The sequence below is a fragment of the Sebastes fasciatus genome, chromosome 17 (genome assembly GCF_043250625.1).
Source record: "Sebastes fasciatus isolate fSebFas1 chromosome 17, fSebFas1.pri, whole genome shotgun sequence".
Taxonomy (NCBI): domain Eukaryota; kingdom Metazoa; phylum Chordata; class Actinopteri; order Perciformes; family Sebastidae; genus Sebastes; species Sebastes fasciatus.
In genome coordinates, this window is record NC_133811.1 from 25910059 (window position 1) to 26195019 (window position 284961).

Genomic DNA, 284961 nt, shown 5'->3' on the forward strand with positions numbered 1-284961 from the left:
AACAGGAAGCAGTGCTGGACACGGGAGTTGATGTAAAGCACTTGAATAATATAGCTTGCCTCCTGCGCATGTAGGCAGTAATAGCTTTATAAAATGCAGAATTTAGCTGCACAACAGCTGCTAGCATCGATAACAAGGTCAGCTACGCTTGTAACTCGAAGTTGAAAATAACCACTGATGGTCGAGGCTGTCGTTTTCTTTCGGGAAAAGGTTCACGTGACGAATCAGGGCAGGACAAGTCATGACTGATGAGACCCAGTCAAGAAGCAAACGTGGGTGTCTGCGTCATCGTTTTCAAAGGTCTCCGTTTCTGTCCGTCCAGACTAAAACGCAACAACTCTTCTTAAACTAAAACAGGGTTTCAAACGTCTCCGTTTTAGGGGCTTGAAAACGCCGGAGTAGTGTGGACACTAGCTGCAGTGACCAGACGTCCCGGTTTGTCCGGGAGCCAGGGACTAACTTAGTGTGTCAACCACACACAGTTTAGTGGGGTCGTATCTAGATGGTAACCAGCAAATTGCTAAATCTGATCTGAAATCTGCAAAAATTCTTGCAAGACTCGCTGCCCGACAACCTATCCTAACCTTAACTATTCAAGATCAATGCCCAACCTTAACCATCTCATAAGAGTTTCCCCAACTTGCGGGTTACCTTCTAGAAACGACCGTTTAGCAGAACTTCTGCCGGTGACTGTGTAGTTGTGACATCACAACCTTACGGAAGTCCTAACGGCTCGTTTAGAGACACAGTATCTGAATAACAGGCTATGAGCATATCTCCATGGACAGTATTTATAAAGCACCTAGACCTGCTTTATAATCAAAACAGACATTAAATCTCACTTTCTACATTATGGAACCTTTAAATAACTACATTAGTTTGCAGGGTTACAAGCTAAGTTTGGAAAAAGTCCTGTTCAATTTAACAGGAATAAAATCATTTGATATCGGGGTCAGTCTGCACTGTGAGATTCTTTACAGATCAATGGAACAGTTTTAGGACCTTGGAGAGCAGAAGCCTGCTGGCACAACCCTGACTGAGTGAACAGATGGTTCGCTCAGCCATGCACCCATAAGTACTGGGCGAAGGACACCGCCCAAGGGGACTCCAGAGGACTCTACGGGGACGTCGAATTCTGTCAAGGGCAATCCGAGGTCCCATTAAAGCTTCATAAAAGTGCTAAAACCAATAAGCAATCTTATTACTGCAGTACTGTACTTAAGTAAAATGTTGAGCCACTTTAGTATTTAAATTTTTTACCACTCACACACACAAAACATATGACAATTATATAAAATATGACGCATTGTTATAGAAAGTAAAACCCAAGAGTAGCCTATATAAAGCAGTTAAATATGTAGTTTTACTGTACCATTACTGTAAGGCCTTTACTGTTAATAGGGGCACAAGGTAAACACTGATAAAGAACAAACTTTGAATGTAGACTTTTTGTTGCTTTTAGTGTTAAAATATACAGTATAGACTAATGTCAGTGAACTTCTTCAGTGACACAGTTCCTTGGCTTAAAGTAGTTCCACATTTTGGGTAGCTAATACGCTCATTCCTTCCTTGCAGAGAGTTAGATGAGACGGTCAACACCAGTCTGTCTGTATGGTGAAAATGCTACTGCGTCGGTCAGGACGGCGTTACCAGCTGTAACCGCCGTATGAGAGATGTCGCCCTGATCTAGCCAGTGGGGCACGCTCACATTCACGAAAATGCACTAAAAGCACACACAGCCGGCCCGGCTATGTCAACAAAGCACGGAGAAGATCTGATTACAACACACACAGAGGGAGAGTGACTTCATTCTCTGCTCAGGTAGACATTACACCTCTGTATCTTTACTATCTTGATTTTGTTACCTTTGGACAGAGCCAGGCAAGCTGTTTCCCACCGTTTCCTGTCTTTATGATAAGCTAAGCTAACCAGCTGCTAGCTGTAGCTTCATATTTACCATACAGACATGATATGGTATCAATATTCTCATCTAATTCTCAACAAGAAAGTGTATTTCACCAAATATTGAACTGTTGATATTAAGTTACATGAGTGCATGAGTGCGCGATGGAGTATTTCTAAAAGTGTGTTATAGCCAGTTTGCTCAAGTAAATTGTCAAAATACTTCTTCCATCACTGTCAACTAACCACACAATATAAAACATGCATCGTTGCATGCTTGAACGTGGTTGTAGCTACATGCTACATGCTACATCAATAAAAAAAAAAACATTAAGGTCTGAGCGCTCTGGTTTGTCAAATATCTCCTGATTAGTAAGCATCCAGGCTGATGGCATGTTGCTTCAGAGCGAGCCAAAGTAAAAACCAATCTCCCCCCTCATGTTACTGTAATCTCCAGCATGTGACCTCCCCTCGGCCTGATGACGCAGGGATGCTGGGAAAACCTGCAGCGCTCAACCAAACCAGTGGCCGGTCTGCCCTGAGAGGATTTGGGGGGGAGGGGGGGGGGGGGAAACAACACAGCAGCTCTGGGCCACATATTATATTCCCACCGGTAAATCCTCTCCAACTCATTACCAAATCCTCGCTGCAGGGCTGCTAATCTCTAAAGAGAGACGGACCAGGTGCCAGTCTTTTTTGTAATGGAATTGCACGTCGCTTTAAGTGATTGCATCAACAGTTGCCGGTCCTGATGAATTCGATTTGAAGTAGAAGAATCCTGTTTGTACGCCGCTGCGGGGAGAAACCAAGAACCTTCATCGTAATCCAAAACAAGACACCGGATGAAAAGAATTGATTTACACGAGTCTACGTTCTATAACTACTCCACTGATTGCAATAGTTACGTCTGAAAGTCAGTTGCAGCTTTTCATTCCTTTCACAGCGAGGAGGGATGTGATTGGAGCTGTCAGAGAAGAAAATGATTAGGGGAAAAATTATGTGGAAGCAAAAAGCCTGGCAGCGTGAAGCGGCTGTGACGAGCAAACAATCGGGGGAATAATTGTTGCACTTGTGCGGATGGAAAAGCTGCCATCAAACTAAACCTATCACAGAATAAGAAAAACATGATGAACAGATTCTGCTTTGGTGAATCCAAATGTCCTCGTTTGATCTGATGATTAACTGTTCATCTGTTTAGGAATTGAATGTGTCAAATAATCAGTGATATGCTTGAATTTGCATTGATCTCCCCCTTAAAGCGGCAGTAGGCAGTATGTTTTTGGCACATTGGGTGACAATTTCACAATAACCTTTCAGCATATTGTAATCCCAGTGTTGTGAGAGACTTCTGCACCTCAAGGCTCTGTTTTCAGGCTTTTAAAAGTCTAGCCCGTGACGGGAGACTGCTGAAGCAGAAACTGCCTACCCCGGGGTACCGCCTGAATTACAATATGCTGAAAGGTTATTATGGAATTTTTGTCCAATAACACCAAAAATAAACAGCCTCCTCTAGCTTTAATTTATAAATCATAGCTTTTACATCAGTGATTAAAGGATTACACATAAACAAATATACCAGCGTATATGCTATAATCTCCGATTGAATGTGTCGGGCTAACACACATCGGGTCGTCTGATTGGTGGAGCTGTAACTGGGAGAGGAGCTGTGGCTTCCAGTTTATCACGGAGCAGCTGATGGTCCCTGCAGAGCCTCCACACAGACAGATAAGAGAGGATGAGGATGAGGCGATGTTCGTGGCATTTAAATAAACAAATCTCGGTCATTTGCTTGAGTTCCCACTGCAGCTGTGGCTGCAGCATTCAGACTTCTGACTCAACCGCGCCACAAAACCAAGCAAGCTTTCTGCCCGAATCAGACTTTAAATTAGATTCACAATTAACTTTGTTTTGCCACTAAACACAATTTGCTGTCAATTAGGGCACGAGAGCAAAGGGGGCTGAGGACGGGTATTTCTGCCGGATGTTTACTCTGACTAATGAGATCTCAAAATAACTGAGCACAACAAAAAAGTGCTGGAGAATGAATGTGTTGCTGCAGAGCTGCTGACTTGGGTCACCTAGTTAGTAGAACCTGAAGGCAAAGAGCATTGTGGGTAATGCAGGTCACTCTTCATAGACGTAAAAGGGTTCTAAATCCATTTATGTCCTTGTTTCGGAACATTTTTGTTCTGTTTTTTCAGAACACAACAGAACGTTCTGAAACATCAGAACATTCAAACGTGCGTGAGCATAATTACCTCCGCCTAGGCCAAAGGCCGAGGAAGGAGGTTATGTTTTCACCTGCGTTGGTTTGTTTGTTGGTTTGTTTGTTTCTCCGTTTGGAGGATTACTCCAAAGATCCGTTACGGATTTGAATTACATTTTTTGGAGGAGTGGGGTGTGGCACAATGAACAATCCATTAGATTTTGGTTGCGATCCGGATAATGATCTAGCACTGGGAATTTTTTTTAATAACTCCGCTCAGCCTGTGCATTAACACCACAGGCTTTAAACGTCCCATATTGTAAAAACTGAGATTTGCATGTCTTTTATATTATAAAACAGTTTTAAGTGCTATATAAATACTGTTAAACTATCAAAACGCTCAATATACAGATAAATACACACAGCCCGTATTCAAATATTGTGCGTTTGAAACAAGCCCTTAGGATTTCTGTCCATTTGTGATGTCACAAATGTACAATATTTAGACCATTACAACAACATCAGCTGACAGGAAGTAAACATGGACCCAAGCTGTTGCCTAGCAACGCAATTCCGACACCTGTAGATTCTGCGTTTTTTCAAATTCAACTCGCTAAAATTACAGTTGAGTTGGACCAAAGCACACTTGGTGATTGTTGGAAAGAGTAACGACGACGGTTTAGGTGAGTTTTACTTTGTTCTTCTCCCACCAGATTTGAAGAAATTTGCTGAAGGCGTTCCTGAGATATCATATTCACAAGAATCGTACAGATGTACCCAAACACATGATGCGCGGAGGCATAAAAATGTGATCAAGGTTTGTCAGGTTGGGATTAAATTTTCTTTCGTTCACACGTTGATGTCACCCGTCTGTGATTAAGGTCACGTTGCAGGCGTGTGAGAATCTTTAAGAGTTACAAGAATAAAAGCTGTGAATTGGTGTCAAACCGCCTGAGAAAGGACGTCTCGGGAGGGCTTTGTAAGTAGCTGATAAGTGTTGTGTTCAAGCCCCCGATCTGGATGACACTCACATCACTGTGCTTGAGACCATCCCACGACTACTTCAAAAGAGAACAGGGAAACTGGGTTTAAATTGGCATCAATTTACAGTATGGATTTAGCTGGTTTTAAACAGTTTTGAAGCGTTGTATTCGTTAAATGGTAACTTAGGAGCATGATATAACGTATTGATTGGTTAAATGTATGTTCAGTTTACATCAGTCCTTAAAATCAATGTGATTAGCGTTGTGTATTTTACAAAGAAAGACTGAAAATACCAAAATTGACTGTACTTTATTAGATATGTGTACCCTTAGATATGGTACAATATATATATATATATATGGACAAAGTTTTGGGATGAAAAGATACAAATTTGGACACTCTTTGTCCAAAGCGACTACAGTAAGTGCTATAAATCGATGTGAACAAATGGTTTAAGTGCTTACATCGAGCACAGATTTAAAATAGATAAACCCGAGCCAGTGTTCAACGTCCTGAAACATAATTTCAACAGGCCTGTAAGCAAAGACATGATATTTGCATACACGCAGACAGAAAACCAGAGCACAGCACATAGAGACGGAGACGGATTTCGACATTTTGCACAGACCCATACTCACGGGCACGCGCTCTAATAACACCATTTAGATTTGTTTTTGCAGTTACAGTTATTTTAAGTTACAGAGTGTTGATTGAGGAGGTGCAGGGCGGCGCAGGAGTGTTAAATTGACGCTCATAGGTATGAATGTACTGTACATAAACACAGCACAGTGTCTCAGAGTTAAATTAACAACAGGGGAATTAGCGTTAGAGTGCGGTGTAAAACTAAAATACATCTGCACACTCACACAGAGGTTTGGGGGAATCACAGTGTGTCAGAGAGCCAAGTCACAGTGAGGGCCGGCCGTCACTAAGTCGCACTAATAGGTCACTGTGGAGAGAGATGGGATGGAAGCTGGCAGAGGACGACAGATTTAAGCTCTCGGACTGAACTGTTAACCGAGATACGAAGAGTACAAACTGAAATATCCACCATTTGAAAAAAAAAATATTATATATATATTTGAAGCTTCAGCGATACATAACAGTGGATGTTATCACCTGTATTTAAAGTGAACCTTTTGCAATGAAATAGGGGGAATGTTGGGGAGTACTACTGCATGTGTGACATCCAGAGGAAGCAGTCTGAAGTCTGATATCACTTGAGTCAGAGTCGGTTGAGGGCTAGTTTGAAAAAAATAATACAAATTTTGGGGTTGTGGAGTTAGAACGAAGTGTTCACTAGACGTCTGTAGTGCAGCCTGCTCCTCATGTCGGCTTGAGGCTAGCGGCTCGAGGCCACATTAGCCGCTACAGAACTGTCAGCGCTCGAGTTGCACGCTGGGAAATGTAGGCACCAGGAAGAAGAATACGTGGAATAAAAACGACAATACTGCTGGTTCTGCTAGGGCTGTCAATCGATTAACAACACAGAACAATGACAAATATGATCCAGAAACCCTCACAGGTACTGCATTTAGCATAACAAATATGCTCAAATCATAACATGGCAAACTGCAGCCCAACAGGCAACAACAGCTGTCAGTGTGTCAGTGTGCTGACTTGACTATGACTTGCTCCAAACTGCATGTGATTATCATAAAGTGGGCATGTCTGTAAAGGGGGGACTCGTGGGTACCCATAGAACCCATTTTCATTCACATACCTTGAGGTCAGGAGTCAAGGGACCCCTTTGAAAATGGCCATGCCAGTTTTTCCTCGCCAAAATTTAGCGCAAGTTTGAAGCATTATTTACCTTCTTTCCCGACAAACTAGTATGACATGGTTGGTACCAATGGATTCTTTAGGTTTTCTACTTTCACATGATTCCAGTATCTTCACTCTAGCTAAAACTCTGAAAGATCAGTTGCGGTTAATGTTTTAAAGAAATTAGTGTTGTTAAAAAACAATTTTGACAGCCTTGATTTTGATCTTTTTTTAAGCTAAATCGGTATCAAGTAATCTTTTAAAGGGAGACTATCTCACTTTTTGCTTACGCTTTTTAGTTTGCTAACATTAGCCTCCATAAGCTACTGAAATAGCTCTCCAAGCTAGCTGTCAGTAATCATACCAACACTAACTCAGTTCCTTACAAGACAATTAATATTAGTCATATTTTATTCAGGGATGCATTTTGTATTTGTGTTTATACTCCAGCAGAGGAGGGTTGTATAAAACTATATGTGGCTCAGGTCTAAATATAATCTTTCAATGTTCCACCTCCGTTATATTGAGGCTAAAATCTCACAGACAGATGTCTCAAAAAGGTTGGTAAATAAAACCAAATCCATCTGCATGCTAGACAATAGATAAGTAAAGAAAACGTTTTTTTTCCACACATTTCTTTGACATTCTGTTTGATTGAAACTCCACTGAACATCTTTGCACACTCCAAATGACAGCGGCTTCATCCCTCCTAAATCCTGTGAAATGATGTCTGCAGCATCTGTGTGTGTTTATCAGCCCAGCTGATCTGACCCAGAGGACACCGAAGGGACAAGAGAGGAAACAGCTTTTACGTCACCGAGTCCAGTTTTCTCCGGACGGGAGCGTTTGATGCTGCCGAGGGAGGACGGTTTGGATCGAACGTCACTTCCTGCGGGGAGGAGAAGTGTAACATACAAAACAACACAACTTGAACTGATACTGTAAATTGACTGTATTTGTACAGGACATCCTCTCCAACACAGAACAACATAAGACTCCCGAACTCCTCCATTCATTATGTCTTTAGTCTTCCTTCAAAGCCCCAAAGCACATTTGAGAAAAGCATTTGAATCTCTGTATAATGTAGACTTGTCTACAGCGTGTTGTCTATTCATGTGGCAAAGCATTAGGGAGAAATTAACACACAGAGAGCTCGCTTAAGTAAACCCTGAATAATTTATTTTCTTTCTTCTTGTTTCTCGTTCCACTTTTTATTACTTCTGACATGGAATAATTGCCTCAGTGTCACAGCGTGAGACAAGGCACAAAAAATAGTTCTCATTTCATTAGAAGTCAACTCAGTGTACAAAAATATATCTGGGATGTTTTCTCCTGATTGTTTTTTATGCATTGTGATGAACAATTTGTCTTTAAAAAGAAAAGTGCATTTATTTCTGTTTTTGTTCTTGTCTTTAAAAAATATCTTCAAACATCTAATGTAACATTAAAAGCAAAGACAGTGTCAAACACGTTTGTACTTCAGCTGAGTACTGAGTCTCTACAACAACATTATAATCTCATAATTTCTCTATTCAGCACTTTGGTAATTATCCGGTGAACATTGTCCTCCTGCAGCTCAGGATGAAGAAAGCAGACTCTGCTCTGGGTTGAAATATTTAAACAATCTTTGCTAGTAAACAGTTGCTTTTCAGGGCAGTGGTCTAGTCAAGGTCCTGAGGTCCAGCTGCTCAACAGTCGCACGGCAGTTCGTGAAATAGTCAGGAAATTGAATCTATTTGATTCGTGTGCATAGACACGAATTTCCTATTTTTTTTCGTGACGCTCAGCATGACTTTCAACAACGTATTTAATACGTGACACACGATCTTGATTTCCGTGTGTCGATTTCCGATCCAGTCTTTTCAAAATAAAACTACTTAGTTAGGTTTAGGAAAAGATTTGGGTTAAAATAACTCCGGATGTGCCGTAACTTAAGTATGGAATTTCGTGACAAAGAAATCAATTTTGACTTCTGGTTTCACACGGGACACAAACACCGGTCTCCTGGGCGAAAGTCATGTGTTTTTTGAACCACCAATCCACCCGGGCCTCCTTCCTACGCAGCATACGCTGTTCTCTATACATCCCGGTTCACAATTATGTGGATTACATACGAATTGATTTTGTGCTGACCATCACGGAAAAATGTGAAATTCGTGTCTATGTAGACGGATCAATACATTCAATTTCGTGACTATTTCATGAACTGCTGCGCGACCAGGCTGAGCTGCTGGTGTTTCTGTCGGACGGACAGTTAGTTTGCGGGGACGAACAGGATGAAACCATCTCGGCTCTTCTTGAAATCTGCATGGTTCTGGCCCGGTTTGGTTTCTACGGTGACGTTCTTTGGTTTCCCCCGCATGTGAAGCCGCACGGCTGGAGTGCAGACCTTCACGGGAAAGTGGACTTTTTTTATACTGAAAGAGAGAAAGACAAACACATTTTTGTATTATTATTATGTTCGATAAAACCGTTAATTAACTCCTTTCAACTTTTGCATTTTATGAACTGTAGATGTTTTCAAGCAAAATAAGATATATCACACAAAACATCACAACAACATATTCTCTGTAGGTCTAATAAAAATCTTCAACCCTGAAACATCTCCTCGTGGAGGTGAAGACCTGCAAAATGAGAATTTGTCTCAAATACTTGTATCTCCGGAGCAATTTAAATGGTCAATAAAAAGTTTGAAGTTTGTTATTGATCCTTTCACCCGTGCCATGAGATGATTTCGACCACAGTCACCTCCACAGTGCAGGTGCTTTGGTGTCACACCCCCCCCCAGTCCCTCTGCTGACAGCTGGAACAAGGAAGCGTGGCTTTGCTTGCTCGACAGGCCGGTTGCTGCAGAGTCAGCTGAAGATGATCCACTGTGAAGTCGCTGCTTCCTCTCGGCCCTCGGGGATCCTGCGGCCTCAGCCCGGCCGCAGCGACCCCTCCAACACAAGCTGGACCAGCACATGGCTCAGTCTCTGCAGTGTGCATACAAAGAGCCTTCTACTGGATCCACCTACGTCACAGCCCGAGGCCCAGGAGACTCGGGAGCGCACGGTTGATATTCCCAATTCTCTTGTGATTGTTGTTTGTCTATCCGGAGACGCACTTTGTTTGAACCCAACTTGAAGGCTTTAAAAAGCAGATGCAGAACAATATTTGCCAAGCAGCTATTTGTGGACGCCTTTGAATGTTGATAATGTGACTGATAAGCAGAGCCGGCGCTTGGCGACTGTCTGCCTCCGTTTGGCAAGAACGACCTAGTCTACCATTTCAAACCGCTAGAGTCCTATTCTCCCCAGACTGACTGGTCCTCTTCAAAACACACTGGCTGAAAATCAGATGAAGTCCCACGTTTGGAAGGTGAATTTAATTTAAGCAGATTACATAATGTTTTAGCGGTTATGCAATAGCGCCGACAATCTGGTTTAGTGCAGTAGAGACACACACCAGGTGAGAGCATCAGACGCGCTTAAACCTGAGAATGGAGACAGGACTGAGACACCGATGAACTGCGTATTAATAGTGCAAGTCACGTGTGTTGTTGCATGTGAAAGCGAGACACTGGCTTGTGAAATGAAGTATAAACTGTACTGTATATAAAACCATCTTATTGGTGGTATTTAGGCTTGCACATATACCGATTACATTACTTGCCCAACGCCCCGACTGATGTTTTGCCTTTTTTCTTATAGAAATAAAACCCATTTCATTAATTTTCAGGTATCAGCGCCGTGTTATCAATACATAATCAAACTACAAACTGAAAGTGAAAGTGTCTGCTCCATACGGAGTCTCAGCTCAGCATAGCAGGAGTCAGATTTCACACACATGGCGATGGCGGAGGATTTGGTGTCAAAGCGATGGCCAGATGGCCATGTTGTTGTGAAAATATCTGTGTATTGGAATTATCGGATGAGATGAAGATGAAAAATGAGAACATCCTTCTGTTTCCTCTTGATTTTACTCGTTGGCTTGCTTTTCCCTCGTTTCTCTCTTCTCGTGCACTGATTCGTTTAAGCTGAACAGCCAATCATAGTGATTCCTCTCACCGACGGGCTCCACCACCGATTCAACATGATGAATCGGCCGAAGAACCTCTGAGACGGGCAGATTAGAGCCGACGGTGAAGGACACGCCGCAAAAAACAGGACGACAGACGCTGACCAACGGTCCCAAACTGTCCCGATGGGCGACCGAGATAAGAGAGATAAAAGATGAGGCTCATGACGCTGCATATCAGGTGGGGGGGTAAATAACAAAAACAAGTCTCTAAGCTGCCACATTATTTGCTTTCCTGGTACTAAAAGAGATTGACCTCGGTCACTGCACGTTTCCAAATCTGTGTTGCTGTTCATCATACAGTAAGTCACTCCAACAGGTGTGGCCTTGCTCTCTTTTTTTCCACTTGGCCCCTCGTCAGCCTCAAACAGCGCCTCGCTGAACGCCCTAAACCAGCTGTCCTGCCCTCCTGCAGCAGTGACAAGGCCGACACAGAAACCCACTGACCTCCACTGATTTTGTGTGCGATACAGATCTCATCACACTGGCTACCACAAGTGAAACCGGACACCGGCAGTGTGTGTTGAGGAAGGCCTCTGGCGGCGCCTGAGGACAGTGGACGTGAAGACCTGTGGCGCAGCAATGTGCAGCTGGAGACTGTGGAGGCTGAGACGGTCCAAGGCTACGATTAAATACAGCCGGCTGTCACTCTTCATGTGAGCGCTTCTGTTCAAACACAGCTGAGTGGTAAACAACAGACATTATTGTATAAAATGGAAGTTGTTTTTAATCACTGCAGAATTTATGCTCAACGTACAGCAACGTTTTTCAGAGACTGTCTTCACCCAAAACAACAACAGCATCTCTCATTTCTTCAAATCTTTCTGACAAGCTGATAAATCTCAGAGGCAAAGGTGGAAGTAGCATGACGTTGTTAAAGTGCTGCCAAACCTCTCAGGGAGGAGGTTGGGGTGGATGTTTTCCGGAAACAACCGTTTGCATCCCGTCTCTAACCAACAATCATCATGGTTTCTTTTAACCTCGACCGCGATCGTTCCTCTGACCTTAACCAAGAAGTTTTAGTTTCATAAACTTACAGTAACCCGACCTCAACCTTTGAGGTGGCTCACGTGAAAACAGCACTGAAAAATGACCTGTTATTTTCATTTAGGTATGAAGACTTAACTACAGAGAAAGAGATGAGAAGAGAAATGTGTCATTTAAACCTTTTTAACCTCTTAAACATCTGCCAGCCAGCCATGGTGGATTTTGTTTCTGTTTGACAGAACCAGGCCAGCTGTTTACCTCTGTTTCCACACTATGCTAAGCTAAACTAATCATCTGCTGACTGTAGCTTTATATTGAAAGGACAGAAATGAATCTATCTTCTCATCTAATAAGCACATTTCTTAAATGTAAATAAATAAATGGATTAGAAGAGGAAGCGTCTCACACTCACCTGTAGCTCTCCATCCATCAGAGCCCCTCCCCTCCATCCCACCCGACTCGACACCCACTCCCTCAACACAAGCCTGCAATTTCCCCCTTTCGCAATCTTAATTAGCACTTCCCCAGCTGCCTGGCAACCATCTCTGGGGCAACAGCAGCATCTGCGTCCCACGGGCAACGCGGGCCGAGGCCACTCGAGTTCCCGGGTGAGAGGTGGCGGGGGAGCGGACCATGGCGGGGGTCTGCTTTGGCGTCATAGTGTTAATCATCCAATAAAATTACCATCACCGTCATCAGAAACAGTTGGCCTATCTCAACCAGCTGCACCCTGCGTCTTGAGTCTCATCAGGGGGCATTCTGGGAAAAAAAGTGAGTCATACTGTAACGACGGCAGAGCTAATGTATGAAGAGTGATTTCTATAAACGGTGCAAATCGATTTAAGATGCAACACTGTGGTCTTTACACACGCACTTGACTTGAATCATAAATGTGTGACATCATGTGTGATGTACTTTAACAGCGCCGGCTTCAGTAATTTCCTCGGTGCTGATTAATTCTGAAGACCACCGACACGTTTCTGAGACAAGACCGAATCAGTTTAACAGTGAGGGAGCTCACAGAGGGAGAGACGAGCGCCTCATCAAATCGATTATCAATGAGGGGAAGATGATCGATCGCTATCGGGGGGGTTTTAAGCAGCAGGAGCTTTGGACATGTTGTTAGTGACGGATTTTGAACTCATCGTATCCGTCCAAACATCAGCTGAGTGACAACACAAGAAAACCTGAGATCAAATTCAACTTCTTTTATTCTTATGTAGTGCTCGACACCACAGCGAGACCGTTTTGAAGAATGAAAATGTTGCTGAGGAATCCATTTGTTGCACTCTGAGGTGGATTTAAAGGCAGCACGTGTGTGTGTGTGTGTGTGTGTGTGTGTGTGTGTGTGTGTGTGTGTGTGTGTGTGTGTGTCGTTTGATTCCACAAAGAGGCCTTTTGATGCTGGTGCAGTTTTGAGGTCAGTTGCCGTCTCTGTGAGTGCGCCCAGGAGGCTTTGAGATGCTCGAACAGAAAGTCCCCGAGATTTAACAACCGAGGCACCAGTCGGGACGTCTTTATAAAATCTGCTCCTCCACAGCCCGAGTGTCTTTGATGTCAACGTGTGGGAATGAGCTCATCGGGAAAATATGATGTAAAGCGTTCACTGTCTCGGAGTCTTGCACCGCCCATCCCATCATACTGTTAAATCCTTCCTCTGCAGCACATCACCGCTTCTGTGCCTTTTATGTCTGCCTGGACCCAACTATGAACAGAACATGCTGATAGTCATGTTCTCTGGCATATTTAATATGTTTTTTTAATGGAAAATATCCTCCTACTTGCATGTATACACACATCTTAGATTATAAATACACTTACTTTTGGTTATCTACTGTAGAAATGGGATTTTTCTCTCAATAACCTGAGCTGCTCAGTGATTTTTAATCCCGTTCAGAGCGCATATGTCTGTGATTTTTCAACCCCCATCCCTGTGATAATTACAGCCTTAATTACCTTCTGTTTTTCAGCTAACTCACTGTCTTTGAATCTTTATACACGGAGCTGCGTTTCTGAGGTTAATTGACACAGCACGCAACGTGACAACTGAAGATAAAGAGAATGATTTTGCTAACCTGACAGATCACTCGTTAAAAAGCTGGGGTAGGCATTGTTGGGCAAAAAAATCAATAATAACCTTTCAGCATTTTGTGATTCAGGTGTTCTGAGAGAAAACTAGACTCTTGCACCTCCTCATGGCTCTGTTTTCAGGCTTTAAAAAAGTCTAGCCCGTGACGGGAGATTTTGACCAATCACAGGTCATTTCAGAGAGAGAGAGAGCGCTCCTATTGGCTGCTCTACAAATGCAGATGCGTGTGCAGCGTGACTCAACGGTGGAATATCCTGCAGGAAAAGTTGCTATTCAGCATTGGCAACAACTAACTACACTGCAAAGCATCCTCTAAAAGGAAGACGGACTTATCAAAAAAGAGATGGAGAGAAAACGTTGCTCATAGTTTAGCCTTCTGCTCACGGCTATGGTTAGCAGAAGTCTGAACTATTATCAACATTTTTTCTCCATCTCTGAAACACTTTGCCGATATTGTAGCTCGCTAGAGCCTCGCATCACAGTATGTCATTTTAAAGGGCTTTACAGGCCTTCATGTTTGCACAGACAACAGGACGGTACTTCTCATAGAGTTGCTGCTATGTAACGGCATCAGGAATCATAATCACGACTGGAACAATGATTGAAATTAGGGATGTTCATAATTAACCGTTAACCGACATTAAGCATTTTAACCAATTAACGCTATCGGTTAAAACGGTTAAAAGAAATATTAATAACTAATTAAAAAGCTGAGCGGCTCTTCACTTTAAGGAGAAAAGCTGGTCCACCTTAACAGCCCACCTTACGAGGCAGAGCCAGACTTGTAGGATACAGGAAGTCGGCTCCGGTCTCTGGTACGAGGCACAAATCCTGTCGGTTAACGGTTAATAATCGGTTAACGAGGGTCGGTTATCGGTTAATAACATTTTTCAAAATGAGCATCCCTAATTGAAATGAATGACTAGTACTCATACAGGTTAATCTTTATGTTCAGCTGAGCTGACTTGAAGTGCATTGAGCTTCATGTATTAACACTGCTGCAGATACTCGTCCCTTCCTTACTGTAAAAGCAGCCAAATCAACATTCAGAAAGATATATTTAAGTCGTTTTTTAACTGTTGAGGGTAAAATTACAGCTAAATAATTACCGAGAGATAATACCAATATTAAATACAATACTAAGTATTGTACTGTAATGAAGGTCACATGGCTTTCCCTCACAGCTCTTGTAATTTGCCAGCGGCTAAAATGACATCCGGATAGGATGGCTTTTATTATATTACAACCCATTTCCCTCTGTAACATTAATCCTGTGTGAATGAGGCTTTTGTAAGTCACTTACAGGCAGCAGTGTAGCAGCACTGTGTTGGTTTATGAGGATAGAAGGAGCAATAAAAGGTAATCTGGACTGTCTAGAGTTAGATATAATGTGGACATATTTGACATTATATGGGCCATATTAGACTATAAAATCTATTTTGTGTCCGCTTGAACTACTGCGTTTGTCCGTTTTCCTCTTTATTTAAAGAAAGCGTAGTTTTATCTTCAACACAAAGTACTGCTTCCTCACTACTACACCGCTGTCTGTTCTGTTGTTGCAACAAAACAGACAGTCAGACATCCTTCAATCTAAATGCTAGAAATCAGGATAAAAAAATACTCTTTATACTCAGTTTGATGGTCCATGTGGCGCCGGAGGAACGTGTCCACAAAGTTTGACCTTCAGTTAATTTTGTCATGAACGACCCTGAAAGTTTTGGCCTCTACAGAGTGGAGCTGCAGCGAAGGACAGTTATCTACAATCTGTTGAGTGGAAGAGACAGAAAACCATACAAACGGAAAAACGGTTTCATGGAATCGTGTGGTATAAATTAAACTCATGTTCATTACTCTGAGATAAATGGTCTTTAAGTTTAACAAATTCTTTATTTACAAAAATATACAGCTTCTTAAATATGTCTGACCTTACTTGAAATCTGTTAATCATCTCATCTTAATATGAGCGTTTGGTCACGACATGAAAGACGGACACAGAAAAACACTGAAACTAAATGTTGTGCCAGTTCTACTTATAGATATAGATACTTATAGATACTGATCTCTAATAGATACTGATCTCTAATATGCTTATATTTCATGGAAATTAGGATAAAAACGTATTTGAGTTATTCACCCACGTGCTGACGGCAGTCAGTCACGTGGCGCAGACCGGCTGTAATCAACTGACTCAGGCTGGACTATGAGGCTAAATGTGGTTAAATCACTGAACCACATGACCTGCCAGCTGTATGAGAACGGAGAGGGAAATAGGTCAGTGTAATATACACTATTTACGTCCACCTGGTTAAAAGCTGTTGCCATAGTTACTCTCAGTGGTGGAGGAAGTATTCTGATCCCTTATATAAGTAAAAGTACTAATATAGCACTGTAAAATACTCTGTTACAAAATAAAAGTCTTGCTTTTAAAATGTTACATAAGTATAATCAGGAGGATGTACTTAAAGTATCAAAAGTAAAAGTACTCAAAGCAGAGATACTGTTATACTATTATAATATTAGGTTATTATTACTCATGCATTCATGTAAAAGCAGGATTTTACTGTTGTAGTTGGTTGAGGTGGAGCCCATTTTAACTATTTTGTATAAAGGACTGCAACAGATTATTATTTATTATTATTATTATTATTATTGAATTATTGAATTATGGATTAATCTGATGATTATTTTCTCCATTAATTGATCGAGAAAATAGTCAAAAATTACCCAGAAGTTACCCAAAATGACAAATTCCTGTCCAGCCAACAGTACAAACCTCGACATTATTAAAATGATTAAGAGGAAAAGCAGCAAATCCTCACATCTGTGAAGATGGAATCATGAAATATTTTTGCATGAAAAATGACGAATGGCCAATTAATTTTCTGTCAATGGATTAATCCTCTAATGTGTTTCAGCTGTACTTATATACTTGTATATCTTGGTAAGTTTTGTGTGCAAAAATCTTAATTTGTAAAGTAACTAGTAACTAATGCCTACCGTACACTAGGAGACTCTGAAAAGACTTTTAAAAGACTAAAGTCTGACGCCCGCTCACATCTAAAGACAACGTGTCTTAAGTCTCAGTTTTTAGTCACAGACTATAATATTTTGCAAAAACTGATGACAATGCAGGATCACTATTTACAAGACTACAACTAGATTCATTCTAAGATGATGTCACATCCTGCTCATGGTGGACATTTACAAGAAGAAAAACTGTTGAGAAACACGTGTGTATATGAGACAAAGAGAGAGAGCGAGTACTGCAGCCAGATTTATATGATTCAAGCCAGCAATCTTCAGCTGAAACGTACGGTTAGCTCGTAGGCTGATAGCAATAGCAGCTTTTTTCCTTCTGCACTCTTATCGTGGTCAAATGGAAGGCCACGTTTCCTGTTTGGTGCTGGAGAGAGCGCACCTATTGGTTGTTGAAAATGTTTGCGTCGTTGAACTTATGATGATATTAAACTTGTTTGATTTTATCAGAACGTCAAGATGAGAAACAGACTGACTTAAGACCGCTTACACTAAACAATCAAGATCACGGGAGCGCGCCGCAACTCTAGCAAAAGTCACATGATTTTGAGACAGTGAAATTGCTTGAAAAGCCGTTTGGTGTAATGGTGCGTGTCCACAGGCTCCGTCCTTTCCACGCTTCCCATTCATTGTCTATGTAAGCAGCCGTGCAATGCATTCTGGTAGTGTGGTAGCGCGATTCGAGAAACTGAGCGTCACAACACCCGCTCTTTCTTTGCATAAAGTTGAGGGCTAGTCTACTTCATGCAAATCACGGGCGTCCGACTCGACTCGCCGCCTCTCGAAACTCGCGAGAATCTTTTAAAATAAACGTTGTTGATCCAAAATAAAGACAGATTCAGCAACTGCATGGATTATTTCTTGCCTCAAATGTTCTCAGAAACACATTTCGGTGAACTATTTTCATGAAATAAGAGAAGAAAGTTTCCAAACGAGCCTCCATACTGTTTCCGGTTTGAAATCTGGGAGCAGCAGCCCACGGAGGGAAAGCGTTCGTCCAATCAGGAGCCTAGTGCCTTGTTTCTAGTGACAGCCCACCAAGCGTCCAATGCTGGGAAGCGGTGCGTCCCCTCGCGATAAAAAACGCCCTGGTGGACACGTACCATAAGGTCAGCATACATAAAGCTGTACTTATGTATAGTACTTGAGTAAATATACTTAGTTACTCTCCATATGATCAACACTGCATGAACACCGATCCTGAGCCGTGTATGAAACCAAAACTAAAAACCAGATCAGAAGCTGTGGGGTGTGAAAAACATAAAGAAGACAAAACGGGGGACAGGAAGTGAGCGGAGAGGACGCGCTGACCGAGGACAGTCCAGAGCACACGCTGCCTCTCCTGTTGCTCCGGCCCAGAGACGAACACATTGAGGACAGCCACTGAGGGAGAAAAAACAGGGGAGGCAGAGAAACAGACGAGGCTATTTCAGGCTTTAGGATGACGCCTTTCACGACCTAAAAAAGTGAATTTAGAATAGAGACGGCCTTCAACTAACAGACAAACTGTTGACATCCAATGAGGTCAAACAATAAAGTCAACAAGTCCTTCGACATCAGTAACAGGTCATTGAAGACGCATCACAAGACCACTCGCGTACGCTTTGAGGTTAATCAAATCCTGTTTTTTTTCCCCCACTTGTTTTCTTGCTGCTTCCCTGGGAAGGGAGGGGGTGACCCAGAAGATTGCTATTAATGCAACACCGTCCCAGGTCTTTCCATATTCATAGCGGAAAGTGCTGATTTAGAAAATGCCGGAGAGGGAGAGAGAAGCCGGGAGAGGAAGAGAATAAATGAATATGAATAAAAGGCAAGAGGAGGGGAGTAGCTGTTTGGCCCACAAGCTAATGAAGTGCCGTTTTATAAAATGCAAGGTGTTAGATGGTCACCCCGAATCAGATTTGTTTGGATGATTTCATGTGTGCACCCTGGGGGGGGGGGGGGCAGGATGATTCATCAAATATATTCTGTTGTTTTGTTTTACAGTAAGAGAAAAGAGGAATTTTGATACATGTAACTTTAAATCTATTATTGTGCGAACATGGAAAAATACACTATCTGACCGACTGCAGTAGACAATAGACTCGTCTATTGTTGTTGTCTTCACTGAAGTAAAATGGAGCAAACTAGCGACCATGCTGAACAATCATCTGAGAAGAAACGTGAGGAATCATTCTGGATTTGACACCATAGAATTGTAAATAGTTTAGGGATTTTAAAGTTAACGCGATAACGTGTTGACGCAAATTTGATTTAACGGCACTAATTTCTTTAATGCAGCTTGTGTTTTTTAGGTTGTACCGGGCTCGGGTTTTATAGCTAGATAGAATATACTGGCATCATATGAAAGTAGAAAACCTAAGGAAACCATTGGTACCAACTATGTCATCCTAGCTTGTCCCAATGAAGGACAAATAACGCTCCAAACTTACGCCAAATTTTGGCGAGGAAATCAGTGATAACAGTGCAAACAACGGCAACAGTGCTGACAGAGCTAACACATTTTCAAGAGATAAAAAATGTGTGATAAATTTGCGATGAACTATGGACAATCATGCGATTAATCGTGATTAAATATTTTAATCAATTGACAGCCCTAAAATAAATATAAGGTTGTTTGTGGACTTTGTTAGCTTGTGTAACGCAGCGGAGGCACCACAAATAAACACAACAACATACATTCTTCAATACACAATGTGGGATGCGTTCAAGTGAATTATTAGTTAGAATTTGTAATAAATACTCAAATTTGCCCATTGTTTTTACATGTATTTGACTTTGCAAATAAGTGAATGTAGGGATAGGGGATAATAATTTGTATTTGTGTTGTAAATATGAACTTCTACATGCATTTTAATTTCAGTGTGTCTTTAAAAATGGCACAAACTAACAGCACCACAGCTGATACAGAAACATTCATTCTATCCAGAAACAGTCTCTGGTCGTGATCAGTGAGGATAATAAAATCCTTTAATTGCCTTTTAAGTAAAGAATCCTCCTCAATCTTTTAAGGCCGGGGCAGATCATACCCTAAATCCTTTAGCCCACTCATACTCCCCCCAGCTGTCCCAGCAGATGGCCCACGAGTCCAACCCCCTCCCAAACACACACGCACACAGTCAACAGACACATACCGGCACACACACGCCTCATTCATGGCGACAGCTCCGACCCAGGTGACAGGAAGAGAAAGTGGGATAGAGACGGGGATGAGAGGATCGGGGCGCGTACAGGAAAGAGGAGAGAGGGGAGGAACGAGCTCCGCCGAGGGAACGAGAGACGGATGTGACATGACAGAAAACCAGACAGCTTGTCTTCGCTCGTCCTCGCCGACAACGCAGAGCGGCTTTGAAGTCAGATTTTACCTTGTGCCTCTAACGCTGCCTTCGCTGACCCAGTTTTGTACAACTCACTGTGCCACCAAACACTCACAGACTCACAGATCCACTCGCTCGTGTTTGTTTTGAGGAAAAAAACACAATCGCTCCATTGAATGTTTCCTCCCCTGACCAATCTGCAAACCTCATAAACTAAAAATGACGTGCGCGTGACTCTCAAAGTCTGGCAGAAGGAAGCACAAGAGGAGTGTGTTGTCATCCTCCTCCCTCCCTCCTCTCCCCCCCCCCGTCGCACATGCTCACACACTTACACAGCTCACCCCGGACTTTGTCTCATGAGTAGAGGTCGCGACCTCTTCCATTCATCGCAGATGGTGGCACAAAGACAGGCGGAGAGCTGAAACTGACTCCCGATGGTCGACTTTCCTCTGTGACGCCCGCCGCACCCCGACTAGAGACACGCAGCTGCCGTAGGACCCCGGTGATGCAGATACCCCCCCTCCCAAAAAAACAAAACAAACCCAGACCAAAAGGCGAAGACTCGTAAAACCCACAAAGCCTCACCGGGGATCTGGGATCAGCTAGCTGAACATACACATAGAAAGACTAATGAAAGCGGGAACAGACAACCGCGGTGCGTCTGCCGTCTGCCCGGCCTCTGAGCTGCAAATACGTGACTGAACATAAGAGGTAATGTCACACTGATGTGAATGAGCTGACGGCTCATTTGATGTTTTATCCCCACATGACACCAGAAAATCACATGCAAACATCAAACTGTTGACTCTGAATGAGGCTCATTGCTTTTGGGGATTTTCACTGATATATAACAGGATTTTTTAGAACAAGCACATCAGTTACACTTATTCTACCCTCACTGACTAAGTGGGGTTCACAAAATATTAGCACAAAAATACAAATTATAGTGTTGCATCAACACCTTGCATCAGACTGCATTCATTCTATCTACTGTAGGTGTTCCTAATAAACTGCCGTCTGACTCTGGATGCTGTTTGATTTCATTATCTGCCAGTTATTTTCTCAATCCATTTTACAATTTTCTGGCATTTTATAGACAAAACAATCAATCGAGAAAATAATCTTCAGAATAATCAATAATGAAAATATCTGTTAGCTGCAGCCCTAATATTAAACTAAGATAGGGAGCATTTCTGTTTCCTCCGCACGGCTCTCAACATGGCGAAGGCTGCAGCAGCTCGCAACTAACGGTGCTAACATGCAGACTGCCATGAAGATTATGGGGGTCAAAAACCACCCTGCCCTCCAGATGCTTTATGAGCAGTCTGTCATCAGACAGGCACAGAAAATTATGTCAGACCCAACTCACATCTTACATCAGGAGTACCAACTTTCACCTTCCGGCAGGAGATATAGAGTCCCACGGAGCAGATTGAACCGTTACAAACATTCATTCCTGTCGACGTCTATTAAACTCCTCAACAACTCTTAACATCAAGCTATCATAATGACAGTGCAATATGTTAAATTGGGACAGTGCAATATGTTGCATATGTGTAATATTGGACTATTGTCTGTGCAATATGGGCAACACGGTAGACGCTGCAGTGCACTACCGGTGCAATACCTGCCATGGTGTGATAGTGTGTGTGATAGTATGTGCCATTATGTACATGGACTGTGTATGTGTTAGAACATCTGTTTCTGTGGAACTGTTTCCCTGTCTGATGTGGAATTGTTTATTATTGTTGTTTATGCTGTTTTAATTTATTGTTTGTAACTGCAGTTGGACGGAGTTCAGGAAAAATTTCCCCACGGGGATAATAAAAGTATATCTTATCTTAACAGTGTAAACCGTCCGTAGAGACGGTATCATTCGCCGTATGAGTGCAGTGCAGAGCGGCAGCAGTGAGCTAGCCAGTGGGGCACACTCACATGCACGAACATACACTAAAAGGCACACGCGGCTATGTCAACAAAGCACGGAGAAAGTGACTTCATTTTCTGCTCAGGTAGACATTACTCCTCTATACCTGCACATAGAAAATAGTTGTCGGCTGCTATATTAATGCTCTGAATATCATGTGAGAGCACCTTTAAACTATAGTGTTTACTCTGCAAACAGTACTTTTAAAATAAAATGTTCCCGAGTTTTTGTTGTATTATTTATATCCAACAGATTTTAAATAATAAAAATAAACATTCATAGATTCAGTTTGCCCATAAATCATCCCTTCCCACTCACTTGGTGTTTCCAGAGCTTTGAGCCACATCTAATGGTCTTCATCAGAGCAGTTATTGTGTATTATTGCAGTCAGTATGTGTGCATCACATCAGTAGGTACATATGATGTGTGTGAGCATATGATGTGCGTTACATGACTATGAATGGTTATGTATGATTGAGTGTGTGCAAGTATCTATAATCATGTGTTTATATTTACATGATGCGTATATATGCTATATTAATTTTAATATGGACTCTTGGGAGACAGACCTTGAGCTAAAAGAGATCCAAATAAACAAATGAAGATGCTATAATTTCTTTAACATTTGACCCAAGTATGTAATTCTGTATCATAGTAGCTGAAAGCTTCAGAAACACGGAGTAAGTGGACCTTGTTTTCAACAATAAAACTCATTTTTGAAGAATAAAAACCTCAAAATAATGAGTTCGAAGTGTATAAAAGGTTGAAGTGTTTGGTGGATTTTGGCATAAACTAAATAAATTTTCACCAGACGAGCTCCGCCGTGTGTTTGTTGGTACTTTTCCGTCACTCATTGTGGTCCTGGCAGGATTTGGAGGATTAATACTTTGGGAGACCAATCACTGCAGACTGGGTGCTGTCTCAGCGGGCCGTACTTACAACAACACACCCACACTAATACACACACACACACACACACACACACACTACAACCAAAACAGTCTGCTCTGTGTGAAAACTTGTGCCATTCAAATGAAGTCTGGCGGAGATGAATGTGGGTGGATGTGAATCAGGTTTTATAAACAGCGATGACAAATCAGGGTCCGAGTGATAAATGTGATAAATGTCAGCGTGACTGATTCATTTCACGGAGGTTATTCAGAGCGAGGCGCCGACACCGACAACTATGACAGTGATAAATGCCAAGAGTATGATTTGCGTAATTGTTGTGCTGCATTAATAGACTCTGTTTTAGCCGGGGGGGTCTTTGACCAGTAACCCTGATGTCATATGCTGTGCTGTTCGTTCGTGTGACACCGAGGCCCTGAAAAGGCTGCATGTTTTCTCTCCAACAATCACTTCACAATCACTAATTAACTTCTCGTCTCCATTGAAAGTTTTCTAATGAGTGGAATCAGCTGCTGTAGCGTTTTGGTTTCTAATGAAATCCTGTCTCATCTTATAACAAACCACCAAAACAAATAAATGATCAGTATGAGAAAAAAAGTAATTAAACCAATTTACTTTTCCCCTCGTTAATTTAGGCAGTTATTTTAGATTTATTCTTAGTCTTAAAACGAAAATGCATATTAGTTTTAGTCACATTTTAGTCATTTTTATCCTTCATAGTTTTAGTCGACGACAAATCAAATGTTTTAGTCCAGTTTTAGTTTCGAAAAGTCATTCGATTTTAGTCAAAATGTTTTCTCTCTTAATATTTATTATTATTTTTTTCTAATTTAATCTTAGTCCTGTTAACTCATCAGATTATATTGAACATTTCTGACATTTTAGTTCTAGTCGTCCTGACTGTGCTCATTATGAGAGCCAATCCGCCCAACATGTAAAAATATGTGTTACTCAACCACCTAACCCGACCCGACCCACAAACCACCAACTTTATGCATTATACAGTATTAGCACAATTGTTACGACTGAGGTGTGAGACAACACGGACTGAGCACCACCGCAGCAGCGCGTTATGTGTGTGTGTGTTTGAGACAGAGAGAGAGTGACAGAGAGGGGAAGAGAAGGTGGAAGGTGACGAAAATAAAGAGGGATTTTGGTAAAGTTTTTATGTTTTTAAACTACACTTTAGTCTCGTCTTTTTTCGTCAACATTTGACATTGTCACCATTTGAAAGCAGTAACTTCCTTCTACCTCTGCACAGACTCAAATGAAATAAATATATTGATTATGGCATTAAAAAATCAATTTCAAATTCTTAAAAAAAAATAATAATAACTGCAATACATACAGTAGATGAAAAAAAAATTTCCCCTACACCTAATAACTATTATAAAAAAACATCTATGTTACAGTTTAAATGTGTTTCAATATGATTGGAGGAATTGTTTTTTGTAGTTGAGCTTGAGTGAGAGATGGAATGAATGAAACAGGGCTGCACCTGTATACTTTTCTACTTTAATGGACGATGCGCTTTTAAAATTTGTCTCTCATTCACAGACTCGCATGCCAACAGCGATGGAGCTGCCATTGGAGACACTGGCCTGGCCATTAGGAGCAGTTTAGGGTTCAGCATCTTGCTCAGAATCACTTCGACATGTGGAAAGTGTCGACATTCGGACCCTGCAACTGATGGACGACCCGCTCTGTCAATCATTTTAACAGGTGTTTTCTCTGAATGCTTTTGGTGTCAAATTGATGAGAAAAATGATTCATGGTCTAATCCAGATCGAGCCATTAGAGAAACTGAACTTATAATTAAGTATTCATCTTTTAGCGTAGTCACATCATCACAGTTGAAGAGACATGACTCTGTCAACTCTTGAGAGACGTCCGGAGGTTTCGAACCAAAGTGTGAGACGTCCCTGAAACCATCGAGCATCTCAGGCTTTCAGAGACCGCAGTGTGAACAGAACAGGAAGCCACAGGATCAAGTTAGCGAGGTTTGCCTGATGAGGAAACAACGTCTGGTTGTGTGACTGTGAACTGACCGTGTGAAGTGGTCCACCAACGCGCCCACCAGCTCGCCCACTCGATCCTGGTTGGTGCACAGCTCCCCTCGCTGCAGACACAGCAGGACGTCATCCTGGGAGGTCGTGTGCAGCGCCACCATCTGGTCGACCCCGCTGGTCACACTCAGTCCGGTAAACTGTGGAGAGAAACAAACACCACAAAGTCAGACTCCGACCCGACACCAACTCTGACTGAGTGTACGGCCACAGTAAAGGATGTACGTCACGGTTTAACTTTCCCCAGTCTTCATGCAGGTAATACTAACCTACAGTTGAGTTTCTATCTCTACCATCTACCTCCATTCATTTATAGCAAAACACAAAACAACTATCTCTTTATTCTGAATGCTGTAAAGAAAAAAGCATTATTTCAGTGCTACTGTTAGTTTAGTAAGAGACCTGAATACTGCGGACCAGACCTGACTACAGGCTGACTGTTCAGTGTCACACACCGGAGCACTGGGAAATTCATTTATATAAAAAATGTCAGGATTATAACGTCAATGTATAATACCTGTAAATTTAATACAGTAGAGCACAGTATATCCTGGATCAGAAATCACGCCATGAATGAAGTCAGCGGATTATTTCTGCTCAGAGAATGTAGGGTGAGAGAAAAGCTGCCCGCGGTGCACGTGTGCTGGAGCTGCAGTGAAGGGAAAGTCATGAGGTTTGACCCAGTTGGAATAATGTACAGATTTACTGCGACCAGTGGTGGAAGAGGTATTCAGATGTTTTACCTGAATAAAAGGAAAAATACTACAGTGTACTTTAAAGTACCAAAAGTAAAAGTACGAGAGAGCCAGAGGTGTGAGAGACACAGATTTCAGAGATGGAGTAGATTAAGCCTTTTACGGCCCTCAGCACAAACAGGTTAATCCAGCGGGGACGACAATGTGTCCAGATTGTGGTACAACCTGTCCCTCAGTGTTCAGTCATTCACTGTAAATATGTGATGAACAGACATATTTTTTGATTATTTCTTAATAACACTAATGAGAATAATCTCATGGATAAGAGTGTGTATAGATAAGGTCAAATGATCTAATCAATACAAAACAAATTTATTTTTTAGACCTGGAATTAATGATATATTTTCTTTTGGGCAAAAAAAACAACTACATTTTAAGAGCGGTAGTTAGCTAAATAAAAAAAATAGGGCTGTCAAAGTTAACGTAATAACGCTGTAATGCAAATTTGTTTTAACGCCAATAATTTCTTTAATGCATTAACGCAACTTGGGAATTTTAGGTTGTAGCAGGCTCAGAATTAAAGCTAGAGTGAAGATACTGGTATTATATGAAACTAGAAAAACTTAAGGAATCCAGTGGTACCATCTACGTCATACCAGCTTGTCGTGAAGGAGGTAAATAACACTCCAAACTTATGCAAAATTTTGGCAAGGATAACTGGCATGGTCATTTTCAAAGGGGTCCCTTGACCTCTGACCTCAAGATATGTGAATGAAAATGGGTTCTATGGGTACCCACGAGTCTCCCCTTTACAGATATGCCCACTTTATGATAATCATATGCAGTTTGGGGCAAGTCATAGTCAAGTCAGCACACTGACACACTGACAGCTGTTGTTGCCTGTTGGGCTGCAGTTTGCCATGTTATGATTTGAGCATATGTTTTTATGCTAAATGCAGTACCTGTGAGGGTTTCTGGACAATATCTGTCATTGTTTTGTGTTGTTCATTGATTTTCAGTAATAAATATATACATACATTTGCATAAAGCAAACATATTTGCCCACTCCCATGTTGATAAGAACATTAAATACTTGACAAATCTCCCTTTAAGGTTCATTTTGAACAGATAAAAAATGTGCGATTAATTTGCGATTAATCTCGATTAACTATTCTAATTGATTGGCTTCCCTATTCAAAATGTAAATTAGTTAATTTAAACTGCAGATTGTATTTTTCTTGGAGTATTTTTTTTTGTGAATAGTTTCATTTCACAAAAACAAGTCTAATAGATTCAGGAAATACAGTAAAAAAAAAAACGTCACAGTTCTGCATGACGCTGTTGTTTTGTTCATCAGTTTGTGACCTGAGTGACATTTCAGCCTTTCAGTGCTGACGGTCAAACTTGATGACTCTGTAGCGAAGAGTCTGGTGCTTCTTCTTTAGTCTCTGTTTCTGACCTGGATAACACTCGTATCCTTCACTCGGAGCAGCAGAGCTTAATGGCATCAGCTATCTTTAGCTGCTCCGCTGCTGCATAATGATGGTTTTTAACCCTCTGGCATGTTTCAAGCTCTCTCTCTCTCTGTCTCACTCTCTAAAACCACTGCTGGACGTCCAGCTGTGCTGACTCATTGTGTTATGCAGGTGTTGGTCTTTACACAAACCTTCAGTGAAATTACATTGTACACACAAATAGAAAATGGATCTGTACCATCTGATTACTGGTTCACTTAAAACTTTCCTAACTGATAGATTCTGACACCAAGATGTCATAATATAGATATTTAAATACGACAACAAATGACATGGAGATGTCATAAAGTAGACAAAGGCACATGGTGTACAGTACCAGCGGTAAATCCATAAAAAATCCCCCAAAAAAGTTACCCACGCAACGCCCCCACACACACATGCACGAGCAGCGCCGCATCGTTACTACTTCACAGACACAGAGTGGAGAGAGGACCTCAACTCAACAACGCTACCTCATGACAAGTAACCGCGGCAGTGCTACTGCAGGGCTGAGTTTTCTCTTCCATTCTCCAGTAAACATGTAACGGTGACGTGTTTTGAGTTCAGGCTGGTGCACGCCAAGGGTAAAGTACGAGCAGGGAGGCATCTGATTGGTTCTTTCCAAGCGGACCGCGAGGCAGTGATTGGTAGACGTTTTTACAGGATTACAGCAGCTACAGATGACGGCTCTTTTCCGGTCCTTTTTCAGAGCTCATACGTAATGGATCGCTGTCGAGGTGCAGAGACAATTTCAAACCACTATAACAAATAGTGTCTACTGGATAACACCGTAAACCCTGCCTTTAAATCAAGTCCCCGCCGTCTATAGGTCCCTGCCCAACATCAAACCATGGAAAAACATCATGATCTCAAAGCTATTTCGAGGAACCTTGGAAAGCGTCAGATTAAATAAAGCTGTCATCTACTCTCTCTTCACTTTTAGCATCCCCGTCCTCGAGAGCTGACGGCCCTGTGAGATCCCTGATCCACTTTCTCAGATCGGCCTGTGAACCGAGCCAGGTTCGCCCCAGGCGGCAGAAAACCTAAAGCTGAGCATATATATATGTGTCATATCACGACCGCGGCCTCGCACAACAAACACGACACCTGACATGAACACACATTGACTCACTCGAAACAGGTCATAAGCCCCTTTGAGTCAAAAGGATACGGTGTTCTTGGACTTATTGATGGATGGCAGTGACCCAGGTCAAGGATGATGGAAGATGCGTGTGTGTGTGTGTTTGTGGACTGAATAGAGGAACTGCACTATCGAGAGGACAGAGTAAGAAATAAAGGACAGCTGGGACAAAGTACGAGAGGTCTGACCCACATTCCTGGTAGCTGTGAGAAAGTGGAGCTGCTACTTGTGTGTCATTGCCCTTGATTATGTTTAATTCAAGGTTTATTATTCAACTGTTTATTTAAGGGTTATGGTTAAGTTTTGGTTAAAGAGGTACTCCATGGAGTTAGAGAAAATTCAGGTATCATATGAAACTAGAAAAAAACTAAGGAATCCATTGGTACCAACCATGTCATACTAGCTTGTTGCCAAGGAGGCTGAATAACGCTCCAAACTTGCGCTAAATTTTGGCGAGGAAAAATTGGCATGGCCATTTTCAAAGGGGTCCCTTGACCTCTGACCTCAAGATATGTGAATGAAAATGGGTTCTATGGGTACCCACGAGTCTCCCCTTTACAGACATGCCCACTTTATGATAATCACATGCAGTTTGGGGCAAGTCATAGTCAAGTCAGCACACTGACACACTGACAGCTGTTGTTGCCTGTTGGTTGATGTTGTGATTTGAGCATATTTATTATGCTAAATGCAGTACCTGTGAGGGTTTCTGGACAATATTTGTCTTTGTTTTGAGTTGTTAAATGATTTCCAATAATAAATATATACAGACATTTGCATAAAAAGCATATTTGTCCACTCCCATGTTGACAAGAGCAAATCTCCCTTTAAGGTACATTTTGAACAGATAAAAAAATGAATTTGATTGATCATGATTAATCGTGGACAATCATGCGATTAAATATTTTAATCGATTGACACACCTACTCTTAGTAGAAAGCCTACGTTACAAATTGGAGTGAAGTTCCTGGAGCTATGAAACCAGGCGAACTAAACTCAGGAACTAAATGTTCCTTTAGCGCATTCCTGACAGCGTTTACGCCGCATCTGAGGAACCATGAAGATTAAACTAATTAGACCGATGACGGCAGCTTGTGAATTTCACACACGAGGAAAAGACACGGAGTGATTCAGTTGATCTCTGTGTTTACTGTTGTATGATTCTGATGTTTGAGTTGTACTTAAAGCTGCAGTTTGGTAACTTTAATAAAAATAACTTTCTGTTATATTTGCTCAAACTGTCACTATATCCCGACAGTAGTACATGAGACGGATAATCTGTGAAAGAATCCTGTTCCTCTGTGTCCTCCTAGTGCTCCTGAAGTGTTTTTAGTAGCATTTGGATGACTGTGGAGCGCTATAGCTTTAGATTAAGGTTGTGTATCTGTGTGTGAATATGCAAGAGCGTGCATGCATCCCCGTGTGAGTACTTACAGCGTCTAAGGGAAGCCTCTTCAAAACCTTGTACTGCTTCTTTGGCTCTAATTTGTAGACGCACTTGTCAGTGATGAGCAGGCCTCGGTCTGTGCTTTTGTTGAATCTATTCACCTGAGAGAGCCGAGGAGGGAAAGAGAGAAGAAGAAAAGGATAAAGCTGCATGTTTGTACATCTTCTATTTTCTGTTAAGAGCCCTTTTTTTTGGCAACTTGTTTTATCTTTTGGGTTATCACTGCTCTCATTTCAAAAACAGGTTTCCCTTGTGGAGCTGCACGAAACAAAACAAGAAAAGTCAGATAAGAAGACAAAGGCTCTGGTGGGTTAGTCAGTGTTGGAGGCTGTTTTATTTCACTTCATCAAAGCCTGCATATCTTCAACATGTACTTTGGCTAAAGCTGCTCCCAGAATTTAGTGGAAGCCCTCTCTATAATCCCTGATAAGGAAAATATGGACATTATTATCCACAGGGAGATGATAAGAGTTAATCGTAAGGCTGGGCCTCAGTTGACTCCATTTAGTTGAATCACAACAGGCAGACTTTGAAAATAAAGGATATCTTAAAGGTTAAGAAAATTGTAGGAGTGAATTCCTTTCATGATGAATCCTCTGATTATTTTTTTTATATCTTGTTTCTTTATATTCATTTCTGAAAGCTTGAAAGACGATCTGACACAAAAGGGAAGAGAGTGCGAGTGGGTGGAAAGGAGAACACAGCAAGTGAGAAACACATCCTAACGCTAAGAGGAAGCGACAAAAAGAAAAAAGGACGTCCTTGTACAAAACAGACATTTTAATTTCAGCGTGTTCTTCTCCCGCTTGTACCGTACCTTCCTACAGAAGCCGGAGAAGAGGACCTGACTGTACTCTTCTTTGTTCCTCAGCTCCTTGGAGAAACGGGTGAAGCCGGAGCTGGTCTGAGGGCAGTCTCGCACCTGCAGAAATAAAGAAAGAGTGTTATTTCAAGAAGCCACCAGGCAGCCTCAGTACGGCGGTACAGGAATGTCTCTCGTCGTTAGTTGAAAACTCTGCGTGACCTCTCTCTGCCTCTTTCAAGCCCTTTTTATCGCTTTAATTCCATAAGCAGCAGATCAAAGCTCGTGGCCTCGGGCTGCTGTTAACCAGACACGGTGTTTGACGTGCCGGTAGAGAGGAAGCAGGACGGCTGATACTGGAGCTAAACTGCCTGATGAGAAATACAGTCGGGGGCTGCTAATCTCAAGCCGTGTCACAGTCTCGCTCCTATAGAGTTGAGCCGACACAATGACAGCTCTACTTTCACGCGACCATTTCTAATGATTTACAATGAAAATGTTCACTGGAAATATTTATTTTAAAGATGTATTCATACTTAATATGTAATACATTTACTGCTTCCAACCTTCCAACCCACCATCAGTGGCCGACCTCATGAATGCTCTTTTGACTGTATGGCGTCAAATCACTGCAGCCATTTTCCAAACTCTTGTGGGAAGTCTTCAGAGGAGACTGGAGGTTGTTATGGTATAATGTTAAAGGGACTGTTTGTAACTTTTTAAGTATATAAATGTACCGGGTCGGGACACATGCGCGCTCGCGTGTGGCCTCAGCCTCTCCTCCTCTGCCTGCTTGCCTTCACTAACACACAAGCGCGTGCGTTCTCGCTGTCTCGCTCCACCTCTAGACGTGAACGCGCGCTCACTCCACACTGCAGAAGAGTTAGTTTAGCTCTGAGAATATCTAGTGAATGTACAGTGGACGTTTGTGCAGAAATAACTGCTGCAGCTCCTCCAGACCAACAGAGGTTTCCCGTGTCTTGTGAAGTGACGGGGCTCCGCAACGAGGAACGTTACCTTCTCCGACCAAAACTACGGAGTCTCCCTGCGGTGCGCAGTCGGGAGGCGATAACGTTTCTCTTCCTGCTCAGCCCCGGCACCGACCCGCATTTCCTGCCTCCGGAGAGGGAGACACTGGAGGCTGAGGCAGGAAAAGCCAGCATTGATTGATGGAGAGACCTTCGTCTGGTCAGCTAACATTACTGCCAAGCAGCTGAAATATAGAGTGATATTGATATTTTAGCTGACGTGTGTCGCCTCACTGTTTTGAGCGATGCTCGTTCATGTCTGTTTAGAGCCGGCGAGCGCGAGCCTGACGTTGACTTTCGTTGACTTCACGGCCACAGGTGTCGCTGTTAACAAGCATTTCTGAAACTTACAAATAGTCCCTTTAATGGTTTTGGAACCAGACGTTTCAAACAATTACACCCCATATCATGAATGTAATATGAAGAATTGTATATCCCTATTCATTCCTATGAGAGCTGCTCTTTGGGCCCACAGAGCATGCTCAGTAGACTTGTTCTCTGGCCACGTTGGTTCACATCATGATTGTTTGAGACTTCCTCAGGTCGAGCCGGGTGACTGTCTGTTAGCTTCCCGCACACATGAAAGGAATAAATTAATGGTAGATGGATATAAATGGCTACAGGAAATAAGTTGCATGTAATGGCAATTCCTTATTTTCATGTCCTCACATGAAAACAACTTTGATTTGAAACTTGTTGAATCTTGTTGAAGGTTTCTGAGAATACGTAACATACACTAATTGGTCTAACTTTCCTTTCTCCCCGTTTCCGTGCTCCGACACTTGACCTAAAGCAACGTCAGCCACAAACAAGTCACGATTCAGGCAGACTGCATACCGGATTACATGCACTTCTCTATAGGTCTTTGTGGAATTAACAACAATCCCGTGAAGCTGGAGGCCTGAAGGAGGGCAGCGAGTCTCAGTCATGCTCTTGCTCCCCGAAGACGTCTTTCAGGCCTCCGGCCACCAAACAAGCTCAGATTAGCTGTTAAATGAGCCGACTGTGGGATTCATTAAAGAGGGGCTGTGTTCACGAGCACCATCCTCCTTTAATCATGCTGTGAGGCTCGCCGTCACATGCGCCGTATACATTCACAACCACAAATGATTTCTGTGATCCAACACACTGCTGGTCATTCAAGTCTTGTTTACTGTGATAAATTCAAGTGAAAAACATCCAATGGATTTTCTCAGTTATTTCTCAAACGAGGAATAAGCAGTTTGTTGTGCGGAGTGTCACACTGAGCCGTTTAGAGTAAATGAGGTCCTCTTGTGGCGAGGACAAAATGCTTCCGGTAATAGAAAGTGAAGAGAAAACACGGAGAAAACACAAAACCTCTGTTGGTTAGACATTAGAGGAAAAGCTATTATAAATGTTGTGTTCGCACTTCACAATGGATTTATGCCCTCGCTTCAAAGCAAATCAATTTTGCCACAACAATTACAAAAGAAGCCCTCGATGCGTTACAAAATAAAAGCTGCTTTACCTCATTATTAACCTTAAAGATACTATCTAGTTAGAGGCAGAAAGAGCAGGATTTGTCGGTTGCAGCTTGTAAACACAGCATTCAAAGTTGGCCCCTCCTACCCGGATCAACGACACCAGAAACGCACGCCACCTGATTAGGCTGCTCGCCAGCGGGTGAAACTGTAACTGATACCTCACATATTTTAACACAGATATGTCTTCCTAAGGTCAAGGATGAGTCTCAATGCTTAATTAGTTTCATATAAATACCAAGAGTACTCAAGGACGTCATGGACTACTTTGACATGTGGTAGATCATAGATAGAACATGAAGTACCGAGACTCCTCTTCGTTTGTGTTTTGTTCATGTGTGATTCTTACATTGGACAGGTAGTCCCTCTCCCAGGATCTGCCGACTCCCCAGTCTCTCCGCTCTCCGCTCAGAGCAGTCAGAGCCGCCACTTTGGCCCGAACCTCCTGCATGTCAGACGGGGGGATGTTCTTCACGATCTGCCTCGCCCACCACCTGGCAACAAGAGATTGGGAACAAGACAGCGCGTCACGTGGGCGGAATAATACATCAAAGGTCTAACAGAAAACAATACAGTAGGAGGAACGGCTTCAGGATTAGTCTGTGAGGGATAAAAATATACTTCATCTGCAGTGCCAAGGCATCCTTGTTGATCCAAAACTCAGACACCCAGAGACTCATTTAAGTTATTCTGTTACTGAGAATGAAAGAAATCTGCCAGGGTATGGCAATATTATGTTTTGCAATTTTTAATTAACCATATAAAAATCTGACGGCCCACCGCATCAAACGAAACAAGAAAATCTAAAACATCCATTGGTACCAAGCATGTCATACTTGTATGTTGAGAGAGAGGCAAAACAATGCTTCAAAGTTTGGCTCAATTTTGGCGAGGCAAAACCAGCATGGCTATTTTCAAAGGGGTCGCTTGACCTCTGACCTCAATATATGTGAATGAAAATGGGCTCTATGGGTACCCACGAGTCTCCCCTTTACAGACATGCCCACTTTATGATAATCACATGCAGTTTGGGGCAAAAAACATGCATTTTGCATGCAGTACAACTGTTTTGTTTGAGGTGTATTTGAATATTTCTGCATACTGGGGTCCCTAAACTGTCTTGGAATTGCATAAATTGGGTATCACAGTAAAGCTGAGATTCATGTTGATCCTATGAGTCCAATTGTATTAATGTGCGATGATGTTAGTCCCCAAAGTAGCCATTTCACATAGTGACGTTTTTATTACTCATGTTTTATACATATGATGCTATGACAGTCAAAATCTCAATATATCGCCTTGCTTATAGTATCGCAATATATCTCACTGTATTGAATCGTTACCTCTGTATCATGATACGTATCGTATCGCCAGATTCTTGCCAATACACAGCCCTACGTCTGTGTGTTCAATATGAAGCTGCAGCCGGGAGTGGAAGGATGACTGGAAACAGCTAGCTCTGTCCAAATGTAACTAAATCTAGTTTACTAATTAACAGTTTATATCTTGTTCATTTAATCTGTACAAACACCAAATCGTAAAAACAGTTCCTTCTGCTTTTTGTGGGCCATTATTTGCTATTATATGCCCTTATGTGAACTATTTCCTAGCAGAGCCCAGTAACCGCTAGCTGCTTCCCACAGTTTGCAGTCTTTATGCTAAACTAACCGGCTGCTGACTCTAGTTTCATATTTACCGCACCGAATGTAAAACTATTCCTTTAAAGCATCTCATTTTATTTCCTTATTCAGAAACGCATATACATGCTTACCTTTGATAAAAGTGAATTGATCTCACTTTGCTGACAGTTTCTTCAAAGTAAAATATGGTTAAAGACTAAATATTGTACAGAAACATTTTGTTTTTATGGTGTAAGAGTTTCATTTAGTGGGGTCTGACCTGCGATGCAGCATGACTGTGTTGTTGTGAAACTGGGACAGAGCTGCAGGCGGGGTCGGCCACTCCACGCTCTTTCCGTAGTCGCCCATGTTTCGCACATTAGCGAACCTCCTCTCCACCTCCCAGAAGTGGGCTTTCACCTTGTAGCGCTTATAGCAGCCCATGATGGTGTAGATGGCCCTCATTCGCTGGCACCTCGCACGAGCCAAAGCCCCACGCCACACCTTTAGAAAAAAAGAGGGACGTGTTAAAAGACAGAAAGCAAGAGCGAGAGAGAGAGAGGAGGAACGAGAGAGTCCCACTGAGCTGAAGACGAACCGGTGCTCCAGTTAAAGAACCAGACTTCTCCGAATAGTCATCAAAGTAGGTCAGGGGAAAGAGAAAGCAGAAGGGTGTTTCTTTGAGCAAGTGAAGTAATTGACTGTAATGTAATTATCCCAATTATTGTTAAAGGAAATTAGGATTCAAGCTGGCAGATGAATTTCAGTCAAACATAACCAGGAGCCACGTATTCATGAGGCTGAGGCAAACGGAAATCTCCACTTTGAAACCCAGAGGCCTGCGTTTGAAACTGGAGAAGATAACGTTGTGGGTGATTAACTGAGATCGGAACTGCCGGTGACATTAAATTAGGTCTCTGTGTCGATTAATAGGAATGTCAGATCAATACATCCTCATCAAAGTACATGCACGACTTTAAACACAGCCGCAGAGATCTGATATCTCAAATTGTGTTGAGGCTGTGGATGAATACCAAAAAGCGACGATGATGACCGCGCTGATGGCAATTAATACAGTGATGCTAATACTAATGTGGCTGACCTTCTGCAGGAAAAGCACCAGGATGGGGATGAGGGCGGCTCGCTCCTGCTCCAGAGTGTAGAGAGACCGCGGTGTTCGGACAAACAGCTTGGTGTGTCCGTACGCCACGTCGTCCTGGAAGCCGTGCTGGGTGACGATGGCCTCCACGGCCTCTCTGTCCGAGGCCATCATGTGGTTCGGCCAGGTGTACTCACACGTCATTTTATACCTGCAGACATTCACGTATGACGACAAGAGTGCTGTTCAGTATATACAAAAGTGGAACAATTGTTACTGTAACTGAGTGGCTTTTGAAATGGAAATTAATAACCTTTCAGCATATTGCAATTCAAGTGATCTGAGAGAAAACTAGACTTCTGCTCCTCCTCATGGCTCTGTTTTCAGGCTCTAAATAATCTAGCCTGTGATGAGAGACTTTGACCAATCACAGGTCATTTCAGAGAGAGAGAGCGTTCCTATTGGCTGTTCATTCAACAGAGGCGGCTGTTAATCACTCATTAACTCTGATCAAACGGTCAAACTAGGCAGCGCTGATCAAATATGAATCAATATTCTGTTACCGTAATGCCATTTTCTTGCATAAAATGTTTTCAGAAACATCTTGTAGTGTACTGTTAAGCTGTAAAACTGATCTCAACATTGTGGCCGGGTCACTTACTTTCTCATTTTACAGTTAAACAGTACACTACAAGATGTTTCTGAAGACATTTTATGCTACAAATAGGCATTACAGTAACAGAATATTGATTCATATTTGATCAGAGCTGCCTAGTTTGACCATTTGATCGGAGTTTGCGAGTGATTGACAGCTGCTCAGAGACGGCAAGGCTCCAGCTCGGCTCTGATTGGTTGTTTTCCTCCGGTCTGTGAAATCTTGCAGATGCCGTTAGGAGCACCGGAGGACACAGAGGCACATGATTTTTTTCAGATTACCTGTCTCATGCACTACTGTCAGGATATAGTGACCGTTTAATAAAAATAACTTTTTTAAATCATATTTGCTCCATTTCTTCCCGCTGCTGCTTTAACAGGCAGGGAGGCTCTAACAAAAGAAGCTTTCAAGATGCATTATGGGAAGTGTCGGATATAGTGTTTTTGGATCTTGATCCATATAAGGAACTAAGAGCCAGGGTAACTTAGCCTCTGCATGTGTCCATCCATCAATGAAGCCAAGACAAAAAGCAGTCTGGTTTTACTTGATTTTGATTTCTTTAACTCTCAAAGAAAAGGATCTAGTTTGTACTTTCTGTCCTCGCTGCCTTTTAGAGTTTAATGAAAACGATCGCATGCATCATTGTTCTCTGCTGTTAAATGCAATTTGGAAACTTCAATTCCTTTTAAGTAAGACGATGTTAACTTTTATGTTCGTAGTTTTAAGTAAGATGTCATCGTAATAAGCAATGAGTGCTAGATAGTCTGGTACATGTTACATCACTGGTGTTACTCTGAGCTGCTGAAGTAACACAAAATGACAGGACTTTTTTCTCAACTTCCTCACAGAGGAGTTCAGCAAAGGAGGACACTGCAGAAGTCTCGCTTCGTAGATCATCATCATGCTCTCTTACCGCTGCAGGACGCGAGCGTAATGCTGCCTGTAGGCGAAGCCCGCTCTGCGCACCATCACGTTCTCCATCAGGCCGAGGTAGGCCACCTGGTGCTGGCAGCGAGCGTCGTCGAACAAGACCGGGGACTTCATCTCGTTGGGCTTTATGCAGCGCACATAGTAGGGCTCCTGAAAGACAAAGTCATCCTCTGAGAAGCGGGTAGAGAGATCATCTTTCAACTACAGAGGACACCAAATGCCTGTTTTTAATTATTTCCCAGCAGTTATCACATCATCATCATTACTGTAACTGGCTTGTGAATCAATATACAGAAAGATATACAATAATACTGAGGGAGATTAAAGTAAGGATGCAATGAAACACAATAAAAGTACAGCCATAGCACGACACAGTGTCCACGTTGTTCCAACGCTTTGTTTGTATGATTGAGGCAATATTATTTCATAACACTCTTGTTTTATCACCTGCAAAAACTTGTATTTGTCTCTAATTTTTGCATGTTTTTATCATAGTTTTCATCACTGCTGTGTTCATCACTGTGCGAGTAAATAAACTACACTACACTACAGCAAAGCTGCGACACTGGCAAACTGAGTTCACTGACCTTAAGCAGAATATCTCAACAGACGCTACGGCGAGCAGCTGAGTCTCATAACACATCCAGCACATCGACTTATTAACAGCACATTTAACTGCACATTACAACTCTAAAGACGATAAAGGCTCCGGTGTGGAGTAATGGCTGGACGGACGCCTGCACCTTGACAGGGATCTCTGAGGGACACGTTATCCTGTCACAGAACACAGAGTGCTGTGTTTTCACCGTCTCTCACTCTCTGTCCATGAAAGATGAACAAGGTGGAACAAAGTGAACACTTTCTGCTCCCCCAACTCTGTCATCCATCATATCAATGATGCATGTGCATGTGTGCCCCAAACCAGTTTCATCTCAGTTCAGCAGAGATTTAAGAAAAGAGTCTGTTAATGGAGGTTGGGGGCAGATGAGGTGGGCAGACCGGGCACAGGTGCTTCTGTTCAGGCAGTTGAAGAAAACATCCGCTCTTTCAACGTGACCTGAAGGTTGCCAGGGGAGTTTCCTTTCATTCTACCTCAGACACACCGAGACGAGATGCTACAACAGCCTGACAGCGGGCCGTCCCAAAATAACAGGAGGAAATGTCAGACTTCAGTCAGTGAGATGAGGCCAGGAGAGGTGAGCAGCACATTTTATGGTCCAGCACCACCTCCCCCTCACCACCCTATCAACTCCACATGCAGCCAGACAGGTTGAGAACAAGCGACCTACAAAAACTGGTACTCTCTCTCTCTCTCTCTCCGACACCGAAAACAGCACATTGCTATGTATACATGTCCCTGCTGGACGGCTGTGTACTGCCTCTCTGCTCATATTTTGTCATGCATGGTGACGAGCCGTCCTCCCAAAAGAGACATCGCAGAGACACATTGGCAGCCTCAGAATAGCCCGTGACTCATTGAGGCTTTACAGGAACCAGAGCAGGCTAACTGGTGCACAGCATCTTCCTGATGATGACAGCAACGTAAACTGGGGAGGAGATCTACATTGGACTGCAACTCCAACATGAAAATATGATCACAAAATCGAACCTCCAGTGGTTTTGATTTGACACCAATTCTGCCCTACAAACCCGAAACACAGTAACTACATATCTGGTCAAAGTTGACTGACTTGTTGGCCTCAGTTTTAACTAGGGCTGTCAAAGTTAACGCGATAATAACACGGTAACGCAAATTTGCTTTAACGCCACTAACTTCTTCAACGCAATCAATCTTTCGGAGGCGGGCTCAGCTTTAAAGCTAGAGTGAAGATACTGGAAGAGGCTAAATAACGCTCTGAACTTTTAAATTTTGGCGAGGAAAAACTGGCATGGCCATTTTCCAAAGGGGTCCCTTGACCTCTGACCTCAAGATATGTGAATGTAAATGGGTTCTATGGGTACCCACGAGTCTCCCCTTTACAGACATGCCCACTTTATGATAATCACATGCAGTTTGGAGCAAGTCATAGTCAAGTCAGCACACTGACACACTGACAGCTGTTGTTGCCTGTTGGTTGATGTTATGATTTGAGCATATTGTTTCATGTTAAATGCAGTACCTGTGAGGGTTTCTGGACAATATTTATCATTGTTTTGTGTTGGTTATTGATTCCCAGTAATAAATATATACATACATTTGCATAAAGCAGCATATTTGCCCACTCCCATGTTGATACGAGTATTAAATACTTGACAGATCTCCCTTTAAGGTACATTTTGAACAGATAAAAAAAATTTGTGATTAATTTGCAATTAATCGTGATTAAATATTTATTGACAGCCCTAGTTTTAACCATTTAAAAAATTATTATGCCATAGAAATTCCAAATTTTTGTGAAAACAACAAAACTTTCAGTAACTACAGAACAGAGGTAAAACCAGGTCAAATCACAGTAACTATCTGTGTAGCAAACTCACTGAAAGACAGCTATAGCAAGTGTTAGCTATCTATTATTCCACGTAACTAAATGATGCATGAGATGATAGAAGAAAAAAAAAATCCTGAAAAGCTAACCAGCTTAGCAGACGCCTATCGAAACAGAGATACATTTACTTCCTGTGAACTATAAACTGTAAATAATCAAAACAAAGTTGTTTTTTTCTTAAATAAAGTCATTTAAATTCACACAAAAGCAGAAAGAACACATGTTGTTATCTATTTATTATGTACTTTCTATAGCAATAGAGAATTTGGAGGTGAAATAATCAGGCAATACAACCTTTCTATCGGTCACGCCTGAAAACTTTAAAGCTTCAGAGCATCCATACAGTAGTTGTTGCTCTCTTCCTTTACAGAGCTGCATGGCTTTACTTTATATTTGTCAGATGTATTTAATCAGTCTAAAAACTGCAAACACCAACCACAGCTTCCCCCTCAGGCGTTAACGGGAAGAGAAGAAACACTCTTAAACCGAAACCACTGACCTTGCAGCCCAGTTTATCCACCAAGGCCACAATGGAGTTCTTGAAGAGGGTGGCCGCGGTCAGAGGTCGCTTGGTGACCTCTGTGATGCTCAGCTGGCCATCTGGCCACATCTCCTTCAGGACTGGGTCGGCACTACGAGAGAGAGAAAAGAAAGGGGAGCAAGAAAAGGGGGCAAACAGGAGGATCATTAACTGGGTTAGCAGAGGAGTGATGTGCAAGACACTCATTACATATACGTGACCCAGTTACTGAAGTGTCAAGAGCATCATGATGTTTGCTACCTGTTGTACATGAGACGCTTGAAATCTTGGAAGAGCAGGTCCTTGTTTTTGTCCAGAAAGCCCTCGACAGAATATCTGTGATAGATGTAGAGGGAGAAAGGGAGAGTCATTGTAAAACAAAGCAGCTCAAAAGGAGGGATGCCCCACTGAAGAGCACAAATTACAAGGAAGTCGGACAGACATGAACACAGTTTAAACAGTAAGCTTCTGTCTGTCACTAAAAGGGTCACTATCACTACCCGTTAACGGACTCCACTCTCTGCTCCAAATGATTCACAGTCCTCAGGCTGGAGGATTAGAACAACAGTCATGCCGCTTAGACGATTTACAAATTAGGAACATGGTCAAATTCCCCCCTACGGCTCACGTTTTGGAGAAGAAGAAAAAGAAAATTGTCTACAAACTAATCTGTCTGCCGTTTTTCAAACAGCTCAGTTGGTTTTGGTGAGGCGTCAGCGGGAGGTCACGGGCGCACTGTAAGGCACAGTTACATAAGCCGTCCAGCCCCGGGGTACGAGCCTGCTGTAGTAAGCGTTGCCTCAAATAAAACTCTCCTTTCTCGCTCACAAGGTAACAATGACTTACACAGTGGGGAGGATTAGCTTACAAAATGCATCCTGCATTCAAAATCCCACTGAAGTATTATCAGCTACTTCAAATGTACAAAACAGAAAAATGGCCACTGTGCGTTATGTATAATTTCCTATTTCTATATTTTTGACTGTATATAGATAGGTAGTTTAATCCAGTGGTTCCCAAACTAGGGGTCCAGTTCCCACCAGAGTGAAGATACACTTTGGGTGTCATGAGATGATTAATCGGAGAGGAAAGAGAGAAAAAAAAAAAGTTCTGCTACACAAATTTGTTTACATTTTTTCTTCTTTTCTGTATTTGTTTTTGAATTTTGACCTCTGAAAGGCTCAAACAGTTATTTAACTGAAAGCATGCGAGACGTTCGGAGAGGGAATCCCTCTAATAAAGAGGTCAACAGCCAAAATGGTTGGAAAACACTGGCAATACAGCGATGCAAACATTCTTCATTACAAGTAAAAGTCATGCATGACAAATTCTACTTGAGTGAAAACGTACAGACGTATTAGCAGCAAAATGTATTTCAAGTATTACAGTAAAAGTACTGTGACAGATATAATATATGACATTATTCAATTGTTAATACTGATGCATCAGTGTGTAGCGTAGCTGGTTTTAACTTCTTTCTATACAACCTCGGGGTCGGGCCCGTCCAAAGGGTGACAAGATACATTTGGTGTGCCATAAGATGATTATTTGGGATAAGAAAGAAGAAAAACCAAAGTCTGTTCAACAAATTTTTAGGGCTGTCAATTGATTCAAATATTTAATCGCGATTAATTGCAAATTAATCAAATTTTTTATCTGTTCAAAATGTACATTAAAGGGAGATTTGTAATGTATTTAATACTCTTATCAACATGGGAGTGGACAAATATGCTGCTTTATGCAAATGTATGCATATATTTATTATGAGGAATCAATTAACAACACAAAACAATGACAGATATTGTCCAGAAACCCTCACAGGTACTGCATTTAGCATAAAACAATATGCTCACATCATAACATGGCAAACTGCAGCCAAACAGGCAACAACAGCTGTCAGTGTGTCAGTGTGCTGACTTGACTATGACTTGCCCCAAACTGCATGTGATTATCATAAAGTGGGCATGTCTGTAAAGGGGAGACTCGTGGGTACCCATAGACCCCATTTACATTCACATATCTGGAGGTCAGAGGTCAAGGGACCCCTTTGAAAATGGCCATGCCAGTTTTTCCTCGCCAAAATTTAGTTTAGCGTTAAGTTATGAGCTTTAATTAGCCTCCTCCAAGCGAGTATGACATTGTATCTTCACCCTAGCTTTAAAACTGAGCCCGCTACGACCTAAAAATCCTAAATTGCATTAATGCAATTAAATTACGTTCATTTTATCATATGTTTTCATGTAAAATCTTATTCTGTAAAGTACCTATAGCTGTCAGATAAATGCAGTGGAGTACAGTATTTACCTCTGTAAAGTAGTTCAGAAGTATTAAGTACCATAAAATGGAAACACTCATGTACACATATAGTACAAGTACCTCAGAACTGTACTGAAGTGCAGCACTTGATGTACCTCCACCACTGCAGTAGCTCACGCTCTCTTGCACACACACATTTCTTCTACATATTCTCTCTGCATCACTCCCTCTCTAAAAAACAAACACACACACCAAACCACAGACACACAGCATGTCACATGTCGTCTGCATGGCCCTGTCTGTGAGTGTGTCCTAGGCTGTCACATCTGGAGGCAAAGAAGCGGAGGCTGGCTATGACAGATGTGTCCCCTTGGCTCATGGGCCCCCCGAAACCACCTGACCAAATCCCGGGAAGCTCACCGGAGAGAGACGGAGAGTGTGAAAGGAAAAGAGAGAGCAGTCAGAACAACACAATAACAAGCCACAACGCTCATTTACAAGGACAGGACAGGACAGTGCTGGGAGGACGGACAGGAGAGGACATGCAGAGATAAAGGCAGCGGCTCCCCAGAGATGTGAGGTTGATTTAGAGGGAAGTATATCAAAAGTATGAAGGTCAAGGCTGGTGCAAGGAGAGGGCCGGGCTGTACGAGGTGAAAGGGAGCTCACACTGAGAGAGCCAACGCGACAAAGATGTGAGATTTTCTTGCATTATGAAGTTGTGCAGTAAGGGAATATAATATATCTTATGGCTGCTCAAAGTGCTGCATGTGCAGGCTGAAATACTGCAGGGAATTAAAATGTGGATGGCAAAGAGAGTCAGGTGAGGGTTGCAGTACAGAGGGAGGAGGAAGAGGAAGAGAAGGAGGAGGAGGGAGGGAAGTAGGTCAAAGCTTGTGATAGTGGTGGTGTGGTGAGAGTGGAGGGGCGAGGACGAGGGTATATTTAGCCAGAGTAGACTCAGATGTGGTGGGATGGGACAGGGGATGATGGGGGGGCCAACGCCACCAGGAAGCGATATACGAGGGGTGACAGCTCAGCTGGAGCGACCCCGACGCGAGGCAGGGTTGATGGGGACACACAGTGACAGGGACAGCCATCTGTCATCACCACTGCAGGTCTGTCACGCATGCTCTTTATCCAGCCCGTCTTGATTTTGTAAAACATTAAATATTCATCACTAAATCAAAGTTAAAGTACTTTTACAGATTTTACAACACATGAAGAGCATAATTGACTAGTTGATCATCGGAAAATTAATCTGCAACTTAACTTAAAGGTCCCATATCATGCTCATTTTCAGCTTCATGCTTGTATTTTGTGTTTCTACTACAACATGTTTACATGCTGTAATGTTAAAAAAACACATTATTTTCCTCATACTGTCTGCTTGAATATACCTGTATTTACCCTCTGTCGGAAACGCTCCGTTTTAGTGCATTTCAATGGAATTGCAACGGAATTGCGTTGCTAGGCAACAGCTTTGGTCCATGTTTGCTTCCTGTCAGCTGATGTTATTTACATTACACTGCAAAAGGAAATAAACTGGGACACATTTAGAATGTTTATGTTTAAAACTTTGAAATGGTCTAAATATTGTATATTTGTGACATCACAAATGGACAGAATTCCTGACGGCTTGTTTCAAAAGCTCAGTTTCTGAATACGGGCTGTGTGTATTTCTCTGTGGATTCAGCGTTTCAATACTTTCACAGTATTTATATAGAACTTAAACCCGCTTTATAATATAAAAGCCATGAAAATGTCACTTTTTACAATATGGGACCTTTAAGCAAGAAACAGGCTATGTTACTGCTGAATCTTGTTTCATTTTTAAAGCTAGATCATCTAGTTTGACAGCTTGGTCCATGTTTCGTGAGCCGGACGCGTCACGCTGGACGGGCTCTGTTGCATAAAGTAGAGATTTTTCAATTCCCACCATGCACTGGGCGACTGCTTCTCCTGCTTTCCATAGAAAATGAATGGAAAGCATTGAGATGCCCACCGTCACCGGATCTGGTGGCAATGCACCGTAACGCTTCATGTTGACTGTTTAACGCTTCCTCTGAACAGAAACTGTCAGTCCTGTTGAGCGTTTAGTTCCATTACAGTAAAATGCTGCTTACACATTCATTAATGCATCAGTAATAATACTGTAATGGCATAACATATAACAGCATAACCCTCTTGCTCTCATGCTGGTCATTGTTCTACATCATCGAGTACTTTGTGTGTAAAGTAACGGACCTGAATGCTGCTGAACGTTGACAAGGGGAGGGCGGTTAGGGAGGAAAAGCACAGCGCAGTAATTGTCTGTGAGAGCTGTCTTGAGCTTCAGAGATGGATGAAATTGCTCTGTGTTTCGTTGTGTGTTCGACATCGTGTTAGCCTGGATTTCCCCGAGTCAAAGACCCTCAATAAACCCTACTCCAGTTCTCCTTGATTACTGCTGCTGCTACATCTCGCACAGACCAAATTGTCTCATCAGCTGGCTCCATCCCTCCTCCTCCTCCTGCTCCTCCTCCTCCTCCTCCTCCTTTCGTGTTCCTTTGACATATTAATGTCCTTCCCCTTTCTAGATTGAGGGCAGTACACGTGAGCCGTGGGGATCTTCTCAAACCAAAGCCATGACGGGTGACTTGCTGGCCAGGGGCCTCATCCGAGCGCTGTGACGTTTAAATCCAGAGAGCACATTGAGGAAGTGGAGCAGTGATGGAGAAGGAAACGTCACAAACCGCTTGATCTCTAGTCTGTTAATGAAAAATCAAACCACTAACTCAAACGAAAAATCATGTACTTTCGGAATAGGATAAAAGCTAAAAAAAAACTTTATATGCATATATCCGTTTTATAGCGTTACACATGATTTATGAGACAGTATAATTAATCCTGTAAATTATGTTGGAGTGGCTCTTGTTTTTTAATCTGGTCCAGGACCTTTTTGCAAGTCATCAAATATTTCCTGCCGCCAAATCTTTCCAAAGGCAAAATTATTTGCCAAAAAGATCATTATAAATTAAAACTAAAAGGGGAGGGATGGTTTCAACTACAAAATTTAAAGCCCAAACAAGTGGCATAAACACATGTTCCCACTGTTGTTGAGAACATCAGCAACTTATCTTTCATTTGCATCTCAGATAAGATCTTTCCTATAATAACAACATTTATTCCAAATGTTGCAAAACGTGTAAAATATGACCTAATATTTGCAAATATTTGTTTTTAATTATTTCCAAAAGGGAAAAAGGAAAACAAAGAATGAGTTATAAAATGTAAAAAAATCAAAGCTGCAATACGGCACGTTTTGAATATTTGGGACCGGTGATTCTGTGCAGTCAACACAGATGAGAGCTCCCTGCTTCTACTATGCCACGTGTGTTGTACATGCCTATGGTTGTGTCTGTATGCCTGGCTGTGCAGGTCAGTGAATTCACTTTATGTATGCGGGGGACGATTTGTCTTCATGTGTTTTCACATGAATGGATTGCAGCTTTGTAGATAGCTTACAATTCACATGTACGCATATGGCTGACATCCTACTCTTACAAATGGAATAGATGGCCAACGTTCCGTAGCTTCATTTCCCATTTGTATACTTAAAGCTTCAGTAGGCAACATAATAACCTTTCAGCATATTGTAATTCAAGTGTTCTGAGAGAAAACTAGACTTCTGCACCTCCTGGCTCTGCTTTCAGGGTTTAACGCCACTAACTTCTTTAACGCATCTTGGGATTTTTGGGTCATAGCGGGCTCAGTTTTAAAGCTAGAGAGAAGATCCTGAGAAACCTGAGCAATCCATTGGGTGGTGGCGAGGAAAAACTGCCATGTCCATTTTCAAAGGGGTCCCTTGACCTCTGACCTCAAGATATGTGAATGAAAATGGGTTCAATGGGTACCCACGAGTCTCCCCTTTACAGACATGCCCACTTTATGATAATCACATGCAGTTTGGGGCAAGTCATAGTCAAGTCAGCGCACTGACACACTGACAGCTATTGTTGGGCTTGAGTTTGCCATGTTATGCTTTGAGCATATTTTTTATGCTAAATGCAGTACCTGAGATTCATACGCTCTCTCCTCATTGTAAACAATTGAAAATAAGATGCTGGCCCTCAGGAAAAAAACGCTATATGGACACTCGGCCTATAGCTGTCACTTTGAGCACAACACTTGTATAATGCAGGACACAAGTCATCCAGCACATACACTTTTCTCTTATCTCCCTTCAGGGAAGCGCCTACAGAGCATTAGAGCTCGGACCTCTCGCCTCAGAGACAGTTTTTACCCTCAGGCAGTCAGACTACTGAACAGCAGCACTAAATGAATACAGAGCTGTGGATTGTTTTATGGATGTTTTAGGTTGTTTTATCATTTTATTCTCAGGTATTGTCTTATTTATTGTAGTATTTATCAACTGTACTATTTATAGATTTTAAGGGCTGAGAGAGAGCCAGGGTAAAATGCATTTCATTGCATTTCACTGACAAATAAACTTGAACTTGAACTCTAACACCACTGGAAGGCCTCTATGAATTCACCCACCGCTGACCTCTCTTACAGTAACAGGATTATTTGCCTTACACTTCTGAACTCTGCACTGTCACTCTTATTCAGCCACAGACCGCCCCCCCGGCCTCCTCGGGGCCCGAAGCAGGTGACAAAGTGACAAAGTGTGTTAAATGTGTGAGCGACTCACGTGACGTCTCCAGCGTAGTGGCGAATACGGAAGTGCTTCTGATGGTCCATGGTTTTGTCCGTGGGGCAGAGCTGGAAATGAGGAGGGGGGACACTGTGAGTTCAGAGCGGACTGTATAAAATATCACATCAAATATATTACAAACATTTACAGAGTAAAGACGAGGAGGGAGTGATGGCTGCATTTTAGAGCCCCTGTTGTTTGAAAAGCATCTTATGATGTCTCTAAAGGCACAACATTGGAGAAACTCTGCTCCCTACTGACTGCAACGCAAAACTGCACCTGTGTTTTAGTACATTTTGAAGTTACACTGCAGTATAGAGTCTCTGGCTGTATTCAAAACCACCTACTACATACTACTGACGAACGCAGTATGCAGTATACAGCACATACGTGATTTCTCGGTCTCAGACATTCTCAGAAGTCTTCTTTTTTAATATATTTCCTTCCTCATTGCCACTTTTGAGTGTTTTGGTATTTTGGATTGCCTTCCTATTTATTCTCAGAAGTGAATTTAGTGATGAAATAGTTACGGAAAATGTAAAAAACAAGCTGTTTTTGGCTGCTGTTGTTGTAACCGTAGCCTGTACTGTTCCAGCGCTTTGCATTGTGGGATACAGTAGGCGAGGTAGACTGGTCTGATGCATACTGGAGATTTTTTCCAAATCAGTACGACATCCAGGTATTTTTGGCGTATTGTAGATTTTGCCTTTGTTCGCACACTACATGCTACATTTTGGCCAAATCAGTACGTACTACTAGTATAGTATGCACTTTCGAATCCAGTCTCTGTGTTCTTAATAGATAATTTTAGTTAAACATATCACCACTTCCTACTAACTAAGTGAAGTTATGACCATGATTTCATCAATTCAGTTTCATTTTGAGACAGCAGCCTAAAAAAAGGTCTCCTGAATATCGATATGAGCGGGAGAGATGAAGCCTGACAGGCGACGTTGTGATCTGTGATCTCACCTGGCGGGAGGTGTAGTGGGGGTGCTGGGCCAGTTTGGTGTCCATGCTCTCCAGGCAGACCGTGTCTGTGACTTTACCCACGGTGAGGCAAGCCTCGTCCAGAATGGAGATGATGCCTTTGTGCGGCTGCTCCACGAGGTCAACGATGATCTGGTTGTTGACGTAATCAATCTGTGAATGAACAGTATGATTGTTAAGTAAGAGGGACGTGGATGGAGTGATGTTTATGAATCATGTTAGTACATGTACTGTGTGTGGGGTTTTGTACAAGTGCATGCTTGTTCACTTAAGCTACGTTCACACTACGAGTGACAAAAACAACAAAACGGCCAGCTATTGTCAGTGTCGTCGCTTAGTCACCGTTGAAGTGTTGTTCAAGTGCTAGTTGACGTAATTGTAATTAAAAAGTACTGGGAACTGGCTAACGGAAAACAGAACAGGGTGAAACAAAAACATAGGATTGGTTGATGCTTCAGCGTATCATTGGAGCGCTGAAAGACCAGCTCAACTTTAATTTGTAGCACATCACGGCCGTCACGCAGCGACAAGTGGGCGTCAGTTTGTAGCTTCATGTCACCGGCTTCCATTAAAAATGACTGGTAGCCTGAAGCTGTGTCTGCTCGTAGTGTGAACGCAGCATTACAAAGCTTGCATTTGTGTGTCACATCTGCACCAAATGTATTTATTTAGTCTGGCTTTTATGTGTTTTATAGTTTTATAATTTTATGTTATTTATTGTTTATACTTATTTTATTTATCATCATCATTATAGTGTTTATTTTATTTAATCAACATTTTATTGCTGATCATTATTATCTCTTTTATTCTATTTTATTTTATTAAAATTTCATTATTTTAATACAATCTTTTATTATCTTAAATACCCATCTCTTATTGCTTTCTTACTCAATTAACTACTGGTTGTTTTGGTGTGCATTAGTCTCTAAATACATTTTTTTTTACATTCTACATTTTGTCAATCATCTGTACAGCCCTTTGAATTGCATTTGACTTGTTTGAAAGGTGCTATATAAATAAAGTTTGATTGATTGATCTCCCAAAAATTATTTTTCATAGTCAACTTTCTCACATTAGCAAACTAATTTTAAGATAAGATGCAACTTTATTTATCCTTAGGGGAAATTGTTGTGCAGCACTTGTAGTACAAAGTGGGAAAGAGTGCAAAAGATTATCAGTAAAGTGCAAAAACCGAATGTACACAATACCAGGGATGTAAACAGGTTAAATGGTAACTTTGGTATTTTTCATCCTGGACCCTATGTTCCCATGTTCCCATGTTTTTTTGTCAAAGTGACTAATGGGCACAACACTTTCTGAAACCGGTCCAGTATTGAGGGAGTGTAATCGCTCTGGGCAACTCCTCACCGTCAATGTACGTCCACTAAAAGTGCTTGTTTTTGCCACTGACAGAATCAGATTGTTATTATAAGTGTCTGACAACATTATGGAAAGAACCCTACAGAGAAATGAAACCTTTTTCTTACCTTTCTGTTTGTTATTGTGTCATGTGACTGGAAGACAACGGTGGAAGTGAAAGTGGAGAGAGGAGCGCTACGGGACACTGGTGTTGTCAGAGTTTGCTGTGTTGGAGTATAGCGCGAGTACAGTGGACGTACAGTACACTGATGGCTAGGAGTCTCCCCGAGCGATTGTTTTACAGCTTGTTTAGTCGCTGCTGTCTGCAGCGTTCTCGCTCAATACTGGACAAAAATATATAAAATGTTGTCCCCATTAGACACTTGGGGCGCTTTCACAAATAAAAGTCCATTTGGCTAGTCTGAATCTGAGTGAAATTGATACTTTTGGTTCATTTTCTATTTAGTCTAGACTGAAATATTTCCAGAGCAGCGTGTACGAAGGAGCAAATTTATCTTTTTCATCTTGAAAGCTGCCACTTCTACGCAGGAATTGAGGCAATACTCTCGAAGTGTTTTCACTTTGATTCGGCACTGATCTACTGTGTGCACCAATCCCTCCTCCTCCAGTTCATCTCCAATGACTTTATAAACGTCACTATTTTTGTGGCCTGTATTTAGCATATTGTGTATATTCTCTTTGGCCCAGATGTCAAGCAAACATTGAACTTCTGCAGAAGTCCAGGTCAGTCCTCTCCCACTCATGTTAACCAGTCGTTTACTTGTGTCCATCTCAACAAATGTCCACGCAGGCAGCTTGCGTTTTGGTTTGCTTAGAAAGGTCCGAGACCACCTTTTGCAAGCAGCCTCGGACCGGTTCTTTTGGTCCGCACCAGAGTACGAGTACTGCGTTCACAGTATATGAAGAGTTGGGATGAGAACGTGTTGCTTATCCGCAAGTGTGTGAGGCAACTAAAAACACCTGAATAATGTTAGGGAAAACATTCATTAATTCCCTACCCTAACCTCATACACTTATTTGTCACTACACTGTAAGAACTCAGACAATGTCCTGTCCAGCTGCTGAATGTCAACTGCAGATGGTGAACATATGAGTATCAGTTGATCTGCAAATGTGTTTTTCTGTGTGAGCAAGAGCAAAAAGAAAGACCAGTGGACATGCAACCTCTTGCATGCGAGTGTTGTCTTGTTGTGTGTGTTTCTCACGTGTGTCCAGGTGATGCCCTCTCTCTCGTATTCTCCCTGTTCCTGTAGGAGGATCAGCTCGATGAAGAGCTGCTGCAGCTTCTCGTTGCAGTAGTTGATGCAGAACTGTTCAAAACTGGCCGCCGACAATAGAGGAACAAACACTTGAGCAACGGCATCAACAACGATTACGATACAGTAGATTTCACAACACAACAACACCGACCTGTTGTTGTCAAAGATCTCAAAGCCGTAGATGTCCAGCACGCCAATGACTGTGTTTTTCCCATGAAGCACTGGGTTGTAGTTCTTAACTTCAATGACGCTGTTGATGCGGTTTACAATCCAGCCGAAGAGTCTCTCATATAGAGCCTGCAGCCGGGAAATGGGAGAATGAGTTTAACCGAGATGGAGATTCAAACAAATGTGACAACTGTGAAAATTGGATAAAAGGAAAGCATGTCACAGTGATGATGTTCACATCATTTTCTCATCCTAGAAAAGCTGTGAAATGATTAATCTGTATTAAAGAATAAATCTCATCCTGATAAGCTACTTTGTCAAAATAAATTGGGCTGTATGATTTGTAAATTAACACACAAACACGTAAACAGCACCTTGACGAAGGCGTCTCGTCCAAAGCAGGCGTCCTGCTCTGTGTGACCCTTCTCGATGACCTCGCCGCCCCCGGTGGCCACAGTGCGGAACAGAAGGCTCTTGCTGACGCTCTCCGCCTCCGTGGATGTCAGCTCGGAGATGTGGTTAACGGCTTCGAGTCCCAGGATCTGAACGCTCTCTCCATCGCTCTCAAACTGCAGTTCACCCTGAAAAACAGACCGTTCTGCTTCAGTATAGATCCACGATCTTATCAATCACTACTTGATGCTTTTGGTGTTGGCGATCTCAAAGATCATAGCTTAGTCTGCATGGATGCAAAATAGGGCTGTCAATCAATTAAAATATTTAATCACAATTAATCGCATGATTGTCCATTTTTTATCTGTTTAAAATGTACCTTAAAGGGAGATTTGCCAAGTATTTAATTCTCTTATCAACATGGGAGTGGGCAAATCTGCTTGCTTTATGTAAATGTATGTATATATTTATTATTGGAAATTAATCAACAACATAAAACAATGACAGATATTGTCCAGAAACCCTCACAGGTACTGCATTTAGCATAAAACAATATGCTCAAATCATAACATGGCAAACTGCAGCCCAACAGGCAACAACAGCTGTCAGTGTGTCAGTGTGCTGACTTGACTATGACTTGCCCCCAAACTGCATGTGATTATCATAAAGTGGGCATGTCTGTAAAGGGGAGACTCGTGGGTACCCATAGAACCCATTTACATTCACATATCTTGAGGTCAGAGGTCAAGGGACCCCTTTGAAAATGACCATGACAGTTTTTCCTCACCAAAATTTAGCACAAGTTTGGAGCGTTATTTAACCTCCTTCCCGACAAGGTACCAATGGATTCATTAGGTTTTATAGTTTCATATGATGCCAGTATCTTCACTCTAGCTTTAAAACTGAGCCCGCTACAACCTAAAAATCAGAAGTTGCATTAATACGTTAAAGAAATTAGTGGCGTTAACGCATTATTATCGTGTTAACTTTGACAGCCCTAATGCAAAATCTAAATATACACAGGTGGTGAGGAAAATAGCTTTTATATTTTCCTATCATTTTAATCGCAAAATATCTGCATTAACTTTTCCTATTTTGAACAACCCGTCCGTGCTGTGACTTACCAACAGAAGAATGGAGGCCAGGATCTGATAAATTGAGTTGATCTCCTCTGTTGAGAAGCCGATCACTTCCAGGGCACTCATCACCGCTTTGTGGTTTGTGCGATCATTGTTGGAGGTCTTAAGGAGAAAAAAAAGATTTGGGATTATTATCTCAGAAAGTAAAATGGCAAATTAAAAATGTTGTGTAGTGAGAAGTTTGTTTCATTTCATACCAACAGCTGTTTTCAAATCTCTCATTTTGTCTGCAGCTAAGAACGTAAAGGCGACAAACTCACAGCAGTTGCGGCTCCCTCTTTGGTGTAAATATAAACAGCAGGATCGTTCTGTAGATGAAATGACTCCAGCATCCCATCTGAGCCTCCACGGAGTAACTGTTATAGATACACATCAAACATACAAGTTCACATACAGTCTAATGTTCATTGTGCCGGACCTACCGGAGCGGTAATCCACGATATTTTACTACTTTGACAGTCTGGATGTGAGTTCAGGGAGTAATATGGAGCATCATCAGCGTATGTTTTGCAGCACAAATTAGAGTTTACCTGGTAGAACGAGTGGAAGTTCCTCTCCCCGTCTTGCTGCTGGACCACCCTGGACTGAAACAGGAGAACAGATTGTGGTAGTTAACCAAACACCTATCCACACACACACTGTTATACAATGATTCTGTGATGGCCGATGCGTTCCAGGAGTTCTTTTTAAAAGTTAAGTGTTGTTTGTTTTACCAGTTCCTGCATCTTACTTTAGTTTTCCTCTAAATTGCTTTTCAACTGCCCCAAGAGGAAGGGTTGTTAGCTTGTCTGGTCGAGCAAATGATTTACTAACTGAAACTGAATTTATATTAAACAAAATAATGTAAATTTTATTCTGGATTATATGTTTAACGTCTCTTATATTTGTCTAATATTATAGTTCGCTCTTCCTTTGTAAAATGTGTCGCTCTGCTGACAGTAGACTTGTCCATATTTGTGATCGGTCAGATGCTGCAAACACCGCCCCTTTCATGTGAACGCGCTCACAGCCAGATGGAGAAACCCTGGGTTGATTTACCGACTTGATAACCATCGTCGTAGGACCGCTTAGCGGGATCTCGGTTGTTAGGGTTAGTTAAGCCAGATAACAAGAAGATACCCTGGGTATGTTGAACTAGCTTCCTAGGACAGACCTCAGATGTGCGATGAGTTTCCGAGGTAACAAGCAACAACTAACAGAGCTCTAAAAAGGAGTCAAAGCAAGTTTTCTAGTTCAAAAGAAAAAGTGAAAGAAACAATCTGAACTCAAAGTGCAGCATGCCATTGTTTCATAGACAGATTTTCACCTTGACGGTTGCTGAACTTTGGTGACAAATTGTACATTTAAAACTAGGTCTTTGCTCTTGGATTTCGAGGGATTGACACCAAAGCCTTACACATACTTTAGCGCCGGTGTTTTAGCTGAAAATGCATCCGATCTCCACTATAGCAGCACTCAGAATGTCTCAGATTAACACCATGCAGTCAAGGATGGATCATCCAGATTGCTTGAGAAATTAAGACAAATCCACCACGACCAAGCGACAAAATCTCCACCATCTGTTTTCGATTAGTGGTTAAGTATAATTGTTTCTTCAAGACAAGCACTGGAAACCAAACCCATCACCAGTTTGTGTGACAACACCAGCACCACTTTGACTACTGATGCAGAAACTGGACCGCTTAGTAACAGCGTGGTTATTCCTGCCCTCTGAAAATGAATCATGGCACCATCATTCACACCAGCTCTGAGTGCCAGACGGTTCTTTAACGGAGCGGATAAATACAGCAGTAGCCCCAGGTGAGCCATTAATTAACACGCAGCAGCACATCGGCTTCGCAGATACATCTATTCATGGATGTTCCCTCGCACCTCTTTGTCATCACCTCATGAAACATTCATGTTCAGGAGAGAAGACGTAATTTAAAAACTAAATGAGCAAAACTTTTCTGTACTTTCCTTTGGAGGTGGGCTCATTATGTCCCCAACGAGCGCAGAACTAGTTGGTTTTTGAGTTTCTTGGAGCCGTGAAGGTCCCCTCCATCATCCTGCCCACCCAACCACCCACTCCCTCCCTCACCTTCTCCAGCAGGTAGTTGTTGATGTGTCCTCCGGTGGGTTCTCCATTGAAGTTGAAGTTGATGTCCATGTACTTGCCGAAGCGGCTGGAGTTGTCGTTGCGATTTGTCTTGGCGTTCCCGAAGGCCTCCAGCACACAGTTGGATTTGAGCAGCACATTCTTCACACTGATTCATCACATCGTGGTAACCGTTGAAGGAAACGTGTGAGAAACAGCCGTCATGGAGGAGGAAATGGGAAAGAAGAAAGTGAGATGATTTATGGTAACATCATATTCTCATGATGTAATTATTTATTTGTGTTGGATTTGAGGATCAAACCTGTCTGGATCTACATTTCAGTTTACAGCACTGCCTGAATGACCTTATAGTTCTATTATATTACCTTTCATATATATATATATATAAGCATCACTCACCTCTCGACCTCCGCCCTCTGGCCTGGGTTTGTGATGGCTGCGATGTACTGCATGATGTATTTACTAGCTTCTGTTTTTCCTGCCCCACTTTCACCTGAAATACAAAAACACACACAGCTTTCACAACACTGATGAACAGATCAGGACAGCTTAGGGCTGAATGATTTAAAAAATATCTAATTGCGATTATTTTGACTGATATTTTAAATGCGATATTAGAGGGAATGATCATTTTTACATCACTATTCTCATTTTCATTGAAAAACATATAAAAATGATTATGGTGTGATTTTTGATCATTCTGTACCAAAGAAAGATGTTTTCATTAGTCTGTAGAATATGATGTGTAGGCCAGGACATCTCTACAGAACCACAATATTTAATTCAAAACGGTATTTTGACACATATTTTGCAGCAGACCATACTGTATTGTGATTTCGATCAAATTTTTATTAAAGGTCCCATATTATAAAAAAGTGAGATTTTCATGTTTTTTTATTATAAAGCAGGCTTAAGTCCTATCTAAATACTGTGAAAGTATCGAAACACTCCATCCACAGGGAAATACACACAGCCGGTATTCAGAAACTCTGCATTTGAAACAAGCCGTCAGGATTTCTGCCCATTTGTGATGTCGCAAATATACAATATTTAGATTCTTTACACAATTTTAAACGTAAACATTCTAAATGTGTCCCAGTTTATTCCTGGTTGCAGTGTATGTGAACGACATCAGCTGACAGGAAGTACATATGGACCCAAGCTGTTGCCTAGCAACGCAATTCTGTTGCAATTCCGTTGCAATTCCATCAAAATGCGCTAAAACGGAGCGTTTCAGACAGAGGGTAAATACAGGTTTATTCAGGCCGACAGTATGAGGAAAATAAAGTTTTTTTTTAACATGACAGCATGTAAACATGTTCTAGTAGAAACACAAAGTACAAGTATGAACCTGAAAATGAGCTCGATATGGGACCTTTAATTGTGCAACCCCAGTACAGTTGCATAATATAATAATAATTACGCCATGTCTCTTTAATCAGGAACAGATGTATTTCTTTAGGAAACGTAAGAAAGCAAAATTCCCCTGCTAAGTTCTTGTTAACTTTTACAGAGGATCAATAGATAGAAAGCATTCTGACTAGAAACACTGAAAAACTGGTATGGGATGTGCATGGCCCAGGACAGGAGGGCACTCCAGAACATCACTGGAACCCATCTACCGAGCATCAGTGATAAAGGCAAGGTGCCTGTGCAGAGCCCCAAAGGAAACTAAAAGACAATACCCACCCCAGCAACAGCATGTTCACCCTGCTGCCGTCTGGCAAGCGATACAGAAGTACCACCAGACTACAGAGCAGCTTCTTTCCTCAGGCTGAGAGACTCCTCCTCCTCATCCTCCACCATAAATAAATGACATGGAACTTTCTGTTATGCAAACCACTAAACCAAAGTCTCTCTATGTATATAAGGATTTGTATATAAGTAACCGTAAATATTATTTTATCTCATTTCAATGTATTCTATTCTAATGCAAATATCTGTATATGTTCTATGTATGTGCAGCGTGAACGAGCTACAACTTATGTTTCATTGTGCAACCCTGTGTTGGAAAAATGAACCTCATAACCTTGCACAGGTTTGATTCCTTGTGGAGTGGAAGACTGTGAAGGTGGTATCTGAGCTGTTGAGTACTTGAATCCGATTAACATATGATGCATAATGAATGAGGATGCAGACATGCATATGAATATATTGTAGCCTACTGTATGATCATAGAATAAACATAGAGACAAATAATAGTATGTTAGTACAGTTACAAGCAGCATCAACACAGGCAGAGTTACTGGTGTGCTTTGACCAAGAAGAAGACTGGAAATATCTTAAATTTGATGATTTTTATCATTTTTGGTTGCTAGTCAAATATACCTTTCTGTAGGCCTGGCAAGAATACTTAATTACTTAATACTTACTTTACTTAAGTATATCTCGATCAAAATATTAAGTACAAGTAGGCCTACAAGCCAAATATACTTTTATAGACTTTTCTGTATACTTGTCAGTATAAGCCAAGTATACTTAGACTTTTCTGTACACTTGTCAGTATAAGCCAAGTATACTTAGACTTTTCTGTATACTTGTCAGTATGAGCCAAGTATACATAGACTTTTCTGTACACTTGTCAGTATAAGCCAAGTATACTTAGACTTTTCTGTATACTTGTCAGTATGAGCCAAGTATACTTAGACTTTTCTGTATACTTGTCAGTATAAGCCAAGTATACTTAGACTTTTCTGTACACTTTTCAGTATAAGCCAAGTATACTTAGACTTTTCTGTATACTTGTCAGTATGTGCCAAGTATACTAAAGTATACGTTTGTTAAGTATATCTCTGATAAGTACATAAAAAGGTCAACTGAAAGTATACTCTCTTATTTTAAGTTTAAAAGAAGTATACTAATAGCACACTTGAATAAACGTATTTTTGGTAAGGGTCTTTGGGTAACAACATATATCTTTTCATCTGGCGCCACACGCAGGCCAAACCTGATGATTAACAGCGGTAATGATCCAAGAATAGCAAGTTTGTCTGTTTGTTTTTTTTATCCATCTAGCAGTTTTGTTTTCACACATATAATGGAATCAGTCCACAAACAAGAGAATCAAGAGTTTGTTGTCTGCAATCAGGTTTGAATTTAAAGTGTGGTTAGTAGTCCTGCATTGAAAACTGTTCATACACCGCAGACAGTTCACAGTTTGCATACCTGTGGCTCATGAGGTGATGCTAAAAGTGTGAAAGTGACAGACCTGATATGACGATGCAGGTATCTTTGGCCCGTCTCTTCATGGCCTTGTAGGCAGCATCAGACACTGCGTACAGGTGAGGAGGGTTTTCATACAGCTCCCGGCCTCGGTACGCATCAATGGTATCTGTGCCGTAAATGTCCATCTGTCGGTACGGGTTAACGGAGACGACTACTTCTCCAATGTAGGTGTAGATACGGCCCTTCTCAAACCTGTTCAAACAAAAGAAAAAGATGTCATACTTCACAAACATGTACAGGTATCATATAGATGCATAAAAAATAAAGATGCTGTGTGTACAAATGTAGGATATTTAATTTATTCTATCATTCAGTTAAGAGACAAAGAGGCGTTTAGCTTCATGACATTTTCACACCACCCATGAAAAAAAACAACCTTGAGTTAGAAGTTCCATAAAAGACCATGCACCTTTTATGTCATACGTAACTTCCTGACGGGAAGTGACACAAGTGTGTACACTGAGAGCAGGAAATGAAACTTTGTGGTTCAAGGGCGTCACAGCCTTGTGTAACCTCGTGTAGCTTTGTTGAGCTGGGAGAGGTAAAACTGACGTGTCACAAGACATACTTTTATTTTAAACTTTTTTTTGTTAAAGGGGGTTTGTGACTGGTCAGCTCTGTCTCAATTCAGGGGCCGATCCTCTGAGGTTCACATTTGTAGACCAAATTCATCATAACAGGACAAAAGGCTGAATCATGGAGCTTCTTAATCCTGAATTTGGAGGGCACAACCAATGTACTGGTCAGCTGTTTACTGGATCATTCATGTGCCAGTAAAGTTGGGAAACATCATGTGACCAAAGAGTATTTAACAGTCACTGATAATACGTCAATATAACTGGATTAACAATATACATAATAAAAGCAAGACATAAACCTATAAGTAATTTATTACTTATTAAATGTCCAGTTTACATAAGTAGCTACAATTTTCAGCTGCTTTTTAATATAATTTTTATATTCACTTTGTGCAACTTAATACATTTACTGCACTACATTTAAGAAGGAAACGTTATACGTTTTACTCCATCAAATGAGTGAAAGTTACTTTGCAGATGTATGTTAAAGGTCTCATATCGTGCTCAGTTTCAGGTTCCTACTTGTACTTCGTGTTTCTATTAGAACATGTTTACATATTGTAATGTTCAAAAAAACTTTATTTTCCTCATACTGTCTGCCTGAATATACCTGTATTCACCCTCTTTCTGAAACGCTCCGTTTTAGCAAATTTCAACGGAATTGCGTTGCTAGGCAACAGCTTGGGTCCATGTTTACTTCCTGTCAGCTGATGTCATAAACATACACTGCAACAGTAAATAAACTGGGACACATTTAGAATGTTTACGTTTGAAACCGTGTAATGGTGTAAATATTGTATATTTGTGACATCACAAGTGGACAGAAATCCTAACGGCTTGTTTCAAACGCAAAATTTCTGAATACGGTCTGTGTGTATTCCTCTGTATATTGAGCGTTTTGATAGTCTAACAGTATTTATAAAGCACTTAAACCTGCTTTATAATATAAAAGAAAAGAAAATCTCACTTTTTACAATATGGGACCTTTAAGTAGTTGGCGTTTACATGTTAACCTAGAATAAACACTCTGTAAGAGGCCATTTTTCATGAGCACTTAAACATCACTTTTACATCACCTCTGTACTTTTACTTTTGATATTGTTAATGCAGGAATTTTAACGTTCTACTAAAGTAAAGAAATATTTTAATACTTTGCCCACCAGTGGAAATGTCCCAATTCTAATTGTGTAGTTTCCCCAATGGTATTTACCATAGTCTGGATATGGTATTTACTCATAGTTGGCCATTTACAGCAAGGCCACTGTCCTCATTTATACTTTTTTTTTTTTTATAGTTTGAGCTGGCTAGAAGAACCTGAAAGCACCGTTAGTTTTGGTCTGTGGGAAGCTACACTTTGTCATTTGGAAAGCAAAAGCTATTTCAGCCTATAGAGTTGAGGTTCACAGCCTCTGTAGAAGTCCTGGAGGATCCCGCCCCTGAACTGAGACACAGCTATAGATGATTATGACTGCACGGTCACTGAGACGTTTTTTTTAAAAATATATTTTATGTATTTTTTTAAAAAATGGTTAAAATACACTGGCACAGTACATTTTAGGTTCCCTCTGAGTAACAGCTGGGTTTGGTGCCAAAACAAATAGAGAAGTGCCCGGTCTTCTTCCTGGCAATGACTACTACTACTGACCAATCAAGTAACAGCTGGCCGATGTGAGACTACAGCTGATGTGAGCTAGAAGCAACTCAAAGAGCATAAATCCTGTGTTGCCATTTTCACAAACTGTTATTGTTGTTATATTACATTAAAGGTATCAGTTCTACCACTCAAAGGGCGGGTCCATCTGCGTTCTATCCTGTGTTTTTCAAATTGAAACGCCCACTCAGTCGTTAGCATAAAGCAGTGACATACTGTAGGTTATCAAAGTAATCGAATCGATAAGGTTATGAATAATGTAAACGCTAGCACTAGCTGAGTCAACGTTAAGTTTGGAAATAACTGAAAGAGTTAGTTCGGATTTTTTTTAAATGGGGTTGTATGTATAGTTCCGCGTTCTGGGAGGTAAAATGACTGTTTTTGTGAATGGAGTCTGGTGGCTTTGAAGAGAGCGATAAAACGGCTTCAATTCACCGTCAGAAGGGGCTGTGGAGCAAAAAGATGTATCTTAGCCGCCTAAAGAAAAATCAATATCAGTTTAAGTGTACGCTATATTTAGAATATTTTCACCGCTTTACCTCGCTGTCAGACAGCCCTGTCCGATGGGGAACTAAAGCCGCGCTACATCGGTCTTCAAAGCCACCAGACTCCATTCACAAAAACAGTAATTTTACCTCGCAGAACATGGGAGTTGCCGCTGCGTCGATCGGTTAGTTTGTTTGTGCAACTTTTGGATGAAAACTATCGTGGCGTCCACAGCACTACATTGCTTAGCTCCCTGTCTGCTTCTTCAAACTGGGAGCATGCTGACCACCATCTGAATTACTATAGGTAATATGTTGCGACCTAGAAATATTTTATAATTTAGATTTTATTGACCTGGAATAGAGTTAAGTTCTCTAAGAGAAATATACTCTAATCTCACTGTATTTCGATTTTGCAAATGTTATATATATTATCTAATTTATGTTATTCCCGAGAAGTCAGTTCAGAGTGATGTGATGTCATCAGTCAGAGCAATGTTATTACCACGAGGTCATAGTTCAGAGGGTTATGATGTTATCAGGCAGCGCAGTAGAGATGAGCGAACGTGTTTGTTTACGGATGTGTGCGTGCGGTTCTGATTGCTTCGTGTAAAGATAACTTCAACAGAACTGGGAAGAATAAAGTTGCCAAAAGGAAGACGGAGTCATGTCTGTTTAAGGGAGTAACAAATACACTGACTATGGATAAGGATATACTGTATGTAGAATATCATCATACAGAAACCTATGTCAGGTCATGTGGGAAAAGGTTTTTAGAAGGGCTTTAGAAGGGAAAAACCTAAAAAAGGTTTCGTTTTGTTAACGAAAACATTTTAAACTTTCCAATCAAGTCTTGATCTCTGGTAGTTTTATAGTTAAGGCAACCAATGTGTAATGGTCGTGGAGGATCACCACCAAGGCCTCTCTGTCCACCAACCTTCACGGAAATCTTTTCACAAGTTTTAGAGATAGAAGTAAAGGAAAACTAGAAAACAAAAATAGAAACGCAAACACCTGAACTCACAGGTAGAAATGAAAAAGTAGAGCAAAGCATTAAAGTAGGCAGACATCAGCACAGACTTGCTACTCATGCCGACAAGTCTGATCAAGCTGTGGGATGAAACTAAGCGACATGCATTATTTATCCTCAGATGTCTGCCGAGCAAAACTGTGATTTCTCACAGTTTGAACCGAGGACATGTTGCCCCCTGTGATGGACACAGAGGAAGTGAGAATGGATACTGTCTGCACTCAGAGACAAGTGTAAAATCCCAAAACACTACACCAAGAAACAGCAGAAAGGTCACAACACAAGACAAAAGAACAGTTACATTTACTTATTCACTTGAACAGGTTGGGTGAGTAGCTGTGTTTCTGGTTAAGTGCCATGTGCTTCATTTGCTTCCCATGACAGCCAGTGTGTAGTGTGGTGATGACATCACACCAACCACAAGTATATCTGAACCCCGAGGGTGAGCCGGAAAGGTAGAGGTGACTCATGATCGTCTCTTTTTCCCCCCTTTATGTTTCATCTTTACGTCATATCTTACTTGAGATATTCAAAAGTTTGTGAATGTCAGGGACAGTTAAAGCGGCAGTAGGCAGAACATTTTTGGCATCATTGGGCAAAATAATAATAATAACCTTTCAGCATATTGTAATTCAAGTGTTCTGAGACTTCTGCACCTCATGGCTCTGTTTTCAGGCTTTAAATAATCTAGCCTGTAACGGAAGACTTTGGCCAATCAGAGGTCATTTCAGAGAGAGAGCGTTCCTATTGGCTGTTCATTCAACAGAGGCAGCTGTCAATCACTCGCAAACTCCGATCAAACGGTCAAACTAGGCAGCGCTGATCAAATATGAATCAATATTCTGCTACTGTAATGCCTATTTCTCTCCTCAAATGTTTTCAGAAACATCTTGTAGTGTACTGTTTAGCTGTAAAATGAGAAAGTGTGCACCGGCTGGTGGGCGGTGCTTCCTCAACTCTACTCAACATGCCGGCCGGGGTCACAAACTTTCTCATTTTACAGCTAAACAGTACACTACGAGGTGTTTTTGAAAACATTTTACGCAAATATAGGCTTTACAGTAACAGAATATTGATTAATATTTGAACAGCGCTGCCTAGTTTGACCGTTTGATATGAGTTTGCAAGTGATTGACAGCTGCTCAGAGACGTCAGGCTCCAGCTCGGCTCTGATTGGTTGTTTTCCTCCGGCCTGTGATGCAGATGCCGTTAGGAGCACCGGAGGATATAGTGACCGTTTTATAAAACTTTTTTAAATCACATTTGCTCCATTTGTACCCACTGCTGCTTTAATATACACCTTTATCTTACTTATTTTACACTAATTTGAATATATATATTAAAGACAGTGCAGTTTTCCTTCACGTATGAGGTATGTATGAAGCGTCGCCCTTCACATCTCTGACACCCGGCTGCTTCCTCCTCTCTATAACAGTACTTCAAGCCTCTTACCTCAGCTTCAGATTCTCCATAAACTGCTCCATCGTCACCTCATCCAGCAGCACAAAGTCCGACTTCCCAAACTCCAGGCCCTCCAGCTCCGCCATCTCTGCCTGTGTTCACCAAAACACTAAAAATGAAAAAAGGGCGCAGAGGAACAGAAAGCAGCTCAAGGAAGAAGAAAGAGAAGTATGGTCGACTTCTGGGGCCCCGGTAGTGTAGACAGTGTGTGCTGTGGGCGTGGCGAGCTCTTTGGTGGATTTTGAGGGTGTGCTAGAGAGCTGTGGTCTACAAGCTTCAGCACGTCACCCTGTCAGTCAGCCCATGCCCTCGCACAGAACTATATAAATAGTACGAGGCTATCTTTAAGAGCTCACACCACTTCTGCATCCTCCTGTCTCTCTCTTCCTGCCACAAGGCCTTTCTAAACAGAACATGACTCTCACTACAATACTTTACTCTCTTGTTTTTGTGTACATTTTGTATATCTTTTCTCCCCAGAAACAGGAACCCACATCTGACACGACACGAGCAGTTAACCTTGCAAATTTGGGGGTATAAAATGGCCTTTATCTCCTGGGAAGGATCGTGGCATTTCCTTTCTTAACTTTGCATTGGCAGTACAACGAGTCCCTAAAGGGTTTTTCTCTAAACCAGAGGTTCACAAAGTTCCCAAGCTGCAACGTGAGAAACTTGTTCTTTGGTGGGTTGTTTTTATGCTGGAGCCAAAAGGTTTAGCTGTACTGTTTGACATGTGAGACACATGCAGTGTGTAGGTGTGTGTGATTGAGTTCAGAGAGTGTACGGGAATGCTGACTAACGCAGAGACGGTTGGTTTCAAAAATCCCTTTTCGCACCACTTGACCTTTTTCTTGAAATCGAGAAACTTTTCAAGAACTTTTCAGGGTAGTTTGTCTGTTTTTCCACTCGAGGAACACTGTTCAAATTTTAAGTCCTTGACAAATAAGATAAGATAAGATAAGATATTCCTTTATTAATCCCACAATGGGGACATTTCCAGTGTACAACAGCAAAGGGGATAGTGCAAAAAACAAGAAGCATCGGTAAAAAAAAAAAGAAGCAAGATACAACACGGTGCAAAAAGCAAAACAAAAGTGAAACAAAAAAAAACAATTTAAATAGAAGGAAATATAAAAATAGGAGCGAAAGTACCTGAGGTACGAGACAGTTAATGTGGTAGGAAATAAGAAGACGCTATATTAAATTATGCTACCCGTTAAATGGTTTTAGGTAGACATTACTTCATATTAAGGGGTCACAATAGCAACTTCCGTAGCAGCTGCAGTTTAACGGACATTGGCTGTGTTCAAAATCGCATACTAAAACACATACTCAGTGAGTATGTAGCCTTCTGCCTACTAAATGAACGATTAAGTATGATTTCATCAGCAGACTCTGAAGTATACTCAAGAAAGACATGTAACCTGACTGCCAGCCGGGCCGGCTTTAAGGCACCCCGCCAGCTGCTCCGTCACATCTCCGAAAACATTGCAATACATTTCCAAACACGTTAACTGACCATATAATTGGTCTCGCCTGAAAACATATTAAAACTTAAAGGGGAGCTACGCCCATTTTCAAAATTCATACATGTTATCTCTATGGTCTAAGAATGTCCCAAAAATATTAGAAAACATGAGCAACTCTCTCCCAAATCCAGAAACTAGAGTGCTAAAACTCAAACTTGTGATGTCATCAAGTATAAACTGCTCCATAGACAATGAATAGGGAGAGAAGTTCTAGATGACACTGAGAGCACCCAGAGGGAAGTTCTGAGTATAGGGGAACATTTTCTGTTTCACAACTGACAACACTACAATAGAATAAAGCTCATTTGGGTATAAAAAAAAAGAAAACAAACATTCTGTGGGTCTCCCATTCATTGTCTATGGAGCACCTCCAGACTTTACACTTTATGACATCACAAGTTTGAGACTTCTTCTCTGGTTTCTGGCTTTGATAGAGAGGTTCACAAATATTGATTGAACTTTAGTAGGCCATAGAAATAACATATTGGAATTCTAAATTTGGGTCGTGTTCCCCTTTAATAAAGTGACATATTGACTGCTTTTTAACCTGCATTGCATTTCGGCCAGATGCAATGCATTGTGGGGCAGTTGAGTATGTGCTGTAAGCTCACGCCGCATACTCAGAACTTCTTGTTAATGTAGTATACATCCGGGCATTTCTCACATACACAAAATCCATACTAGTGTGAACGCACTACATACTCAACTTTACGAGCTCAGTAGGCCTGTGAATGAATAATATCGTAGTATGCAATTTTGAATAGTGATGTCGAGCTGAAGCTTCATGAAGCGTTCCAGCAAATTGGTTCGGAAAAGGGTTCATTTCTGGAGGCTTCATGTGCACGAAACCACCTGGTGGTCAAAGATATGGCAGATACAGGCAGATATGATCTTAACATTGTGATCTTTGATATACTGTATTCAGAGCCAGTAAAGGCTGTTGGGAATGACTATAAACAATGAAAAAATATATATTACCATGTAATCCATTTATATCTATATAATATATAACACAATGTCCATTTCTAGTAAGTATATTATGAGTATATAACATACATGTATAATAAACTGTAATTATTTTGTGAGGAATGCATCTTATGTGTGTAAACCAATCCTTTGGTCAGTAATAATATTGTAGTGTAGTGTAATATAATAATGGCAGGAGGGGTAATATTAGTGTTCTGTTTCACTTCTGTAAAGTGGCATTGGTTCAACCAGTGAAGATCTGAACCACTTCCTGATCTAGTCACACGATATGGCCGGGAAGATAGGTTTCGGACATCATCAATGACGTCATTGGTCTAAAACGATACAAGCCTCGATACTCGACACACGCTCCGAAAACTCTGCCCAGCACGTAACATCACTAGTTTTGAACACAGATGTTGTTATTATGTTTACTTCCACCATTTTGTCCGATCTGTGACAAAGCAAATATTGACAGTCATCTTTTATCTTCTCCCCAAATGCCATTGTTCCTCTTTATTCTTTAATTATACTTGTTGTGTAACTGTTGATGTGTTACTTGGTAACCAAGCTGGCTATTCATCTACTAGCTTGAGGTCTGAAGTTTTGCTAACGCAACATACTGACTGTAAATTCTGTTATGTGTTTACTCCTTTTACTTTTACACGTGTGGACTCTGTGTGTGTTTAACAGATTATTTTACAAGGAGAATTGGAAAAAAGAAAAAAAAACTGAACTATTGTACTGAACTTTATTTATTATTAATTTATTTTCTTTTAATTAAAAAAAAATCCTTTTCTTTCTTTTTATTTAATTGAACTTTTTTTGTTGGATGGGAGGGGGCTTCGAGGGAAAAATACCAAAATATTGAGGGACAATCATTTACATTTGTGCTCTATTTGTATGTTTCTATACACCTGATGTTACTCCCAATAAATTGTTACGAAAAAAAAGAATGAACTTTGATGCTTAACTTTTAAATGAACATGGAGAAGAATTACAAACCGAGTTTGAAGCGATGAAGACCATGTGATGCAGATAAATGCTCCAGAAACAGCTGGTCATTGGACCTAGAGTTGGGATTGTTTTATCCACAATTTCTACTAAATATTGAACTTTGATGCTTTTAGTAATTTAGGTGAACTAAACCTTTAATTGGTCGGTTAACCCCTCGAAATAGGCTGTTTATGTTTCCTGGTTTTGGCTAAAAGATAATGTAATGACATGATTTAGTGTCAGATTACCATGGCAACAGATAAACACTGACAGGGGAAACCCACAGCTCTGTGGTGGAGGAGAGATTTCATCAAACTGATTTGCGTGAGAGTTCACCATTAAAAGAACGGCCTCTGACTCATAATCACAGTCACCAGTGAAGCTCTGTTCTTTACTCATATGAACAAAGGGGCTTTATCATCAAATTGAAACATTTTGATTTGTCAGAAATACATAACACCTACCTACTGTAGAGCATCTGTGTCTTGACAGCCTGTTTTTTTCTTTTCACGCTTAGTCTAAAGTTTGTTTTATACTTTTTATAGGCAGCAATATCCAATCCAACATGCAGTCCAACCGTCCTGTAAATACACTTGCCTGTTAGGTCCTCATCAAACATGAGTATACTTCCTCTCTCAGTATGAGTTCAGTCGACTGTCAGAGACCGCTTCACTTCCTGCTCACGCTTCCTCTCACGTCTGTCTCTGTCTCCATCTAGATGTCGCCTTCAGTAACAAACAACATTAACAGACACGCACACTGACAACAGCCACAGATGCACAACGTAACGATGGTAGAGCTCAAACATAAATCTCATTATCACATTTAATTAAGACCCAAAGATCCTTCAAATCACTGGTACTTTATTGTAAATATTGGTGCTTTTTAATGTCCATTTGTTTAAAGGTGCTCAATACGAAATTCAGAGCTTTTCTATTGCCTCAACGCGGCTCTCAACATGGCGACGGCTGAGCCGGTGGCTCGCAGCTAACGCCGCTAACAGTGCTGACAGAGCTAACGGTGTTAACCTGGCAGGCTGTTCTCAATCACCGTTCACAGCTATCGCTTTTGAAAAGACTGGGCGTTACACTTCCGTGACGACGCCCTCAGTCGGGACGGCGTTATCAGTTATAACCGCTGTATGAGAGCAGTGCAGAGCGGCGGGCATGAGCTAGCCAGTGGGGCACGCTCACATGCACTAACATAAACTAAAAGCAGATGCGGCCGGCCCGGCTATGTCAACAAAGCACAGAGAAGCTCTGATTACAACACACATGGAGGGAGAGAGACTTCATTCTCTGCTCAGGTAGACATTACTCTTCTATATCTTTACATAGACAACAGTTGTTTGCTGTTATATTAACGCTCTGGATATCGTATAGGGAACCTTTAATCAATTGCCATATCTATTCTTCCGTTTTCCATTTACATGAATGATATTTTAGCCCTTCAGTTTATCATCAACATTTACAGTGCAAGCAACTAATTCTGCAGATCAAGGAGATGTCAGTCAAGGGCTGTAAATAACCGACCGTTATCAGGATGGAATAAGTTAAAAGTTAATATTATGCATGGATTATTATTGTTTGATTAATAAAAATCTTGATATCAGAAGAATACAGTGTCAGTCTAAATCTTAAAACAATACAACAACATTCATCAATCTGACTGATCAAATTACATTTAAACTTCAACAATAATAATTCAGAAGAGCTGAGTCAACACTACACAACAGATATCAATGGATATATATGCATGGCTGATATTATCGGCTAATTTTAGTAATATCACAGAAACAGTAGCAATATAGTGTGAGCTTTAGAGGAGCTGGTAGGAGGAGTTGTTTACCTTTAGACAGAGTCAGACTAGCTGTTACACCCTGATCCCGTCTTTATGATAAGCTAAGATAAGTAGCTGCTGACGACAGCTACATATTTACTGTACAGAAGTATGAGTGGTATCAATCCTCTCTTCTGACTCTCGGCAAGAAAGCAATAAACTGTGATGTCAAACTTTTCCGTTAATGCTCAAATATAGGTGTTGCTATGGGGAATGGGAATGTGACGTCACCGACAGCACGTCGGCAAGTGTCAAAAGACGACACAAAACACTGCACAGTGAATAAGATTCAAAAGCTGAATTGTAGTATAAATAGTATAGAGTCAGACACTCATGTAGGCTAACGTTATGGGTTTCATCTTGCAAGATAGCGGTAGATTAAATATGCAGTATTAGCCTACGTTTTCTTAGTATTCCGTTAGCATAACATTACCTAGCTTATCTTTGTATAATCTTTATCTTTGTACTGTATCTCTCTCTCTCTCTCCCTCTGATACTTGATTGTTTGCACTCCGGCAATATTTGCACTATCTGTTTATATCATGTTTATTTTTGTTTATAGCTTATTTTGTATATTGTATATTAGTAGAAATTCAAATTTTGTATTCTTATTTTATTTTTAACGTTTTTATCTATTCTTCTGTTATTATACTGTTTAACTTGCACCAACAAAACCAAAGCAAATTCCTAGTGTATACCTCTTACACCTGGCAATAAACACCATTCTGATTCTGATTCTGATTCTGATTCTGATTTGTCCAGATGATTGTGTAGTTGGTATTTAGCTTGTAGATCTTAATGTCATACACCTACACGTTTGTAAACTGGACATCAGCCTCCAAAGATTGACATATTTTGAACTGCTGATGTGTTCACTAACGCCAAAACACATCAGTGACCGTAATGGGTGGCGAACTGTCAAGATCCTTCTAAATAGTAAGGATTGATATCATTAACTAACTTCAATTTTGTAATATATTTCCCCTTTGCCTCTGTCAGCTTCTCTTTATGTGGGCATTTGTCTTTCACTTGTACTTTATACATTCTGATGATGAACGATTGACAGATGACAGATGAATATACCGCTGACAGATAATGATAATGTACCGCAGCTCCGTGCGCTACCCTCTAAAAATTTCGGTGCGCCCCAGAATGTTCCGCGATTCCCATTCTCTATTGGCTACTATACAACACCATGTGACTGCATACTCAAACATGTTACTCAATAAGACAAATAACAGGTATTTAGACACATAACCTGGTCAAAAAAATAGTAAAAAACATGTAAAAAAAAAAAAAAGAAAGGAGTTTCAGACAGAACTTCACCGCTTTCTCAAAAATTTAAACTTTTTCCCGATATCTTTTGTTTTCACACTTAGTAATTGCTTCATGCCTTTCATGGGTGAATTAGGAGGCGGATGTTTGTTTTCCACCTCTTGCACATTAACCCTTTCTGCCTGTGTTTTTGTGCGAGTCTCAGACCGGCTTCTTCCCCTCAAAGATCCACCTAGACCTAAACGAGCAGCGAATCCCCGCTTGGGCTCGGCAGCCTTCTGTTCATCATCCTGGTACTTTGATGGAGAGTAACCTGCAGCTCCGTTAGGAGGCGGCTTAGCGGCGGCGGCACCGCTATCTCTTCCTGTGTTCTTGCGACCGATTGGCGGCAGAGAGTTGCTCCTCCTGTTGGGGTTTCTGTCCGACGTCCTCCCTGTGCGTCCAGCCGGCCTCCCCAGCAGCCTCTGCTTCAACTCGTAGCTCTCGCTGGACGGTCCTATCAGGTGGAGTTTGTCATTCATCGGACATACGAGCACTGAATTGCAAATGTTTTTGTCTTTCCGAATCCTCTGTAAAAGAGCCTGGCCTTCGCGATCCATGTCCTTCAGAGGAACTTCCTGTGTGCGCAGTGATTTGTTGAGATCGTTCATGAGGCTCTGTAGTTTAAAGGCAGCTGTTCTCGCGCTTTTACCCTGTAAATTGATGTTGAAGCTGTCGCCAACTTCATGCGTTTCCATTTTAACATTATGGCTGTCCAGGATGCCTTCAATGTCTTTTTTCCTGAGCCGCTCTGCGTACCTAAACACATCTGCATCAACGACGAAGGACTCTCTTCCAGGCCTGGATGAGCCACGCTGGTCTGAGGTTGGAAGTCTGTTGGAAGATGAGGAGGTGGTGGGTGGAGATGGGGAAGCATGCGGAGGCTCATCTCGGCCGCCTCTGTTACCATGTGACACCGAGCTGTTGCTGGTGTAGTATTTGGAAACGGCTCCAGAGTAAGAAACCTTTGGAACTGCCGTGATGTCCGTCTTGGTCTGTGAGTTAAGAAGCTGCTCCAGAGAGGCCTTTACAGCCTTGAGTTCCAAAAAAGACCCCTTCACACGCACCCGATTGCTGCTCAGATCTGTCACCGTAAAGCCATGTGACCTGAGGATCTCTCGCACTGCTGCCTCATCGTGGAAAATATCCAACTGTACTGTCGCCTCCACCAGCAAATCCATCTGAGAATAAGTACAGCAACAGGACAGCACATAAAGAGTTTGCAGATTCTGAATAAGTAAAGGATTAATCTGACCGAACATAACGTGTTACCTCGATATGCTCGGCTGCCTTCACTGTTAAATGATACTGTTAGTGGTTCACCTTCAGCACATGGGGGCTCTGACACAAGACTCAAACGGCAACTGTGGAAAGAAAACCAGGATTGGACTTACTTACTTATAACAGAGACTCAAGTAAGATAGTTTATAATTATAGATCAGTGTGGTGAAAGTGAAATGAGCCGCCGGAAATAAACTTAGACCCACATAGGCTACACATTAGTACACATACTTTTGTCACTTTACCTTTATATACTTTACATGCTGTTTTACAAACTCTTACACCTCTGTGTATATATATACATATTTACTACTTCTCTATACATATATACTACATTCCTGTTTACACCTCTGTATATATATATTTTTAGTTGGGCTGTCAAAAAAACCTAAGGAATCCATAAGTACCAACTATGTCATACTACCTCGTTGGGAAGGAGGCTAAATAATGCTCCAAAGTTACGCTAAAGTTTGTTGAGGAAAAACTGTCATGGCCATTTTCAAAGGGGTCCCTTGACCTCTGACCTCCAGATATGTGAATGTAAATGGGTTCTATGGGTACCCACGAGTCTCCCCTTTACAGACATGCCCTCTTTATGATAATCACATGCAGTTTGGGGGCAAGTCATAGTCAAGTCAGCACACTGACACACTGACAGCTGTTGTTGCCTGTTGGGCTGCAGTTTGACATGTTATGATTTGAGCATATGTTTATGCTAAATGCAGTACCTGTGAGGGTTTCTGGACAATATCTGTCATTGTTTTGTGTTGTTAATTGATTTCCAATAATAAATATATACATATATTTGCATAAAGCAGCATATTTGTCCACTCTCATGTTGATAAGAGGATTAAATACTTGACAAATCTTCCTTTAAGGGACATTTTGAACGGATACAAAATGTGCGATTAAGTTGCGATTAATCATGGACAATCATGCAATTAGTCGCAATTAAATATTTTAATGAATTGACAGCCGTAATTTCTAGTACTTCTCATTATTACATAGTACATTCCTGTTTATACCTCTGTGATCTGTGTACGTATATTACTTCTCATCATGCATATACATACTACATTCAGTTTTCCCATCTGAAATAGTCTTCAACAAACTTACATTTACATTACTTTTTTATATTTACTTATTTTAACTGCACTATTTTATGCCTTCGATTATCATTTAGTTTTTTCTTTTACTGTGTGATTTCCCCTTTTATATACATATTTTATGAGCATTGTTGAAGGAACCTGAGACCAAAGATTTTCATTGCTGATGACTGCTTTGCTGGAACTGACAAATAAAGAACCTTGAACATACTGTATGTGATGTACCACTAATAACATTAATGCAACTCCTACTGATGGTCAGTGGAGGGCGATAAAGCCCACACATTAGCTAGTAACCATTAAAAGTATTAGATTGAAACTTTCAAGAAAACCTTTATTTACAGATCTAGTGGAATTTCAGAGATCACAAATAATGTTTAAGGCTAAAAATAACCTGCTACCAGGAAATATTAAAAAATGGTTCAGTGATCGAGAGAGGGGTTATAATTTTATTTCAAAATTGTATTTCAAGATTCATAGTATTCGTACGACCATGAAAAGTTTTTTGTATCTCAATCTGTGGAGTGAAACTATGGAAGAGTTTTAATGTGGAGCTAGAGCAAAGTCCAAACTTAAACCAGTTTAAAATATGGTATAAAGACATGATGTTCTCAAGATACAGGGATGAAGTGGAGGTTTGACAATCACAAGATGTTTACAGGAGTTACTGTTTATTTATTTATTTATTTGGTTACTTCATATTTATTCTCTCTTAGTCTATCTTCCGATTTTTTCTGTAAGGAATAATGTACATTTCTAGTTATATGGTTTTTGGGTATAAGAACAATGTATAATCTTCATATTTTATATGTATTTATATGCATGGTCGGATGCTGTGTATTGTATACATATATATGTAGATAGATAGATAGATAGAAGGTAATAATTATAGTTAGACAAGTTTAGAAAATTTAATTAGAGTATATGTATGGCTCAATAAGGAAGCTGGTTAATTATTAATGAATGATTTATGGAGAAAGGGTGGGATTAAATCAATTTGTACTTCTTCTCACTCCTTTAAGTATGTAAATACTACTTCTTTCTGGCTGTCCACTTGTTTGTATGATCATTCATATCCCAGCAAAGACAAACAACAGTATATATGTATATATATGCTGTTGTTTATACTTTCATATTGTCCTGTTTGTGTGTGTCAGCTAAAAGCTACACGAGAATATGAAACTTAAAGTCGTTTCATCGAAAGTGAAAGTTATTACATTCCTGGTAAATTGTAGCTTCTATTAAACATCTGTATATTAAGATTACTGCGGGTGAAAACAGTGACTGCGCAGATGTTAAGTAGAAGAGATAAGAAACACACTCTTTGCAAACTATTTAGCGATACTACAGAGTCAACTTCACTTCCTTTACAGGACAGAACATCCTGCAAAGAGTACTAAATGTCTCAAACATTACGAAGAACTTACCTTACAGTTCACTCCTGTTGACTTCATGACTTTACTTTACTTTGTTTTGATCAGTGCGAACAGAGAGAGAGGTCAGGTCGTTCAGGTGCGGAGGAAACCGAAAGTAAAGTCGTCATTTCCGCTCCACATGTGACGCATTTCAAAATAAAATAAAATTCCTTCTTGACTTTTTTTTTTTTTCAGAAAGAAAAAGAACATAACTTTGTGGATCTGTGTGTGTTTTTTTTTTTTTTTAAAGAATAACTGGGAAATAAACTTTTGACTGTATTCATAGAACCCCCTTAAACATTTCATACAAATATTATAAAATAAAACACTAGGGGTAAAATGAAATAAGTTAATACAAAGTGCTTTTATATTTCCAATATATTCATAGTTAAAGGTCCCATATTGTAAAAAGTGAAATTTCTGTGTCTTTTATATTATAAAGCAGGTTTAAGTGCTTTATAAATACTGTTAAACTATTAAAATGCCCAATATACAGAGAAATACACGCAGACCGTGTTCAGAAATAGTGCGTTTGATACAAGCTGTTTCGGATTTCTGTCCATTTGTGATGTCACAAATATACAATATTTAGACCATTACACGGTTTTAAACGTAAACATTCTAAATGTGTCCCAGTTTATTTCTGGTTTATCTTATTTTATCTTATTTATTCCTATTCTATTTTTAATCTTGTTGTGTGCTTGATCTATCGTTTGCTGCTGTAACTCAGAAATTTCACCTCAGAGATTAATAAAGTACCTACCTACCTATATAACATCAGCTGACAGGAAGTAAACATGGACCCAAGCTGTTGCTTAGCAACGCAATTCCTTTGCAATTAGGTAAAACGGAGCGTTTCAGACAGAGGGTAAATACAGGTATACTTAGGCAGACAGTACGAGGAAAATAAAGTTTTTTTTAAATATAAAATGCTTTTATATTGCTAATATATTCATAATTAATGCATGAAAGCACCCTTGATTTACACTGTGTGCACCTGTAAAAATCAATGCAACAGTTCAGCCGTAAATTCTACTTTTATTTTTTTTATTAGTTTATTTGACAGGGACAATACATTGGCATTGTTGCACTTAATTAAAGTGCAACCAATGCAATGTATATAGGACTTCTAGCCATAGCTAATTTGCAGACCTTGTCCCTGGTTAGGCTTTTAAGAAAAAGAAAATAAATTAAAAAAATACAGAACAACAGCATATCATACATAAAATCACATAAAACAACATCGTACATTACAATCGATTTACATATGTACTGTATATTCCCAATCAATAATCAGTGATCACAGGTCTGGTTTAGTTTCAGCCAGTGTTTCATATAAAATCTGATAATGAATTTGATTGACAGTCAGAGAGGCAATAATTTAAATTTGCTCATTATTGAGGTTGTAGTTATATTTAATATTTTTTCCCTCATGTTTGTTAGTTGGGTGGACAAAACATTAGAAACACCTTTCATTCAGTATTATACCTGTTGGAAATGGAAATCTCTCATGATCCATCAGTATCAGTAACTATCAATAAGTCCAAACCTCTAAGGCAGCAAACAATAAAAGGAAAGAAGTAAATCTGACTCAATTAAAGGTTTGTTGATGGATCGCTTGGTTGATTTTTGGATTAACTGCAAACATTTTCCCCTTTAATCAACAGAGATATTTGTTGTTGGATCAGAGTAAAAACACCCCCAAGAAATCATGAAATCATATCTTAACTGGAATTAAACAATGAAAAATAAAATAAAAAAAAAGTAAAAAAATTCTCAGTTTAAACCAAGAGGTCCTGGTTTACAGTTTACACATGGTGCTATATCGCCCTCACATGGACGTTGAGCAGTATTACAGATCGTGTTTCAGGATAAACTAGAAACTATTTCAAACAGTATGTCCTCAAATATTTCTTGTTTTAGGTAATGTTCTTACAGGATCTGTAACTGCAGGCGGAAATTCATTATCAGATTTTATCTGATTACGTTTGAGTTTCCTCAGTTAAATATGAATGCCAATGCTCGTATGAGAAGTCTGTTTACTTGTGAGTCATCAGGAACCTCATTACAAGTTTTACAGAAAAACTGCATTAGTCATTTTTTTCAGAATAATAAATTAAATGCATCATGTTTTGATTTACAAACTTTTTTTCCACTCTCAGGACTGTAGCTCAATCTGCCCTTCACCAGTTGGCCACAGACCAGGCAAATCCTGTTCCACAAAAACACAATTACAATCGAAAGCGTACAATTTAAAATGACTTTACAATCAATATAAATCTTACTGCGATTATTAAAACTCTGGACAATTATTCTTCCTCGACTGGATTTTACTGAAGATGTTTGCACAAATTAGGTAAAACTGGGAATTATCTGAAGATTAAACATCCAAATATGAACTTTATTTCTCCTCAGCAGATGAACTGGTTCTCCAACACTCAGATGAAATCTTCAGATAAAGATTTAATTCATTGTTTTCTTGTAAAAAACATGAAGAGCCATCAGACTGATTCGGAGGAACAATCTTCTCCTGCATCAACATCTTGTGTCATGCTGGTGAAATCTGAAGTTCGCAGTCTCAATGAGGAGTCACAACATCCATCCACATGGTTACTGGTGAGGCTGTGAAGGAAAGAAGAAAATATTTATTTCTCAAACACTTTGTATGTTTATTCAGCCGATTCTTTGTCTGAACTAAGGTGCTTCCACTTTGCATAATATGTTGCATGGCTTTAAACCTTACTAATGACAATGTCGGAGGTTTACCTATAACCCCGCCGTGAAGAGTCACAGCAGGGCCTCAAACAAGCCTCACGTCTCTCTAGCAGACACTACAGGAAAGATCAGAGCCACAGCAGGCTGAGCCTCGCTGGATAAGGTCTGCACAAACTAACTAACATCATACAGAAAAGTCTCTCTGAAGTTTATCATGACAAAACAGCTATTTTCAGGCCACGTGTTGTCTTCACATTACAAAAACTAACCTTCATTTTCAGCTCATAGTCGTACTTGAGCACCAGATGTCAGTCTGGAGGTCTAAGCAGTGCAGGGCCTGACTTCATCTCTGCAGTCCTGTTGAAAAAGAAGAATATTTTACTCCAAGTTCTGGGCATTTTTACAATATTTACCAAAAGGTTACATCATACATTATGTGCGATGAATGGGTTGAGACTTCAACGGCTTATGTAAGGTTATTTTGAACTGAATTTGTAGTTTGTGACAGTATGAAGTAGCGTGTTGGGTTTCTCTCAGAGAGTTTTGTGTAAAATTGTTGAAATCTACAGACTCATCCCTTCATGGCACATGGTCTCCTTATTGGTTCAAGGAATTTCCCTTCAAAGTGTACATCATTTAGAAAACACTACACAGATTTAGGGCAGACTCTCTGAACTATTAGTAATAATAATTAACTTTAAACTATAAATTAATGGATGCTTTGCAGGTTTGTCGGAGGTTTTCCTATAACCCCGCCGCGAAGAGTCACAGCAGGGCCTCAAACAAGCCTCACGTCTCTCTAGCAGACACTAAAGGAAAGATCAGAGCCACAGCAGGCTGAGCCTCGCTGGATAAGGTCTGCACACGGCTTCACAAGCAAGGTTTAAAGATAGAGGGGATCGGTCCGAGCAGTGTAGTGGTATTACAAGTACGCAAACACGACAAAACAGCTATTTTCAGGCCACGTGTTGTCTTCACATTACAAAAACGAACCTTCATTTTCAGCTCATAGTCGTACTTGAGCACCAGATATCAGTCTGGAGGTCCAAGCAGGGCAGGGCCGGGCTTCATCTCTGCAGTCCTGTTAAAAAAGAAGAATAATATGTTACTCCAACTCAATTGGGCATTTTTTAGAAAGATTTACCAAAAGGTCACATCGTACATTATGTGCCATGAAGGGATGATACTTCAACGGCTTATGTAAGGTTATTTTGAGTGGAACTGAATTTGTAGTTTGTGTTGACAGTATGAAGTAGCGTGTTGGGTTTCTCCCAGAGAAATTTGTGTTAAATCTTGAAATCTGCACTCATCCCTTCATGGCACATGGTCTCCTTATTGGTTCAAGGAATTTACCTTCAAGGTGTACATCATTTAGAAAACACTACACATATTTAGGGCAGACTCTCTGAACTATTAGTAATAATAATTCACTTTAAACTATAAATTAATGGATGCATTGTGCGGTTTGTCGGAGGTTTACCTATAACCCCGCCGTGAAGAGTCACAGCAGGGCCTCAAACAAGCCTCACGTCTCTCTAGCAGACACTACAGGAAAGATCAGAGCCACAACAGGCTGAGCCTCGCTGGATAAGGTCTGCACACGGCTTCACGAGCAAGGTTTAAAGATAGGAGGATCGGTCCGAGCAGTGTAGCGGTATTGCAAGTACGCAAACACGACAAAACAGCTATTTTCAGGCCACGTGTTGTCTTCACATTACAAAAACTAACCTTCATTTTCAGCTCACAAGTCATTCTTGAGCACCAGATATCAGTCTGGAGGTCTAAGCAGGGCAGGGCCGGGCTTCATCTCTGCAGTCCTGTTACAAAAAAAAGAAGAATATGTTACTCCAAGTACTGGGCATTTTTAAAAAAAAAATTATTTACCAAAAGATCACATCGTACATTATGTGCCATGACGGGATACTTTTCAACGGCTTATGTAAGGTTATTTTGAGTGGAACTGAATGTGTAGTTTGTGTTGACAGTATGAAGTAGCGTGTTGGGTTTCTCCCAGAGAAATTTGTGTAAAATTGTTGAAATCTGCAGACTCATCCCTTCATGGCACATGGTCTCCTCATTGGTTCAAGGAATCTCCCTTCAAAATGTACTTAATGTAGAAAACACTACACATATTTAGGGCAGACTCAAACTTTTAGTAATAATAATTCACTTTAAATGATAAATTAATGGATGCTTTGCTGGTTTTGTCGGAGGTTTACCTATAACCCCGCCGTGAAGAGTCACAGCAGGGCCTCAAACAAGCCTCACGTCTCTCTAGCAGACACTAAAGGAAAGATCAGAGCCACAGCAGGCTGAGCCTCGCTGGATAAGGTCTGCACACGGCTTCACGAGCAAGGTTTAAAGATGGAGGGGATCGTTCTGAGGCAATGTGGCGGTATTACAAGTACGCAAACACGACAAAACAGCTATTTTCAGGCCACGTGTTGTCTTCACATTACAAAAACTAACCTTCATTTTCAGCTCATAGTCATACTTGAGCACCAGATGTCAGTCTGGAGGTCCAAGCAGGGCCAGGCCGGGCTTCATCTCTGCAGTCCTGTTACAAAAAAAGAAGAATATTTTACTCCAATTCAATTGGACATTTTTTACAAAATTTACCAAAAGGTCACAACATACATTATGTGCCATGAAGGGATGACAATTTAACAACTTATGTAAGGTTATTTGGAGCAGGAAAAAGATAACAGTCTGAAGTAGTGTTGGTTTTCACCCAGAGAGATTTGTGTTAAACTGTAGGAAAAAAACAACTATCAAATTACAAACATTGGGAATATCTTGCTACTGTTAAAATTGTGCATTTCACAAGTTATAAAATACTAGTGCAGTGCCAATTTTAGGCATATGCATCCCTTCATGGCACATGGTCTCCTCATTGGTTCAAGGAATCTCCCTTCAAGGTGTACTTTATTTAGAAAACACTACACAGATTTAGGGCAGACTCAAACTATAATAGTATAATAATTCACTTTAAACTATAAATGAATGGATGCTTTGCAGGTTTGTCGGAGGTTTACCTATAACCCCGCCGTGAAGAGTCACAGCAGGGCCTCAAACAAGCCTCACGTCTCTCTAGCAGACACTAAAGGAAAGATCAGAGCCACAGCAGGCTGAGCCTCGCTGGATAAGGTCTGCACAAACTAACATCATACAGAGAAGTCTCTCTGGAGTTTATAACTGAAGTGTCTCATGTGTGGACAACATGCAGAGCTTTACACAACCCAACCCAATGCTTCCACAACATGAGCTGGGAGACACTTTACTGCTACAAAGTCATCAATTAAACTAAATAAACAACAGTTTTACCTTGGCATGTTGATGCTGGATGTTACACTGAAGTCTTCAGTCTGTAAACAACAACAACACAGAAAGTAAATAACTGCTGTTAGTAGCAGAAGTTCACATGCCTACATTTCACCGTTTTTAAACGTTTAAAAACAACATTTCCTCAACAAATACGACATTTAATCACAAGCTTTTCGCTTCTAGTAACGTTTCACGTGGTTAAAAACTTTAAACTTGTTATAATTTGAGTCGGATGGAAGCGGATTAGATTGGTTAACATTAACTCACCTCTCTGCTGCTCAGCCGCTGAGGTTCGAATGGAACGTCTCCCCGGATGTGACGTAGTTTCTTCTTCTTCTTTGGTGTTTATTGCCGGTTGGCAAACACGCCACCTTCTGGACTGAAGTGTGGAGCAGAAGATTAGCAGGAAAAAATAAATACATAAATAAATAAAATAAGAAATAAGAAATAAAAATAAATACAAAATATTATTATTATTATTATTATTATTAATAATAATAATAATAATAATAATAATAACTAATTAAAATAAAATAATGATACTATTAATAATTAAATTATCTCCATTATTCCTGTTGCCCTTAAAATATATTTACATAAATAAAATAAAATAAAATAAATAATAATTATTAATAATAATAATAATAATAATAATAATAATAATAACAACTAACTAGAATAAAATAATAATGATACTACTAATAATCAAATTATCTCCATTATTTCTGTTGCCCTTAATATATATATTTACATAAATAAATAAAATAAAATAAATCATTATTATTATGATTATTAATAATAATAATCATAATAATAATCATAATAATAACTAACTAACTAAAATAAACAATAATGATACTACTAATAATTAAATTCTCTCCATTATTCCTGTTGCCGTTAAGTGAGCAAATGAGAAAAATTAGCCAAAGCGATTGAGAAAAACTGTAACATCATGGGAAGCACATTCAAGCACATTATAAACTGTAGGAATGAAGGGAAGATGATCTGATAGGGTTGTATTTTTAGGTTTGAAGATCATATAAGCACTTTTTTTTAACATCAAAGGATAATTTATTGCATTTGAACCAGATATCCATCATATCTAGAACATTGGGGCACATAGTTGGCATCCAATGTTGCACAAAAAAATTAAATAAATCAGATCCTACAAACAGGGGGCAGTAAAATACCAAAGATGGTGGTAGGTTGTTTGAAATGAATTTAACATCTTCACTTTAAATAAATGTGATTTTAGGGGAAATCCATCTACAGTATAACTGAAATTGAAAATTAAATTACAATAATAAAAGGTTAACAAACATGGTATAAAGCGGATAGCACTTTTCAAAACAGAAGTTAAACTTTGATTATAGTTAATCATCGATGCGAGAGAAGAAAAGAGAAACTAAGCGGTGGTGATTACGCAGCCTACGAGAATACATGACGATAAATAGATCAATTATTTAATTAAAAAGTTCTTAAAAAGTATGTGCAGTAAACGCATCCAAAACAAACCACGATGTACTAAAAAAATAATTAAAAATGTAAATAATTCCCAAAACAGTCTGACTCACTTCCTTATACTAGAAATTTCACAATGATAGCAAATGGAAAAACAAATCTTCACCTTACATGTCGTCCAAAATAAGAAAGAGGAAATGGAAATTCCTTTTATTATGATCACATGGTTAAGAAATGACTTCCCATGTCCCCATGTGGACTGATGCCATGAGAGATTGGCACATAATGGCTAATTTATAAGACAGTGTAGATTTCTTTTGGACACATTTATTGTGTTTTTTTATATTTTGGTAAGGTTTTATTTATTTTCTGAATTTGTTATTCATGATTTTAGTATGAAATCATTTACATAGTGTAGATAAAGTGATTTGTAAACAGCCCATCTCTATGTAGGAGGTCTTTTATAACCCATTGGACAGCCGCTGCTGGTGGGTGTTGGCAGCTCGGGAGCGTCCACGAGGAGGACGAGGACTGGTGGTCGATGACTCAGACTGCATCGCCGTACAACAATACGATCCATAGAGGAGCAGACTTGCAGCACCATCAGCAGACGTCCGGCATGAATTTCAGCTTTGTTTAGCCCGCAGTGATGATGACCACTCGGCCAGCTGACACAGTTTTGCATAATGATGAAGAAAAACGTACAATCTGAATCTGTGTTTGGACACAAACATGAGCTGTTTTAGCCGCTCCTCCCCTTTAGTCTCTGCATGACTGAGAGAGACTCAGTAACTCTTTAAAGAAAGTTTGTGTACTTTATGAAAACAAAAGTGGTGCCATCAAAGATTTCAGCATCACAGTTCTGTTGAAGCTATAAAAACAGAAAAGGCAGGATTATCTTTGAGGCACCGTCTCCAAAGTCTCCACTTACTGTAACAACCCATCATAATATGATCTCTATGAATAATCCTATATGTCCCCGGATTAATCCTGTACTACACCAACAGACCTGAACAATCAGATCAATCCCATTTCAGCCTCTGGGCAGAATCTTAAAACAGCTCAATGACTCGTGGGTACCCATAGGACCCATTTTCATTGACATATCTTCAGGTCAGAGGTCAAGGGACCCCTTTGAAAATGGCCATGCCAGTTTTTCCTCGCCAAACTTTAGCGTAAATTTGGAGCGTTATTTAACCTTCTTCGCGAAAAGCTAGTATGACATGGTTGGTACTTATGGATTCTTTAGGTTTCTCTAGTTTCATATGATGCCAGTATCTTCACTCTCAACCCGCTGCAACCAAAAAATTGCAATTTGCGTTAATGCATTAAAGAATTTAGAGCCTTAAAAACAAATTTGTGCTAACGCTTTATTATCACGTTAACTTTGACAGCCCTAATTCAAATATAAACCATGGTTCTATTTTTCACTTTTAGATGGTTAAATTATGTTTTTAATAGACCTACCAGTAGGCTACAGTTTAATTTTTGGATTATTCAAACAAGACGATTGAATTTAAAAGATATATAAGCTTACCATATTTTTTTTTTCAAATGTCACTGTGACTGGTGCATTCTGGTCAGATTTAATTCTTTTTTCGTCTCATAATCAAGGTCAATATGGTAGTTATATTATAAGCAAGTTATATCAATCCTGTATGCACAAAAATAACCCTGTTTAAGAACCTCCTGGCACGGTGTGTTTTGCATGTGCACAAAAAAAATAAAAAAGAGGAGAGCACCAGCTAAAATCTTGCGTAAGGCACCAAATTGGTCAGGGCCTGGTCTGACTAGAGGCCCGGCTGAAGGGCGGCACAGAGGATGCACTGCTGAATCAAACTTGTGTCAGACGTCAGAGGGTTGGCGGGGTCGCAGACAACACTCCACACCAGATCTGTAATCTACCTGAAGGCATTTTGGCCAGCTCAGTGAACGCTGCTCCAAATGTCGTCACTGCTCTCTGATTTGTATCCAGGTGACGCTCTGAGGATCACCACCAGCTGATTGAGTCACACCCTTATAAGAGCCTTTTCTCTGAATCACCTTGAGGTCATGTAATACACCTTCTTTCCAGCTGTGTTTATATCTTCCATTTGTTTACCTGCTGCGCAGTATACATGTAGTGTGGAACGAGAGGGTTGCACGGCTTGTTTTAAAACTGTAAGTGAGAGTTATGTAAGCGGCATTAGATTTTAGTCAGCATGTGAATAATGCCTTTGTGTGAATGTGTGAGTGTGTTGTAGGAGCTGACTAATCGTCGAGCTCCACGAGATGCCACCTTGTCTGAAAGACTGCTGTAGTTAAGGGTGCTAAGAGCATTAATATAGCAGCAAACATCTATTTGCTATGTAACGATATAGAGGAGTAAAGTCTACCTGAGCAGAGAATGAAGTCTCTCTCCATCTGTGTGTGTTGTAATCAGAGCTTCTCCGTGTTTTGCTGACATTGCCGGGCCGTTCGCATGAGATTTTAGTGCATGTAAGTGTGCCCCACTGGCTAGCTCACAGCCGACGCTCTGCACTGCTCTCATACGGCGGTTACTGCTGATAACGCCGTCCCGACAGACGGCGTCGTCATGGAAGCGTAGCGCCCAAACTCCGGTTCCACCCCCAGGTTCCACCCCCAGGCAGGGTTCATTTCGTTAAAGAAAAACTATGACGAAATATGTTGGTCAACAACCTTTTTTTTCCATGACTAAGACTTGACGATGACGAGACATTGATGAGACGGCAGCGACGTCATTAAACACTAACGGGCGGGGGCGCTCAGTCCGTCTCTGTCCTTCTTGTCTCACACCTCACTCCTGACAGTTGTGCTGCTTTAATGCATAAAGTTGGCAGTTCGCAGGTCGGGTTGGGGTGGTTGAGTAACACATATTTTTACATGTTGGGGGGCGGATTTGCTCTCATAACGGAACCGTGGGTGCGACTGAACCGCGGCGTATCGTTAATGAGCTCAGTCAGGATGACTCAAACTAACTGCAAAGCTGCATTCTTAATCATTCAACCTGTATTTTTCATCAGATAATGATAAGATAAACATTTTATGTGAAATATGTTTGACTAAGATGACAGAAATGTTCAATATAACCTGATGATTTAACAGGACTAAGATTAAATACAAAAAAAATAGCTGACAAAATTAAGAGAGAAAACATTTTGACTAAAATCAAATTACTTTTTGGTGACTAAAACGTTTTAAGTTGTCGTCGACTAAAACTAGACTAAAACTATGAAGGATAAAAATGACTAATATGTGACTAAAACTAATGAGCATCAACGTTTTAAGACTAAGCCTAAATGTAAAATAGCTGCCAGAAATAAAACAGCCCCTATGTTTACACACTGTTAGCCGTCAAAACTTTGGCCGCTGTTTGCACTGTTAGCTGCGAGTCGTTGAGAAGCCATTGAAATGCTCTCAATCCCGTATTTAGCACCTTTAAGAGTTAATAAGGCTACAGTGACACTTTTTTTTCATGATCAATTAACCATTCAATCTATAAAATGTCAGAAAACAGTGAAAAGTGCCAAACACAAGTCCCCAGAGCCCACAAAGAAGTCTTCAAGTAGGTTTTTTTGTCCAATTCAAAGTCCAAAACAGAAAAATATTGAATTTGCAATCAAGAAAACAGCAAGAAATTCTCACATTTCAGAGGTTGGAACTATTTTCGCTTGATAAATGACTCATACAATTAAACAATCATAAAATATGTGTTTATATTTCATTAAAATATGTATTTGCCTGGAGGCAGATTTGTTTCAGAGTCGGGTAAGAAAAGTTCTCTTAAACAATAAAAACAAAACAAACGGATGACGTGTCTACTAATCTAATAACGTGCAAACTCCGTCTCCATCTTGACTTTAATGTTAACTGGCAGGGCCCCTTCTGTTTGAGTCCGTGTGCCGGGGCTGATCTGACGTGGACCCACAGTTCAGTCGGATCTGGATGCAGCAGCAATGACAGAAACACAAGGAGAGCCGAGGTGCAGCTGAGGCTCCAGCTGGTTTCAGGAGCTCCCGGCCTCTCTTATGAAACCACGCAGCGACCCGAGAAGCTTTGGAAGGTTTGCAGTTTGAGGATAATTGAGGTTTGATTCAGACTTTAGAGGTTTAATGAGCACATAATCCTTTTCACCTGATCCCTGTTCGACGAAATGAGGTGAAACACTTCATTCACGTGGTCGAGGAAAAGGCAGAAAAGGCCTCCCTTCTCTTTTCATTATTTACTGTTTTATCAGTGGTGGAATGTAACTCAAGTACTGTATTTAAATGCAATGTTGACGTACTTGTACTTTAACATGAGTTCTTCTTCCACCACTGTAGTAAATGCAGTATCAGTCAGAGTTTTAGTTATATCTTTAAATGTTGATGCATTAATAAATAGCTTGTCAGTTTAACCACTTAAATGTCATCTTTACATTTCTTCATATATCAGAGGTATTCGGGAAAACAAGATGTTGGGTATTTTGAAAAGACTGTATGCATGTAACGAGCGGAGCTTGAATTGTTGCTGGACATTCGTAGGACGCACGGAAAATGAGGAATAACTTTCCGTACTGCCTAAACCTAAATAAGTTGTAGTTTTGTTGCCTAAACCTAAAGAAGTTGTAGTTTTATTGCCTTAACCTAAAGAAATTGTACTTTTGTTGCCTAAACCTAAAGAAGTTATAGTTTTATTGCCTAAACCTAAAGATGTTGTAGATGTATTTCAAGTGTAGTTATTTTAACCCAAACCGCGATCTTTTCCTAAACCTAACCAAGTTGTTTCCTGTGAAGACGGAAGTTTATTTTGAAAAGACTTTATGCATGTAACGAGCGGAACTTGAGTTGGGGAATAACTTTCCGTATGATATCGTATGAACCGTTTGTTTGAGGATACGTTGACACTTGAACAGAGTGCAGAGAGTTCATTGTGTGAACATCAGTTGTACTTCAGGAGATGGATGATACACTAAGAAGTTTTCCAGTACATGAATCTCCCACCGTGCAGACTTAGTCAGCCTCTTAACGCCGAACAGCACTCGACGCAGGCAGGATGTTCTCTCTGTGACTCTGACTCAGCTTTCTTTGTTTCTGTCTCCCACCTCCCCCTCCTCCTCCTCCTCCTCCTCCTCCTCGCATGTGCCACCAAATCACCCCATACGCTTTCACGTCTCTTTTACACTCCATGGCGTCAGATTAAATCCAGATTATTTAGGGAGGCCAGATCCTTCTCTAATAGCCTTATCACATGACACAGTGTCCCGGCTTCATGACTCTGCAAATAATCTCACTCAAGCGCTCACATCTCAGTGTCATGTCTGTGCGTTCGCTCTGGGAAATCCACATCACGATCGATAATAACTTGCAGCCAGTGTTCTTTTTTTAGGAGTCAGGATAAATAAAAAAAAACTCTTATCTCAGAGTGTCCTGAGCAGCATTACTCAACAGGAACGACTCACGCTGTGTTTGGATTTCACAACCTACAGTGCTGGGAAAAGTGTTACTAATGAGTGTTTACAGTACAAGTGGATCAAAATGTTTTGTTCTTGAGCTAACAAAGCAATAAACACATTGCACACACACACAAGGTATTTCACACGGTAAAGCATTAGCGATAAGAGCATTTTTACGATCAGCAACAGAAGTTATATTGTAGCCTACTCAAACATGTTTGGCAGCGGCTCAACGGATTCCTTCCCCTCTAAATGGGAGGTGATGATTGTCTTGTTGTGACATTTTTATTGCGATCCCGGTTTACCCCGTGAAGTTCAAGCCCATAAAAATACCAGGGATCACGTTTGTTTTTTTCCATTTGTCTGTGACGAACACCATTTTATGGATATTTGTTCTTTCACATGATGATACTGACTGATACGTCTGAGCATTTGGAAATATCAAAATATGGTGTCATTTCTGTTGATGGAAAATATAATATACCGATACACAACTCTTACTCTGCACTATATTCAGTTTTAACAGTTTTCTTCATCTCCTTGTATTTTTTATATCTGGTATATTTGTTTTTTGTACGTTGCACTACTAACTTTTTTACTGCCTTTTTATCAACATGTTTTGCACTATGGAACTGTGATGCTGGAAACTTGAATTTCCCTCTGGATTAATAAAGTTACTATCTATCTATCTATCTATCTATCATAATGTTATTGATACTTATTACTGCTTTACCTGCTGCTGCTACTCCAACTTCATATGAATGAACCTGATCTGTGAAAGGTTAAAGGGGTACTCCACTCTATTGTAACATTACACATGAAGAAAAAAGTCCAAAAAATATCGGAAAAAATGTCTGAAAAAAAAGTCAAAAACGATGTCAGAAAAAAAGTCCAAAAAAAAAAATGCCTGAAAAATGTCTGAAAAAAAGTTTTTAAAAAAATTGTCTGAAAAAAACCTTTTTTTTAAAAAAAAACAACAAATGTCCGGAAATTTTTTTTTTAAAAACATGCCCGAAAAAATGTCAGAATTTTAAAAAAAAGTCCCAAAAAAAATGTTTGAAGATTTTTTTTTTTTTTTTTAAATGTCTAAAATGTTTGTTTTTTTTAAATGTCGGAATTAAAAAAAAAAATATATATATATATATATATATTTTAAAAATTGTCTGAAAAAAGTAAGAAGAAATGTCCAGAAAATTGTCTGAAATTCTTTTTTTTTTTTTTTTTAAATGTCTGAAAGAAAAGTTTTAAAAGTCCAAAAAAAAATGTCTGAAGAATTTATTTTTTCTAAATTGTTTGAAAAAAAATATTTTCAAAAAAATAGTCAGAAACTAGTTCTTTTTTTAAATGTCAGAAAAAAAGTCAAAAAAGATGTCAGAAAAAAAGTTAAAAGGTTAAATGTCGTAAAAAAAATTTTAAAAGTTTTTTTAATTGTTTAAAAAAAGTCTTTAAAATTTTTTTCGAAAAAATGTCGGAATTAAAAAAAAAGTCCAGAAAAAAAGTCTGAAGAATTTTTTTAAATTGTCTAAAAAAAAAGTTTAAAAAAAAATGGCAGAATTTAAAATTTAAAAAAAAAAAAATTCTTTTAAATGTCGGAAAAAAAAGTTTTACAAGTCCAAAAAAAATGTCTGAAGATTTTTTTTTTTTTAAATTGTCTAAAAAAAAGTTTTTAAAAAAATGTCGGAAAAAAGTTTAAGTTTTGTTGCCTAGACCTAAAGAAGTTGTAGTTTGTTTGCCTAAACTTAAAGTAGTTGTAGTTTTGTTTTACTGCTTCTAGCCAGAGGGTAACGCGGTTGTGTCTAGAAGGTAACCCTCAAATTGCGAAAATTTGCTCTAACTGCTATCAGTCACATCGGAGGAGCGGACGGGCCACAGCTCCGATGTTTTGAATTTGGACTGCTGTTTTGAATGCAAGACTTTCACTTGTGAATATTTCTGTAGTGTGATATCACTACTTTTACTTCCACCACTGGAAACAGACACGCAAAGGTCTGCCTCCATGCAGTTGTTTGCATGGTAGCATGGAGAGGCCTTGAACCTTTCCAGTGGTGTTTATCTGCTGTATCCTGGGTGACGGTGCAGCAGAGGGAGGAAGAGATAGATGAGGCTCTGATCACCTCATCAGAGCAGCAGCAGCAGCAGATACTGTAGCAGAAACACAGGAGCGGATCTGAAGCCTGATATGATTGCTGCAGTGATTTGTACTCCATCAGACAGGCAGTAATTGTGAGGTAGATGTGAGGAGGCAGACGGAGGCGGGGGGCTGAGCACGAGCAGCTTGACAACAGGCCAGGTTAGAGGGAGGAGGTCCGGGACAGAACATGCTGATCTGCCGCTCATAATTGGTGGTTTGTTTCCCGGCCTCTACCTGTGGGTGGTGGTGTTCAAACCGAAGCCACAGTGTCACTGCGTCTCCTGCCGGGAGTCAAGCTATTAATGGTGAACTGTGCAGGAACACTTTTCTGATCTACACGGGGGCTCTGCTCGGGAAAATCAATTAAATGAGGCTAATGGCAACAGAGATGTTTTTCCTTTGATGGATTTAATCCCTTTACACGTTTTTAGGGACCGTTGTGGGGAGGAGGGAGGGAGGCTGGATGTTTTCACCAGCTCTCCACGGTACTCCACATGTCTGAATGCATCAGTGACTTTATCAGATTATCTTACCTAGATTCTCCCTCTCTGACAAAAAAATATGTCCTGAGTACTTCTTACTGTAAATGAGCTGCTGAAGATACTGCTGGCTTTGCATGGCAAGAAATACCAACTGGAAGCGCCTGGTCACATCAAAAAGTGGCATGGCAAAAATACTTTGCATGTCCTTCGGAAATAGTAGAGATGTTCCCAATCCATTTTTTCCCTTCGCGATACAGATTCCGATACCTGAATTTGCGGTAGACTTATCAGGATCCTCAACTGTCAGACGGTCAGAGAGTCGAACTCTCTGTAAAAGCACTGCTTTCATTTAGTTTGAACTGAGCATTATGACATTTTAATGAGAGAAGATCATTTTCTCTGTGGTCGGGAGCTAAAATCTAGTTGTGTATTCGCCCACATTTTAACTTAGGAGGTCGTGTTGCTCTGGCTCTATCTGTTTAGCGTGAAGAGGAGGTCGTGTTGCTCTGGCTCTATCTGTTTAGCGTGAAGAGGAGGTCGTGTTGCTCAGGCTCTATTTGTTTGGCGATGCCGGGAAGCTGCTTGACATCCTCCTGGATCCACCTTCTCACATATTTTTTCACATTATACGTATTATTTTTGTTATATGGATTGTCTATGTTGTATTTTCATTATGTTGTTACTCTGTACACACGACATCTATTGCACGTCTGTCCGTCCTGGAAGGGGGATCCCTGCTCTGTTGCTCTTCCGGAGGTTTCTTCCATTTTTTTTTTTAGTTAAGTTTTTCCTTATCCGATGAAAGGGTCGCACTGTAAAGGTCAGAGGGTGTCGTGTCCTGTTCAGATTGTAAAGCCCCCCGAGGCAAATTTGTGATTTGGGGTTATACAAATAAAATACCTGCATTTGCGGTATCGGCAAATACCGAGTACAGATCCGATACCAGCGTGATAAAAAAATATATATAGTTGTTATTATTATTGTTTAACAGCTGTTTACTACTGACGATGTATGGATGTGTTATGATTATTATCTTTGTTGTATGGCCTGTTTCAGGTTAAACCCTTTCTAAAACATGAACAGGTTTTCTACTATGAAATGTTGCCTGGTCAGATGGCTGACATTTTCCTCGCTCTGACTACACTCTCCTCTAGCACCGCACTGTTGTTGTTTGCTATCATCACGTGACAAACTACCTGCAATCACGTCTTCTTCGCTGCTCTAAAAAACAGTAGTTGCCAGTGGCAGCCACGATACATCCAGGGCGACGGCACAGTGAAGGCTGCTGTTTTGGAGCGGCGAAGAAGAAGAATTGATTTCTGGTTAAATACGTTTTTTCCGAGTCTCTTGTAAAATCAAACACCTCTGACTGGCTGTGAACTCGCCCTCCTCCCTCTCTTATCTTCAGTTAGGCCTATTCTTGACTTCTAACTGAAAGGGCAAAAGCAGTGTGAGACCAAGGCCAGCTGAACAGCGCGAGACCATAGTAACGTGTTGTCAGGAGCTAACATTTTGTGGCCTTATTGTTATCATGTGATGTTGAGTATTTGACCCCATGCCACTGACTGTTCAGGTTATATTTCAAACTGCTCTGCAGAGACTCGGGTGGAATTTTCCACCACGGACTAATCAGCTGACAGCAGTCAATCAATGAGACGCTCACAGACGGCGATCTTCTGGTAGGTTTCCACATCAGCGGGCTCAGTGATTACAGCTCTCATTGAGAAAAGAGGGGCAGGGCTGCAGGGATCTGTCTTTAAGTCGATTATCTGTTACCCAAATCCAACAGGATCCTTCTGCTAGTGCGACCTGAACTGTATCCCCCTTCTTCAACCAACACTACTAATGAAAAAATTGACTATTTCAGCACTAAAACACAAAAGAGTCCTACAAATGTTGACGACTTAGAGATGTTTTCCATCTCACAGCAATAAAGTGAGAGTAGGCTGCGTGACCTTTTGTCACACCACATTACAAAAAACAGCGAATCCCGTCAGAAACGGTGGAGTAACAAATGCACATAACACCAGATGTCTGGAGCCGTCCGGGGCGGCGAGCTGCTATTATTAGCCAGACACACTTGAGTCAGAGCCAAGGAAAGAGCATATCTGCAGGAGGCGAAGTCCAAATCCTCCACGGTGCTGCTGGGAACCACTCGGCTCACTTCTGAAGTCTCTGCCGGAAACACTCGTGACATAAAAGTACTCGCTAGCCCCCGAGGGGCCGTCACCCGTTGTTAAAAACACACCCAGGCCCCGAAGTCTCTAACCCTAAAACAGCATCATTTTAAAACACAACCTAGAGGGTTTCTCTTTCTATTTCCTGCATTAAGCCTTTCTGTGCTGCAAAGAGCTTAAATTCTGCGTCATGTTCCCTCAGTACATTTAGTACAAATCAGCATTTTAATCTCTTAAAGTTTGATATGTCTGGGTTTTATTTTCCCCGATTTCAGCTTGTTTGTGTCTCCGCTCCTCCAGCTGTCGTTGAGGTCTGGTGATGGTGCAGAGTTCACTCAGTCGTCCGTAGAGACAAGCTGGTGTCGTTAGGCTTGTTGGAGATTAAGAACCCCCTTTGCAGATTTGAAAGCCGACAATCGCTGCGCAATGCATGCCGGTTAGATTTGTTTCCGACTTGATCCCGACGTGGGCAATGATAACCTCACGAGATCGAGGCGGCCGCAGTTTTTAGAGCCAGGCGCCGCAGTTGCTCTCCACCAACTGCAAGACCCAGGGCATTATGGGAAACGCCTGGCTGTCGCCTGATCAAAGAGCTGATTGGCTGTTAGTTTTGACATCAAACACCCCGTGTTGTAGAAAGTCCGAACTTTCTGTGATATTTAACGTTAGATTGCAGCTACAGTATTAGTCTCATGTTGTACAATGAAGGTTTCATCTGTTAACACATCTTGTGTGGTTGATAATAATATTAATAATAAGGAAGATTATTAGTAAACAAATGCTCATTACAAAGTGCTTTAAAAGGCGGTAAATTCTTTGAAGGCGGCTGGAAACGGCCGGAAACTGTCCGACTTGACCGCAGCTTTCTGTCTCCGACCCGCTGCTGCTGCTGCCGCCTGATCTCGTCTACTTTCATTCATCTGGAACGAGCCTAACGTGTGGGAGTAAGTGTGTCCCTGTTGTCTTTTTAAAGAAGGTGATGCACTGATTTGTGTCGCCTTATAGGGCGTTGCATGTGGGTTCATTTTTATTTGTTTATGATTTGTTTTTGTGTGTTTGCTTGTCTCCTTCTTTGTCTTGTTTAGTTCATCGTATTGTTTGTCTTTGTTGTTACATATCTGAAATGAGGAATGATATTCACTTCGCAGAAGTCTGTACTACTGATATGCACATGCTTCCTAATAGTTCTTTATATTAACACCATGCAGCCGCTGCTACTGAGGGAGAAGCTGCAAGCGATGAGAGTAGACACGTCCACCATCTCCTGGATTACAGACTACCTGACAGAACTGTCTCCCCGCCTGTTCACCTTGTACACAACAGATTTTCAGTACAACTCCGGCAAAAGTGTTGCATAAATAAGCCTGGAGGTCATTCTCTGCTGTGAGAGAGAATAATAGTTGTATTTGTATGTATGCCCCTTAGTTTACTGAATAATGGTTCCTGTCATTCAAAGCGTGCGGGAGAAGTTGCTAACCTAATAAACTATTTTCCATTTTCCTGTACCTGCCAGGAACATTGGATATCATTATAATGACACCCAGAGAGAATAAACCTGCTGGCTCCTCCTGACCATCCCCCCTTCCTCATCCATTCATCCGCTCATTCATTCACAAAGTCAGATTAAGTTAAATCTCTCCGTGCACTTTTTCTCACCAGTCCCCTTCACGTATTTGCTATGTAAGCTTCGCGGTCCGACGGCGCCGCAGCAGTTTTTTTTTCTTACTGAATGATGGTTTTGTCTCCAGATTAGTGTGCAGAATTATGCACACTAATGCTAATCCCAATTATGCACACAGAAGATGTATAATCCAACCAACACCCACTCCCAGCTGTTGAGAGAGAAGCATGTTGGATTTCCCTCCCGGACTGCAGCGACATAATGAGAAGCAAAATGGATTTGTCCATCTGATTTTACAGAGACGAGGACTGATATTATTTGGAAATACTGAAGATTTGTTATTTTTCAACATGCAAAAGGTCAAAAAATAAGATAAGACATAATATCGGCTACCAGTGACCTTGGTCTGAAAATATCAGCCTTAAAAAACAGACCTAATACACACACCTTCAACCAGTCAAATGCATTTCCTCACTATATTCTGTAAATGTCCCGTCATCTCTGAATAAAGCCATAACAAACATTTATGTATCAGACGTCTTTGTTACTACAGCCAGCAATTTTACAGATTCCATGTCTGAAAAGGACTTTACAGATTAACGGCATACAGAGTTTGTTTTCACTCGTTCATCCACGAATATGCGTTTTGAAATTCTTACCAAAAAAGCCGATTGCACTCTAACGTGCTTCCTCTGCTGTCCAAAGGTCAACTACCCAAGCTTTGAATAACATCATGTAAACATAAAGAGATGAACTTTTTTCTTATCCAACATTAATCTAAAGAAAACGGATTCTCCTGTTTGTTACACGGCGTTCATTTCCGCCCTCTTAACGTTCCCACGTGTCTGCATGAGAGTAAATAAATAAAGGTTACAAGCCGGGCGCCTGTAGAATAACATTATATAACTCTCGTCGGATATTACCCTAATTCCTCTCATGTGGCTCTGTGCAGGAATGCTGAACGGTTCTCATGAGCTGAAATCAGTAGAAAATGTGTGGATACACATTCTATATAGTATATAATGGGATAAAGCGAGGTCAGGAATGTTGTAGGAGTGTAAACCTCTCGTGTCTCTGCTGCTTCTGTCATATGATTCTGTAACATAAGGAGACGGTTCACAAGTGATCAGCCTCTGGTTCCCATGATTCAGCTCAGCGACCCTCCGCTCTCATGATCAGAGCGTCGACGGACCTCATTAAGGGCACGAGGGCCTCTGTGATCGTTCACTCGTGTTTTACACTGAATGTCTCAGGAAAAACTTTGACCTTAAAGCTTCAGTAGGCAGAATATTTTTGGCATCATTGGGCAAAAAGTCCATAATAACCTTTCAGCGTATTGCAATTCAAGTGTTTTGAGAGATAACCAAATTTCTGCACCTCCTCATGGCTCTGTTTTCAGGCTTTAAAAAATCTAACAATATAAAATATATATTAGAGAGGGAATTATGACCTGGTTAATTTAAAGTACACGGGATTTATTCTTTTACTTTTTTTTTTTTTTGAGAAACGTAACATTTCACTGGTATTGGTATCCACTACTAAATTTCTAGTTTTGTGACATCCCTACTTTAAAATGCATTTGACTTAAATATTCATGACTGATTCACAGCAGACATGAATCTGCTCTAATGATTCCAGCTACTACAGTGTCCCAGTAAATATTTCACACGTACTCAGAGACTCAGCTCTGATGTTTACACTTTGAAGTTGGGTGTGTGGTACAGGCGTGCCTGCAGCGCACTCTGCCCAGACTGTGGTATTTCACACTGTTCACATCGCAGGATAATTTGTTGCCTGTAGAAGTCGAGCTATGTTTTGAGTCTCCTTGGATATAGGACAGTTACATGAGCCTCTCATCTCCCTCTGCCAGTTGATACCAGGACATGCAGCAGTGATTTTCAAAGTACCTGTAAAAAGATGCAAGATGCTCTTTTTATCCCAAAGCGAGGATGCTGCACACGGCCGACTTCAAAGGCCGTGGAGCATCAGGCGATGGAAGCAGAGGACCGCGCCGCTTCCTTTGATCTCTGATCTGGTTAAATGAACCAGCTGCTTTCTGCGGAGCTACAAGAAGAAGCCACTCGCATCTCCTCTTCCTTCCCCTGGTTGAACTAGAAAAGCTGCTATTGTCAGGGTCAGGGAGGCCGGGAGGGAAGACGCTCACTTTGAAAAGTATATCAAAGTCACAAAAAGAGCAGCGGGGGCGTTAATCAGTTGAGTTTATTTAGTTTGGAGGTTTTGTCACCGCACAGTGTGATTTTAATGAGGCATTAGCTTAGATCTTGTATACACTCCTAATTGCAAACTTGAAAGTAGGGCTGTCAGAGTTAACGTGTTCATGCAAATTTGTGTTATCGCCACTGATTTCTTTAAAGCATTAACGCAACTTGTGATTTTTAGGTTGTAGTGGGCTTAATCTTATAGCTAGAGTGAAGATACTGGCATCATATGAAACTAGAAAACCTAAAGAATCGATTGGTACCAACCACGTCATACTAGCTTGTTGTGAAGGAGGCTAAATAGCGCTCCAAACTTGAGCTAAATTTTGGCGAGGAAAAACTGGCCATTGGCCATTTTTAAAGGGGTCTCTTGACCTCTGACCTCAAGATATGTGAATGTAAATGGGTTCTATGGGTACCCACGAGTCTCCCCTTTACAGACATGCCCACTTTATGATAATCACATGCAGTTTGGGGCAAGTCATAGTCAAGTCAGCACACTGACACACTGACAGCTGTTGTTGCCTGTTGGGCTGCAGTTTGCCATGTTATGATTTGAGCATATTTTTTATGCTAAATGCAGTACCTGTGAGGGTTTCTGGACAATATCTGTCATTGTTTTGTTTTGTTACTTGATTTCCAATAATAAATATATACATACATTTGCATAAAGCAGTATATTTGTCCACTCCCATGTTGATAAGAGTATTAAATACTTGACAAATCTTCCTTTAAGGTACATTTTGAACAGATGCAATCATGCGATTAATCGCGATTAAATATTTTAATTGATTGACAGCCCTAGATCAAAGAGTAATTCTTAGACAGAGATGCGAGCAGGCCTGTTGAGGTGTTATCTTCAGAGCCTTTTGTACGTACACTTTGTTCTGAACGTCTACAAACATGACATCCGATATTACCACTATGGTCTTTGTCTGTGTGCACGGAGTGCCAACGTGGGCCGAGTTCCAGCTGGAGAAAGATTATCGTTGGTTCATTCAGCTCAGGTCAGGCCTCCAGATGAACTTGGATTGGCCGAGCGTATTAAAGCCCGTGCTGTGATTCTGGTGTGATTTGGTTTCACTTAAAAACAGTGCAGCATGTGATCAGTTTATTTTTAATTGATGCATAAAGAGTGGAGTCTTACAGCTGTGACAACATGCTCACTACTTTGTCGCACAGCTCAGCTGGGCGAGGCGTGATGATCGACTTGTGGTTGTCCCCTCCTGCGTCAAACTGATGACACACTGCTATTTTTAAATGGCATTGACAGGCGATGATCACCGTGAACGAGAGAGCGGAGGAGGAATGCACAGTTAAATTAAGCGCGACTTTTGTCAAGCCCAGCATGGCATCGGCATACAATGTTTTGACGTCAAAGAAAAAAAGAAAAGTTTACTTTGGGACTCCTGACAGCAGCATTGTCTCTGTGTTTATGCAAAACTCCGCTTTCATGTCAGAACCGGGAGGCAGTGACACAAATTAGATGCACGCAGCTAAATCAGAGCGCCGTGTTGGCCTAAATAAAACCACTCGCACTTCTACTGCAGTCATTCTGCAGTCAACGAGAAAACAAACCCACCGAGGGCAGATTAACATCCTCCCGCAGATGAATCAATATTTTCGCGACAAAAACACTGTCACACGAACTGCAGCGACCCACTTCCACCTGTGTCTATAAAGCAAGACGAGAGGAAAGCTGCTCTCTCCGGGGAAGGCACGGAGTGGAAAATTCCTCCTTCGGTGGCCAAGGGAACAGCGTGAGGCCCAGAAGACGCCCGGACAAACTTGGCATTGTTCAGAAAGAATAACGGTCTTATCTGAGGAATCCCTGGGCTTCGGGGAAGCAGAGGGAGTTGCAAAAGCACTTCTCGGCCATAAAAACAAGGGCATTCCTCTGAGAGGAAGAATGAGAAAAGAGGAGATTTGTTGGGTCATGCAGAAAGGTGTCTGAATAATCGATAAAAAGACGTTTTTAAACTTTCCCCCACTTGTCTTTCCCTGCAGGCTCATATGACCCAGTGCCCTCTGTAAATGTTTAATTTAATAAAGGACGGACAGTACTGTTTGCTATGATTAACCTCTTGTCTTCACACAAAGCCGCTTTTTATCCCCCTTCATCCTTGACCTTGTGAGTGAATCTCCAAATGATCCAGTGGAAATATTTCACGCTATTTTGTAAACAATCTGAAGGTCAATCCCGAAGCTTGTAACCTGCGTACGTCAGGCCTCAGTGTGCTGTGTTTATGGCGGCTATAACTGCTTCGCAAACATTATAAACCACAAGCCTAAACATTCCCGTCAGTGTTTGATGTACGAGCAGAAGCACCGGCTTGTTTTGTTCACTGCAAAAAAATATATCCAGCTTATCGTTTATATATTAATATAAAACAATAATCTCCTGATAAATGTTGGAAGAGGACAGAAGGAGGCAGTTCCCTGCACAAAAATGACACTTTAATCTTGAAAATTCATGAAACAAGCTCATTTGTATTGAAAACAGGTTAAGAGACCCATAATACACCACATTTTTTGTCTTTTTTAGGGGGGTACAGGGGGTCTTTAGGGGGAGATAGCAGGTCAACAGTAGATGTCACATATTAGTGGTGTACATCATCTAAAAGCTGGGAACCTGATGATGAATTTGAGGTGTAGCTCAGCACTGTGTGTCAAGTTGTTCTAGTCATAAATAAGAAATAAGCATGAATTAATGAATTATTTAAAATGAATTGTGAAAGTGTATAAGGGTTTAGAACATTATGATAGAAGTATATGATGGTCATCCCCATGCTGTATTATGTCTCATAAGTTGTTGCAGCAATTTTGGGGTTGATACCATTTGTTACACAGATTTGGTGCTAAATTTAACCATTTTTTCCACACAATAATTGATAAAAAATGATCAATAACCCCTCCAAAATCCCACATTAAGACGCCAAGACCTTGAGGAACACCATAGAAAAAGCCATGCTGTGATTTGGTATCAAAACATTTTGACATTTGGAGATTTCTGCAAGAGCTGCATTTTTTCGGCGATTGAATGGCGAGCACTTCTGTTGTGGAAACTGCTCAGAAACCCCCTTATAGTCAATCTACCTACGTAGGAAAGCCATCCATCCTCTGAATGCTCTAGGTCTGTAGGTTGTGGCTGTAAAGTTTCATGAGGCTGTGATTATCCTAGAGGTCACCACAGGTCATTTTATACAGTGAGGTCAAGTTTCGAAATATGGTCTCACTACAAAGAAATGGCTCCTATGGGGACTAACATCATCACACATGAATACAGTTGGGCTCATTGGATCCACAAGAGTCTCAGCTTTACAGTGATACCCAATTTATGTAATTCCAAGACTGTTTATGGACCCCAGTGTGCAGAAATATCACATTCTTTGAACTCAACTTCCACTGTGACCTTGTAAGGGAATATCCACGACTCACTGGTAACGATTCACCACATATTGTAAACTAATTGTACCGTTTGTTCAAGCACCAACACATAGAATAATCAGTCGTACGTCAATGAGTGACAGTGGTTACGGAAAGACGACCCGACACTTAGCGGGCCACTTAGCACTGGAAGTCATGTCAGAGCTTTTTGGCCCGTGATATCGTACAGCACACAGATGATTCAATTACTCCGTTGGGACGGTTACATAAGAAGGAACATGAGTAGCTGAGAGGAGACGGGGGTTTGAGATGCACAGCGGTCTCCAGAGTGGCTCTCTCTCTCTCTCTCTCTGCAGCGTTCACTCTGGATGAATTAAACCCAAATTGGGCAGAGAAGATTTAATCAAGTGATTCTGCAACACGTGCGATCTTTGGAGTCTCTGCATCTGGAGTGTGTCAAAGTGGTACCAGCTGGGCCCCGGACATCAGAGACCGGAGAGGAAGCGTGGCATCGATGCATAAATATATTAAGCTTGTGCTGGTTTTGGATGCGGTTACACAATCTACATGAATTATGAAAACGGCCTCTTGAAATGTCTGCAACTGAGCGTCCAACAGAGGATTCTTTTATCTGGCTTCATTTCTCTTCAACATAAGTCGTGCATTATACACATATACTGTATGTTCTGCAGTGGTGGAAAGTAACTAAGTGGAAAGTAACTAAGTAGATTTACACGAGTAAAACTTTGAGGTACTTGTACTTTACCAGCTGCAACATTAAAGTGATGAACACATAAAGGCATCAATAATTATAATCCAATAACATCTTAGGGGTGGGGGAAAAAAATTCAACTATGTATCGTGATTGTTTTTTTTACCATTAAAATAGATTTTTTTGATGCCAGAATATATATATTTGCTTCATTTTTGTCTATTCAGAGGTAGAAGGAAGTTACCGCTTTTATTGTGACGATGAAAGTGATCTATTGACAGTATATTGACATCATATTAGCAACATTACTACAGTTTCTATTAATGTCTATATGTGTAAAAAATGTTACGGAGATGAAAAAAAGTAAGGACTTATTTTTAAATCAACACTTCCTGCCTTTATTTCAAAATAAAAGCCCTCAAGCATTTTTTTCTGTGGACAGAATTCATTAATTTGTTAACATGAGGCTTTTATTCTGAAATAAGTACCGGACAGTGTTGTAGAACATGCAGTGACTTGGAGAGCTCCATGAATGAATATAGTACGGGGTTTTTAATTGTGGATTATTACTATTATTTACAAGTAACTACATGTGTCTTAACCTTCCTCTGTCTAAAATAAATATAAATGATATTCATAATGAAATGAAATGGCGTCGCTACTTAGAGCGTTGTAGTTTGTAGCGTAGGGCCACTGACCAAACGTTGGTATTTGACGAGTTGGCAGTGAGAACGTGTTGGCTGACAACATGTCAAATATCTGTTTTGATGATAAGACATTTAAATAGTTACATAAAACCCGTCATCAATGAGAGACAGCAGAGTGAGGATTTTAGAGATACTGAGGTCATGAAACAATAAAAGACCCAGTACTCTGAAAACAGCTCTTATGTTTGAGGGATGTTTTGGATAACCTTCAATAAACTATAAATCTAAACCACAACGTGCCACAAATTAGAGTCAGAGTTTTATGATGGGTTCAAAAGCTGAATAAAAATGATTTTAGGCGAGTTTATCTTCCACTTCATGCTTAAACTGGGCCGTCACCCCACAATGACTGATCACGTCTGTCTTGGTGCATCACCCTCACGCCTCGCTAACAGAGAATATTTGAAAATGTTAAGCTCTCAGCTGTCCGGAGGAAGTGAATCACATCTCTCAGATCTCACAGCGTTCAGTCAGACCGGCGCTGACGGGCGCCGCCGACACCTCCTACAAGTGACCGACTGTGGCCGGATCAATCACCTCGTCATCGCAAACACTTTGCTGCTCATTTCCGTGGCGGAGGCATCCTGGCTGGAAAACATCAACGCGGGAGTCCGTCTGACTGGAGTTTTGTTTCAGCACAGACATTAAAGTTTGTGATATTCACTTACATTAAATACACAATGCTGTGAAAGGTTACCGCCCTAAAATCCGCCACTATGCACGAGTCACGAGTCGTTTTTTTTCCATTTGGCCTTTGCCTGCCACGCTGCACACCTGTCCCATTGGGGAAATGCTTCTTGGGCTCAGCATCACAGAGCATTCATCTCCAGATGCACCATTACAAAACCAATAAAAGTGAAACGACAGACACAACCACCTGAATATTACACATGACTATTATATAACTATGACATCTCTTGAATATCTGAAAGACATCACTCACAGTCAGGAATTATAAGATAAACTTGCACAGTTTGGGATACCAGCCAGATCACAGATTACGCAATCTAAATAACAACAATGCCATCTTAACTTCCTGCAACTGATCCGCGGCAGATCGTCCAATCAGAGCAGCGCGACTGATACTCAGATACTTTGTGACGCATTGCTTTTGTAAAATCAGCGTGAAGATTCTTTTATCTGGTCTAATCTTTGCCGCTACCTGCATGAGATGAAGTCTGCAGGTGGGGAGTCTGAGAGAAACATAATCTGTACCTGACCTTGTTGGCTTTGGGATTCTTTCAGTTTCCCATCTGGTGTTTCGTAACGTCTGTGGGGAAAAAAGAAAAAGAAAAAAGAGTTCAGAAAAATGAAATAAATCAACTCAAAATCCAGCATCATGCAGCAGAGAGTCTGTAATCTGCTGTTAGAAACCTCCATTAAAAATCCCTCTGTGGGATTAAGGATATTATATATAAAAAGCACAGTATTTAAGATGTCATCCATATTATGACATTATCACACTTTAAACAGATCATTCTGTGTATTCTCTGTATGCTGTTTTCAATTGATCTTATTTCTCTTTTATTTTCCATTTTCTGACTGAACTTGATCTCACACTGAGAAAGAAACCCACATGTTCCAGCCTCGCAGCGGGCCAAATGATACACTGCCATTATGGGCATCAGCCCACATCGGTGCTTTGAGCTAACGTCCAATTAGAGCGGCAGCAGGAACTCAGGCCTTCCTGAGGACAGTGAGCGTTATCTAATTATTAGTGCATGATAAAAGATAATAGCTTAAATTAATAATTAAATTGTTTAGGGGCTGCAAATAACTCTTAATTTCATTATTGATTTATCTGCCGTTTTTTTTATTATCAATACATTTTTTGTTATGAGTAAATCTTTCTATAAAATGTTGGAAAACAGTGGAAAATGGCCACGACAATGGAACCCAAAGATATTCAATTATATAAAACGAGGCCGAGGGCTGTCAGAGTCAACACGATAATAACGCGTTAACGCAAATTTGTTTTAACGCTGCTAATTTCTTTAACGCATTAACGCAACTTGAGATTTTTAGTTGTAGCTGTCTCAGTTTTAAAGCTAGAGAGGAGATACTGGCATCATATGAAACTAGAAAACCTAAAGAATCCATTGGTACAAATCATGTCATACTAGCTATCATTTTCCAAGGGGTCCTTTGACCTCTGACCTCCAGGTATGTGAATGTAAATGGGTTCTATGGGTACCCACGAGTCTCCCCTTTACATACATGCCCACTTTATGATAATCACATGCAGAAGAGAATGCAGCAAATCCTTACATTTGACTAGCTGGAATTGGAAAAGGAAAATTTTATAAATATATTAAAGGTCCCATATTATACTAATTTTCAGGTTCATACTTGTATTTTGTGTTTCTACTAAAACATGTTTACATGCTGTAACGATAAAAAAAAAAACTTTATTTTCCTCATAATGTCTGCCTGATAAATGCCTGTATTTACCCTCTGTCTTAAACGCTCCGTTTTAGCGCAGTTCGACGGAATTGCAATGAAATTGCAACAGCTGCGGTCCATGTGTACTTCCTGTCAGCTGATGACATTCACATACACTGCAACCCGGAATGAACTGGGACACATTTAGAATGTTTATGTTTAAAACCGTGTAAATGGTCTAAATATTGTATATTAGTGACATCACAAATGGACAGAAATCCTTACAGCTTGTTTCAAATGCAGAGTTTCTGAATACGGGCTGTGTGTATCTCCCTGTGGATTGAGTGTTTCAACACTTTAACAGTATTTATATAGGACTTAAGCCTGCTTTATAATAAAAAAACATGAAAATCTCACTTTTTTATTATATGGGACCTTTAAAGAAATGATAAACGATTAATTATCAACGTTGTCGTCAGTTAATTGTCGTTCAACTAATCGATTCATCGACTGCTCTCAGACAAACTGTGTGTTCCAAGGTCACGTCATAGCTGTTGAGGGCAACCTGCTGTTCTGAGATCAGATCTTATCCGCTGCATGACTTTGTACTGTTCCTTCAGTCACGCTGCAGCAGCATTAACCCACTTTACAGACCGGTGGAGTTTGGTTTAGAGGAAAAAAACACTTGCTTCTTATGCAACCCCATCATCTGAGCGGGACATTATGATCCTTCCTCTGCATGCACAGTAGGAAAGGAATGAAAGGAATGAAGAGACACAGAGAAGTAAAGAAAACACTGGAGGTTATGAGATGTTAGGTAAAAGCCATCGCATTCATTGTCTGCGACTACTCGGGGCCAACTGACGGCAGCGACCGAGGTCGAGTGTTCAGGCAGCCATGCATCAACCGAAGTGAAAGGCGCTAAAGAGCTTTCGTCTTTCACAAGGATTTGTGTTTCTCTGCTGCTGCTGCTGCTGCTGGCCTTGTGGTTTATGTAAGAGAAAGACCGGCAATCAAGCCGGGTGACGTCAGTGATCTTTGGCGGATCAAGAGTGACTTAAACAGAAGACAGAGGAGCAAATTAAATTAAAGAACAAAAAGTAATCAGGAGACTCAGACAAAGTCCGGATTAATGGGTTAAGATGATTGAGCTGCATCATCAACCTTACTTTTTTATCATTTCCAACTTGGATTGTTGCATTATTTTTAGGGCTGTCAATCAATTAAAATATATAAATAAATATATAAATGCATGATTGTCTATAGCTAATCGGGATTAATCACAAATTATTCTCATTTTTTTTGTCAAGTATTTAATACTCTTATCAACATGGGAGTGGACAAATATGCTGCTTTATGCAAATGCATGTATATATTTATTATTGTAGATCAATTAGTGGCATTAAAACGAATTTGCGTTAACATGTTATTATTGCATTAACTTTGACAGCCCTAACTATATCATGAGTAATTAGTTATCCTTTGTTTTAGTGTTAAGTCAAATTAATGGTTAAGTTCCACTTTAACACAATTCAATGAGTTAAATCTCCTTTTTCACAACAAACAGCTGTTCATAGCATCAGCAAATTAAAAAGCCTGTTTTGTGTTTTGTGTTTTTTTGCACATATAGTAAATTCTTGAACACACAGTTTCTCCGGGTTATGTAAGCTCCTCCATGACTGTAGCTGGAACTTTACTGAGCTCAGCAGCACCATTACTTCCACTGAGACAGCGGGTTCTCGTTTCCGACTCCGATCAGCAGAGTTAATCGTAAACGCAGAGCGTGAGTGTGCAGGAGGCATTAAACTAAACTGTTATTTATTAATATGTGAACCGGAAACATAACTCAAAGGATGTTGTCTTACGATATGCAGAGAGGAAATAGTGCTAATGCAGATTTTCCAGCTAAATCACACGACCTCACATCCCCTCATGACCGGCCCATGAACTTAAAAAAGTAGTCAGCCTTGCTCCTTTTACCCGCCACAGCTGTTTTTTTAATAGATGCTCCACATTACATCATTATTAATCTCTGGTTTACATATCTGTGGGTTATATATCCACCACAGCTGGCTGCGGGTTACACAACTTGTGTATATCCATTTTATGTTACTTTATTACACGGCTGTGTTGAATACTCGATTTTGATTGGTCAATCACGGCGTTCTGCGGCCTGTAATTTCTGTATAGCAGACCGTTGCTATGTATAGCAGACCGTTGCTATGGGCGCAGCTCTGATGTCGGACTCTGGCAGACCGTTTTTGTGTCAAAATATAGATTTCTTCAGTAAGTAGCCGTGTAATAAGCGGGATAATGTACAGTTAGTGGGTCATTGTTGTGAGACCCCTCCGCACATCGCCCTGTCGGGGATTCCTGATAATGACCAGCTCGCTGTACATTATCCCTTACTTATACTTCTGCTCCACTACATTTCTGAGGGATACATTGTACTTGTACTACTCCACTACATTTATTTGGCAGCTACAGGTACTTTTCAGATTAAGATTTTACATAAAAACTAGGGCTGTTAATCTATTCAAATGTTTAATCGCGATTAAACGCGTGATTGTCCGTAGTTAATCGGATATTAATCACACAATGTATCTTAAAGGGAGATTTGTCAAGTATTTTTTACTCTTATCAACATGGGAGTCGGCAAATATGCTGCTTTATGCAAATATATGTATATATTTGTTATTGGAAATCAATTAACAACACAAAACAATGACAGATATTATCCAGAAACCCTCACAGGTACTGCATTTAGCATAAAACAATATGCTCAAATCATAACATGGCAAACTGCAGCCCATCAGGCAACAACAGCTGTCAGTGTGTCAGTGTGCTGACTTGACTATGACTTGCCCCAAACTGCATGTGATTATCATAGAGTGGGCATGTCTGTAAAGGGGAGACTCGTGGGTACCCATAGAACTCATTTTCATTCACACATCTGGAGATCAGAGGTCAAGGGAACCCTTTGAAAATGGCCATATGACTAAAAATTAATAAATAAGATGTACTCGTGTAACAGAACTTTGTTTTTTCTTCTTTCCTCTCCCATTAATACTCTCACGACCCTTCAGATTTATCTGGTGACCCTTTTGAGGGGCCCGACCCCTAGGTTGGGAATCGCTGAACTAAAACACCCAATAAAGTAGTTAAAACACACCTCGACCTTCAGCGCTCCTTACACATTCATACATCAGTATTGACAATCTAATGATGTCATAAAACTATACTATACTATACAAGTACTTTTAGTTGTATTAAAGTATTTGTACATTGTTGCCGTGGTGCTTTTACTTAAGTAAAGGATCTGAATACTTCTCTCCCACCACTGGTTAGATTCTTCTAGTGATTCTGATCCCAGGTCTGTCCTCATTTCCTCACAAAGCTTCTTTGTTCCAGCTTAACAATCAGTTTTGTTCACATACACTGAACGTCAGATTAACTCTTTAATATTAATATAAAAAGTAAAACAGTAGAGCTACACAATGTAATGTGAATACACGGTGTAAAAGGATTTTAAACCTCTGGTACACATGTGGGTCACACCAGGTTTAATGCTGATCAGACGGCCTTTGTCAGCTATAAAAGAGGTCGAGCAGTCAGGACTTTGATATTCAGGTTTTCAAAGGAACAAGAGACAACTAACAGCACAACAAAGAGCTCAAACCACCTGCGCACAACATCTCAGATACACGGGGTGAAAGAAAAAAAAGGCACAATGATTAACTGAATTTGATCCGTCTTTGTAGCAGATAAAGCCCTCTTTCATCACGTGGTCACAGCATCCCATACTAATCACCAACAAACACCGGATTATCCCTCCTGGTTTTCATCAAAATCGACCCAAACGTTGTGTCAGAACTGTGACCGGTTATTAAAGCTAGGCTTGGTAATCCTGGTCATGTCTATAATGTTATTTTTATTGTTAATTATTGTTATATTTTAGCATTTTGATAATATTTATTATTGGGTTAGTTTCATGTGTGTTGGTAGAGGTTTTTGGTGTTAGTTTGGTTTTCCCTTCAACATGTTATCCCTTGAATTCAAAGCATTTTGTACATCCATCACTAAATATATATAAAGAAATAATAAAGAAAAGCAGAAAGTTGTACATTTTTACCTTCACTTATGATAACACTAGCATTGCTGGATCGGTGTCGCACAATTTGTGTCAGTCAGACTTATTTATAAGAGTTATATAAGCGTTATATATAGAGAGAGTTATATAAGAGTCATGGCCTTCAAAAGACATTTTCCTATTTAAATAAAGCACCACAATTATGCAAATAAGCCATTAGTTTAGTTATTTTTGGCACTTTTACGCACAGCGTTTTGTGCATGAACTTCCGTATACGGTTTAGCAGAAGATTTATATATATTTTTATATGTTTTATGTATTTTATTATGATTAATGTTTCTTATGTTTAAGTTGGTATATTCTCTTGTTTTTCCCTGGCTGTGAGACACGTTCCCCTTCAGGGACAATAAAGTTAAAGGTGAAAGTTTTGAGCATTTGTCAGACAAAAATGTGAAGTACGTGAAGTCTCACGCAGCCTTTCCTGTTCCTCCAGTATACCTGAAGGAGACCTCGCTGTAGGCTTTAAACATATATTCAAATTCCTCCTGTCAGTCAGCTCTGTTTATGTCCTGCTGCAGAGAATCCAGAGTGAGTCACGCTCTATTTGTTCCTGTCGCTCTTTTGCATACCGCGGCAGGTTCACCTGGTTCTGTTTGTTGAGACTACATCAGCCGCGGGTTATATCACTAACACCACTGACTGACTTGTTCCGACCTCATTTGCCTGACAACTGCTCGGAACTCCCTGAATATTTCCTAAAAAGTATTTTTCCCTCTGGGCGTTTTCTGAACCTGCGATGGGTTCAGATAGTAAAAACCAGCAGTGTATCGTTCGTGACGTATCCAGGACGGCTTACATCCCATCACGGGATTTAAATGATGAAGGCAAACAAAAGGTCCATTCTGCAGCGAGAATGTGCAACTTCTCTCCGTCATCTCAACTGACGATCAGTAATATGATTGCACATGCTCTCTCTCTGTGGCACCGCATGAGACCAGCCATGCGGTTTCACGTGCGCTCAGAAGACTTTTGTTTGTGTTTACGATAGAAGGAGAAGCAGGAGGTCATTGATCCGGTCGGTGTCAGATCCAGGGCCGAGGCCGCCGAGCTGTTTTCCCCTCGTGAATAATGAAGGAGACGCTTCATCAGGTTCATCTGAGGAGATTGTTGTCACACTATGTTGCTCTTTATTTACACACAAACACACTCTGTAGCCGAGACTTATTGATTAGATGATGTTATGACAATAGAAACTTGCCTTAGCTACTATTACAAGCATTTATACAGCAGTATATATTACGGTATGTGGATCATTACTGTTTTGACATTATGTGGCCTGCCCAGTTTTTCACTTCTTCCATCTCCGTTTCGTCTTTTAACTTCTGTTCACTATTACCGGCTGTAGTAAGTCAAAAGTCTCGGTCATGATCGGGTCACACAGCCGAATATAAACATCTCAAAACTGGAACACACTGGAACTCTCCCGTGTGCCAAGCGTGTTGGAGAGCTACGGCAGCTGATACGAAAACGTGAATGGCCCTCTCTAGAGAGCCAGTGGTGGCTTTGAAGAGACCATCGATAACGGCTTCAGTTCCCCGTCGGAAAGGGCTTTCTGACGGCGAGGTGAAGCGGTGAAAATATTCTAATTATAGCGTACACTTAAACTGATATTGATGTTTTTTTAGGTGTATAAATTATGTTGCTCTGCTGCCCTCGTCCACAGCCGCTTTACCTCGCCGTCAGACGGCCCTTTCCGACGGGGAACTGAAGCCGTTATATCGCTCTCTTCAAATCCACCAGACTCCATTCACAAAACCAGTCATTTTACCTCACAGAACACAGGAGTATAGACTAGATACAACCCTACGTCAAAAAAATCCAAATGAACCCTTTCAGTTATTTCCAAACTTCAAACAGCTAACGTTGACTCAGCTAGTGCTAGTGTTCACATCAATTATAACCTTATTGATTAGCTTCATGATTAGTTTACTTTAGTAACCTACGTCACTGCTTTGTGCTCACGGCTGAGTGGGGGTTTCCATTAGAAAAAAGGGAAAACAACGCAGATGGACGGCCCTTTAAACACTGTGTTTTCTAAATGGCAGGTGTTTGTCTGAACTGTGTTTTCCTCGTGTCTGTATGTGTGATGACATCAGTGCCGGCTGGCTCCTCTTTAAACAATGAAAGTGAGAGCTACTGTAGTCACAACAAACTACTTCCATCATTCAGTTACTGCTCCCGTTACACAACTTTAAGCTGTTACTCCATGATCCATCTGCAGTATCATGAAGTTACATGTTTGGTTTGAAATTGTTGCTTTAAAGGAAAGAACAAATATTTCAGATGAGCAAGGCAAGGCAGCTTTATTTGTAGAGCACATTTCAGCAACAATTCAAAGTGCTTTACATAAACATTCAAGAACATTGCGACAAAGTGCAAAAGAACATTAAGACGTAATTAAAACAGTTATAAAAACATTAAAACATTAAAGATTAGATTAGGTTGGATCCTATTTTTGTCCTCGATGGTAATTTGAAAGTAAAAGTTATCATTTTAGAATAAATATAGTGAAACTGTGATACAGATATTTCAGTCCTAAAGGCTAAATCTGATATAATAAAGAAAATAGAAATGTTTTCTGTTACAAAAACTTTAGATTTTTGTCCGAGTTTTTCTCTTGTTTTTGCATTTCTTGTAAAATACTGGATGCTTTTACTTCTTCAGGCCTCTAAAAGTCTTTCAAATGAAAAAATACAAGAAGTAAAAAAATCTCTCTTTGGTTAAACTGGAAACACAAATTCTAGTTGAACTAATCTTTACAGCACTACATAGACAGAAATAGTGTCTCCGCCCACAAGGATTTAGCTGGTGGTGCTGTTATTTTCACTAAATCCTGTTTTCTCCACGTGTCTCTGCATGAAATGTATGGATTTAAAGTGTGTTTGGGTTTAGTGCTAAACTCCGGCAGCCGAGAAACAGGCGGTCCTCCCACAGCGGCTGCACCTGCAGGTCAGAGCCCGTCTCCCCCGCGGCCTGGAGCCTCTCCTCTCTGGATGTTACATAACTAACTCCTCCACCGGACAAGAGGGAGGAGAGCAGTCAAAATGCATGAGCTTCAATACAAAAAGGTATTAAACCAAAAGCTTTACTTGTATCTTCAGACAGGAAAAGCTGTTAATTAATTATTAGAGGGATAATTGATAAACAGTAACTTTTCATTGCTGAAAGGTAAAGTGTTCTGTGATTTTATAGTGACGTTTTATGCAAATCTAGAAGAATGATGAATATAAATGATGAATTTTTAGCCTCTGTTGTTAAAATCAGCCAATAATGGACCGTGCAAACATATAAGTTTCAAGTAATTGCTAAGTCAATTGACAGAAAAACCACCTGCAGCAGTTAATCATTTAAGTTTTTGAGTAAAATGCAAAACAAAATGGTCTGACGAAACATGACATCTGTACATGATGCCTTGGGCTGCAGGTAACTTTTCTGACATTTTGACAGAAATGACAGAAAAAATGTTGGCATTATACGTTTCTGCAAACCACGGATACGCTGAATGTCGCCGTTTCTGAACAAAAAATTCATAAATACGTTTCATATCAGTTTCGTATCACGCTTGCAGTAACGCACAATGTCACGTGGTTAATGTTGTGAAACGATTGGTTAGGTTTAGACAACAAAACTACTTGGTTATGGTAAGAAAAAACATCATGGTTGGTGTTAAAATAATAACGTAACAACGTAGCGTGACGTCGCGTGACGACGTCGCGTGACGACGTCGCGTGACGACGTCGCGTGACGACGTAGCGTGACAACATAATGATGTAGCTATTAATGTAGTAACCCTATAACTAAACAACAACTGCCCGACTTTTCACGTAACATTATGTAACCAGCGTAACAACTTAACATTCAACACTGTTACATTAAAGGTGCATATCTGATACCCAGAGCATTGATATAGTAATTAATATAGTAATGTCTACCTGCGCAGAGAACGAAGTCTCTCTCCCTCTGTATGTGCTGTAATCCGAGCTTCTCCTCGCTTATCATATATGTTTGTATTTGGCTGCTGTGTTTAAACTGGGGCTGCAACGAACGATTGTTCTTATTATTGATCTGCCGTCTATAAAATGTCTGAAAAATGCTTATCACAGTTTACCTGAAGCCAAGGTTGCGTCTTTAAATGTCTTGTTTTGTCTAATCAACAGTCCAAAACTGAAAAATATTCAGTTTACAAAGATATTAAACAGAGAAAAAAGCAAATACTCCAGTTGGAGAAGCTGGAACCAACAAGTGTCTGGCATTATCACTTGAAAAATAACTCTACGTGACTAATCAATTATCATAATAGTTGGCGATTCGTTTCCTGTTGATGGACTAATCATTTCAGCTCAAGTTAGAATAAAGAAACACCGCTAAATATACAAAATAAAGTTTATATTCCACCAAGTAAAGCATCAAAACAGTATGATTTTGGAGTTGAAACCCCGGTCTGATCATAATTCAAAGGATTTCCCCTTCAACACATCCGCTGAAATTAGTGAAAGCAAAACATAAAGTTGGCCTTGCCCTGAGGGAAAGATCGCACTTCATTACTTTCGCTCTGTATCACCGGACGTCACTCAGTAATAGGTGTGTTTGTACTCTCACGCACACACACATTATGTAAATGTGCCAGTCATGTTCTCGGGGAAATGTGCAGCGATTGGTCATCACCACTCGCTGCTGCCGGCCTGCACCTGCTCCCTGTTTCTCATCCCAGTAACTCCGTGATGGCAGAGGGGCTCATTAATATTGAACTCATGGCTGCAGGCTGATGTAACCATCGTCCTCCTCTAAACTCTCGCCAGCACTCTGAAGCCCAGCGGCAGTGATGTCATCTAATGCCCGGCGGACATGTAACTGTACATCTGGATTAAACCTGCTCTGCGCGGTGACGCAGCACTTCTTTGTTTGACATTCATCTCAAACTGAGAGACGAACATTTGAATTGACTTCTTGGCAGCGCCGCCGAATCGTTTCTACTTCCTGTTGGCTGCGAGTGTTTGGTGCATCCATCAAATGAAAGGCTGGAGAGGGAATTCAGCACTGTTATGTAAAACACATGAAAGCCTGCAGCCCAGAGTTAACTGGGAAAAATGACACAAAAAGGAAAAACAGACCCGTCCTCTCTGCAGAACTCACTGGCTTCATTATAGGTATTATAATTTAACAATTAGAGCTGCAACGTTTAGTCGACTGACAGAAAATTAATCTCCAATCATTTTTTTTAAGCAAAACTGTCAAACGTTCACGGGTACCAGCTTCTCAAATGTGAAGATTTGCTGCTTTTCTTTCTCTTATATGACAGTATACTGAATACTTTGGGTTTTTCCGACTGTTAGTCAAATAAAACAAGCAATTTAAATACATCTCCTTGAGCTGTGGGAAATTATATCAGACGTTTTACACTATTTTCTGACATCTGATAGACGAACGAATGATGGCGAAAATAATCACTAGATGCAGCCCTGTTATCAATCAATATGCAGATTATTTGTTTTAATTAATCAAGTAATTGTTTGATTTATGAACTGACTGAAAATTTTGAAAAATTAGGTTGTAGCAGGCTCAGTTTTAAAGCTAAAGTGAAGACAGTTTTTTGTTATTTATAGGGGTGTTAAAGTTAACGCCATGATAACGCGTTAACGCAAATTCGTCACACCGCCACTAATTTCTTTAACACATTAAGACAATCGATATTTCGGAGGTTGTAGTGGGCTGAGTTTTAAAGCTAGAGTGAAGATACTGGTTTCATATGAAACTAAAAAATGTAATGAATCCATTGGTACTGTCCATGTCATACTTGCTTGTCTCAAAGGAGGTTAAATAAGGCTTCAAACTTACGCTACATTTTGGCGAGGAAAAACTGGCATGGCCATTTTCAAAGGGGTCCCTTGACCTCTGACCTTAAGATATGTGAATAAAGTGGGTTCTATGGGTACCTACGAGTCTCCCCTTTACAGACATGCCCACTTTATGATAATCACATGCAGTTTGGGGCAAGTCATAGTCAAGTCAGCACACTGACACACTGACAGCTGTTGTTGTCTGTCGGGCTGCAGTTTGACATGTTGTGATTTGAGCATATTTTTTATGCTAAATGCAGTACCTGTGAGGGTTTCTGGACAATATTTATCATTGTTTTGTGTTGTTAATTGATTTCCAATAATAAATATATACAGACATTTGCATAAAGCAGCATATTTGCCCACTCTCATGTTGATAAGAGTATTAAATACTTGACAAATCTCCCTTTAAGGTACATTTTTAACAGATAAAAGATGTATGATTTATTTGTGATTAATCACAATTAACTATAGACAATCATGCGATTAAATACTTTAATCGATTGACAGCCCTAGGTATAGATAAGTAGTTAGCAGATTGTACATTTTTATTCCTATTTTAAAGAGTAAAATGCGTAACCCTCATCTTAATTCTAAAAAAATCCCCACAGGCTTCTGAATTAAAAGAAAACAGAGCTCTCACTTATCTCACGCAGGCAGCCGAAGCTCCGTTCAGCGTGAGGCTCCATCTTTTAAACAACATTTACATTTTTGTTGCTTTTTTTTTTTTTAACTATGTAAACTGTCTCTGCTGTGCTCGGCAGAGCTCAATGCTGCAGTTTATATGAGAGGAGGACAAAACAGACGCACCTCCAGACGCAGAGTGTGTGAAGAGGACAGAGGCGGATCAGAGAAACCAGTGGTGGTCATGATGATGATGATGATGAAGAACAGTTTCCTACATACACTGTATAAACCACAAATTAAACTGTGGAGTTGCCAAAAGTACATGTGAATCACCTGTATTAAATAACTAGACTCACTTTGACAGGTATGTTTCAGAGTCCACACCCAGTTAAACTCTCTCTTACTGTACGATCCTGCCACATACCAGAGTACTACTCACCTCAGCACACACGTACGGAGTAAACATACCGAACAAGGGTGTAATTACACAAAACAACACTACAACTAATGATTATTACGATATAATAATTATTATTATGGTGAAAACATAACCTCCTTCCAAGGCCAAGGAGGTTATGTTTTCACCGGCATTGGTTTGTTTGTTTGTCCTTCTGTTAGCAGGATTATACCAGACGTTCACAATGGATTTGAATGCAATTTTTTTGAGGGTTGGAGTTTAGCACAATGAACAACCCATTAGATTTTGGTGGCGATAAACTTTCCCACATACACACACTCACTCACATTCACATCACTCCCAGTATCCCACCACATCCCTGTAATCCTCCCCAGTAGCGCAGCAGTTAGGTAAGATCACGAGAGGTGTTGTGTAACTTTCCCAGCACAAAGCGTTTGTGATGGACATTTAAACTCATCCTGCTCACTGGTCTGCAGCGCTGCACATGTACAGAGTTACAACGGCATGATTGCACACACACACACACACACACACACACACACACACACACATACACACACACACCCCTTTTCTGCCCTTATACGATAAGCTATCATCAAGGAATAGCCGATAATGACATTTCTAGCGGAGAGATTATAAATCAGAGTATAACATTAATGATCTGACCTTTTAGTGTGATGTAATGTGTGTCATTTCTGACATGTAAAAAAATTAAAAAAGCCGGGGACTTCTGAGAATTACGTTCAAGAGAGAGGGAACGAGTGGGCTATTTTTATATATAATATTTTCCGTCCTGCTCTGTCCTTGGGGGTAGACTGGCCAGATGCCCTACTATAATCCAAGCAAAGCATGGTGTCCTCATTACTGACAGAAATGAAGCCATCACATTTTTTAATAGTGCAGCAGCCTAAACTTCTCTTCCACTTTCACTTTCTTTGCGGGGTCCAAAGTGGATCAGTTTCTTGTTTAGATTTAGTTGAACCTTGTTTTAGTGATACAACACACGTCATATTTGGCTGTGTTTTTACAAACTTACGTCTTTTGCACCAAGATAAATGGTTGACGAAGAGCTTTTAAGTGACTTTAAGGGATTTGCAAATGCACTGACTCCTCTTAGCGAGTATCTCTCAAGGGGCCGTGTTGACAGCTGGAAGTGACGTGAGGACAAAACATAAAGCATCTAGTGGGTTAATATATCGTCTCCTTTCATCCTGTGAAATAACCATCATGCATATCTCACATGCGTACAAAGTATACAAGTATAGATCGCCAAGAACCACAAAATAAAGTCTGACATACACTACTGCTAAGTATTTCAAGTTTTTAGTTAAAAAAAAATCCTGTTTGCTTTGAATTGTTTGGCCCATTACTTGTTTCCTTAACCATCTGAGACTCACATAGTCACGTTTCTTAGGGGGGTACAGGGGGTCTTTAGGAGGAGATAGCAGGTCAACAGTAGATGTCACATAGAAGTGGTGTACATCATCTGAAAGCTGTGAACCTGAGGGTTAATTTGAGATGCAGCACTGTGTGTGAAGTTGTTCTAGTCATAAATCAGACATAAACATTAATTAATTAATAATCAAAATAAATTGTGAAAGTGTATAAGGACTTAGAATATACTCACTGCAGCAATTTTGGGGTTGATACCATTTGTTACACAGATTTGGTGCTAAATTTCACCATTTTTACCACTCGAGAATCGATCAAAATGATCAATAATCCCTCCAAATACCACATTAAGACACCAAGACCTTGAGGAACACCATAGAAGAAAACATGTTGTGATTTGGTTTCGAAAACTTTTGACATTTTGAGATTTCTGCAAGAATTGCATTTTTCGCCGATTGCATAGCGAGCACTTCTGTTTTGGAAACTGCTCAGAAACCCCCTTATTGTCAATCTACCTACGTAGGAAAGCCATCCATCCTCTGAATGCTCTAGGTCTGTAGTTTGTGGCTGTAAAGTTTCATGAGGCTGTGATTATCCTAGAGGTCACCACAGGTCATTTTATACAGTGAGGTCATGTTAGAACAAATGGTCTCACTACAATGAAATGTCTCCTATGGGGACTAACATCATCACACATGAACACAGTTGGATCCACAAGAGTCTCAGCTTTACAGTGATACCCAATTTATGTAATTCCAAGACTGTTATGGACCCCAGTATGCAGAAATATTCAAACACATCATTTTTAGAATAGGAGACAATAACACATAGCATGACGTGGTTGTCACCAATGGATTCCTCAGGTTTCATAAACCTCAGGTCTAGTTTCATATGAGTCACTCTGGCACTAAAATTGAACCTGCTACAGCCTCTGAGAGACAATAAAGGATGGATTGATATCATGGTGGAAACTGGTTGGTACTAGCTTACGTATGCACACGTCATATTTAGTTTCACAGGAAGAAAAGATGACTGGATTTTGATATAAATAAGAAAAAAAAAATTTTGTATTTTTGCATGTGATCTAAAAGAGTAAAAAAAGGCATTGTTCATTTCGTCTCAACTTTAAGTTATTTAAAAAGGTCTCTAGTGCATAAACAGCAGCTTATTTGCAATTTTTCCCCAGCTGTTCCCTTCACTTCATATTACTGGGACATGCACCTCTCTGTCCACGGCCAGTGTGACTCAACATTTCACATTTAGGATCACACGGTTCTTAAGACGACCAGCTTGTTTCTATTTATGGGGCAGTGGGTGATAAGCTCTTCAATGTCTCGAGAGCATCTCTTTAAATTCACCCTCACCTAGCGGGTGACCCTCACACGGAGACTCTGGCTTCTCTTTGACATCCCTGAAATTGTACAAATTGGGTTCTCAACGGCTCGACAGGAAGACAAGACAAGAAAGACTCGTATTAGATTAAGATTTTCACAGAAACAGCCGCCTTAACTTTTACAGTGAAAGAGCTGAGCCGACACACACACACACACACACACGCGACAGATCCTTCTCCAACATAACCTCCTGCTAATCAGGTTAAAGATAGCAACAGGTGAGCCGGGGCTGTTCACAGACTGACCTACTGTACAGACAGAGTGATCTCAATCCCTCGCCCTCCTCGCTCACCTTCCCGTCCTCAGAGCGGACTGCCACAGCACAGAGCTGCAGATCTGTAGGAGACAGCAGGACGGGCAGGACGAGCACATGCCTGCATTTCTAAACCATCTGCTTTTAGAGCGAGAGTTATGTTTTATCAAAACACACTGTGGGATTGGCTTTGGTTGCAAACACAAACTTAAACTTACAAAAGTATTCAGACTGCCACTCTGTGTATTTAATCTGGGTTTGCCGCCCATATCAGGGTCTTAGTGGACAACATTTTATTGTATTCCACATTAAAGCTGCAACAAACAGTTATGTGTCTGTTTAAAGCTGTAGTAGGCGAGATTGGAGCAAATATGATTAAAAAAAGTTATTTTTATAAAACGCTATATCGGGACAGTAGTACATGAAACAGGTAACCTGAAAAAAATCATGTGTCTCGGTGTCCTCCAGTGTCCTCCAGTGTCCTCCGGTGCTCCTAACGGCAGCTGCAAGATTTCACAGACCGGAGGAAAACAAGCCGTAAGAGCTGATCTGAGGTCTGCTGTCCATCTGCTGTCTATGAGAGCCAGCTGTCAATCACTTGCCAACTCCGACCAAACGGTCAAACTAGGTAGTGCTGATCAAATACACTGTAAAAAAAGCATTTTTTTTAACATTTTTTTTCAAAAAATTTTAAATTTTTTGTCTGTATTTCAAAATGACAATTTTTTAAAAAAATGACAGGTTTCATCTTGATATATATGTAAATCAAAATCGTAATTATCTGTATTTAAGCTTTTCTTGATCATTTTTAAAGATAATTATTCTGTTTTTTAGAGGTTTATGACTCTATTTTAACAATTAATTTATGTTAGAAGAAAAGGATTTCATGGAATTCTTAAAATATTTCTTGTAAAAATACAGATTTTTTTTACAAAACTTCTGAGAGTTAATGTAAATTTGGGCTTTTGCAACGTAAAATTACACGCTTCATTTGTGATTTACATGTAAATGGTCTTAGATTTACGGTGTATGACTATTCTAACAATAAATATATTTTAAAAGTAAAATATTTCTTGTAATATTACAGTAATAAAGGCTAATTATATAAAGATAATTACTGTTTTTTTTCACAGTTTATTTATGTTAATTAACGGACAGTATTTTTCCGGTTTTTAACAGACATTTTCTGCTGCCGGAAAATTTCCGTTATTTTACACTTCTTTTTTTTTACAGTGTATGAATCAATATTATGTTATGTTAATGCCTATTTCTCGCCTCAAATGTTTTCAGAATCATCTTGTAGTGCACGGTTTAGCTGTAAAATGAGAACGTTTGTGACGCCGCCGCCATTGTGAAATCTGGTGAAGGAACGCCAAGTTCTGGTCACATGACCGGAGCACAGCCAATAGGAACGCTCTCTCAATGTCACAGGCTAGATTTTCTAAAGCCTGAAAACAGAGCCATGAGGAGGTGCAGAAGTCTAGTTTTCTCTCAGAACACTTGAATTACAATATGCTGAAAGGTTATTATGGCATTTTTGCCCAATGACGCCAAAAATATTCTGCCTACTGTGGCTTTAACTTGGGTGAGGTTAATGATTTTAGTGTTTGTGTCTGACACGAAACAATTAAACTCCTCAACAATGAAGCCAAAGACCTTTTAGTGACAAACAATCACACGTCTGAATCAGCAAATCGACCCGTTTCTGAGTCACTCCATCTCACACCGACTCATATCCGTCGTGCTCCTCCCTGCTCGCACTCTGCCCTCATTTAAATTACATGCAAATCTGTCCAGTCACATATTACTCCTTCGTGTGCTTCGGCCTCATCACGAAACACTGTATTCCTATTTTTTTTTTAAAAGAAAAACATGCCTGTGGTCTTTTCTCAAGTTACATGATATCAATCTGTATTTATTTTCCCTTTCCCTGTGAACTATGTCAGTGTCAGTGTTGTTCAAGGTGATGAGCACGCTGAAGAAATATGTTTGTTGGCCAAGCTGCTTCATTTCAACACAGGGCTGCAGATATAAGATGACTCAGTGAAAGAAGCTTTGAAAGAGGAAGGCCAGTTCTCTTTCACAGCTCAATACAATTAGTACATTTATAAACTCTCCTTGACCTCTGTTTAGTTTTCAGATCTAAATAATACTCGTTAGTCGGCGATGGGAGCAGTTTCTGTATTGGTGTGAAGGTGGGAGTTCAGCAGCAGGGCAGGAATCTGTGCGTCAGAAGCTTTTGATTCAGCAGCAATAAAGGCAAAATGAATGTCTCACATCGGGACTATGCATATGTTACGTAGCCACATTTCTTTTATCAGCAATACAGATATACATTCGCACAGTCATCATTATCTGTGAGAACTTTACGTCAGGATAGACAATTTTCTGCCATTTAACACTGCATATATTCTCATTGGCAAGTCTTTCCAAGTCCAGTCATGTTTAAGAGCCTTCAAGAGTCTACGGCCCTGTTCAGAACGCCACTCATATCTTTAACACATTAACGTTGCCGTCTGTTCTAAAGCTAGAGTGAATATACTGGCATCAAATGAAACTATAAAACCTAATGAATCCATCGGTATCAATCACGTCATACTAGCTTGTCGAGAAGGAAGTTAAATAACGCTCCAAACTTTTGGTAAATTTTGGCGAGGAAAAACTGGCATGGCCATATTCAAAGCGGTCCCTTGACCTCTGACCTCAGGATATGTGAATGAAAATGGGTTCTCTGGGTACCCACAAGTCTCCCCTTTACAGACATGCCCACTTTATGATAATCACATGCAGTTTGGGGCAAGTCATAGTCAAGTCAGCACACTGACACACTGACAGCTGTTGTTGCCTGATGGGCTGCAGTTTGACATGTTATGATTTGAGCATATGTTTTATGCTAAATGCAGTACCTGTGAGGGTTTCTGGACAATATCTGTCATTGTTTTGTGTTAATTGATTTCCAGTAATAAATATATACATACATTTGCATAAAGCAGCATATTTGCCCACTCCCATGTTGATAAGAGTATTAAATACTTGACAAATCTCCCTTTAAGGTACATTTTGAACAGATAAAAAATTGTAATTTGCGATTAATCGCAATGAATTATTTTAATCGATTGACAGCCCTAATCGCAACCCATCATCTTTACAGTATGATTGTAGTTCACTGGTCCAGAACTCCTAATTCAACGCAGCACCTCTCTGTGTGACAAACAGCCCGACTCATCAGTGATGCTGCTGTTGCTCCTGTACGTCAGCCCCTCACCGACCTCGCTCCTCATCACATAGCACTCATTGTATCTGATGGCCTGCAGCCCGAGGCAGACAGCTAACAAAGCCCTCAGGGCCGCCAGTGAGTGTGACTAACCGGATGATTTTACCCCCCCCCCCCCCCCCCCCCACCCCTCCTAAACTCCTCAGAGACAGCAAACTAAGGAGGTAGAGGAGAGCTGATGAGCGGCGAGCACATCTCCTGTGCAGCGGTGACCAATTAAAAGCAGATTTAAACACTCGCTGTCTGTTCCCCTATATTCCTCAGGTGGTTCCCGTGTCATGGAGACTTGGTTTCAGCCTCCGGCGGGACTCCCACGCTCAGGGGAGCCGTAACCAGACACCTGCTTTTGTTTTGTTCCGAGGCTCTCCAGGTAGATAAAAGAACAGATGAGGGTGGGGGTGATGCGTTGGGGTGGTGGTGGTGGTGGGTGTATAGAGGAGGAGAAGCAGGTGCGTCACAGATCTTTGGTTTATTTGGTCGCAGCGCAGGCAGGGCGATAAGAGGAAGGAACGGCAGAGGGAAAAGGGAAGTGCAGCGGGGAAAGTTATTTGCCTGTGAATCGAAAGACTTTTTTTCCCCGACCAGAGCTGCAGTGAGAGCCATTGATAAAGAAGACGGAGAGAGAGAGAGAGAGAGAGAGGGAGGCATATATTTACAGGAGGACTACATCTCTCTCATGCACTCAATCACCTGGACACTCTGCAGCAGACAGACGTTCATTCATCAGAGACTCTGTGCCCGATAGACAAATATAATCAAACACTTAGGAGGACATGAAGACCGGCAAGAAATCCTTCATCGGTAGGCGCTCCTTTAATTCTCTGTCTGTGTTGTGAGACTGTCTGGGGAATATATGTGCAGCCTCTCAGCGGCGCAGCAGAGGAGGATGCACCTTGAGACGTGCAACTTTTCCTCTTTTGTGGGGAAACATTCTTGTCTCGATCCAACAGCTCAATCATCTAAATATCTATGCCTATTTAATCGTGTGTCTTTAAGACTGTTTATTAACTATTCAGCCCTCTCCTCCTTTCTGCATTGACGTCATTGCCACTGTTTAAGATTGCTTTTTTGGCTACACAAACAACTACATGCCAAATTCAAAAAAGGCATCATCCAGACCAGCACTCCTTGGCGGTCTGTTCTTGCGTTGTCTGGTTAATATTGTAATGTCCAACGCAGAGACTCTCCCCTCTCCCTACAGCAACCCTGCTCCTCATCTCATTTGTCACCTGAGAGGATAAAAGCTACTGCCGGGCCTCCATATTTTAACCAGGGCTGGAAAGATCGGATGGTTCGGCGTTCAGTGAAAACTGTTTTGGTCCCACGGATACAGATGAAAAAGCAGGGCTAATAATAAAAAATTGAAAAGTACGTTTGATCATTTCAAGCCCCTAAACCTTAAAGAAATAGTTCTACATTTTGGGAAATTAGACTTTCTTGCAGAGTTAGATGAGAAAATTTAAACTCCTCTCATGTCTGTGTGGTTGAATATGAAGCTAGAGCTTGCCGATGGTTAGTTTAGCTCAGCATTAAAGACTGAAAACGGGGTAACAGCCTTGCCTGGCTCTGTCCAAGGGTAACAAAATAAGCCTCACTCATTAACACGTTATAGCTCCTTTGTTTCATCTAGTTTGCTGGTTGTATGGTGACCTAACTGTGACGACAAGACTCCACAAAGTTACTGTTATGGTGTGTGTCCACAGCCTCCGTGCTTTCAACGCCCCCCATTCATTGTCTATGTAAGCAGCCGCGCAATGCATTCTGGTAGCGTGGCGTCGCGATTCGAGAGACTAGGTGTCACGACGCCCGCTCCTCATTTGCATAAAGTTGAGGGCTCGTCCACTTTATGCAAATCACGGGTGTCCGACGCTACTCGCCGCCTCTCGAAACTCCCGAGGATCTTTTAAAATAAACGTTGTTGATCCAAAATAAAGACAGATTCAGCAACTGTATGGATTATTTCTCGCCTCAAATGTTTTCAGAAACACATTTCAGTGAACTACTTTCGTGAAATAAGAGAAGAAAGTTTCCAAACGAGCCTCCATACTGGTTCCGGTTTGAAAGCTGGGAGCAGCAGCCCACGGCAGGAAAGCGTTCGTCCAATCAGGTGGGGAGAGCCTGTCCTAGCGACACGCCCACCAAGCGTCCAATGTTGGGAAGCGTCACGTCCCCTCGCGATAAAAAATGCCCCTGTGGACACGTACCATCACTCGGCCAAGAAATAATCCAGCACATAACCCCAAAAAACTCTTCCCTTTTCACTGATTTTTGTAGATATTCCACTGTACTGTATATTTACATTTTTGTGCGAAGCAAAGCTAACCAGCTGCAGCTTCAAATTCATCGTACATGACATTGAGTGTGGTACCAATACTCATCTAACTCTCATAAGCAAAGCGTATTTCCCAAAATGTCCACTATTCTTTCAAAGCTAGGGTCGGTAAGGTTGAGAAACTAGCAAGAGTACGCTAGATTTTTACAATGATCCAACCAAAAAAAACCGGCCCAGTGTTGCCAACACTTTTCCAATGAAAGTAGCTAGCAGCACTAGCTCTAAAAGTACCTAAATCTGTGGAAAAACTAGTGGAAGGTAGGCAGAAAGGCACCAAATGAATGATTGGACGGGCTTATTACAGTCCTGCGGCAGCCACAGATACTGGATTTTGTCTTTTTTTGTCAGAGCATTTGATTTACTGACTGTTGTTAGCCATGGCTAGATGTACATATTGGGCCTCCACTCCTCACAGCCTCACAGAGCAGGCATATAACCTTTACTTTGCTCACTGGGGTCTTAAAAGCTCAGTAGGTATTTGTTAGGATTAGGGGCATCATGAGTGGGCGTAGACTTTAAATTACTCTGCAGGTGATTGGATCAGACTTTCTTTAACAAACTGATTCAGATAACTGAAAACTCTCCCTTATATTCCCCCTGCACCTGACTGAATAAATGCTCCACTCATTGAGCTTTCACGGCCTGTTATCAAACTGGAAAAACACGATATCTGTTTGGGGAAATTCCTCTGTGAAATATCCACAGTGAAATCCCCAAAGTTCCTGAATGAACTTGAAGTGAGACAACCACGCCTCATTTTCCATCATCCATGTCTTGTTTTAGTTTCTGTTGACTAGACTCCAGACATTCAAGGCCACAAAACTGGTAACCGGTTCAAATTCGCAAAACGATGACACTTGTTCATCATCACAAGTCATTAATTGGTTTCCGGCTGCCACACTCGATTGATTCTCAGCGGATGTTTTCCAGATGAATATTTCATAGCGATAACTGACCTCATGAGGTTTACGCTGAATCTGCGGAGCCATCAACACTCAGACCGCAAACTGGATCAAATTAATAAATTGTGCAAGTGTGTTCGCTTTATTTACGCTAGTCTGTGTGCTGCTACAGAGGGCAATGTTGATATTCAACCAGTGGGCAACCACGGGGTCTGAGAAGCAAAGCCAATGCTGAACTTGCATTCTTTCTAACAGCCAGATTGTATAGAAGTCTATGAGAAAATGAGCCTACTTCTCACTTGATTTATTACCTCAGTAAACATTGTAAACATGAGTTTATGGTCTCAATCACTAGTTTCAAGTCTTCTTCAATACAGCATGATGTTCATTTAGTAAATTATGGTCCCATTTAGAGTCAAATAGACCATAAAGCAGGGGATGCTTTAGGGCGGGGCTTCCTTGTGATTGACAGGTCGCTACCACGGCGTTGTCCGGTCTGGGAGTTGTCCGTGTTTTCATTTTCTTGTGTCACTTCTGGTTGCAAAAGACCAACATGGCAATGGCCAAATACCAAGATTACGACGGACAAAATGCCGATCTTGAGGCTTTGAAATGGCAGTCCACAAACCATTGGGTGACGTCCCGGTGACTACGTCCACTTATATTATATACAATCTATGTATTCAACAAGCAGGAAGGAGTTTAAATGAGTTTTTTTTCCACGTGTCAAGTCACTTGTTGTTTTCATATGAACACAATGCAGGCCACGAACAGAGAAACAGGAACTGCATTCAATAACGGAAGTCACCACTGTCCACTGATTCATGATGTTTGGCCGACATGGGAGGAGCAGCTAGTGAATGAGAGTCTGGTGCTCTGAATGAAAATGGCTTCTGACTTTATTTATGTGCTTCCTTTTTTTACTGAACTGTTATAGTTTCTGTACCGCTCAGGAAACCAGAGTAACGTCTAGCAGAGCAGAAATATGATGTTAGACTGGAGGTAGTACCAGATAGTAATTACAGCAGTCACATTAATATAATTAATAGACGCTCTGCGGTTGGAAATAGGCAGGATCATCCCACTTGCTTGGCAGCAAATTAAACTAATGCTTCATTAGGAATAATTTGGCAGCAATGTATGTCTGAGTCATCACATAAGAGAGCAAACATTTCTTTTTTATCTGATGAAGCAGGCGTATGAGCAGCCGTTTAATCCCCCCGTGGAGAATGGAGAAAAATAAAATAACCTCATCTCCTGCCTGGTAAATTCAGAAGGGAAACAAAGACGAAAGAGCAATTCTAACTCTGGGGTTTCACGAGCCAAAATGTGCACCCAGTCGCTGCTGCGGCTTGAGGCTGCACTGCAACGCCGTCGGACCGGACCAACACCTCCGGGTCTGCGTCTCTGCGGTTCTCTGCATGAGTAATACCAAGAGTATGAGACAGAACCGATGCAGACGGCGCAAGCTCGAAACTGAAAACAGGAACAGGAAGGAGAGAGAGATGTGATATTAGTAGAGATCGAGAGCAGAGGGTGATGATGTCGGTATGACCGTGTGGGTGTGAAACACACAAGGCCGTGATCGCTCATCATAGCCGGTCAACAAGACCGACATTATAATTAGAGATCCTCCATCCTCATTAGCCGACAGCCTTCCTACCGGCCCTACGGTTGGTCAGCGAGGACCTGTTTGCATGTATGACTCATTCATCCAGCTTCTGCTGCCTCCTACCCACCACACTGGAGGCTAAGCAGGTAGAAGTCTAGCTTCTCGTGTATTACACTCCAGTCATAGAGTTAAACAGCATCCGATTTTCTGATAAATAAATACCCAGCAATCTTTGAAAAATCAAGAAGGTCGTTTAACATCACTTAAAACTGTTCTGAAGGTATTTCCAGAATCCTTAAAAATGGTATCTGATAAGCTCCTCCAGCTCAATTTGCACGATATGAACCAAAATTTAGAAAATGTATTCAGTATGTATCAGTTACAGCATATCAGCATATTGATTTTTGATTTTTCTTTCTAAAAATCCAGAACAAAACGGCCATATTTTGCCTTTGTTTTACAAAAAGAGTAAGGACATGTATAATCTTCAGATACTTTGGATTAGGAAATACATTTGCAACTTGACAAACGGGTTAAAAACATGTTTATTGTGCAACAGACAAAATATTTTTTTATCCAGATGTTAAGAGAAGTCTTTAAAGGTGCTATAATCAATATTTTTTTAGGGCTGTCAATCAATTAAAATATCTAATAGTGATTAATTGCATGATTGTCTATAGTTAATTGTGATTAATCGTAAATTAATTTGTTTTTCAAAGATCGTCAGGTAAAAAAGGATGCTTAGCTCTGTGACTGGAATGTAACATGAGAGGCACACGCTGGGGCTAATTTTCCATGCAACTCACGCACCAACCTGCAGCCCCAGAAAGAGCCTATAATCATGTGGCACAAGTGGTGTCACGCTGAGGCCGGGGAGTTGTGATCGATGGCACCCCGCGAGAGTTGGAAAGACTTTTATGGATCTGTTGGCAGGCGACTCACACGACTTGCTCCAAGTGCTGCTCGTCTGCTCAGCATCAAACGCGTGGTTGGACAGAGCGACGGAAAAGCGGGAAGCCTTTGTGAAGGTGCTAAATAAAACCCGACTAATCTGGCACTAGAGAGACACTCATAGAGAAACTGAAAGACATACCATCTCTAATGCATGTTCAGTTCATTTGTAGTGATCTCAAACCTCCCTACGGGGACAAATCATCTTTCTCTATCATAACAGGAAAGACGTGACAGCGAGATTCCTTTCACACCTCTTACTCATAAAAACATCATGTACTGTAAAAAGGGGAAGTACTTCTTCAACCAGCTGCTCAACAGCACCTGACTTCCTGTTCCATCACAACAGAAACAATGCAAATCAAACAAAGAGAAATGGTGCCGTTCGTGGGAACTGCCCAAGTCCTGTTTGTCCTTCGACGTGTTACCAGAGATGATAACGTGATACACTTGAATAATTCAGAGTAAGACTACATGAGGTGAGGAAAGGGCCCCACACAAAGACTGGTGAGAGGTGTCGCTGTCATGCAACCGGACCCGGTGCGTTCCTGTGAGTAAACAGAGCTGAAGCTGAGCTGGGAGTGTTTGCTCAGGTAGCTTTCCAGGGTAGGACATGATACGTTGCTGGCTGGTAGGACATAATACGCTGCTGGCTGGTAGGACATGATACGCTGCTGGCTGGCTGGCTCCACACACAGCCAGTTTCAGTTTGGGCCCATGCGCCACAGATTAAGACGGCACTTCCTCTTTCCCCAATACAAGAACGACCGGTCCTGTGATATCTCACTTCCTTTAATTTATAAAGGACTGTCACATGTCAAACTGGGGACAAAACCCAGAAGTTCCCCTCTCACAGATGAATGAATCTCTGGCAGATGTTTTTAATAACAGTGGTGGAACAAGTACTCAGATCCTTTACTTAAAAAGATCAGTGTGTAACACTGTGTATTTAAGAGTTGTTGTGTTTTCGTTACCTTAGAATGAGCTGTTTATATCGACATAGGGAGCGGGCAAAGAACGTATATTGCTAAGAAGTGAAAGTCAATGGTTCGTTCAATTGCAACATCAGTGCCCAGCAGCAGAGCTACGCCTCCGCCATTCTGGACTGAAAGCGGCTACAAGACGCCAGTAAAACATCCGCCTACAAAGTGCCGTACAATAGTACAAAAAAATGATTTCTATTCTATCGTCATCATTTTAATGTCTCTACCGAAATGGCAAAATTATAAATATCCATACTATTATAACTATTTACTTACTTGTTTAACTTTTTTCCCCAGAGGAGCATAAAGCGAGCGATGGACATACAAGGAAGTTAGAAAAATCCAACACAGATTTTGAGAGCAATCTCAAACTTTTTAACGTCAAGTATCCAAAATGGATGTCCAATAGACCACAGACCATGGATGTATGAGAGGTTGTGTCCTGTGCTTTTGCCCTGCGTGTTAGTAAATAGCCTACAACTACATTAAATTCTAAATACTGGCTACTGGTTGATAGCCGGTTGTTTGGGAACAGAGACGTTAATACATCCACCACGGTACAGGCTTACAGCACACAGCCCATGGGTTTATTATTAGATAATAAAAGTCATGAATTACAGCCGATATCTCCATTATTACAGCCGCACACAGCCAGCAGGAAGCTGGCAGAACCAGATATGTCATATGAGCGTGCAGGGCGGTGCAGTCCCGTGGGTCTGATGCACGTTCATTATGCCGAGGAAAATAACTCTGGTTAATTTACAACTTTTAGGACATAATGATTTAAATGAGGGCTATTTAAGTGTTTGTACTGGGACGTTAATCTACCTCGAAATGATCCTCTGGTTTACAGACGTCTCTTTATACATCCATGGCTATAGACTCATTCGTGTTTACAGTCAAAAATGGCCAGTTGATTTATTGATTAGTTGATTGCAACTTTTGATGATCGAACAATCCTTTTAGTCATTCTTTAAGCAAACATTTGTTGGTTCCAGCTTCTCAAATGTGAGAATTTGATAGTTTGTTTTCAAATCACTTAACAAAACAAAACAATGACAGATATTGTCCAGAAACCCTCACAGGTACTGCATTTAGCACAAAAAATATGCCAAAATCATAACATGGCAAACTGCAGCCCAACAGGCAACAACAACTGTCAGTGTGTCAGTGTGCTGACTTGACTATGACTTGCCCCAAACTGCATGTGATTATCATAAAGTGGGCATGTCTATAAAGGGGAGACTCGTGGGTACCCATAGAACCCATTTTCATTCACATATCTTGAGGTCAAAGGTCAAGGGATCCCTTTGAAAAAGGCCATGCCAGTTTTTCCTCGCCAAAATTTAGCGCAAGTTTGGAGCATTATTTAGCCTCCTTGGCCACAAGCTAGTATGACATGGTTGGTACCAATGGATTCCTTAAAGGTCCCATATCATGCTCATTTTCAGGTTCATACTTTTATTTTAGGTTTCTACTAGAACATGTTTACATGCTGTAATGTTCAAAAAACACTTTATTTTCCTCATACTGTCTGTCTGAACATACCTGTATTTACCCTCCGTCTGAAACGCTCCGTTTTAGTGCATTTCAACGGAATTTCAAAGGAATTGCGTTGCTAGGCAATAGTTTGGGTCCATGTTTACTTCCTGTCAGCTGATGTTATTCACATCCACTGCAACAGGAAATAAACTGGGACACATTTAGAATGTTTACGTTTAAAACCGTGTAATGGTCTAAATATTGTATATTTGTGACATCACAAGTGGACAGAAATCCTAACGGCTTGTTTCAAACACACAATTTCTGAATACAGGCTGCGTGTATTTCTCCGTATATTGAGTGTTTTGATAGTTTAACAGTATTTATAAAGCACTTAAACCTGGTTTATGATATAAAAGACATGAAAATCTCACTTTTTACAATATGGGACCTTTAATTTCTAGTTTCATATGATGCAAGTATCTTCACTCTAGCTTTACAACTCTTTACAACCTAAAAATCTAAAGATGTGTTAAAGAAATTAATGGCGTTAAAACAAATTTGCTTTAACTTTGACAGCCTGAATTTAAATCTTAATTTGGGTTGTGTTCCCCTTTAAAAGCAGCCGATTCTCACATTCGAGAAGCTGGAAACATCTTTAATCAACTTATAGTTTCAGCTTTGATAACAATACATTATATTTTCTAGGTAAAACATGAATCTTTATCTGTAAAGCAACTAAAGCTGCCAAATATTTGAAGTGGGGTAAAAAAAAGTCTCTGATATACAGTGGAGTAAAAGCAGATAAAACACTATAGACTCTGTGAGTGATCATACGACACTTTAATCAACGAACGCCACATAATCTCTGCTTAAATATCACGACCACTCAGTGGAAACTTTGCTATGCATCTCTCTCTCCTCCCCAGGCAGTATAGCTATCTGCATTATGGCACAGTTATGTAACTTTACAGGGTTACAGATGGACAACATCTGTCACAGCTGGACTGGCTTCGGCTTAGACGAGCATGATGTCATGTGTGATTTCTCTGAATTTATATAATTCTGCCACCGCCGAGTCACCTTTATAACCTTGTCCCCGTCGGCCGCTTGAAATCCATTAATTATTGATGGAGATTTTGTGGAAATTGCATGGATTTAAACAAAGGCGGATGCAGCTTTTGTTATTTTTCTTTTTGCATTAGATATATATGTGGAGTAAGATAAGATAAAATTAACCTTTATTAATCCCCAGAGGGAAATTCAGGTTTCAAAGCAGCAACATCAGCAAACAGAGTGAAACACAGGAGAGGTAGAGGTATACAAAAATTATAAAAACAATAATAGAGATATGAAAGATACAGAGTGAATGGGTGAACATAGTGTGCACAGTCCGTCAATAAATAAATGGAGTATGTGCAATAAATAAATGTAATATGTACATTATGTGCAGTCTATACCAGCTGCAGCTGTTTGCAGGCAGAAGCTGAAATGCAGCAGTCGTGACATACATTTCTCTCCACGTCCTTTCAAAATAAAGCGACTGCAGGGAGCAGCACATTTTGAGGGTCTGAACGCAGTCACCAAAAAAATAAAACTGTATCAGCTCTTGTGATTGTTTCCTCCTCTCTTAATAACGTTAATCTCTTTTGTACGGCTGATTACAGACAGTTGGGTGCTTTCCATTGAGAGGAAATGATGAAGAGGAGGGAGGAGGGAGGGGGAGGAGGAGGGAGGAGGTGGTGGTGGTGGGAGGAGGGAGGAAGAGGAGGAGGAGGAGGGAGGAGGAGGAGGAAGTGGTGGTGTAGGGAGGAAGAGGAGGAGGAGGGGGAGGTGGTGGTGGTGTAGGGAGGAAGAGGGAGGAGGAGGGAGGGGGAGGAAGGGGGAGGAGGTGGTGGTGGTGTAGGGAGGAAGAGGAGGAGGAGGAGGAGGAGGAAGGAAGAGGAGAAGGAGGAGGAGGAGGGAGGGGGAGGAGGTGGTGGTGTAGGGAGGAAGAGGAGGAGGAGGAGGGAGGATGAGGAAAAGGAGGAGGAGGAGGGAGGGGGAGGAGGAGGGAGGAGGTGGTGGTGGTATAGGGAGGAAGAGGAGGAGGAGGAGGTGGAGGGAGGAAGACGAGGGAGGCGGGAGGAAGAGGAGGGAGGAGGAGGAGGAGGAGGGAGGCGGGAGGAAGAGGAGGGAGGAGGAGGGGGAGGAGGTGGTGGTGTAGGGAGGTAGAGGGATGAGAAGGGAGGAGGAGGGGGTGGATGGAGGAGGGATGAGGGAAGAGGAGGAGGAGGAGGTGGAGGAGGGAGGAGAAGAAGGAGGAGGAGGAGGGAGGAGGAGGAGGAGGAGGAGGAGGAGGAGGAGGGAAGAGGTGGTGGTGGTGGTGTAGGGAGGAAGAGGAGAAGGGAGGAGGAGGAGGGAGGAGGTGGTGGTGGTGGTGTAGGGAGGAAGAGGAGGGAGGAGGAGGAGGAGGAGGAGGAGGGAGGAGGAGGAGGAGGAGGTGGTGGTGGTGCTTTCTCTCACCGCCTCCTCCCTCCTCCCTCCTCCTCCTCTGCAGAGAGCTCTCTCTCCTCTCGTCATCCCCCGCCGCCTCCTGCAGGCTGAATATGGCTGCAGCGGAATCCCGTGATGTCACGTGGTTGCCGTGGCAACACGGGTGACGGGGGGAAGAAAAAATGGGCGTGACCTTCAGAGAAACCACGTGCTCCGTATATATAAACCGCGCTGGCTCGCGCAGTGTGGGCAGCAGCAGTTTGAGAGCGGAGCGCGAGGACAGTTGAAGCTTTGCTGGGTGTTCTGTTTATTAACGGTCGTGACGAAACTTGACGGTTAGAAAAGGATCCTACCGGAACTACTGTGGTTTCTTCATTTATTGGATATTATCAGTAACCATGGCGATGACTGAAGCTGGATGTGATCTGACTTACTGCAAGATGAGGGGGATTGTTACTGTTCTCACTGGTGAGCCACTATTCATCATACCCATCACTGAAGATGCTTATGTATTGATTAGTGAAATTTATTGATTATTATTTATTGAAGACAAACAGCTGTCAAGAGATGAATTTAACCTCAGAGTAAAGTGTTTTTTTGTTTTATAATATATATATATATATATATATATATGTGTATATGTATATATATAAATATATATTTTTTACATATATATATACACACACATATACATATATATATATATACACATATATATATACATATATATGTGTATATATATATATATGTGTATATATATGTATATATATACACATATATATACATATATATGTATATATGTATATATATATATATATATATAGAAATATCGAAAGAAATCTGCCTTAAAATCAAAAAAAAAAAATGTTGGTGTAATAAAGATCTGGGATGGAAAAATATCTTTGTATGTATATATATATATATATATATATATATTTATATTTATATTTATATTTATATTTAGGGACAAATTTGTAGAAATATCACAAGAAAATCTGGGAAAGAAACTGTTGGTGTAATAATAAAGATCTGGGGTGTAAAATGCTTTGTTGGCATCCCATGTTATGGTATCTGAATGGGTGACCTGAGAGGTTGCATAACGTATAAGCCCGCAGCATTAGAGGTCCATGCACACACGCAAACCTGCCCTATAACAGGATATTTGGAGCAGAGGGATTACAGCTATATATATATTCTACCCTAATCATGTGTGGTGAGTGATATTTAAACCATGAATTAATGTCTATTCTCTCTCTCCCTTTTGCAGCCTTCATCAAGGAGAGAAAAATGGGGTTGAATGACTTCATCCAGAAGCTGGTGTCGACCCCACATATCTGCCAACAGTGAGTATTTTTTATTATAAAGATAAATAGATTTGGATTGATTAAAAGGAGCATCTGTGGCTCTATATTTATTCCTGATCATTAGCCCATTCATGATGATTTCATGTTGTTATTATATATATATATATATATATATATATATATATATATATATATATATATCTTGTTGTAATTGTTTGTTTGGGTTTTTTGCCTCTTCCTGCACTGTATATTATTCTTTTTTTTTTTTTATGTTGTGTAGTCTTAAATTGTGCAAAATAAATAAACAAAATAAACAAACATGATCAGTAGTGTGGCTAATCCAATCAGCCATTTGAGTTTGGCAGGACATTCTGTTATAAAAGCATAATCTGGGTCCAAGTAGCCAAGTGCAAGAATAGTCCTTTCATGACAAGCCTGTTAACAACCTCCCTATAGCACTGCCTAATCACCTTTACAGCAAATCCCCTGTGTTCCCTAGACAAGGGATCAACTCAGTTATTACATGATACCTGGCCTCGTCCCAATCAACTCAACAAGGTCGGGGTCTGGTGGTGCTGCTGTTTAAGATAAAGAAACCAAAAACCTGCGTGCTATAGCTATAAATCTGTCTCCTTCAGAAGGGAAGGTCGTCTGATCTGGACCCGCTGAGTCCTGCAGAGCCGGTCTGAACCCTCTTGTCACGGGTCAGCGGCTTAAGCTTTTTTTCTCAGGACAGGTTAGGCTGTTACATGTTAGGTGACTGTGTCCTAAACTTGACCTGTCTGGATGTTTCAGACGGTCATTCACAGCAGGGAACGTTCATTCAGCTTATTAAAAAAGTCAGCTGAAACTTAATCTTATAACCATCTCTATGTTTTTTTCTTTCCCCAGTGTTGAAGTTAACAACTTCCTGAAGATTGATGAGAATCAAAACGAGGAGGTTGAAAATGAACTTCCTGACAGTCCGGTAAGCAGAAACTGTTAACTGACAATCTGACTCATTTTCTTTCCACAATATGTCAATGTACATATAATAAATTTCTCCATTTCGTATCTTTCAGATGTACCTAAATTCACGAAGTTCACTGGCTGAGGACACTCAGTAAGTAGCCTTATATAAACTTATTTATTTTAAATGTACACAGCAGCAATTTAGTAAAAATATGTGTCAGTAAAAATCCTAATCATATTCTTGTTTCTCTACATTATAGGATCAAACCCTGTGATTTTGACTACCTCAAAATCATCGGCAAAGGCAGCTTTGGAAAGGTCAGTCCGTCTAACTTCTTCTTTGTGTAACTAACTTGTCTTATCTGCTCACGCCTGTCACGGCTGTTAACGCCATCACTGATGCAAATGTTTGCTCTTTAAACAGGTTCTGCTGGCTCGACACAAGGAGTCCACCAAATATTACGCGGTCAAAGTGCTACAGAAGAAAATCATCATGAAGAAGAAAGAGGTGTGTTTTCATATCATATCGTGAACTATGAGTAAAACTGCAAAGATCAACACCTCAGTTCATATTTCTGTCAAATACAGCATTATAATCAATTTGATATATTCCTTCCAGCAAAAGCATATCATGGCTGAGCGTAGTGTGCTGATGAAGAACATCAAGCATCCCTTCCTGGTGGGCCTGCACTACTCCTTCCAGACTACTGACAAGCTCTACTTTGTACTTGACTACGTTAACGGTGGAGAGGTGAGTTCAAAATCTCAAAACGCCCAGAAATCAGGTCAGAATATATACAAGTATATGATGTTGACAGATGTTTGTCTGTTTCCTCTCCAGCTGTTCTATCATCTCCAGAGAGAGCGGATCTTCCTGGAGCCCAGAGCCAGGTTCTACGCTGCGGAAATTGCAAGTGCACTTGGCTACCTCCACTCCCTGCACATTGTGTACAGGTAAAGAGCGATCCCACAGCACCCCCTTATGGACATTTGTGAACATGATCTGTGCTGAACTGAACTGAAGGAGGAAGTTTATAGGAGTAACTTTAAACAACCTTTCTTCTTCTTCTTCTTCTTTAGGGACCTGAAGCCTGAAAACATCCTGTTAGACTCATCGGGCCATATTGTCCTCACAGACTTTGGCCTCTGCAAAGAAGGCGTTGAGGCCAACGGTACAACAACAACCTTCTGCGGGACGCCAGAGGTACAAAACAAATCTCTAAACTTTCATACATCCTTATTATTCTAATTCTAATCGTCGGACATGAGTTGACTCTTTCTTGTCGCTTTCCTCTCAGTACTTGGCCCCTGAGGTTCTCCAGAAGCAGGCGTACGACCGCACAGTTGACTGGTGGTGTCTGGGATCGGTGCTCTACGAGATGCTCTATGGACTTGTAAGTGAAATCTGTGACTTTATGCCTCATAGTGTCACTCTATCGCTTGTTTGTGTATTAAATAAATTTGTTGTTGTTGCTTTACAGCCCCCGTTCTACAGTCGCAACACAGCCGAGATGTACAACAACATCCTGCACAAGTCTCCCGTGCTCAAGCCCAACGTGTCGAACGCAGGCAGGGAGCTGCTGGAGGGGCTCCTGCAGAAGGACCGCACCAAGAGGCTGGGAGTAAAGGATGACTTTGTAAGTGCACACAGCTGCTAACCATAAAGCACGCATAACATAGAGACCCGTAAGAGATTTGTGAAGCTTGTTCGCTGTCAATCTGTTCATCTATAATTTCTTTTTCCCCTCCAGCTTGAACTCAAGTTCCATTCCTTCTTCTCTCCAATCAACTGGGAGGACCTGATGGCCAAGAAGATCACACCTCCATTCATCCCCTCCGTGGTAAGTTCAACTGCAACTGATATTGATTAATCATTTTGTCTCTATATCATGTCAGGAAATAGGGTAAAATGCCTAATCGACTAAGAGCCAGAGAAAAATGCCCATCACAGTTTCCCAGAACCCATCGTGATGTCGTCAAAAGTGTTTCTGTTAACAGTCAACAGTCCAAAACAACAATATAATATGTTTAGTATCACAGGAGACTAAGAAAAACAGAAAATATGCTCATTTGAAAACCAGTGAATTATCGCCAAATATGGTTAAAAATGCCTTTAATGTACTAATAGATTGTCAAAATCGACTGTTTCACTGGAGCCTAGGGCTGTGTATTGGCAAGAATCTGGCGATACGATACGTATCATAATACAGGGGTTCCGATTCAATATATTGTGATATATTGCGATTTTTTTAATCTAATTTTAGAAAAACTACCATAGTATAAAGAACACTACAACATCTGCATAAAATCTGAGAAAAGAAAAGTTTACTTTTTTACTCCCACAGAACTGTGGGATCTGCATTTGCATTTAGAGGGCACATCTCTTTGCAAATGAAATAAAGTATTGACTGCATGTAAACTATTAATTAAAAATCAATACAGTATCACAAAACATAATATTGCGATATTCGTTTTTTTCCGATATTTTCTTACAAACCCTACAGGAACCAGCGTGATTCCATGTCATTTATCAGTGACCCCTAAACAATCAACCAATTACCAAAATACAGAAGTATAATGCATAGCAGTAAACATCTATTATTTATTCTATTCTATTATATCACATGTCTAATTCATGTCCTTCCTGCTGTGTTTCACAGAGCGGCCCCACAGACCTCCGACACTTCGACACCGAGTTCACCCACATGCCCGTGTCCTCCTCTCTGTGCAACGACAGCCTGACTGTGTCCAGCAGCGTCAAGGAAGCAGCCGGAGCGTTTCCAGGCTTCTCTTACGGTCCTCCAGGAGAATTTATGTGAACGCTTACACACCTCTGCCTTTCTGTCCTGGGAACTCACAAGAAACAGGATACAGAAGTTGGATTGAGAGTCTTATTTTGACAGAGGGACCACGCCGGAGCAGCCTGTTTTGGGGGACGTTACAGAGTCTGATGATGAGAGGATCTAACTGACAAAATGGACATGAATATCAAGGTGGAGGGGGGAAGGGGCAGATGTTTAGGGATCTTGTGCATGAAGAGTGTACGAATAGGGACTCTCATGTCACAACACCACTGGCCCTACTCTTCTGCCTCAACCACCCAAAACTATAATACATGTGTGCCAAGAATGGGTGCAATCTGGGGTCGTAAAACATCACTCTCACAGCTACTGGGGAAGTGACACGAAGAGAAGTGCCTGAGGTTCCAAAGGCAGTTTGGACGGCAGCGGAAGCGGAAGCAGCAGCAGCAGCAGCAGCAGCAGCAGCAGCAGCAGCAGCAGCAGCAGCAGCAGCAGCGGCATTTGGCAAGAGCCAGCTTTATCAAAAACCACAAAACCGTTTCACTTGTTTGGACTTTTGACCATGGCGCTAGCCGTTAAGGTTGATGCCTTCATTACATGTCTACATTATGTTAAAAAACTGTTTTTGATTCATTTGTTATTTTCATGTTTTCAATTGCACTTGAGGAAACGAGGGTCAAGAAAAGTGAAACATTCTTCTGCTTTTAAGCATCCGCAACTTTGGATTAGACAGCTAGATCATATCTTTCCACTTCTTATTTCATATCTCTGCTTTTGGACAAAGAAAGATTTCAATATTTTACACTAATAGTGATACTTGGACCAAACAGTTAACTATGGTATGCTTTAACAAAAAACACTTTCTTTTGACCGGTTTGTCCTCAGAAACTGAAGTTTTACGGTACTGTGTAGAAGGAAAAAGTTACGTATATTTTACTGAAAAACCAAATGGTTTTTCATGTTTTAATAAATACAAAAATTTACTTTTAAGAAGGTTCTGCATGTAGTATAAATATATATAAATAAATAAATTCTATATATAAAAATAAATAATATATATATATGAATAAATTAAATGAAAATTATATTTCCTGGAATATTTTATTTATCATACATAATTTAAAATATATTATATTTATTTTATTTGGTTTTTCTAACTCCTTTTCATTTACAACCAGTGACTGTGTTAATTTATATCTGCTGTTTACGAAAGACTTCTCTTATTGATCAGGAGATTGTGATATCGAGTTCAACCAGCAATAACAGGCCCACATCAATGATAGCACATACTGTATATCAAACTCCTTTTAAATTTAAGTGATTGCTGTTTTATTGCAAACACTCCAGACCAACTATATGATTACAAATGTTTTTGTATTTATGCATCATGTAGAGAAGAACTGTGAATGTCTTGTGCCTGTCCAAGGCGGCCTGATCCATATTTACTGTATGTACATATCTCTTTTTCCCTCAATCTTATGGTCCCTTTTCTAGAAAATAATCTATATAAAAAGTGCTTCATTAACTTGAAGAAAGAACCACTAGGTGGAGCAGGCGCTGGCTTTCCACTGACGGTGTTTAGCCACTGGCCTACTGCATGATATGGTTCTGGAAAAGTGCAATAAAATCTTGTTAACTCCAAAAGAATAACTATCATTTAATCTCTTTTAGCAGAAGTGTAAATTGTAATTTATGATCTCATAATATTCATTAAGTTATTAAGAGAGGATCTTCGCTCAAACAGAGATTGTTCATGACTTTGTTTTGCCGCAATGAGTCTCCACATTTTAGGCGTTTGCATACAGAGTGGATTTTCAAGCCTGCTGAAAATAAAATTGAAAAAATAAGGCAACACACAGTTCTAGATCATTTTCTTCCATATTTGGAAGCGTTACTTTTTCTGTTTTGTATTTTTTATGTATATTTATTTTCATGCCACTGCTACTGTATAAAAGAATATAATTTACATGATCAACTGAGATATTGAATTGTGTAATCTGTGTCAGAAATGGCAAATAAATTCTCTAAATTCAAGGCAAGTGTGCTGTGTTTGTTTATAATGCTATTTTTACACAATATTTTCTTAACATGTTACATCATAATACAGTATAGTGGGGCAACTATTAACTTGTTTTCATTAACAAATAATCTCCTGAATACTTTGTCAATAATTTATTAAAATTATCATTATAAATTGGTCTATAAAAATGACACAATATAGGGTTTAGGTTTTTGTCTTGATTTATTATCAGTTTTATTTTATTGTATCTTGTATTTATGAACAATTATTTTGTTTAACAATATTTTTACAATTAAAAAAGACGAATTAGCCTAAACTTGAGGAAATCTGAGATTTCGAGAATAAAGTCATAGGTTTACGAGAAAAAAAAGTCGTAATATTATTAGAATAAACTCATAATATTATGAGAATAAAGTCATGGGTTTACGAGAAAAAAAGTCATAGTATTACGAGAATAAAGTCATAATATTATAAAGTAGTAATTTTACGTGTTATTTTCTTTTTTTCTTGTAAAGTTATGACTTTATTCTCGTAATATTACTACTTTTTTCTCGTAAAGTTATGACTTTATTCTCAAAACCTCAGATTTTTTTCCGCTCAATGTGGAAATGTACTCCGTCGTACATTTGCACTTGGGCCCTCACTGCATTAGATATTGTATGATTATTAAGACTATAGGCATAGGCGCATTTTGATGGAATTGCGACAGAATTGCGTTGCTAGGCAACAGCTTGGGTCCCTGTGTACTTCCTGTCAGCTTATGACATTCATATACACTGCAACCAGGAAATAAACTGGGACACATTTAGAATGTTTATGTTTAAAACTGTGTCAAGGGTCTAAATATTGTATATTTGTGACATCACGAATGGGCAGAAATCCTGACAGCTTGTTTCAAATGCAAAATTTCTGAATACGAGCTGTGTGTATTTCCCTGTGGATTGAGTGTTTCGATACTTACACAGTATTTATATAGGACATAAGCCTGCTTTATAATAATAAAACTTGAAACTCTCACTTTTCTATAATATGGGACCTTTAAACTATTTTTCTACACGTTCTACAAGTTCCTTGACATCAAAATACATTTATAAGAAGTTAACACAACCTGACTACATTTAACAGAAGGGTTCATCTGTTCAAATAACAAATGTTTGCAGTCCTTTCTCTCACCTGTGTTGACGCTCCGCCACACCTGTCGTCCCCCGTCGCGCCAAAGAAAGAAAGGACTGTTGTTAGTTATGTGTCGGTCACAAACGAGCCGGTTCAAAGAGCCGGCTCTTTTAAAGGGACTGTTTGTAACTTTCAGAAATGCTTGTTAACAGCGACACCTGTGGCCGTTAAGTCAACGAAAGTCAGCGTCGGGCTTGCGCTTGCTCGCTCTACATAGACATGAACGAGCATTGCTCAAGACAGTGAGGCGACACACGTCAGCTAAAACCACAATATCACTCTATATTTCACCTGCTTGTCAGTAATGTTAGCTGACATGACGAAGGTCTCTCCATGAATCACTGCTTATCCCAGTGTTGGCTTTTCCTGCTTGCTAAAGCAGGAAGAGAAACGTTATCGCCTCCGACTGCAGCTGGAGAGAGACGCCGGCACCCGGTCGGAGACGGTAACGTTTCTCTTCCTGCTTCAGCCCCTCTGCAGGAAGAGAAACATTAACGTCTCCAACTGGGTGCCGGTGATAACGTTTCTCGCTGCGGAGCCCCGTCACTTCACAAGACACGGGGAAACCTCTGTTGGTCTGGAGGAGCTGCAGCATTTATTTCTGCCCAAACGTCCACTGTACATTTACTAGATATTCTCAGAGCTAGACTAACTCTTCTGCAGTGTGTAGTGAGCGCGCATGAACGTGAGGTGGAGAGAGAACGCGCATAGCCACACGCGAACGCGCATGGGATCCCGACCCGGTAGATTTATACGTGTAAAAAGTTACAAACAGTCCCTTTAAGTGATATATGTGCACACATACTAATCATAGGTCAAAACAGCTAAAGCTAAATTTGGCTGAATTATAAAAAGGCAGAAGTGGTAAAACGAAGAGCCGTTTGGGAGCCGAAAGATCCGGCTCTTCTTTGGTGAGCTGAGCCAAATGATCCGGCTCACTAAAAAGAGCCGGAATTCCCATCACTATACTGCTGTTGAATGAAACATTCTGCGCATGCGCAGTAGGCCCAGCAACGACAACTTCCTGCCAAAAAGTGCTCCCTAACAACAGACAAAGCTTGTGACAGTGTGGATTCAATAACAGACGCTTAAATAAAAGCGTTTCTCATCCCATCAATGGTAAGACTGGGTTTGAATATTGTTGGTGTGTTAGGAGTGTTTGTGTGGCTATAAGTTCACAGTTGTGTGCAGCAGGAGTGAGATGCTTTCACACGATGCCATATTATCACCCACTCTAATGGCTGCTGGGTCCCGACTAATTCCTGGAATGGAAAACTTTCATGCCCGTTAGCCACACTACTTATTTATTTGTATTATTATTTAACCACCGTAAACCCCAGACACGTCAGCTAGTGTGCATGTAAAATAAACAAGGAATTACACAGCTTATTGATGTTAATAAAGCGACTCTGTCTGCTAACGTTCCTGTTAGGAAGCTAGCACGGCGCCGTTTAAATGCTGGAGTGCTGTGTTTAATTAGTGTTATAGTTGCTCACAGTTGGTGTTAGTTTACTTTATCTAGCTTATTGTGTTGACCTTTTTATGTTTCAACCTTTCTGTGAGCTACTGTGTTCCAGGTGTTAGTCTGATATCAGACGTCACCTTCACACAGCTAACCGTCCTCTGGGCTGCGTCTAACTGCTGGATTCAGCTAATGTAACGGTTGTGTGGTATGATGACATGATGGAGAGGTTTACCTTGAGATGATGAGGTGCTGCTGTTTTACCTGGCTTTATGATAAACAGTGTTTAATCTGCAGTGTGCAGGACAAACAATACCAGAGACATGGAGGTGTAGAAAGTATTCAGAGATGTATATGTGATCTGCAAACAATGAGAAGTCATTTTAATCTCTCTAGAAAGTAATTGGAACCAAACTAAGAAGCCTCCTTTTTAGATTTATATGTAACTAAAATACAAAAGTCATATAATAATAATAATACATTTATTTATATAGCACTTCTCAAAACAGATGTTACAAAGTGCTTCACAAGACAATTAAAGCAGATAAATAAAGAATAAGATATGGTAACTGCTAAAACAGAACATCACAAAACATATCAATAATAATAGAAGTGGTCAAATGATAGGACAAGTTCATAAAACAAATATACAGTATATATACATAAATGTGTAATATGTATACAGTCTGCAGATGACATGATGGAGAGGAGGTTTACCTTGAGATGATGCTGTGCTGATGTACCTGGCTTTATGATAAACAGTGTTTAATTTGCAGTGTGCAGGACAAACAATACTAGAGACATGGAGGTGTGGAAAGTATTCAGAGATGTATATGTGATCTGCAAACAATAAGAAGTAATTTTAATCTCACTAGAAAGTAATTGGAACCAAACTAAGAAGCCTCCTTTTTAGATTTATATGTAACTAAAATACAAAAGTCATATGAAGACCTTCTGGTGATGCTTTACTTTATAGGTCCCATATTTTCCTAATACTGTAATATGACTGTGTGTATTCTCAGGAAGGTTTCTGGAAAATGTGTATTTATAGGGAAAATGGGATACAGTGGTCAGTTCTCAACTAATTATTAGTGTAACCTAGAGAGTATTTCAGGCCAGCTATAAACTAACATAAGATTTCTTTGCAGTCAAGCAACTGATAACGTAAATAAATAATATTTACTGTGGTTTAAAACGATCTCGGTCAGTATTTCTAGTTATTAAAGCGTCAGTATGCAGAATATTTTTGGCATTATTGGGCAAAAATTCCATAATAACCTTTCAGCATATTAGAAAAAAGAGATTACCGTCACTTTTTTAAAATTTTGGCATCGACTTGGTACCGAAGTATCGGTTCTCGTGACATCCCTAGTTGGCACAAAGGTGTAGAAAGTATTTGTCTGCATCAGAGATGTATATATGTGATCTGCAAACAATGAGAAATCATTTTAATCTCACTAGAAAGTAATTGGAACCAAACTAACTATGGAAATACTGAATGAGATCGTTTTCACCCACAGTAAATATTAATTCAGTTTTATGAGTTTTCAATCAGTTGCTTGACTGCAAAGAAATCTTATGTTAGTTTATAGCTGGCCTGAAATACTCTCTAGGTTACACTAATTTTCCCTATAAATACAAAGATTTTCCAGAAACCTTCCTGATAATACACAGTCATATTTCTTCCCGTCTAGGAAAGAATTAGGAAAATATGGGACCTATAAAGTAAAGCATTACCAGAAGGTCTTCATATGACTTTTTTATTTTAGTTAAATATAAATCTAAAAAGGAGGCTTGTTAGTTATGGAAGTTTTTATTGGACTTTATTAGTTGTAATCTACAGAAGACATTTCACAAATGTGTACCATGATTTCCAAATATTTCACTATCCACAAACATGTATTTGTGTTGTGTAAAGTCACATCCATAAAAAATAAAGGGCGATTTGCAAATACGCATAACTAACTCTGTAAATACGTATTTACAGTACGTATGATTTTTTTCAGATTACCTGTCTCATGCACTATTGACAGGATATAGTGACCGTTAAATAAAAATAACTTTTTTTTAAATTATATTTGCTCCAATCTGCCTACTGCAGCTTTAAGATCTGAACAGTTCTTATAATGAAATTCCTCTGAAAATCAACAACGTGATATAAACACAAACAATTGTCTTAGAACATTGTCCATTTCCCTTTTCTATATCACTAACAATATTACATATCTCTTTCTAGAAAACTTTTAAGGAAAATATTAGGAAATTACACAATCAGTAAAATAAGACGTTTCTGACTTCTTCTTTTTTTTGTCAAATAAATACATGCTAACATCATTGAGGTTTCCCTCATTTGCGGTGATGTCGAGATACAGATAAATACAGAGTTAAACAAATGAAAAGAGGATAATACTCAGTGAAGTGGTTTCTTGAATCGTCCAGGGGTAGTGAGAGTGTTGATCTTGAGGATCTGCAGATCTGCACATAATATCATGTGCTTGGTGCACACGTACATGTCAAGTCAAGTCCAACACGACATCAGATGTTTAGTTTAGCTTCCAAAGCCGCTGCTTAACTGATTTCCCCGGGTCTTTGGTGTCCCCTATAGACTTGATACTCCACCCTCAGGGAAAAGACAGCAATCAGTTGAAGCTGAGACTCCCGGAGGATCCTGTATCAGGGCGATGTTGTTCCTCGGGTAGCGCTATTCAACCCCAGTGTTGTTGTGATGCTGGCAGAGGAGAGGCGACCGTGAGCGGCTCTGTTACCGGTGGCAACAGCAGGACGGACGGACGGACGGGGGCTTTGATGTATTCAAGTCAAATCAATCAGAAAAAGCAGCAGTGTATATAAACTGGGAGTCTCTGGTTTGAGAAATTAGCAATGAATTATTATTAAAAACCAGTTGCCTGAGAGCACAACATGTGTCGGGATCAGTGGAGCTGAGAAAGTACAGATTATCTTTATGGGATTGATTGTATTTTTTATGCAGTCTCTAGTTGAAATATCTAAAATATATGTAAGTTAACTAGGTTCCATGGTGGAGAGGAGATTGTGTTGCTCTGGCTCTATTTATTCGGCGTGAAGAGGAGGTTGTGTTGCTCTGGCTCTATTTATTCGGCGTGAAGAGGAGGTTGTGTTGCTCTGGCTATACCTATCTGGCATAGAGAGGAGGTTGTGTTGCTCGGGCTCTATTTATTCGGCGTGAAGAGGAGGTTGTGTTGCTCTGGCTATACCTATCTGGCGTAGAGAGGAGGTTGTGTTGCTCGGGCTCTATCTGGTTGGCGTGGAGAGGAGGTCGTGTTGCTCTGGCTCTATCTGTTTGGCGACGCCGGAAAGCTGCTTGACATCCTCCTGGATCCACCTTCTCACATATGTTCACATTATACGTATTATTTTTTGTCATATGGATTGTCTATGTTGTATTTTCATTATGTTGTTACTCTGTACACACGACATCTATTGCACGTCTGTCCGTCCTGGAAGGGGGATCCCTGCTCTGTTGCTCTTCCGGAGGTTTCTTCCACTTTTTTCCCTGTTAAAAGGGAAACGTTTTTCCTTATCCGATGAGAGGGTCGCACTGTAAAGGACAGAGGGTGTCGTATCCTGTACAGATTGTAAAGCCCCCCGAGGCAAATTTGTGATTTATGATTTTGGGCTATACAAATAAAACTGACTTGACAAGTATGTGAGTTAATTTATCATCAGTCCATCATCCAGTGGCTTTATTTCCCTTCAAATGCAATATGTTTTTGAGTTCACTTACACAAGCTGACATTATGTCAGTTAGATAAATGTTCCAGCCGTGCCGTGGAGGCAGCAGTGGACAACACGAGGTTAGATCTTATCCCCTGCCTCGGGGCATCTATTGATACAACAGCTTGCACCTGAGCAGCTAATGCGTCTGGAGAATATGTTTTCGTTGAATGAATGTTAGGTCACATGTAAAGTGGCACGCTTCCTTAATCCCACGGTAAACCCACGCGTGCTGGGGACATAGGGCAACGTCAGTGTGGGAGATTAAAGACCAGGGTGCCCCATTTCCACCCGTGCCGCCACCTCCCCTGCTGATCACCCCCGCGATAGTGGCGGAGGGGGAGGGATGCATCGATGAGTATTTATGAAACCGGAGGAGGGGAGAGTCACGCTTCGGGGAAACTACATAAGGCATGATCCCAATTTGCTCTGTGCTTTTTTGCTCCTGTGGTTTGTGTAAAGCAGGGTCCGGACAGGCTTTCCAGGTGCAGAGAGTAGGCTGTGCGTGCAGACATGTCGGGTCGCTCCGCTGCAGAGATGGTCGACTCGCAGGAGCTGCCTGAGCTGCCGGTGAGTCTGCACACGATGACGCCAAATGTTGCTTTTTACTCTGTAAGTTGGTGCAACAGTAATTTCACAGGATTTGTGCAAACTTTTGTGTACATCCTTTTTCCCAGCATAGTATATTGTAGTATTGTGGTACTGTGTGTGTATCTGCAATATTTAGTTGAATGTACTGATGTCAAGTATTATTTCTTTTAAATGCTATAGAGCAAATATACTTAAATGTGTCATGAAAGAATACTTGCAACTCTGAAGGACAACTATTGTTCAAAAGTAATATTTCAGTATTTCTTGTATTGACCTTCAGTTTTTTATGATATTATTTTCAACTGACTTTGGCTACGAATACTATTCAAAAAAAAAAAAAAAAAATGCATACCACAGTCGTGAAGCAGCTGAGAAAATCTAATTATGGTGAAAACCATCTACATAAACTTCTTTTTGTGTATTTGCAGGCAAAGAAGGCGAAGCTTGAGATAGCCGGTAGACTGGAGAAAGAGTCGAGGTTGGTCTGCAGTGAGATCTGTTTCTGATCTGTTGACTCATTTTGATGGAATTTTTGAACAGACTATTAAAGATTGTTTTCTGTGGATTGTTTTTTATGTGATTGTTGTCCTCAGCTTTTTTTGCCAGGTTTAATTATTTTGTTTTACATAGCCGGCAGCAGAGATTCTATGATTATAATGGATTCTTTATGCTCTTCCAGTAATTTAGGTGACGACGGGAGTCCAGCTGTTGTGTTGGGTTCATCAGAGCAGGACAGCTCTTACTCTGCCCTGTCCTCAGCCCAGCTCGATCCAGGTAAGTAGATAATACATCCCCCCTGAAGTCTCCCCCCCCCCATACCTGAAAGATATTGACAATTAGTCTGATTCCAGGTGATCAGGAACAGTCAGACGCAAACAGAGGGGCAGCGCCTCAAGCATGCGGCGACTCCATGAACTCATACGCACATTCTGGTACGAAGAGAAACACGGTCTCCGTTCTAAACGGTGCACATTAAAAGGTCTTAATAAGGAGAAAGCTGCTCTTGTAACTGAAGCCATGTTGTCTTTTTTTTTAACAGCCACAGACTCAACCGCAACATCTGAATACACCCAACAGGTTTATCAAGGCAGCAAGTGAGTACACTGCCTGGAACAAATGTGTTATCATTTATCATATTCTAATGCTACGCTGATTTAAGAAGGTGAACCGTGACGTATGGTGCGGGGCTCCAGTGTGCTACCATTTGACTCACAAGTAAAAAATGACACTAAGCGTTCACCACTGCAGCTGTAATCTAGCTTTCTGTGTGTGCACTTATAATTGTGTTTGTTGGAGATGATGTCTGCACCGAAACAACACTTTCCACTTTAAGATTTAGACAAGACTCTGTGCTCTGTAGGGGGATAAAACGGTGTCCAAATTTGCCGTCACAAAATACCGTATAATGTTAATTTAACAAAACTCTTCAGAGGATTTTAGGCTGACTTTCCTCTACTGTATATTAGGGATGTTAAAAATGAACCTTTAATCGGTTAACGGTTAATAATCGGTTAACGGTTAGCATCCCTAATGCAAACCAAATTTTGTGCACCAATACATGTAAAAAGGTCCTGAGCCCTCGTAGTAGATCTCCTGTTTTTTAATGCTGCTTCTCTTTCTTTCAGCCCAGCAGTGACGTCGTACACCGGCCAGGTGGCCTTCCCTCCTCTGGCCCAGTCCACTGTGTACTCCTCCTTCCCCCAGACGGGCCAGACCTACGGCCTCCCGCCCTTTGGTTAGTCCCCGCTCCTACTCTAACAGCCTATTTTAACACTGTCTGCTCACTAAAACACCTAGCATCACACCTTTTTTTGTTACTTTGCTTCAGAGGCCTTACTGTGCTTTGGCGCTGTGGAATCGATTTGCTTTTTGATCTCTGCTTTTAAACACCCACATCTGGACTGAAGGAACCTGGTTTCTTAACTTTGCCCCATCTTCAGTTCCTCTCGCTGCCTCTTTCATCCTCTGCTTCCATTGCTCTCTTTCATCTTCAGGTGCTATGTGGCCAGGCATTAAAACAGAGACAGGGCTGCCTGAGGCGCCCTCTGGTGGCCAGCCTGGGTTTCTCAGCTTCAGCACCGCATATACCTCAACCCAGCCAAGCCAGCTGCACTACTCATACCAAGGCAAGCTGCAACCTCACTCTGCCTCACGAGATAACGCTGCCACACTCTCTGCAAATATGAGAAGCGCTGCAAAAAATAAAGGAGATCTCGCAGCGGCACAGCTCTGTCTTCCTCTCTTGTTGTCAATCACCTCAAATACTGTTTGTAGAAATGCTTTTATTTTCCTCCGGCACTGTTTTAGTCGAGCTCTCTCTTGTCTCCAGGCTCAAGCTTCACAACATCCAGTGTGTACTCCGGCATCCCCTCGGCTACGGCCGCCACCACAACCTCCCCCACAGTGGCTCAGCAGGTAAGGAGTACGTTAGTGTTCCTCAAAGAAATAAACAACAAAACTCTGTCTCTTTTTGTTAATTAAATTATTAGTACACATGAAACCCCAAATATTTGTGAGTCTATTCCATCTTTTTAGAATGATCAAAATACCAAAAGAAAATCAACACTCAAACATGCAGACAAACTGTTTGAATGGGCCACAAAAAAAAAAAAGTATTGCACAATGATGCATCATATAGATAAACAAGGTCCAAAATAGAGTGCTCCAGGGAGGATGCATTTTTGTAAGTCAACCAGGAAGTTAGCATCGCCCTGGTTCCCTTGACAAAAAGCCAATAGGATTTCTCCATTGGGTTTTGGATTATTGCAGAAAATAAGCTCTGGGGCGCCTGGTTAGCTCAGTTGGTAGAGCGGGCGCCCATATAACAAGACTCAGTCCTAACCGCGGTGGCCATAGTTCGAATCCGGCCTGTGGCCCTTTCCGCATGTCATCCACTTTCTCTCTCTCTCTCTCCCCCCTTTCCAAGACTCTATCCACTGTCCTGTCAATAAAATGCTAAAACTTAAAAAAGAAAATAAGCTCTGTGGGCAACGCACGTTTATGATACTGACACATTTTGTTCCGTAAGATAATCGTCACAAATGAACACCACTTTTTAAGACGAGTCGGCGTGATGTTCAGTAGTCTCATTTAACCAGTTGTTAGCAGCCGCCTTTTTAAAGACATTTAAAAGCTTCAAAGCGGGGTATTAACTGACATATTTCATATCGTAGAACAAAACGTTAAAATCTCTTCAGCTTGTGTTAACCACAGACCTTATTTCAGGCATCTAAATAAAAACCCATCGACTTCCTGCACCACTCTATATATACACGATATACCAGCGTATACTAATTTAGTTTTTGGACCACGGCACCATTTCAAAGTACATTTTGTCCCCAACCCCCAATATAACATGCATACACTGTATGTACACAGATGCTTCTTGATTTTAACAAATCTGCAGGTGTTCTGCAGATTTACAGATAAATATTGAACTTAAAGTAAACAATGAAGTTAAAAATGCAGATTTTTTAAATATATTCTTTTATTTTCTTCAAATTAAAATAACCTTATAGTTGAGGTGTACAGGGACAAACAAGCATTTTTAATGGTGACATGTGAGCTCGTTGTTAGGAGAGAAAACACAACTTTCAGTTGTTTTTACGACAACACTGGCAACCGTGATTGGTCATGTCATTTACCTGCAGCATAACTGCATATTAAACAGTTTGACATTTCATTGCTTTTTTCTTCTGTTTTGATATGTTTGAAAATGTAACATAAAATGTAGTTAATGTAAAAGACCCTGATTATTTAATGTGGAGAAATGTTATTGAAAACGTACAATAAATGAACGATCATTATGCCCTGAGGATCATTTTATCAAAGCTCATCACAGTTGTGGTGAATGATATGAGAAGTGTTTGGAAGCTGGAGATTATTTCTGCATAATGTTTCTGCAGACCGCCTCATGTGGCACACCCTTCTCCTTGTTTTTCTTATTTCCTCCAGGAATTTAGCAGCTACAACTCTCTGGGCCAGGGTCAGTTCTCTCAGTACTACCCTCTGCCTCCCAGCTACGTGCCCGCCGGGCTGCCCAGCAGCGAGGACCACGGCGCCGGTGTGGGCGTGGCCGGATATTCAGCCGTGAAGTCGGAGCAGGCCGCCTCGGCCGGACTGCCTCCCAGAGGTAACCTCCGCACTTTGATCGCTATTATTTCTATTTAACATTAGAGCTAGATTACATTGTGATGGCTGTTTTTAGAAGCACCATGTTGTCACATTGAGTATTCACATTCACTGTTCTGCAGCATTCACTGCACTAAAATATGGGATTTGTAATCCTTGTACTAGTTTGATTAACCAGAACTAATTTCAGCCTTTCTTGTATTAAGATGCGTCCCCACCAGAGAACCTCCCGGCAGGTGCAGCCCTTCCTACCAGTTTGGCTCTCCCCGCCGGAGCCAGAGATCAGGACGAGGTCGGACGCAGGAACTCTGTTGGCAAATCCAAAGGGAAGGGCAAGAGGTCTGACAGCTCCCCACCTGCTGAAAGTGACCTGGAGGTAACCAAGTCCCTAGGTTACTTATCTTTGCACCAGGGCTGTCAAAGTTAACGCCATAATAACTCGTTAACATAAATTTATTTCAACGCCACTAATTTAAGGTAAAAAAAAAAGATCCTTGGTAATATGATTTAGTGGTAAATATTTGTTTCCTGTCAATTGTAAAATATAAAAGATAAAATTATTACTTTTAAAATGCAAAGTGTAATATTATTTTTCTGCTCTTTTTTTTAGCGCATTTTTCTGTGGGATCTGGATGAGACCATTATTATATTCCACTCTCTGCTCACTGGCTCCTACGCACAGAAGTTTGGCAAGGTTGGTTTCTGTGAATAAGCAAAAAAAGTTTTGAAATAAATCGGACTCTGTTTATTGCATAAAAGATTTATCATGAGCCCGCGTTGTGTTTGTTAGGACCCAGCAACGGTGCTGAACCTCGGCTTGCAGATGGAGGAGCTGATCTTTGAGCTGGCGGACACTCACCTGTTCTTCAATGACCTGGAGGTACAGTGAGAAACATTCAGACGGTCACAGCAGCCGGTACTAACCAGGATTAATGAGAAACCTCTCCTGTTTTTGACAGTCGTAACTTTTCCTGATCTATTTTTAAGCCTCCCTGAGTTCCGGAGAATAAAACTAACTAGAGGTGCTCCTCGCAGTCATGGGCAATCAAATGGCAGTTTAAGAGGCTGTTGCAAAGATCCACCATCTCAAGCTTATGACTATATCACGACTTTCCTAACTGAACATGGATGTTGTTGTCTTTGTATAAGTGAATATACATTATTATACATCTCCATAACCATTTTTGTTTTCTTTAAGGAATGTGATCAAGTCCATGTTGAGGATGTTGCCTCTGATGACAACGGACAGGAGCTGAGGTGTGTTATGTTTACAGTATGCAGTATAACGATTACCTCATCACACACAGCCCTATTTCACACTTCAACATCATAACTCATCCAAACAAATCACAATCATTCCTCCCTACTCCAGTAACTACAACTTCGTGGCGGACGGCTTTAACGGTTCCAGTGGTGGAGGGGCGTCAGGAACCACCGCGGGGGTCCAGGGAGGCGTGGAGTGGATGCGGAAACTGGCCTTTCGCTACCGCCGGCTAAAAGAGATCTACAATAACTATAAAGGGAACGTTGGAGGTGAGTTGGCGTCGATGATAATTCTGTTTTGCACACAAGAGAAATGATATGGTGCACAGTGGCACTTGAAAAAACGTTCTATAATTAAAGTAAGACAGTGTTCAGAAGTTGTTCTTTCACCTTGACTCGTATATTTCATGCTTTTAATGGCCTGTTTTTGGTGTGTCTGTTTTCCTAAGGAAAAACCTCGGAGCACTTCCAGTAATGTGAATTGTTTGTTAATAGTTTGAAAGCAGTCGAGTTAGTTCCACAGTCCAATAAATGCAAAAGGCAGCAAACACACAACAGATCTGACTTTCCCCATGTTTCTCCCTGATAGGCTGAGAGTGGTATCTACATCTTTGTGGTATTGAAGTTGTATATTTAACTACATATTTTGTTTTTCAGGCCTGTTGAGTCCTATGAAGAGGGAGCTGCTTCTCCGGCTTCAGTCTGAGATCGAGAACGTTACGGACGCGTGGCTCAGCACCGCCCTCAAGTCTCTGCTGCTCATCCAGTCCAGGTCTGAGCAGAGGTTGTTATTTACTACAAATCTTTTAGGTCATACTCTACAGCAAGATGAGTAAAGTGTGCTCTAGTCATTAAGGTGACAGCTTTATTTAACATTACCATCAAATATAGTAACAGTTTTGGCTTAGTGAACCAAATGACTGCAAGTTTAGATTAAAAAGGCAGCGCTTATTCCAGGGCTGTCAATCGATTAAAATATTTAATCGTGATTAATCGCACATTTTTTATCCGTTCAAAATGTACCTTAAAGGGAGATTTATCAAGAATTGAATACTCTTATCAACATGGGAGTGGACACATATGCTGCTTTATGCAAATGTATGTATATATTTAATATGAAAAATCAATTAACAGAAAACAATGACAGATATTGTCCAGAAACCCTCACAGGTACTGCATTTAGCAAAAAAAGATATGCTCAAATCATAACATGGCAAACTGCAGCCCAACAGGCAACAACAGCTGTCAGTGTGTCAGTGTGCTGACTTGACTATGACTTGCCCCAAACTGCATGTGATTATCATAAAGTGGGCATGTCTGTAAAGGGGAGACTCGTGGGTACCCATAGAACCCATTTACATTCACATATCTTGAGGTCAGAGGTCAAGGGACCCCTTTGAAAATGGCCATGACAGTTTTTCCTCGCCAAAATTTAGTGCATGTTTGGAGCGTTATTTAGCCTCCTTCACGACAAGCTAGTATGACATGGTTGGTACCAATGGATTCCTTATGTTTTTTTAGTTTCGTATGATGCCAGTATCTTCGCTCTAGCTAGTCCGCTACAACCTAAAAATTGCAAGTTGCATTAATACGTTAAAGACATTAGTGGCGTTAAAATGAATTTGACAGCCCTAGTTTAATCAGAAGATGATTACGAGATATTAGGTGAATGGATAGAAGTAGAAGCTTTGCTGTGATTTTCTTTTGCTGAATTTGTTTGGATAAATCTCTAAAATTCTGTGCTCTGATAAAGCTTGTCATCTGTAAGCCCATATTTCTGCCTGACCTGTATACTGTGTATGTGATATTCCACCAACAGGGGGAAGTGTATGAATGTGTTGGTCACCACCACTCAGCTGGTCCCAGCTCTGGCGAAGGTGCTGCTCTACGGCCTGGGAGACGTCTTCCCCATCGAGAACATCTACAGTGCCACTAAAATAGGTACGCATGAAAACGCTGAGTACAATTAATTCTTCTTCTCCACTGTGACAGAGGAGGAAATCATGTTGAGATGCTGCTTTTGTAAAGTCTTATTTCTCCGTTCTGCCGTCCTGCAGGGAAAGAGAGTTGCTTCGAGAGGATCGTCTCTCGCTTTGGAAAGAAAGTGACTTACGTGGTGATCGGCGACGGTCGAGATGAGGAGTTTGCAGCAAAACAGGTGAACTGTTCATGTCTCCTTACTCCTGCCTTCTCTTGTGTGTTTAGCCTGTAGGCAGAGTTGCGTCTGCCGCTAACGTTGACTCGTCACATTATTCGTAACCTTATTTCTTAGCTTATTTTGGTAACCTACGTCACTGCTTTTTGCAACGACTTAGTGGGCGTTTCCATTTGATGTTACAACAAGTTCCCAGTGTACTGCAGCGATCCAAGTCAAGTGTGGAGCTTCTCTTTGGCTGCAGAACTACCATGTTGGCTGTGTTTTACCAGCCTGGTTCCAGACTCATGAATCGCCACCGTCACCTCAGATTTGTTTATTCGAATAATTCAAATGAAATGTAAATCCAGTCTGATCGTCAAGCAGCCAGCGTTTTACCAATTAGTTTTTACCGACTGTCAGTTGTCAGACTACATTTACTGCTACATTTGAAGTGTTTCTGACACACTGTTGTGTGGTTTTGGTTTGTGTCTGTCTCTCTGTCTGCAGCACAACATGCCTTTCTGGCGGATCTCCACTCACGGCGACCTCGTGTCCCTGCACCAAGCGCTGGAACTGGACTTCTTGTAAAAAGGAGGCGGCGCTGAAATGTCGCACACTAAAAGGGAAAACGTAGTCGTCGTCCTGTCGGGTCTGTGGAGTGACATTGTGTGAGGAAAACCCTCCACGACCCCATTCTCCCCCCCTCACCCTCTCCCCGAACGACACACGCTCACATTAGAAAATCTGCCCTCACTTGACGACTAATGACTCACTGTGTGATGTGTGACGGTGACGCACTGAGGCGGACTTTGGGTCGGAGCTGACTGCGAGAAACGGACTGGCTGAGTTAAGTGTTCCTCACGCACAGCACTCCCTCCTCTACGGCAGCTAACCTCACCACGGCTGAAACTGGCACTGATTTGGACACAGAAGGGAAAACATCCATATTTTTTTTTCCTCCTTGGTCTCATTTTCTTTTTAAGTATCAAAATCTGCAATGAAACGATCCCTCTAATTTTTTATTTCTTCTTTCTGGATTTAAACAACCAAAGGGTCGCTGTTGTTTATCGGCTTTTTGTTGTTGTAGCTTTTTATTTAGGCTCTGTGTAACTGAAATAATAATATCAAAGCAAATTTGTTAAAAAAGAAATCTCTCTCTGGGTTGTTTTGCACTCATTCAAAGACCTGAAAGCATCACTTTGCAGAAGTTACCAACAGTCATCAAGTATCAAATATTCCCACTATTGACCTCCGAGTCAACTGTTTATCATGAGGAACTAGAAACGTAACTTGGGTCATGACCATCAGTCAGCTGTCCTGACCTCTCCACTGTGCTGCAACAGCACACTAGTGTTCCTTTTTTCTAAATATAGAATATTTGATCTGATCTGTGGTCAGTAAATGTGCTGAGAATCAGAGGCTCCGGCCTTTCTGTAACACTCAGTAATATGAAAGGAAGTAAGTAGAGCCGGTCAGGATGCACCACACATAAACCAAACTGATCAGTTTCAGCCATGACTCGGGAGTTTTCCAATAGAGTTGTACAAGAAGTTCCTGCCCCAGTAGTAGTCGTAGCATTAGTAAGGCAATACACAGGTCCAATGAAAACTTCAGCTGTGTCCCAAATCCATACTACATATTCATTCTAATGCAGTATGTACTACATACTAATCGTCTTTTAGCAGTTAGTATGCAAAACAATTAACATACTAGGGCTGTCAATCGATTACAAGACTTAATTACAATTAATCGCACATTGTTTATCTGTTCTAAATGTACCTTAAAGTGAGATTTTTCAAGTATTTAATACTCTTATCAACATGGGAGTGGACAAATATGCTACTTTATGCAAATGTATGTATATATTTATTATTTGAAATCCATTAACAACACAAAACAATGACAAATATTGTCCAGAAACCCTCACAGGTACTGCATTTAGCATAAAACAATATGCTAAAATCAAAGCATAGCAAACTCGAGCCTTTTTTTTTTTTTAGTGAGACCCTATAAACTAAAAACCTACTTCAGATTTAGTATGTGGTTTGGATTTGAGACACGCTGCTTGGATCTCCAAAGTTAAATAAGGGTCGAGAAAATGTTCCTACTTCTAAACAAAACTGTTATTGCCTGGAAAATGTGTTTGACACAAGACTACAAACATGGCCGTTATACTATTAGTATATTGACGCAGTTGGTTTTTTGGGGGTTCCTCAGAGGACAGTCCTAAGTATCCATGAAATCTCATAAGGAGACGAACTTCCGTCAAAAAAATCCTTGAAAAGTGTTCAGTTGAAAGTGGCACCATACATACTGTATTTAGACCAATGGGATTTGGTGGAGATTGGTTAGCTGTTTACGGTTTTTAATGATGTGAATCAGGATAACGCGACTGTTCTGTATGGTCAGGGTTTTAAGTCGAGGCAGGAAAATATGAGGGATCGCACCCAATGGATGGATTACAGAGCTGGGCACAGAGCCGCTGTTTTGAAGTGACCTTTGACATTTGTTGTTGTGAAGTCCTAGAGCTCCGTTAACAGCAGGGATGTCCTGTTTGGGTTTTGTTTTGTTCCTGATCCTTATCAGAGTCTCTTGTCTTTAGACAGAGACCGATATGTCGGCCGTTTTTGGCTTGTTGCAGATACGTCTGTATTGGAGACATAATTGAACCACCCGAGAGCACTGACACGTTTATCTTTATGCTGTAAAACGGATCGCTCAGGATGCATCTTGATCACAAATCTTAAAAAGGAATCTATATCAAGTTCATCGTGAATGAAAACGCACATTAATTCACATTTTCTTTTGCCGATTTTCTTTAAATTTGCGCTCCATTTGGATGAAACCCCCGACTACAGATAACGGCTCAGAGCTCTGTTTTAACCTGCAGGATGTGTTGCTCCCATGTAGGAGGGATGGGGTGTGGGGGGATCCATTGTCTCATAATCCATCCATGCTCTCACCTCTCAGCTTCTGACTCAGCGAATACATTGTTAGGAGGATCACAATCACTTAAGAGGTTTAATTTAAATGTTTCCTCTTCTCTCAGTGAACACAGTTGTAGCATCTCATCACAGGAGAGCAGCACACATGATGTATAATTTGATAAAAGCAGTAGTTAGCCAGTAGAATTACATTTTATTACGCTTACATGTTGTTGCTACAAAAGCAGAATTGTTTTGTTCACGTGATTGAATGTCAAAATGGTTGTTTACCAAAAAGGGAAATTGCATACTTTTTGTTTCCAAAGACATTACTCAACATGTTTTTTCTCAGTTTGATTTAGCCGACATTCGTCGTTTTAGTTAGTTTGAAACTAAAACTGAAACAAACTGATTAATATGCAGACTATTTTCTTGATTATTCGATTGAAAAGAAATTAATCTGCAACAATTTGAGTCATTTTTTCGAGCGAAAATGGGCAAGAATTAGCTTCTCAAATGTGAGGATTTTCTTTTTTTCTTTGGCTTATATGATATGATGTAGTAACCCTGAATATCGTTTGGGTTTTTGTTGTGTTTTTGGTCAAAACGAGCATTTTGAAGATGTCGCTTTGGGGTCTTTTATTTTTTTTTTACCATTATTTGACATAATAGTAACAGCAAATATTCACGTAACAACAAGTGAATTTTTGGTACTTTTTGCTTTAAGAAACTACTCAACAATTGTCAAAATAGTTTGCAAACCAATCAATTGATTAACTAATTGTTTCAGCTCTCCTCAAAACGTGGAGATTATTAGTTGTGTCAGACAACGAGGATTACTTGTACAGCTTTGAATTTTGGATGACGATGGATGACACAGGATGACGATGATGACGATGATGATGATGATGACGATGATGATGATAAGGATGATGACGACTGTGCAATACATTTCTCTACTTTGCTCACAAACTGTATTTGGAGGGATTTTTTTCACTTGCAGGCGGCGAGAGGAGCTGGAGGGGGTCGACTTGTTCCCCGGTCCGTACGAGATTAACGACTGAACAATACTGAGCCCGAAGAAGATTCGTATTTACACACCTGCAGCTTTGACCGTTAAGAATGTGTATTTCTGTGTGTTTTGTTTTGTCTTTGCGTGACTGCATATTTATATATATTGTGCCTTTAACCATCATCTGTATGCATAATCTCAAAAAGGGAAATATGTTATCACTGCATTGTTATAATATTATCCAAAGTGTTATCTTACTCTTTTTTTTTTTTTTTAAACTCAATATTTTTTTTTTAAAGTTTTTTTTTTTGTTTTGTTCCTAGACTTTGGTTGATTTGATCGTCCCGTCTGCACTGTGTTTGAAAGGCCTCCTTCTAGAAAATGATGTATCCGTTTTTGGGGAGAAAATGTTGATTCAGTGTTTAAAGAAAATTTAGTGACGGGCTTAAAACGGTTACGTTGCTGTCCGGTACGTTCTCAAAATGTTTTTTTCAAGAATAGATATCTCAATTTGGAGTGAAAATATGAAAATACATGTGTTTTACATAAATGTACTTGTCGTCTTTGTGTTTAGATTTCTTTTTGAAAAAGGAGATTGCATTTATATTGTTGCTGTGAAATGCTTGGCATCGCTTAGAGACAATCACAATCTATAAATACATGTACATATGTATTTTTAATGCAGATCTGAAAGTGAAAATGTGTGATTGTTCGGTGTCGAGTGAGCTGAAGGTGAATCTATCAGTCCTGACACACAACTGAGAAAACTGAGAGACCATTATGCAACTTTTTAGTTTTCTGCTTATTGAATGTGTTTTCTGTTCTTTACTTTGTCTGCATGTCATGTCTGTTTTGAAGTATACCATGGCTGTTAAATACTGACCATGCGATGATGTTTAAGGGGCTATATTCTTCTATGTGTCCTCTTTTACTTTCCAATGCCAAATACTGTTATTTTTAAAAAATAGTGTGTTTTGTTTTTTTCTTTTTTAAGTATTTCATCTCATCTTCAAGGACCTGTGAGGCCACATAGGGGTTATGTGTAGAGAGCCTGACTGATCCTGTAAACTGAACTCTTACATGATAATCGATGCTAATTTAAGTACAATAATCACTATTTTCCCCCACAGTAGGTGTCGGGGACCTCGACACAGTCCTGTAAGGTTTTCCTGTGTACCTACGACCCTCAATACAGTGTAAATAAACTTTAAAAAGTTTCAGGCTCAAGTCGTTATTTATTACTGTGAAAAAAAATACAATTACATAAATATAGAAATATTAGGGCTGTCAATGTTAACGCGATAACATGCCACTAATTTCTTTAATGCAACATGCATTTTTTAGGTTGTAGCTCAGTTTTAACATTTAAAGGTCCCATATTGTAAGAAGTGAGCTTTTCATGTCTTTTATTATAGAGCAGATTTAAGTGCTTTATAAATACTGTTAAACTATCGAAATGCTCAATATGCGGAGAATTACACACAGTCCGTATTCAGAAATTGTGCGTTTGAAACAAGCCGTTAGGATTTCTGTTCATTTTTTGATGTCACAAATATACAGTATTTAGACCATTGCCCGGTTTTACACATTCTAAATGTGTCCCAGTTTATTTCCAACAGTTTGGGTTCATGTGTACTTCCTGTCAGCTGATGTTATTCACATACACTGCAACAGGAAATAAACTGGGACACTTTTAGAATGTTTACGTTTAAAACCGTGTAATGGTCTAAATATTGTATATTTGTGACATCACAAATGGACAAACAAAAACCAAGATGGCGATGGAAAAAAAACAAGATGACAAACGAAAACCTAGATTGACAAGAACCAAGATGGACAAAAACCAAGATGGCGACGGACAAAAACCAAGATGGTGATGGACAAAAACCAAGATGGTGATGGACAAAAACCAAGATGGACAAAAACCAAGATGGCGACGGACAAAAACCAAGATGGACAAAAACCAAGATGGCGACGGACAAAAACCAAGATGACGACGGACAAAAACCAAGATGGCCAAAAACCAAGATGGCGACAGACAAAAACCAAGATGGCCAAAAACCAAGATGGCGACGGACAAAAACCAAGATGGCGTCACACAAAAACCAAGATGGCGATGGCCAAAAACCACGATGGCCCATACTCCCAAGCCCCCAGGAAGAGCGCCGCTTGTTGATCCCAATTTTCGTAGTGAACAGTATATCGTCATTTTAAAAGCATTTTATGCCGCTGATATAATGATATAATATAATAGCATAATAATGCAAGTACACCGTTTCAAAGAGCTATAAGTTTTAATTCTTAAGAATATTCAGACATTGGAATTGGGATGTGAAAAATAAATTATGAAAAATATTCTAAATAAATAACATAAATGAAATAAAACCAAACAACCAAAATAACCACTAAATATATAAAAACAAATTATTGAGGTCGTGTCTATGTATCGTACGATAAAACCATAATGTAAAAATGATTGAGGTCATGTCCGTGTATCGTACGATAAGTCGATATAACGTCCCTTGAACATTGGAATGCATCTTTACACAGAAATACGACTGTATGTTTTGTCCCCATTTCTTCCACTGGAATAGTAATAATTAGTACGAGCAGGAGGAACGGTTACAGAGACAAAAAACTATTTAAATGTTCATATGGGCATTTTTGCAGACTTGAAAAGCAGTTAATACAGTGAAGACTTAATCTGAGAGCAGGTCATGACAGTCAAGTCTGCATGACTCAGTGTAACCTCCTCATGTCTGGTGGGTGTCAAGTGATGCAGGTCAGGAGTAGAAGTTCTCGGCCAACTTCCTCATTCTTTTATTAACGTGTTTGCGGTCGGGTGCTGGTGGGCTGGGCAAGCTGCGATCTGTAACCTCCATATCTATGTCGTATGAACCAGATAAGACCCTGAGTGAGGGCATAGGAGAGTCTGTCTCATCTCCAGAAAATGTTTTACTCCTAGTTGGTCCCTGTCCAACGGGGAGCTTTTCAGTGGCGTCCCCTTTCAACTCCTCCTTGTCCAGGTTCGGATGGTAGCGCTTATAGTACATAATTTTAAATAACAGACCAAGGATGTAAACGGCAACAACACTGACAGCAGTGATTACAGCATACAAAAGTGGAATTTCGAAATAAGGTGGTTCCGTGCTCATCTTCCAGCACCACAAACCGCAGAGGAGGGAAATGTCAACCAGCATGTAGCCGTGATAGAGCAGAGTCCTGTTCCTCGTCCTCCCCTTCACCACATTGAACCAGTCGAAATACCAAATGAGGCCCACGGTGGCTCGGTAAAGCCATTCTCCGCAGGGGCTCTCCATGAAGTCCGTCTTGGATCGCCAGACGAAGAAGAACAGAACCATCCAAGAGCAAAAGAAGTGGGTGAAGATGAAGCAGGGCAGCACGGAGGCGAAGAGGGCGAGGGCGACGAGGCGAGACGAGATGAGGAACAGGTTCCAGAGGAAGTACACCACCGATGAGATCATCTGCTGCTTCTCCTTGTAGGGCAGGAAGGAGCGCAGGGAGCGGTGGTACATGGTCACACTGAAGGCGATGGCTGAGGCCGACCCCAGGGCCTTCAACACTGAGGAGGAGGAGGAGAAGTCATCATTAGAGAAGCTACTAATAACTGTAAATGAACCCGAGAAGTATTGTGAGAAACCCGTTTCCTCTTGCTGAAGATTAGAGAGTAGGGCTGGGCATTATATCAACATCGTGATATGAGACTAGATATCATCTTAGATTTTGGATATCGTAATATGGCATAGGCAAAATTACAGTATCTGGCCATACAGACAGTGTTTGGTTTCATTTGTTCAGGTTTTGAGATATCCTCGACTAACATTTCTGCCTCCATCACAATTACAACTCACAGTTCTGCCCCCAAATCTACATGTTGTAACTGTGAGACATGAGTAACACACTGCACCTGTCACAGGGCTGAGCTCGCCGCTCTGCAGGATGATGGTGAGCATGAGGACGAGCTGAGGGGAGCTCTCCGAAAACGTCTCCACGAGCCGCAGCATGCTCAGGTCGTGGTTCAGGAACACCGCGGTGCCCTCGCGGTCAGGGATCTTCGAGTAGGAGCTGCATAAAGAGATTTCCACGACGCCTGCATGCCTGAGGAGACAAAGTTGTGGGAAGGAGAATGCATGGTTAAAACCACCCGAATGACAACATATTAAACATGACCAGTTATCATGTAAAATACATTCATTTTTTGCAGTGTTATCACACATCAGGTATTAATACATGAAAAAGAGCCACTCTGGTTTCAACACCAGTTTAACAAAGATAATTATCTATCGTAAACAAGGAACATGTGGTTTAACTTGTGTTTCTACTATTCCTGAGTCATTGTGGTCACATAAATACATACAATTCTGCTGTTACAAAATATCCTCTCATGAACCAAATTTAGAGGAAATTAAACAGATATTGCCATTTATAGCAGAAGATGTCGTAACTGTATGTTTTCCTCTTCAAAGATTTGACTGAAATTACGTATTATCCACACCCCCCTAGTTTGGAACAGCACAATTGTTCCATTCAGATTATTTCATTTCCCGTAAATGGGAATATTTCAATGAACAGGCCGGGGTGGAGTTCTCAGATAAAGAGCCAAATGTAAAACAGAAACTTCCTCATAATAAACACCGTACTTCTCTGCTCTCACAACCGGCTTGGCTTCCCCACACACATTCACCACAGAAGGAAACACACAGCCTGAGGCACTTTAAGATTATTACAGTATATACAGTGCACAACCTGAAGTAGATTCCCAGCTGGAGCACATGAAGAAGCGCGAGCTGGCTCCTGCTCAGGCATTTCTCGACCTTTGTCTGCCTCTCGGAGCCCTCGTCGTTGTACCAGAGCCAGCTGAATGCCTGAACGAGAAAGGACGAGACCAGGAGGAGCAGCACCAGAATAACGAGGCTCACGTAGGCTTTTTCCTGGTAGAAAGTCACAACGGCAAATATGTCCAGCACTATGTCGAGCAGCAGGAACAGCAGACCCAAACAAATGAAGAGGAAGTCCACGGGGGAGTACTTGAACACACCCATTGTGTCTGTCAAACTAAAGTTCTCATATCCCCTTCAACCGGCTGCTTCTAGTGCGGAGACATACTACAGGACAAAGCTGTTAGCGCTTCACTTGTTAACTTAAGAAGACACACAACCGAAAGTTGGCACAGAGCAAAGGTTCACTGTTGAAATACTTTGTAACCCCTCCTACAGGGTTACATAACATTTTAAAGGCATACCGTAGTAACATAATCATTCCATACAAACAACTCATATTGAAAGCTGTCAATTTAACAATTAAGCTTTATAGTATTCTTATTTTCAAATTAAGTTACTTTACTGTAAAAAAATAAAATTTAAAAATAGAAAAACTGAGCTATAAATCATCAGACAAATCAGATCAGTCTGTATCATGAAGTGTAAAAAACAAAAAAAGCACAAATTAAAATACAACATTGTCACCACTTTAATGATTGCACATGGCAAATGAGGTAAAATATTAACAACCAGTAGTGACCTTGACTTTTGGTTTCAGCAGTTTTGTTGGCAAACGAGAACACAGAAACAAACAATGAACTGAAAGACGCTGAAAGTGTGAAAATACATTAACACGTAAAAAACAACTTGAATTCACTTTTAGGACACCCGAAAAGATTTAAAAAGAACATAAACAAACAGTCTAGTGTTGAATGATGAGGATCGTCTATGTGCACGCTGATACTGAAGTAAACAGAGACGTTTGGCACATGTGACATTCAAACAAGCTAAACAAACACTGGATGAGCGAGTAAAACTACCTAACTTGTTTTGTACCTAAAGACGTCACCTGTCGTTAAATATGTCCTAACAATTCTTAGTCGACATGTAAAGAATCAACCCTCGACTTGAACTTGTTTTGCACCATCAATATTATCTTGATAAAAACCTGTCAAGTGGTCTAAAACAGCTGTTTCGCAGTCAGTAACAAAACACAGAGATTATAAAAGGAGAGCTACATTCAAAGTCCTTCAAATAGGTTCCAGTAGTAGCAGCGGTGACAACGAAACACCCCAAAACACACATTTAGATAGCCCTTTTTGTCATGTAAAAACCTCAGAAATCCAATCTTAGTCATTTAAATTTAAAGATTAACGACATAAATTAGGACAATTTTAGGCCCTTATAGTGTCCAAAATATTATGATTGTTATTATTATTCAATATTTATTATTTTATTTTATTATATTATTTACCTTGTCAAAAAACATTATATTTTTGTATTTTGGAAATACAAGGTGTTCACACAACAGCAACAACAACCCATATGACTGTATGGTATGTATGAAAAAAGTAGTATATAAATGTTCTCCATGTGTAAAGATAATAAAATACAGTTTGCTTTATAGAAAATGTATGAAATACAATCAACACTTCACTGTGTTGGTTTAGAAATAAGCTTATCAAATTACCCCCAGCTTCAAGTACAGTTGAAATGACATTGTATACAGGCAGTGAAGTCATAACAGTCATATATATTTTTTTAATAAAGTTTTAGTTGTGGCAGTTGTCCCTTTAATATACCTACGGTGGTATTAGGACATCGTGGCAAGATTGCAAATCAACGAGCGGGACTTATTTATGGCAACACTGGATTTTTATACTTGCATTAACATGATGAAATATCTGGATTAGTAAAAACTGTTATTATCAGTTATTACACGGCTCTGTTGAATACTCGATTCTGATTGGTCAATCACAGCGTTCTACGGTCTGTTATTTCTGTACAGCAGACCGTTGCTATGCATAACAGACCGTTGCTATGGGAGCAGCTCTGATCTCGAACTCTGGCGGACCATTTTTGTGTCAAATTATTGATTTCTTCAGTAAGTAAATGTTTAATAAGTGCGATAATGTACAGCTAACGGGTCATTGTTGTGAAATAAACCCCTTCAGGGCGATGCAAGACCCCTCCGTGGACCCCGACGCTAACCGGCTCGCTGTACATTATCTCTTACTTCTAACAGTTTTTCCAGGAATGAACTATATCGTATGTATGTATTAATGTATGATGTATGTACTGATATGAAAAGGATTTTATCCATATTGCCTACTCTTATTTTCAAGTACAGTTTTGAATGTTGAGATTGTTGCATACTATTACTCCCAAAGAAGGGAACATTTGTCAGTAATGGCAGTTGGCCGTGACACAGTTTGCCGTGACACAGTTGTGTGTCACGGCAAACTGTGTCAGTTATACACAGTTGGCTGTGACACACGAAAAGTCAGACATCACAGTTGTGATGACTCCGCTCAATTTGTGCCATCAGTGTTTATGATGACTTCTTACTTTGAGTAAAAATGAGCAGCGTGGCCAGCCATCCGTTTGTTGAGGAGCTGGGCGGACGGAGTGCCGTCTTGGATGGAAAAGTCTCTGAAGGACACTTCTGAGTCGGGCAGATCATCAGGCAGTCCTGGATCCCTCACCGGGGGCCTCCACAGCTTGGGGTGGAAGCAGCAGTAGTAGAGGGTTTTGAAGAGGAGTCCCAGGAGGTAGATGAGAGGTAGGGAGATGAGCAGAGCGAGTGCGTACGGCTCAGTCTGGACAGGATCCCTGTAACACCACCAAGTCGCCAGCAGGATTCCTCCGTCGGTGGTGATGAAGGTGTGGTAGATGATGCTCCTGCCTCTGGTCTGACCCTCTGCTACATTAAACCAGCTGAAGTACCAGATGAGCCCTACGGTGGCCCGGTAGAGGCACTCCCCACCGACGCTGTCCATGAAGTCGGTCCCCTGTCGCCAGGCCCACAACACGAAGACGAACCACAGCATCAGGAAGTGGGCGGCGATGTAAGCAGACAGGACCGAGGCGAAGAGGGCGAGGGCTGCCACACGCGGGGCAATCAGCAGCAGGTTCCACAGGAAGTAGATTAAAGAGGAACACCAGCCCTGCTTGGCCTTGTCTGGGAGGAAGGAGCGCAGGGAGCGGTGGTAATCCAACACCATCCAGGCTATGGAGGTGGTTGATGCAGCAATGCTCACAACTGTAAAAAAACCCAACAGAAATCATTATAGCAACCAAGAGGAAGTGAACACCCAACTGTGGTATCATCATTTGCAGAAGTTTGCAGGGTGGAAGTAAATGGAACTAAAAGAGAACTTACACTGAACCGTCCTGGCCTTGTTTGTGTGCAGCATGACGTAGATCATCAGGGTGAGCTGAGGAGCACTCTCGCAGAACGTCTCGATGAGCCGGAGCATGCTGAGGTCGTGTGTCAGGTAAACGGCATATTCGGACCCTGCCTGTTTCCGCCACCAAACCCTGAAGCCTTGTCGTATGGCGGAGATGTGCCTGCGGGGATGAATACATCAAGAGAAGGGCTATTATGACACACAGATTGTGGGAAAACTGCATCACATACCAAACCCATGCAGCTTAAACATACTCTTTTAACGGTGAATAGAAGCAATCTGACAGTCAGAGCTTTTCATACCTCATTAACTCATTATCTGTGCATGTTATGCATTGAGTTCTCTTCCGAGTCACTGGTTTTACTAGTTGCCACACCTGACATTTTCATTTGTGGTCACAGCACCTGTCAAATGTTATTACCTGCTAGCTTGCCTGAACTATTCTGTTGGAATAAATCACATTTTTTTAAATGACAGGTACAGAGAGAAATACTCCTGCAGCAAAGGTGCTTGTTCCCAGGGTGCTTTACTTCAGTTTTGTCAATATTAAAGTGTGTTTACGTGATGCAAACACCTTTTGATTCCTTCTGCAGGAAGGACAGCTGGAAACACCGAACACTGACAACAACAACAATAATATCAATATTGTATGCAATACTACTTTTTCCATTGCAATATTACTTCCTTTTCTTTTTTTTCTTAGCTAATTTTACCTTTTTTTATTTACTTATTATCTTATTTACTCATTTTACTAAATGTATCTTACTTAATTGTTATTCTTTTATGCCCTGGTGCTAGAATAGTACTTTGTCATTTTATACACTTGTATTTTAAACACTTGAACTTGTTGTAATTTTGTTGTATTTTTGAGCAATCTCTGGCACAAGAATTTCCTTCGCGATTAATAAAGTTCTATCTTATGTTATCTTATCTTATTTCGTGTAACCTGTATTATAATGATATTGAGAAACCATTGACTTCTCTTCCGAGTCACTGGTTTTACAAGTTGCCACACCTGACATTTTCATTTGTGGTCACAGCACCTGTCAAATGTTATTACCTACTAGCTCGCCTGAACTATGCTGTTGGAATATCCATTTTTTTAAATAACAGGTACAGAGAGAAATATTCCTGCAGCGAAGGTGCTTGTTCCCAGGGTGCTTTATTTCAGTTTTGTCAATATTAAAGTGTGTTTGCGTGATGCAAACACCTTTTGATTCCTTCTGCATGAAGGACAGCTGAAAACACCGAACACTGACAACAACAATAATATCAATATCATATGCAATACTACTTTTTCCATTCTCATGTGCAATATCACTGCTCATTGTGTGCAATATTAATTTCCATCATGTGCAATATTACTTCCTTTTCTGCTTTTTAGCTAACTTTACCTTTTTTTTATTTTCTTATTACCTTATTTACTCATTTTACTAAATGTATCTTACTTAATTGTTATTCTTTAAGGCACTGGTGCTAGAAATAATTATTTTCATTTTATATACTTTTATTTTAAACACATGAACTTGTTGTATTTTTGAGCAATCTCTGGCACAAGAATTTCCTTCGGGATTAATAAAGTTCTATCTTATCTTATCTTATCTTATTTCATGTAACCTGTATTATAATGATATTGAGAAACCAGAAATAACATTTACAGTCCCGTTGCTCGTGCGTGTAGCGAATGAGATTGTCATGTCTGTTATACTATAAAGCAGGTTTAAGTGCTATATAAATACTGTGAAAGTATTGAAAAGTTCAATATACGGAGAAATACACACAGTCCATATTCAGAAATTGTGCGTTTCAAACAAGCCCTCAGGATTTCTGTCCATTTGTGATGTCACAATTATACAATATTTAGACCATTACACGGTTTTAAACGTAAACATTCTAAGTGTTTCCCAGTGTGTTTCCTGATTGCAGTGTATGTGAATAACATCAGCTGACAGGATGTAAACATGGACCCAAACTATTGCCTAGCAACGCAACTCTGTTGCAATTCCGTTGATTTGCGCTAAACCAGATGGTGAATACCCGTATATTCAGAGAAACAGTATGAGGAAAATAAGTTGTTTTTTTAACATTACAGCATGTAAACATGTTCTAGTAGAAAAACAAAATACAAGTATGAACCTGAAAATGAGCATGATATGGGACCTTTAAACATTTAAATAGCTCTAGGGCTGTTTGATTCCATGCATTTTAACTTTAATAGTTACTATGAGGTGTAAGCATTATTATTAACACATAATGTGTTTACTAACATGTACAAAATAGTGAAGTCTACCTGCAAAGGAAGCCCAGCTGCAGCACATGTAACACACAGGAGAGCTTCACTCGGTCCCCAAACAGCACGGTACCGGTTCTTCCTCCTCCTCCTCCTCCTCCTCCTCCTCCAGCCTGCCGGCCGAAGCCCGGCAGCTCTCGGTCATACTGGAACCAGAACCAGCTGAACATCTGGACCACCACCGAGGACAGGACCATGAGGCCGACCAGCACCCCGAACCAGAGCAGGTCCCCTTGGCAGTAGAACTCGGTGGCCACCCACACATCCGAGCCCCAGTCCACCAAGAAAGTACAAACTCCCACCACCGAGAACGCGAAGTCGATCCACGTGTAGTTTGAAAAAGTCCCGCGCGCCATTAGCCGTTAGTGTTGTTGTTGTTGTTGCTAAGCTGACCAACCGACCAACCGACCTGTTGCTAGGCAGCTAACATTCAGGCTAACGTCCCGGTTCCGTTATTTCCCTCCCAAAGAGACCTCACATTCTTCAACCCGGTGAAGAACAAAGTTGAGAACAGTTTCATATTTAAGTTAACAGTTTGAACTCACTCAGACAGGAGGAGATATTAGTATAACGCTGGAGATTACAATACAAGAGAGTAAAGAGTAACCGTTACAGAGGAGAGAGCAGCTGGTGTGTTTGTAATGATCCTCCTGTCTGTGGAGCTGTTAGCCCCGCCCACCGCTGCTGGGCCAGGGTGCAAATCCGGAATATCAAGGTTTTAACATTTAAAGGTCCCATATTATGCAAATTTTCAGGTTCATACTTGTATTTTGTGTTTCTACTAGAACAGGTTTACATACTGTAATGTTAGAAAAACCTTTATTTTTCTCATACTGTCTGCCTGTATTTACCCTCTGTCTGAAACAACTTTATTCTCGTAATATTACGACTTTTTTCTCGTACAGTTACGACTTTTTTCTCGTAATATTATGACTTTTTTTCTCGTAATATTACGACTTTATTCTCGGAAAGTTATGACTTTATTTTCGTTATATTACAACTTTTATTCTTGTAATATTATGACTTTATTCTCGTAATTACTACTTTTTTCTCAAATCCGGGATGTAAAGGTTTTAACATTTAAAGATCCCATATTATGCTCATTTTCAGGTTCATACTTGTATTTTGTGTTTCTACTAGATCATGTTTACATGCCGTAATATAAAAAAAACAATGTTATTTTCCTCACACTGTCTGCCTGAATATACCTGTATTCACCCTCTGTCTGAAACGCTCCGTTTTAGCTCATTTCAATGGAATTGCAACGGAATTGCGTAGCTAGGCAACAGTTTGGTCGTAATAAAAGTCGTAATATTATTTATTACGACTTTATATTATCATAATATTAAAGTTGTAATATTACGAGAATAAAGTCGCAATATTACGTACAGTTACGACTTTTTTCTCGTAATATTATGACTTTTTTTCTCGTAAAGTTATGACTTTATTCTCGTAATATTACGACTTTTAATCTTGTAATATTATGACTTTATTCTCGTAATATTACGAGATTTTTCTTGTAATATTATGACTTTATTCTCGTAATATTATGACTTTATTCTCGTAATATTACGAGATTTTTCTTGTAATATTATGACTTTATTCTCGTAATATTATGACTTTATTCTCGTAATATTACGACTTTTTTCTCGTAATATTATGACTTTTTTTCTCGTAAAGTTATGACTTTATTCTCGTAATATTACGAGATTTTTCTTGTAATATTATGACTTTATTCTCGTAATATTATGACTTTATTCTCGTAATATTACGACTTTTTTTCTCGTAAAGTTATGACTTTATTCTCGTAATATTACGAGATTTTTCTTGTAATATTATGACTTTATTCTCGTAATATTACGACTTTTTTCTCGTAATATTATGACTTTTAATCTTGTAATATTATGACTTTATTCTCGTAATATTACGAGATTTTTCTTGTAATATTATGACTTTTTTCTCGTAATATTATGACTTTTAATCTTGTAATATTATGACTTTATTCTCGTAATATTACGACTTTTTTCTCGTAATATTATGACTTTTTTTCTCGTAAAGTTATGACTTTATTCTCGTAATATTACGAGATTTTTCTTGTAATATTATGACTTTATTCTCGTAATATTATGACTTTATTCTCGTAATATTACGACTTTTTTTCTCGTAAAGTTATGACTTTATTCTCGTAATATTACGAGATTTTTCTTGTAATATTATGACTTTATTCTCGTAATATTACGACTTTTTTCTCGTAATATTATGACTTTTAATCTTGTAATATTATGACTTTATTCTCGTAATATTACGAGATTTTTCTTGTAATATTATGACTTTTTTCTCGTAATATTATGACTTTTAATCTTGTAATATTATGACTTTATTCTCGTAATATTACGACTTTTTTCTCGTAATATTATGACTTTTTTTCTCGTAAAGTTATGACTTTATTCTCGTAATATTACGAGATTTTTCTGGTAATATTATGACTTTTAATCTTGTAATATTATGACTTTATTCTCGTAATATTACGAGATTTTTCTTGTAATATTATGACTTTTTTCTCGTAATATTATGACTTTTTTTCTCGTAAAGTTATGACTTTATTCTCGTAATATTACAAGATTTTTCTTGTAATATTATGACTTTTAATCTTGTAATATTATGACTTTATTCTCGTAATATTACGAGATTTTTCTTGTAATATTATGACTTTATTCTCGTAATATTATGACTTTATTCTGGAAATCTCAGATGTTTTTTCCCTCAATGTGGTCCTAATACTCCGTAGTACATTTGCACTTTGGCCCTCACTGCATTAGGCTTATATACTATATACTTAGACTATAAACTGTGTTACCTTCATCACAATGCTCAAATGTTTTTGTTTTTTTTGCCTACAATGTCTCTTTTGATAGTAAAGGTTGCTGACCCCTGTAACAGGGCAACCTGAGAGACTAAACTCAGGCCAGTTAAAATCACCGCTCACTAAGCCCCGCCCCCTCCCAGCCTCGACCTATAGCATCAGAGCAGCGCGTGTATGTACCGCTGCCTCCTCGCGCCTCCTCCTCCTCTCGGTGATCGGTCGGTTTCATCCGGATCATCTCGCTCCTCTGTTAGCAACACAACAAGCTAACAACATGTCGAGGGTGTACATCGGAAGACTGAGCTACAGGGCCCGAGAGAAGGACGTGGAGAGGTTCTTCAAAGGCTACGGGAAGATACTGGAAGTCGACCTGAAAAACGGGTAACGTTGAGACCGTTAATCGGTGTTTCCGTTAGTTACCGGAGCCGTTACCGGGACGATGCAGCGCGTGCTGTCTGCGGCCTAGTCGGTGGCTAGCAGCCTGAGCTAATGCTAAGCTAACTAGCTATTTTTTAATATTTAAACAATGAAAACAGTAAACAATGTGATATACAATTGGGTTTTAGTTTAGATAACGTGTTTGTTTTTCTTTATATCATTTTAAAATGTGTTTCTGTGTTTGAATTTTAGTGTTATTTTTGCGTTATCTCGACCGATGCTAACTAGCTAGCGGCTAACTAGCTAGCTAAGGTTAGACGTGGCAAAGTCACAGGCCGCAGTGAGTGTTGCAAGCCTGGAGCTAAAACATGTGCAAGTTCAGTCCCAGTAGTGTCTTTAACCACTAGATTGGATCCACTACCTAACATAAACGTGCAGCCCGGTGGAAATGCATATTGCATAATTTGCAAATAATAAGACATGACATTGATATTAATTTCCTCTTCCTCTGGACTTGATTGTGTAACAACCATACACGTTTTGGAGCTGTATTATTTTTTAGGAAAGAATTTATTTGTTTTATTATATATATTTTATTTATTTTATTACTTATTTATTTTATTATTTATTTCGAATATTTTGTAATATTCCTGTTTAATTTTTTATTATTAAGCAAATATTAGGTTTTTTAATGATCTCTGCAGTTCAGAACAAAAAACAGCACTTTATTATGAATATTTTTTTATCATCTTAGAAAAATGAAAAATAAGTTAAATGCAACAGTACATGCAAACTATTCAGGTGAACAATATTGCCAAATCGTCAATTCAATAATAAATACAAATGAAAAAAAGAACAAAATAAAAACATACATATACAACTCATTAAGCAATGTATAGATATTTAAAAAGAACATGCATGTAAATGGAAGAAAACAATATAGAAGTTGAGCTTAAACGTGTGCAGGTTCAGTCCCAGTCGTGTCTTCAACTACTAGATTGGATCTACAATTCAATTTAATTTAAGGAGGTGCATGAGTTGCATTTAATGTATGTATGTATCCTCCAGCATCCCAACAATACCCATATTAAACAGTGTAATTAATTAAATGTAGTGTTGTGAAAAGTGTGGGTGATTATGAAGCAAAAAAAAGAGTGATGTAGCCTAAACTACAGATATATTTTTACATATGTCTAATAATATTTGAAAGGTTAAAACAAATTTCAATTCAATTTGCTTTTTTGGCATGACTGTCAGGTGAATAATATTGCCAAAGCGTCAATTAATAATAAATATAAATAATAAAAAAGAACAAAATAAAAACATATACATATATACAATTCATTACGCAAATTACAATATATAGATATTTAAAAATAACATGCATGTTAATGGAAGAAAACAATAAAGAAGTAATTAATGTTTGTGTCAATCAAATAAAATAACAATATATATTGCAATATCAAAGGATAAATGTAAAAAAAAACACTATCTAACATTAAACGTGCAGTCCGGTGGAAAAAACCTTATCTTGAATCATCGATGCTATCCGACAAAGCATCACTTGCAAATAATAAGAAATGACTTTGATCTTAATTTGCTCTTTCTCTGGACTTCATGATGAAACAACCATACACACGTTTTGGAGCTGTCCGTTATTTTTGGGAAAGATTTGCCCTGTAATATTTCTGTTTATTTTTCATTATTAAGCAAATATTTGTTTTTTATGTCTGCAGTTCAGAACAAAAACAGCACTGTATTATGAATATTTATCATTTTAGAAAAATATCACATTCATAAAAGTACATTCTATAATAACAGAAAAAGTTTTTAATTAAAGTTTTATAAATGAAATGCAACAGTACATGCAAACTATTCAGCACTCTTTATGCACATTTTCTAATTGCCTGAACTGCTGAATCCTTTGTTTTTCATTAGATCATTTTAATTATCCCTATAATATTCAGAAAAACACTGCATATATTCATATTTGGTAAAGTAGGACTGGTGAATTTATGATGTTTTTGCTCAAATGACCTGCACAATTCAATATCAAATTGTTGCTAATTATTTTTTAATGTTGCCCGTCTGATTGATAAATCAACTAATCTTGTCTTTGTATCAGTATAGCAGACTAGCAGTATTATACACATGTCCACAAGATAGTTGAGCTTTACATTGAGTTTTGTAGCAATAATTTTTCTCACAAAATTAACCAGCTTGGAAGAAGTAAGATGTCTGTACATTAGTATCGGTTGTCTATAGCGCTGAAACCTGGACCCACTGCTCGAGAACGCCTTTTTAAGGAAGTGTGACATAGCTGTGGCTAACATTTAGTTTTTCCTGGCTATTGTTTTAATTATGCTATGTCTGTGCAAACCTGACCTCCACTGTGTTTTTTCGACCTTGAAAATCCAAATCCTTTGTCATTACCAAGTGTTAACACGTTCTCTTCTTTCACAAAGGTATGGGTTTGTTGAATTTGATGACCCGCGTGATGCAGATGATGCTGTGTATGACTTGAACGGCAAGGAGTTGTGTGGGGAAAGGGTCATTGTGGAGCACACCAAGGGACCCCGTCGTGATGGAGGTTATGGAGGAGGTGGAGGAGGAGGAGGAGGAGGAGGTGGTGGTGGAGGAGGAGGAGGAGGAGGAGGAGGTGGCAGCAGCAGCGGAGGAGGAAGTGGTGGTGGAGGAGGAAGAAGTAAGTGTTCCAGAGAATTGTGCTTATTTCACATGAATAATGTCACTGATAAGGGATTTCATTCATTACAGGGAACCATTGATCAAAATTTGGAAGGGGCAAACATTTGAAGCTTGTCCTTGGTGGCTGATGTGCATTCAATTCAATCCTAGTGTTTGACACTCTGATAAAAGAGTGCGGCTGATACTTTTCAGAAACATTTTGTTGCTGTAGGTGGTATCTTGAGCTGGGTGATATTGTGATATAAGACACCATATTGATTTTGTCATTGCAATACTTGGATATAGCAAAAACGTTGTATTTGCTTTGTCACAAAAGCTGCACCAGAAAATTAATGCAATATTGACCTCTCTATTTTAATTATAGACTTATGAAAAAAAATTGGACAGTCAAATATATGCACCAATGTTACCTTTTTTGTAAAATCAAGTTTTGATCAGTATCGCCCAGCTTTACTGGTACCTTATCTCCATCCCTTATGACTGAACAGAGTCTACTTGCGCAGCTTTAAGTGAAACTTGGTTGTTTTCAATTCAGTTTTTGTGTTTTGTTGCACCCACCCACCCACGCCCCTTCATCTTAATTTCATCATTACTTGCTATTGTTCTGGCCTCAACGAGCCCTCCATGTTTTCGATGGCCTGTTTAACATAAATGCACGTCTCAGTTTCTGGATAGGGCACTCCAGAGCTGCCATTTAGTTTTCAATTGTCTTGCAAATAGATTAGTGGACATTGTACGAGCACCACTCAGTACAGCACTTAACAGTTTTCTTCCCCACTGAACAGTAGGCGTGGGAGAAGATTTCCACATGACACAATTAATCTTGCGTGCACCAGAGCCACCAATGACTTGAGAAATATCTTTGGGGTACCATTTGACGGATTGGAAATGCAGTTACATGTGAATGTGTGATGGGGAAATGGCTTACTGATGGAAAGGATATAAATGTCTTAATTTGAATATTGTAAAAAATAACTATTTGATTGTTAAATATCTTGTAATCTATTGATGTCTTATTCCGTTTCTTATTTTATTTAAAATGATTGTCAATTTAAAGGTAAAGATTTAACAAAGAACCTCAATGTTTTAATTGAAAGAGTCCTTTGCTGACTGCCTGCCCCTATTGCTGGCCATGGTGTCCCCCCTTTCCAAGAGTGTGGTTTGACCATTCTGGGCCCCTGGGCAGACCAAAAAAGGGAGCCATTGTGAATGAAGACCGCTTTTCCCATTAGGCCAAGGCCGGGTGGTGAGGATGCCATGGGGTTAGGAAGAGATGTGGGTTCAGCTCTTATAGGTGCCTGAAAAAAAGAACATGTTTTGTAACAGTGAAATGTTTTTAGATAAGATAGCTTAGAAACTTGCATTAGTTCACCGTAAGTACTTCCTCGATCAGTTATGTTATTATTTTTTTTCTTTCTTATTAAGAAAGTAGGCCTATTGAAATGTTAACCAAAATTGAATAAGCTACAAATGTGTTGTATAGGTTTAGGTTTTTAATTCAAGTTTTTAATTTGTAGAAAGAGTTTTTTAGGATATCTTTTTTTTTTTTTTTTTTTTTTTTGTAAGCCGTTTTTTTCACCTTTTGCTTTTCCCCTTTTTGTTTCCTTTTCCCAAGTGAATATTGAGACATATTTTGTAGTGTGTAGCTTGGAGATTAGTATAAATGCACCATCACCATTTCTTTTTGGTCCTCATTTTCCCTGTCCTTTCCTTGTTACCTTAAAAGGTGGATATGGTCGCTGGGGAAGAGACAGATATGGTCCACCTATAAGGACAGATTATCGGCTCATTGTTGAGAATCTTTCCAGCCGCTGCAGCTGGCAGGACTTGAAGGTATGAAGCTGTTTTTTTCTTTTCTTAAGTGTTAAGGAAGTAATGTCAAAAGCCAATAAGTAGTACATCAAAAGTGTTATCCCATTTGTTCACTGTCTAGTTCTGAACAACTTTATATTTAGAGATACAACTACACAAACTGTCAGAACAGTCTCACAACATTAATGAAACCAAATGCCTTTCCCCCCTTTGAGTTTGTCATGTCTTAGATTTTTGTTTTATGAGCTGAGCATATCCATTAACGCATCACTTCCCATTTCTCTGAAGGACTACATGAGGCAGGCAGGGGAGGTGACTTACGCCGACACCCACAAGGGCCGGAGGAATGAGGGGGTGATAGAGTTCAGGCTCTACTCTGACATGAAGAGGGCTCTGGAGAAGCTCGACGGCACAGAAGTGAACGGTAGAAAGATCCGGCTCATCGAGGACCGCCCCGGAGCCAGACGCCGGCGCTCTTATTCTCGCAGCCGCAGCCATTCCAGGTTAGACGCGCCGCTGTAATTACACATGGCTTCCTGATACATATTGAGGTTTTCTAAATAGAGCAATAGTACATGAGAAAGTTTACAAAATGACCATACGATGCACTAGGATTTAAACCCGTGTTTCATATGTAGTGCTTGAGACATTATTGACAACAGATACGGATTCATAACGCTGTGTCGATGTGACTGTTGCTAATTGTTACTGTCTTTTCTCAGGTCCCGCTCCAGGAGCCGCAGGTCTCGCAAGAGCCGTAGCCGCAGTGAGAGCAGCAGTCGCAGCCGCTCCCACTCTAGGTGAGACATGAAAACTCTGTCAGAGGGGATATTATGATAAGCACATGTCATTTCTGTACTGAATAGAGCCATCAATAAACAGTAAGAGTAAACTTAACTTAATGAAGCTGTTTTAAGGATTAGTTTGCTCTTGGTAACCAGTGTGAAGTAGGGCTGGGTATCGTTTAAAATAATTACAATATCAGTACCGTTATTACTAACCTTGAAGTGATACTGATAACAGTACTTCATTCGATAACCATCATGTGAATGGAAGTTGTGTGTGTGACCCACTGGCTAGCTAATCTCTGTTGCACTGCAAAGTGCTCATACAGTGCCGGTTCCAACTGGTAACGCCGTCCTGAGTCCAAGTTATCGTGGAAACGTAATGGCCACCAAGCTTAAAACCGCTATCTCTGTCAGTACTTTTGCCGTCACGCGGTAAGCACCTTTAGCTGCCATCTTCTGGCTTAGACATCTCCGTGTTCGGAGCCACATGCAGGCAGACAATCCCGGCTGTATTGGTTGAAGCTGCTGCGGTAGTGGGACAATCACATGTCGCAGTAAATCGATGAACGCCTTCGGTGATTGGCTGCGAGCAAAACCATACAAATAGTCATTTTTTTTCTAGATCTGGGCACAAAAACGATTGAATGCCGATTTCATTTGACTGGAGAAATTTTGATACTACTTGGTACGTGGTTATGTCGGTGGATACCTTGATGTGGAAGACACGCACATCCTTGTTCAGCTGCTGAGTCCGAACGGCATTCGACCTCTCAATGCCACATCTCAAGCCACTCAGCAGCTGCCTATAAAAGCCACATTAGCAGCACTAGGTTAGTAGTAAGACGAGAGCACATGTCTCTGAATAGATTTCCACGAAAAAAAAGTCCATAAAAGTGCACAGGTGCATGCACTTGTGTGCATGTAGCCTATAGCCGATGACAGCGAGCAGTAGCCTGATATCTACAGCTGTTTAATCTAAGCAGGTCATGGCCACATAGCCCGGTGTCTCTGTCCACTGATGGACACGGCTCATGTTTAAATGCCCCTCTGGCATTTAAACTGACCGTCATCTTGTCCTGTTTTTAATGGTGCAGAACTTTTTCAAATAGAACTGTCAGAAATTATTATTCTGATAAAATGTAAATACTTTTAATGTGTTTTAGCAGCAACTTGTGCCTTTTTGTGATGTGCTTTATGTAAGAGGGCATTTGGTCTGATGGTTGTGGTAGTAGGGATGGTAGAAATAATCTTGTGTGGACATTTGTGAGCTAGTTTGGCACAGCAAGGAATAAAAAAACACTAAGTTCCACTGTCTGATTTTATCCACAGAGCGGCGTCCCGCTCCCGCAGCCGATCTCGTAGCAAGAAGAACAAGGTCAAGAGCAAGAAGGAGGAAGAGGAGCGCAGCAACGGCGCCCCGAAGAAAGAGAACCGCAGCAGGAGCCGCAGTCCCAAGAGCCGCAGCCCTAAGAGTCGCAGCCCCAAGAGCCGCTCCCCCAAGAGTCGCAGCCCCAAGAGCAAAAAGAGCAAGAAAGACGGGAAGAAGAAGAAGGACGACTCCAGGTCCAGATCTCGCTCCAACTCCAGGTCTCGCTCTCGGTCAGGAATCAAGGATCGCTCCAGGAAATCCGGCTCAAAGGGCCGCGAGCAGCCCAAGAGCGAAGACGAGGGAGGCGAGGCCGAGATGGGCTCCCGCTCTCGTTCCCGCTCCCCCGCCGAAACGAAATCCAGAGCCAGGTCTAAATCGAAGTCCAAGTCTAAATCCCGTACCCCCACGCCCGCCAAAGCGCGCTCCCACTCCCGATCCGCCTCCCGTTCAGAGTCCCGCTCCAAATCCCGCTCCCAGTCTCGTTCCCGCTCCCGTTCCCGCTCTTAGTTCACATTTTGAACTGTTTGTCATGAGCCCTTATCCCAGTGTGTCCCCCTGCCCTCCATTCACATTCCCCCACCCCCCGACCCCGACCCCGACCCCCCGACACTATCCCTGCCTCCTGTTTTTTGATAAATAGCTGTAGAATACCAGGCACTCGTCCTCGATGTCTTTTATGCCCACGCTACTCCATTTCATTTGACTTTTACTCGACATATTTTTTCATTAGAGCTGTCTCGTATGGGGATGTTTGTAAAATAACAGGGTGCAGTCTCGGTTTTATAAGTTTAAATGATGGTATGGTATGTGTCTTAGCCTTTTTTTAATCAAACGTAGAAGCATACTGTTGTCAAAATGCTGGGTGGGAATATGTACTAGCATCTCCTCACCTTTTGTAAAATCCTTGTATCATTTTATTTCAGATTAAAACAAATGCCTGTTCTACATTTGTCGTTTGGTTTGGGTTTTATTTATCAGTGAGGTATGGTATTGATTTCAGTTTTGGCATGATTTGAGTACTTTTATAGGACAGTCGAGCAAATGTCCAAACTACAGATCTCTGAGGCCTGTGGCTAAAAAGAGTCAAGAAAATTCACTATTTACTCCTGTTGAGCAACGTTCAGTAAACTACAGAGCCCAGCTCCTTCAGAAAATGATCTAGCTTTTTACGAAATAACAGTATTTCCACGACCTGTTTTTACAGATTTACTACTTCAGTAAGAACTGGATGCTTGGGGCTGAAACATCGAGAGGCAGGTTGTTCTGGTCTTTTCAATGTTGACACTAGAAATACAGAATAACGTCAACTAAAATGTATTCCAGTTTTGCAAATCATGTAGGGTAAAAATACAAAACATTTGTGGTTGTTGGCTTTAAATTGTTTAATATACAATTGGCATTTAGCCTTCACTTGCTGCTGGTCAATTTCGGCTCTGGCAATGACATTAAGATGAGCGGTTTTCCAATATGACCCACTAATAAGGGTTCTCCGATCAGGATGTTTGGGGCCGATCCGGTCACGATCGGATCTATTTGAACCCATTTCTCAGCGACTGTCAACAAGCGATTCTGCTCATCTCTCGCTCTCCATTTAGACACAACTGATAAGTAGGTAATTTAAATAATGCAAACAGCCGCGTTACTAGGAGAACGGCAGGAAGAGGGAAATCAACAGCGTTGGTAAGCAGGGAATGTGTATTTTAATCATTTATCAGAATCAGATCATTTATAGTACCGTATATCTTTTATAATAGATTATCAGTGTGTGTTCAGCTGTGTCGCTCTCAGAGCAGATTAAAGAGCAGGCGAGAAAGCAGGAAAATTAGTTAAACGTTTCATATCAGAATCAATGCGTCATCTGATCGGCTTTTACAAAGACGAACAAATGTCTATCGATTCGTCGGAGCACCCTTAACACTGTAAACATCTGTGCTATGAACTCTTTCAGGTGGTCAGAGCAACCTGTGCCCAAAACAGAGGTGTGACATACATGTCAATGTTAATTCAGTCATTTTATCGTGTATACTTCGTATAAAACAGTTAATTACAGATAAACAGTCAGTAACCAGAATCCATACAGTCGCATGATGCTTCATCCTTCACCTCACTGAATACTACACACGTAGAGGTCCAACTTCCTAATAATCCCTCATCCGTGTCTTGTAGTCTCCAAGTCTGTTTTCAACCTCTGAGAAAGGTTTCACCTCTTTCTGTTACCATGTAATCCTGAGGCCCAGCTCCTCTTCGTCGCTCTATCTGTCGGCGTGCATGCAGGCTTGATGCCAGTCAGCTAAGCAGTCATCAGTCTATCCAGACCACGGCCCTGAGACTGCCAGTGTCAGTCATCATCATCCTCTTCTGAGGAAGAGCGCATCACCCCGCCACTGTCGTCGCGGTAACACCTGGCCATCAGGCGCAGCTCCTCCAGGGCCTCCTCGTAGTCGGCCATTTCGGGCCCCTGGGAGAGGAAGCTGGGGACCGCGCGACGGATGTCCGAAGTGGTGGCGCCGCGATGCAGCTCGGACAGCCACGAGCCGACCGCAGGCCCGGACTGGAGAGACGTCATGACGGGTGCAGAGGAGACCACGGGGACCGGAGCTGCAGAGATAACACCATCAAATACAAGCTGGAGAGAAGTTTTATTAAAATGACATAAAAAGAGTAAAAGGGGGAAATAGAAAGAAGCTTACCACCAGGAGGGAGACGCTGGCTCTGCAGGAAGCCCTGAGCACAGAGGGACTGGCTGAATATCTGAGGGAAAGGTGGCGTCAGCTTACTGGGTTCAGACACCAACTGCAGAGCCCTGAGAGAGTGAGAAGATAGAATAAAAATATATTGTTTACTCTAAAGATAAACAAGTGAAAGTATGTTAGTTCACAGCATGTGACAGTGTGGGGACTCACAGAGGAGCTGTAGGATAGAAAGATCTGATGTAGGAATCCAGGACGTCTTCACCGCTGTGGAGGCTGTGCAGAGGAGTGGGCGGTTTAGTCCCTCGAGCGTGAGAGCTGATGGAATAAAAAATGATTTCAGTAACACATTAAAGAAGATTTCACTTAGTGTGATGATTGGGAAGGTGTTTAATGCCGGCATGTTTCTACATTCGTTATCCTGTTGACTTAAAGGGATAGTTTGTGTGTTTTTGAAGTGGGGTTGTATGAGGTACTTATCCACAGTCAGTGAAAAATGTAAGAAATAAAACTATAATACAGTTTGTTTACATGTAAAGTAATTCCCCCCTAACTCATTTCTGGCCTTTTTCATTGAAAGTCGATGTATGCCTGTACATCACTGAAAATAATAATAAAGTTACGTTTGTTATGGTGTGCAGATATAAAAGATATTGTGTGAAAGCTCCACCTCAGCGCTTTAAACTGGTCTACACAGCTATTTAAGTTATGTAACTATAAATAACACATGCTCAGTTTTAGATTCATTTTCTTCTTCTTATTAAAACACGTGAAAGCGTGGTAACATTTTAAATGTATTCAGGAAGTTCTGACCTGATGAGTCTCTGACCCTCGAAGCCTCTGAGCATCGCCCACTGGCCGTAGCATCGACCGTCGCCGGGTTCGGAGCAAGCAGATAGAGGTTTCCATGGCAACGCATCTGTGCAGGCACTCAAGGCGTCGGGGAGAGAGCTGCCGTGCATCATGGGAAAGGGGACGGCGCCGTAAGCAGCCACCACCTAGGATTTATATCACACCGGTCATCATAAACTCAGAGCCTCGTCTCCAGACACTTGAACATAGAACAATACATATTAACACGGTTTAACCAGCGGCAGGAAGTCACCTTTCTCCCAGACACGGCGAGTGTGTCTGCCACCTGCCACATGGGGACGCTGTTGTTCTTCAGCCTGTAAGGCAAAGTGAGGGCATCGAGGGCCAAAGCCAGCACAGCGCTGGAGTGGTACCACATTGAGGGCTGAGAGGGGAAAGAAAAATTAGCCAATGACAAGATCAGATATATTCATGCATATATGCAGATATAAAAAGGGAGTCTGTGAGTCTTAACATGTCCTTAAAATCAGATCTAAACAGTTTTATAAGTCTAAATGTGGTTTAGTGTGGTGCTAGTTAAAAGAGACAGTTTTATTACAGTTTATCTCCATTTATCGTCTTCATGTTGATTTCAATTTAAGATATGTGTTTGATTTAAGTCAATTAAAATGTCAAAATAAGTGACTGAAAAGGTCAAATGGCGCATTCACACCAAGAGCAAAGCAAACTTTTCGCGTGGCACGATTACATACAAAGTCAATGCAGAGTCAAATGGACGAAAATTCCCGCTGGGCGACGTGAACATGCAAAATTCACATAATTTGCGTGACTGTGTGTCGTGAAAGCCTATCAGCGTTGAGACTCTCCTCCTGTCGTCACTGATGTCCGGACGAAAGTCTGTGTAGAAATGTATGTGTAGAAACCACAGACTGTCTACGGTAGAAACAACAACGTCGCTGCCGTATTTCTGCCTAGATGACTTTATGTTGAGTGTTGATGGAGCAGCTGGATAGCCTGGCACTGATCCATCCAAACTCCGTTCAGAAAACAAGCATTTTAAAAGTTGTTTGCTTGTCGTCTTGGTAACAGACCTGACAAAGCATGAATTCAAGCTTTTTACAAATCGGCATCATTATGTAGTTATTTTGGCATCATTTTGATCCGTTTATTGTAATTAAATTACAGCACAATCTGTTTATTTTGGGTTCATACCGCAGTAGCGGCGTGTGGCTTGCTAGAAACAGTCAGTGCAATGGCACTGTATGTGAATACAGCTTGCTACTGGGTGATGTTATAAACCCAGGCACGACGGCGTTTGATTTTCTGACATATCTGGGACATCCACAACATGCACAAAGCAGCAACAGTGGTTATTTCTTCCATGGTTGATGTTGGAAAGTTGTGGGGTATCTATGGAGACAAGCTCCTTCTCCTCTACGGCGCGTCTAGCGCAAATGAACACAAATGATACCAGCGGTCCAACTCATGCAAGTAAAGTCAGGCAAGAATTCGCTTCGCTCTTGGTGTGAATGCAACATCAGAAAATATCAAATTTGACCCAGTGTAATTACCATTAAACATCTCTTAAAAAGTCTAAAATAATAAGTGATAAAAAACAAAAATGGAATTAAAAGCTCACATCATAATTGAGGTGTGGGAATGCAGGGGGAGCGGACGGTCGTCTGCCTAGTCCACCACGCAGGGTCAACGGGCAGAAGAAAGAGCTGTGACTGGCCATGTGGACGGTCCCTATTGTGCAGTTCAACATGTGGTAGAGTTCCTTCATTGGAGTCTGGGTGAACAGGAAGAAAACAAGAAGTGCAGAAGCCCATTTACAAAACATCTGCTTTCACACAACCTCTAACATTTCAACAGTCAGAAAATAGAGAGCGATAAAAGAGAGATACTGGGTTCGTGACTCACTGAATCCGGGTGACTGACAGGTGCTATCCCCCAGGTTAGGATGCCTCTGCCACCATAAGAGTCCTGCAGCATCTCTGTGACCTTTGACCCCAGGCCCGCGAAGCCATCAGCCAGGTCACAAAAAACCTGGAAACCCTGAGAGGAAAACAGGATGCAGACAGACGAGGGATGAAAGTTTGAAACTGGATTCATTGATGATTGGGCGATGGAAAATTAAACCTGAAATATCCTTCCATCTTATTAATATAATACATTACAGTATTAAAAACGTACCTGAAGGTAATCACACTCCTCTACGAAGAAGTGCAGTTTGTCCTCCAGCTGCTCGAGCACCGACCCCTGCAGGAGAGCCTCTCCCTGGCCAAAAGCCTCCAGACGCTGAGACTCGCTGAACACCCAAATGTTAATAAATAAATAGAAGTTAATAGGGAGAAAATGTAAGTACGTTTCACTTATGGCCACACCCCAATTAGTGATTTTTTATCAGCTGTAAAAGGGTTTAGACATCACTATTTGGGGTGCAGGAGCAAGTGCAACAACCGTTAAAGATTCAGCCCACGTAGAGCAGTCTATGATTCAGTCTTAAAGCCTGACATCTACTGGAGAAGAGCGGGTACTGCACCGACTGGTTGTGGAGGAAAATGTAATTCAGCAGTCGCCTCATTTCGTTCAACAAAAAAGTAAGGATGTCTGACGTTACCCGTCATGGTTGTACTGGTGGATGACAGAGATGGTGCGAGGGTGCAGGTGGATCCGGAGGAAGTCGGACCACACCTTCACGCTGCCCTCTAGCCTGTAGGCCTTCTGGACTCGAGCCAGCTGGCTGTTCACAGTGTTCACACTCACTGCACCTGCTGGTGGTGAGAGGTGTCAGAGTCCAGTTTGACATTAAATCTTGTTTGTTGTACAAAATTTAAAAGAGGCTTTCTTAAGGTTTTTCTTACCAGAGCGCTGAGGCTGGGGACTGGAGTAAAAATCAGCTTCAGCGAGGATCTCCCCTCTCTGGAGACAAAGAGAAGCTGTCAGGATAAGGCACTAAACTGTTTATATGAAAGCAGTATGGATGTTATCAAACTAGTAAAGTCTGGCTATGGTGGATTTTCTGACATGGCGGCTAAAAGAGCAAATGTAGCTGTTCCTGTACCCAAGAAGCTTTTATAATGATGAAAACAGCGCATGGCCTATTTGGAAACCCACAGTTATACTACAGGTTGTGGTAGTGGTGATCTTCTGTTTTCTTATGATTGCTATTAAAATATATGATAAATACCACCATCAAAAGTATCAATGACCTAAAAGCAATTCATACTAGATCAAGATACATATTCAAATATATAGAACACCATTATTGTAAATGGCTTGGCATCACTCTCAAGACAATATCTTGATGGAAAATGTTATGTACTGTATCATTAAGCTGCTTGTCAGTTTCATTTCCACCAGAAATACTCACATCCAACTTGTCCAGATCGTCAAGAAAGGGGTTCTTATCAGGAGGACTTTCTTTGTGCATCATGAGGCTTCCATCCCTGTCAGACGGAGTAATAACACCTTTAATAAGAAAGGATCTGACACATCCATCACTGTAGGTTTCATTCATTACACCAAAAACAAATGCCTAACGGAAGGTTGTCAAGCAAACAACAACAGAGTGTGCGGTTTCACAGAAAATCACAAAAATGTTTAAAAAGGTGCAACAATCCACAAGTGACACACTGTAGGAATAAACAGAACAAAATCTGTTCGGCCCTAAAGTCTTATTTATTGTATATGTTTACCATGTGACGGCGGAGGTGTCCTTGCCGGCGTCATATAGATTTCCCTCCTGCCGTAGAGTCCGAAGACTTCCTGTTATAGACAGAGTGTGACAGGCAGGTGATTAAGGTTAACAAGCATCATACACATCCAAGTTACTGTATGAATCTGTATCCATTTAAGGAATCTAAATCTTTTATTAATGCATTAAAACTCAAAATAGGAAACATTTAAATCACCTGGAAAAATAAAGCTGCTCCAGCACAGAGGATGTTTTCAGCATTAATAAAAGCACGTGATGAACAGGAGGAAGTTACCTTTGAGATCCATGGCAATGAGGCGAGGCGTGTGAGTGACATGTCCGCCCAGAGTCTGTCCTTCACGAAACAAGACATCGCTCTGGATCTCACCCGGCGGCCCATCTGGATCGTATGATAAAGACGCATCCTGCAAACCAACACAAGCCCCGTTGTCATTTAACTGTTGCAGACTGAAGCTAAAATGATCTAAAACAGCTCCATCTGAGAAGAAATGAGGGTGAGATGTTGCCCTCAGGGAGGTGGTGGGACATGTATTAATCCAGGGGTTCTCAGGGGCCTCTTACAGGGGAGGAAATGTTCCAAAGACCCGCTCTTAATCGTAACATCAATTAAGCAAAATGCTTACTACCATTTGTACACTTAGATGCTGTTGGAACTATTTGTATTCTAAAACTTTTCAACCTCAATACTTCAGACCTGTTTCATAGTGATGAACAGAAACACATTTCACTTTGAATCATGTTAAGATAAGATGAGATCATCCTTTATTAATCCCACAGCAGGGAAACCTGCAATGTTATTGAATGTTAATACCACTTATATACCTTTAAACAGAGGGTGATTTTTGTTATTCAAACTGCATTTGGACTGAACTTGACAGCATTTATAGCCTACATTTCAAATATTTGATCTTAAAACTTTTATAAAAAACAGTAGCAAGACTGGCATAGTCATAATAAATCCAGATATTTAAATTTACTATAAGTGCTGAAGTGCTATAAACTTTAAAATAATGAACTTATTGCTGTGTGTCACAATCAGAGTATCTATTGGCCCAAAGATAACGTGGATGGGAGTAATGGACACAGTATTCTTTGTGTTATTGCTGCAAACGGTCCCCATCTGTAGATATTTCTTAATGATAATCTATAATTTATAGCAAATTACACAATAATTGTTGGACACGATAAACATCAGTGTTGGAGGAATTATTCAGATCCTAAATAAAAGTACTAATACTATACTGTGAACTGGTAAAAGTCCTGCATTCAAAACTTTACTTAAAAGTAGTAAAAGTATGCAGTTAAGCCAGTGTTTTACTATTATGTATGATGATTATGGATTCATATTATTGCTGCATTATACTGCTGTAGAAGTTTAAGGTTGTGCTCATTTGTATCTCCTTTATATACTGTTGGGTAGTTTAATCTGCAGCAATGCATCATAATCTATCAAATATTTTCCATCTGATCCAAGAGGCTTTTTAGATAGTTTATTATTTAGCTTAAGAAGTAGGAGGAACACATAAAGGAACACTTCATCCTTCAGTTTACCAGAAAAATGAATAATCAACATCAACACATCAAAGTTACTAAAGCCGGAGCATGTAGTGGAGTACAAGTATACATATTTTTTAGAATTTTTGTATATAATATTATATATATATATAAAATTATATTATATATATAATATATATATATACGTATATATATATATATATATTATATATATATATATATATATATATTATATATATATATATACATATATATATGTGTATATATATATATATATATATTAAAAATCATTATATATTATTATTATTATATTTTTTTGCATAAAATGGAAATACTCAAGTAAAGTACAAGTAGTCAAAATTGTACTGAATACTTCCACCACTGATGAAACAACAACAACAACAGGCTATCTTGTGCTGGATGATGCAGCAGCAGCAGCAGCAGCTGGATGCAGCAGCAGCAGCAGCAGCAGCTGGATGCAGCAGCAGCAGCAGCAGCAGCTGGATGCAGCAGCAGCTGGATGCAGCAGCAGCAGCAGCTGGATGCAGCAGCAGCAGCAGCAGGATGCAGCAGCAGCTGGATGCTGCAGCAGCTGGATGCAGCTGCTGGATCACAGATGTTCACTGAGGGTGTAACTCAACATCTCCATCAGGCTCATTCATATTTATCTATTTTAAGTTGTGTTAGCACCATAAAGCCTGGTGGCTGCGGTTCTGCTATCTGTATGTGCCAGATGAACTACATCACATGTCTTCTGTGTGTTAAAATGAGCACAAAACGCCCATTCACTCGCTGCTGACATCAGAAGTTGACAACACATGCAAAGCTAACAATAGCTAGCTTAGCTTAGCTTAGCTTAGCTTAGCTTAGCTTAGCTTAGCTTAGCTTAGCTTAGCTTAGCTTAGCTTAGCTTAGCTTAGCTTTAGCCTCTTACCTGTAAATTCCACCAGTGAGTCCCGACAAAGTTTGAATAATGTCCCAACTGGAGAGTGATGACTTCTCTACAAAAGCTACTCATCGTGACGGAGATCAATAATCAGGATAAAACATAAAATACACCAACAAGCTCAGACATGGTGGGTATGACGACACTGAACAGAGACAACCTAACGCGCTGTTTGTGATCCATGTAGACGGGCTTCTGTGATTGGCTGAGAGGAGTGTATGAAGAAATGTGATTGGATGTTACAAATGACGTAGGTGTAAATGTTTGGTTTCACCGTGCCGTAGCTTCACGTGTTGTCTCTGCAAACTAGTCCTCTCAAGTATTAAAGTTTATACAAATGTAATTAGAAAGGACATTTTTAAAATTAATATATATTAAAGTTTTATAAAATTTAAATTAAAAAGGACATTTTTTTAAATTAATATATATTAAAGTTTTATAAAAATTTTAATTAAAAAGGACATTTTTTAAATTAATATATATTAAAGTTTTATAAATTTTTAATTAAAAAGAACTTTTTTTAAATGAATATATATTAAAGTTTTATCAAATTTAAATTAAAAAGGACAGTTTTTATGTACATTTTTAAAATAAATATATATCAAAGTTTTATACAATTTTAAATTAAAAAGGACATTTTAAAAATATATATATATTAAAGTTTTATACAAATTTAAATTAAAAAGCACAGTTTTGAATTAAAATTTTTATAAAATGAACATATATTAAAGTTTTATAAAAATTTAAATTCAAAAGGACAGTTTTTATGTACATTTTTAAAATGAATATATATTCAAATTTTATAAAAATTAAAATTAAAAAGGACAGTTGTTATGTACATTTTTAAAATGAATATATATTAAAGTTTATCAAATTTAAATGAAAAAGGACAGTTTTTATGTACATTTTTAAAATAAATATATATGGAAAATTTAGGAAATTTAAATTAAAAAGGACAGTTTTTATGTACATTTTTAAAATAAATATATATTAAAGTTTTATACAATTTTAAATTAAAAAGGACATTTAAAAAAAATATATATATATTAAAGTTTTATACAAATTTAAATTAAAAAGCAGTTTTGAATTTAAATTTTTATAAAATGAATATATATTAAAGTTTTATAAAGTTTAAATTAAAAAGGACAGTTTTTATGTACATTTTTAAAATAAATATATATTAAAGTTTTATACAAATTAAAAAGGACATTTTTTAAAAATATTTATATTAAAGTTTTATACAAATTTAAATTAAAAAGCACAGTTTTTAATTCAAATTTTATAAAATTAACATATATTAAAGTTTTATAAAATTTAAATGAAAAAGGACAGTTTTTATGTACATTTTTAAAAGGAATATATATTAAAGTTTATCAAATTTAAATGAAAAAGGACAGTTTGTATGTGTTCATTTTTTAATGAACATATAGCTGTTTAAATAAATTATGCAAATTCATTTTATTTTCTTTCTTTTATCGTTAAAGAAGAAATGGTTGGTTTTATAATATATTTTAATCATATTTATTATTAATTAATATATTAACATATATATATATGTTCAAATAAAGTATGCAAATTAAGTATATATATTTTTCTTTCTTTTATTGTTAAAGAAGAAATTGTTGGATGTTTTTTTATTGATGACCAGTGATTTTATACACACATGTGAGCAACTGTTTTTTATTGAAGGGCCTTCAGTGACACTGAGACATTCAGACTGTGGTGGACATTCATGATAAAACAGCTGAGTATCTTTATTTAAAACAGGTGGTTTTGATACAGAATGTGATGGATAAACAGATGTTCCAGACTGCTTGATTACAGGCTGACAGGTTGATCATTACCAGTGATCATGGAGACAAAAGGCTGAAACCAGTCCTTCACCTCCTTCATCTTGTCCTCCAGGGTGACCCGCAGGTCTTCGGCGGTTTTCTCGATGCCCTCCTTCATCTGCTCCGCCTGAGACATCAGCAGATCATTCAGGGTGGTGATCTTCGCCTGGGCGTTGTCACGAACCTGAGCAAAATAAGGGTCCAACCGTGTCTTCATGTTCTCCATGTTGGCTGAGCTGCGGGTCTGAAGGTCCTCAAAGAAGTCAACGACATGTCTGAGAGAAAGACAGAGCAGTTTTAACTGGAGTGGAGAATAAAATTCAAAAACATCTGATTTATCACATTGTTTCAGCGTCCAGTATGTTGTAAAGTATTATTTGTTGTTTAAATGCAGTATTCAGATTATTTTCTTAAAGAGGACACATCATGCTCATTTTCAGGTTCATACTTGTATTTAAGGTTTCTGCTAGAACATGTTTACATGTTTTAATGTTAAACAAAAACCATTATTTTTCTCATACAGTCTGTCTGAATATACCTGTATTCACCCTCTGTCTGAAACGCTCCGTTTTAGCGTCTGTCTCTTTAAGACCCCCTCCTAAAAAAGCCCAGTGTAAAAATACTTTCCAGGAAAGGTCCTCATCATACTTAAGTAGCAGTATGGACGTATGTACAGTATTTACTGTACATTTATTTAGATTTTAAGACATTAAGATTTTGCTCAAAAACAGTCAAGTTTTAAGATATTATTTAGTCATTTTTAAGATATTTAGTCAGAATTAACCTCTAAAAACACACCATTAATCTGGGAACATACGGTAGATTAAAAAGGAACAATAAGACAATTAAAACATGACTTAGTATTTAAACTATAACCTGCATGGCCATTTTCAAAGGGGTCCCTTGACCTCTGATCTCCAGATATGTGAATGTAAATGGGTTCTATGGGTACCCACGAGTCTCCCCTTTACAGACACGCCCACTTTATGATAATCACATGCAGTTTGGGGCAAGTCATAGTCAAGTCAGCACACTGACACACTGACAGCTGTTGTTGTCTGTTGGGCTGCAGTTTGCCATGTTATGATTTGAGCATATTTTTTATGCTAAATGCAGTACCTGTGAGGGTTTCTGGACAATATTTGTCATTGTTTTGTGTTGTTAATTGATTTCCAATAATAAAAATATACTTACATTTTAATTAAGCAGCATATTTGTCCACTCCCATGTTGATAAGAGTATTAAATACTTGACAAATCTCCCTTTAAGGTACATTTAGAACTGATCAAAATGTTGCAATTAAATATTTTAATCGATTGACAGACCTAATTTAAACATAGATTAGTACGAAGTATTTGATGAAGACCCTACAAAATGAAACTGTTCTAAGATGAATTAAATAATCAAAAGTTCTTAAAAGTTTGGTTGGTAAAAGTTAGAGAAAGTGTGAGAGCCTCTTACTGGACAGAGTTCTCCATCAGCCTCCAGTGAACGCCTCCCTGCCTCCAGTGGATCTGACTCACCTCTTGATGTCCTGTGTGTCCTTGTTGAGGCGTTTCTTCATCTTGCGGTTGTAGGCGGTGACCCTGACTCTGACGTCGTCGGCGTTCTGCTCCATCATGGTCTGCAGCTCCTCGGCGTACTTCTCCATCTGCTCCCGGGCCTCGCTCATGTGATCTCCCAGCTTGTCGGTCAGCTTCTGCAGGTCTCGGCCCAGTTCATCTGCAGAGTCCTGGGTGAAGGGGGCCAGCTTGGTCTGCAGGTCGTCCTTGTACGTGGCCAGCTCAGCCAAGCTGTCCTGGATCAGGCCGCTGTTGTTGATGTAGTGGGGGGAAGGCGAGACAGATGAGTTTAGGGATTTTGTTGGTGGTTTTTGTGAAATATTTTGGATTCAAAGGGGGTCAAGACTGAGGTCAAATAAAGGCCTCATTCAAGATAACAGAACATAGAATAGAAAAATTGCTCAGCAGAGCTGGAGATCTATCTACAGGAGCTCTGTTTGACCTGAGCCCTTCCATGTCCAAGAAATCAATCAAAGGATTTAAACGTAAAAGTTGAGTGAAGACTCAATAGTGGCTGGGAATGAACCAATAAAAGTCCAAACAAGACGTACCGAAAAGTGGACTTGCACCTGCACAGCAGGCCTTAGTCAGCAGCTCTACATGTCTCACCTCACTGACACATGCTGATTAACCTCCTCACACTCAGCTGAGGACACACTGGCTGTTGTGTAACCAAGCAGAGGTCTAAAAAACAACATTGTGTGGATGCAACACACGAGAACACAAAGACCCTGATAAAGATCTAGTTTGTCCCAGTTACAGTGTTGACTCTGTCCTGCTAGAAGTATTTATAAGTAAACGAACAGAAAAATTGCTGGCAAAATGTACTAAAAGTATCAAAAGTTAAAAAAAAGCAAGACTACTTGTGTATGGAGAGAATGACAATACATTCTTGAAACTTGAGAAAAAAGAAGTGTAAATATATGTTGAAATGAATGTGAATTAATGTTGGAGGCTGCATTAGCGGAGCCGTTTGTTAGTCTTCTGCTTTACAAAAGCATAAAGATATTACACTCATACTCATATTTTTTACTCTTAGTGGGAACCAGTTCACCTCTAGTTGCAGGTTCAGCTGGTTTAAACACACAAGAGTGATTGCAGTGATCCTTTATTGGACTAAATCTAAAATATTTCCTTGAGCAGGTAGTGCAGATTAAAACACTAATAATGTTACAAATACGATCTGTAGACAATCTGTTATATATGTGAGTTTATAGCACATAAAGTATTTATCATGTACAAAGTATTCACGTAGTAGAAGGTCAATGGTGCAAATAAACTGATTTATTACTTAGATAACTTTCCCCCTAAATGAACTCACTCCAGCTCTCGGCTGATCTGGGATCTCTGGATGCCCGTCACCACTTCGTTGGCCTTCGAGTTCAGATCCATGACATAATCGTTGAACTTCTCCACCGTGACCTCCCACGGGTTCTTCCCCTCATCCTGAGGTACGCTTCTCGCATGGCAGCCTGCGTTGTTAGGACGGAGACAGACAAACTCAGATATCCACTTCTAAATCTTTCAAGTGTCATTTCATTCATTTGAGGATTTCTCTTCGTCTTTGAAGAATAAACCACTTTATAAAATGTGGGACCCGTATTTGGACTACATGGACACTGAGGAGCCCAGAGACTGACTTCAGAGCTTTAGAAACCACTAGAGAAACTGTAGAACCTGCATATATACTGCTCACATCTTCAAGACAACTTGTGATAGTTATTTAATATATTAGCTCCTTTTGCTTCCTTTGCATTCTTGCATTCTTATAAGTTGTAGTAGTAGTGGTAGTAGTAGTAGTAGCAATAGTGGTAGTAGTAGTAGTAGTTGTTGTTGTAATAGTAGTAGCAATAGTGGTAGTAGTAGTAGCAATAGTAGTAGTAGTAGCAATAGTGGTAGTAGTAGTAGCAATAGTGGTAGTAGTAGTAGCAATAGTAGTAGTAGTAGCAATAGTGGTAGTAGTAGTAGCAATAGTGGTAGTAGTAGTAGCAATAGTTGTAATAGTAGTAGTAGTAGTAGTAGTAGTAGTAGTTGTTGTTGTTGTAATAGTAATAGTAGTAGTGTGAAGCTTTCAAACTCTCACACTTACTGGGGGACCCTGGAGTAGACTGTGTTTTCAAAATAAAAGCCCCAAAAGGTAACAGAAGCTTACGGCAGGCTTCTGGATTTTCAAAAACATAAATCTCAATGTGTTTCTTCCTTTCTTCCCACATCTGTATTTACCTCTTCTCTTCTTTATTATCTTATACTCTTTCCTCCTTTTCTTTCCCTTGTTCTTTCTTTCTTTCTTTCTTTCTTTCTTTCCTCCTTTCCTTTTCTGTACCTTTAAAGCTTTTCTTGCACTAACTGTTCAGCGGTCGGCAACTTGCCATCAAGAAACGCTTTTTCGAGTTACTGGTTTTGTTTATTTTTTCTTTATATACATAAGTGTATAATTTTCTCCTTTTAAACGAGGCCTATGTACAGTATGTCTTCTTCCCTACCTCTGTTATGCAAAAAAAAGTCCAATAAAAATAAATACAATATACAATTAAAAAAAATATATATATTTTTATGTGTCCCTAGGAAAACATTTTTAACTCACCTGAGAGGACAGCCAGCGCAAGGAATACTGCAAAGACCCTCATGATGAAAACTGGAATATCATATATTAATAAAAAGGTTAAAATGATCTCAACACTGACATACAGAATTTGTACTTTACTTTCACCAGTTCAACATTAATTTCAAGATTATTTTTTTTTACTTCAGATGTAATGAATCATCACCATGACAGTTTTTTAACCAAATTCTTTCCACTTCTAGTTTAAATAAACACAAACCTTTAAACAAATGATTTTACAGAGCTAAAAAAAAGTCAAAAACCTTCATTCAACCACTACAAGACCAACCGGCTGTTAATAGAAACAGTGTGAGACTTACCTCAGTGATCCTGATATCTGAGACTGACTGAACTCAGTATTTATACAGTCTAGGTGCCTTTGATGCGATCCAATAAATGTCAGGAGGATTGCTGTCATGCGTCCGAAGTTCCTTCGTCGTTCTCACCTTTTATTGCTGTGTTTGTGTTATTTTGGCTCCACGTCGCACTCTGAAAGTACACACAGGCAAGCACAGGTCAGAAGTTAGGAACACCCAAAATATCTGATCAAAGGTTGCATGTGGTCAAGGCCTCTGGATTACCAGTTTAATTTCAGTATTAACAGTTCCTTAAATAAAATGCAGTATCACTGCACCATCAGATAATCAGAAAAAAATCTGAATCTCACTCTGTCCTTGTCTGTCACAAGCACAATGCTATTGACAACAGCAAAATGGCCAAGGGTCATTCTTGTGTCACATCATTGTCCAGTTGATCTGGTTCATAGTCTGCTTTAACAACCGCTGCGTGCATTTATACAACTTTTATAAGATGGGAAACCTTCCAGTAAACTACCTTCCATCCATACAGATTGGAGTAATCAATTAAATACTTTATTGCCTGGAAATGTGGAAATGTACTTTTGGCCTTACTGTTGACAAAAATATAAACAGACACAAGGCATTAAATACATTAACAACCATCAGAAGATGTGTGGGCACAGTAGGAGTGCTTTCAGTGGATTAAAGCTGCAGTCGGTAACTTTGAGCAAATATGAAAAAAAGCTGTTTTTATAAAACTGTCTCCTGTGTTCTGCGAGGTAAAATTACAGTTTTAAGTTAAAGTGGTGAAAATATTCTAAATATAGCGTACACTTAAAATGATATATATATATATATTTTTAAGTGTGCCTTTCTTTTAGGTGTCCAAAATAAGTTTTTCTGCTGCCCCCGTCCACAGAAGTAAATTGTTTTGCTCCTGCACTGGTACTCCTGTCTGCTTCTCCAAACTGGGGGCGTGCTGACCGTCATCTACTGTACACTGACTGTGGACTAGCTCATAACTTACCCAAACTATCCCTTTAAAGGAGTAAAGCTGTAGTTTTGTCTCACAGGTTACAGTATCATCAAAGACTGTAACCTGCATTATCAATTTGTGACAGTAACAAATTCATTATCACTGATCGTTGTCGGCAGGATTTGAACCTGCGCGGGGAGACCCCAATGGATTTCGAGTCCATCGCCTTAACCACTCGGCCACAACAACTTAACAATACCAATGGTTGGGTGTGATGTCTGATAGGCCAAAATATGTAACAGTGTAAATGGTCAGTGTCTTCAGAGGACTAGAGAAATGTCATTTTAAAGAGGACCTATTATGCTCATTTTCAGGTGCATACTTGTATTTTGGATTTCTATTAGAACATGTTTACATGATTTCATGTTAAAAAAAACGCAGAATTTATTTACTAATACTGGCTGTGATTCAGCACCTCTTTTCACCCTCCATCTGAAAAGCTCTGTTAAAGCTGTAGTTTTTTTTCACAGGTTTAGAGATTTCTAAGATTTTTGCCTCCACCTCTAAATACAGTGGAGGTGAATGGAATTGTGTTTGTGGTCCACAGACTGTGCTGTGAACAGAAACTTCTTTCTACCAGAGCTCTTAGCAGAGGCACATCCATGTAGTGTTACAGTGGTAGTAGTATCATCAAAGACTGTAACCTGCTTTATCAATTTGTGACAGTAACAAATTCATTATCACTGATCGTTGTCGGCAGGATTTGAACCTGCGCGGGGAGACCCCAATGGATTTCGAGTCCATCGCCTTAACCACTCGGCCACAACAACTTAACAATACCAATGGTTGGGTGTGATGTCTGATAGGCCAAAATATGTAACAGTGTAAATGGTCAGTGTCTTCAGAGGACTAGAGAAATGTCATTTTAAAGAGGACCTATTATGCTCATTTTCAGGTGCATACTTGTATTTTGGATTTCTATTAGAACATGTTTACATGATTTCATGTTAAAAAAAACGCAGAATTTATTTACTAATACTGGCTGTGATTCAGCACCTCTTTTCACCCTCCATCTGAAAAGCTCTGTTAAAGCTGTAGTTTTTTTTCACAGGTTTAGAGATTTCTAAGATTTTTGCCTCCACCTCTAAATACAGTGGAGGCGAATGGAATTGTGTTTGTGGTCCACAGACTGTGCTGTGAACAGAAACTTCTTTCTACCAAAGCTCTTAGCAGAGGCACATCCATGTAGTGTTACAGTGGTAGTAGTATCATCAAAGACTGTAACCTGCTTTATCAATTTGTGACAGTAACAAATTCATTATCACTGATCGTTGTCGGCAGGATTTGAACCTGCGCGGGGAGACCCCAATGGATTTCGAGTCCATCGCCCTAACCACTCGGCCACAACAACTTAACAATACAAACGGTTGGGTGTGATGTCTGATAGGCCAAAATATGTAACAGTGTAAATGGTCAGTGTCTTCAGAGGACTAGAGAAATGTCATTTTAAAGAGGACCTATTATGCTCATTTTCAGGTGCATACTTGTATTTTGGATTTCTATAAGAACATGTTTACATGTTCAAAAAAACGCAGAATTTATATACTAATACTGGCTGTGATTCAGCACCTCTTTTCACACTCCCTCTGAAAAGCTCTGTTAAAGCTGTAGTTTTGTCTCACAGGTTTAGAGATTTCTAACCTGAATTATGAATCTACTCTGGGACTGCCAGTGTGACAATGATCTTGCTGCAAGCAACTTCATTACCACTGATCGTTGTCGGCAGGATTTGAACCTGCGCGGGGAGACCCCAATGGATTTCGAGTCCATCGCCTTAACCACTCGGCCACGACAACTTAACAATACAGACCGTTGGGTGTGATCTTGTCTTTACTAAAAAGAAGGTTTTATAGGCCAGCTGGCCCACTCTTCTGATTGGTCAACTGAGCCAAACTCTTCGGACTCCGCTCCAGCTCCGCTCTAACCAGCTTTGTTTGAAGGCATGTCAAACTAAACACTGGGCAGGTATTATACAAATATGTTACTTGGTGACATCACCACGTTATGGAAGAAAGGGCAGGACTTAAAGCAAGGCGTTTCAGGCATTTCAGGGGCAGAGTTTCTGTGGGGGAGAGTATCTCCGTTTGGCGTGGACTTTGGGCTTTGTAACTTTTACATGCACAAAAAACTATACAACACACCAAAGGAAAGGGAAAAAGCACAAAAGCAGAATAGGTCCTCTTTAATAATAGCACAGTTGTAATGTCAATAATCTGACTCAATAATGTCAGTTACACAGAAAGATCTGTTTAAAGTTTGCAAACATGAGCTAACGTTAGCTGAAGCAGCAAAACCCCTGATTTGAGCAAGTGTGTGCTTTTATGAATAAAACTTTTCATTTGTAAAAGAGAAATTGTTTTTCTTTTCTTAAAAAGTTACACAATCTTGCTTTATTATACCTTCGTAAGATTGCTTATAAAGGTTGGACAGTGGTGGTTGCATTTCTGGTTTTACAGCTCATTTTTGAATTGATGAATACAAAGAAAGTAACACGAAATACATTCAACCTTTTTTTTAATTTATTGTTGTTTTACAGATGAAAGCTTATAGTTGTAAACAGTAACATACTAGAGGAAATACTGACATCTTTCATCCACATACAAATATAGAAAATGAGGTATTGCACTTTTTTATCTGTCCCATAAACTCAACTCTGATTCAACAGAGAGAAAACTGAGTATAGATATTAGTCCGTTTACTGGGTCATCTTAGTGAAGGACTCCCACAGAGCAGTCAGCTGCCTCTTCAGGTTCTGGGCGTCGGCGTCCAGCTTGGTCCTCAGCTCCTCTCCTCTTTGAGCCAGGTTCTGCTGGATCTCCTGGGTTCTCTGGGTCAGCTGGGTCTCAAAGCTCTGGGTCAGGGGGATCATGCTCCTCTGGAACTCCTCCAGGCTCTGCTCCATCTTCTCCTTGATCTCCTCGGTGTAGGGGACCATCTGAGCCTGCAGCTGGTTCATGTTCTGTTCCAGCTGAGCCTTCATCTCCTGGCTCTTCTGCAGCAGGACGGTCTTCAGGGCCTCGGGGTCCATGGTCTCGGCGTAGGGTGCCGCGTCTGTCTTCATCTCCTCCACCTGCCTCTGGAGGTCAGCTATCAGCTCGTCGGCGTAGGGCTTCAGGCTGGTTCCCACGGAGGTCAGATCCTTCTCCAGACGGGTCTTCAGCTGCTCGGCCTCCTGGGAAAACTTTGTCATGAGGTCCTCGGTCAGAGGAGCAACCTGTGTCCGGAAAGTGTCGGTGAGCTTGTTGACGGCGTCAGTGCTCTCAGAGATGAGGGTGCTGTAGAGACACAAACAGAAATAAGTCATGAGAAACATTCATCACCCTCTCCAAGCTGAAACTTACAACAACAACAAAAATAAAGAGCTCTTTCCTTCAAGTCTTTAGTAAATGCATATTTATCCCTTTGAGACTACTTACTTCACTTCCTTTCCCAGCTTGGACTGTCTGATCTGCTTCAGGGACTCCTCGGCGTTCGTGGTTGCCCTGGCGACATAGTCCCAGAAAGCATCTTTCACCATCTCAACCTCGGGCTTGGGCTGGTTTTGCCACACGATGTTGGCATTGCAACCTGCTGAAAGATCAAACACATGTTGAACATTGAATACTTCTTGTTCCAACGTAAATGAAAGACATGTTGATGTTCACCCCAAAACTTTCTTACCTGTGAAAACAGCGAGGACGAGCACCGCGAGGACCTTCATGACTGATGCTGCAGCTGAGAAGAAAGATGCAAAATTAGCTCTTTGTGGTTATTTTTTCATATCATATAAAAGTGACACGGTGCTGCTGGTGTCTCACCTGTGTGGATGAGCTTGCTGTTGCGGTCAGGGAGCTGTTGAACACAGTGGGTGGGTTCTGCACAGCTCATGGCTCAGTATATATAGGCAGCTGAGTTGTATAGTGGAAACACAGGAGTAAAGTCCAACGCTGAGTGCCGTGCTGTCTGCTTCCACATCACAACAGAGGTAACATGTACAAGACCACATCACCACTGTCTGATGAAACCTCATGTACATGTCATTATACATCTTTCAGAGCAAGAAATATTTGTTTTTTATTTAGTAATTATGATAATACAATAATATTAATTGATGTATGATTGCTGTCTGTCTTCATGTCATACTTTCTGGGTCTATCATTAGAAAAAAACTAATAAATGAAACTATATAGTTTCAATTTGACAGCATTTATTCGTTTTTTATATATCTATATAGTATATATATATCTATATATTTAGATATATATATAGTATATATATATAACTATATACAGTATACATATATACATATACTGTATATATATAAATTCAGTATATGTATATATGTATACTATAACTATATATACATACAGTGTATATATAGTTTTATATATATATATATATATATATATATATATAACTATATACGTATACAGATAAACTTATAGGTCTTAGGTTTTATGTCCTAGTTCTGAGAGAAAGCTTTATTTCCTATAAAATTACAAATACATTTAAATTAACAATCAATATATATTTTTTTAAACATTTATTATACTTATAGTAGGCTACTTATATTTATTATACAAAATTATAATTGACAATAATATTAAAATAACTTTAAAAAAGAGTCTACACAGCCATGCTAGCAGCTCTGTGAGGCTGTACTTGAGGTAAATGCCACTGTTAGCGTGCTAATTCTTTTCTTCATAATGACAATGCCAACATGCTGGTGTTTAGCAGGTATAATGTTTACCATGTTCATCAGTTTTAGTTTAGCATGTTAGCATGCTTAGATTTGCGAATCGGGACTAAACACAGTAAAGTTCAGCTGAAGCTGACGGGAATGTCATTAGTTTTGCAGGTATTTAGTCATAAAACAAAATACTGGACGAATTAAATGTTGATGGCGCTAGAAGAAAAGTCAGAGGATCACCACATTTCATGACAATCCATCCGATAGTTGATGTTTTCTTTGAGACATTTTACTTAAAGGTGCTTTATACGATATCCAGAGCGTTAATATAGCAGCAAACAACTATTTGCTATGTAGAGATATAGAGGAGTAATGTCTACCTGAGCAGAGAATGAAGTCTCTCTCCCTCTGTGTGTGTAGTAACACAAGTTTCTCCGTGCTTTGATGACGTAGCCGGGCCGGCCGTGTGTGTTTTTAGTGCATAGGAGCGCGCCCCACTGGCTAGCTCACGGTCGCCGATCTCCACTACTCTCATACAGCGTTTACAGCTGATAATGTCGTCCTGACCAACAGCGCGTTACAGAAGCATAGCATCATCCTCTGGTGACCATGAATGTCTGTAGAAAATTCCAAGGCAATCCATTCTGTTGAGATATTTCTATTTTTTAGCCACGCTGCTTGCATGGCTAAAAAGTAAAAAAAGAATATATAGCATAGTATATAATATATAATATAACATTATAATCCCATTATTTAATATCATGTGTAATTGTAATTAGTGGAAAGACACTCAGGAGACATGATTTAAGTCACTCTTATGTAACATGTGTAAACACGGTGACACTCAGGAGTAAAGAATGTCAGCAGATAAGATAAATAAGATAAGGAGGCTGTTATTATATCACTCTGTTGCAGTACAAGTCCTGCATTGTTTCTCTTGATTACTCCATTATAACTTAAGAGGCACAGAGTAAACACACATATCGATCCACATAAATGCTTTCATCTTAAAGACAACTGTTGTGAGAGGTTTTATAGATCAGTGAAAGGTGAGCAGGACTTTGATCCAGCTGTGCCATCAGCTCTGCAGATAATCTTTACTGAAGAACGTCATGTTTCCTTATACAACAATCCCCTCCCAACAAACTGATAACACGGAGGAGCTAAAGTCTCCCTCTCAGGTGAAACTACTGATAAACATCTAGCTGTTTTCATGTGACGCACACAGCAACCTTGAAGCAAATTATAAGAAAGGCGTTGGATGAAGCTCAATGTGTACAACTCTGGAGTAAAAAGGGTCAAATCAGTACTGTTTTCCTCGCATGAGTGAAGAAGGAATACCTTTTTACTGACAGCCTTGTTGCCAAAAGGACATAACAGAAGATTTATTTAGACTGATTTTTACCCCTGGCCCTCAAAGTGTCTGTGCACACCACTGCTCAATCACTCCCGGTCTTTCTACCCGCCGCAGCTTTAATTCTTGCATATCATACCTTTAATGTTTCCCCATCTGTAAACTCTGAGGTCCGTTTGAGTGTCCTTTTAGATCTAAAAAAAGTATAGCTTCTCTATTTCTGTATTCTTTATAAGACAATAGTAAAGCACAATCAAACAAAGACTGTCTTTAAATCATTAATATACAGTTAAAAAAAAAAGTGGACCCAAAAACACTACTGTGGAACTTCAAACGCAATAGTTCAATGTCCCGCTTACATCAACAACAATAAATCTACCAGGGACAATTGAAAGACAATAAATCTGCTGTGAAAACATTTTGAAAGACCCTGCAGGGTAAAGTCAGACTACACTCCCTTCAGCGGCAGAAAAAATGCAGGTAATAATCTGTCACAGGTTAAAGTGGCAGTATATATTTTTGGCATCATTGGGCAAAAAATCCATAATAATCTTTCAGTATATTGTAATTCAAGTGTAATTTATGGCTCTGTTTTCAGGGTTTAAAAAATCTAGCCCGTGACGGGAGACTTTGGCCAATCACAGGTCATTTCAGAGAGAGAGAGCGTTCCTATTGGTTGTGCTCTGGCTAGTAGGCGGTGCTTGGTATTTCCTCAACTGATCTCAACATGGCTACCGGGTCACAAACTTTCTCATTTTACAGCTAAACAGTGCACTACAAGATGTTTCTGAAAACATTTGAGGAGAGAAATAGTCATTACAGTAACAGAATATTGATTCATATTTGATCAGCGCTGCCTAGTTTGACCGTTTGATCGGACCTCTCGAGTGATTGACAGCTGCTCAGAGACGGCAAGGCTCCAGCTCGGCTCTGATTGGTTATTTTCCTCCGGTCTGTGAAATCTTGCAGATGCCGTTAGGAGCACCGGAGGACACAGAGGCACATGATTTTCTCTCACTGTCAGGATATAGTGACCGTTTTATAAAAATAACTTTAATCATATTCGCTCCACCCTGCCTACTGCTGCTTTAAGTGAAATTTTCTGCACATTTATTTGCTATATTCAAATTTGAGTTATTTGCTACTATACTTTAAAGGATTTGAATACCCCTTTCGTCCACTGTCTGCTGTGTAACTGCCGTACGTGACACTGTTTTAGTGATATAAACCATTACTCATCCCATTCTGATGCCAGTATCACAGGGCGATTAAGGCGATGACACTTAAATTATGACGTAGAGTGGCAGCAGTGACAAGAATCTGTCCAGCGGGGCAACCAGAGAAGGACTTTACCCTTCAATACGACTATAAAAGCTCTAAACAGGCGTCTGAAACAACACAAGTTACCAGACTCAGAGCAAAGAAGCTGCCTCTGTTAGGTAACATATTTTATTATTATTATTATTAAAACACTTCATGACTTAAATAAGTTTCAGATTTTTACATGTTTTTCAATTGTTAATCTAATTTCTTTATCCAACAGAATCAATCATGAAGGTACTTGTGGTTCTCGCGCTTGTCTCTGGTGAGTGAATTTTCTCTTTGAAATAAATATATATATAGTTGAATAAATGTTTTGGTTCTATACTAAATCTGCTAAATCTTTTATCCACAGTTTGCAATGCCAACATCCTGTGGCAGGATCCGCCCAGGAACAATCTGGATTTGGTGAGAGATGCTTTCTGGGACTACGTTTCTCAAGTAACACTCACCGCCGAGGACTCCCTGAATCAGATCAGACAGTCTGAGATGGGACAGGAAGTGAAGTAAGAGTGATAAAGAAGCTTCACGACATTATAAATATACTATATGTTTCCAGTTAATAACTGTTTTCTCTCCTGTGTCTATCAGCACCATGATCTCTCAGAGCTCTGACACAGTGAACCTGTACGCCACTGCTCTGCAGGCTCAGATGGCTCCTCTGACCCAGGACTTCACAACTCAGTTTTCCGAGCAGGCCGAGCAGCTGAAGGCCCGTTTGGAGAAGGATCTGACCGCCATGAGCACTAGCATGCAGCCCTTCGCCGCGGAGATGGTGGCGCAGCTCCAGAGGCAGGTGGAGGAGCTGAAGAAGGAAACGACCCCCTACGCCGAGGCCATGGATCCCGAGGCCCTGAAGGCCGTCATGCTGCAGAAGAGCCAGGAGATGAAGGCGCAGCTGGAGAAGAGCGTGGCCGAGATGCAGGCCCAGATGATCCCCTTCACCGAGGAGATGAAGAAGAAGATGGAGCAGAGCCTGGAGGAGTTTCAGAAGACCGTGGTCCCCCTGACCCAGAGCTTTGAGACCCAGATGACCGAGAAAACCCGGGAGATCCAGCAGAACCTGGCTCAAAGAGGAGAGGAGCTGAAGGCCAAGCTGGACGCCACCACTCAGGATCTGCAGGCTCGGCTGACCGTTCTGTGGGAGTCCTTCACTCAGAAGAACCAGTAAACGGACTTCTCCGTCAGCCTCACGGCCTGACACCAAATATTGATGTCAGCTTCATCTAATCTATATTTCAATAAATATAAATCTAACCAATAAGTTCAGTCTTTTGGTGTCTTCATAAGCATGCAAGACTCTTTTCACAGAAGAGTGATTCATTACCGAGACTACTTTTATACAATTGTTGTACAATTAAAAGGCAAATTCATAAAGCTGCACTAAACACAGACATGTCATGACTCATCGTCCATGTAATCACTTTGGGCAGAAGATGACTCCAACTACCTTTAGTTTACAAGACCTTTCTCCAACAACTTTTTTTGCTTACTAAATATCAAACAAGCTTTCCTGTTTTTTTTATCCAAATACTAAAAGATGGTCATATATCTAATACTCATGCTCTATAGTTTGATTCATATTATTTCAAAATAATTAGTTATTCAAAGGGCCATAAAAGCACTGATTAACTGTTTTTCATGCCAACATTTAGTAGAAATTGTGAAACAAATTACAAGTCTTCAAGGGGTATGGAGTCATAGGAGTGCCAAAAAAAAAAAAAAAAAAATATCTGTAAAAGAATAAGTAAATATAAAGACAAATATTAAAATATAAAATAATGATAAAATAACTAATTATAAGCATTTTCATTTATTTTCAAATTTATTGCCGTATATATTTCTTAAATATGTGTATTTTTTTTGCATATAAATTACTCAATTTAAGTCTCAAGTATATGTGTGCAGGAATTTACTTCTCAGCCTGTGCAGGAAGGTTTGCCCAAAACCAGCTGATTGACAGCTTGGCCCTTCAAGGAATAGTAATAGGGGAAAGAATAAGGAAATGAAAAGGGATACAAATAAATTACATTATATAAAAATAAATAATACAAAAAAATACAGAAGGCATAGAGTAATTTAAATGCAAAAAAATATATAGTTTTAAAAATATATACAGAAATAAATATGAAAATGAATGAAAATGCTTACAATTATTATTTTATTTGTTATTTCCTTATTCTTTTACAGATTTATTATTTTTTTTATGGCACACCTGACTCCATAAAAGGCAACAGATAAAGTGATTTGTGACCACTGACAAAACTGCAACTGTACCTGAATCTCATTTATTATAGTTGGTAGGGGTGACACATAATATTTAGTCAGAATTGTACTCATTTGACACAGTTTTAGGGTTTATAATCTCCATGTTCTGAGGTATCTGGAATCAACTGACTTGAGCACTCCTTAAGAAATTCATATGAAATCACACTCCAGCAGAGACGAGACGGACTGAAGGAAACGACCAAAGACGTGCAGTTTTCTTTTGTAAGAAATGGTATTTATCAGTTTCCAAGAGGTATATACAGGCCATATGTATACTGTTCCATATGTATGTAACATAAAAAAGGCAATAAAACAAGTGATGGATTGTTAACGTGACATGCAGTACAGTACACTCCCCCCTGATAGCTGGTAAACATGTCTGTAACCAATAAATCCTCTTTAAACAAGCACAACGATTTCATTCACCGCACGCCAAGACAGACTTTACAGTAAAAAAAACAAAACGAGAATAGAATTCAAGACCGGAGCGACAGGCACTGAACTCAATGACAAAAACAAAGAGCTCTGTAATTCTGTAATGTCTCTTAATGTGTTACGTCTTTCTACAGCCTATTGGTTTGAGTCGAGAGTCAACAAATTCCCGACCAATCACATCAGTAGTTTCACTTCTGATCATTCAGGCCGATTAATCTTACAGGATTAAATGCATTACATTTACATTATAACCTTCATTTGATGAAACCAATAATGTGATAATGGCCTAATGGAGAGACGGATTGAAGTGATGGGACACACAGTGTTGTACATGGCATAGTCTGCTCGTCCACGGTGAGTCTGTCCGTTCTGTGAGGTCGGTCTGCGGGTCGATAACCCGCCGCTCAGTCAAGTCTAACCGATGTAACATGTACAAGACCACATCACCACTGTCTGATGAAACCTCATGTACGTGTCATTATACATCTTTCAGAGCAAGAGATATTTGGTTTTTATTTAGTAATTATAATAATACAATAATATTAATTGATGTATGATTGATGTCATTATGTGATACTTTCTGGGTCTATCATTAGAAAAAAAACAAATAAACGCTGTCAAACTGAAACTATATAGTTTCAATTTGACAGCATTTATTAGTTTTTTTATATATCCATATATATAATATAACTATATACAGTATACATATATACTGTGTGTATATATATATATATATATATATATATATATATATATATATATACAGTGTGTATATATAGTTATATATACACACTGTATATACAGATTAAGTTATAGGTCTTAGGTTTTATGTCCTAGTTCTGAGAGAAAGCTTTATTTCCTATAAAATGACAAATACACTTAAATTAACAATCAATATTTTTTTAAACATTAATTATACTTATAGTACTTATATTTATTATAGAAAATTGTAATTGATAATAATATTAAAATAACTTTAAAAAAGAGTCTACACAGCCATGCTAGCAGCTCTGTGAGGCTGTACTTGAGCTAAATGCCACTGTTAGCGTGCTAACATCTTCACAATGACAATGCCAACATGCTGGTGTTTAGCAGGTATAATGTTTACCATGTTCATCAGTTTTAGTTTAGCGTGTTAGCATGCTTAGATTTGCGAATCGGGACTAAACACAGTAAAGTTCAGCTGAAGCTGACGGGAATGTCATTAGTTTTGCAGGTATTAAGTCATAAAACAAAATACTGGACGAATTAAATGTTGATGGCGCTAGAAGAAAAGTCAGAGGATCACCACATTTCATGACAATCCATCCGATAGTTGATGTTTTCTTTGAGACATTTTACTTAAAGGTGCTTTATACGATATCCAGAGCGTTAATATAGCAGCAAACAACTATTTGCTATGTAGAGATATAGGGGAGAGTGGGGTAAGATGAGCCAGTTTTTACTTATGCTGTCCTCGAGGTTAGGAAAAATGAGACAGAAGCAGAATGAAAACTTGAACCTTAAATTCAGGATCTCTCCTATCAAATGAAATGATCAGCATGCATCCATCACAAAGCTGTCTGGAAAAAATGACCTTCCCAAAAAAAGTGCTCCTGTGGCTCAACTTGCCCCAGGTAAGGGGTAAGTTGATCCGAGTCAGTGGGTAAGTTGAGCCATCGTGGGGTAAACTGAACATCTGAGTTTTTAAGTTTAAACCTCAGCATAAGTGTGTTAACAAACAGTTTCACAGTTATGAACTTGTGAGAACAAACCACCTGTGAGTTTCAAGACCATTGAACAATCAAAATATCATTCAATATTCGACAATATTCCAGTCGTCAAGGTTGCAGTGAAATATGAACTGTTGCTCCCTCCTTGCAGTTCCTCCAGCCTTTTGAGGTTGAGGTAGCTCCTTCAGCACATCACTCAGTGGAAAAGATGCCTCATCCTTTTCCTTGAATACAAAGGTGGGCTTCTCACGTCAAGTGTTCCCCCGGATTCTTCTGAGAAATCTTGCACTCACTTCGTTGCCCTCCAGGCTCTCAACCAAGCCAATGTAATGGTAGCTTCTGCCTTTGGATACAAAGTTTACTATGACAAAGTCACCAACTGACAGATCTGAGATGTCTGATTCACTTCTCTCATCATTAGAACTCTCATGCTCAGAAGTGTCATCAAATGGGATGGCATCACACTCTCCTCAGAACTGCTGTACGCTGTGATTTTCGTCTTGGTCTTTGGTTTGACCTAGGCCTACCTGCTAAACCCTGCTCTTTCCAGTTGTTGGGGACAGGAAGGTTGTTCTTTCTGCCAATTCCAATGCCAGTTCACAGCATTTCTTTGGAGTAAGGCCGTGGAACTGTTCAGCCAGCTTCTTGATATGGTCTGCAAGCTCCTTCTCTACCTCCTCTGTGAGGACCCTCTTTGCCTCTGCTGTTCCACTATAACCACCTGTTTTTACTTCCTTTATCTCCCTCTTCTATAAAGGTTAACACATAAAAAAATCAAACCAAGTTGTGTAACACTCAACAGTAATACCATTTTATACATCAGAGAATTAATTTGGTTAATTTATGGTGGGGTAAGTTGAGCCAGTGGCTCGGAATAATAGTAGAATATTAGTGAGCCAGTGGCTCAACTTACCCCATAGCCTTTGGCTCACTTTGCCTCATAGCTACCATTTTGGAAAAAATGGCCCAGTTTAGCAATTCAGGCTAATCTTTAGCGAAGGGATTAACATGGTGTTATATCTTTAGTAAATCACCAACATGTATCATATCTTTTTTTAGACCTGGATAAATTTGCTTTGACCAAACATTCATTATTCCTGACATGCAGAAAATTTACTTTGATAGGGAAAAAACTGTTTTTGGTGTAAAAAAGGTATTAAGTCATAAAACAAAATACTGGACGAATTAAATGTTGATGGCGCTAGAAGAAAAGTCAGAGGATCACCACATTTCATGACAATCCATCCGATAGTTGATGTTCCTCCCCTAGAGGAGTAATGTCTACCTGAGCAGAGAATGAAGTCTCTCTCCCTCTGTGTGTGTAGTAACACAAGTTTCTCCGTGCTTTGATGACGTAGCCGGGCCGGCCGTGTGTGTTTTTAGTGCATAGGAGCGCGCCCCACTGGCTAGCTCACGGTCGCCGATCTCCACTACTCTCATACAGCGTTTACAGCTGATAACGTCGTCCTGACCAACAGCGCGTTACAGAAGCATAGCATCATCCTCTGGTGACCATGAATGTCTGTAGAAAATTCCAAGGCAATCCATTCTGTTGAGATATTTCTATTTTTTAGCCACGCTGCTTGCATGGCTAAAAAGTAAAAAAAGAATATATAGCATAGTATATAATATATAATATAACATTATAATCCCATTATTTAATATCATGTGTAATTGTAATTAGTGGAAAGACACTCAGGAGACATGATTGAAGTCACTCTTATGTAACATGTGTAAACACGGTGACACTCAGGAGTAAAGAATGTCAGCAGATAAGATAAATAAGATAAGGAGGCTGTTATTATATCACTCTGTTGCAGTACAAGTCCTGCATTGTTTCTCTTGATTACTCCATTATAACTTAAGAGGCACAGAGTAAACACACATATCGATCTACCCGCCGCAGCTTTAATTCTTGCATATCATACCTTTAATGTTTCCCCATCTGTAAACTCTGAGGTCCGTTTGAGTGTCCTTTTAGATCTAAAAAAAGTATAGCTTCTCTATTTCTGTATTCTTTATAAGACAATAGTAAAGCACAATCAAACAAAGACTGTCTTTAAATCATTAATATACAGTTAAAAAAAAAAGTGGACCCAAAAACACTACTGTGGAACTTCAAACGCAATAGTTCAATGTCCCGCTTACATCAACAACAATAAATCTACCAGGGACAATTGAAAGACAATAAATCTGCTGTGAAAACATTTTGAAAGACCCTGCAGGGTAAAGTCAGACTACACTCCCTTCAGCGGCAGAAAAAATACAGGTAATAATCTGTCACAGGTTAAAGTGGCAGTATATATTTTTGGCATCATTGGGCAAAAAATCCATAATAATCTTTCAGTATATTGTAATTCAAGTGTAATTTATGGCTCTGTTTTCAGGGTTTAAAAAATCTAGCCGGTGACGGGAGACTTTGGCCAATTACAGGTCATTTCAGAGAGAGAGAGCGTTCCTATTGGCTGTGCTTCGGCTGGTGGGCGGTGCTTGGTATTTCCTCAACTGATCTCAACATGGCTACCTGATCAAAAACTTTCTAATTTTACAGCTAAACAGTGCACTACAAGATGTTTCTGAAAACATTTGAGGTGAGAAATAGTCATTACAGTAACAGAATATTGATTAATATTTGATCAGCGCTGCCTAGTTTGACCGTTTGATCGGAGTTTGTGAGTGATTGACAGCTGCTCAGAGACGGCAAGCCTCCAGCTCGGCTCTGATTGGTTATTTTCCTCCGGTCTGTGAAATCTTGCAGATGCCGTTAGGAGCACCGGAGGACACAGAGGCACATGATTTTCTCTCACTGTCAGGATATAGTGACCGTTTTATAAAAATAACTTTAATCATATTCGCTCCACCCTGCCTGCTGCTGCTTTAAGTGAAATTTTCTGCACATTTATTTGCTATATTCAAATTTGAGTTATTTGCTACTATACTTTAAAGGATTTGAATACCCCTTTCGTCCACTGTCTGCTGTGTAACTGCCGTACGTGACACTGTTTTAGTGATATAAACCATTACTCATCCCATTCTGATGCCAGTATCACAGGGCGATTAAGGCGATGACACTTAAATTATGACGTAGAGTGGCAGCAGTGACAAGAATCTGTTCAGCGGGGCAACCAGAGAAGGACTTTACCCTTCAATACGACTATAAAAGCTCTTAACAGGCGTCTGAAACAACACAAGTTACCAGACTCAGAGCAAAGAAGCTGCCTCTGTCAGGTAACATATTTTATTATTATTATTATTAAAACACTTCATGACTTAAATAAGTTTCAGATTTTTACATGTTTTTCAATTGTTAATCTAGTTTCTTTATCCAACAGAATCAATCATGAAGGTACTTGTGGTTCTCGCGCTTGTCTCTGGTGAGTGAATTTTCTCTTTGAAATAAATATATATATAGTTGAATAAATGTTTTGGTTCTATACTAAATCTGCTAAATCTTTTATCCACAGTTTGCAATGCCAACATCCTGTGGCAGGATCCGCCCAGGAACAATCTGCATTTGGTGAGAGATGCTTTCCGGGACTTCGTCTCTCAAGAAACACTCACTCTGAATCAGTTCAGACAGGAAGTGAAGTAAGAGTGATAAAGAAGCTTCACGACATTATAAATATAGTATATGTTTCTAGTTAATAACTGTTTTCTCTCCTGTGTCTATCAGCACCATGATCTCTCAGAGCTCTGACACAGTGAACCTGTACGTCGCTGCTCTGCAGGCTCAGATGGCTCCTCTGACCCAGGACTTCACAACTCAGGTTTCCCAGCAGGCCGAGCAGCTGAAGGCCCGTCTGAAGAAGGATCTGACCGCCATGAGGACTAACATGCAGCCCTTCGCCGCGGAGATGGTGGCGCAGCTCCACAGGCAGGTGGAGGAGCTGAAGAAGGAAACGACCCCCTACGCCGAGACCATGGATCCCAAGGCCCTGAAGGCCGTCATGCTGCAGAAGAGCCAGGAGATGAAGGCGCAGCTGGGGAAGAGCGTGGCCGAGATGCAGGCCCAGATGATCCCCTTCACCGAGGAGATGAAGAAGAAGATGGAGCAGAGCCTGGAGGAGTTTCAGAAGACTGTGGTCCCCCTGACCCAGAGCTTTAAGACCCAGATGACCGAGAAAACCCGGGAGATCCAGCAGAACCTGGCTCAAAGAGTAGAGGAGCTGAAGGCCAAGCTGGACGCCACCACTCAGGATCTGCAGGCTCGGCTGACCGTTCTGTGGGAGTCCTTCACTCAGAAGAACCAGTAAACGGACTTCTCCGTCAGCCTCACGGCCTGACACCAAATATTGATGTCAGCTTCATCTAATCTATATTTCAATAAATATAAATCTAACCAATAAGTTCAGTCTTTTGGTGTCTTCATAAGCATGCAAGACTCTTTTCACAGAAGAGTGATTCATTACCGAGACTACTTTTATACAATTGTTGTACAATTAAAAGGCAAATTCATAAAGCTGCACTAAACACAGACATGTCATGACTCATCGTCCATGTAATCACTTTGGGCAGAAGATGACTCCAACTACCTTTAGTTTACAAGACCTTTCTCCAATAACTTTTTTTGCTTACTAAATATCAAACAAGCTTTCCTGTTTTTCATCCAAATATCAAAAGATGGTCATATATCTAATACTCATGCTCTATAGTTTGATTCATATTATTTCAAAACTTTAAATGAAAGGGTCATAAAAGCACTGATTAACTGTTTTTCATGCCAACATTTAGTAGAAATTGTGAAACAAATTACAAGTCTTCAAGGAGTATGGAGTCATAGGAGTGCCAAAAAAAAAAAAATAATTAATCTGTAAAAGAATAAGAAAGTAAATGTGGAAATATAAAGACAAATGTTAAAATATAAAATAATAATAAAATAATAACTAATTATAAGCATTTTCATTTATTTTCATATTTATTTCTGTATATGTTTCTTAAATATATGTTTTTTTTTTTGCATATAAATTACTCAATTTAAGTCTCAAGTATATGTGTGCAGGAATTTACTTCTCAGCCTGGGCAGGAAGGTTTGCCCAAAACCAGCTGATTGACAGCTTGGCCCTTCAAGGAATAGTAATAGGGGAAAGAATAAGGAAATGAAAAGGGATACGAATAAATTACATTATATAAAAATAAATAATACAAAAAAATACAGAAGGCATAGAGTAATTTAAATGCAAAAAAATATATAGTTTTAAAAATATATACAGAAATAAATATGAAAATGAATGAAAATGCTTACAATTATTATTTTATTTGTTATTTCCTTATTCTTTTACAGATTTATTATTTTTTTTATGGCCCACCTATGACTCCATAAAAGGCAACAGATAAAGTGATTTGTGACCACTGACAAAACTGCAACTGTACCTGAATCTCATTTATTATAGTTGGTAGGGGTGACACATAATATTTAGTCAGAATTGTACTCATTTGACACAGTTTTAGGGTTTATAATCTCCATGTTCTGAGGTATCTGGAATCAACTGACTTGAGCACTCCTTAAGAAATTCATATGAAATCACACTCCAGCAGAGACGAGACGGACTGAAGGAAACGACCAAAGACGTGCAGTTTTCTTTTGTAAGAAATGGTATTTATCAGTTTCCAAGAGGTATATACAGGCCATATGTATACTGTTCCATATGTATGTAACATAAAAAAGGCAATAAAACAAGTGATGGATTGTTAACGTGACATGCAGTACAGTACACTCCCCCCTGATAGCTGGTAAACATGTCTGTAACCAATAAATCCTCTTTAAACAAGCACAACGATTTCATTCACCGCACGCCAAGACAGACTTTACAGTAAAAAAAACAAAACGAGAATAGAATTCAAGACCGGAGCGACAGGCACTGAACTCAATGACAAAAACAAAGAGCTCTGTAATTCTGTAATGTCTCTTAATGTGTTACGTCTTTCTACAGCCTATTGGTTTGAGTCGAGAGTCAACAAATTCCCGACCAATCACATCATTAGTTTCACTTCTGATCATTCAGGCCGATTAATCTTACAGGATTAAATGCATTACATTTACATTATAACCTTCATTTGATGAAACCAATAACGTGATAATGGCCTAATGGAGAGACGGATTGAAGTGATGGGACACACAGTGTTGTACATGGCATAGTCTGCTCGTCCACGGTGAGTCTGTCCGTTCTGTGAGGTCGGTCTGCGGGTCGATAACCCGCCGCTCAGTCAAGTCTAACCGATGTAACATGTACAAGACCACATCACCACTGTCTGATGAAACCTCATGTACGTGTCATTATACATCTTTCAGAGCAAGAGATATTTGGTTTTTATTTAGTAATTATAATAATACAATAATATTAATTGATGTATGATTGATGTCATTATGTGATACTTTCTGGGTCTATCATTAGAAAAAAAACGAATAAACGCTGTCAAACTGAAACTATATAGTTTCAATTTGACAGCATTTATTAGTTTTTTTATATATCCATATATATAATATAACTATATACAGTATACATATATACTGTGTGTATATATATATATATATATATATATATATATATATATATATATACAGTGTGTATATATAGTTATATATACACACTGTATATACAGATTAAGTTATAGGTCTTAGGTTTTATGTCCTAGTTCTGAGAGAAAGCTTTATTTCCTATAAAATGACAAATACACTTAAATTAACAATCAATATTTTTTTAAACATTAATTATACTTATAGTACTTATATTTATTATAGAAAATTGTAATTGACAATAATATTAAAATAACTTTAAAAAAGAGTCTACACAGCCATGCTAGCAGCTCTGTGAGGCTGTACTTGAGCTAAATGCCACTGTTAGCGTGCTAACATCTTCACAATGACAATGCCAACATGCTGGTGTTTAGCAGGTATAATGTTTACCATGTTCATCAGTTTTAGTTTAGCGTGTTAGCATGCTTAGATTTGCGAATCGGGACTAAACACAGTAAAGTTCAGCTGAAGCTGACGGGAATGTCATTAGTTTTGCAGGTATTAAGTCATAAAACAAAATACTGGACGAATTAAATGTTGATGGCGCTAGAAGAAAAGTCAGAGGATCACCACATTTCATGACAATCCATCCGATAGTTGATGTTTTCTTTGAGACATTTTACTTAAAGGTGCTTTATACGATATCCAGAGCGTTAATATAGCAGCAAACAACTATTTGCTATGTAGAGATATAGGGGAGAGTGGGGTAAGATGAGCCAGTTTTTACTTATGCTGTCCTCGAGGTTAGGAAAAATGAGACAGAAGCAGAATGAAAACTTGAACCTTAAATTCAGGATCTCTCCTATCAAATGAAATGATCAGCATGCATCCATCACAAAGCTGTCTGGAAAAAATGACCTTCCCAAAAAAAGTGCTCCTGTGGCTCAACTTGCCCCAGGTAAGGGGTAAGTTGATCCGAGTCAGTGGGTAAGTTGAGCCATCGTGGGGTAAACTGAACATCTGAGTTTTTAAGTTTAAACCTCAGCATAAGTGTGTTAACAAACAGTTTCACAGTTATGAACTTGTGAGAACAAACCACCTGTGAGTTTCAAGACCATTGAACAATCAAAATATCATTCAATATTCGACAATATTCCAGTCGTCAAGGTTGCAGTGAAATATGAACTGTTGCTCCCTCCTTGCAGTTCCTCCAGCCTTTTGAGGTTGAGGTAGCTCCTTCAGCACATCACTCAGTGGAAAAGATGCCTCATCCTTTTCCTTGAATACAAAGGTGGGCTTCTCACGTCAAGTGTTCCCCCGGATTCTTCTGAGAAATCTTGCACTCACTTCGTTGCCCTCCAGGCTCTCAACCAAGCCAATGTAATGGTAGCTTCTGCCTTTGGATACAAAGTTTACTATGACAAAGTCACCAACTGACAGATCTGAGATGTCTGATTCACTTCTCTCATCATTAGAACTCTCATGCTCAGAAGTGTCATCAAATGGGATGGCATCACACTCTCCTCAGAACTGCTGTACGCTGTGATTTTCGTCTTGGTCTTTGGTTTGACCTAGGCCTACCTGCTAAACCCTGCTCTTTCCAGTTGTTGGGGACAGGAAGGTTGTTCTTTCTGCCAATTCCAATGCCAGTTCACAGCATTTCTTTGGAGTAAGGCCGTGGAACTGTTCAGCCAGCTTCTTGATATGGTCTGCAAGCTCCTTCTCTACCTCCTCTGTGAGGACCCTCTTTGCCTCTGCTGTTCCACTATAACCACCTGTTTTTACTTCCTTTATCTCCCTCTTCTATAAAGGTTAACACATAAAAAAATCAAACCAAGTTGTGTAACACTCAACAGTAATACCATTTTATACATCAGAGAATTAATTTGGTTAATTTATGGTGGGGTAAGTTGAGCCAGTGGCTCGGAATAATAGTAGAATATTAGTGAGCCAGTGGCTCAACTTACCCCATAGCCTTTGGCTCACTTTGACCCATAGCTACCATTTTGGAAAAAATGGCCCAGTTTAGCAATTCAGGCTAATCTTTAGCGAAGGGATTAACATGGTGTTATATCTTTAGTAAATCACCAACATGTATCATATCTTTTTTTAGACCTGGATAAATTTGCTTTGACCTAACATTCATTATTCCTGACATGCAGAAAATGTACTTTGATAGGGAAAAAACTGTTTTTGGTGTAAAAAAGGTATTAAGTCATAAAACAAAATACTGGACGAATTAAATGTTGATGGCGCTAGAAGAAAAGTCAGAGGATCACCACATTTCATGACAATCCATCCGATAGTTGATGTTTTCTTTGAGACATTTTACTTAAAGGTGCTTTATACGATATCCAGAGCGTTAATATAGCAGCAAACAACTATTTGCTATGTAGAGATATAGGGGAGAGTGGGGTAAGATGAGCCAGTTTTTACTTATGCTGTCCTCGAGGTTAGGAAAAATGAGACAGAAGCAGAATGAAAACTTGAACCTTAAATTCAGGATCTCTCCTATCAAATGAAATGATCAGCATGCATCCATCACAAAGCTGTCTGGAAAAAATGACCTTCCCAAAAAAAGTGCTCCTGTGGCTCAACTTGCCCCAGGTAAGGGGTAAGTTGATCCGAGTCAGTGGGTAAGTTGAGCCATCGTGGGGTAAACTGAACATCTGAGTTTTTAAGTTTAAACCTCAGCATAAGTGTGTTAACAAACAGTTTCACAGTTATGAACTTGTGAGAACAAACCACCTGTGAGTTTCAAGACCATTGAACAATCAAAATATCATTCAATATTCGACAATATTCCAGTCGTCAAGGTTGCAGTGAAATATGAACTGTTGCTCCCTCCTTGCAGTTCCTCCAGCCTTTTGAGGTTGAGGTAGCTCCTTCAGCACATCACTCAGTGGAAAAGATGCCTCATCCTTTTCCTTGAATACAAAGGTGGCCCAGTTTAGCAATTCAGGCTAATCTTCAGCGAAGGGATTAACATGGTGTTATATCTTTAGTAAATCACCAACATGTATCATATCTTTTTTTAGACCTGGATAAATTTGCTTTGACCTAACATTCATTATTCCTGACATGCAGAAAATGTACTTTGATAGGGAAAAAACTGTTTTTGGTGTAAAAAAGGTATTAAGTCATAAAACAAAATACTGGACGAATTAAATGTTGATGGCGCTAGAAGAAAAGTCAGAGGATCACCACATTTCATGACAATCCATCCGATAGTTGATGTTCCTCCCCTAGAGGAGTAATGTCTACCTGAGCAGAGAATGAAGTCTCTCTCCCTCTGTGTGTGTAGTAACACAAGTTTCTCCGTGCTTTGATGACGTAGCCGGGCCGGCCGTGTGTGTTTTTAGTGCATAGGAGCGCGCCCCACTGGCTAGCTCACGGTCGCCGATCTCCACTACTCTCATACAGCGTTTACAGCTGATAACGTCGTCCTGACCAACAGCGCGTTACAGAAGCATAGCATCATCCTCTGGTGACCATGAATGTCTGTAGAAAATTCCAAGGCAATCCATTCTGTTGAGATATTTCTATTTTTTAGCCACGCTGCTTGCATGGCTAAAAAGTAAAAAAAGAATATATAGCATAGTATATAATATATAATATAACATTATAATCCCATTATTTAATATCATGTGTAATTGTAATTAGTGGAAAGACACTCAGGAGACATGATTGAAGTCACTCTTATGTAACATGTGTAAACACGGTGACACTCAGGAGTAAAGAATGTCAGCAGATAAGATAAATAAGATAAGGAGGCTGTTATTATATCACTCTGTTGCAGTACAAGTCCTGCATTGTTTCTCTTGATTACTCCATTATAACTTAAGAGGCACAGAGTAAACACACATATCGATCTACCCGCCGCAGCTTTAATTCTTGCATATCATACCTTTAATGTTTCCCCATCTGTAAACTCTGAGGTCCGTTTGAGTGTCCTTTTAGATCTAAAAAAAGTATAGCTTCTCTATTTCTGTATTCTTTATAAGACAATAGTAAAGCACAATCAAACAAAGACTGTCTTTAAATCATTAATATACAGTTAAAAAAAAAAGTGGACCCAAAAACACTACTGTGGAACTTCAAACGCAATAGTTCAATGTCCCGCTTACATCAACAACAATAAATCTACCAGGGACAATTGAAAGACAATAAATCTGCTGTGAAAACATTTTGAAAGACCCTGCAGGGTAAAGTCAGACTACACTCCCTTCAGCGGCAGAAAAAATACAGGTAATAATCTGTCACAGGTTAAAGTGGCAGTATATATTTTTGGCATCATTGGGCAAAAAATCCATAATAATCTTTCAGTATATTGTAATTCAAGTGTAATTTATGGCTCTGTTTTAAGGGTTTAAAAAATCTAGCCGGTGACAGGAGACTTTGGCCAATTACAGGTCATTTCAGAGAGAGAGAGCGTTCCTATTGGCTGTGCTTCGGCTGGTGGGCGGTGCTTGGTATTTCCTCAACTGATCTCAACATGGCTACCTGATCAAAAACTTTCTAATTTTACAGCTAAACAGTGCACTACAAGATGTTTCTGAAAACATTTGAGGTGAGAAATAGTCATTACAGTAACAGAATATTGATTAATATTTGATCAGCGCTGCCTAGTTTGACCGTTTGATCGGAGTTTGTGAGTGATTGACAGCTGCTCAGAGACGGCAAGCCTCCAGCTCGGCTCTGATTGGTTATTTTCCTCCGGTCTGTGAAATCTTGCAGATGCCGTTAGGAGCACCGGAGGACACAGAGGCACATGATTTTCTCTCACTGTCAGGATATAGTGACCGTTTTATAAAAATAACTTTAATCATATTTGCTCCACCCTGCCTACTGCTGCTTTAAGTGAAATTTTCTGCACATTTATTTGCTATATTCAAATGAGAGTTATTTGCTACTATACTTTAAAGGTTTTGAATACCCCTTTCGTCCACTGTCTGCTGTGTAACTGCCGTACGTGACACTGTTTTAGTGATATAAACCATTACTCATCCCATTCTGATGCCAGTATCACAGGGCGATTAAGGCGATGACACTTAAATTATGACGTAGAGTGGCAGCAGTGACAAGAATCTGTTCAGCGGGGCAACCAGAGAAGGACTTTACCCTTCAATACGACTATAAAAGCTCTTAACAGGCGTCTGAAACAACACAAGTTACCAGACTCAGAGCAAAGAAGCTGCCTCTGTCAGGTAACATATTTTATTATTATTATTATTAAAACACTTCATGACTTAAATAAGTTTCAGATTTTTACATGTTTTTCAATTGTTAATCTAATTTCTTTATCCAACAGAATCAATCATGAAGGTACTTGTGGTTCTCGCGCTTGTCTCTGGTGAGTGAATTTTCTCTTTGAAATAAATATATATATAGTTGAATAAATGTTTTGGTTCTATACTAAATCTGCTAAATCTTTTATCCACAGTTTGCAATGCCAACATCCTGTGGCAGGATCCGCCCAGGAACAATCTGGATTTGGTGAGAGATGCTTTCCGGGACTTCGTCTCTCAAGAAACACTCACTCTGAATCAGTTCAGACAGGAAGTGAAGTAAGAGTGATAAAGAAGCTTCACGACATTATAAATATAGTATATGTTTCTAGTTAATAACTGTTTTCTCTCCTGTGTCTATCAGCACCATGATCTCTCAGAGCTCTGACACAGTGAACCTGTACGTCGCTGCTCTGCAGGCTCAGATGGCTCCTCTGACCCAGGACTTCACAACTCAGTTTTCCGAGCAGGCCGAGCAGCTGAAGGCCCGTCTGAAGAAGGATCTGACCGCCATGAGGACTAACATGCAGCCCTTCGCCGCGGAGATGGTGGCGCAGCTCCACAGGCAGGTGGAGGAGCTGAAGAAGGAAACGACCCCCTACGCCGAGACCATGGATCCCAAGGCCCTGAAGGCCGTCATGCTGCAGAAGAGCCAGGAGATGAAGGCGCAGCTGGGGAAGAGCGTGGCCGAGATGCAGGCCCAGATGATCCCCTTCACCGAGGAGATGAAGAAGAAGATGGAGCAGAGCCTGGAGGAGTTTCAGAAGACTGTGGTCCCCCTGACCCAGAGCTTTAAGACCCAGATGACCGAGAAAACCCGGGAGATCCAGCAGAACCTGGCTCAAAGAGTAGAGGAGCTGAAGGCCAAGCTGGACGCCACCACTCAGGATCTGCAGGCTCGGCTGACCGTTCTGTGGGAGTCCTTCACTCAGAAGAACCAGTAAACGGACTTCTCCGTCAGCCTCACGGCCTGACACCAAATATTGATGTCAGCTTCATCTAATCTATATTTCAATAAATATAAATCTAACCAATAAGTTCAGTCTTTTGGTGTCTTCATAAGCATGCAAGACTCTTTTCACAGAAGAGTGATTCATTACCGAGACTACTTTTATACAATTGTTGTACAATTAAAAGGCAAATTCATAAAGCTGCACTAAACACAGACATGTCATGACTCATCGTCCATGTAATCACTTTGGGCAGAAGATGACTCCAACTACCTTTAGTTTACAAGACCTTTCTCCAATAACTTTTTTTGCTTTCTAAATATCAAACAAGCTTTCCTGTTTTTCATCCAAATATCAAAAGATGGTCATATATCTAATACTCATGCTCTATAGTTTGATTCATATTATTTCAAAACTTTAAATGAAAGGGTCATAAAAGCACTGATTAACTGTTTTTCATGCCAACATTTAGTAGAAATTGTGAAACAAATTACAAGTCTTCAAGGAGTATGGAGTCATAGGAGTGCCAAAAAAAAAAAAATAATTAATCTGTAAAAGAATAAGAAAGTAAATGTGGAAATATAAAGACAAATATTAAAATATAAAATAATAATAAAATAATAACTAATTATAAGCATTTTCATTTATTTTCATATTTATTTCTGTATATGTTTCTTAAATATATGTTTTTTTTTTTGCATATAAATTACTCAATTTAAGTCTCAAGTATATGTGTGCAGGAATTTACTTCTCAGCCTGGGCAGGAAGGTTTGCCCAAAACCAGCTGATTGACAGCTTGGCCCTTCAAGGAATAGTAATAGGGGAAAGAATAAGGAAATGAAAAGGGATACGAATAAATTACATTATATAAAAATAAATAATACAAAAAAATACAGAAGGCATAGAGTAATTTAAATGCAAAAAAATATATAGTTTTAAAAATATATACAGAAATAAATATGAAAATGAATGAAAATGCTTACAATTATTATTTTATTTGTTATTTCCTTATTCTTTTACAGATTTATTATTTTTTTTATGGCCCACCTATGACTCCATAAAAGGCAACAGATAAAGTGATTTGTGACCACTGACAAAACTGCAACTGTACCTGAATCTCATTTATTATAGTTGGTAGGGGTGACACATAATATTTAGTCAGAATTGTACTCATTTGACACAGTTTTAGGGTTTATAATCTCCATGTTCTGAGGTATCTGGAATCAACTGACTTGAGCACTCCTTAAGAAATTCATATGAAATCACACTCCAGCAGAGACGAGACGGACTGAAGGAAACGACCAAAGACGTGCAGTTTTCTTTTGTAAGAAATGGTATTTATCAGTTTCCAAGAGGTATATACAGGCCATATGTATACTGTTCCATATGTATGTAACATAAAAAAGGCAATAAAACAAGTGATGGATTGTTAACGTGACATGCAGTACAGTACACTCCCCCCTGATAGCTGGTAAACATGTCTGTAACCAATAAATCCTCTTTAAACAAGCACAACGATTTCATTCACCGCACGCCAAGACAGACTTTACAGTAAAAAAAACAAAACGAGAATAGAATTCAAGACCGGAGCGACAGGCACTGAACTCAATGACAAAAACAAAGAGCTCTGTAATTCTGTAATGTCTCTTAATGTGTTACGTCTTTCTACAGCCTATTGGTTTGAGTCGAGAGTCAACAAATTCCCGACCAATCACATCAGTAGTTTCACTTCTGATCATTCAGGCCGATTAATCTTACAGGATTAAATGCATTACATTTACATTATAACCTTCATTTGATGAAACCAATAACGTGATAATGGCCTAATGGAGAGACGGATTGAAGTGATGGGACACACAGTGTTGTACATGGCATAGTCTGCTCGTCCACGGTGAGTCTGTCCGTTCTGTGAGGTCGGTCTGCGGGTCGATAACCCGCCGCTCAGTCAAGTCTAACCGATGTAACATGTACAAGACCACATCACCACTGTCTGATGAAACCTCATGTACGTGTCATTATACATCTTTCAGAGCAAGAGATATTTGGTTTTTATTTAGTAATTATAATAATACAATAATATTAATTGATGTATGATTGATGTCATTATGTGATACTTTCTGGGTCTATCATTAGAAAAAAAACAAATAAACGCTGTCAAACTGAAACTATATAGTTTCAATTTGACAGCATTTATTAGTTTTTTTATATATCCATATATATAATATAACTATATACAGTATACATATATACTGTGTGTATATATATATATATATATATATATATATATATATATATATATACAGTGTGTATATATAGTTATATATACACACTGTATATACAGATTAAGTTATAGGTCTTAGGTTTTATGTCCTAGTTCTGAGAGAAAGCTTTATTTCCTATAAAATGACAAATACACTTAAATTAACAATCAATATTTTTTTAAACATTAATTATACTTATAGTACTTATATTTATTATAGAAAATTGTAATTGACAATAATATTAAAATAACTTTAAAAAAGAGTCTACACAGCCATGCTAGCAGCTCTGTGAGGCTGTACTTGAGCTAAATGCCACTGTTAGCGTGCTAACATCTTCACAATGACAATGCCAACATGCTGGTGTTTAGCAGGTATAATGTTTACCATGTTCATCAGTTTTAGTTTAGCGTGTTAGCATGCTTAGATTTGCGAATCGGGACTAAACACAGTAAAGTTCAGCTGAAGCTGACGGGAATGTCATTAGTTTTGCAGGTATTAAGTCATAAAACAAAATACTGGACGAATTAAATGTTGATGGCGCTAGAAGAAAAGTCAGAGGATCACCACATTTCATGACAATCCATCCGATAGTTGATGTTTTCTTTGAGACATTTTACTTAAAGGTGCTTTATACGATATCCAGAGCGTTAATATAGCAGCAAACAACTATTTGCTATGTAGAGATATAGGGGAGAGTGGGGTAAGATGAGCCAGTTTTTACTTATGCTGTCCTCGAGGTTAGGAAAAATGAGACAGAAGCAGAATGAAAACTTGAACCTTAAATTCAGGATCTCTCCTATCAAATGAAATGATCAGCATGCATCCATCACAAAGCTGTCTGGAAAAAATGACCTTCCCAAAAAAAGTGCTCCTGTGGCTCAACTTGCCCCAGGTAAGGGGTAAGTTGATCCGAGTCAGTGGGTAAGTTGAGCCATCGTGGGGTAAACTGAACATCTGAGTTTTTAAGTTTAAACCTCAGCATAAGTGTGTTAACAAACAGTTTCACAGTTATGAACTTGTGAGAACAAACCACCTGTGAGTTTCAAGACCATTGAACAATCAAAATATCATTCAATATTCGACAATATTCCAGTCGTCAAGGTTGCAGTGAAATATGAACTGTTGCTCCCTCCTTGCAGTTCCTCCAGCCTTTTGAGGTTGAGGTAGCTCCTTCAGCACATCACTCAGTGGAAAAGATGCCTCATCCTTTTCCTTGAATACAAAGGTGGGCTTCTCACGTCAAGTGTTCCCCCGGATTCTTCTGAGAAATCTTGCACTCACTTCGTTGCCCTCCAGGCTCTCAACCAAGCCAATGTAATGGTAGCTTCTGCCTTTGGATACAAAGTTTACTATGACAAAGTCACCAACTGACAGATCTGAGATGTCTGATTCACTTCTCTCATCATTAGAACTCTCATGCTCAGAAGTGTCATCAAATGGGATGGCATCACACTCTCCTCAGAACTGCTGTACGCTGTGATTTTCGTCTTGGTCTTTGGTTTGACCTAGGCCTACCTGCTAAACCCTGCTCTTTCCAGTTGTTGGGGACAGGAAGGTTGTTCTTTCTGCCAATTCCAATGCCAGTTCACAGCATTTCTTTGGAGTAAGGCCGTGGAACTGTTCAGCCAGCTTCTTGATATGGTCTGCAAGCTCCTTCTCTACCTCCTCTGTGAGGACCCTCTTTGCCTCTGCTGTTCCACTATAACCACCTGTTTTTACTTCCTTTATCTCCCTCTTCTATAAAGGTTAACACATAAAAAAATCAAACCAAGTTGTGTAACACTCAACAGTAATACCATTTTATACATCAGAGAATTAATTTGGTTAATTTATGGTGGGGTAAGTTGAGCCAGTGGCTCGGAATAATAGTAGAATATTAGTGAGCCAGTGGCTCAACTTACCCCATAGCCTTTGGCTCACTTTGACCCATAGCTACCATTTTGGAAAAAATGGCCCAGTTTAGCAATTCAGGCTAATCTTCAGCGAAGGGATTAACATGGTGTTATATCTTTAGTAAATCACCAACATGTATCATATCTTTTTTTAGACCTGGATAAATTTGCTTTGACCTAACATTCATTATTCCTGACATGCAGAAAATGTACTTTGATAGGGAAAAAACTGTTTTTGGTGTAAAAAAGGTATTAAGTCATAAAACAAAATACTGGACGAATTAAATGTTGATGGCGCTAGAAGAAAAGTCAGAGGATCACCACATTTCATGACAATCCATCCGATAGTTGATGTTTTCTTTGAGACATTTTACTTAAAGGTGCTTTATACGATATCCAGAGCGTTAATATAGCAGCAAACAACTATTTGCTATGTAGAGATATAGGGGAGAGTGGGGTAAGATGAGCCAGTTTTTACTTATGCTGTCCTCGAGGTTAGGAAAAATGAGACAGAAGCAGAATGAAAACTTGAACCTTAAATTCAGGATCTCTCCTATCAAATGAAATGATCAGCATGCATCCATCACAAAGCTGTCTGGAAAAAATGACCTTCCCAAAAAAAGTGCTCCTGTGGCTCAACTTGCCCCAGGTAAGGGGTAAGTTGATCCGAGTCAGTGGGTAAGTTGAGCCATCGTGGGGTAAACTGAACATCTGAGTTTTTAAGTTTAAACCTCAGCATAAGTGTGTTAACAAACAGTTTCACAGTTATGAACTTGTGAGAACAAACCACCTGTGAGTTTCAAGACCATTGAACAATCAAAATATCATTCAATATTCGACAATATTCCAGTCGTCAAGGTTGCAGTGAAATATGAACTGTTGCTCCCTCCTTGCAGTTCCTCCAGCCTTTTGAGGTTGAGGTAGCTCCTTCAGCACATCACTCAGTGGAAAAGATGCCTCATCCTTTTCCTTGAATACAAAGGTGGCCCAGTTTAGCAATTCAGGCTAATCTTCAGCGAAGGGATTAACATGGTGTTATATCTTTAGTAAATCACCAACATGTATCATATCTTTTTTTAGACCTGGATAAATTTGCTTTGACCTAACATTCATTATTCCTGACATGCAGAAAATGTACTTTGATGGGAAAAAACTGTTTTTGGTGTAAAAAAGGTATTAAGTCATAAAACAAAATACTGGACGAATTAAATGTTGATGGCGCTAGAAGAAAAGTCAGAGGATCACCACATTTCATGACAATCCATCCGATAGTTGATGTTCCTCCCCTAGAGGAGTAATGTCTACCTGAGCAGAGAATGAAGTCTCTCTCCCTCTGTGTGTGTAGTAACACAAGTTTCTCCGTGCTTTGATGACGTAGCCGGGCCGGCCGTGTGTGTTTTTAGTGCATAGGAGCGCGCCCCACTGGCTAGCTCACGGTCGCCGATCTCCACTACTCTCATACAGCGTTTACAGCTGATAACGTCGTCCTGACCAACAGCGCGTTACAGAAGCATAGCATCATCCTCTGGTGACCATGAATGTCTGTAGAAAATTCCAAGGCAATCCATTCTGTTGAGATATTTCTATTTTTTAGCCACGCTGCTTGCATGGCTAAAAAGTAAAAAAAGAATATATAGCATAGTATATAATATATAATATAACATTATAATCCCATTATTTAATATCATGTGTAATTGTAATTAGTGGAAAGACACTCAGGAGACATGATTGAAGTCACTCTTATGTAACATGTGTAAACACGGTGACACTCAGGAGTAAAGAATGTCAGCAGATAAGATAAATAAGATAAGGAGGCTGTTATTATATCACTCTGTTGCAGTACAAGTCCTGCATTGTTTCTCTTGATTACTCCATTATAACTTAAGAGGCACAGAGTAAACACACATATCGATCTACCCGCCGCAGCTTTAATTCTTGCATATCATACCTTTAATGTTTCCCCATCTGTAAACTCTGAGGTCCGTTTGAGTGTCCTTTTAGATCTAAAAAAAGTATAGCTTCTCTATTTCTGTATTCTTTATAAGACAATAGTAAAGCACAATCAAACAAAGACTGTCTTTAAATCATTAATATACAGTTAAAAAAAAAAGTGGACCCAAAAACACTACTGTGGAACTTCAAACGCAATAGTTCAATGTCCCGCTTACATCAACAACAATAAATCTACCAGGGACAATTGAAAGACAATAAATCTGCTGTGAAAACATTTTGAAAGACCCTGCAGGGTAAAGTCAGACTACACTCCCTTCAGCGGCAGAAAAAATACAGGTAATAATCTGTCACAGGTTAAAGTGGCAGTATATATTTTTGGCATCATTGGGCAAAAAATCCATAATAATCTTTCAGTATATTGTAATTCAAGTGTAATTTATGGCTCTGTTTTAAGGGTTTAAAAAATCTAGCCGGTGACAGGAGACTTTGGCCAATTACAGGTCATTTCAGAGAGAGAGAGCGTTCCTATTGGCTGTGCTTCGGCTGGTGGGCGGTGCTTGGTATTTCCTCAACTGATCTCAACATGGCTACCTGATCAAAAACTTTCTAATTTTACAGCTAAACAGTGCACTACAAGATGTTTCTGAAAACATTTGAGGTGAGAAATAGTCATTACAGTAACAGAATATTGATTAATATTTGATCAGCGCTGCCTAGTTTGACCGTTTGATCGGAGTTCTCGAGTGATTGACAGCTGCTCAGAGACGGCAAGCCTCCAGCTCGGCTCTGATTGGTTGTTTTCCTCCGGTCTGTGAAATCTTGCAGATGCCGTTAGGAGCACCGGAGGACACAGAGGCACATGATTTTCTCTCACTGTCAGGATATAGTGACCGTTTTATAAAAATAACTTTAATCATATTTGCTCCACCCTGCCTACTGCTGCTTTAAGTGAAATTTTCTGCACATTTATTTGCTATATTCAAATGAGAGTTATTTGCTACTATACTTTAAAGGATTTGAATACCCCTTTCGTCCACTGTCTGCTGTGTAACTGCCGTACGTGACACTGTTTTAGTGATATAAACCATTACTCATCCCATTCTGATGCCAGTATCACAGGGCGATTAAGGCGATGACACTTAAATTATGACGTAGAGTGGCAGCAGTGACAAGAATCTGTTCAGCGGGGCAACCAGAGAAGGACTTTACCCTTCAATACGACTATAAAAGCTCTTAACAGGCGTCTGAAACAACACAAGTTACCAGACTCAGAGCAAAGAAGCTGCCTCTGTCAGGTAACATATTTTATTATTATTATTATTATTAAAACACTTCATGACTTAAATAAGTTTCAGATTTTTACATGTTTTTCAATTGTTAATCTAATTTCTTTATCCAACAGAATCAATCATGAAGGTACTTGTGGTTCTCGCGCTTGTCTCTGGTGAGTGAATTTTCTCTTTGAAATAAATATATATATAGTTGAATAAATGTTTTGGTTCTATACTAAATCTGCTAAATCTTTTATCCACAGTTTGCAATGCCAACATCCTGTGGCAGGATCCGCCCAGGAACAATCTGGATTTGGTGAGAGATGCTTTCCGGGACTTCGTCTCTCAAGAAACACTCACTCTGAATCAGTTCAGACAGGAAGTGAAGTAAGAGTGATAAAGAAGCTTCACGACATTATAAATATAGTATATGTTTCTAGTTAATAACTGTTTTCTCTCCTGTGTCTATCAGCACCATGATCTCTCAGAGCTCTGACACAGTGAACCTGTACGTCGCTGCTCTGCAGGCTCAGATGGCTCCTCTGACCCAGGACTTCACAACTCAGTTTTCCGAGCAGGCCGAGCAGCTGAAGGCCCGTCTGAAGAAGGATCTGACCGCCATGAGGACTAACATGCAGCCCTTCGCCGCGGAGATGGTGGCGCAGCTCCACAGGCAGGTGGAGGAGCTGAAGAAGGAAACGACCCCCTACGCCGAGACCATGGATCCCAAGGCCCTGAAGGCCGTCATGCTGCAGAAGAGCCAGGAGATGAAGGCGCAGCTGGGGAAGAGCGTGGCCGAGATGCAGGCCCAGATGATCCCCTTCACCGAGGAGATGAAGAAGAAGATGGAGCAGAGCCTGGAGGAGTTTCAGAAGACTGTGGTCCCCCTGACCCAGAGCTTTAAGACCCAGATGACCGAGAAAACCCGGGAGATCCAGCAGAACCTGGCTCAAAGAGTAGAGGAGCTGAAGGCCAAGCTGGACGCCACCACTCAGGATCTGCAGGCTCGGCTGACCGTTCTGTGGGAGTCCTTCACTCAGAAGAACCAGTAAACGGACTTCTCCGTCAGCCTCACGGCCTGACACCAAATATTGATGTCAGCTTCATCTAATCTATATTTCAATAAATATAAATCTAACCAATAAGTTCAGTCTTTTGGTGTCTTCATAAGCATGCAAGACTCTTTTCACAGAAGAGTGATTCATTACCGAGACTACTTTTATACAATTGTTGTACAATTAAAAGGCAAATTCATAAAGCTGCACTAAACACAGACATGTCATGACTCATCGTCCATGTAATCACTTTGGGCAGAAGATGACTCCAACTACCTTTAGTTTACAAGACCTTTCTCCAATAACTTTTTTTGCTTTCTAAATATCAAACAAGCTTTCCTGTTTTTCATCCAAATATCAAAAGATGGTCATATATCTAATACTCATGCTCTATAGTTTGATTCATATTATTTCAAAACTTTAAATGAAAGGGTCATAAAAGCACTGATTAACTGTTTTTCATGCCAACATTTAGTAGAAATTGTGAAACAAATTACAAGTCTTCAAGGAGTATGGAGTCATAGGAGTGCCAAAAAAAATAAAATAATTAATCTGTAAAAGAATAAGAAAGTAAATGTGGAAATATAAAGACAAATATTAAAATATAAAATAATAATAAAATAATAACTAATTATAAGCATTTTCATTTATTTTCATATTTATTTCTGTATATGTTTCTTAAATATATGTTTTTTTTTTTGCATATAAATTACTCAATTTAAGTCTCAAGTATATGTGTGCAGGAATTTACTTCTCAGCCTGGGCAGGAAGGTTTGCCCAAAACCAGCTGATTGACAGCTTGGCCCTTCAAGGAATAGTAATAGGGGAAAGAATAAGGAAATGAAAAGGGATACGAATAAATTACATTATATAAAAATAAATAATACAAAAAAATACAGAAGGCATAGAGTAATTTAAATGCAAAAAAATATATAGTTTTAAAAATATATACAGAAATAAATATGAAAATGAATGAAAATGCTTACAATTATTATTTTATTTGTTATTTCCTTATTCTTTTACAGATTTATTATTTTTTTTATGGCCCACCTATGACTCCATAAAAGGCAACAGATAAAGTGATTTGTGACCACTGACAAAACTGCAACTGTACCTGAATCTCATTTATTATAGTTGGTAGGGGTGACACATAATATTTAGTCAGAATTGTACTCATTTGACACAGTTTTAGGGTTTATAATCTCCATGTTCTGAGGTATCTGGAATCAACTGACTTGAGCACTCCTTAAGAAATTCATATGAAATCACACTCCAGCAGAGACGAGACGGACTGAAGGAAACGACCAAAGACGTGCAGTTTTCTTTTGTAAGAAATGGTATTTATCAGTTTCCAAGAGGTATATACAGGCCATATGTATACTGTTCCATATGTATGTAACATAAAAAAGGCAATAAAACAAGTGATGGATTGTTAACGTGACATGCAGTACAGTACACTCCCCCCTGATAGCTGGTAAACATGTCTGTAACCAATAAATCCTCTTTAAACAAGCACAACGATTTCATTCACCGCACGCCAAGACAGACTTTACAGTAAAAAAAACAAAACGAGAATAGAATTCAAGACCGGAGCGACAGGCACTGAACTCAATGACAAAAACAAAGAGCTCTGTAATTCTGTAATGTCTCTTAATGTGTTACGTCTTTCTACAGCCTATTGGTTTGAGTCGAGAGTCAACAAATTCCCGACCAATCACATCAGTAGTTTCACTTCTGATCATTCAGGCCGATTAATCTTACAGGATTAAATGCATTACATTTACATTATAACCTTCATTTGATGAAACCAATAACGTGATAATGGCCTAATGGAGAGACGGATTGAAGTGATGGGACACACAGTGTTGTACATGGCATAGTCTGCTCGTCCACGGTGAGTCTGTCCGTTCTGTGAGGTCGGTCTGCGGGTCGATAACCCGCCGCTCAGTCAAGTCTAACCGATGTAACATGTACAAGACCACATCACCACTGTCTGATGAAACCTCATGTACGTGTCATTATACATCTTTCAGAGCAAGAGATATTTGGTTTTTATTTAGTAATTATAATAATACAATAATATTAATTGATGTATGATTGATGTCATTATGTGATACTTTCTGGGTCTATCATTAGAAAAAAAACGAATAAACGCTGTCAAACTGAAACTATATAGTTTCAATTTGACAGCATTTATTAGTTTTTTTATATATCCATATATATAATATAACTATATACAGTATACATATATACTGTGTGTATATATATATATATATATATATATATATATATATATATATATACAGTGTGTATATATAGTTATATATACACACTGTATATACAGATTAAGTTATAGGTCTTAGGTTTTATGTCCTAGTTCTGAGAGAAAGCTTTATTTCCTATAAAATGACAAATACACTTAAATTAACAATCAATATTTTTTTAAACATTAATTATACTTATAGTACTTATATTTATTATAGAAAATTGTAATTGACAATAATATTAAAATAACTTTAAAAAAGAGTCTACACAGCCATGCTAGCAGCTCTGTGAGGCTGTACTTGAGCTAAATGCCACTGTTAGCGTGCTAACATCTTCACAATGACAATGCCAACATGCTGGTGTTTAGCAGGTATAATGTTTACCATGTTCATCAGTTTTAGTTTAGCGTGTTAGCATGCTTAGATTTGCGAATCGGGACTAAACACAGTAAAGTTCAGCTGAAGCTGACGGGAATGTCATTAGTTTTGCAGGTATTAAGTCATAAAACAAAATACTGGACGAATTAAATGTTGATGGCGCTAGAAGAAAAGTCAGAGGATCACCACATTTCATGACAATCCATCCGATAGTTGATGTTTTCTTTGAGACATTTTACTTAAAGGTGCTTTATACGATATCCAGAGCGTTAATATAGCAGCAAACAACTATTTGCTATGTAGAGATATAGGGGAGAGTGGGGTAAGATGAGCCAGTTTTTACTTATGCTGTCCTCGAGGTTAGGAAAAATGAGACAGAAGCAGAATGAAAACTTGAACCTTAAATTCAGGATCTCTCCTATCAAATGAAATGATCAGCATGCATCCATCACAAAGCTGTCTGGAAAAAATGACCTTCCCAAAAAAAGTGCTCCTGTGGCTCAACTTGCCCCAGGTAAGGGGTAAGTTGATCCGAGTCAGTGGGTAAGTTGAGCCATCGTGGGGTAAACTGAACATCTGAGTTTTTAAGTTTAAACCTCAGCATAAGTGTGTTAACAAACAGTTTCACAGTTATGAACTTGTGAGAACAAACCACCTGTGAGTTTCAAGACCATTGAACAATCAAAATATCATTCAATATTCGACAATATTCCAGTCGTCAAGGTTGCAGTGAAATATGAACTGTTGCTCCCTCCTTGCAGTTCCTCCAGCCTTTTGAGGTTGAGGTAGCTCCTTCAGCACATCACTCAGTGGAAAAGATGCCTCATCCTTTTCCTTGAATACAAAGGTGGGCTTCTCACGTCAAGTGTTCCCCCGGATTCTTCTGAGAAATCTTGCACTCACTTCGTTGCCCTCCAGGCTCTCAACCAAGCCAATGTAATGGTAGCTTCTGCCTTTGGATACAAAGTTTACTATGACAAAGTCACCAACTGACAGATCTGAGATGTCTGATTCACTTCTCTCATCATTAGAACTCTCATGCTCAGAAGTGTCATCAAATGGGATGACATCACACTCTCCTCAGAACTGCTGTACGCTGTGATTTTCGTCTTGGTCTTTGGTTTGACCTAGGCCTACCTGCTAAACCCTGCTCTTTCCAGTTGTTGGGGACAGGAAGGTTGTTCTTTCTGCCAATTCCAATGCCAGTTCACAGCATTTCTTTGGAGTAAGGCCGTGGAACTGTTCAGCCAGCTTCTTGATATGGTCTGCAAGCTCCTTCTCTACCTCCTCTGTGAGGACCCTCTTTGCCTCTGCTGTTCCACTATAACCACCTGTTTTAACTTCCTTTATCTCCCTCTTCTATAAAGGTTAACACATAAAAAAATCAAACCAAGTTGTGTAACACTCAACAGTAATACCATTTTATACATCAGAGAATTAATTTGGTTAATTTATGGTGGGGTAAGTTGAGCCAGTGGCTCGGAATAATAGTAGAATATTAGTGAGCCAGTGGCTCAACTTACCCCATAGCCTTTGGCTCACTTTGCCCCATAGCTACCATTTTGGAAAAAATGGCCCAGTTTAGCAATTCAGGCTAATCTTTAGCGAAGGGATTAACATGGTGTTATACCTTTAGTAAATCACCAACATGTATCAAATCTTTTTTTAGACCTGGATAAATTTGCTTTGACCAAACATTCATTATTCCTGACATGCAGAAAATGTACTTTGATAGGGAAAAAACTGTTTTTGGTGTAAAAAAGGTATTAAGTCATAAAACAAAATACTGGACGAATTAAATGTTGATGGCGCTAGAAGAAAAGTCAGAGGATCACCACATTTCATGACAATCCATCCGATAGTTGATGTTCCTCCCCTAGAGGAGTAATGTCTACCTGAGCAGAGAATGAAGTCTCTCTCCCTCTGTGTGTGTAGTAACACAAGTTTCTCCGTGCTTTGATGACGTAGCCGGGCCGGCCGTGTGTGTTTTTAGTGCATAGGAGCGCGCCCCACTGGCTAGCTCACGGTCGCCGATCTCCACTACTCTCATACAGCGTTTACAGCTGATAACGTCGTCCTGACCAACAGCGCGTTACAGAAGCATAGCATCATCCTCTGGTGACCATGAATGTCTGTAGAAAATTCCAAGGCAATCCATTCTGTTGAGATATTTCTATTTTTTAGCCACGCTGCTTGCATGGCTAAAAAGTAAAAAAAGAATATATAGCATAGTATATAATATATAATATAACATTATAATCCCATTATTTAATATCATGTGTAATTGTAATTAGTGGAAAGACACTCAGGAGACATGATTGAAGTCACTCTTATGTAACATGTGTAAACTCGGTGACACTCAGGAGTAAAGAATGTCAGCAGATAAGATAAATAAGATAAGGAGGCTGTTATTATATCACTCTGTTGCAGTACAAGTCCTGCATTGTTTCTCTTGATTACTCCATTATAACTTAAGAGGCACAGAGTAAACACACATATCGATCTACCCGCCGCAGCTTTAATTCTTGCATATCATACCTTTAATGTTTCCCCATCTGTAAACTCTGAGTGTCCTTTTAGATCTAAAAAAAGTATAGCTTCTCTATTTCTGTATTCTTTATAAGACAATAGTAAAGCACAATCAAACAAAGACTGTCTTTAAATCATTAATATACAGTTAAAAAAAAAAGTGGACCCAAAAACACTACTGTGGAACTTCAAACTCAATAGTTCAATGTCCCGCTTACATCAACAACAATAAATCTACCAGGGACAATTGAAAGACAATAAATCTGCTGTGAAAACATTTTGAAAGACCCTGCAGGGTAAAGTCAGACTACACTCCCTTCAGCGGCAGAAAAAATACAGGTAATAATCTGTCACAGGTTAAAGTGGCAGTATATATTTTTGGCATCATTGGGCAAAAAATCCATAATAATCTTTCAGTATATTGTAATTCAAGTGTAATTTATGGCTCTGTTTTCAGGGTTTAAAAAATCTAGCCGGTGACGGGAGACTTTGGCCAATTACAGGTCATTTCAGAGAGAGAGAGCGTTCCTATTGGCTGTGCTTCGGCTGGTGGGCGGTGCTTGGTATTTCCTCAACTGATCTCAACATGGCTACCTGATCAAAAACTTTCTAATTTTACAGCTAAACAGTGCACTACAAGATGTTTCTGAAAACATTTGAGGTGAGAAATAGTCATTACAGTAACAGAATATTGATTAATATTTGATCAGCGCTGCCTAGTTTGACCGTTTGATCGGAGTTTGTGAGTGATTGACAGCTGCTCAGAGACGGCAAGCCTCCAGCTCGGCTCTGATTGGTTATTTTCCTCCGGTCTGTGAAATCTTGCAGATGCCGTTAGGAGCACCGGAGGACACAGAGGCACATGATTTTCTCTCACTGTCAGGATATAGTGACCGTTTTATAAAAATAACTTTAATCATATTTGCTCCACCCTGCCTACTGCTGCTTTAAGTGAAATTTTCTGCACATTTATTTGCTATATTCAAATGAGAGTTATTTGCTACTATACTTTAAAGGTTTTGAATACCCCTTTCGTCCACTGTCTGCTGTGTAACTGCCGTACGTGACACTGTTTTAGTGATATAAACCATTACTCATCCCATTCTGATGCCAGTATCACAGGGCGATTAAGGCGATGACACTTAAATTATGACGTAGAGTGGCAGCAGTGACAAGAATCTGTTCAGCGGGGCAACCAGAGAAGGACTTTACCCTTCAATACGACTATAAAAGCTCTTAACAGGCGTCTGAAACAACACAAGTTACCAGACTCAGAGCAAAGAAGCTGCCTCTGTCAGGTAACATATTTTATTATTATTATTATTAAAACACTTCATGACTTAAATAAGTTTCAGATTTTTACATGTTTTTCAATTGTTAATCTAATTTCTTTATCCAACAGAATCAATCATGAAGGTACTTGTGGTTCTCGCGCTTGTCTCTGGTGAGTGAATTTTCTCTTTGAAATAAATATATATATAGTTGAATAAATGTTTTGGTTCTATACTAAATCTGCTAAATCTTTTATCCACAGTTTGCAATGCCAACATCCTGTGGCAGGATCCGCCCAGGAACAATCTGGATTTGGTGAGAGATGCTTTCCGGGACTTCGTCTCTCAAGAAACACTCACTCTGAATCAGTTCAGACAGGAAGTGAAGTAAGAGTGATAAAGAAGCTTCACGACATTATAAATATAGTATATGTTTCTAGTTAATAACTGTTTTCTCTCCTGTGTCTATCAGCACCATGATCTCTCAGAGCTCTGACACAGTGAACCTGTACGTCGCTGCTCTGCAGGCTCAGATGGCTCCTCTGACCCAGGACTTCACAACTCAGTTTTCCGAGCAGGCCGAGCAGCTGAAGGCCCGTCTGAAGAAGGATCTGACCGCCATGAGGACTAACATGCAGCCCTTCGCCGCGGAGATGGTGGCGCAGCTCCACAGGCAGGTGGAGGAGCTGAAGAAGGAAACGACCCCCTACGCCGAGACCATGGATCCCAAGGCCCTGAAGGCCGTCATGCTGCAGAAGAGCCAGGAGATGAAGGCGCAGCTGGGGAAGAGCGTGGCCGAGATGCAGGCCCAGATGATCCCCTTCACCGAGGAGATGAAGAAGAAGATGGAGCAGAGCCTGGAGGAGTTTCAGAAGACTGTGGTCCCCCTGACCCAGAGCTTTAAGACCCAGATGACCGAGAAAACCCGGGAGATCCAGCAGAACCTGGCTCAAAGAGTAGAGGAGCTGAAGGCCAAGCTGGACGCCACCACTCAGGATCTGCAGGCTCGGCTGACCGTTCTGTGGGAGTCCTTCACTCAGAAGAACCAGTAAACGGACTTCTCCGTCAGCCTCACGGCCTGACACCAAATATTGATGTCAGCTTCATCTAATCTATATTTCAATAAATATAAATCTAACCAATAAGTTCAGTCTTTTGGTGTCTTCATAAGCATGCAAGACTCTTTTCACAGAAGAGTGATTCATTACCGAGACTACTTTTATACAATTGTTGTACAATTAAAAGGCAAATTCATAAAGCTGCACTAAACACAGACATGTCATGACTCATCGTCCATGTAATCACTTTGGGCAGAAGATGACTCCAACTACCTTTAGTTTACAAGACCTTTCTCCAATAACTTTTTTTGCTTTCTAAATATCAAACAAGCTTTCCTGTTTTTCATCCAAATATCAAAAGATGGTCATATATCTAATACTCATGCTCTATAGTTTGATTCATATTATTTCAAAACTTTAAATGAAAGGGTCATAAAAGCACTGATTAACTGTTTTTCATGCCAACATTTAGTAGAAATTGTGAAACAAATTACAAGTCTTCAAGGAGTATGGAGTCATAGGAGTGCCAAAAAAAAAAAAATAATTAATCTGTAAAAGAATAAGAAAGTAAATGTGGAAATATAAAGACAAATATTAAAATATAAAATAATAATAAAATAATAACTAATTATAAGCATTTTCATTTATTTTCATATTTATTTCTGTATATGTTTCTTAAATATATGTTTTTTTTTTTGCATATAAATTACTCAATTTAAGTCTCAAGTATATGTGTGCAGGAATTTACTTCTCAGCCTGGGCAGGAAGGTTTGCCCAAAGCCAGCTGATTGACAGCTTGGCCCTTCAAGGAATAGTAATAGGGGAAAGAATAAGGAAATGAAAAGGGATACGAATAAATTACATTATATAAAAATAAATAATACAAAAAAATACAGAAGGCATAGAGTAATTTAAATGCAAAAAAATATATAGTTTTAAAAATATATACAGAAATAAATATGAAAATGAATGAAAATGCTTACAATTATTATTTTATTTGTTATTTCCTTATTCTTTTACAGATTTATTATTTTTTTTATGGCCCACCTATGACTCCATAAAAGGCAACAGATAAAGTGATTTGTGACCACTGACAAAACTGCAACTGTACCTGAATCTCATTTATTATAGTTGGTAGGGGTGACACATAATATTTAGTCAGAATTGTACTCATTTGACACAGTTTTAGGGTTTATAATCTCCATGTTCTGAGGTATCTGGAATCAACTGACTTGAGCACTCCTTAAGAAATTCATATGAAATCACACTCCAGCAGAGACGAGACGGACTGAAGGAAACGACCAAAGACGTGCAGTTTTCTTTTGTAAGAAATGGTATTTATCAGTTTCCAAGAGGTATATACAGGCCATATGTATACTGTTCCATATGTATGTAACATAAAAAAGGCAATAAAACAAGTGATGGATTGTTAACGTGACATGCAGTACAGTACACTCCCCCCTGATAGCTGGTAAACATGTCTGTAACCAATAAATCCTCTTTAAACAAGCACAACGATTTCATTCACCGCACGCCAAGACAGACTTTACAGTAAAAAAAACAAAACGAGAATAGAATTCAAGACCGGAGCGACAGGCACTGAACTCAATGACAAAAACAAAGAGCTCTGTAATTCTGTAATGTCTCTTAATGTGTTACGTCTTTCTACAGCCTATTGGTTTGAGTCGAGAGTCAACAAATTCCCGACCAATCACATCAGTAGTTTCACTTCTGATCATTCAGGCCGATTAATCTTACAGGATTAAATGCATTACATTTACATTATAACCTTCATTTGATGAAACCAATAACGTGATAATGGCCTAATGGAGAGACGGATTGAAGTGATGGGACACACAGTGTTGTACATGGCATAGTCTGCTCGTCCACGGTGAGTCTGTCCGTTCTGTGAGGTCGGTCTGCGGGTCGATAACCCGCCGCTCAGTCAAGTCTAACCGATGTAACATGTACAAGACCACATCACCACTGTCTGATGAAACCTCATGTACGTGTCATTATACATCTTTCAGAGCAAGAGATATTTGGTTTTTATTTAGTAATTATAATAATACAATAATATTAATTGATGTATGATTGATGTCATTATGTGATACTTTCTGGGTCTATCATTAGAAAAAAAACGAATAAACGCTGTCAAACTGAAACTATATAGTTTCAATTTGACAGCATTTATTAGTTTTTTTATATATCCATATATATAATATAACTATATACAGTATACATATATACTGTGTGTATATATATATATATATATATATATATATATATATATATATACAGTGTGTATATATAGTTATATATACACACTGTATATACAGATTAAGTTATAGGTCTTAGGTTTTATGTCCTAGTTCTGAGAGAAAGCTTTATTTCCTATAAAATGACAAATACACTTAAATTAACAATCAATATTTTTTTAAACATTAATTATACTTATAGTACTTATATTTATTATAGAAAATTGTAATTGACAATAATATTAAAATAACTTTAAAAAAGAGTCTACACAGCCATGCTAGCAGCTCTGTGAGGCTGTACTTGAGCTAAATGCCACTGTTAGCGTGCTAACATCTTCACAATGACAATGCCAACATGCTGGTGTTTAGCAGGTATAATGTTTACCATGTTCATCAGTTTTAGTTTAGCGTGTTAGCATGCTTAGATTTGCGAATCGGGACTAAACACAGTAAAGTTCAGCTGAAGCTGACGGGAATGTCATTAGTTTTGCAGGTATTAAGTCATAAAACAAAATACTGGACGAATTAAATGTTGATGGCGCTAGAAGAAAAGTCAGAGGATCACCACATTTCATGACAATCCATCCGATAGTTGATGTTTTCTTTGAGACATTTTACTTAAAGGTGCTTTATACGATATCCAGAGCGTTAATATAGCAGCAAACAACTATTTGCTATGTAGAGATATAGGGGAGAGTGGGGTAAGATGAGCCAGTTTTTACTTATGCTGTCCTCGAGGTTAGGAAAAATGAGACAGAAGCAGAATGAAAACTTGAACCTTAAATTCAGGATCTCTCCTATCAAATGAAATGATCAGCATGCATCCATCACAAAGCTGTCTGGAAAAAATGACCTTCCCAAAAAAAGTGCTCCTGTGGCTCAACTTGCCCCAGGTAAGGGGTAAGTTGATCCGAGTCAGTGGGTAAGTTGAGCCATCGTGGGGTAAACTGAACATCTGAGTTTTTAAGTTTAAACCTCAGCATAAGTGTGTTAACAAACAGTTTCACAGTTATGAACTTGTGAGAACAAACCACCTGTGAGTTTCAAGACCATTGAACAATCAAAATATCATTCAATATTCGACAATATTCCAGTCGTCAAGGTTGCAGTGAAATATGAACTGTTGCTCCCTCCTTGCAGTTCCTCCAGCCTTTTGAGGTTGAGGTAGCTCCTTCAGCACATCACTCAGTGGAAAAGATGCCTCATCCTTTTCCTTGAATACAAAGGTGGGCTTCTCACGTCAAGTGTTCCCCCGGATTCTTCTGAGAAATCTTGCACTCACTTCGTTGCCCTCCAGGCTCTCAACCAAGCCAATGTAATGGTAGCTTCTGCCTTTGGATACAAAGTTTACTATGACAAAGTCACCAACTGACAGATCTGAGATGTCTGATTCACTTCTCTCATCATTAGAACTCTCATGCTCAGAAGTGTCATCAAATGGGATGGCATCACACTCTCCTCAGAACTGCTGTACGCTGTGATTTTCGTCTTGGTCTTTGGTTTGACCTAGGCCTACCTGCTAAACCCTGCTCTTTCCAGTTGTTGGGGACAGGAAGGTTGTTCTTTCTGCCAATTCCAATGCCAGTTCACAGCATTTCTTTGGAGTAAGGCCGTGGAACTGTTCAGCCAGCTTCTTGATATGGTCTGCAAGCTCCTTCTCTACCTCCTCTGTGAGGACCCTCTTTGCCTCTGCTGTTCCACTATAACCACCTGTTTTTACTTCCTTTATCTCCCTCTTCTATAAAGGTTAACACATAAAAAAATCAAACCAAGTTGTGTAACACTCAACAGTAATACCATTTTATACATCAGAGAATTAATTTGGTTAATTTATGGTGGGGTAAGTTGAGCCAGTGGCTCGGAATAATAGTAGAATATTAGTGAGCCAGTGGCTCAACTTACCCCATAGCCTTTGGCTCACTTTGACCCATAGCTACCATTTTGGAAAAAATGGCCCAGTTTAGCAATTCAGGCTAATCTTCAGCGAAGGGATTAACATGGTGTTATATCTTTAGTAAATCACCAACATGTATCATATCTTTTTTTAGACCTGGATAAATTTGCTTTGACCTAACATTCATTATTCCTGACATGCAGAAAATGTACTTTGATAGGGAAAAAACTGTTTTTGGTGTAAAAAAGGTATTAAGTCATAAAACAAAATACTGGACGAATTAAATGTTGATGGCGCTAGAAGAAAAGTCAGAGGATCACCACATTTCATGACAATCCATCCGATAGTTGATGTTCCTCCCCTAGAGGAGTAATGTCTACCTGAGCAGAGAATGAAGTCTCTCTCCCTCTGTGTGTGTAGTAACACAAGTTTCTCCGTGCTTTGATGACGTAGCCGGGCCGGCCGTGTGTGTTTTTAGTGCATAGGAGCGCGCCCCACTGGCTAGCTCACGGTCGCCGATCTCCACTACTCTCATACAGCGTTTACAGCTGATAACGTCGTCCTGACCAACAGCGCGTTACAGAAGCATAGCATCATCCTCTGGTGACCATGAATGTCTGTAGAAAATTCCAAGGCAATCCATTCTGTTGAGATATTTCTATTTTTTAGCCACGCTGCTTGCATGGCTAAAAAGTAAAAAAAGAATATATAGCATAGTATATAATATATAATATAACATTATAATCCCATTATTTAATATCATGTGTAATTGTAATTAGTGGAAAGACACTCAGGAGACATGATTGAAGTCACTCTTATGTAACATGTGTAAACACGGTGACACTCAGGAGTAAAGAATGTCAGCAGATAAGATAAATAAGATAAGGAGGCTGTTATTATATCACTCTGTTGCAGTACAAGTCCTGCATTGTTTCTCTTGATTACTCCATTATAACTTAAGAGGCACAGAGTAAACACACATATCGATCTACCCGCCGCAGCTTTAATTCTTGCATATCATACCTTTAATGTTTCCCCATCTGTAAACTCTGAGGTCCGTTTGAGTGTCCTTTTAGATCTAAAAAAAGTATAGCTTCTCTATTTCTGTATTCTTTATAAGACAATAGTAAAGCACAATCAAACAAAGACTGTCTTTAAATCATTAATATACAGTTAAAAAAAAAAGTGGACCCAAAAACACTACTGTGGAACTTCAAACGCAATAGTTCAATGTCCCGCTTACATCAACAACAATAAATCTACCAGGGACAATTGAAAGACAATAAATCTGCTGTGAAAACATTTTGAAAGACCCTGCAGGGTAAAGTCAGACTACACTCCCTTCAGCGGCAGAAAAAATACAGGTAATAATCTGTCACAGGTTAAAGTGGCAGTATATATTTTTGGCATCATTGGGCAAAAAATCCATAATAATCTTTCAGTATATTGTAATTCAAGTGTAATTTATGGCTCTGTTTTAAGGGTTTAAAAAATCTAGCCGGTGACAGGAGACTTTGGCCAATTACAGGTCATTTCAGAGAGAGAGAGCGTTCCTATTGGCTGTGCTTCGGCTGGTGGGCGGTGCTTGGTATTTCCTCAACTGATCTCAACATGGCTACCTGATCAAAAACTTTCTAATTTTACAGCTAAACAGTGCACTACAAGATGTTTCTGAAAACATTTGAGGTGAGAAATAGTCATTACAGTAACAGAATATTGATTAATATTTGATCAGCGCTGCCTAGTTTGACCGTTTGATCGGAGTTTGTGAGTGATTGACAGCTGCTCAGAGACGGCAAGCCTCCAGCTCGGCTCTGATTGGTTATTTTCCTCCGGTCTGTGAAATCTTGCAGATGCCGTTAGGAGCACCGGAGGACACAGAGGCACATGATTTTCTCTCACTGTCAGGATATAGTGACCGTTTTATAAAAATAACTTTAATCATATTTGCTCCACCCTGCCTACTGCTGCTTTAAGTGAAATTTTCTGCACATTTATTTGCTATATTCAAATGAGAGTTATTTGCTACTATACTTTAAAGGTTTTGAATACCCCTTTCGTCCACTGTCTGCTGTGTAACTGCCGTACGTGACACTGTTTTAGTGATATAAACCATTACTCATCCCATTCTGATGCCAGTATCACAGGGCGATTAAGGCGATGACACTTAAATTATGACGTAGAGTGGCAGCAGTGACAAGAATCTGTTCAGCGGGGCAACCAGAGAAGGACTTTACCCTTCAATACGACTATAAAAGCTCTTAACAGGCGTCTGAAACAACACAAGTTACCAGACTCAGAGCAAAGAAGCTGCCTCTGTCAGGTAACATATTTTATTATTATTATTATTAAAACACTTCATGACTTAAATAAGTTTCAGATTTTTACATGTTTTTCAATTGTTAATCTAATTTCTTTATCCAACAGAATCAATCATGAAGGTACTTGTGGTTCTCGCGCTTGTCTCTGGTGAGTGAATTTTCTCTTTGAAATAAATATATATATAGTTGAATAAATGTTTTGGTTCTATACTAAATCTGCTAAATCTTTTATCCACAGTTTGCAATGCCAACATCCTGTGGCAGGATCCGCCCAGGAACAATCTGGATTTGGTGAGAGATGCTTTCCGGGACTTCGTCTCTCAAGAAACACTCACTCTGAATCAGTTCAGACAGGAAGTGAAGTAAGAGTGATAAAGAAGCTTCACGACATTATAAATATAGTATATGTTTCTAGTTAATAACTGTTTTCTCTCCTGTGTCTATCAGCACCATGATCTCTCAGAGCTCTGACACAGTGAACCTGTACGTCGCTGCTCTGCAGGCTCAGATGGCTCCTCTGACCCAGGACTTCACAACTCAGTTTTCCGAGCAGGCCGAGCAGCTGAAGGCCCGTCTGAAGAAGGATCTGACCGCCATGAGGACTAACATGCAGCCCTTCGCCGCGGAGATGGTGGCGCAGCTCCACAGGCAGGTGGAGGAGCTGAAGAAGGAAACGACCCCCTACGCCGAGACCATGGATCCCAAGGCCCTGAAGGCCGTCATGCTGCAGAAGAGCCAGGAGATGAAGGCGCAGCTGGGGAAGAGCGTGGCCGAGATGCAGGCCCAGATGATCCCCTTCACCGAGGAGATGAAGAAGAAGATGGAGCAGAGCCTGGAGGAGTTTCAGAAGACTGTGGTCCCCCTGACCCAGAGCTTTAAGACCCAGATGACCGAGAAAACCCGGGAGATCCAGCAGAACCTGGCTCAAAGAGTAGAGGAGCTGAAGGCCAAGCTGGACGCCACCACTCAGGATCTGCAGGCTCGGCTGACCGTTCTGTGGGAGTCCTTCACTCAGAAGAACCAGTAAACGGACTTCTCCGTCAGCCTCACGGCCTGACACCAAATATTGATGTCAGCTTCATCTAATCTATATTTCAATAAATATAAATCTAACCAATAAGTTCAGTCTTTTGGTGTCTTCATAAGCATGCAAGACTCTTTTCACAGAAGAGTGATTCATTACCGAGACTACTTTTATACAATTGTTGTACAATTAAAAGGCAAATTCATAAAGCTGCACTAAACACAGACATGTCATGACTCATCGTCCATGTAATCACTTTGGGCAGAAGATGACTCCAACTACCTTTAGTTTACAAGACCTTTCTCCAATAACTTTTTTTGCTTTCTAAATATCAAACAAGCTTTCCTGTTTTTCATCCAAATATCAAAAGATGGTCATATATCTAATACTCATGCTCTATAGTTTGATTCATATTATTTCAAAACGTTAAATGAAAGGGTCATAAAAGCACTGATTAACTGTTTTTCATGCCAACATTTAGTAGAAATTGTGAAACAAATTACAAGTCTTCAAGGAGTATGGAGTCATAGGAGTGCCAAAAAAAATAAAATAATTAATCTGTAAAAGAATAAGAAAGTAAATGTGGAAATATAAAGACAAATATTAAAATATAAAATAATAATAAAATAATAACTAATTATAAGCATTTTCATTTATTTTCATATTTATTTCTGTATATGTTTCTTAAATATATGTTTTTTTTTTTGCATATAAATTACTCAATTTAAGTCTCAAGTATATGTGTGCAGGAATTTACTTCTCAGCCTGGGCAGGAAGGTTTGCCCAAAACCAGCTGATTGACAGCTTGGCCCTTCAAGGAATAGTAATAGGGGAAAGAATAAGGAAATGAAAAGGGATACGAATAAATTACATTATATAAAAATAAATAATACAAAAAAATACAGAAGGCATAGAGTAATTTAAATGCAAAAAAATATATAGTTTTAAAAATATATACAGAAATAAATATGAAAATGAATGAAAATGCTTACAATTATTATTTTATTTGTTATTTCCTTATTCTTTTACAGATTTATTATTTTTTTTATGGCCCACCTATGACTCCATAAAAGGCAACAGATAAAGTGATTTGTGACCACTGACAAAACTGCAACTGTACCTGAATCTCATTTATTATAGTTGGTAGGGGTGACACATAATATTTAGTCAGAATTGTACTCATTTGACACAGTTTTAGGGTTTATAATCTCCATGTTCTGAGGTATCTGGAATCAACTGACTTGAGCACTCCTTAAGAAATTCATATGAAATCACACTCCAGCAGAGACGAGACGGACTGAAGGAAACGACCAAAGACGTGCAGTTTTCTTTTGTAAGAAATGGTATTTATCAGTTTCCAAGAGGTATATACAGGCCATATGTATACTGTTCCATATGTATGTAACATAAAAAAGGCAATAAAACAAGTGATGGATTGTTAACGTGACATGCAGTACAGTACACTCCCCCCTGATAGCTGGTAAACATGTCTGTAACCAATAAATCCTCTTTAAACAAGCACAACGATTTCATTCACCGCACGCCAAGACAGACTTTACAGTAAAAAAAACAAAACGAGAATAGAATTCAAGACCGGAGCGACAGGCACTGAACTCAATGACAAAAACAAAGAGCTCTGTAATTCTGTAATGTCTCTTAATGTGTTACGTCTTTCTACAGCCTATTGGTTTGAGTCGAGAGTCAACAAATTCCCGACCAATCACATCAGTAGTTTCACTTCTGATCATTCAGGCCGATTAATCTTACAGGATTAAATGCATTACATTTACATTATAACCTTCATTTGATGAAACCAATAACGTGATAATGGCCTAATGGAGAGACGGATTGAAGTGATGGGACACACAGTGTTGTACATGGCATAGTCTGCTCGTCCACGGTGAGTCTGTCCGTTCTGTGAGGTCGGTCTGCGGGTCGATAACCCGCCGCTCAGTCAAGTCTAACCGATGTAACATGTACAAGACCACATCACCACTGTCTGATGAAACCTCATGTACGTGTCATTATACATCTTTCAGAGCAAGAGATATTTGGTTTTTATTTAGTAATTATAATAATACAATAATATTAATTGATGTATGATTGATGTCATTATGTGATACTTTCTGGGTCTATCATTAGAAAAAAAACGAATAAACGCTGTCAAACTGAAACTATATAGTTTCAATTTGACAGCATTTATTAGTTTTTTTATATATCCATATATATAATATAACTATATACAGTATACATATATACTGTGTGTATATATATATATATATATATATATATATATATATATATACAGTGTGTATATATAGCTATATATACACACTGTATATACAGATTAAGTTATAGGTCTTAGGTTTTATGTCCTAGTTCTGAGAGAAAGCTTTATTTCCTATAAAATGACAAATACACTTAAATTAACAATCAATATTTTTTTAAACATTAATTATACTTATAGTACTTATATTTATTATAGAAAATTGTAATTGACAATAATATTAAAATAACTTTAAAAAAGAGTCTACACAGCCATGCTAGCAGCTCTGTGAGGCTGTACTTGAGCTAAATGCCACTGTTAGCGTGCTAACATCTTCACAATGACAATGCCAACATGCTGGTGTTTAGCAGGTATAATGTTTACCATGTTCATCAGTTTTAGTTTAGCGTGTTAGCATGCTTAGATTTGCGAATCGGGACTAAACACAGTAAAGTTCAGCTGAAGCTGACGGGAATGTCATTAGTTTTGCAGGTATTAAGTCATAAAACAAAATACTGGACGAATTAAATGTTGATGGCGCTAGAAGAAAAGTCAGAGGATCACCACATTTCATGACAATCCATCCGATAGTTGATGTTTTCTTTGAGACATTTTACTTAAAGGTGCTTTATACGATATCCAGAGCGTTAATATAGCAGCAAACAACTATTTGCTATGTAGAGATATAGGGGAGAGTGGGGTAAGATGAGCCAGTTTTTACTTATGCTGTCCTCGAGGTTAGGAAAAATGAGACAGAAGCAGAATGAAAACTTGAACCTTAAATTCAGGATCTCTCCTATCAAATGAAATGATCAGCATGCATCCATCACAAAGCTGTCTGGAAAAAATGACCTTCCCAAAAAAAGTGCTCCTGTGGCTCAACTTGCCCCAGGTAAGGGGTAAGTTGATCCGAGTCAGTGGGTAAGTTGAGCCATCGTGGGGTAAACTGAACATCTGAGTTTTTAAGTTTAAACCTCAGCATAAGTGTGTTAACAAACAGTTTCACAGTTATGAACTTGTGAGAACAAACCACCTGTGAGTTTCAAGACCATTGAACAATCAAAATATCATTCAATATTCGACAATATTCCAGTCGTCAAGGTTGCAGTGAAATATGAACTGTTGCTCCCTCCTTGCAGTTCCTCCAGCCTTTTGAGGTTGAGGTAGCTCCTTCAGCACATCACTCAGTGGAAAAGATGCCTCATCCTTTTCCTTGAATACAAAGGTGGGCTTCTCACGTCAAGTGTTCCCCCGGATTCTTCTGAGAAATCTTGCACTCACTTCGTTGCCCTCCAGGCTCTCAACCAAGCCAATGTAATGGTAGCTTCTGCCTTTGGATACAAAGTTTACTATGACAAAGTCACCAACTGACAGATCTGAGATGTCTGATTCACTTCTCTCATCATTAGAACTCTCATGCTCAGAAGTGTCATCAAATGGGATGGCATCACACTCTCCTCAGAACTGCTGTACGCTGTGATTTTCGTCTTGGTCTTTGGTTTGACCTAGGCCTACCTGCTAAACCCTGCTCTTTCCAGTTGTTGGGGACAGGAAGGTTGTTCTTTCTGCCAATTCCAATGCCAGTTCACAGCATTTCTTTGGAGTAAGGCCGTGGAACTGTTCAGCCAGCTTCTTGATATGGTCTGCAAGCTCCTTCTCTACCTCCTCTGTGAGGACCCTCTTTGCCTCTGCTGTTCCACTATAACCACCTGTTTTTACTTCCTTTATCTCCCTCTTCTATAAAGGTTAACACATAAAAAAATCAAACCAAGTTGTGTAACACTCAACAGTAATACCATTTTATACATCAGAGAATTAATTTGGTTAATTTATGGTGGGGTAAGTTGAGCCAGTGGCTCGGAATAATAGTAGAATATTAGTGAGCCAGTGGCTCAACTTACCCCATAGCCTTTGGCTCACTTTGCCCCATAGCTACCATTTTGGAAAAAATGGCCCAGTTTAGCAATTCAGGCTAATCTTCAGCGAAGGGATTAACATGGTGTTATATCTTTAGTAAATCACCAACATGTATCATATCTTTTTTTAGACCTGGATAAATTTGCTTTGACCTAACATTCATTATTCCTGACATGCAGAAAATGTACTTTGATAGGGAAAAAACTGTTTTTGGTGTAAAAAAGGTATTAAGTCATAAAACAAAATACTGGACGAATTAAATGTTGATGGCGCTAGAAGAAAAGTCAGAGGATCACCACATTTCATGACAATCCATCCGATAGTTGATGTTCCTCCCCTAGAGGAGTAATGTCTACCTGAGCAGAGAATGAAGTCTCTCTCCCTCTGTGTGTGTAGTAACACAAGTTTCTCCGTGCTTTGATGACGTAGCCGGGCCGGCCGTGTGTGTTTTTAGTGCATAGGAGCGCGCCCCACTGGCTAGCTCACGGTCGCCGATCTCCACTACTCTCATACAGCGTTTACAGCTGATAACGTCGTCCTGACCAACAGCGCGTTACAGAAGCATAGCATCATCCTCTGGTGACCATGAATGTCTGTAGAAAATTCCAAGGCAATCCATTCTGTTGAGATATTTCTATTTTTTAGCCACGCTGCTTGCATGGCTAAAAAGTAAAAAAAGAATATATAGCATAGTATATAATATATAATATAACATTATAATCCCATTATTTAATATCATGTGTAATTGTAATTAGTGGAAAGACACTCAGGAGACATGATTGAAGTCACTCTTATGTAACATGTGTAAACACGGTGACACTCAGGAGTAAAGAATGTCAGCAGATAAGATAAATAAGATAAGGAGGCTGTTATTATATCACTCTGTTGCAGTACAAGTCCTGCATTGTTTCTCTTGATTACTCCATTATAACTTAAGAGGCACAGAGTAAACACACATATCGATCTACCCGCCGCAGCTTTAATTCTTGCATATCATACCTTTAATGTTTCCCCATCTGTAAACTCTGAGGTCCGTTTGAGTGTCCTTTTAGATCTAAAAAAAGTATAGCTTCTCTATTTCTGTATTCTTTATAAGACAATAGTAAAGCACAATCAAACAAAGACTGTCTTTAAATCATTAATATACAGTTAAAAAAAAAAGTGGACCCAAAAACACTACTGTGGAACTTCAAACGCAATAGTTCAATGTCCCGCTTACATCAACAACAATAAATCTACCAGGGACAATTGAAAGACAATAAATCTGCTGTGAAAACATTTTGAAAGACCCTGCAGGGTAAAGTCAGACTACACTCCCTTCAGCGGCAGAAAAAATACAGGTAATAATCTGTCACAGGTTAAAGTGGCAGTATATATTTTTGGCATCATTGGGCAAAAAATCCATAATAATCTTTCAGTATATTGTAATTCAAGTGTAATTTATGGCTCTGTTTTAAGGGTTTAAAAAATCTAGCCGGTGACAGGAGACTTTGGCCAATTACAGGTCATTTCAGAGAGAGAGAGCGTTCCTATTGGCTGTGCTTCGGCTGGTGGGCGGTGCTTGGTATTTCCTCAACTGATCTCAACATGGCTACCTGATCAAAAACTTTCTAATTTTACAGCTAAACAGTGCACTACAAGATGTTTCTGAAAACATTTGAGGTGAGAAATAGTCATTACAGTAACAGAATATTGATTAATATTTGATCAGCGCTGCCTAGTTTGACCGTTTGATCGGAGTTTGTGAGTGATTGACAGCTGCTCAGAGACGGCAAGCCTCCAGCTCGGCTCTGATTGGTTATTTTCCTCCGGTCTGTGAAATCTTGCAGATGCCGTTAGGAGCACCGGAGGACACAGAGGCACATGATTTTCTCTCACTGTCAGGATATAGTGACCGTTTTATAAAAATAACTTTAATCATATTTGCTCCACCCTGCCTACTGCTGCTTTAAGTGAAATTTTCTGCACATTTATTTGCTATATTCAAATGAGAGTTATTTGCTACTATACTTTAAAGGTTTTGAATACCCCTTTCGTCCACTGTCTGCTGTGTAACTGCCGTACGTGACACTGTTTTAGTGATATAAACCATTACTCATCCCATTCTGATGCCAGTATCACAGGGCGATTAAGGCGATGACACTTAAATTATGACGTAGAGTGGCAGCAGTGACAAGAATCTGTTCAGCGGGGCAACCAGAGAAGGACTTTACCCTTCAATACGACTATAAAAGCTCTTAACAGGCGTCTGAAACAACACAAGTTACCAGACTCAGAGCAAAGAAGCTGCCTCTGTCAGGTAACATATTTTATTATTATTATTATTAAAACACTTCATGACTTAAATAAGTTTCAGATTTTTACATGTTTTTCAATTGTTAATCTAATTTCTTTATCCAACAGAATCAATCATGAAGGTACTTGTGGTTCTCGCGCTTGTCTCTGGTGAGTGAATTTTCTCTTTGAAATAAATATATATATAGTTGAATAAATGTTTTGGTTCTATACTAAATCTGCTAAATCTTTTATCCACAGTTTGCAATGCCAACATCCTGTGGCAGGATCCGCCCAGGAACAATCTGGATTTGGTGAGAGATGCTTTCCGGGACTTCGTCTCTCAAGAAACACTCACTCTGAATCAGTTCAGACAGGAAGTGAAGTAAGAGTGATAAAGAAGCTTCACGACATTATAAATATAGTATATGTTTCTAGTTAATAACTGTTTTCTCTCCTGTGTCTATCAGCACCATGATCTCTCAGAGCTCTGACACAGTGAACCTGTACGTCGCTGCTCTGCAGGCTCAGATGGCTCCTCTGACCCAGGACTTCACAACTCAGTTTTCCGAGCAGGCCGAGCAGCTGAAGGCCCGTCTGAAGAAGGATCTGACCGCCATGAGGACTAACATGCAGCCCTTCGCCGCGGAGATGGTGGCGCAGCTCCACAGGCAGGTGGAGGAGCTGAAGAAGGAAACGACCCCCTACGCCGAGACCATGGATCCCAAGGCCCTGAAGGCCGTCATGCTGCAGAAGAGCCAGGAGATGAAGGCGCAGCTGGGGAAGAGCGTGGCCGAGATGCAGGCCCAGATGATCCCCTTCACCGAGGAGATGAAGAAGAAGATGGAGCAGAGCCTGGAGGAGTTTCAGAAGACTGTGGTCCCCCTGACCCAGAGCTTTAAGACCCAGATGACCGAGAAAACCCGGGAGATCCAGCAGAACCTGGCTCAAAGAGTAGAGGAGCTGAAGGCCAAGCTGGACGCCACCACTCAGGATCTGCAGGCTCGGCTGACCGTTCTGTGGGAGTCCTTCACTCAGAAGAACCAGTAAACGGACTTCTCCGTCAGCCTCACGGCCTGACACCAAATATTGATGTCAGCTTCATCTAATCTATATTTCAATAAATATAAATCTAACCAATAAGTTCAGTCTTTTGGTGTCTTCATAAGCATGCAAGACTCTTTTCACAGAAGAGTGATTCATTACCGAGACTACTTTTATACAATTGTTGTACAATTAAAAGGCAAATTCATAAAGCTGCACTAAACACAGACATGTCATGACTCATCGTCCATGTAATCACTTTGGGCAGAAGATGACTCCAACTACCTTTAGTTTACAAGACCTTTCTCCAATAACTTTTTTTGCTTTCTAAATATCAAACAAGCTTTCCTGTTTTTCATCCAAATATCAAAAGATGGTCATATATCTAATACTCATGCTCTATAGTTTGATTCATATTATTTCAAAACGTTAAATGAAAGGGTCATAAAAGCACTGATTAACTGTTTTTCATGCCAACATTTAGTAGAAATTGTGAAACAAATTACAAGTCTTCAAGGAGTATGGAGTCATAGGAGTGCCAAAAAAAATAAAATAATTAATCTGTAAAAGAATAAGAAAGTAAATGTGGAAATATAAAGACAAATATTAAAATATAAAATAATAATAAAATAATAACTAATTATAAGCATTTTCATTTATTTTCATATTTATTTCTGTATATGTTTCTTAAATATATGTTTTTTTTTTTGCATATAAATTACTCAATTTAAGTCTCAAGTATATGTGTGCAGGAATTTACTTCTCAGCCTGGGCAGGAAGGTTTGCCCAAAACCAGCTGATTGACAGCTTGGCCCTTCAAGGAATAGTAATAGGGGAAAGAATAAGGAAATGAAAAGGGATACGAATAAATTACATTATATAAAAATAAATAATACAAAAAAATACAGAAGGCATAGAGTAATTTAAATGCAAAAAAATATATAGTTTTAAAAATATATACAGAAATAAATATGAAAATGAATGAAAATGCTTACAATTATTATTTTATTTGTTATTTCCTTATTCTTTTACAGATTTATTATTTTTTTTATGGCCCACCTATGACTCCATAAAAGGCAACAGATAAAGTGATTTGTGACCACTGACAAAACTGCAACTGTACCTGAATCTCATTTATTATAGTTGGTAGGGGTGACACATAATATTTAGTCAGAATTGTACTCATTTGACACAGTTTTAGGGTTTATAATCTCCATGTTCTGAGGTATCTGGAATCAACTGACTTGAGCACTCCTTAAGAAATTCATATGAAATCACACTCCAGCAGAGACGAGACGGACTGAAGGAAACGACCAAAGACGTGCAGTTTTCTTTTGTAAGAAATGGTATTTATCAGTTTCCAAGAGGTATATACAGGCCATATGTATACTGTTCCATATGTATGTAACATAAAAAAGGCAATAAAACAAGTGATGGATTGTTAACGTGACATGCAGTACAGTACACTCCCCCCTGATAGCTGGTAAACATGTCTGTAACCAATAAATCCTCTTTAAACAAGCACAACGATTTCATTCACCGCACGCCAAGACAGACTTTACAGTAAAAAAAACAAAACGAGAATAGAATTCAAGACCGGAGCGACAGGCACTGAACTCAATGACAAAAACAAAGAGCTCTGTAATTCTGTAATGTCTCTTAATGTGTTACGTCTTTCTACAGCCTATTGGTTTGAGTCGAGAGTCAACAAATTCCCGACCAATCACATCAGTAGTTTCACTTCTGATCATTCAGGCCGATTAATCTTACAGGATTAAATGCATTACATTTACATTATAACCTTCATTTGATGAAACCAATAACGTGATAATGGCCTAATGGAGAGACGGATTGAAGTGATGGGACACACAGTGTTGTACATGGCATAGTCTGCTCGTCCACGGTGAGTCTGTCCGTTCTGTGAGGTCGGTCTGCGGGTCGATAACCCGCCGCTCAGTCAAGTCTAACCGATGTAACATGTACAAGACCACATCACCACTGTCTGATGAAACCTCATGTACGTGTCATTATACATCTTTCAGAGCAAGAGATATTTGGTTTTTATTTAGTAATTATAATAATACAATAATATTAATTGATGTATGATTGATGTCATTATGTGATACTTTCTGGGTCTATCATTAGAAAAAAAACGAATAAACGCTGTCAAACTGAAACTATATAGTTTCAATTTGACAGCATTTATTAGTTTTTTTATATATCCATATATATAATATAACTATATACAGTATACATATATACTGTGTGTATATATATATATATATATATATATATATATATATATATATATACAGTGTGTATATATAGTTATATATACACACTGTATATACAGATTAAGTTATAGGTCTTAGGTTTTATGTCCTAGTTCTGAGAGAAAGCTTTATTTCCTATAAAATGACAAATACACTTAAATTAACAATCAATATTTTTTTAAACATTAATTATACTTATAGTACTTATATTTATTATAGAAAATTGTAATTGACAATAATATTAAAATAACTTTAAAAAAGAGTCTACACAGCCATGCTAGCAGCTCTGTGAGGCTGTACTTGAGCTAAATGCCACTGTTAGCGTGCTAACATCTTCACAATGACAATGCCAACATGCTGGTGTTTAGCAGGTATAATGTTTACCATGTTCATCAGTTTTAGTTTAGCGTGTTAGCATGCTTAGATTTGCGAATCGGGACTAAACACAGTAAAGTTCAGCTGAAGCTGACGGGAATGTCATTAGTTTTGCAGGTATTAAGTCATAAAACAAAATACTGGACGAATTAAATGTTGATGGCGCTAGAAGAAAAGTCAGAGGATCACCACATTTCATGACAATCCATCCGATAGTTGATGTTTTCTTTGAGACATTTTACTTAAAGGTGCTTTATACGATATCCAGAGCGTTAATATAGCAGCAAACAACTATTTGCTATGTAGAGATATAGGGGAGAGTGGGGTAAGATGAGCCAGTTTTTACTTATGCTGTCCTCGAGGTTAGGAAAAATGAGACAGAAGCAGAATGAAAACTTGAACCTTAAATTCAGGATCTCTCCTATCAAATGAAATGATCAGCATGCATCCATCACAAAGCTGTCTGGAAAAAATGACCTTCCCAAAAAAAGTGCTCCTGTGGCTCAACTTGCCCCAGGTAAGGGGTAAGTTGATCCGAGTCAGTGGGTAAGTTGAGCCATCGTGGGGTAAACTGAACATCTGAGTTTTTAAGTTTAAACCTCAGCATAAGTGTGTTAACAAACAGTTTCACAGTTATGAACTTGTGAGAACAAACCACCTGTGAGTTTCAAGACCATTGAACAATCAAAATATCATTCAATATTCGACAATATTCCAGTCGTCAAGGTTGCAGTGAAATATGAACTGTTGCTCCCTCCTTGCAGTTCCTCCAGCCTTTTGAGGTTGAGGTAGCTCCTTCAGCACATCACTCAGTGGAAAAGATGCCTCATCCTTTTCCTTGAATACAAAGGTGGGCTTCTCACGTCAAGTGTTCCCCCGGATTCTTCTGAGAAATCTTGCACTCACTTCGTTGCCCTCCAGGCTCTCAACCAAGCCAATGTAATGGTAGCTTCTGCCTTTGGATACAAAGTTTACTATGACAAAGTCACCAACTGACAGATCTGAGATGTCTGATTCACTTCTCTCATCATTAGAACTCTCATGCTCAGAAGTGTCATCAAATGGGATGGCATCACACTCTCCTCAGAACTGCTGTACGCTGTGATTTTCGTCTTGGTCTTTGGTTTGACCTAGGCCTACCTGCTAAACCCTGCTCTTTCCAGTTGTTGGGGACAGGAAGGTTGTTCTTTCTGCCAATTCCAATGCCAGTTCACAGCATTTCTTTGGAGTAAGGCCGTGGAACTGTTCAGCCAGCTTCTTGATATGGTCTGCAAGCTCCTTCTCTACCTCCTCTGTGAGGACCCTCTTTGCCTCTGCTGTTCCACTATAACCACCTGTTTTTACTTCCTTTATCTCCCTCTTCTATAAAGGTTAACACATAAAAAAATCAAACCAAGTTGTGTAACACTCAACAGTAATACCATTTTATACATCAGAGAATTAATTTGGTTAATTTATGGTGGGGTAAGTTGAGCCAGTGGCTCGGAATAATAGTAGAATATTAGTGAGCCAGTGGCTCAACTTACCCCATAGCCTTTGGCTCACTTTGCCCCATAGCTACCATTTTGGAAAAAATGGCCCAGTTTAGCAATTCAGGCTAATCTTCAGCGAAGGGATTAACATGGTGTTATATCTTTAGTAAATCACCAACATGTATCATATCTTTTTTTAGACCTGGATAAATTTGCTTTGACCTAACATTCATTATTCCTGACATGCAGAAAATGTACTTTGATAGGGAAAAAACTGTTTTTGGTGTAAAAAAGGTATTAAGTCATAAAACAAAATACTGGACGAATTAAATGTTGATGGCGCTAGAAGAAAAGTCAGAGGATCACCACATTTCATGACAATCCATCCGATAGTTGATGTTTTCTTTGAGACATTTTACTTAAAGGTGCTTTATACGATATCCAGAGCGTTAATATAGCAGCAAACAACTATTTGCTATGTAGAGATATAGGGGAGAGTGGGGTAAGATGAGCCAGTTTTTACTTATGCTGTCCTCGAGGTTAGGAAAAATGAGACAGAAGCAGAATGAAAACTTGAACCTTAAATTCAGGATCTCTCCTATCAAATGAAATGATCAGCATGCATCCATCACAAAGCTGTCTGGAAAAAATGACCTTCCCAAAAAAAGTGCTCCTGTGGCTCAACTTGCCCCAGGTAAGGGGTAAGTTGATCCGAGTCAGTGGGTAAGTTGAGCCATCGTGGGGTAAACTGAACATCTGAGTTTTTAAGTTTAAACCTCAGCATAAGTGTGTTAACAAACAGTTTCACAGTTATGAACTTGTGAGAACAAACCACCTGTGAGTTTCAAGACCATTGAACAATCAAAATATCATTCAATATTCGACAATATTCCAGTCGTCAAGGTTGCAGTGAAATATGAACTGTTGCTCCCTCCTTGCAGTTCCTCCAGCCTTTTGAGGTTGAGGTAGCTCCTTCAGCACATCACTCAGTGGAAAAGATGCCTCATCCTTTTCCTTGAATACAAAGGTCGCCCAGTTTAGCAATTCAGGCTAATCTTCAGCGAAGGGATTAACATGGTGTTATATCTTTAGTAAATCACCAACATGTATCATATCTTTTTTTAGACCTGGATAAATTTGCTTTGACCTAACATTCATTATTCCTGACATGCAGAAAATGTACTTTGATGGGAAAAAACTGTTTTTGGTGTAAAAAAGGTATTAAGTCATAAAACAAAATACTGGACGAATTAAATGTTGATGGCGCTAGAAGAAAAGTCAGAGGATCACCACATTTCATGACAATCCATCCGATAGTTGATGTTCCTCCCCTAGAGGAGTAATGTCTACCTGAGCAGAGAATGAAGTCTCTCTCCCTCTGTGTGTGTAGTAACACAAGTTTCTCCGTGCTTTGATGACGTAGCCGGGCCGGCCGTGTGTGTTTTTAGTGCATAGGAGCGCGCCCCACTGGCTAGCTCACGGTCGCCGATCTCCACTACTCTCATACAGCGTTTACAGCTGATAACGTCGTCCTGACCAACAGCGCGTTACAGAAGCATAGCATCATCCTCTGGTGACCATGAATGTCTGTAGAAAATTCCAAGGCAATCCATTCTGTTGAGATATTTCTATTTTTTAGCCACGCTGCTTGCATGGCTAAAAAGTAAAAAAAGAATATATAGCATAGTATATAATATATAATATAACATTATAATCCCATTATTTAATATCATGTGTAATTGTAATTAGTGGAAAGACACTCAGGAGACATGATTGAAGTCACTCTTATGTAACATGTGTAAACACGGTGACACTCAGGAGTAAAGAATGTCAGCAGATAAGATAAATAAGATAAGGAGGCTGTTATTATATCACTCTGTTGCAGTACAAGTCCTGCATTGTTTCTCTTGATTACTCCATTATAACTTAAGAGGCACAGAGTAAACACACATATCGATCTACCCGCCGCAGCTTTAATTCTTGCATATCATACCTTTAATGTTTCCCCATCTGTAAACTCTGAGGTCCGTTTGAGTGTCCTTTTAGATCTAAAAAAAGTATAGCTTCTCTATTTCTGTATTCTTTATAAGACAATAGTAAAGCACAATCAAACAAAGACTGTCTTTAAATCATTAATATACAGTTAAAAAAAAAAGTGGACCCAAAAACACTACTGTGGAACTTCAAACGCAATAGTTCAATGTCCCGCTTACATCAACAACAATAAATCTACCAGGGACAATTGAAAGACAATAAATCTGCTGTGAAAACATTTTGAAAGACCCTGCAGGGTAAAGTCAGACTACACTCCCTTCAGCGGCAGAAAAAATACAGGTAATAATCTGTCACAGGTTAAAGTGGCAGTATATATTTTTGGCATCATTGGGCAAAAAATCCATAATAATCTTTCAGTATATTGTAATTCAAGTGTAATTTATGGCTCTGTTTTAAGGGTTTAAAAAATCTAGCCGGTGACAGGAGACTTTGGCCAATTACAGGTCATTTCAGAGAGAGAGAGCGTTCCTATTGGCTGTGCTTCGGCTGGTGGGCGGTGCTTGGTATTTCCTCAACTGATCTCAACATGGCTACCTGATCAAAAACTTTCTAATTTTACAGCTAAACAGTGCACTACAAGATGTTTCTGAAAACATTTGAGGTGAGAAATAGTCATTACAGTAACAGAATATTGATTAATATTTGATCAGCGCTGCCTAGTTTGACCGTTTGATCGGAGTTTGTGAGTGATTGACAGCTGCTCAGAGACGGCAAGCCTCCAGCTCGGCTCTGATTGGTTATTTTCCTCCGGTCTGTGAAATCTTGCAGATGCCGTTAGGAGCACCGGAGGACACAGAGGCACATGATTTTCTCTCACTGTCAGGATATAGTGACCGTTTTATAAAAATAACTTTAATCATATTTGCTCCACCCTGCCTACTGCTGCTTTAAGTGAAATTTTCTGCACATTTATTTGCTATATTCAAATGAGAGTTATTTGCTACTATACTTTAAAGGTTTTGAATACCCCTTTCGTCCACTGTCTGCTGTGTAACTGCCGTACGTGACACTGTTTTAGTGATATAAACCATTACTCATCCCATTCTGATGCCAGTATCACAGGGCGATTAAGGCGATGACACTTAAATTATGACGTAGAGTGGCAGCAGTGACAAGAATCTGTTCAGCGGGGCAACCAGAGAAGGACTTTACCCTTCAATACGACTATAAAAGCTCTTAACAGGCGTCTGAAACAACACAAGTTACCAGACTCAGAGCAAAGAAGCTGCCTCTGTCAGGTAACATATTTTATTATTATTATTATTAAAACACTTCATGACTTAAATAAGTTTCAGATTTTTACATGTTTTTCAATTGTTAATCTAATTTCTTTATCCAACAGAATCAATCATGAAGGTACTTGTGGTTCTCGCGCTTGTCTCTGGTGAGTGAATTTTCTCTTTGAAATAAATATATATATAGTTGAATAAATGTTTTGGTTCTATACTAAATCTGCTAAATCTTTTATCCACAGTTTGCAATGCCAACATCCTGTGGCAGGATCCGCCCAGGAACAATCTGGATTTGGTGAGAGATGCTTTCCGGGACTTCGTCTCTCAAGAAACACTCACTCTGAATCAGTTCAGACAGGAAGTGAAGTAAGAGTGATAAAGAAGCTTCACGACATTATAAATATAGTATATGTTTCTAGTTAATAACTGTTTTCTCTCCTGTGTCTATCAGCACCATGATCTCTCAGAGCTCTGACACAGTGAACCTGTACGTCGCTGCTCTGCAGGCTCAGATGGCTCCTCTGACCCAGGACTTCACAACTCAGTTTTCCGAGCAGGCCGAGCAGCTGAAGGCCCGTCTGAAGAAGGATCTGACCGCCATGAGGACTAACATGCAGCCCTTCGCCGCGGAGATGGTGGCGCAGCTCCACAGGCAGGTGGAGGAGCTGAAGAAGGAAACGACCCCCTACGCCGAGACCATGGATCCCAAGGCCCTGAAGGCCGTCATGCTGCAGAAGAGCCAGGAGATGAAGGCGCAGCTGGGGAAGAGCGTGGCCGAGATGCAGGCCCAGATGATCCCCTTCACCGAGGAGATGAAGAAGAAGATGGAGCAGAGCCTGGAGGAGTTTCAGAAGACTGTGGTCCCCCTGACCCAGAGCTTTAAGACCCAGATGACCGAGAAAACCCGGGAGATCCAGCAGAACCTGGCTCAAAGAGTAGAGGAGCTGAAGGCCAAGCTGGACGCCACCACTCAGGATCTGCAGGCTCGGCTGACCGTTCTGTGGGAGTCCTTCACTCAGAAGAACCAGTAAACGGACTTCTCCGTCAGCCTCACGGCCTGACACCAAATATTGATGTCAGCTTCATCTAATCTATATTTCAATAAATATAAATCTAACCAATAAGTTCAGTCTTTTGGTGTCTTCATAAGCATGCAAGACTCTTTTCACAGAAGAGTGATTCATTACCGAGACTACTTTTATACAATTGTTGTACAATTAAAAGGCAAATTCATAAAGCTGCACTAAACACAGACATGTCATGACTCATCGTCCATGTAATCACTTTGGGCAGAAGATGACTCCAACTACCTTTAGTTTACAAGACCTTTCTCCAATAACTTTTTTTGCTTTCTAAATATCAAACAAGCTTTCCTGTTTTTCATCCAAATATCAAAAGATGGTCATATATCTAATACTCATGCTCTATAGTTTGATTCATATTATTTCAAAACTTTAAATGAAAGGGTCATAAAAGCACTGATTAACTGTTTTTCATGCCAACATTTAGTAGAAATTGTGAAACAAATTACAAGTCTTCAAGGAGTATGGAGTCATAGGAGTGCCAAAAAAAAAAAAATAATTAATCTGTAAAAGAATAAGAAAGTAAATGTGGAAATATAAAGACAAATATTAAAATATAAAATAATAATAAAATAATAACTAATTATAAGCATTTTCATTTATTTTCATATTTATTTCTGTATATGTTTCTTAAATATATGTTTTTTTTTTTGCATATAAATTACTCAATTTAAGTCTCAAGTATATGTGTGCAGGAATTTACTTCTCAGCCTGGGCAGGAAGGTTTGCCCAAAACCAGCTGATTGACAGCTTGGCCCTTCAAGGAATAGTAATAGGGGAAAGAATAAGGAAATGAAAAGGGATACGAATAAATTACATTATATAAAAATAAATAATACAAAAAAATACAGAAGGCATAGAGTAATTTAAATGCAAAAAAATATATAGTTTTAAAAATATATACAGAAATAAATATGAAAATGAATGAAAATGCTTACAATTATTATTTTATTTGTTATTTCCTTATTCTTTTACAGATTTATTATTTTTTTTATGGCCCACCTATGACTCCATAAAAGGCAACAGATAAAGTGATTTGTGACCACTGACAAAACTGCAACTGTACCTGAATCTCATTTATTATAGTTGGTAGGGGTGACACATAATATTTAGTCAGAATTGTACTCATTTGACACAGTTTTAGGGTTTATAATCTCCATGTTCTGAGGTATCTGGAATCAACTGACTTGAGCACTCCTTAAGAAATTCATATGAAATCACACTCCAGCAGAGACGAGACGGACTGAAGGAAACGACCAAAGACGTGCAGTTTTCTTTTGTAAGAAATGGTATTTATCAGTTTCCAAGAGGTATATACAGGCCATATGTATACTGTTCCATATGTATGTAACATAAAAAAGGCAATAAAACAAGTGATGGATTGTTAACGTGACATGCAGTACAGTACACTCCCCCCTGATAGCTGGTAAACATGTCTGTAACCAATAAATCCTCTTTAAACAAGCACAACGATTTCATTCACCGCACGCCAAGACAGACTTTACAGTAAAAAAAACAAAACGAGAATAGAATTCAAGACCGGAGCGACAGGCACTGAACTCAATGACAAAAACAAAGAGCTCTGTAATTCTGTAATGTCTCTTAATGTGTTACGTCTTTCTACAGCCTATTGGTTTGAGTCGAGAGTCAACAAATTCCCGACCAATCACATCAGTAGTTTCACTTCTGATCATTCAGGCCGATTAATCTTACAGGATTAAATGCATTACATTTACATTATAACCTTCATTTGATGAAACCAATAACGTGATAATGGCCTAATGGAGAGACGGATTGAAGTGATGGGACACACAGTGTTGTACATGGCATAGTCTGCTCGTCCACGGTGAGTCTGTCCGTTCTGTGAGGTCGGTCTGCGGGTCGATAACCCGCCGCTCAGTCAAGTCTAACCGATGTAACATGTACAAGACCACATCACCACTGTCTGATGAAACCTCATGTACGTGTCATTATACATCTTTCAGAGCAAGAGATATTTGGTTTTTATTTAGTAATTATAATAATACAATAATATTAATTGATGTATGATTGATGTCATTATGTGATACTTTCTGGGTCTATCATTAGAAAAAAAACGAATAAACGCTGTCAAACTGAAACTATATAGTTTCAATTTGACAGCATTTATTAGTTTTTTTATATATCCATATATATAATATAACTATATACAGTATACATATATACTGTGTGTATATATATATATATATATATATATATATATATATATATATATACAGTGTGTATATATAGTTATATATACACACTGTATATACAGATTAAGTTATAGGTCTTAGGTTTTATGTCCTAGTTCTGAGAGAAAGCTTTATTTCCTATAAAATGACAAATACACTTAAATTAACAATCAATATTTTTTTAAACATTAATTATACTTATAGTACTTATATTTATTATAGAAAATTGTAATTGACAATAATATTAAAATAACTTTAAAAAAGAGTCTACACAGCCATGCTAGCAGCTCTGTGAGGCTGTACTTGAGCTAAATGCCACTGTTAGCGTGCTAACATCTTCACAATGACAATGCCAACATGCTGGTGTTTAGCAGGTATAATGTTTACCATGTTCATCAGTTTTAGTTTAGCGTGTTAGCATGCTTAGATTTGCGAATCGGGACTAAACACAGTAAAGTTCAGCTGAAGCTGACGGGAATGTCATTAGTTTTGCAGGTATTAAGTCATAAAACAAAATACTGGACGAATTAAATGTTGATGGCGCTAGAAGAAAAGTCAGAGGATCACCACATTTCATGACAATCCATCCGATAGTTGATGTTTTCTTTGAGACATTTTACTTAAAGGTGCTTTATACGATATCCAGAGCGTTAATATAGCAGCAAACAACTATTTGCTATGTAGAGATATAGGGGAGAGTGGGGTAAGATGAGCCAGTTTTTACTTATGCTGTCCTCGAGGTTAGGAAAAATGAGACAGAAGCAGAATGAAAACTTGAACCTTAAATTCAGGATCTCTCCTATCAAATGAAATGATCAGCATGCATCCATCACAAAGCTGTCTGGAAAAAATGACCTTCCCAAAAAAAGTGCTCCTGTGGCTCAACTTGCCCCAGGTAAGGGGTAAGTTGATCCGAGTCAGTGGGTAAGTTGAGCCATCGTGGGGTAAACTGAACATCTGAGTTTTTAAGTTTAAACCTCAGCATAAGTGTGTTAACAAACAGTTTCACAGTTATGAACTTGTGAGAACAAACCACCTGTGAGTTTCAAGACCATTGAACAATCAAAATATCATTCAATATTCGACAATATTCCAGTCGTCAAGGTTGCAGTGAAATATGAACTGTTGCTCCCTCCTTGCAGTTCCTCCAGCCTTTTGAGGTTGAGGTAGCTCCTTCAGCACATCACTCAGTGGAAAAGATGCCTCATCCTTTTCCTTGAATACAAAGGTGGGCTTCTCACGTCAAGTGTTCCCCCGGATTCTTCTGAGAAATCTTGCACTCACTTCGTTGCCCTCCAGGCTCTCAACCAAGCCAATGTAATGGTAGCTTCTGCCTTTGGATACAAAGTTTACTATGACAAAGTCACCAACTGACAGATCTGAGATGTCTGATTCACTTCTCTCATCATTAGAACTCTCATGCTCAGAAGTGTCATCAAATGGGATGGCATCACACTCTCCTCAGAACTGCTGTACGCTGTGATTTTCGTCTTGGTCTTTGGTTTGACCTAGGCCTACCTGCTAAACCCTGCTCTTTCCAGTTGTTGGGGACAGGAAGGTTGTTCTTTCTGCCAATTCCAATGCCAGTTCACAGCATTTCTTTGGAGTAAGGCCGTGGAACTGTTCAGCCAGCTTCTTGATATGGTCTGCAAGCTCCTTCTCTACCTCCTCTGTGAGGACCCTCTTTGCCTCTGCTGTTCCACTATAACCACCTGTTTTTACTTCCTTTATCTCCCTCTTCTATAAAGGTTAACACATAAAAAAATCAAACCAAGTTGTGTAACACTCAACAGTAATACCATTTTATACATCAGAGAATTAATTTGGTTAATTTATGGTGGGGTAAGTTGAGCCAGTGGCTCGGAATAATAGTAGAATATTAGTGAGCCAGTGGCTCAACTTACCCCATAGCCTTTGGCTCACTTTGCCCCATAGCTACCATTTTGGAAAAAATGGCCCAGTTTAGCAATTCAGGCTAATCTTCAGCGAAGGGATTAACATGGTGTTATATCTTTAGTAAATCACCAACATGTATCATATCTTTTTTTAGACCTGGATAAATTTGCTTTGACCTAACATTCATTATTCCTGACATGCAGAAAATGTACTTTGATAGGGAAAAAACTGTTTTTGGTGTAAAAAAGGTATTAAGTCATAAAACAAAATACTGGACGAATTAAATGTTGATGGCGCTAGAAGAAAAGTCAGAGGATCACCACATTTCATGACAATCCATCCGATAGTTGATGTTTTCTTTGAGACATTTTACTTAAAGGTGCTTTATACGATATCCAGAGCGTTAATATAGCAGCAAACAACTATTTGCTATGTAGAGATATAGGGGAGAGTGGGGTAAGATGAGCCAGTTTTTACTTATGCTGTCCTCGAGGTTAGGAAAAATGAGACAGAAGCAGAATGAAAACTTGAACCTTAAATTCAGGATCTCTCCTATCAAATGAAATGATCAGCATGCATCCATCACAAAGCTGTCTGGAAAAAATGACCTTCCCAAAAAAAGTGCTCCTGTGGCTCAACTTGCCCCAGGTAAGGGGTAAGTTGATCCGAGTCAGTGGGTAAGTTGAGCCATCGTGGGGTAAACTGAACATCTGAGTTTTTAAGTTTAAACCTCAGCATAAGTGTGTTAACAAACAGTTTCACAGTTATGAACTTGTGAGAACAAACCACCTGTGAGTTTCAAGACCATTGAACAATCAAAATATCATTCAATATTCGACAATATTCCAGTCGTCAAGGTTGCAGTGAAATATGAACTGTTGCTCCCTCCTTGCAGTTCCTCCAGCCTTTTGAGGTTGAGGTAGCTCCTTCAGCACATCACTCAGTGGAAAAGATGCCTCATCCTTTTCCTTGAATACAAAGGTCGCCCAGTTTAGCAATTCAGGCTAATCTTCAGCGAAGGGATTAACATGGTGTTATATCTTTAGTAAATCACCAACATGTATCATATCTTTTTTTAGACCTGGATAAATTTGCTTTGACCTAACATTCATTATTCCTGACATGCAGAAAATGTACTTTGATGGGAAAAAACTGTTTTTGGTGTAAAAAAGGTATTAAGTCATAAAACAAAATACTGGACGAATTAAATGTTGATGGCGCTAGAAGAAAAGTCAGAGGATCACCACATTTCATGACAATCCATCCGATAGTTGATGTTCCTCCCCTAGAGGAGTAATGTCTACCTGAGCAGAGAATGAAGTCTCTCTCCCTCTGTGTGTGTAGTAACACAAGTTTCTCCGTGCTTTGATGACGTAGCCGGGCCGGCCGTGTGTGTTTTTAGTGCATAGGAGCGCGCCCCACTGGCTAGCTCACGGTCGCCGATCTCCACTACTCTCATACAGCGTTTACAGCTGATAACGTCGTCCTGACCAACAGCGCGTTACAGAAGCATAGCATCATCCTCTGGTGACCATGAATGTCTGTAGAAAATTCCAAGGCAATCCATTCTGTTGAGATATTTCTATTTTTTAGCCACGCTGCTTGCATGGCTAAAAAGTAAAAAAAGAATATATAGCATAGTATATAATATATAATATAACATTATAATCCCATTATTTAATATCATGTGTAATTGTAATTAGTGGAAAGACACTCAGGAGACATGATTGAAGTCACTCTTATGTAACATGTGTAAACACGGTGACACTCAGGAGTAAAGAATGTCAGCAGATAAGATAAATAAGATAAGGAGGCTGTTATTATATCACTCTGTTGCAGTACAAGTCCTGCATTGTTTCTCTTGATTACTCCATTATAACTTAAGAGGCACAGAGTAAACACACATATCGATCTACCCGCCGCAGCTTTAATTCTTGCATATCATACCTTTAATGTTTCCCCATCTGTAAACTCTGAGGTCCGTTTGAGTGTCCTTTTAGATCTAAAAAAAGTATAGCTTCTCTATTTCTGTATTCTTTATAAGACAATAGTAAAGCACAATCAAACAAAGACTGTCTTTAAATCATTAATATACAGTTAAAAAAAAAAGTGGACCCAAAAACACTACTGTGGAACTTCAAACGCAATAGTTCAATGTCCCGCTTACATCAACAACAATAAATCTACCAGGGACAATTGAAAGACAATAAATCTGCTGTGAAAACATTTTGAAAGACCCTGCAGGGTAAAGTCAGACTACACTCCCTTCAGCGGCAGAAAAAATACAGGTAATAATCTGTCACAGGTTAAAGTGGCAGTATATATTTTTGGCATCATTGGGCAAAAAATCCATAATAATCTTTCAGTATATTGTAATTCAAGTGTAATTTATGGCTCTGTTTTAAGGGTTTAAAAAATCTAGCCGGTGACAGGAGACTTTGGCCAATTACAGGTCATTTCAGAGAGAGAGAGCGTTCCTATTGGCTGTGCTTCGGCTGGTGGGCGGTGCTTGGTATTTCCTCAACTGATCTCAACATGGCTACCTGATCAAAAACTTTCTAATTTTACAGCTAAACAGTGCACTACAAGATGTTTCTGAAAACATTTGAGGTGAGAAATAGTCATTACAGTAACAGAATATTGATTAATATTTGATCAGCGCTGCCTAGTTTGACCGTTTGATCGGAGTTTGTGAGTGATTGACAGCTGCTCAGAGACGGCAAGCCTCCAGCTCGGCTCTGATTGGTTATTTTCCTCCGGTCTGTGAAATCTTGCAGATGCCGTTAGGAGCACCGGAGGACACAGAGGCACATGATTTTCTCTCACTGTCAGGATATAGTGACCGTTTTATAAAAATAACTTTAATCATATTTGCTCCACCCTGCCTACTGCTGCTTTAAGTGAAATTTTCTGCACATTTATTTGCTATATTCAAATGAGAGTTATTTGCTACTATACTTTAAAGGTTTTGAATACCCCTTTCGTCCACTGTCTGCTGTGTAACTGCCGTACGTGACACTGTTTTAGTGATATAAACCATTACTCATCCCATTCTGATGCCAGTATCACAGGGCGATTAAGGCGATGACACTTAAATTATGACGTAGAGTGGCAGCAGTGACAAGAATCTGTTCAGCGGGGCAACCAGAGAAGGACTTTACCCTTCAATACGACTATAAAAGCTCTTAACAGGCGTCTGAAACAACACAAGTTACCAGACTCAGAGCAAAGAAGCTGCCTCTGTCAGGTAACATATTTTATTATTATTATTATTAAAACACTTCATGACTTAAATAAGTTTCAGATTTTTACATGTTTTTCAATTGTTAATCTAATTTCTTTATCCAACAGAATCAATCATGAAGGTACTTGTGGTTCTCGCGCTTGTCTCTGGTGAGTGAATTTTCTCTTTGAAATAAATATATATATAGTTGAATAAATGTTTTGGTTCTATACTAAATCTGCTAAATCTTTTATCCACAGTTTGCAATGCCAACATCCTGTGGCAGGATCCGCCCAGGAACAATCTGGATTTGGTGAGAGATGCTTTCCGGGACTTCGTCTCTCAAGAAACACTCACTCTGAATCAGTTCAGACAGGAAGTGAAGTAAGAGTGATAAAGAAGCTTCACGACATTATAAATATAGTATATGTTTCTAGTTAATAACTGTTTTCTCTCCTGTGTCTATCAGCACCATGATCTCTCAGAGCTCTGACACAGTGAACCTGTACGTCGCTGCTCTGCAGGCTCAGATGGCTCCTCTGACCCAGGACTTCACAACTCAGTTTTCCGAGCAGGCCGAGCAGCTGAAGGCCCGTCTGAAGAAGGATCTGACCGCCATGAGGACTAACATGCAGCCCTTCGCCGCGGAGATGGTGGCGCAGCTCCACAGGCAGGTGGAGGAGCTGAAGAAGGAAACGACCCCCTACGCCGAGACCATGGATCCCAAGGCCCTGAAGGCCGTCATGCTGCAGAAGAGCCAGGAGATGAAGGCGCAGCTGGGGAAGAGCGTGGCCGAGATGCAGGCCCAGATGATCCCCTTCACCGAGGAGATGAAGAAGAAGATGGAGCAGAGCCTGGAGGAGTTTCAGAAGACTGTGGTCCCCCTGACCCAGAGCTTTAAGACCCAGATGACCGAGAAAACCCAGGAGATCCAGCAGAACCTGGCTCAAAGAGTAGAGGAGCTGAAGGCCAAGCTGGACGCCACCACTCAGGATCTGCAGGCTCGGCTGACCGTTCTGTGGGAGTCCTTCACTCAGAAGAACCAGTAAACGGACTTCTCCGTCAGCCTCACGGCCTGACACCAAATATTGATGTCAGCTTCATCTAATCTATATTTCAATAAATATAAATCTAACCAATAAGTTCAGTCTTTTGGTGTCTTCATAAGCATGCAAGACTCTTTTCACAGAAGAGTGATTCATTACCGAGACTACTTTTATACAATTGTTGTACAATTAAAAGGCAAATTCATAAAGCTGCACTAAACACAGACATGTCATGACTCATCGTCCATGTAATCACTTTGGGCAGAAGATGACTCCAACTACCTTTAGTTTACAAGACCTTTCTCCAATAACTTTTTTTGCTTTCTAAATATCAAACAAGCTTTCCTGTTTTTCATCCAAATATCAAAAGATGGTCATATATCTAATACTCATGCTCTATAGTTTGATTCATATTATTTCAAAACTTTAAATGAAAGGGTCATAAAAGCACTGATTAACTGTTTTTCATGCCAACATTTAGTAGAAATTGTGAAACAAATTACAAGTCTTCAAGGAGTATGGAGTCATAGGAGTGCCAAAAAAAATAAAATAATTAATCTGTAAAAGAATAAGAAAGTAAATGTGGAAATATAAAGACAAATATTAAAATATAAAATAATAATAAAATAATAACTAATTATAAGCATTTTCATTTATTTTCATATTTATTTCTGTATATGTTTCTTAAATATATGTTTTTTTTTTTGCATATAAATTACTCAATTTAAGTCTCAAGTATATGTGTGCAGGAATTTACTTCTCAGCCTGGGCAGGAAGGTTTGCCCAAAACCAGCTGATTGACAGCTTGGCCCTTCAAGGAATAGTAATAGGGGAAAGAATAAGGAAATGAAAAGGGATACGAATAAATTACATTATATAAAAATAAATAATACAAAAAAATACAGAAGGCATAGAGTAATTTAAATGCAAAAAAATATATAGTTTTAAAAATATATACAGAAATAAATATGAAAATGAATGAAAATGCTTACAATTATTATTTTATTTGTTATTTCCTTATTCTTTTACAGATTTATTATTTTTTTTATGGCCCACCTATGACTCCATAAAAGGCAACAGATAAAGTGATTTGTGACCACTGACAAAACTGCAACTGTACCTGAATCTCATTTATTATAGTTGGTAGGGGTGACACATAATATTTAGTCAGAATTGTACTCATTTGACACAGTTTTAGGGTTTATAATCTCCATGTTCTGAGGTATCTGGAATCAACTGACTTGAGCACTCCTTAAGAAATTCATATGAAATCACACTCCAGCAGAGACGAGACGGACTGAAGGAAACGACCAAAGACGTGCAGTTTTCTTTTGTAAGAAATGGTATTTATCAGTTTCCAAGAGGTATATACAGGCCATATGTATACTGTTCCATATGTATGTAACATAAAAAAGGCAATAAAACAAGTGATGGATTGTTAACGTGACATGCAGTACAGTACACTCCCCCCTGATAGCTGGTAAACATGTCTGTAACCAATAAATCCTCTTTAAACAAGCACAACGATTTCATTCACCGCACGCCAAGACAGACTTTACAGTAAAAAAAACAAAACGAGAATAGAATTCAAGACCGGAGCGACAGGCACTGAACTCAATGACAAAAACAAAGAGCTCTGTAATTCTGTAATGTCTCTTAATGTGTTACGTCTTTCTACAGCCTATTGGTTTGAGTCGAGAGTCAACAAATTCCCGACCAATCACATCAGTAGTTTCACTTCTGATCATTCAGGCCGATTAATCTTACAGGATTAAATGCATTACATTTACATTATAACCTTCATTTGATGAAACCAATAACGTGATAATGGCCTAATGGAGAGACGGATTGAAGTGATGGGACACACAGTGTTGTACATGGCATAGTCTGCTCGTCCACGGTGAGTCTGTCCGTTCTGTGAGGTCGGTCTGCGGGTCGATAACCCGCCGCTCAGTCAAGTCTAACCGATGTAACATGTACAAGACCACATCACCACTGTCTGATGAAACCTCATGTACGTGTCATTATACATCTTTCAGAGCAAGAGATATTTGGTTTTTATTTAGTAATTATAATAATACAATAATATTAATTGATGTATGATTGATGTCATTATGTGATACTTTCTGGGTCTATCATTAGAAAAAAAACGAATAAACGCTGTCAAACTGAAACTATATAGTTTCAATTTGACAGCATTTATTAGTTTTTTTATATATCCATATATATAATATAACTATATACAGTATACATATATACTGTGTGTATATATATATATATATATATATATATATATATATATATATATATACAGTGTGTATATATAGTTATATATACACACTGTATATACAGATTAAGTTATAGGTCTTAGGTTTTATGTCCTAGTTCTGAGAGAAAGCTTTATTTCCTATAAAATGACAAATACACTTAAATTAACAATCAATATTTTTTTAAACATTAATTATACTTATAGTACTTATATTTATTATAGAAAATTGTAATTGACAATAATATTAAAATAACTTTAAAAAAGAGTCTACACAGCCATGCTAGCAGCTCTGTGAGGCTGTACTTGAGCTAAATGCCACTGTTAGCGTGCTAACATCTTCACAATGACAATGCCAACATGCTGGTGTTTAGCAGGTATAATGTTTACCATGTTCATCAGTTTTAGTTTAGCGTGTTAGCATGCTTAGATTTGCGAATCGGGACTAAACACAGTAAAGTTCAGCTGAAGCTGACGGGAATGTCATTAGTTTTGCAGGTATTAAGTCATAAAACAAAATACTGGACGAATTAAATGTTGATGGCGCTAGAAGAAAAGTCAGAGGATCACCACATTTCATGACAATCCATCCGATAGTTGATGTTTTCTTTGAGACATTTTACTTAAAGGTGCTTTATACGATATCCAGAGCGTTAATATAGCAGCAAACAACTATTTGCTATGTAGAGATATAGGGGAGAGTGGGGTAAGATGAGCCAGTTTTTACTTATGCTGTCCTCGAGGTTAGGAAAAATGAGACAGAAGCAGAATGAAAACTTGAACCTTAAATTCAGGATCTCTCCTATCAAATGAAATGATCAGCATGCATCCATCACAAAGCTGTCTGGAAAAAATGACCTTCCCAAAAAAAGTGCTCCTGTGGCTCAACTTGCCCCAGGTAAGGGGTAAGTTGATCCGAGTCAGTGGGTAAGTTGAGCCATCGTGGGGTAAACTGAACATCTGAGTTTTTAAGTTTAAACCTCAGCATAAGTGTGTTAACAAACAGTTTCACAGTTATGAACTTGTGAGAACAAACCACCTGTGAGTTTCAAGACCATTGAACAATCAAAATATCATTCAATATTCGACAATATTCCAGTCGTCAAGGTTGCAGTGAAATATGAACTGTTGCTCCCTCCTTGCAGTTCCTCCAGCCTTTTGAGGTTGAGGTAGCTCCTTCAGCACATCACTCAGTGGAAAAGATGCCTCATCCTTTTCCTTGAATACAAAGGTGGGCTTCTCACGTCAAGTGTTCCCCCGGATTCTTCTGAGAAATCTTGCACTCACTTCGTTGCCCTCCAGGCTCTCAACCAAGCCAATGTAATGGTAGCTTCTGCCTTTGGATACAAAGTTTACTATGACAAAGTCACCAACTGACAGATCTGAGATGTCTGATTCACTTCTCTCATCATTAGAACTCTCATGCTCAGAAGTGTCATCAAATGGGATGACATCACACTCTCCTCAGAACTGCTGTACGCTGTGATTTTCGTCTTGGTCTTTGGTTTGACCTAGGCCTACCTGCTAAACCCTGCTCTTTCCAGTTGTTGGGGACAGGAAGGTTGTTCTTTCTGCCAATTCCAATGCCAGTTCACAGCATTTCTTTGGAGTAAGGCCGTGGAACTGTTCAGCCAGCTTCTTGATATGGTCTGCAAGCTCCTTCTCTACCTCCTCTGTGAGGACCCTCTTTGCCTCTGCTGTTCCACTATAACCACCTGTTTTAACTTCCTTTATCTCCCTCTTCTATAAAGGTTAACACATAAAAAAATCAAACCAAGTTGTGTAACACTCAACAGTAATACCATTTTATACATCAGAGAATTAATTTGGTTAATTTATGGTGGGGTAAGTTGAGCCAGTGGCTCGGAATAATAGTAGAATATTAGTGAGCCAGTGGCTCAACTTACCCCATAGCCTTTGGCTCACTTTGCCCCATAGCTACCATTTTGGAAAAAATGGCCCAGTTTAGCAATTCAGGCTAATCTTTAGCGAAGGGATTAACATGGTGTTATACCTTTAGTAAATCACCAACATGTATCAAATCTTTTTTTAGACCTGGATAAATTTGCTTTGACCAAACATTCATTATTCCTGACATGCAGAAAATGTACTTTGATAGGGAAAAAACTGTTTTTGGTGTAAAAAAGGTATTAAGTCATAAAACAAAATACTGGACGAATTAAATGTTGATGGCGCTAGAAGAAAAGTCAGAGGATCACCACATTTCATGACAATCCATCCGATAGTTGATGTTCCTCCCCTAGAGGAGTAATGTCTACCTGAGCAGAGAATGAAGTCTCTCTCCCTCTGTGTGTGTAGTAACACAAGTTTCTCCGTGCTTTGATGACGTAGCCGGGCCGGCCGTGTGTGTTTTTAGTGCATAGGAGCGCGCCCCACTGGCTAGCTCACGGTCGCCGATCTCCACTACTCTCATACAGCGTTTACAGCTGATAACGTCGTCCTGACCAACAGCGCGTTACAGAAGCATAGCATCATCCTCTGGTGACCATGAATGTCTGTAGAAAATTCCAAGGCAATCCATTCTGTTGAGATATTTCTATTTTTTAGCCACGCTGCTTGCATGGCTAAAAAGTAAAAAAAGAATATATAGCATAGTATATAATATATAATATAACATTATAATCCCATTATTTAATATCATGTGTAATTGTAATTAGTGGAAAGACACTCAGGAGACATGATTGAAGTCACTCTTATGTAACATGTGTAAACACGGTGACACTCAGGAGTAAAGAATGTCAGCAGATAAGATAAATAAGATAAGGAGGCTGTTATTATATCACTCTGTTGCAGTACAAGTCCTGCATTGTTTCTCTTGATTACTCCATTATAACTTAAGAGGCACAGAGTAAACACACATATCGATCTACCCGCCGCAGCTTTAATTCTTGCATATCATACCTTTAATGTTTCCCCATCTGTAAACTCTGAGTGTCCTTTTAGATCTAAAAAAAGTATAGCTTCTCTATTTCTGTATTCTTTATAAGACAATAGTAAAGCACAATCAAACAAAGACTGTCTTTAAATCATTAATATACAGTTAAAAAAAAAAGTGGACCCAAAAACACTACTGTGGAACTTCAAACTCAATAGTTCAATGTCCCGCTTACATCAACAACAATAAATCTACCAGGGACAATTGAAAGACAATAAATCTGCTGTGAAAACATTTTGAAAGACCCTGCAGGGTAAAGTCAGACTACACTCCCTTCAGCGGCAGAAAAAATACAGGTAATAATCTGTCACAGGTTAAAGTGGCAGTATATATTTTTGGCATCATTGGGCAAAAAATCCATAATAATCTTTCAGTATATTGTAATTCAAGTGTAATTTATGGCTCTGTTTTCAGGGTTTAAAAAATCTAGCCGGTGACGGGAGACTTTGGCCAATTACAGGTCATTTCAGAGAGAGAGAGCGTTCCTATTGGCTGTGCTTCGGCTGGTGGGCGGTGCTTGGTATTTCCTCAACTGATCTCAACATGGCTACCTGATCAAAAACTTTCTAATTTTACAGCTAAACAGTGCACTACAAGATGTTTCTGAAAACATTTGAGGTGAGAAATAGTCATTACAGTAACAGAATATTGATTAATATTTGATCAGCGCTGCCTAGTTTGACCGTTTGATCGGAGTTTGTGAGTGATTGACAGCTGCTCAGAGACGGCAAGCCTCCAGCTCGGCTCTGATTGGTTATTTTCCTCCGGTCTGTGAAATCTTGCAGATGCCGTTAGGAGCACCGGAGGACACAGAGGCACATGATTTTCTCTCACTGTCAGGATATAGTGACCGTTTTATAAAAATAACTTTAATCATATTTGCTCCACCCTGCCTACTGCTGCTTTAAGTGAAATTTTCTGCACATTTATTTGCTATATTCAAATGAGAGTTATTTGCTACTATACTTTAAAGGTTTTGAATACCCCTTTCGTCCACTGTCTGCTGTGTAACTGCCGTACGTGACACTGTTTTAGTGATATAAACCATTACTCATCCCATTCTGATGCCAGTATCACAGGGCGATTAAGGCGATGACACTTAAATTATGACGTAGAGTGGCAGCAGTGACAAGAATCTGTTCAGCGGGGCAACCAGAGAAGGACTTTACCCTTCAATACGACTATAAAAGCTCTTAACAGGCGTCTGAAACAACACAAGTTACCAGACTCAGAGCAAAGAAGCTGCCTCTGTCAGGTAACATATTTTATTATTATTATTATTAAAACACTTCATGACTTAAATAAGTTTCAGATTTTTACATGTTTTTCAATTGTTAATCTAATTTCTTTATCCAACAGAATCAATCATGAAGGTACTTGTGGTTCTCGCGCTTGTCTCTGGTGAGTGAATTTTCTCTTTGAAATAAATATATATATAGTTGAATAAATGTTTTGGTTCTATACTAAATCTGCTAAATCTTTTATCCACAGTTTGCAATGCCAACATCCTGTGGCAGGATCCGCCCAGGAACAATCTGGATTTGGTGAGAGATGCTTTCCGGGACTTCGTCTCTCAAGAAACACTCACTCTGAATCAGTTCAGACAGGAAGTGAAGTAAGAGTGATAAAGAAGCTTCACGACATTATAAATATAGTATATGTTTCTAGTTAATAACTGTTTTCTCTCCTGTGTCTATCAGCACCATGATCTCTCAGAGCTCTGACACAGTGAACCTGTACGTCGCTGCTCTGCAGGCTCAGATGGCTCCTCTGACCCAGGACTTCACAACTCAGTTTTCCGAGCAGGCCGAGCAGCTGAAGGCCCGTCTGAAGAAGGATCTGACCGCCATGAGGACTAACATGCAGCCCTTCGCCGCGGAGATGGTGGCGCAGCTCCACAGGCAGGTGGAGGAGCTGAAGAAGGAAACGACCCCCTACGCCGAGACCATGGATCCCAAGGCCCTGAAGGCCGTCATGCTGCAGAAGAGCCAGGAGATGAAGGCGCAGCTGGGGAAGAGCGTGGCCGAGATGCAGGCCCAGATGATCCCCTTCACCGAGGAGATGAAGAAGAAGATGGAGCAGAGCCTGGAGGAGTTTCAGAAGACTGTGGTCCCCCTGACCCAGAGCTTTAAGACCCATATGACCGAGAAAACCCGGGAGATCCAGCAGAACCTGGCTCAAAGAGTAGAGGAGCTGAAGGCCAAGCTGGACGCCACCACTCAGGATCTGCAGGCTCGGCTGACCGTTCTGTGGGAGTCCTTCACTCAGAAGAACCAGTAAACGGACTTCTCCGTCAGCCTCACGGCCTGACACCAAATATTGATGTCAGCTTCATCTAATCTATATTTCAATAAATATAAATCTAACCAATAAGTTCAGTCTTTTGGTGTCTTCATAAGCATGCAAGACTCTTTTCACAGAAGAGTGATTCATTACCGAGACTACTTTTATACAATTGTTGTACAATTAAAAGGCAAATTCATAAAGCTGCACTAAACACAGACATGTCATGACTCATCGTCCATGTAATCACTTTGGGCAGAAGATGACTCCAACTACCTTTAGTTTACAAGACCTTTCTCCAATAACTTTTTTTGCTTTCTAAATATCAAACAAGCTTTCCTGTTTTTCATCCAAATATCAAAAGATGGTCATATATCTAATACTCATGCTCTATAGTTTGATTCATATTATTTCAAAACTTTAAATGAAAGGGTCATAAAAGCACTGATTAACTGTTTTTCATGCCAACATTTAGTAGAAATTGTGAAACAAATTACAAGTCTTCAAGGAGTATGGAGTCATAGGAGTGCCAAAAAAAAAAAAATAATTAATCTGTAAAAGAATAAGAAAGTAAATGTGGAAATATAAAGACAAATATTAAAATATAAAATAATAATAAAATAATAACTAATTATAAGCATTTTCATTTATTTTCATATTTATTTCTGTATATGTTTCTTAAATATATGTTTTTTTTTTTGCATATAAATTACTCAATTTAAGTCTCAAGTATATGTGTGCAGGAATTTACTTCTCAGCCTGGGCAGGAAGGTTTGCCCAAAACCAGCTGATTGACAGCTTGGCCCTTCAAGGAATAGTAATAGGGGAAAGAATAAGGAAATGAAAAGGGATACGAATAAATTACATTATATAAAAATAAATAATACAAAAAAATACAGAAGGCATAGAGTAATTTAAATGCAAAAAAATATATAGTTTTAAAAATATATACAGAAATAAATATGAAAATGAATGAAAATGCTTACAATTATTATTTTATTTGTTATTTCCTTATTCTTTTACAGATTTATTATTTTTTTTATGGCCCACCTATGACTCCATAAAAGGCAACAGATAAAGTGATTTGTGACCACTGACAAAACTGCAACTGTACCTGAATCTCATTTATTATAGTTGGTAGGGGTGACACATAATATTTAGTCAGAATTGTACTCATTTGACACAGTTTTAGGGTTTATAATCTCCATGTTCTGAGGTATCTGGAATCAACTGACTTGAGCACTCCTTAAGAAATTCATATGAAATCACACTCCAGCAGAGACGAGACGGACTGAAGGAAACGACCAAAGACGTGCAGTTTTCTTTTGTAAGAAATGGTATTTATCAGTTTCCAAGAGGTATATACAGGCCATATGTATACTGTTCCATATGTATGTAACATAAAAAAGGCAATAAAACAAGTGATGGATTGTTAACGTGACATGCAGTACAGTACACTCCCCCCTGATAGCTGGTAAACATGTCTGTAACCAATAAATCCTCTTTAAACAAGCACAACGATTTCATTCACCGCACGCCAAGACAGACTTTACAGTAAAAAAAACAAAACGAGAATAGAATTCAAGACCGGAGCGACAGGCACTGAACTCAATGACAAAAACAAAGAGCTCTGTAATTCTGTAATGTCTCTTAATGTGTTACGTCTTTCTACAGCCTATTGGTTTGAGTCGAGAGTCAACAAATTCCCGACCAATCACATCAGTAGTTTCACTTCTGATCATTCAGGCCGATTAATCTTACAGGATTAAATGCATTACATTTACATTATAACCTTCATTTGATGAAACCAATAACGTGATAATGGCCTAATGGAGAGACGGATTGAAGTGATGGGACACACAGTGTTGTACATGGCATAGTCTGCTCGTCCACGGTGAGTCTGTCCGTTCTGTGAGGTCGGTCTGCGGGTCGATAACCCGCCGCTCAGTCAAGTCTAACCGATGTAACATGTACAAGACCACATCACCACTGTCTGATGAAACCTCATGTACGTGTCATTATACATCTTTCAGAGCAAGAGATATTTGGTTTTTATTTAGTAATTATAATAATACAATAATATTAATTGATGTATGATTGATGTCATTATGTGATACTTTCTGGGTCTATCATTAGAAAAAAAACGAATAAACGCTGTCAAACTGAAACTATATAGTTTCAATTTGACAGCATTTATTAGTTTTTTTATATATCCATATATATAATATAACTATATACAGTATACATATATACTGTGTGTATATATATATATATATATATATATATATATATATATATATATACAGTGTGTATATATAGTTATATATACACACTGTATATACAGATTAAGTTATAGGTCTTAGGTTTTATGTCCTAGTTCTGAGAGAAAGCTTTATTTCCTATAAAATGACAAATACACTTAAATTAACAATCAATATTTTTTTAAACATTAATTATACTTATAGTACTTATATTTATTATAGAAAATTGTAATTGACAATAATATTAAAATAACTTTAAAAAAGAGTCTACACAGCCATGCTAGCAGCTCTGTGAGGCTGTACTTGAGCTAAATGCCACTGTTAGCGTGCTAACATCTTCACAATGACAATGCCAACATGCTGGTGTTTAGCAGGTATAATGTTTACCATGTTCATCAGTTTTAGTTTAGCGTGTTAGCATGCTTAGATTTGCGAATCGGGACTAAACACAGTAAAGTTCAGCTGAAGCTGACGGGAATGTCATTAGTTTTGCAGGTATTAAGTCATAAAACAAAATACTGGACGAATTAAATGTTGATGGCGCTAGAAGAAAAGTCAGAGGATCACCACATTTCATGACAATCCATCCGATAGTTGATGTTTTCTTTGAGACATTTTACTTAAAGGTGCTTTATACGATATCCAGAGCGTTAATATAGCAGCAAACAACTATTTGCTATGTAGAGATATAGGGGAGAGTGGGGTAAGATGAGCCAGTTTTTACTTATGCTGTCCTCGAGGTTAGGAAAAATGAGACAGAAGCAGAATGAAAACTTGAACCTTAAATTCAGGATCTCTCCTATCAAATGAAATGATCAGCATGCATCCATCACAAAGCTGTCTGGAAAAAATGACCTTCCCAAAAAAAGTGCTCCTGTGGCTCAACTTGCCCCAGGTAAGGGGTAAGTTGATCCGAGTCAGTGGGTAAGTTGAGCCATCGTGGGGTAAACTGAACATCTGAGTTTTTAAGTTTAAACCTCAGCATAAGTGTGTTAACAAACAGTTTCACAGTTATGAACTTGTGAGAACAAACCACCTGTGAGTTTCAAGACCATTGAACAATCAAAATATCATTCAATATTCGACAATATTCCAGTCGTCAAGGTTGCAGTGAAATATGAACTGTTGCTCCCTCCTTGCAGTTCCTCCAGCCTTTTGAGGTTGAGGTAGCTCCTTCAGCACATCACTCAGTGGAAAAGATGCCTCATCCTTTTCCTTGAATACAAAGGTGGGCTTCTCACGTCAAGTGTTCCCCCGGATTCTTCTGAGAAATCTTGCACTCACTTCGTTGCCCTCCAGGCTCTCAACCAAGCCAATGTAATGGTAGCTTCTGCCTTTGGATACAAAGTTTACTATGACAAAGTCACCAACTGACAGATCTGAGATGTCTGATTCACTTCTCTCATCATTAGAACTCTCATGCTCAGAAGTGTCATCAAATGGGATGGCATCACACTCTCCTCAGAACTGCTGTACGCTGTGATTTTCGTCTTGGTCTTTGGTTTGACCTAGGCCTACCTGCTAAACCCTGCTCTTTCCAGTTGTTGGGGACAGGAAGGTTGTTCTTTCTGCCAATTCCAATGCCAGTTCACAGCATTTCTTTGGAGTAAGGCCGTGGAACTGTTCAGCCAGCTTCTTGATATGGTCTGCAAGCTCCTTCTCTACCTCCTCTGTGAGGACCCTCTTTGCCTCTGCTGTTCCACTATAACCACCTGTTTTTACTTCCTTTATCTCCCTCTTCTATAAAGGTTAACACATAAAAAAATCAAACCAAGTTGTGTAACACTCAACAGTAATACCATTTTATACATCAGAGAATTAATTTGGTTAATTTATGGTGGGGTAAGTTGAGCCAGTGGCTCGGAATAATAGTAGAATATTAGTGAGCCAGTGGCTCAACTTACCCCATAGCCTTTGGCTCACTTTGACCCATAGCTACCATTTTGGAAAAAATGGCCCAGTTTAGCAATTCAGGCTAATCTTCAGCGAAGGGATTAACATGGTGTTATATCTTTAGTAAATCACCAACATGTATCATATCTTTTTTTAGACCTGGATAAATTTGCTTTGACCTAACATTCATTATTCCTGACATGCAGAAAATGTACTTTGATAGGGAAAAAACTGTTTTTGGTGTAAAAAAGGTATTAAGTCATAAAACAAAATACTGGACGAATTAAATGTTGATGGCGCTAGAAGAAAAGTCAGAGGATCACCACATTTCATGACAATCCATCCGATAGTTGATGTTTTCTTTGAGACATTTTACTTAAAGGTGCTTTATACGATATCCAGAGCGTTAATATAGCAGCAAACAACTATTTGCTATGTAGAGATATAGGGGAGAGTGGGGTAAGATGAGCCAGTTTTTACTTATGCTGTCCTCGAGGTTAGGAAAAATGAGACAGAAGCAGAATGAAAACTTGAACCTTAAATTCAGGATCTCTCCTATCAAATGAAATGATCAGCATGCATCCATCACAAAGCTGTCTGGAAAAAATGACCTTCCCAAAAAAAGTGCTCCTGTGGCTCAACTTGCCCCAGGTAAGGGGTAAGTTGATCCGAGTCAGTGGGTAAGTTGAGCCATCGTGGGGTAAACTGAACATCTGAGTTTTTAAGTTTAAACCTCAGCATAAGTGTGTTAACAAACAGTTTCACAGTTATGAACTTGTGAGAACAAACCACCTGTGAGTTTCAAGACCATTGAACAATCAAAATATCATTCAATATTCGACAATATTCCAGTCGTCAAGGTTGCAGTGAAATATGAACTGTTGCTCCCTCCTTGCAGTTCCTCCAGCCTTTTGAGGTTGAGGTAGCTCCTTCAGCACATCACTCAGTGGAAAAGATGCCTCATCCTTTTCCTTGAATACAAAGGTGGCCCAGTTTAGCAATTCAGGCTAATCTTCAGCGAAGGGATTAACATGGTGTTATATCTTTAGTAAATCACCAACATGTATCATATCTTTTTTTAGACCTGGATAAATTTGCTTTGACCTAACATTCATTATTCCTGACATGCAGAAAATGTACTTTGATGGGAAAAAACTGTTTTTGGTGTAAAAAAGGTATTAAGTCATAAAACAAAATACTGGACGAATTAAATGTTGATGGCGCTAGAAGAAAAGTCAGAGGATCACCACATTTCATGACAATCCATCCGATAGTTGATGTTCCTCCCCTAGAGGAGTAATGTCTACCTGAGCAGAGAATGAAGTCTCTCTCCCTCTGTGTGTGTAGTAACACAAGTTTCTCCGTGCTTTGATGACGTAGCCGGGCCGGCCGTGTGTGTTTTTAGTGCATAGGAGCGCGCCCCACTGGCTAGCTCACGGTCGCCGATCTCCACTACTCTCATACAGCGTTTACAGCTGATAACGTCGTCCTGACCAACAGCGCGTTACAGAAGCATAGCATCATCCTCTGGTGACCATGAATGTCTGTAGAAAATTCCAAGGCAATCCATTCTGTTGAGATATTTCTATTTTTTAGCCACGCTGCTTGCATGGCTAAAAAGTAAAAAAAGAATATATAGCATAGTATATAATATATAATATAACATTATAATCCCATTATTTAATATCATGTGTAATTGTAATTAGTGGAAAGACACTCAGGAGACATGATTGAAGTCACTCTTATGTAACATGTGTAAACACGGTGACACTCAGGAGTAAAGAATGTCAGCAGATAAGATAAATAAGATAAGGAGGCTGTTATTATATCACTCTGTTGCAGTACAAGTCCTGCATTGTTTCTCTTGATTACTCCATTATAACTTAAGAGGCACAGAGTAAACACACATATCGATCTACCCGCCGCAGCTTTAATTCTTGCATATCATACCTTTAATGTTTCCCCATCTGTAAACTCTGAGGTCCGTTTGAGTGTCCTTTTAGATCTAAAAAAAGTATAGCTTCTCTATTTCTGTATTCTTTATAAGACAATAGTAAAGCACAATCAAACAAAGACTGTCTTTAAATCATTAATATACAGTTAAAAAAAAAAGTGGACCCAAAAACACTACTGTGGAACTTCAAACGCAATAGTTCAATGTCCCGCTTACATCAACAACAATAAATCTACCAGGGACAATTGAAAGACAATAAATCTGCTGTGAAAACATTTTGAAAGACCCTGCAGGGTAAAGTCAGACTACACTCCCTTCAGCGGCAGAAAAAATACAGGTAATAATCTGTCACAGGTTAAAGTGGCAGTATATATTTTTGGCATCATTGGGCAAAAAATCCATAATAATCTTTCAGTATATTGTAATTCAAGTGTAATTTATGGCTCTGTTTTAAGGGTTTAAAAAATCTAGCCGGTGACAGGAGACTTTGGCCAATTACAGGTCATTTCAGAGAGAGAGAGCGTTCCTATTGGCTGTGCTTCGGCTGGTGGGCGGTGCTTGGTATTTCCTCAACTGATCTCAACATGGCTACCTGATCAAAAACTTTCTAATTTTACAGCTAAACAGTGCACTACAAGATGTTTCTGAAAACATTTGAGGTGAGAAATAGTCATTACAGTAACAGAATATTGATTAATATTTGATCAGCGCTGCCTAGTTTGACCGTTTGATCGGAGTTTGTGAGTGATTGACAGCTGCTCAGAGACGGCAAGCCTCCAGCTCGGCTCTGATTGGTTATTTTCCTCCGGTCTGTGAAATCTTGCAGATGCCGTTAGGAGCACCGGAGGACACAGAGGCACATGATTTTCTCTCACTGTCAGGATATAGTGACCGTTTTATAAAAATAACTTTAATCATATTTGCTCCACCCTGCCTACTGCTGCTTTAAGTGAAATTTTCTGCACATTTATTTGCTATATTCAAATGAGAGTTATTTGCTACTATACTTTAAAGGTTTTGAATACCCCTTTCGTCCACTGTCTGCTGTGTAACTGCCGTACGTGACACTGTTTTAGTGATATAAACCATTACTCATCCCATTCTGATGCCAGTATCACAGGGCGATTAAGGCGATGACACTTAAATTATGACGTAGAGTGGCAGCAGTGACAAGAATCTGTTCAGCGGGGCAACCAGAGAAGGACTTTACCCTTCAATACGACTATAAAAGCTCTTAACAGGCGTCTGAAACAACACAAGTTACCAGACTCAGAGCAAAGAAGCTGCCTCTGTCAGGTAACATATTTTATTATTATTATTATTAAAACACTTCATGACTTAAATAAGTTTCAGATTTTTACATGTTTTTCAATTGTTAATCTAATTTCTTTATCCAACAGAATCAATCATGAAGGTACTTGTGGTTCTCGCGCTTGTCTCTGGTGAGTGAATTTTCTCTTTGAAATAAATATATATATAGTTGAATAAATGTTTTGGTTCTATACTAAATCTGCTAAATCTTTTATCCACAGTTTGCAATGCCAACATCCTGTGGCAGGATCCGCCCAGGAACAATCTGGATTTGGTGAGAGATGCTTTCCGGGACTTCGTCTCTCAAGAAACACTCACTCTGAATCAGTTCAGACAGGAAGTGAAGTAAGAGTGATAAAGAAGCTTCACGACATTATAAATATAGTATATGTTTCTAGTTAATAACTGTTTTCTCTCCTGTGTCTATCAGCACCATGATCTCTCAGAGCTCTGACACAGTGAACCTGTACGTCGCTGCTCTGCAGGCTCAGATGGCTCCTCTGACCCAGGACTTCACAACTCAGTTTTCCGAGCAGGCCGAGCAGCTGAAGGCCCGTCTGAAGAAGGATCTGACCGCCATGAGGACTAACATGCAGCCCTTCGCCGCGGAGATGGTGGCGCAGCTCCACAGGCAGGTGGAGGAGCTGAAGAAGGAAACGACCCCCTACGCCGAGACCATGGATCCCAAGGCCCTGAAGGCCGTCATGCTGCAGAAGAGCCAGGAGATGAAGGCGCAGCTGGGGAAGAGCGTGGCCGAGATGCAGGCCCAGATGATCCCCTTCACCGAGGAGATGAAGAAGAAGATGGAGCAGAGCCTGGAGGAGTTTCAGAAGACTGTGGTCCCCCTGACCCAGAGCTTTAAGACCCAGATGACCGAGAAAACCCGGGAGATCCAGCAGAACCTGGCTCAAAGAGTAGAGGAGCTGAAGGCCAAGCTGGACGCCACCACTCAGGATCTGCAGGCTCGGCTGACCGTTCTGTGGGAGTCCTTCACTCAGAAGAACCAGTAAACGGACTTCTCCGTCAGCCTCACGGCCTGACACCAAATATTGATGTCAGCTTCATCTAATCTATATTTCAATAAATATAAATCTAACCAATAAGTTCAGTCTTTTGGTGTCTTCATAAGCATGCAAGACTCTTTTCACAGAAGAGTGATTCATTACCGAGACTACTTTTATACAATTGTTGTACAATTAAAAGGCAAATTCATAAAGCTGCACTAAACACAGACATGTCATGACTCATCGTCCATGTAATCACTTTGGGCAGAAGATGACTCCAACTACCTTTAGTTTACAAGACCTTTCTCCAATAACTTTTTTTGCTTTCTAAATATCAAACAAGCTTTCCTGTTTTTCATCCAAATATCAAAAGATGGTCATATATCTAATACTCATGCTCTATAGTTTGATTCATATTATTTCAAAACTTTAAATGAAAGGGTCATAAAAGCACTGATTAACTGTTTTTCATGCCAACATTTAGTAGAAATTGTGAAACAAATTACAAGTCTTCAAGGAGTATGGAGTCATAGGAGTGCCAAAAAAAAAAAAATAATTAATCTGTAAAAGAATAAGAAAGTAAATGTGGAAATATAAAGACAAATATTAAAATATAAAATAATAATAAAATAATAACTAATTATAAGCATTTTCATTTATTTTCATATTTATTTCTGTATATGTTTCTTAAATATATGTTTTTTTTTTTGCATATAAATTACTCAATTTAAGTCTCAAGTATATGTGTGCAGGAATTTACTTCTCAGCCTGGGCAGGAAGGTTTGCCCAAAACCAGCTGATTGACAGCTTGGCCCTTCAAGGAATAGTAATAGGGGAAAGAATAAGGAAATGAAAAGGGATACGAATAAATTACATTATATAAAAATAAATAATACAAAAAAATACAGAAGGCATAGAGTAATTTAAATGCAAAAAAATATATAGTTTTAAAAATATATACAGAAATAAATATGAAAATGAATGAAAATGCTTACAATTATTATTTTATTTGTTATTTCCTTATTCTTTTACAGATTTATTATTTTTTTTATGGCCCACCTATGACTCCATAAAAGGCAACAGATAAAGTGATTTGTGACCACTGACAAAACTGCAACTGTACCTGAATCTCATTTATTATAGTTGGTAGGGGTGACACATAATATTTAGTCAGAATTGTACTCATTTGACACAGTTTTAGGGTTTATAATCTCCATGTTCTGAGGTATCTGGAATCAACTGACTTGAGCACTCCTTAAGAAATTCATATGAAATCACACTCCAGCAGAGACGAGACGGACTGAAGGAAACGACCAAAGACGTGCAGTTTTCTTTTGTAAGAAATGGTATTTATCAGTTTCCAAGAGGTATATACAGGCCATATGTATACTGTTCCATATGTATGTAACATAAAAAAGGCAATAAAACAAGTGATGGATTGTTAACGTGACATGCAGTACAGTACACTCCCCCCTGATAGCTGGTAAACATGTCTGTAACCAATAAATCCTCTTTAAACAAGCACAACGATTTCATTCACCGCACGCCAAGACAGACTTTACAGTAAAAAAAACAAAACGAGAATAGAATTCAAGACCGGAGCGACAGGCACTGAACTCAATGACAAAAACAAAGAGCTCTGTAATTCTGTAATGTCTCTTAATGTGTTACGTCTTTCTACAGCCTATTGGTTTGAGTCGAGAGTCAACAAATTCCCGACCAATCACATCAGTAGTTTCACTTCTGATCATTCAGGCCGATTAATCTTACAGGATTAAATGCATTACATTTACATTATAACCTTCATTTGATGAAACCAATAACGTGATAATGGCCTAATGGAGAGACGGATTGAAGTGATGGGACACACAGTGTTGTACATGGCATAGTCTGCTCGTCCACGGTGAGTCTGTCCGTTCTGTGAGGTCGGTCTGCGGGTCGATAACCCGCCGCTCAGTCAAGTCTAACCGATGTAACATGTACAAGACCACATCACCACTGTCTGATGAAACCTCATGTACGTGTCATTATACATCTTTCAGAGCAAGAGATATTTGGTTTTTATTTAGTAATTATAATAATACAATAATATTAATTGATGTATGATTGATGTCATTATGTGATACTTTCTGGGTCTATCATTAGAAAAAAAACGAATAAACGCTGTCAAACTGAAACTATATAGTTTCAATTTGACAGCATTTATTAGTTTTTTTATATATCCATATATATAATATAACTATATACAGTATACATATATACTGTGTGTATATATATATATATATATATATATATATATATACAGTGTGTATATATAGTTATATATACACACTGTATATACAGATTAAGTTATAGTTCTTAGGTTTTATGTCCTAGTTCTGAGAGAAAGCTTTATTTCCTATAAAATGACAAATACACTTAAATTAACAATCAATATTTTTTTAAACATTAATTATACTTATAGTACTTATATTTATTATAGAAAATTGTAATTGACAATAATATTAAAATAACTTTAAAAAAGAGTCTACACAGCCATGCTAGCAGCTCTGTGAGGCTGTACTTGAGCTAAATGCCACTGTTAGCGTGCTAACATCTTCACAATGACAATGCCAACATGCTGGTGTTTAGCAGGTATAATGTTTACCATGTTCATCAGTTTTAGTTTAGCGTGTTAGCATGCTTAGATTTGCGAATCGGGACTAAACACAGTAAAGTTCAGCTGAAGCTGACGGGAATGTCATTAGTTTTGCAGGTATTAAGTCATAAAACAAAATACTGGACGAATTAAATGTTGATGGCGCTAGAAGAAAAGTCAGAGGATCACCACATTTCATGACAATCCATCCGATAGTTGATGTTTTCTTTGAGACATTTTACTTAAAGGTGCTTTATACGATATCCAGAGCGTTAATATAGCAGCAAACAACTATTTGCTATGTAGAGATATAGGGGAGAGTGGGGTAAGATGAGCCAGTTTTTACTTATGCTGTCCTCGAGGTTAGGAAAAATGAGACAGAAGCAGAATGAAAACTTGAACCTTAAATTCAGGATCTCTCCTATCAAATGAAATGA

General features: G+C 39.6%; 21 protein-coding genes, 1 long non-coding RNA gene and 9 other non-coding genes across 41 annotated transcripts; 14 read left to right on the plus strand and 17 right to left on the minus strand.

Moving 5' to 3' along the window:
• Positions 1-8013: 8013 nt before the first annotated feature.
• On the minus strand, positions 8014-63757 carry myo1g (myosin IG). Of its 2 annotated transcripts, XM_074613513.1 has the most exons (22): positions 63488-63739; positions 58275-58483; positions 55466-55559; positions 55049-55214; positions 53499-53552; positions 53229-53324; positions 52954-53070; positions 51811-52017; positions 51420-51565; positions 51215-51329; positions 48612-48782; positions 47637-47707; positions 40946-41020; positions 40664-40796; positions 37662-37828; positions 36097-36304; positions 35275-35498; positions 33725-33869; positions 30861-30965; positions 30031-30144; positions 25229-25386; positions 8014-9273 (listed from the first exon to the last, which is right to left on the minus strand). In XM_074613513.1, exons 1-22 carry the CDS (start codon positions 63580-63582, stop codon positions 9111-9113), a joined length of 3033 nt encoding a protein of 1010 aa, XP_074469614.1. In that variant the 5' UTR covers positions 63583-63739; the 3' UTR covers positions 8014-9110. The 2 variants fall into 2 exon arrangements, 1 of the variants encoding a protein (XP_074469614.1); XR_012590649.1 differs by lacking the exons at positions 8014-9273; positions 25229-25386; positions 30031-30144; ... (7 more) ...; positions 47637-47707; positions 48612-48782 and adding an exon at positions 48869-50840 and having other exon boundaries at positions 50881-51329; positions 63488-63757.
• A 5316-nt stretch (positions 63758-69073) lies between these two features.
• Positions 69074-74794, minus strand: rbm43 (RNA binding motif protein 43). Its single transcript, XM_074613528.1, has 3 exons — positions 73955-74794; positions 71413-71504; positions 69074-71321 (listed from the first exon to the last, which is right to left on the minus strand). Exon 3 carries the CDS (start codon positions 71319-71321, stop codon positions 70149-70151), a length of 1173 nt encoding a protein of 390 aa, XP_074469629.1. The 5' UTR covers positions 71413-71504; positions 73955-74794; the 3' UTR covers positions 69074-70148.
• Positions 74795-76290: 1496 nt separating this feature from the next.
• LOC141753785 (uncharacterized) lies at positions 76291-139040 on the minus strand. Of its 4 annotated transcripts, XR_012590503.1 has the most exons (9): positions 139026-139040; positions 101528-101582; positions 80249-80317; positions 79982-80022; positions 79127-79214; positions 78386-78474; positions 77651-77738; positions 76927-77014; positions 76291-76564 (listed from the first exon to the last, which is right to left on the minus strand). It is a non-coding gene; the product is annotated as an uncharacterized LOC141753785 (long non-coding RNA). The 4 variants fall into 4 exon arrangements; XR_012590502.1 differs by lacking the exon at positions 78386-78474; XR_012590505.1 differs by lacking the exons at positions 80249-80317; positions 101528-101582; positions 139026-139040 and adding an exon at positions 80169-80214.
• On the minus strand, positions 76692-76828 carry LOC141755090 (small nucleolar RNA SNORA9). The gene has a single exon (XR_012590798.1). It is a non-coding gene; the product is annotated as a small nucleolar RNA SNORA9 (small nucleolar RNA).
• On the minus strand, positions 77385-77521 carry LOC141755093 (small nucleolar RNA SNORA9). Its single transcript, XR_012590801.1, has one exon. It is a non-coding gene; the product is annotated as a small nucleolar RNA SNORA9 (small nucleolar RNA).
• On the minus strand, positions 78121-78257 carry LOC141755091 (small nucleolar RNA SNORA9). Its single transcript, XR_012590799.1, has one exon. It is a non-coding gene; the product is annotated as a small nucleolar RNA SNORA9 (small nucleolar RNA).
• On the minus strand, positions 78860-78996 carry LOC141755092 (small nucleolar RNA SNORA9). Its single transcript, XR_012590800.1, has one exon. It is a non-coding gene; the product is annotated as a small nucleolar RNA SNORA9 (small nucleolar RNA).
• Positions 79676-79812, minus strand: LOC141755089 (small nucleolar RNA SNORA9). The gene has a single exon (XR_012590797.1). It is a non-coding gene; the product is annotated as a small nucleolar RNA SNORA9 (small nucleolar RNA).
• LOC141753784 (serine/threonine-protein kinase Sgk1) lies at positions 120499-137866 on the plus strand. Of its 2 annotated transcripts, none has more exons than XM_074612345.1 (13): positions 120499-120840; positions 132044-132119; positions 132972-133047; positions 133142-133182; positions 133292-133349; positions 133456-133539; positions 133651-133782; positions 133873-133985; positions 134112-134235; positions 134330-134425; positions 134513-134668; positions 134783-134872; positions 135692-137866. In XM_074612345.1, exons 1-13 carry the CDS (start codon positions 120813-120815, stop codon positions 135848-135850), a joined length of 1233 nt encoding a protein of 410 aa, XP_074468446.1. In that variant the 5' UTR covers positions 120499-120812; the 3' UTR covers positions 135851-137866. The 2 variants fall into 2 exon arrangements, with proteins under 2 accessions (XP_074468446.1, XP_074468445.1); XM_074612344.1 differs by lacking the exon at positions 120499-120840 and adding an exon at positions 130982-131244.
• A 963-nt stretch (positions 139041-140003) lies between the features above and the next one.
• On the plus strand, positions 140004-157515 carry eya3 (EYA transcriptional coactivator and phosphatase 3). Of its 4 annotated transcripts, none has more exons than XM_074612347.1 (19): positions 140004-140144; positions 144706-144810; positions 145260-145309; positions 145511-145605; positions 145683-145763; positions 145871-145925; positions 146457-146566; positions 146826-146957; positions 147161-147246; positions 148786-148963; positions 149169-149338; positions 149573-149656; positions 149753-149842; positions 150161-150219; positions 150335-150495; positions 150883-150997; positions 152045-152166; positions 152283-152383; positions 152870-157515. In XM_074612347.1, exons 2-19 carry the CDS (start codon positions 144754-144756, stop codon positions 152948-152950), a joined length of 1827 nt encoding a protein of 608 aa, XP_074468448.1. In that variant the 5' UTR covers positions 140004-140144; positions 144706-144753; the 3' UTR covers positions 152951-157515. The 4 variants fall into 4 exon arrangements, with proteins under 4 accessions (XP_074468448.1, XP_074468450.1, XP_074468449.1 ...); XM_074612348.1 differs by having other exon boundaries at positions 140007-140144; positions 144703-144810; XM_074612349.1 differs by lacking the exon at positions 146826-146957.
• A 1421-nt stretch (positions 157516-158936) lies between these two features.
• LOC141753787 (XK-related protein 8-like) lies at positions 158937-161500 on the minus strand. Its single transcript, XM_074612351.1, has 3 exons — positions 161066-161500; positions 160227-160417; positions 158937-159881 (listed from the first exon to the last, which is right to left on the minus strand). Exons 1-3 carry the CDS (start codon positions 161359-161361, stop codon positions 159082-159084), a joined length of 1287 nt encoding a protein of 428 aa, XP_074468452.1. The 5' UTR covers positions 161362-161500; the 3' UTR covers positions 158937-159081.
• A 2032-nt stretch (positions 161501-163532) lies between these two features.
• On the minus strand, positions 163533-167435 carry LOC141753788 (XK-related protein 8-like). The gene is made up of 3 exons (XM_074612352.1): positions 166780-167435; positions 164462-164649; positions 163533-164341 (listed from the first exon to the last, which is right to left on the minus strand). Exons 1-3 carry the CDS (start codon positions 167133-167135, stop codon positions 163644-163646), a joined length of 1242 nt encoding a protein of 413 aa, XP_074468453.1. The 5' UTR covers positions 167136-167435; the 3' UTR covers positions 163533-163643.
• A 2389-nt stretch (positions 167436-169824) lies between these two features.
• On the plus strand, positions 169825-177642 carry srsf4 (serine and arginine rich splicing factor 4). The gene is made up of 6 exons (XM_074612356.1): positions 169825-170023; positions 172486-172724; positions 174453-174559; positions 174827-175041; positions 175261-175338; positions 176656-177642. Exons 1-6 carry the CDS (start codon positions 169917-169919, stop codon positions 177200-177202), a joined length of 1293 nt encoding a protein of 430 aa, XP_074468457.1. The 5' UTR covers positions 169825-169916; the 3' UTR covers positions 177203-177642.
• Positions 177643-178062: 420 nt separating this feature from the next.
• msto1 (misato mitochondrial distribution and morphology regulator 1) lies at positions 178063-186571 on the minus strand. 2 transcript variants are annotated; one of them, XM_074612355.1, is made up of 14 exons: positions 186369-186571; positions 184194-184323; positions 183900-183969; positions 183575-183650; positions 183066-183123; positions 182822-182972; positions 182395-182509; positions 182122-182256; positions 181838-181990; positions 180491-180622; positions 180199-180383; positions 179599-179703; positions 179386-179498; positions 178063-179293 (listed from the first exon to the last, which is right to left on the minus strand). In XM_074612355.1, exons 1-14 carry the CDS (start codon positions 186450-186452, stop codon positions 179034-179036), a joined length of 1767 nt encoding a protein of 588 aa, XP_074468456.1. In that variant the 5' UTR covers positions 186453-186571; the 3' UTR covers positions 178063-179033. The 2 variants fall into 2 exon arrangements, with proteins under 2 accessions (XP_074468456.1, XP_074468454.1); XM_074612353.1 differs by having other exon boundaries at positions 182822-182975.
• A 1473-nt stretch (positions 186572-188044) lies between these two features.
• Positions 188045-193065, minus strand: LOC141753791 (uncharacterized). Its single transcript, XM_074612357.1, has 6 exons — positions 193044-193065; positions 192697-192865; positions 192359-192409; positions 191096-191246; positions 189736-190023; positions 188045-188487 (listed from the first exon to the last, which is right to left on the minus strand). The coding sequence occupies exons 3-6, from the start codon at positions 192399-192401 to the stop codon at positions 188199-188201; spliced, it is 771 nt and encodes a 256-aa protein (XP_074468458.1). The 5' UTR covers positions 192402-192409; positions 192697-192865; positions 193044-193065; the 3' UTR covers positions 188045-188198.
• A 753-nt stretch (positions 193066-193818) lies between these two features.
• Positions 193819-193900, minus strand: trnas-cga (transfer RNA serine (anticodon CGA)). Its single transcript has one exon. It is a non-coding gene; the product is annotated as a tRNA-Ser (tRNA).
• Positions 193901-194399: 499 nt separating this feature from the next.
• On the minus strand, positions 194400-194481 carry trnas-cga (transfer RNA serine (anticodon CGA)). The gene has a single exon. It is a non-coding gene; the product is annotated as a tRNA-Ser (tRNA).
• A 499-nt stretch (positions 194482-194980) lies between these two features.
• trnas-cga (transfer RNA serine (anticodon CGA)) lies at positions 194981-195062 on the minus strand. Its single transcript has one exon. It is a non-coding gene; the product is annotated as a tRNA-Ser (tRNA).
• A 363-nt stretch (positions 195063-195425) lies between these two features.
• trnas-cga (transfer RNA serine (anticodon CGA)) lies at positions 195426-195507 on the minus strand. Its single transcript has one exon. It is a non-coding gene; the product is annotated as a tRNA-Ser (tRNA).
• Positions 195508-196212: 705 nt separating this feature from the next.
• LOC141754273 (uncharacterized) lies at positions 196213-197592 on the minus strand. 2 transcript variants are annotated; one of them, XM_074613219.1, is made up of 4 exons: positions 197509-197592; positions 197372-197425; positions 197128-197281; positions 196213-196986 (listed from the first exon to the last, which is right to left on the minus strand). In XM_074613219.1, exons 1-4 carry the CDS (start codon positions 197576-197578, stop codon positions 196407-196409), a joined length of 858 nt encoding a protein of 285 aa, XP_074469320.1. In that variant the 5' UTR covers positions 197579-197592; the 3' UTR covers positions 196213-196406. The 2 variants fall into 2 exon arrangements, with proteins under 2 accessions (XP_074469320.1, XP_074469321.1); XM_074613220.1 differs by having other exon boundaries at positions 197128-197278; positions 197509-197566.
• Positions 197593-201131: 3539 nt separating this feature from the next.
• On the plus strand, positions 201132-202315 carry LOC141753792 (uncharacterized). The gene is made up of 4 exons (XM_074612358.1): positions 201132-201173; positions 201278-201319; positions 201410-201560; positions 201646-202315. Exons 2-4 carry the CDS (start codon positions 201286-201288, stop codon positions 202223-202225), a joined length of 765 nt encoding a protein of 254 aa, XP_074468459.1. The 5' UTR covers positions 201132-201173; positions 201278-201285; the 3' UTR covers positions 202226-202315.
• Positions 202316-208809: 6494 nt separating this feature from the next.
• On the plus strand, positions 208810-209722 carry LOC141754961 (uncharacterized). The gene is made up of 3 exons (XM_074614441.1): positions 208810-208843; positions 208934-209057; positions 209143-209722. The coding sequence occupies exons 1-3, from the start codon at positions 208810-208812 to the stop codon at positions 209720-209722; spliced, it is 738 nt and encodes a 245-aa protein (XP_074470542.1).
• Positions 209723-217093: 7371 nt separating this feature from the next.
• On the plus strand, positions 217094-218248 carry LOC141754792 (uncharacterized). Its single transcript, XM_074614083.1, has 4 exons — positions 217094-217130; positions 217235-217276; positions 217367-217490; positions 217576-218248. The coding sequence occupies exons 2-4, from the start codon at positions 217243-217245 to the stop codon at positions 218153-218155; spliced, it is 738 nt and encodes a 245-aa protein (XP_074470184.1). The 5' UTR covers positions 217094-217130; positions 217235-217242; the 3' UTR covers positions 218156-218248.
• A 7279-nt stretch (positions 218249-225527) lies between these two features.
• LOC141754747 (uncharacterized) lies at positions 225528-226683 on the plus strand. The gene is made up of 4 exons (XM_074613996.1): positions 225528-225562; positions 225670-225711; positions 225802-225925; positions 226011-226683. Exons 2-4 carry the CDS (start codon positions 225678-225680, stop codon positions 226588-226590), a joined length of 738 nt encoding a protein of 245 aa, XP_074470097.1. The 5' UTR covers positions 225528-225562; positions 225670-225677; the 3' UTR covers positions 226591-226683.
• Positions 226684-233028: 6345 nt separating this feature from the next.
• LOC141754728 (uncharacterized) lies at positions 233029-234180 on the plus strand. Its single transcript, XM_074613990.1, has 4 exons — positions 233029-233062; positions 233167-233208; positions 233299-233422; positions 233508-234180. Exons 2-4 carry the CDS (start codon positions 233175-233177, stop codon positions 234085-234087), a joined length of 738 nt encoding a protein of 245 aa, XP_074470091.1. The 5' UTR covers positions 233029-233062; positions 233167-233174; the 3' UTR covers positions 234088-234180.
• A 6353-nt stretch (positions 234181-240533) lies between these two features.
• On the plus strand, positions 240534-241686 carry LOC141754765 (uncharacterized). Its single transcript, XM_074614032.1, has 4 exons — positions 240534-240568; positions 240673-240714; positions 240805-240928; positions 241014-241686. The coding sequence occupies exons 2-4, from the start codon at positions 240681-240683 to the stop codon at positions 241591-241593; spliced, it is 738 nt and encodes a 245-aa protein (XP_074470133.1). The 5' UTR covers positions 240534-240568; positions 240673-240680; the 3' UTR covers positions 241594-241686.
• Positions 241687-248037: 6351 nt separating this feature from the next.
• LOC141754764 (uncharacterized) lies at positions 248038-249190 on the plus strand. The gene is made up of 4 exons (XM_074614031.1): positions 248038-248072; positions 248177-248218; positions 248309-248432; positions 248518-249190. The coding sequence occupies exons 2-4, from the start codon at positions 248185-248187 to the stop codon at positions 249095-249097; spliced, it is 738 nt and encodes a 245-aa protein (XP_074470132.1). The 5' UTR covers positions 248038-248072; positions 248177-248184; the 3' UTR covers positions 249098-249190.
• Positions 249191-256469: 7279 nt separating this feature from the next.
• On the plus strand, positions 256470-257622 carry LOC141754719 (uncharacterized). The gene is made up of 4 exons (XM_074613972.1): positions 256470-256504; positions 256609-256650; positions 256741-256864; positions 256950-257622. Exons 2-4 carry the CDS (start codon positions 256617-256619, stop codon positions 257527-257529), a joined length of 738 nt encoding a protein of 245 aa, XP_074470073.1. The 5' UTR covers positions 256470-256504; positions 256609-256616; the 3' UTR covers positions 257530-257622.
• Positions 257623-264902: 7280 nt separating this feature from the next.
• On the plus strand, positions 264903-266054 carry LOC141754864 (uncharacterized). The gene is made up of 4 exons (XM_074614276.1): positions 264903-264936; positions 265041-265082; positions 265173-265296; positions 265382-266054. The coding sequence occupies exons 2-4, from the start codon at positions 265049-265051 to the stop codon at positions 265959-265961; spliced, it is 738 nt and encodes a 245-aa protein (XP_074470377.1). The 5' UTR covers positions 264903-264936; positions 265041-265048; the 3' UTR covers positions 265962-266054.
• A 6491-nt stretch (positions 266055-272545) lies between these two features.
• Positions 272546-273460, plus strand: LOC141754966 (uncharacterized). The gene is made up of 3 exons (XM_074614454.1): positions 272546-272581; positions 272672-272795; positions 272881-273460. The coding sequence occupies exons 1-3, from the start codon at positions 272548-272550 to the stop codon at positions 273458-273460; spliced, it is 738 nt and encodes a 245-aa protein (XP_074470555.1). The 5' UTR covers positions 272546-272547.
• A 7370-nt stretch (positions 273461-280830) lies between these two features.
• Positions 280831-281985, plus strand: LOC141754691 (uncharacterized). Its single transcript, XM_074613935.1, has 4 exons — positions 280831-280867; positions 280972-281013; positions 281104-281227; positions 281313-281985. Exons 2-4 carry the CDS (start codon positions 280980-280982, stop codon positions 281890-281892), a joined length of 738 nt encoding a protein of 245 aa, XP_074470036.1. The 5' UTR covers positions 280831-280867; positions 280972-280979; the 3' UTR covers positions 281893-281985.
• The last annotated feature ends 2976 nt before the right edge of the window (positions 281986-284961 follow it).

Excerpts from the sequence above, each read along its gene's own strand:
- myo1g (XM_074613513.1), bottom strand. The coding sequence starts at position 63,582 with ATGGCGGAGCTGGAGGGCCTGGAGTTTGGGAAGTCGGACTTTGTGCTG. Across the intron at positions 55,560-58,274 it reads TACCTGCATCGTCATATCAG|GTGAAAGTGGGGCAGGAAAA; the intron begins GTCTGTCACTTT and ends TTTGTATTTCAG. Across the intron at positions 47,708-48,611 it reads CCCACTACACCTCCCGCCAG|CTCTGCCCCACGGACAAAAC; the intron begins GTGAGATCACAG and ends CCTCATTTCCAG.
- rbm43 (XM_074613528.1), bottom strand. The coding sequence starts at position 71,321 with ATGGATTTGCTGGTGGAGGCGACAGTACAGTTGGATATTTTCCACGAT.
- LOC141753784 (XM_074612344.1), top strand. The coding sequence starts at position 131,175 with ATGGCGATGACTGAAGCTGGATGTGATCTGACTTACTGCAAGATGAGG. Across the intron at positions 133,183-133,291 it reads TCACTGGCTGAGGACACTCA|GATCAAACCCTGTGATTTTG; the intron begins GTAAGTAGCCTT and ends TCTACATTATAG. Across the intron at positions 133,783-133,872 it reads ACTACGTTAACGGTGGAGAG|CTGTTCTATCATCTCCAGAG; the intron begins GTGAGTTCAAAA and ends TTTCCTCTCCAG.
- eya3 (XM_074612347.1), top strand. The coding sequence starts at position 144,754 with ATGTCGGGTCGCTCCGCTGCAGAGATGGTCGACTCGCAGGAGCTGCCT. Across the intron at positions 146,958-147,160 it reads GCTGCACTACTCATACCAAG|GCTCAAGCTTCACAACATCC; the intron begins GCAAGCTGCAAC and ends TCTTGTCTCCAG. Across the intron at positions 147,247-148,785 it reads CCCCCACAGTGGCTCAGCAG|GAATTTAGCAGCTACAACTC; the intron begins GTAAGGAGTACG and ends TATTTCCTCCAG.
- LOC141753787 (XM_074612351.1), bottom strand. The coding sequence starts at position 161,361 with ATGGGTGTGTTCAAGTACTCCCCCGTGGACTTCCTCTTCATTTGTTTG. Across the intron at positions 160,418-161,065 it reads CAGCTGGGAATCTACTTCAG|GCATGCAGGCGTCGTGGAAA; the intron begins GTTGTGCACTGT and ends TTGTCTCCTCAG. Across the intron at positions 159,882-160,226 it reads CGAGCTCAGCCCTGTGACAG|TGTTGAAGGCCCTGGGGTCG; the intron begins GTGCAGTGTGTT and ends CCTCCTCCTCAG.
- LOC141753788 (XM_074612352.1), bottom strand. The coding sequence starts at position 167,135 with ATGGCGCGCGGGACTTTTTCAAACTACACGTGGATCGACTTCGCGTTC. Across the intron at positions 164,650-166,779 it reads CAGCTGGGCTTCCTTTGCAG|GCACATCTCCGCCATACGAC; the intron begins GTAGACTTCACT and ends TCATCCCCGCAG. Across the intron at positions 164,342-164,461 it reads CAAGGCCAGGACGGTTCAGT|TTGTGAGCATTGCTGCATCA; the intron begins GTAAGTTCTCTT and ends GTTTTTTTACAG.
- srsf4 (XM_074612356.1), top strand. The coding sequence starts at position 169,917 with ATGTCGAGGGTGTACATCGGAAGACTGAGCTACAGGGCCCGAGAGAAG. Across the intron at positions 172,725-174,452 it reads TGGTGGTGGAGGAGGAAGAA|GTGGATATGGTCGCTGGGGA; the intron begins GTAAGTGTTCCA and ends TTACCTTAAAAG. Across the intron at positions 174,560-174,826 it reads GCAGCTGGCAGGACTTGAAG|GACTACATGAGGCAGGCAGG; the intron begins GTATGAAGCTGT and ends ATTTCTCTGAAG.
- msto1 (XM_074612353.1), bottom strand. The coding sequence starts at position 186,452 with ATGAGTAGCTTTTGTAGAGAAGTCATCACTCTCCAGTTGGGACATTAT. Across the intron at positions 183,124-183,574 it reads ACGATCTGGACAAGTTGGAT|AGAGGGGAGATCCTCGCTGA; the intron begins GTGAGTATTTCT and ends CTTTGTCTCCAG. Across the intron at positions 179,294-179,385 it reads CCAGCGTCTCCCTCCTGGTG|CTCCGGTCCCCGTGGTCTCC; the intron begins GTAAGCTTCTTT and ends TTATCTCTGCAG.
- LOC141753791 (XM_074612357.1), bottom strand. The coding sequence starts at position 192,401 with ATGAGGGTCTTTGCAGTATTCCTTGCGCTGGCTGTCCTCTCAG. Across the intron at positions 191,247-192,358 it reads TGCGCTGGCTGTCCTCTCAG|GCTGCCATGCGAGAAGCGTA; the intron begins GTGAGTTAAAAA and ends CTAACAACGCAG. Across the intron at positions 190,024-191,095 it reads CAGATCAGCCGAGAGCTGGA|CGGCCTGATCCAGGACAGCT; the intron begins GTGAGTTCATTT and ends CATCAACAACAG.
- LOC141754273 (XM_074613219.1), bottom strand. The coding sequence starts at position 197,578 with ATGAGCTGTGCAGAACCCACCCACTGTGTTCAACAGCTCCCTGACCGC. Across the intron at positions 197,426-197,508 it reads CAGCAAGCTCATCCACACAG|CTGCAGCATCAGTCATGAAG; the intron begins GTGAGACACCAG and ends CTTTCTTCTCAG. Across the intron at positions 196,987-197,127 it reads AAGCTGGGAAAGGAAGTGAA|CACCCTCATCTCTGAGAGCA; the intron begins GTAAGTAGTCTC and ends GTGTCTCTACAG.
- LOC141753792 (XM_074612358.1), top strand. The coding sequence starts at position 201,286 with ATGAAGGTACTTGTGGTTCTCGCGCTTGTCTCTG. Across the intron at positions 201,320-201,409 it reads GGTTCTCGCGCTTGTCTCTG|TTTGCAATGCCAACATCCTG; the intron begins GTGAGTGAATTT and ends TTTTATCCACAG. Across the intron at positions 201,561-201,645 it reads GAGATGGGACAGGAAGTGAA|CACCATGATCTCTCAGAGCT; the intron begins GTAAGAGTGATA and ends TGTGTCTATCAG.
- LOC141754961 (XM_074614441.1), top strand. The coding sequence starts at position 208,810 with ATGAAGGTACTTGTGGTTCTCGCGCTTGTCTCTG. Across the intron at positions 208,844-208,933 it reads GGTTCTCGCGCTTGTCTCTG|TTTGCAATGCCAACATCCTG; the intron begins GTGAGTGAATTT and ends TTTTATCCACAG. Across the intron at positions 209,058-209,142 it reads CAGTTCAGACAGGAAGTGAA|CACCATGATCTCTCAGAGCT; the intron begins GTAAGAGTGATA and ends TGTGTCTATCAG.
- LOC141754792 (XM_074614083.1), top strand. The coding sequence starts at position 217,243 with ATGAAGGTACTTGTGGTTCTCGCGCTTGTCTCTG. Across the intron at positions 217,277-217,366 it reads GGTTCTCGCGCTTGTCTCTG|TTTGCAATGCCAACATCCTG; the intron begins GTGAGTGAATTT and ends TTTTATCCACAG. Across the intron at positions 217,491-217,575 it reads CAGTTCAGACAGGAAGTGAA|CACCATGATCTCTCAGAGCT; the intron begins GTAAGAGTGATA and ends TGTGTCTATCAG.
- LOC141754747 (XM_074613996.1), top strand. The coding sequence starts at position 225,678 with ATGAAGGTACTTGTGGTTCTCGCGCTTGTCTCTG. Across the intron at positions 225,712-225,801 it reads GGTTCTCGCGCTTGTCTCTG|TTTGCAATGCCAACATCCTG; the intron begins GTGAGTGAATTT and ends TTTTATCCACAG. Across the intron at positions 225,926-226,010 it reads CAGTTCAGACAGGAAGTGAA|CACCATGATCTCTCAGAGCT; the intron begins GTAAGAGTGATA and ends TGTGTCTATCAG.
- LOC141754728 (XM_074613990.1), top strand. The coding sequence starts at position 233,175 with ATGAAGGTACTTGTGGTTCTCGCGCTTGTCTCTG. Across the intron at positions 233,209-233,298 it reads GGTTCTCGCGCTTGTCTCTG|TTTGCAATGCCAACATCCTG; the intron begins GTGAGTGAATTT and ends TTTTATCCACAG. Across the intron at positions 233,423-233,507 it reads CAGTTCAGACAGGAAGTGAA|CACCATGATCTCTCAGAGCT; the intron begins GTAAGAGTGATA and ends TGTGTCTATCAG.
- LOC141754765 (XM_074614032.1), top strand. The coding sequence starts at position 240,681 with ATGAAGGTACTTGTGGTTCTCGCGCTTGTCTCTG. Across the intron at positions 240,715-240,804 it reads GGTTCTCGCGCTTGTCTCTG|TTTGCAATGCCAACATCCTG; the intron begins GTGAGTGAATTT and ends TTTTATCCACAG. Across the intron at positions 240,929-241,013 it reads CAGTTCAGACAGGAAGTGAA|CACCATGATCTCTCAGAGCT; the intron begins GTAAGAGTGATA and ends TGTGTCTATCAG.
- LOC141754764 (XM_074614031.1), top strand. The coding sequence starts at position 248,185 with ATGAAGGTACTTGTGGTTCTCGCGCTTGTCTCTG. Across the intron at positions 248,219-248,308 it reads GGTTCTCGCGCTTGTCTCTG|TTTGCAATGCCAACATCCTG; the intron begins GTGAGTGAATTT and ends TTTTATCCACAG. Across the intron at positions 248,433-248,517 it reads CAGTTCAGACAGGAAGTGAA|CACCATGATCTCTCAGAGCT; the intron begins GTAAGAGTGATA and ends TGTGTCTATCAG.
- LOC141754719 (XM_074613972.1), top strand. The coding sequence starts at position 256,617 with ATGAAGGTACTTGTGGTTCTCGCGCTTGTCTCTG. Across the intron at positions 256,651-256,740 it reads GGTTCTCGCGCTTGTCTCTG|TTTGCAATGCCAACATCCTG; the intron begins GTGAGTGAATTT and ends TTTTATCCACAG. Across the intron at positions 256,865-256,949 it reads CAGTTCAGACAGGAAGTGAA|CACCATGATCTCTCAGAGCT; the intron begins GTAAGAGTGATA and ends TGTGTCTATCAG.
- LOC141754864 (XM_074614276.1), top strand. The coding sequence starts at position 265,049 with ATGAAGGTACTTGTGGTTCTCGCGCTTGTCTCTG. Across the intron at positions 265,083-265,172 it reads GGTTCTCGCGCTTGTCTCTG|TTTGCAATGCCAACATCCTG; the intron begins GTGAGTGAATTT and ends TTTTATCCACAG. Across the intron at positions 265,297-265,381 it reads CAGTTCAGACAGGAAGTGAA|CACCATGATCTCTCAGAGCT; the intron begins GTAAGAGTGATA and ends TGTGTCTATCAG.
- LOC141754966 (XM_074614454.1), top strand. The coding sequence starts at position 272,548 with ATGAAGGTACTTGTGGTTCTCGCGCTTGTCTCTG. Across the intron at positions 272,582-272,671 it reads GGTTCTCGCGCTTGTCTCTG|TTTGCAATGCCAACATCCTG; the intron begins GTGAGTGAATTT and ends TTTTATCCACAG. Across the intron at positions 272,796-272,880 it reads CAGTTCAGACAGGAAGTGAA|CACCATGATCTCTCAGAGCT; the intron begins GTAAGAGTGATA and ends TGTGTCTATCAG.
- LOC141754691 (XM_074613935.1), top strand. The coding sequence starts at position 280,980 with ATGAAGGTACTTGTGGTTCTCGCGCTTGTCTCTG. Across the intron at positions 281,014-281,103 it reads GGTTCTCGCGCTTGTCTCTG|TTTGCAATGCCAACATCCTG; the intron begins GTGAGTGAATTT and ends TTTTATCCACAG. Across the intron at positions 281,228-281,312 it reads CAGTTCAGACAGGAAGTGAA|CACCATGATCTCTCAGAGCT; the intron begins GTAAGAGTGATA and ends TGTGTCTATCAG.